Here is a 288,358-nt window from a genome sequence, read left to right on the forward strand (position 1 = left end):
GGATGGGTGACCCATGAACCTTGGACATACTCCTCCTGGGGTGGACTGTGTGGGTTTGGGCATGCCCCTTCAGCACTCAGTGCGTGCTGCTGGATGCGTGACCTGTAAACCTTGAAGATGTTATGTTATGTTATGTTATGTTACACTGCATTTCTAAAGCGCACAGATACTCAGAGTATCCCGGCGCTGCTACCCTGAGCCCCCACCCCTAGCTGAACAGGAAGAGCCTCTAAAAGAATGGACTCAGAACAGAAGTGTTTTTAGATTCTTTTTTAAAGATAACCGGATCCGAAATCCTCCTGTGGGCGAGAGGAAGCTCATTCCAGGCTATGCCAGCCTTACGGGTGAAAGAGCAGCCACCTAGCCTGTGGCGTGAAAAGCGCTGGTTCTGTTGATCTGAGGACCGTAAAGTCCTGGAGATGCCTCTCAATGGGTATTCTATGATGCTTGGGTATGCCCCTCCAGCACCCAGTGTGTGCTGCTGATTGGGTGACCTGTGAACCTTGGACATGCTCCTCCAAGCGTGGAGTGTGGGGCTTGGGCATGTCCCTCCTGCACCCATCGGGTGCTGCTGGAGGGGTGGCCTGAAAACTTTGAACATGCCTCTCCAGCACCCAGCATGTGCTGCTGTAGCGGCCTGGAAACCATGGGCATGCCTCCCCCAGCGCCCAACAAGTGCTGCTGGATGGGTGACCCGGGAACCTTGGACATGCTCCTTCAGGGGTTGGCTGTGAGGCTTGGGTATGCGCCTCCAGCACCCAGTGGGTTCCACTGGCGGGGTGGCCTGCAAGCCTTGGGTATTAAGGAAGCACTATAGTGCTTTGTTGGGTAACTGTTGGCAGCCACACCAGTCACCTTGGACGTGCTCACTCCCATCTTCTGGCAGTGTCCTTCATGGGTTTGGGAGGTAATGTGGGGCACTCTCTCACAGTCATGTACCCTGAAGAAAAATCTGTACAAAGCACGCATGAACAAGCGTTGTGATGCCAGAGCCTCCCATGGGCTGCTTGGTCAAATATGGAATGCATTGTGGCCGTTTCAGGCACCTGGTCCCTCAATCTTCGGCATGTTCTGTCCTTTTGTCAGCTTGGTACTTTGCTCAAGTGCTGAGCCTTGAGTATGGCAGGAAGAAAGCATGAAACAGGAGCAATCTCCCACAAAACAAGGGGCATATTTACAGGGCATTGCACCAGCGGAGTGTCACTTTTTAGGATGCTTCAGTAGTGCAATAACATGCTCCACATTTACCAAGTGGCGTTAAGCCAGGTTGCGTGGCTTAATTTTGTTTTGTAAATATCGTACACTTTCATGCAGGTATCTGAGTGAAAGGAGGGTTGAACTGTGTGTTCCTGTGGTTGTTTCACCACAACACCCATTTACCTTTGACCCAGCCACACATTTACAAGGATGTGTAAATCGGAGGCAGCACCAACAACTTATGCCGCTGAAAGCAGGCTCTAGATTGACTCAACTAGGAGAAAAAATGTTGTTTGTCCTCATTCTTTCCTCTTTCTATGTGTGCACCATCCTGCAGCACACTAGGAAGGAGCAAATAGCCTTTAACTATTGTCCCTTTCTGCACATAAATATTCATCCTTGCAACACAGGCACCCTTGCAACATGGCACAAGCGTGTCTATTTTGGAGCTAGGCAGATATTTTTAGTGCCAGCGCCAGGGAAAACACGGTTGCATCGCTTTCTTGTAAATACGGTGCATCTCTGCATTTTTTAATGATGCAAGTCATCTGAATTGCGTTCAGTGCCCCACTATTTCTTTGAAAATATACCCCACATCTCAGCCCCTCAAATAAAGTTCATTTACAGTATTGGAAGAGCCAAGAGGTCTGTCTTGCGCTGCTAGTAGTACGTGTAAAGTCCTCACAGCCGGGAGTATGCAAATGAATATGCTACACACACACCCCTGGACTGTACATCTTTATTCAACAGCATACAATCATGTCCTCTTCTCTGATTACATCATACCCATTAAAATCACAAATTAACAACTCCCAGCTAGTTGCATACTTCGTATACTGAGTCAGTCCGGAACCGCAAGGGTCCTAGCACACATAGTCTAAAAATACTACGGGCCCGATTCACAGAACGAGCTTAAGACAAAATCCTAAACTTACTACTTTTGGTATTCACAGAATTTAGGATTTTGTCTTAAGTTTGTCTTAAGACAGACTTAAGACAAACTTAAGACAGAATTAAGAAAGACAAGACAGACTTAAATACGGATTTTGTCTTAAGTTTGTCTTAAGCCTGTCTTAAATCTGTCTTAAGTTTGTCTTAAGTTTGTCTTCAGAAAAACTTAAGACAGAATCCTAACTTCTGTGAATACCAAAAGTAGTACGTTTAGGATTTTGTCTTAAGTTAGTTCTGTGAATAGGCCCCTCCATCTCCCACTCTGTTAATTAAAAAGTAAAAAGCAACAACTATAACACATTTCTTTGATGAACCGTCGAGGTGCTCCAACTAGTAATCCAGATCAAGCGCCAAGAAGTGGTTGAGATACGCTCGGTTCAAGCACCGATGGTACAGGTTCTGATGCCTGATCTGGGCTGTCAGGTGGGACGGCCTCATCTCTCAGTGTAGGAGCTGACGATCGCAGGGTTAAGTGCTTGAAATGTGACAAGTCCCATGAGATGGACTGTCCGGGATGATGTGCAGTCACCATATGTTCTTTGCACTTGACAACCCTTGGAGGTTTGACAGCAAATGTAACGTCTGACTGACTGACTAGGGCTAACTCACGTTCTTTGAAGACTGTCTCTTGAGCTCTCTGACACCAATTGGTGTATCAATCAATCAGGTGTTTGTTAAGCACGAATACTCACCCGTAAGAGTCTTAAGGCCCTAGGGGATGGGGGTAGGGTGGCAGGATCCAGTCCATCAAAGAGGGGGTCAGTTGAAGAGCCAGGTTTTGAGGTTTCTTGCGAAGATGGGGAGCGATGTTAACTGTCTGAGGTGGAGCGGAAGGTCGTTCCAGGCTCTAGATGCGCAGAAGGAGAAGGAGCGGCCTCCCGATCTGGTTGTTCTGGTGCAGGGGACCTCGGCGTAGGAGAGCTGGGTTGATCGTAGGGTACTTTGGGGTGCGTGGAATTTTAGTCGACTGTTCAGGTTTGCTGGTCCTGTGTCATGGAGGGCCTTGTGAGCGTGGGTGAGCATCTTGAACATGAATCTAGCTTTGATAGGGAGCCAGTGGAGTGTGCGCAGGTGCTGGGAGATGTGGCAGTGGCTTGGCAGGTTGAGGACCAGTCTTGCGGCTTTTTGGATGTTATGTAGCTTGCGGGTGAGGTTTTCGTTTATTCTGGCATAGAGTTTGTTGCCGTAATCAAGCCTGCTGGTGACCAAGGCGTGAGTGATGGTCTTTCTGTGTTCGAGGGGGATCCAGTTGAATGTCTTTCATAGGAGGTGGAGGGTGTGGAAGCAGGAGGATGAGACAGAGTTGATCTGGCGGTCTATTTTGAGCTCTGAGTCCGGGATGATTACCAGGTTGCATGCGTGGTCCTTGGGGGTGAGCGGGCTCCAAGGGCGGGGGCCACCAGGTGTTGTTCCAGGCGTCGGGGTTTGGGCCCATGATGAATACTTCTGTTTTGTTGGGGTTTAGTTGTAGGCAGCTGTTTTTTTATCTGTATATCTTAGTCTTGCACCTTTGAGAAGTGTTGATGACGTGAAAAAACAACAACTATAACACATTTCTTTGATGAACCGTCGAGGTGCTCCAACTAGTAATCCCGATCAAGCGCCATGAAGTGGTTGAGATACGCGCGGTTCAAGCACCGATGGTACAGGTTCTGATGCCTGATCTGGGTTGTCAGGTGGGACGGCCTCATCTCTCAGTGTAGGATCTGACTATCGCATTCAGGAAAGTGGCAGCTACTTGTGTGGGTTTGCTGAGGAGTCTCAGCCCGATACTTGGCTTCTTCGACTCCAAAACGCGCCAACTAATCGTCCAATCTATCATCCTTGCTCGGTTGGATTATGCCAGTGTTTTATTCTTAGGCGCCAATAAATCAGAGATAGCACGGCTGCAACGGGTTCAAAACTCAGCAGCAAGGGCAGTGGTGGGCCTTCCCCGTAGGTGCTCTGTTAGAGCTACCATCCGGAAACTACATTGGCTGCCGATCGAGTCTCGAATTCAATTCAAGACTCTCACCATTGCCTTTAAAATTCTCAGATCAGACTGTCCTGAACTCTTACGCCCGCTCCTGGTACCCTACACTCCCCAGCGCACCCTGCGCTCCTTAGGACAGCACCTTGTGTCTGTCCCTCGAACCAGGCTCAGCAGAATGGGTGGCCGCTCTTTCAAAGTTTTAGGGGCGAAAATTTGGAACTCCCTGCCACTTCATATTTGCTCTCTGACCAACCTGACTGCCTTTCGCAAGGCAATTAAAACTCATCTGTTCCCTCTGATTTAAACTTTCTGTTGTTTCACCCTCTCCCCTCAGGTGTCTTCTATGGTTCAGCGCCGGGACGCCCCGTTGCTGGGGCAGCTGTTTTGTGCTCTAACAAATTTTTAACATAACATAACATAACTTTGTTAGCAGTCGAGGAACGCTCTATAGTCCATTGTGGCAGTATGGCTCCAGTGTCTCTCCCAAATAACAAGAAGTCGGAACTTTCACATCTGGTAAAGTGAGGAGATGAACAATGAGCCTGGAGGGCTTGACACAGGACGTGCTTTAATTCAATCCTCTCCATTGATGCTCGTTGGATGGCTCTTTTGAGTGTTCCCATAATTCGTTCCACGACGCCATTTGCTTGTGAATAAAGACTGATGCTCGTTTTATGGTTGATTTTGATTCTGATTAGGAATTCACTTGGCTCTTTATTTGTTAAATGCAAACCATTGTCAGAGTTGAGAATGTCTGGGATACCCCACACAGCAATGATGGTTCCAAGCAGCTCAATTACCTTATAATGGGTGGTTGATGATAACTCCTCTACCAAAAGAAAACGTGAATACTCATCATTGACTACCATGAGATTATGTACGTTCCAGAGGGGCCCAAAAAAATCAACTGCAATCCTTTCCCAAGCTTTTGTAGAAAGAATAGACATGGTCAGTGGATGTTGCGTTACTTTGGGAGAAAGGCTTCATGCAGCACACATGAAAGTGACAAACTGGCATTTTAAAAAAAAGTTTGTTCATGTACAGGAAGTGACACCTTCCTGTACATAAATAAACAATGGCACAAGGCAGCACACATGGAAAAAGCAAAAAGGAGGAGAAATTATGCATTTCTCCTCATTTCACTAACTTAAGACCAGAGTTTTCCTGGTCTTAATTTTGGCGCTGCCACCTATGTACGCCACCCTTGTACATAGGGGCAGTGTCAAAATAATGGGTGTTGCGGTGGAGCGCCGAACGCAGCACCCACTGCCCACCACTTTCACACTAACCATAGCGTGAAAGGGGGCCTTATGTACAAGGCACTGTTAAGCCACGTTATGTCGCTTTATGCTGCCTTGAACATGAGGCAAGGCCCCCATATCCACCACAACATCAACACAACATATGCCCCACGATCTCTTATGGCTCTTTTGGTAGCAGAATGCCATGATGTCCTTTATGGCCAAGTTCAATGAACTGTTGTCTTAGGCTCTCTGGTACGACAATTCCTGAACCTCTCAATACAACACCTTATGTCACAGACAGTTCATCCTGCAAATTTTTCAATTTCTGAAATTCAACATCATTATCAAGAGGTCGAACACTCCAGGATTGATTCACAAGGATGGCTTTGAGCATCTGAATATTCTTGTCAGCATTAGTGGTCCCAATAATCTGTTTGATTGATGTGGCCGCTGGTGTACTACAGTTCACAGTGAAGTTGAAGTCGAACGATGACGATATAATGGTACTCATCAGCAGGATTCTGATCTTTACCTGCCTTGTGTACAATTTCATGATCGTACTCGGCTTGTGTACATAATCGTACTCTTGCAGTCTCAAACCCCGCCTCTCAAAGCAAGGGGCATCTTGGCTTTCGGATTTCTGAAATTAATAAGTAGCGCTTGTTCTGTTATGATAGTGAAATGCTTTCCATACAGAAGCACTTGAAAGTGTTCACAGGCCCACACTGCAGCCAGACTCTCCTTCTTCAGCTGATAATAGGCACATTCTGTGTCAGACAGGCTCCGACTGGCATAGCCGCAATGTGTCTCTGGACATTTGGTCGACCTTTATGCTGAGCAAGGATTGCATCTACTCTGAATTCAGTTTCTAATGTGAGGTCTAAATAGGCCATCTTGGTTGCATTCTCAATTGCATATTTTATTCATTTGAAACTTTGATCATATTCACCATATCATTGGAACAGGACATTTTGGTTTGTCACCTTTCCTTATAGGGCACTTACAATAGCAAAATATGAGCGAACCTTTAGCAAACACTGGGCATGCCTAAAAAGGATCACAGCATGGTGACTTCTTGCGAGGGCAGGTAGCTGACAGCACTTTCACTTTAACGGGTTCAAGAGTCATTCCCTCAGTAGAAAAATATATGTCCAACAGATTTGAATTTGATCTTGTGAAAGTCACACTTTGCTGCGTTCAGAGTGAGACCTGCATCAGCAACTAACTGGCGCACCTGTGTAAGAGACTTGTCATGCTACTTTTGAGTTCCTCCAAATACCAGTTTGTCATCTCTATAATTAAAAGCATTTGTGACAGGTTGATTTACTCGATGTATGACATCATGACATATTTCTGCTGCTGATGATACTCCAAAACCTTTGTATTTGAATAAACCAACATGAGTCAGAAAAGTAGTGATGTACCTGCAATCCTCTCCCAACTCTAGTTGACGGTATCCATTGTTCAGGTCAAGACTGGAGAAGAGTTTGGCACCGTTCAGATGCACAATCGTGTCTGCTATGTGTGGAACAGGATGTCTTTCTCTCTTAAGTGCTCTGTTTGCTTGGCACATATCAGCACAGATATGCACTGCACCCTCACAATCTTTTTTGACACCACACCCATCAGGAACACCAGTGGAGTGCTCAATAACGTCATCGTTTAACAGCATGTTTTTATTTTTCTCAGCTGCTTCTTGTAGGTGGAGAGTGAGTCTCTGATGCCGTTGGGCAGCAGGGAAATGATCCTCATTGATGTGAAGTTGCACTTTCATTGTCTTGTGCCTGACTAGGCTGTGAAATAACAACAGGAACTGACCACAACTGAAGGTTGAGTGTGGAGGTTGTATTGATAGATATGTCAGCCCCATATCTGCAATGGTGGCAAAACTGATAAGGAAAGCACTGGATGAAGCTCCTTGAAGAATATGAATTGGTGCTTGCATTGATATAACTTTGTGTCTCAAAGTCGCTGCGAATGACCCTTGACTCTGTCATGGATTAGAAGCGACCCACATGTATACTTTCATGTTTGATTGGTTGAGGCGTGGCACAGGAGATAGTCTGTTGAACTTTACAACTGGCATGATGTCAGTTGATGCACCTCTGTCTATAATGAAAGTTATGGGGCAACTGTTGACCTTAATTGTAATCTTGGGGAATTTCTGAAAGTGTTTGGCTGTTTCATTTGGTGGTTGGAGTTTATCAATGATTCTTTCTCGCAAGCAGCCAGTCCTCCATGTGCCTATCGCTCGTTGGTTGATGCCATCAGCACAAATCCATCTCCCTCACTGGTGCTTCATGATGACGTTTATGAGCTTCTGTAGGATGAACCTGACAATGATCGAATTTGTCTGACTTCTACTTGTCCTGACTAACCCTGGGCGGAGAACTACGCTCCGTTCGCGGAGTTTGCGAATTTTCAGCAACTTCGCACTTCGCGGAGAGCGCGAAGCTGTCGACTACTTCTCAATCTACAGCGTAGCGTAGTAGTTTTTCTTCCTCGCGCGCTCAATAGCATTCTTGTGTACGCGGTAATGACTTAATGTGGTTCTGCGTTTGCTTTCTCGCTTTTCTCTCCCGGTCGCGTTCGCTATGATGTTTGGAATCCGGCCGCACAATCCCATGCGACTTTGAGAACCCGATTACGTCATTCGGACGTGCGAACATGTCATGGGACTCGCGATGCTCCTTGCAGCGCCATGTTGGTAAGATCGCATTTCCGAACACGCAGAAACTGCAATCTGGCACGAATATCTCTCGAGCATGTTAAAATGTTCTCAAAAATGTTCATTTAACCCCTCAGATTGTGATTTGGCTGTATTTTTTTGGCTAGGAGTCCTCTTTTTGTTTCTACTCTTTTTTTCAAGAGAAAGGAAGTGCCCCTGAGTCTCCAACTTCCTGGTCCTGTCCACCAGGCTCCTCCCAGTGCTTTGTCCATGTGGTGTTCACTTTCATTTGGAATTGGAGCTGGAAGGATCACTCTTTGTGTTTGTCTGCTGCATCATAGCATTTAATTGGATTTATTTAGGAATTTGGGATTTGAACTTTTCTTTCACAAGTAAGTTTGAGAATTAAGAATTGGTGTACTGTAAATGTTTTTTTTTTTTTTTAACTACAGTTTTCTGTGCTTCTCAATCTTTCTTAAAAATTAATATTGAGGGAGGCCTGTACTGTTTTGGTAACTTTGCACAGTGCTAAAACGCAACCTTACAGTTCTTGTCTTCTTCGCGGGCTCAATGTGCGTGCTCGGGCGCGCGATCACAACGTTTTGTGCAGTTCGCACCGCCGAACACGCCGAATTTGCATTCTTGCGAGCAATATCTCTCGAGTTGCCTAAAACGTTCCCGAAAATGTAGATGCTGTTCATTTTGCTAAAAGAAACTCCTCAGGTTGTCATTTGCTTTTACTTTTTGGAGCATGGACCACTTACTGTTTCTGTCCTCTATGTACCTTGTTGTTTGAGGGTGGCCTGACCATGTGGGCGGCTTGTCGGCCATTTTGTCAAGCCAAGCATTGTCCTTTTGCCATAGGAATGTATTGTCTGTCTTCTCTTTCTTTTCATGTTTTTGGGGGTGGCCAGGCCATGTGGGGGTGGCCATTTTAATTCCTGGTACTAGTAGTAGCCTCTGTGTTTTTGCCATAGGCCTCCAAGCTTGTGGTCTACTGTGCCAGTAGGTAGGCCCAAGGGTACTACTAGAGTCCTCATCATGGGTGCATGAAAGTTGTTCAACTGTTATAAGGGTGTTTAAGTTGTAAGTGTAACATCATGTAGGTCATGAATGGCTTTGGATTAATTAGCAAAATGTGTTTTGGTGTTGAATTGCAGGTTTTGGGTGTGTGTTGAATAATATGGCTTTTTTCTGCGCACTAGGTAACCCTAGAATTCAGCTCGCGTAGTTTTGGTAACTTTGCACAATGCTAAAACGCAACCTTACAGTTCTTGTCTTCTTCGCGGGCTCAATGTGCGTGCTCGGGCGCGCGATCACAACGTTTTGTGCAGTTCGCACCGCCGAACACGCCGAATTTGCATTCTTGCGAGCAATATCTCTCGAGTTGCCTAAAACGTTCCCGAAAATGTAGATGCTGTTCATTTTGCTGAAAGAAACTCCTCAGGTTGTCATTTGCTTGTACTTTTTGGAGCATGGACCACTTTCTGTTTCTGTCCTCTATGTACTTTGTTGTTTGAGGGTGGCCTGACCATGTGGGCGGATTGGTGGCCATTTTGTCAAGCCAAGCATTGTCCTTTTGCCATAGGAATGTATTGTCTGTCTTCTCTTTCTTTTCATGTTTTTGGGGGTGGCACTGGTCAGCCCATGTGGGGGTGGCCATTTTGCGTGACCTTCCATCCTGGTTTAGTTTTTTTGCCGCAGGCCTACAAAGTTGTGTGATTTTTTCTGCCAGTAGGCCTAGAGTCCCAGAGATAGTCAGCGGGGATGCTTGATGTAGCGGTTTCCATTTTGTCTGTTGAATTTAACATCATTTAGGGCATGGGTGGCAATGCATTGAATTTTCAAATGTGGTGTTTGGGGTGTAGTTAACTGTTTGGGTGAAAACTCCAAATGCCTTTGTTGTTTGTGTTGTTGTGTGACTTTCAAACCTTGTAGCCATGGGGATTTTCTTTTTTGCATTAAGCTGTGATGCAGGCATCCTCCTTTTTCTGGCCATATAGGGAGGGATATAGGCCTGCTTGAGTTTATTTTTTTCTGGCCTTTACCCATGATCCTGTGATGAGAGTGCCCATGTGGAGCTGTAGTGGTAGTAGTAGTGTGCTGTTTTGTTTTTGACAAATTGGCCTGTGTCTTGCCATTGTTCCTGTTGGCTTACTACTGTTCACATCCCCATTGCTATCTGCTGCAGGTCACTGATGCTCCATCCATCCAAAATGATTCACAAATTAAGGATAAACAAGTTCCACTTCCAACACATTTGCATTTTAATTCTTTGCTATTCTTACTCTTACTGGATGTACTAATACTTCTAGTAGTAAATAAAATTAAGCTAAAAAAATCCATATTTGACTGATGTTGTTCTGCCTTCTTTGCTTGTAGGTGCACAAACGACTGAAGAGGAGGTGTCAGTCATCATTCATCGCCTGTTCTAGTGCCAGATGGACGTCCTTCTGTACTACGTCACGTGTATTGTGACTAACCTGACCAGACATTATTCTCCGCAACTTGTGCAACTGAGTGCTGCTGCTGCTGACATCTGAAGAAGATGGGCCCAAAGAAAGCAGGTACCAGGTCCTCCAAGACCAAGAACGTTGCTGAGAAGAAGGAAGAACAGAAGAAGGAAGTGACACTTAAGTCAGGTGTTGACCCAAAAACCTTTTTTGGGAAAAAAAAGTACGCCTGCAGCAGCAGTGACCGGGGTCCAAGCTGGGGCCAGCACCTCCGCATCAGTGGGCCCAAGCCACCACCCCAGGCCAAAGCAGATGAGTGGGGAAGAGGTAGCCAGCCTAATGGTGGAAACCAGTGATACTGAGCCTGACCTGAACTTATCTCTATCTCAAAGTAGTACACATTCCACACAAGAAGGAACACAGCAGAAAAGTGGTGAACAACAACCAGCGCCCGCAATAGTAGATGTTCAACAACCACCGCCCGCAATAGTAGATGCTCAACGAAAATAACAACCACAACCACCGCCTGCAATAGTAGTTGTTCCACAAACACTGCCCACAATAGTAGATTTTCAACGAAAACAACTACCACAACCACCACCTGCAATAGTTGTTGTTCAAGAACCACCACCGGCAATAGTAGTTGTTGTTCCTCCCGAAGTCGGGGCAGTTCAGGAAATTGAGCTTGATGCAGAGCAAGAAGAGGCAGCACCTCATGCAGAAGATCTATTGTTTTCCAAAACCCCAACAAGGAAAAGGAGGGTTAGTCCATCGAGTTCTTCGCCAAGCATCCCTTCTGATGATCTTGACCTTAATTGTGAGCCACAACAATCTGAGCATGAGAGGGAGAGACATCCCAAGAAGACCAAGCTAGGGAAAAGGAATGTTCCAGGAAGCCTACCACTTATGGAGTGCGATGTTCAGCAGCCGGATAATGATGGTGATGATGAGTCAGACCCAGTCATCACAAGCATTACTCCTGGCCCTGAGGACATGGAGACCAACATTTTAACCCTATCAAGAATGGCTGCGACTAGAGATGCAACAAGCATACCACCAACACAGGCCACACCAAAACTACCTCCCGCTTCCATTTTTACATTTGCACAGGGCCGGCAGCATCCTACATCCAGCACAAGTTCCACCTCAGCAGAAGTAGGTAGTGGTACTGCTGCACAGCCACATAGTGAAGTTCACCAAACAACCTCCAGTTCATCCGGCATTGGAAGTGGAACCTCTAGCAAGAGACAAAAGTTAAGCTCCCCAGTGTGGGACTTCTTTACAGTTAGCGCAAATGAGGAGAACATTGCTATTTGCTCCATTTGGCATTCCTCTGTTAGTCGTGGTAAGCTTGGTACAAACTATGGTACCGGAGGCCAAATGACCCATATGAAAAAACACCACGCAATCAAGTGGGAGGACCACCTACGTATCATAAAAACAGGAACCATTAATGTTGGTGGGGAAGCAGTAGAAGGTCCACGGGTCGGACAAGAAGAAGAGGGAGACATTCTGTCTGGTAGTGGTACACTAAGTACCCCTGTCCCACTCCCCAGCACTGCAGTGGTAGTGCAGTGTAGTTCCTATTTTCCCAATAGGCCCTGGGCATTGAAATAACATAAACAGCAGTATAGACCTAGAAGTGCGGTCTTCCAGGTCTCTACTGACTATGCTAAACCTAATTGGGTTTGTTACCAACTAGCCCAGAGGTCACTGGAAACTTTCTTGACTGAATAGGAAGTGATCAGCTTCCCTGGTACAGACAAGAAGGGATTCAGTTTTCCAACAACGGCATAAACATGACAACTTTGCTCCTTAGAATAAGATTCAATCTCTAGAGTTGTGTGAAACAATAGACAGTGTGCAGATGACTTTCACCAAGACTTTCACCAAGATGCAGAGAATAGAGAGACGGGTGTTTTCAATAAAAAGATATTATTTATTGAACAGTCTTTCTTCTCATGCAAGAGAAATGATTTGCCACAATTGCAAGACTTGTTATTATAAAAAGTGCGTACAGTAAAATGAGGATTGCGAAATAATACCGTAAAAGCATTGATATGGTTTCTTAGCCATACAATGGTTAAAATGAAAAAAATATATACATCCATATATACATTTAGCTAACGTACTCAACTGGTGCTTCTAACTACGCCTACCACGGTGTCCCTGACCCAAGCCTAATACTTGGGAGGGAGTAAGTAAGTAGCAGTTTTAGTTAAGTTGGTTTTGCCAAGGTTTGCTTCAAGAATTCTCTCTAAAGGTTTATTCAACACCATACCTCTGGAATAGAATGTTGGAGGTCTTGTATCTCCTTCCAGGACTCGATATCCCAGTCACTCGCAAGAGTAGGCTGGAAACGCCGGAGCTGGATTTTCTCGGCAGGAGAAAAGATAGTGTCTCTCTCAGCGCGTCAAGGAGGAGGAGGGGCAGCGTTCGTGGGCAGCTTGCATCTGCTGGGCTCTGTAAGGGACAGCTGTTCTGCTCCTATGTTCACCGCACCATCGCTATCATCGATGTCGTTGAGGCAGCGTTTGCTTAAGGCAACGTTGGTAATATTTATACCTGAAAGGTGCCTTGTTTGACGTAAGTTTTTGGACATAAGACATCAATAAAGATGTCACTAGGAAGTGATCGTCTCTCAGTGCTCATTAGAGTTCTATTACTAATCAAAACATAGCAAGCAGGGCTTTCCCAGGTTGCTGAGTTTTATCTTGTTGAAGAACTCAGAGTGTAATCTAGGAATCTTAGATAGTGGCTTCTGCTGTGTCATTTGCTCTAATGAGCTGCAGAGGAAGAGATTCTGAAATGTGGCTATGATCGTGTTAGGCCAGAGACGAGTTTCTGAAATATCGCTCTTGATCGTTTATGCCATTATAGGGGTATAAATGGATTATAGCCGTATAGGGGCATAAGGTCACAGTATTGATCGGGGTCCTAGATTAGAACACGACAGTAGATCCCACATCCTCCGCATCAGCAACATCTCTTTGGCACCAGAGTAAGAGTAGTAACCCGGAGACACCAAGGAGTACGGGTGCGAAGTCTGCGACACAAAGTACTGCTTAGGGCATATCTGAAAGAAATACCAAGCAGCGTACCATTGTTAGCATGGTTAGGCAGGAGGGAAAGTACGAGCGCAACAACCACCCAATAGCACGTTTGTACAATGCTAAGCTTGCTAAAATGTTAGCTCTGGACCTTCTCCCTTTTTCTTTTGTTGAAGGGATGGGTTTCCTGGAATTTGTGACAACCCTCTGCCCAAAATGGAATGTTCCCAGCCGCTACTTTTTTGCCAGAGTTGCTGTTCCAGCACTACACAACGACGTGCTGGAATTGCTTGGAAAAGCCTTGCAGCAGAGTGCTGTGCATTGTATACACCTGACAACAGACATGTGGAGCAGTTGCCAAGCCACTGATTACATGTGCATCACTGCACACTGGATCTCTTTTTCAGGTGTTAGAGACAAGACAAGGCATTGACACTACTGAGATTTTTTATGATAATCGCAGACATGCTACTGTAGCCATGTTTGCTATGGAGAAATCGCATACTGCTGCAAACATTTTGGATGAGTTCAACAGCAAGGTCTTTGAATGGCTGCGACCAAGAGGCCTCAATATTGGTTTTGTTGCCACCAACAATGGCAGTAATGTAGTTAAGGCCATGGAAGATAGTCGCTATTTCAGGGTCCCGTGTTTGGCACACTGCATTAACATTGTGGTTCAAGACTTTCTGAAAAATGAAAGCAAAGTCAGCAACTTACTGACCATTTGCAGAAGAATCTGCACGTATTTCAATCATTCTTTTGAAGCCCGGAAGCAGCTACGGGTCATTCAACGTGAGTGTAACATGCCAGTCAAAGCACTCATCCAGGAGGTACCAACACGTTGGAACCCTACTTATTACATGCTCGAACGGCTGTTTGAGCAGTACATACCAATTAATGCTTATGTCATGACAAGAAGATCAGGGGATCCTACTGTTAAAGCCATGACCGTTGAGATGTGGCAATGAGACCTCATTAAATGCCTGACTGAGATGCTACTTCCTTTTGAGGTCTTCACACGTGCAGTCCGCAGGGAGGACTGTACCATGAGCCAAGCTATCCCATTGTTGTACATGCTTGAGCAAGAGCTGAAGGAGGTGTCTGAAACATACGAAGGTGTAGAAGGAAAACGTGAAGCATGTAATTTTGCGAAGTCCTTAGCCGGCCACTTATCTGAGAATACAAGGATTCAAAATAAGATGTTGTCACATCAACATTACATTACTGCCACAATTTTGGATCCATGGTACAAATTATTTGTGAACAGTAATGCAGTAATTCCTTTTTTCAGAAGGGGATGTTTCCAAGTACAAAACTGTAATAGCCAAGGAAGCCACTGATTTAGAAAACAAACGGCTCTCAATTAGAGGCCTGCCAGCGCCAGCCAAGAACAGTGCAAGTACTACTGAGTATCCTACAGAGTCAAGTTCTTCTTCACAGCATGCGAGCAGTGCGTTTGCTTCCCAGCAATCACCAACACAAACAATAACAACAACCGCACCAACAGGATCTGATTCATCAGACACAAGCAAAATAATAGCTGCTTGGTTTCTACAGAAAGGGATGGGGAAGTCCGTTGCTGTCGCAAAGCAAAAAGAGGACGAGCAAACCCGAGCACCAATGAACATTGAGCGGATGGTCCAGGCCTATCTGGATGACACAACAGAGGTGTTCATGGAGCAAAGCCCATTGGTTTATTGGTATAGGACAAGAAGCCAATGGCCAGTGCTCAGCAGGCTGGCGATAAAGTATCTAGATTCACCTGCTGCAAGTGTCTCTTCTGAGCGTGTGTTCAGTGCTGCTGGTGCCATTGTGACTGTGATAAGGACCAGTCTCTCACCCAAAAGCGTGGAGAGGTTAACCATGATAAAAATTAATCAGCACTTGATACCACCAGACTACAAAGTCCGTGAATCAGAGCTAGAAGAGGAGAGCGAGTCGGAAGAAATAAGTAGTGGGTTACAGGACCTACTTCTTTCAGAAGAACCACCAGGGTTTGAGGACGAGCTCCTCTTCCCTGACAACTAGGCTTGGAAATTGTTACATTCTCCATTCCTTTATTTCTCCCTTCCTTATTTGTGTGTATCTGTCTTTCTGACTCAAACTTCAAAACCAACACGATCTTCCTTTCTCTTTTAATTACCTATTGGAGTTGCACATCTGAGCATTTACTGTGCACTCCACTCATCAGAGTCCTGCTCCATCTTCCTGACTCACCCTAAATACATTTCCATCTTGCCATACTTTGGATGGAGATGGACAATAGTGCAATAATGTAGCCTCTAACAGTCCATCCATAACAAGTGAAACGTACGTGACTACAGCCATCTTCTGTTTTGTTTCCAATCTGAAATGCATCACTGTCTTAAGGCTACACCTCTGTCTGCAGGCATACACAACTCTTCATTGTCAGAACTTGAGCAGGGCTCCAAAATTAAAGTAAACTCGTCATCACTTTCAGAAGGCTCTGCTGCATCTGTGATCTGACAGCCACAAAGAAGAGAAAGACAGGTATATGAAATAAATGATGCCATACATTGCATTGGCTGCTTGCTGACTCAGAGCAAATGTGCATGAAATAGAAGTATACTAGTAGCTTAATATAATAACAAAGTGCTTGTGTCTCAAGTGATGGTCAATGTTTTCATGTTGTTTAATATTATGTATCCAATTATACTCCTACTACTGCAGGTGTAGTCTGGACTTAATCGTAGTCACTCACTACAGACTTAGGTGCTGTTTTTGGTCTGTTGGAGAACAAGTACATGTGCCACACCGGATGATGATGATGATGACCACCATAACATCTTTGCACGCTGTCAGTCAGTTTGATCAGAGATGATTGATGGAATATGTTCAGGAAGTGGAATACAAGGTAAACACACAACCAATCAACAAGGAGCACAGCAGACCTAGGCTACATGTGTGTGCAGTGGTGGAATGGAATAGTGGTATGATTGACTGACATTGGCGCATTGATTTACATTAATCACTTGTTTTGGAAAATACTAGGTTGATATGTATGCCTTTTGTCTGAAACTCTAAAAAATGTAGGTAAATGGAGTTTGGCCCACAGACTCACGTCCCGGTGTTGTGGTGTGGCCCTGTAACTGTTCAGTGCTGGCTCCTATCTTGTTGTTCTTTTCGATGACTGCTGTGCAACTAGAAGAGTAGAGTTAATCAATGTATTCAAGCAGCCTCAGTCTGAAAATCTTCTCGCTCACGAGTCTTGTCTTTTTTGCACTACACCGTAATTGATTTTTATGTTTTCATTCTGTTAACTTATTTTGTAATACCCCATTTCTTCTTTCATTAACACTTACAGGCCGGCCTTTCACCCAGCGCTATTATACTTGGAGCAACAACTCACACTTACCTTACCAATCCTCCTTATCATCATCCTGCCAGAGGCGCCCAAGAATTATATATTCAATCAATCAGTCACAACAGTGTCCATGGAAGGGAGGAAAAAATGAATGACGAGATACAACTACACATATGGCCCTGGATAATACATTAACTTTAGTATCATTTTCATATTTTTCTTTGATTGCTTTTTCCTCTTCATTTATTTTACGCTGGTGTTTGGTAATTGATTGTTCACTTAAACTATCTCAATTTTGTTTGCTACCTTTCAGCCTGCTACATCAGGTATTATGGTTTCTCAGAGGGCATACAGCCTAGGCAAAAGTCATATCATATCATATATAAGAAGTACTTCCTTTGAATTGTGTAGTAGTAGTTAAGTAATTACCACTTATTATTAACCATCAAGTTAATAATAAACCTTCATCATGCATCCATTTCATTGTTCTTAATTGACTTTACATTTATTGGGGAATTGTGGATCATCAATCATCGTCTTCATTGTTTTGCTGTTGTTGTCTCCATGTGTACTGTTTTTCTTTGTCAAACCTTTCCCCAAACCCCCGTTCCCATCCATTCATCAAACCCTAACCCTCTTCCCCCGGGCTGTGTCGTTTTATATTGAGGTGTGATGTTACTACATTAAATCTACACCAACAATTGATCACACGCTTGCTGCGGCAGATGTGGTGAAACCAACACTAATGAAATCAAATGTCAACAAGGCAGGGCTAAGATCTTCATCTGCTTGCCCACCCAAGCTCACTTTATGTAATAGTGTACAAGGCAATTAATTTCCCATAGTGACCCAACGCATAAATGTAAATCATTGCTGGCATTGTTTGAATTTAATGTTAGAGCATTTAAGTTTACGATTTGTATTGTGTTTTAATGACTTCAACGCAACTACAGTTATCTTCTTCTACTTGGCACAGTCCCCGACACCATTGATTTCTTTAAGTTCGTTTAGCAGTTGCAATATTGTTTGTATTTTTTGTCCGTATTATGTACTGTAAGTTTCTACTTCTCTCACATTCTTTCTCAGGCAAATGACTGTCTCTTTGTTTTTGTTTTCCAATGCTAGTGCCAGTGTCTAGGAGTCTAGTCTACTACTATCACACAACCACAGCATATTCTCCGTTGTCTTGGGAAACCATGCAGCCCTTGTGGTGCCAAACGTAATCATCATCAATCACTGGTAAGAAGAGAAGTTTGCTGGGAGGTATAATGGAGGAGAGGCTGGTAGTACTAATAGGACAAATATAACTGAGTGAGGGGTACAGCATCTATCTGTTTGCATGTTACACATGTGGTCAAATAATAAAGTATTTCAATCAAACACTGGCCGCTGCCCTGCATCTAGAGTAAACCTTGTGACGTACAACAGTAACCCCACCACAAAACAACATCATATCATATGTGTAAGTTGAAAATAAATAACATTTATTCATGTATAAAAATATCCTCCTAGTCCTCCTATCCCACCCCTATCCCCACCCTAACCCCAACCAATTGTACAAGTCCAAAGAATGTCCCACAAAAATAACCCCAACACCCAATTCCCACCCACCAACAAAGGTATTAAAAAAGGGGCAAATCAACAGGGTCCATTACAATTGGCGGGCTTTGAGGTGTTTGTCCACAATGATCTTTATGCGCTCCTCTAATTGGTCCTCCAGCTTGGCCACCCGGAGGAGAAGTTGTTGCCAAAATGCACGGCACCTACATTTGCATTTGCATCCATGCTGTGTGGGGGTGGCAGATGTTAATTGCCGGTGGTGAGCGGCTGCCTGGCCGCGGCGCCGTACTCCTGCAGGTGGGGCCTTGCTGGGGCCAGACACATTGGAAGAGGCAGCAGCTGCTACCGCCACCTCTTCCTCATCCTCTTCAGCCTCAGACTCCAGCTTGCGGTACTCCTCCACAATGGCCTGCAATTTCCTTTGCCGGGCCCTGGCTGCCAACTCTTTCTGCAATGGTTTTGGGGAAGGAGTATGAGTATCTATAAAAAAAGAAACAGAATTTGAACTGAAACTCTTCATAATTAATTCAGCAGTACATTGTGACATAGTAGCACTACCAAGCGCAGTACATACAATTGGTGTCAACTTTTAGTATCTATGTAATCTGTCCTCCTGCTTCCCCTGCCTGTAGCATTTGTTGAAGTTTTTTCCGGCAATATATTTGCCCTAGTACTGGGTGGCCTTGAGTGCACATAAGAACAAAAGTCTTTTTTGTATCTCCTTTTATTTTTTTAAAGTAAGACTCTGCTTCCAGTGACAGTCTTCATCTATGATGAATACAAATACATTTAGGGGGCATCCACCCATTAAAAGTAAATGTCTATCATTCTTTATTATCGGCTTAGCTGGTTTCACTTTCACCAGCAACCACCCATGCGTCCACTCCTTCCTTGCCTTGGGTTTCATTGACACAAACTCCGCTCATGATTCTTGCTATCCACTATATCCATGCACCCATATTATTTTGCCCAACCAGGCCTGCATTTTCTTTGACCTTCCAGTTCTACCCATCCTTCAACAACCCATGCATCCAATTCATATCAGCCACGTGAATGAACCTTCCAAAGTATCCTTCTATGGTAGTCTTATTATTACATCTCTTGAGTCCTTCCTCCTTCCACCCTAGTTCACTTCTTTCCCTTTTTGTTCAACACATCCCTCAAGGTCATCTGATCTGACTTTTAGTCTTCTCCATAAGTTTCACAGCTGAGTTGGAGTCTGATGGAAGAGGCCTTGTTTACTCAACTCAAACTGGTAATGCTACAAAGGGTGTCTTCTTCAACCATTGTATATTGTCCAGTACAACTTCAAATGCATACTTTCTTAATGAGTCTCATAGCACAGTGAGGAAAAAAATGCCCCCTTCCACCTAGTAATGCAAATAAGTAATGAATATAACCTACCACCACCCACCGCTGAAGTTTCCTCCCCCACTGATGTTCCTGCTGGTGCCACAGCCTCTGTCACCTCCTGGCCCCATCGGCACTGGTGGTTGGTAGTGATTGTGCACCTATAAAAGCAAGTACACCTTTTTAGATGCCTGCACACCTCCCCCTATTTTACTAGTTGTACTTTTTTCACCAGGAAGGAAGATTGAAAAAACAGTTACGTACAACATGAATCGTTGTGACAGTGTAACTAGTCCAAATTGCGTCCTAATGTACAGCAGTCACATTAGACAGAGTTTAGTTTTAATTTATTAGATGGTCCCTAGGGTCATCTAATCTCTAGTCTTTGGAAAATTAGCCTGCGCCATATAACCATTTTTAGATCCTGGTCTACTGCTTTGCCCATGTTACCTCGCAGCTTGTTGCACAGTAAGAAAGACACCATTGAGGCCACATGAGTGTTGCATACAATTGACAAACCAGTATTGTTAGTCCCTTTTGCTCATCCATAATGTTGCACTTTTTGCCCTGACTGCTAAAAACTGGCATAGTTGTATTCACTGTCTAACCTGCAACATTTTTCTCATAGGCAGATAAGAAGAGAAGATTGCCTTCTACGAAACAAGGGATTTGCAGAGATTTCGAAAGATGCATGTGTAACCACTAACAGTATACATTCAACGGTGAGAGAGTCTCTCACAATTCACACATTTCTCTATCGTGCACTAGATGTACAAAATGTACAGTATTTAATCTTCTTCATTTTGCATGGTGGAGCAGGATGTTTTTCATGGAAATACTAACATGTTACAACAATACAAAGCTAGTTATTAAAAAAATAAAGTTTTTGAACTTGCACATAGACTTTGCGGTATATTTTCAGTGTCTAGGGTGTTGTAGACTGAAACGAGTGAGTGAGCGAAAGGGTCTTCTTCTGTTCTGGCCTGGGTTGTGTAATAAAATCGTTGGGTATATATATATATATCTAACTATCTACGTGTGGGGGTCGGGAGTGGGACAAATGACTATGACCGAGACACTTAGGTAGGTAGACTAGACGGTCATTGGATTATGGGTTCTTCTGACTGAGTTCTGTGACTAGGGTGTAAGGTCCAACCTCCCTATCACCAACATCAACATCCTATGTTTGTGTGCATAGTTCTGTATGTGTATGTGCAGAGAATAATAACCACAACAGTAGTAGAAGTATACTAACTGAACAAAAATTAGTAGGCAAACATCTGGTTGTTCATTTTTGTTGGTGGGAATTGACAAAGACTGGAGATTACAGAGGGCAACGCAAAAGACAGGAGTGGACCCAGTGGCTACAGCTATTCTATCACAGCTTTATTCAAAAGAATACCTTAACTAAAGAGTGGTCAACTGGACAATCTTAGCTACACACAGTCTAATAGTAGTAGCACAGAGAGTCTTGGGGCAGAGGCAGTTTGAAGGAACTTAAATTCAGGGATGGCATTGGATAGTTACCCAAAATTTGGAAAACAAATTTAAGACCAAAGAAGGTTTTGCTAACATTGAATTAGGAAGGAGGATTAATAGGTTGGAAAAAATAAGGTGCGTTAAAAAGTTAGGGTAATATAATTGTTAATAATATAAGCACTGTAGGACTTACTGGGGCCAGCAGCAGGATCCTCGGTAGAGGAGCGCTCATCTTGTGGTTGTCCCGCCAACTCGGACCCCGTCTTCTTGCCCTTGGGTGGTGCTGATCATGTAAGAAATAATAAAGAAATAGAAACATTTAGTCCTGTGAAACAAAGAACTCATTCAAAAATCCTCTCAAACATTTTAGGGAACAACAATTCCAATAAAATTGACTTCGAAGTATGAATGACTACTGGCTTGCAAGATCCACAGACCGTCTACTTATAGAACACTAATCAAATGTGCCATAAACATTCTGATTGCAGAATATACTAACGAAGCCAGTACCACCTGACCTACAGCACCTATTCAAGAATACAGACGGGCCAATTGATCAGTAAGTCGGCATTTCAATTTTATTTTTGCCCGCAAACATGCATAGATGATGAGATGGAGGACACATGCATAAATTTGTGCATACGTGGAATTGTTGGTTGCTTGCGTCAGAACTGCTACTGACACACCTGACCATGCTATTGCTGTGCTAAGCCTACCACTCAGTAAACAAACTCAAACCGGTTCTATGGAGGAGTGGGGTAAATAAGAACTAACTAAGCATTCAGTGACTGAGGAGGCGCCATGCAGACCGTTAAAAAATATGAACTAATACTATCCATCCACCACTATTTCACTAAAGGACAATGTAAGGACTAGACTCTGGCAATAGCATTAACTAACTTCAGTTCTATAAAAACTCTAACATCAATAATCAGCAGCCCAAGCTAGCGCTAAGTTACAAACCAGTAAGAGAAGTGGCGAGCAGCACCTGTGTCATACAATAACAGAAGATTTTGAGACGGAATTGATCTGCAATGTAACTAAGCGCACCAGTAACCGTGTTACTTATTCGTCCAAGAATTATACACAATACTTATACTACTATAAAATATATTACATTATTAATATTACTAGCTACTCACCAAGCCCCACGACTTGGACACCTAGCAGGTCCAACAGGTCCTGCTCCCTGTCCAGAATGTCTGCCCACCAGTGGGCCAACTGCTGGTGGGTGCGCCGGATTTCCGAGTGACGGTAGACTGCCCGGCGCACCTTTGCCCACCGGCGGTGACGCTCCTCTGGGAGGTAACCGGACCCTGACCTGCCGCCTGCTGCCAAGGTTAAGGGGAGGTGGTGCTGAATGAAAAAAACCAGGGCGGCCACCTCTGCCTCCCCGAAAAGATTCCGGGCTGCACCCCTGCAGGTCGCATTCTACCAAAGGCAGCCGGCTCTTGGGCGCAGGCGCCTTGCCCTTCGTGCCGGTTCTGCTGCTCCCCTTTGCCATGGTTCTGGGGTGGAGGTGGAAAAGAAAAGTTAGAACACAAGGAAAAAAGTTAGGGGGAAGAAGTAGGAGCTTAAATAAAGAAGTAAAATAAAACATTAGAAAAGCTAAAAAAAAAGGTGGAAAAGTAGAAATAAAATGCAAAATATAAACTTAGGGACAGAGAGAGATAGATGAGAAGTAAAAAAAGTAAGAAAAACCGTGAAAATAGGTAAAGATTGAACAGATATAAGGTGGATAGAAAACTAGGCCCAGAACCATAGCATAGAGTGTGAAAAACAAGACGGCCGCGCCCATTGTGACCACGTGGGTAGGTATGCGTGAGATTTCACGCGAACACGCACTTTGTCAGCGTGAACAAGTAGTTGTGTTCCCGAAAAAGACGAGCACCGCGCGAACACGTTATACACGACCCGGAAGAGGAAATAGGGGACGCGGGCGGGCGGGACAATTGAAAAAACAAGATGGCCGCGCCCATAGCCCACCACATGGGTAAGGTTGCAGGCTACAATCCCCCGAACACGCAGACAGCGCCCCGAACACGCACAACGCGCTCCCGAGCAAGAAAAACGGCTCGCGAACGGGACCAGCAAGCTACTATGCAAGCTCGCGAAGCTACGCAAAGCTTGCGTAGTGCGAGAACGTCTTCACGTAGCTTCGCGTAGCGCGACTATGCGTACTACGCCCACCACCTTATAGAGGACCTGGCAAGAAACCTTCTGGAACTTTCTGGTATCCATTTATAGACTGCAACATGCATGCGCCTATACGGGGTTTGTTCTTACTCTTCATGACCAACACTGACATACTTTTTGCTATTCCAGATTTCATGTTGTTACTGCAAAAAATGATGGATTGAATGCTTAATAAATCAAACATTCAGCCCGAGTGATGAGGTCCGGATTAAATCCATCATTGCTTTGCTCACTATGCCACCCAGTCTAGACCCAGCCATATGCAAATCAGTCTAGACCCTGTGCCTCATGGGAACAGTCCAGCCCAAACTGCCAAGCCAGGTCCTCCATGGACTGGAAACAATCATCCTGGGACCAGTTTCATAGTATATCACCCCTAATCAGCCAGGCTAGCTTGAATCAAGTAGCACAACCAGCAAGAGACCCACGTATGGGCATACCCTGCCAACTTAGGGCTAACAAAGCAAACACAAGGAGATGAGGGACGGAGCGCTGAAACTTTTCAGACTCTCACCTGGCCTGGCACTTTGAGCTGGACTGTTCCCATTCGGCACAGGGTGAAGACTGATCTGCTTATGGCTGGGTTCAAACTGGAATGGCATGGGGAGCAAAAACACGATAGATTTAGGCCTAGATCTCTGTACCGGGGTGAAAGTATGGCATTGTTCTGCATTCTGGTAATCTATCGTTCCTTTTGGATTTGTCACCCCAAGTGTGACGGGAATTCCCAGACGTGGGTCCACGCTCTCATGCCACCTGAGTCAAGCTATCCTGGCTGATGAGGGGTGAAACCTCACAACCGGTTTCAAGTCTAGGGAGGATCCTGCGTGGCTGTTTTGGCTGGACTGTTACCATAAGGCACAGGGTCAAGACTTATTTGCATATGACTGAGTCTAAATTGGAATGGCATGGGGTGCAACAAAATAATGGAATTAGGCCCAGATCTCTGCACTGGGGTGAATGTTTGACTTTGGTCTGCATTCTGTCCATCAATTATTTTTCCAGCATTTATGCCAGCAGCTTGTTGACCTGCTCTTTCTTCCGCCCTGTTGCAATTTGTACTTTCTCTAAGTTGAGTGTCTCTCCCAACATGCGTCTTCTGAAGGAGTCTGAATGACAGCCATCAATAACTCTGAAACGCTTTGCTTCTTCATGATAACATTTACTAAATTTGCACATCAAGTCTTTCAACAAACTCATCTATCATTTCACCAGCTTGCTGTTGTGCTTGATTGAAAATGTACCTTTCATAGCCGAAGTTCATCATTGGATTGAACTTGGCTTTCAAGACTTCCTTGATTTGACGGTGTAGTACTTCATCGGCTTGTAAAATTTTCTTCAATTCTTTCTTTTACCCCATCCTGGCAAGGATCTTTAGGTACTTAGGGGCATATCAACAACAACACGCGCTAACTCTCGCTTAACATGTTTAGCGTGTTTGTCATTATCGCTGTCTATTGCTGGATCACATCGCTATGTTTGCGGCGTATTTGCAACGCTTTGTTAACTGGCAAATGGGGGTGGGGTCGCACACTACTCACACACCGGCGGTGTCGCCCCTAAGGACTCTGGTCAATGTAGGAAAGTGTTCGCGATGCATCATCTTTCGATCTTCTGCTATCTTCGCTGTCTTCGCCATCCCTGGACACGTGTTTCGGGGTATTACCCCTCATCAGCAGGGATAGGCAGTAATCTGGGGTTGCCGATGGCTGCTAATATCTGCCAGGTATAGTACCACTCCGGCGCGTAGGTGCGGGATCCCAGGCTCGTCAGCCCGCTGCTCAAGGGAGCTTTAAAGTTACAAATGGGGGTGGGGTCGCACACTACTCACACACCGGCGGTGTCGCCCCTAAGGACTCTGGTCAATGTAGGAAAGTGTCTGGCGATGTGAAATCCGGTGATAGACAGTGAGAATGAGCATTAGCGTGCAAAATCCTATAATAAGGGAACTGCGCTATGAAAATGTGGATAATAGGGAGATGTGGACTTAACCTTGCGATCAACCTCCCAATATACAGATAGCTCGGTCGGAAATAAAGCAGACATTACATACCAGCGATATTCACGGTTAGCGTGGCTTTTATTAACGCTTCACTTGTCAGGGGCCGGCTTGCAAATACTGCGATGTCTGGTTAGCGAGTTTTTCCCTGTTGTTTCTGGGAAGCAACGCCTACTTCGCACCTCATTAGCAATGCGTGCCGAGGCATTAATGTAATGGCTGCTAACATGCTCTAATGCATGTTAGCGATGCTTTGATAATACTGAGTTAAAATAATTGCCGCTTGTCCAGCGCTACATGCCGGGAACGCGGCGTTATGACTCTTGTTGATCTGCCCCTTATCTATTTTCTTCTCATCTCCCTCTTCTAGGGCAACTATGCAATCATCGAACATCCATGGCGCAATTATTCTAGCTTTCGGCAGTGTCGAATGTTGGTGGTGGTTTCAGAAACACTGCAGCATCGTACTTTTCACTCTTTTCTGCTGTCATCCAGAGTATATGCTGTTCAGGTGACAGCAGCTGTTCTTCCGGGCTGGTGCCTCCTGCAAGCACTGGTCATATGCCCGATTGGAGGACGTACGGTGCCATCCTCTTTTTTAGCAGTAAGTGGCGGTTTCATCTCTTGGGTTTGTTCGTCATTGCTCTCAACTTTTTGCATCGTACCTGGTTGTGGCTGCCTTGATTGCTAGTCTTTGTATCTTAATGGCTCTGTGTTAGGTTGTGGCGTAGTATCTCTTTTTATGGCCTTAACAGTGGGTTTCCGGCTGGATTTTTGAATGCGCTCCTCTGCCGGGCCTTCAATTTCTTCCAATGCCATAAATGGGCAGTAGTGGGTCTTCTATTTCACACATGCCAGCTTCGAGCTGATTATCATTAAAATAGCTGCACGTGGCACACATGAGCAGTTTGCTGTAGTGTTGCAAACTTCCAAGGAGAGCAGTCTTGTTTCTTCAGGGCACAGATCCCACAATCATCGCCAGTTGTCACTTACTCCACAGCTTGGGAGCATGCAAATGAATAAGCCTAACACAAAGCTCTGAATTGTACATCTTCATTCCTCAGTATACAATCACATTATGTTCTCTGATTACATTAATAGCCATTAATTACCACACCTTAACACCTCCCAAATAGTTAAGACCTTCCTCTATTGAGTCTGCCCAGAACTGAGAGGGTCGAGGCGCACAAAGTCTCACAACACTACAGTAAACAGACCTGCCCGCCCCTATATCTGCCTACATCAGCTTCCTGTTGTAGAAGCATGGTGGAAATGAGAGGGAAGGGGAAGGGCAAAGGGAATGAACAAGAGATAGAGGGAAAGGCTAAGTGTATAAGACATGGAGAGAGAGAAGGAGGGGTAAAGGGCATGAGAGAGAGGGGAGGTCAAAGTACATGAGAAGAGGCCTAGTAAAGAGAATGAGAGAGAAAAGGGAGACGAGCAAAGGTCATGAGAGAGAGAAAGAGAGGAAAGTTAAATGGCATGAGAGCGAGAAAGAGAGAGAGAGGTAGAGAGAATTCAGTCAGGGCTTTTAGAGGTGAGCGTAAGTGATTTTTTCTTGCTGTATCCTGCTGTGCACTTGAAGTTATTGGTTACACTCTGGTAGAGCACAAAGATGGGTGGTTTAAGTGGGAAAACCTCCCCACAGAGATGGAACATTCTGCAGCACACATAGATAGAACAAGCAAAATGACTCTTGTGATTGTTATTGTGCACGGAGGGTCCACTTTCTGCACACAAATAATCTTGTTGCCAACACAGACACACTTGCACCATGGTTCAAGGGTGCCTGCATTGGTGTCTGGATGCACTGTTTGTGCTGACACTGACTGACAGGACAAGAATGCACTGTATCTAGTAAAGACGGTGCATATCTGTCATTTTGAATTGGCCTAGGGCACCACGACAAAATGACTGTTGTTGCCACCCTACGCCAATTCTAAGTAAATATGCCACCAGGTACTTAAGCTAGGAACTAAGAGCAAGTAAAAATGCTTAGCGACTGGGATGGTTTTGGGTCCCATCTCGTTCATGTGCCATGGGAAGAAAAGCGTAAGGCCATCCTTAATATATCCGGAGTGAAAGCATCAGTGAAGCAAAGCCTTTGGAGAAACCCATCATAGGAGACAACAGAGGAGCGATGGTGGAATGGCTGGTGTATGCACCAGCATCATGAAACTGAGGGCCCATTGGAAAATTATGACAACATCTCTAGTGTGAATAGTGTCAACGGTGTTCACAAGTGGCAACTGAACACTCTCAACTGCCTTCCCAATTGCAGAGCTTACAACAGTCATTACATTGATGAAGGCTTTAATGATGCACAGAACTAGCATCATCCCATAGCAGAGCATGCCATGACTTACCTCATAACCTATTGGTTGTGATAAATGAGTCACATTGAAACAACATACTCCAGTCTGTCAGAAGGCCACCCAATTCACCCTGCTCACCTGCCACGTCAGTCTGAGGTAGAGTAGAGCCATCAGCATGTATCAGCATGAGGCGTGTGTTCACTATCACAAAGTGCATAATGATATTGTGTGGGATGCCAGTCCCCACCACAATCTGTTGACATTGTTGCAATTGTTTAGGTTCACTTTCATCTCTGCAATTCCAGCCATCTTCAGTGTCCTCAGGCATCACCAGATGAAAGGGCCATGGAGCATGGCCTATACAAGTGAGATGTGTCAAACCTTATCTGATGGATTATGTAGGACACCTCATTACAACACAGATATCTACACCTCCACTGTAGGAAGCCAAAGGTGTGTACTATTGCATTCCTGGTCCTCAAGTGTGGTAGCTTATGTCCTTCCTCTTGGACATTACTGGGTTCTCAAACTGGTGTCATCAGCGGAGGCATGAGGGGAATATGACCTTACTGAGAGGGGAGGGGCACATGGCTGTGAGCAGTGCAATTGTGTAAGTGCTTATAGGTGTAACTCTGCTGCATCGGTGGAGGTACATGTACTTGTTAAAAAGTGTACTAGGCTGAGGAGCACCGCCACTGTGAAGAGCGACAGATGTTAATGTGTCTCATGGATCCATGTCTTTGCTTCCACAAGTCTCTGATGGGATTTCTGTCATCTCTTGGGTTCGGACTACAACAGCCATAATGCATTGGTTTCTTGTTGATGTAGGTTTGATTTGTTTGCTACTCACAATCAACCAAGTATATAAAGTGTCATCTGTAACCATAGCATGACCAATGCGGCATTTTTACAGGAACATGGGTGATGGGTTTGAGCCAGGATATTTGATCCTATGTGTGGAGGGTAACTGAGTGCAGTCGACTGACCCTAGGGTGATAGGGCATCTCGCCGTGACACAGAACTTTGCTTTGCTGTCATTGGTGCTGCGGATGTCCAGCGGATTTTGTATCTGCCGTCCATTCACTCTCCGCATTGCCTCCATCAATTTGTTTAGTACTTACCGTAATGTTGGCTGAGTTATACAATCCACCAATCTTACTGCCCGTTGTGTGGTGCCTGTTGCAATGAATTTAAGTGGTGTTAGCGTTCTCAGGAACAGAGACGAGAGTGGACCTAGCGTGTCCTTGTAGCCTGTATGTCCACGGATCTCCGCCTGACCCATGTTTAGAGGTAGCAGCCTCACTCAGTCCATCCCGCTCCCATTCTGAGTTCCTGGGCTCCTTACAGCCGTGGACCAGGGCTCAGTTTCCATCCCCATGCTGCAAGGTTTGCCGTAGCAGAGCTTGGACCGGCCATAGCGTGATGTCGCGGTCGCGCAGTGCTGCACTCATGGTGGTGGACAGGAGAGTGAGAGTGTGAAATGTTGGTGCTTTACCACTCTGGGTTTGTTGAGTCCAGCTCTGGCCTTCGACACCGGTGTATGATGCTAATTTACAACTCTGTTTGTATGCTCTGTTGTGCTACTCTTTGTTTTTGTGCTGCTGTTTCCCAGCTCCTCCTTCATTCCATGCACTTTACCACCTCCTTTTCACTGGAGGCATTTTAGCTGGTGTTTGTCACTGGTTTCCAAGGACCTCTCATACTTATAATTGGGTTTCATTTCACACATGGAATATTTATTGAATGCAATAAATATCTCCTGCCCATGAACAAACAATGCATTCCGAGAAGGCACACACTGTACTTATCACATCTGGCAAATGTAGCCTCTGGTTTTAAATCGTCATCTAACAGGTGAGTAACCTCATGCATTATTAACATGTGATAATTACCTGCATATTTAAGTCAGGATCAAGGCCAATTGGGAAAACTGTGAGGGTGTGGTAAGCAGCTCACAGCTCACAGCTCTGCTCCCTGTGAAAGCAAGAACAGTGAGGGCATGGTAAGAAGCTCACTCCGCATAATTTTGTTCCCTGAGAAAGCTCTTGTTTCCACAGGGATCGGATTCAGCTCTTAACCTTTAATGACAGCTTAAGAAAGCTTTAGCTGCAGGATTCTATGGCCTCCCCTGTATCCAATAGAGTTATGTAATAATGGGGTTACCCAATGGGCCACTGGACCTGGGTAAATATGTGGGACATAAAATAATGTCACAGTGTAGAGCATTTACAGTGCGTAGAAAAACAACAGATGATCTAAGTAGACAAAGTACGACAACATCAAAAAACTCATTCCAACAATGGTCATGATTTAATTATATCACAAGGATTGAAATGAATCAAATCCATAGAATATAATGTATTTCACATTTATGTCTTTATGAAAAGCAGGTGCACACAATGTAAAGTGACAAGTGCATAGCAGGGATAAGTGCAGGTGATGTGCAAAGGGAAGGAAGTGTGCATATATACATCAACAATCAGTGATGACGACCTATCCTACCAGATGTCTGGCATATGCATGAATGACAGATCATAACAAAAAGGAGAAAGATCCAGATATATATTCTCTGTCATCTAAGTTTGGCACAAAATATAAAGCAATGTCGACGTTTCGACCCCTATATGAACCAACAGACTTCGCGCCTTGAAATTGGGGTCTTCATCAGGATCAGGATGGTGGGCACCAGTTGCAGCAAGAAACCTTCAGACTGAGAACTAGTAGTGTGGGCCCTGTGGGCTCTCACAGTCAGTGCAGGTATTTGTGGTTGGTAGGCTAAGGTTGATCAGTAACCTGTGGTCAAATTTAGCACAGGTATTCGTGGTGGATAGGCCAAGGTTGATCAGTAACCTATGGTCAAGGTTAGCACAGGTATTCGTGGTGGATAGGCCAAGGTTGATAAGTAACCTATGGCTGAACGTTACATTCCTCCTAGCTGTTGGAAGAATGCCTCCATGGAGCCATCAGTCATATGTTACTGATGAAAAGAGCTTTGATAGCTGATATCTTTGGGTCTGGTTTGCACCATATAAAACCCCTAAAAAAAAGGAAGGAAGGAAGGCAGACAAAAAAAGGAAGGAAAAAGGACAGAAAAGGGAGAAGGCAGAAAGGTAAAAAGGAAAAAAGGAAGGAAGAAGGAAAGAAGGCAAAATGAAAGAATAATTAAAGCAAGAAAGAAGGAAAGAAAGAAGGCATGTTAGTAAGAGGGAAAGAAGGAAGGAAAAGGGTCAAGAAAGATAGACAAAAATGAAAGACAAAACTGATAGAAGGAAACAAAGGGAAGCAAGGGAATAAAGAAAGCAAAAAGAAACAAGCATTGTCATAGCCAATTGTTGTAGCCTTTGAGACCGACTTTGGGCCAGATGTAGGAGCCTTAATACCGGTCTGAAACGGCCGATTTCGGCCGTTTCCAACCGGTATTTGGCTTTTGAGATGTAGGGGGCATTTTATTTACAGAATCGGTATATTTACCGATTCGGTAAATATACCGAATCGGTAAAATACCGAATCGGTAAATTTACAGATTCTGTAAATCAAGATGTAGGTGGCACTGTAATCAGTGCCACAGGCCCTTACCGAATCGTTATTTACCATGGAATACTATTCCATGGTAAATAACGAATTCCAGTGTACATGCACATCTGTGCATGTACACCTGTGCCATGTGGCACACAGACATGCCCTGAGGGCATGTCTGTGTGCCAAATGGCACAAAAGCCAGAAACAGAGGTGCAACAGGGTGTCAAACTGACCCCCTGTCACCCTTGCAACATCGGTAATTTTACTGATTCTGTAATTACAGAATCGGTATTTGCCATTGATTCCTATGGGCTTCAAGGCCCATAGGAATCAATGGCAAATGCCGATTCTGTAATTACAGAATCAGTAATTACCGAATCATACAGATTCTGTATTTTTACCGATTATTTTACCTACATAGCAATTACCGAATAGTGAATACCGAATCTGTAAAATTCGGTATTTACCATTCGGTAAATTGCTATTACCTACATCTAGGCATAAGTGTTTAGCCATGCAGCACATTATCCTGGTTGGTTTCATTGCAGGTTAATTCCCGAATAATTTGTTAACACATTTTCCTGATAAATCGCCTTCCTATTCCTTGCCTTTGGGAGCCCAACAAAGATGATGCAACATAGGGAGATAGAAACCACATATGGGTACAGCAGAGGTGGAGTAGGAAATGTGGGGCTATGACAGAAAGGAAACAATACCAGCCAGGTGTACATATTGATATTAGGAGTTGGTGGCTGGAAGTTGTGTGAACACAGACTCACATACAGAAACAGATGGACATTCGAGTACCGTTATAAACAGAGTAAGGAGGAAAGGGGGTGAAGAAATAGGGGTGTTAGAGGTAGATGGAACGGCAGTAGATAGAGTTAGATAAACACTTAGCTAACTAGAGACCCAGGCCATATTATCAAGAAAGGGAGATACATTATCGCCGCTTTTATCGGCAGGAAACTGCCGCTAAAGCGGCGATAATGGTCTTGACAATATGCCCTTGTGAATTCCCATAGAAGCCCAGGTTAACACCAGAACCTGGGCTTCTATGGGAATTCACAAGAGCATATTATCAAGACCATTATCGCCGCTTTAGCGCAGTTTACTGCCGATAAAAGCAGCGATAATGTAACGCCCTTAATTGAGCATATGGCCCCCAGATAGTTAGTCACTAGACAGACAAACAGACAGACAGACAGACAGACAGACAGACAGATAGATAGATAGATAGATAGATAGATAGATAGATAGATAGATAGATATGAAGAAATAAAATCCATCTAAGGTGTACACTGATACACCAGGTCCTTTAAACCAACAGAGAAGAAATTGGCACGGAAGCTGTAATATAAAATCAATGCATTTATTAACCTCACATGAGGGAGACTGCATCATACGGTACCCTCAGGCCACTGTAGGAGCCAGTCTAAGGAGTACAGAGAACAGGGGCATTTGTTACATAGTCAGCATAAAACTAAGGGGAGATCCTGGCACATACAAGCATGCTTATTGACTAATTTGGGTATACAAAATTTGCTTGTGCCACAAAGTGGGAGGGGAGACTAAACTGAACACATCAGTAAGAATAGCCTGACAGTTCTATACTAGGAGCAGGTGCATTCTACCAGCTAGGCCTTTCTGAGCATGTGCAAGGCTCTGGCAGTGGGAAACAGCACATGGCGAGCACATGGCTAACTAAAGTGGCTTCCAAGAACAAAATGGCTTTCAGCTCATGCTAACAGCGATTCCTGCAATCTTTAACAGATAGGTGTATACACATGCAGATAGGAAGATAGATAGGAAGATAGGAAGATAGGTAGATATTTATATATATATATATATATATATATATAGACAGATAGATAGATAGATAGACAGACAGGCAGACAGACAGATAGATAAATCGCCGATGAGCTGCGAGTCAGGGCAGATAACAAGCAGCCGTGCGCCCTGATTCTATTAGACTTGTCGGCGGCCTTCGACACGGTCTGCCATACTATTCTGCTGGACCGTGTCGCGAAGTTGGGGATCACAGGCCAGGTGCTAAAGTGGCTAGAATCCTTCCTGTCAAGCCGTACCCAGAGAGTGCAGCTAGGACTCCAACTGTCTGAGACCTGCGAAGTGACCTGGGGGGTGCCTCAGGGGTCGGCCTTATCCCCCCTGCTTTTCAATATCTATTTACAACCTCTAGTGGAGGAGCTTATGAGTATGAACTGCGAGATTTTTAATTACGCAGATGATACACAGCTCTTAGTCCGGCTCGACAACACCATTGATGCCCAGGAATCAGTGAGGAACTTGCTCTCATTCACATTCAACTGGATGACTAACAATCTGTTGAAAGTGAATGCTGATAAAACAGAGGTGTTGGTGATCAGCAACAAAGAGGATCCCTGGAGTGACCTGTATTGGCCCCCTGAGCTGGGAGCCACCCCGTCTCCTGGCACCGTAGTAAAAAGCTTGGGAATAAGGATTGATGCAGACCTCTCAATGGCCCCTCAAGTCTCTGCTGTTGTCGGTTCCTGCATTGGTGTGTTGAGGCAATTGCGCAAGCTAGTTCCTATCTTATCTGCCTCCACCCTGCAATCGATCGTATCTGCGACAGTCATCTCGAGACTCGATTATGGCAACGCCTTATACCTGGGCTTACCACACAAGCTGTTGAGGAAGCTGCAGGTAATACAGAATGACGCAGCTAGGCTCATCTATTCTATGCCTAGAAACTCGCACGCATCCCCCCTTCTTCAGAAGCTGCACTGGCTTCCAGTGAAATTCCGCGTCCAGTTCAAATGTCTCTGTGTGGCCCATAAGGCACTTTTTGGGAAAGCCCCAGAGTACATTAAACAACGTCTGAAGAGGTATATTCCTGGGAGACCTTTGCGCTCAGAAACAACCTCCAACCTGATTCAACCTAGGTTCAAATTAAAGACCAAACGGGGCCGGGCCCTGTCTGTGCTTCTCCCACAGTTGTGGAATGAGCTCCCGCCCACCTTGAAAGAGGAATCGCAACTTCTACCCTTCAGAAAGAAATTAAAAACCTATCTTTTCAGAAGGGCTTTCATGACATTATAGGAGGTGGAACAACTGAGGTTCTAGGAGCATTAGTGTGTTATGTTTTTGTTCTGGTAAGCGCTTAGAGGCCGGCGGTGATAGGCGCTATAGAAATACTCCCTAACATAACATAACATAACATAAATAGATAGACAGACAGACAGACAGACAGACAGACAGACAGACAGACAGACAGACAGACAGACAGATAGATAGATAGATAGATAGATAGATAGATAGATAGATAGATAGATAGATAGATAGATAGATAGATAGATAGATAGATAGATAGATAGATAGATAGATAGATAGATAGATAGATGGATAGATAGATAGATAGGTATATAGATAGGTAGATGGATAGGTAGATAGATAGGTAGATAGATAGATAGATAGATAGATAGATAGATAGATAGATAGATAGATAGATAGATAGATAGATAGATAGATAGATAGATAGATAGATAGATAGATAGATAGATAGATAGATAGATGATAGATAGATAGATAGATAGATAGATAGATAGATAGATAGATAGATAGATAGATATACATGCAGATAGATAGATACCAGAGAGAGCTAAAGAGAGGAGCCTAAGAAAGAATGTAAATGTAAATGTACAGGAATTTATATAGCGCAAATCAGCAAGCGGTTTCTAAGCGCTTGCATAGGGAACCCGTCCTGGTATTCCCCTGTGAGAAAACCCCAGCAGGGTATCCGCAAGGTGAAAGCCAGGCATCCCGCCGCGAGGAGCAGTTGTGGAGATTAAGCAAGCTATTGCCCAGAGTCGCAGAGTGTGAACCCGTGAATCGAGTAGGCACCGGAGCGAGAATTGTCGAGTCCATGGACATTTTAGGACTCAAGACCCTGCCGAGCTGGGAATTGAACCCTGCCGAGCTGGGAATTGAACCCTGGTCCCAGGCTGACCTCTGCTTCCAGGTCTGCCTCAGCTAACCAGTGAGCCACACTTCTCCACAAGAAGAAATGTATAATGCAATATAGATAAAAAAATAAGAAATCAAATGGCGGTAGGAGGCAGGACGACAGTGGGTGAGTAGATGGGAAGTAAAAAGAGAAGACAAATTTCATCGGAGAAAGAGTTATGTGTTTATTTATTTGTGAGTAACAGTAACAAGACTGACAGACAGAGACTCGTTGTGGTGGCACGGCTCATGACAGGGGGTGGGTGCCGGGTACGAGAGAGTATTCAGCAGACCTCCGCATGCTGGCGCTATCTTTCTGCACCACAGGTTGTGGGTGACTTTAAAGAAACCTCACTAATCACGGTGCCTCCCTGGAAAGGAGCATGCCCATCTGTGAACTGAGTGGGCACTTTGGGGATATTTATTATTGGTAAATCGATGCAGAGATGTTTATTGGGGGCACCGTTTCTGCACACTGATGGCGCTCCAGAGAGGTTCTGAGGGCCACAGCCCAGGCCATGGACACAGCCAGCTCCGTCTATTGCCCACTGTAAAAGTTCACATGGGGCTGCCAACCACGCCTGCTGGCTTCAAGGAGCGCATTGACTGCGCCGGCTTTTATTACTCAGAGGGTTTGAAACAGGCATCTGCTCTCTGCTTCTCCTAATAGGCCATGTTCTCGCTTTGCCAGAGTGACTTGAAAGGTCAGCCCTGAGGTTCCTGCGGGAATCTTACTCCTCAGCAGCTTCACTTACATCGGTGAGGAGAGGCCCCCTGAAAGACCCCGTCCTCCGGTAGAGCAGAGGACTCCCTGCCCAGGTAGTGTGCTTTGCAGGTTCATCGGGCTACAAAGCCCAGATCCATCACAAGACTAATGTACAACATCTGTATTCACTACTGGAGGTACAGTGCCTTGTTATGTGGCATACAAGCATTGCCGGCATGCTGCAATGTATACTGCATTGACCCATACACCTGTCTTTCATGCTACAATACAAAGGCAATGCCCGGAATACTGTCATTTCCTACATACTGACATTCTTGCTGGAGAATTATCTTCCATTTTTCACACCGCAGGTGTCTTGATCTGTGTAGCTTATTGATAAAAGATTCCTGTTTTTATAAAGAGTTCAATGCGGCACTTCTACCATTTTTAAATGCGTTTATGAACAGTTTTACCCCCGCATCTACCATTTGTAAGTGGTATATAAATGCAGATAATCCTGACTGACTCCATCAGGACAGGCTCTCATGTCCGGATACTGCTCGTCGGGGACCCAAGTCCATGCAAGAACGGGGGCCACCATGCTTTGGAGCATCTTGCAGTAGACATTGCAAGCTGGCCCAAAAAACATAATCACCCCTCCACCATGAAAGAGCCGGCCACCACCGCCAGGTCATTGGTCTGGTAGGAGAACATCTAGAGGACCATCCAGTTGTTCCATTTAGAGATGTCCTTGAAATCAGGCGGGGCGAAGTGGCGGATAGAGGGAAGAAGCTGATGCAAGCACGGAGCAGAGCCAACTGCACCCTGTGTTACCCCTGTGGCAGTGCTGAAGAGACTCTAGGAGATTCATCAGGGGCGGCCACTAAGATTACTTTTGCATTTCGCATCAGCCCTTACAGGGTTTCTCTTTCACATCCGAATGTTAGCACCAGCCGACACCAAGGAAAAACAAGACCAGGGGTCCCAGGTAAATACAAGGAAAATGAAATGTGCACACTTCTGGGAAGTGCTCGCACACACCCGCCTTGTAAATCCTAACCATTAATTACTGTTCTGCTGTGTGCATATTTAAAGAGGCTTGTAATGCAACCTCTGGACACCACACTCAGCCAGGGAAAACCTAGTTGGAATGTTTTTTTGAAAACTTTGCTTTCGAGACTGTAACATAGAAAAAAGCAGAAGCCGACAATTGCTGGGGCGATACTTCAGGGCAGTGAGCAACTTGCAAATAGGAGGGACCAGGGAGACAAAAGGAATTTTACAAGACAACCTATTAGACAAATTAATAGCGATGGGCGGAGTGAAAGCCCATAAAGTACATACAACAAATCATCTTCACAGAGTAAGTACTGTCAAGGTTCCACTTAAATATTGGCTAAATTAGAGGGAAAGAATAATGCAAAAACGTGAAAAAGAATGAATGAATGAAGGAAATGGAAAGAAATAAAGAAAGAGTTAAACATGGACAAAAAGGTCAAATGAAAGAATAGAGGAAAGAAGGCAAAAAGAAACAAAGGAAAGAATGGACATAAAGAAGCATGGGAAGAAAAAAGGTAGAAAGAAAGAAAGAGCGAAAGATGGCAGAAAAAGAAAGAGAGAAAGAAAGAAACAGCAAAAAGTGAAGAATTATAGAAACAGAGATGCAAAAAGAAAGAAGAGAAGGAAAGAAATGGGAATAAATACAAAAAGGAAGGAAAGAAAGAAAAAACAAGGAAAGAAAGCAATAAAGAAAGAAAAGCAAAGAATGAAGAAGAAAACAAAAAAGAAAGTAGGTACAAAAGAAGGATTGAAAGAATAAAAGAACGAAAAAGAGAAAGAAGGAAAAAAAGAAGGAAAGAAGGCTTGAAGAAAATAAGGAAAGAAAAAAGAAAGACAGCAAGAAAAAGTAAAAAAGGCAAAAAGAAAGAAAAAAACTGAAAAAAGACAAAAAAAGGAGGCACCAAGAAAGAAATGGAGAAAAAAAGTAGGCAAAAAATAAAGAAAAAAGAAGAAAAAAAGGAAAGAAAAATTAAAGAAGGCACTATAGAATGTAAGAAAGACACAGCAAAATAAATAAATTAGATTTTAAAGGAAAGAAGGAAGGGATGAGGGTTCATAGTAAAGAATATTGGACACTAAAATGCAAATTACAGCCCACCTAATTGTGCTGCAGATTAAACACCATAAAGTTGTTTTTATTAAGGTTGGGTGAAATATTCTGTTCCACTGGTAGAATTGGCAGAATTTTGTCAACTCTGCATTATTTTTTTAATGAGGAGTCCACCAATCCCCACTTGGTGGGAATGTTTCTCGCAAGGGGCTCAGAACGGTAGGTTTTTGAGCACAAGTGAGACTAGTCATCCCCCAGCATGATTTCCGATACATAGGAGAACATCCCAAAAGATTTTTCTAATGCAGACGGTCACGACCATTCGCGGACAGAAAGCTGCTGCTTAAGTAAATCCGCCCTCTGGCGCCCAGCGTGGTGCTCTTCATGCTGTCAGCATGGAACGCGCTTCCAGAGCTCGATCACAGTTCAAGCAATGCAACGCGCTTCCAGAGCTAGATAACAGTACAAGCAATGCAACGCGCGTCCAGAGCTAGATCACAGTACAAGCAATGAAACGCGCGTCCAGAGCTAGATCACAGTTCAAGCAATGCAACGCGCTTCCAGAGCTAGATCACAGTTCAAGCAATGCAAAGCGCTTCCAGAGCTAGATCACAGTTCAAGCAATGCAACGCGCGTCCAGAGCTAGATCACAGTTCAAGCAATGCAACGCGCGTCCAGAGCTAGATCACAGTTCAAGCAATGCAACGCGCTTCCAGAGCTAGATCACAGTTCAAGCAATGCAACGCGCTTCCAGAGCTAGATCACAGTACAAGCAATGCAACGCGCGTCCAGAGCTAGATCACAATACAAGCAATGCAACGCGCGTCCAGAGCTAGATCACAGTTCAAGCAATGCAGCGCGCTTCCAGAGCTAGATCACAGTTCAAGCAATGCAACGCGCATCCAGAGCTAGATCACAGTTCAAGCAATGCAACGCGTTTCCAGAGCTAGATCACAGTACAAGCAATGCAACGCGCATCCAGAGCTAGATCACAGTTCAAGCAATGCAACGCGCTTCCAGGGCTAGATCACAGTTCAAGCAATGCATCGCGGATTCAGAGCTAGATCACAGTTCAAGCAATGCAATGCACGTCCAGAGCTAGATCACAGTTCAATCAATGCAACGCGCTTCCAGAGCTAGATCACAGTTCAAGCACAGTAACGCGCGTCCAGAGCTAAATCACAGTTCAAGCAATGCAACGCGTGTCCAGAGGTAGATCACAGTTTAAGCAATGCAATGCGTGTCCAGAGCTAGATCACAGTTCAAGCACAGCAACGCGCGTCCAGAGCTAGATCACAGTTCAAGCACAGCAACGCGCGTCCAGAGCTAGATCACAGTTCAAGCAATGCAACGCGTGTCCAGAGGTAGATCACAGTTTAAGCAATGCAACACACGTCCAGAGCTAGATCACAGTTCAAGCGACGCAGCATGCCTTTTTTCGTCCATTGGCGGAGCTACGTGGAATCCTCCACAGATTTGTGTAACTCCGTTGAATTCCACAGAGTCAAATTCCATGAATTTCACCCACCCCTAAAAAAAATTTCCTGGGCAAAGCTGATGAAAGAGCCAGCGGTGAAACCAAGTCTAGGAACACCTAATGGCATGCTGTGAAATAGCAGCCATACACTTTGCAACAGCACTGGAAGGAGACAGGAAATGAAAAAGCTGGAATGTGCCCTGCGCGCACTTCAAAAGTGTCCTGCAATCACATCGGGAAGCACAGACACCTAAGGGATCTGCGGTGCACCTTGTGACAGGTGCGCGGCTAACCATTGGGTTAAGTAGGCTGACCCGCTGACCCTTGCTGTAGTGGGTGGAAGCAAAATGAGAATGACAAAACAACTGACCAATGAGTGGAGAGAGGTGGCTAAAAGCCCCCGTATGTAAGTATAATATACATAATATTTTAGTAAAATCAAAAAGTCTTGAATATCGAGCACAGGTTTATTAGGTGCAGCACTAAACAAGCCGTTCTAGGCGCTGCACTTGCTCCTCACACTCCAACACAATTTAGGGGGGTCAGAACTTGTGGAATTCTGCGGAGTTACATAAAAAGATTCATGCTAGATTCAGCGGAATTCCGCGAGCGGGCGGAGTTTTACACTTTGCGCTGCTCTCGCTGATGTTTAGCAGCAGGATTCATTGTTCCGCGCTGGTAAATCAACATGAACAGCACCATGTCGTGCACCAGAGGGCGCCGCTTCTTTCTGCCACTCAAGATTTTCCACTAGACCGCCAGCTTTCCCAAGGTGAAGGGTCAAGACCTGCAGCGACTGCCCGCATTGAGAAGTCTAGCGGCCAAGAAACATGCTAGGGGGTGCAAATTCTAACTCATGCAAGAACAGACATCACCACATTTCAAGCTGAACTCTGAGTGGGCAAATGTCTGCAAACGGGCCGGAATTTTCCACCCACCTGTAATTTCCAGAAAACCAGGCCTATATTGTATGGAAGTAAGCCTATATTGTATGAAGACGGGGTGAATTGAAAGGGGTGGTTTGCTGCAGGGCTGACTGGCTCAAAGGATGTGCAGCTCTGTCTCAGACACGTGCAGAGATGTGTGCTGGGGAGGATGCTGTGTGCATGGGGGAGGGTGCACAGTGGAAGACATTAAGGGGCGACTTGAACCAGCAACTCCCTAACTGTCACTGAAAGAGGGCTGATCACAGGAGTAAGGCTGGATGGCCATTAGCACAGCAAGGGCAGTGGCACCAGGGCCCAAAGTCTTCAGGGATCTATTGATCCTGATAATTGCAGTATTTTACTACCCCAACAGCAGTCACCTGGGCCATTGTCCTAGCGTGCAGTAGGGCCCCGGCATTGCGCCCTTGCTAGGCTACCGGGCGACAGACCGTCGAATGATTGGAACAACTGGTTGAACCAGGCCTTGGGCAGGACCTTTGGGACTCAGGACCATGAAAAGTTCCATTGAACTGGGAAGAGGGGAGAGGTTTGAGTTCAATATGTGATAGATTGGCTGAGGGTGAGCAAGAGCACAATGATGTGTCAGGTCAGTGGGACTGAGGAGACCTGCTGTGGGGTCTACCATGTCTCCACAAAGTGACCCTCAGAGTCCCTTAGAGTGTCCGGGTGTCCTCCCCCCAGGAGCCCCAGGGCCCCGGAGACAAGAGGAAGGCAGCCACTCCCAGGTGGGGAGCTGGGGGCAGTACAAGGGGTCAGACCCTGAATCAATGCTGCAGCTGCCTCAGGTCACACATCGCCCCAACCACAATGCACTGAGGGAGTGCACTGAAGAAGCACCGAGGGGATGCAATGAGGGGATGCATAAGGCCCCACTGTGAATTAGAGTATGCCTATGGAAGGCTCCTACAGAGGGCGGCTCATTTCACAGGTTTTTTAAAGGAGTTCTCAGATTTGACTCTCAATTAGAACGAGGCAGTGAAATAAAGACATTTGCAAAGGGTCACACAATCTGGTGAAGTGGGCAATTTTGGAATTTAACCTAATGTTCCTGGCACAATTGTTAGCGTCTTCCCCAGCCCTGGAAGCATGCAAACCAAGTACACCACTCAGGAGCTTTAGTTAAACACTTCTTTTTGCCTCTGCACACACTCACGCACTGTGCATTATCTCATACTCAACATTACCCACACCCTAACACCTCCCGCATATAACACAGGTCCTATTTAGAGCCCGCCCTAGAACCACGAGAGCCTCAGTATGCATAAGGCCATTATGGTACATCTCCCCCTTTGTTAAAAAAAAAGTGGTGGACATCATGAAAATCACATTTACTCAATTAGTTGGTGAGGTGGTTCCACTAGTAGGACTGATTCTGTGATCTAAGATGGTTGAGGTTGAACCTGATTGGACAGCCAGGGCATAGACTCAGGTGTAGGAGGCATACTTGATGGCAGGCTGCCTCACAGTTGGCTTCAAGACTCGACAAGTGTCACGGTAAGTGGTTGAAATGTGAAATGTCCCTAGTGATAGATTTCCCGGGACAATGTTCTGTTATTATATGTCCCTTGTGTGCCAGAATCTGTAGAGGATTAGTGGCAAAAGGATTATCCATTTCCCATTTTTCTTTCTGTTTAACCAAGAACCATTCTCCTTTGTCGAAGACCGTCTCCTGGGCATGATTATGCTGAGCAGCATATGTTTTTATTTTCCTTTTGCGAGTAACGTCAGTGTCTCAAACATGGTCATTATTCAGTGATCAATACAAGGTCCACTGAGGCAATTTTGTTCTGATGGCTCTTGCAAATACCATGGATGCTGCACTCACACTAGTTGTGGAGTGAGAAGCCAGTTGACAGGCCTGGATGGCCTGGCACATGGCTTGGTTAAGTTCCGTTCCTTCCATGAACGCTTGTTGGATAACTCTCTTGAGGGTGCCCATGAGTTGTTCAACTACATCATTGGTTTGGGGCCAGAGAGGTGTGCTCCTTTGTGTTTGATGTTGAGATGGACAAGGAACCCTTTAAACTCTTCAGTGTGGGCCATTGTCAGATTTGAGGATCTCATGAATGCCCCATGTTGAAAGATATCATCAGGACGTTCGATGACCTTTTCATGGGTTGTTGATGACACGTCTTCCACCAAACGAAAACATAAATATTCATCTATGACTACCATGAGATGATGCCCATTTCCTAAAGGTCCAACACAATTAACTGCAAATCTCTCCCAGGCATGAGCAGGAAATATTTTCACTGGAGGCTGTGTCACCTTAGGTGACAAACAATTGCAAATATGGTACATTTTCAACTCCTTCTGAACTCGCCCATCTAGTTGAGGGAACCACACTTGATCATGGAGGACTCTTTTGGTGGCTATGATATTATGGTGTCCATCTCCCACCACACTCCTCCACATGGGCATCAAGGGTGATGACCTCAAATGGATCACCTCCTTCCTCAACAGACACATTCAGAGACTACTCCTAACACCCTAATCCTCTGAGTCCAAGAGAATCATCTGCAGTGTCTCTCAAGGTTCCTCCCTCAGCGTCACCTTGTTCAACATCTACATGACCCGCTGGCCAATGTTGTACAAAGCCATGGACTCAACTTCATCTCCTACAAGTGAGGTAGTGTGGCTCACTAGTTAGAGGCGGCAGACCCGAGAGCAGAGGACGGCCCGGGACCAGGGTTTGATTCCCGGCGCGGCAGGTTTCTGGACCAGGGTCAGCGGACTCGATAATTCTCTCGCCTCGGTGCCCACTCTGATCAGCGATCACACTCGGCAACTCTGGGCATTAGCTTGCCTCATCTTCACTAACGGCCCCACCAGACCGCCGGGGATGCCTGGTCTCACCCTGGAGATACCCATTAAGGGACCATCTCTCAGGGAAGCCAGGAAGGGTTTCGCAGCGGTTGAAGCGCCTTGGGACCCTCCGGTAAGTAGTGCGCTATATAAATGCCTATACATACATACATACATACATACACATGGAGAACACCCAGCTCCTCCTCTTGTTCACAGAAGACACAGTCTCCACAAGAACCAACTTCTGTGATGCCATGATAAACATTGCAGAATGGATGAGGGCCAGCTGCCTAAAGTGAGACAAAACATAGGTGGTCATCCTCAGGAGGAACACCTCATCGTGTGGGATTACACCTGGTGGCCCACCAAACTTGGACCCACCCCCACCCTGACAGACAATGCTCGCAACATCCTCCAAATACTCCATATGATCTTCAGGTGGATCCCCATCAAACCGAGGAAAACAGTCATGCAAGCCCTCATCGCCAGCCAACTTGACTATGGAAATACACTCTACCCCGGAAGCCCCACCCAACTCCTCAAACGAACGTGAAACCATACAGAACACCATAGCCAGACTCATCCTCAACCTTCCCAAATGAACCAGCATCACTTCCCACCTCAGAAGTCTCCAGTAGTTCAAGATGCAAACCTACGCCTTCAAATACTCCACAACCAAGGATCTCCATACCTCAACCACCGCCTGATCTTCCACTACCTCGCTAGGCAACTGAGCTCCATCCCCTCGCCCTCATCTACTTCCTCTGCATCCACAGACGCTGCAGTGAAGGTCATTCCTTCCCCTACCTCGGTGCCAAGTCCTTGAACGACCTCGCCTTCTACCTCCTAACCACATCTTCACTGTTGGACTTCGAAAAGGGACTCAAGACCTTGCACCTTGACTAAGTCTCGCAAAACCACAACACCTTGATACCCGCCACTCTGATTAACCAAGCTTTAAAAATACTGATTGATTAATTGATTGATTGATAGATTGATTGATTGATGGGCCAGCTTGAAGACATGCAGTCTTTGGCTTTCTGTATGATGATTCTCGAGCTTCTCATAATGACGCCTTCTTGACAGGTAAATTATCCAGCACATTTTTTAACTTTTGGAATTCAACATCATTGTCAAGACGTTGAGTACTTTTCCTTCATGATTGTGCAGTGACGTAAATAATTAATTTACTCTCTTAATTTCTATGCAGGTAAGTACTTAATCAATAATAACTCAAGTCGGAAAGAAAGAAAACAGAGTCCGTGGTGTTAGAGTTCTTAGGAGTTTTATTCCTCAAAAAGGAATGGTCTAGACCAGGATATCATGTTCTGACCACCACAGGGGTGTCAGAAGGGATAGAGTGAGCTCGCTGCAATTTATTGACAATACATAGCTTATATACTTAATTCATGTCATACGAAACAGTCATAGTAGGCGGAACAGCTGAGAGAAGACAAGATAACAGTATACACGTGTTGCTAGTACGTAATCAAAAGGCGTGGACTAGGCGTGAACTGGAGGTGTGTGCTAGAAACGTCACAGGTAGGTGTCACAAAAGGGTGGCACTAACAGAAATGTTGCAATGTCAGCAGAAATTGGAAACTTGGATGCGCGCGCAGCTGCATGACGTGTGAATGACATGGAGTCGGAGGGTGCAGGGGACTTGACATTTACACTGACGGAAAGAGACAGAAGTCTGGCATGTCAAATCAACTTGTGCTTCTATCATATCTGATATCTGGTATTTAGGAACTAAGCTATCTGGGCAGAAAGGTCTCTAGGGCAGAAGCTATTCTATACTAACTGTGAGTGCGTGTATAAGCGCCTAAGTGTCTGCAGGAGAAGCGTGGGGGCACGGGGCCTTCCATGGAAGCATGGCAACAGAAGCTATGAATTACTTGCACAGAGACAGGTCGGCCCTTTGGCCCTGCAGCTGAAGAGGGATGTTTACTGAAGCTAGCAGGCAGGAATGTATTTTTGGGGAGCGGAACAGATAACTCGAAGGTTATAGTCAATCTTGGCAGGCAGCAGGCTGAGCTGAGCGCGAGGGGCCGCGCTGGAAGTAAGTCAGAGTTCATGGGTACAGAGGCAGCCTGGGCAGAGGCCCTTGGAGTCAGAAGCCAGAAAAGAGGCTCGGTGGCAGAAATTCAGGGGCCTACTCAGCTAGAGCTGAAAAACGGAGAAGCACACCACAAAAAGACGTTGGCATGGCATACTTAGGAACGGACCATTCAACCCATTCAGGGTGGGTTTGAAAGAGGACATGTTAACGTTGGACGCAAATGTATTTGCGTCTTCATAGCTGGTACAGGAGGGAAGTTACATGCACTTTAACTCGTACATGGAGACGGTGGGGTACACGCTAGGGAACACAACTTGATCATAAAATTTATATTTCCTCATTCCCTCCTTGTTCCCTACGGACCCTTCATGATATATCGATCATCATAAATTGATCAGTTTGTTCTTGTAACATAATTTGTTCATCTCTCTTCCGTTGTCTGTTTGAGAGAAAACTGGAATGTTCAATGCACGAAGTGGCACACAGTCCACATATCGCCGGCCCACACTGTAGGCACAGGCAGCAGCTGAATACTATGACAAGGCCAAAACCTAGGAAGGATAGGATCTTCCATCCCCAAGCAGTTAACGTTGTCCAGAACCAACCGGACCAAGTCCAGGTGCCTGGATTCTGATGTATCTGATTTACAATTTTATGCAGATGGGTAATAGCTTGATAGACAGATGGCGCGTTTTGTGGGATGAAAACGCAGCAACTTGACCCGATGACCTTACAGGCTCCACCTCTATCTGCCAAGATGACGTCAATAACAAGACGATTTTGAAGGACAACAACCCGTATAGCAGATTGCTCTTCTGTTAGGTTACCTAAGGCGGAGGCAGTTTCATGTACCACTGCATCAAGTGTTCTAGTTAATCTACGTATTAATTTACTGTTTTGGACAGGTCCTAAAAAGAAAAAGAATCCTTTATTAAAATCAGTGTACTGTTCCCATGCCGTTTCTGTGTAGTCGACAAGTGGGATATCTCTTCTGGGTCTATTCTTTACTAGATTTGTATTTCTATGGTAATCAGGGGGAGCTAGGAAAACAGGTGGCAGAAGGAATGCAATGTAACAGGTACCATCCCAATCTGGAGGTAGACGTATGTATGCGGTATGTCCACAAACAAAACAGGAATGACTGATAGCTTTAAAGGATGATTTACCATGATCACTGAATTCGACCACAGTAGTGCATTTACTATGACCTAAGTGTACTGACCCTTTCTTTCGGACACATAATTCACCAGTGACTGGTAATACTAGCATATGGGGCAGACCTGGTGCAGCCCCGGATTCTACAGTAAGGATCATAAGGCTAATTGTGTAGTTACCTAATCCATATACTTCATTTTCTAGATCAGTTCCTATTCGAGTGGGGAGTCCTTCCTTATCAGGGTAACAGACGTCGAGCAGGACTAAGTTCACGTTTCCCCAAACCCAGCCCCCATCGAAGACAGCAATATCGGGATCTAAAGAATTAATTATTTTAAACCATGCCCCACAGGAGCCATTGTGAGTGAACGGATACGGAAAGAGGGGAAGGGCTCCCTTGTAATTCTGGTAGGGAGGGAGTCGGCCACATATCCAGCAGTCTGTAGCATTGTTAGTCTGATGGGAGTGGTGTAACATACTAATGAATGTGTTGTTGCGCAGCGCAAGTCTGTAAGAGAGTTCGTGTAGAGGTAACTTGCTAAAAGTGTGTTCAGCAGAGACATTGTAAACAGATTGTTCACGCCTGAAAATAGGCCAGTAGATAGGTAGCAGAATGCTAGCAACAATAACTAAGATACTCAGAATAAACATGATTAATAGTGTCACTATACAGTGACTATGAAGTGATTTACAATATGCACTTTTCTTAACTTGTCTCTCTCTCTCTCTATCTCGATCTAGGGGATACATGTCAGAAACTATTTAACCGATTCACCTAGGGGAGGACTTAAACAATTAAACTGTCTGACTTGCTAGATCGGAGTTTCGACCGGTACTCCTCTTGGGAAGTTTTTTCTCGTTCGGTAACTGTAAAGTCTTTTGGCTCAACACAGTCTTTGGTGGGGGTGGATGAGTCTCGGTCTGGTTTCAGTTCATGAAATTTTTTCACATGACTCGTATGGACCCACCCCTTTCTCCCTTCGATCTTGACGGCGGTCCTCGTGGTGAGAAGGACGGTCTTCGGTGCTTTCCAGCGGGGCTCCAGCGGACTCTTCCTGTCGAAATTTCGGACCAGTACCAGGTCCCCAGGACGGACCTCGTGCGGCTTTACATCAGTGTTGTCAGGGAAGGCTGCGGCAACCTGTGAACGACATGATTGGAGTGCAGACATCAAGGAGGCAAGGTAATCTGTCAACATGTTACAATCAACATCAGTGATCTTTTTCGGAATGGGCGTCCCCCACATATTCGGTGGTCTGCCAAAAACCACTTCGTACGGGGATAGCCCTGATCTCGAGTGGGCAACCATTCTCATGTAGAATAGTGCCACGGGCAGGGCGACTATCCAGTCGACCCCTTTTTTCCTGACATATCTTTGCAAGGCGGATCTTTAGTGTCTGGTTATGCCTTTCTACAAGGCCTGCTGCTTCAGGATGTCGGACACAATGAAATTTCCACTGGTATCCTAATAGTAAAGAAACCTGTTTCATTAACTCGGACGAGAAGGGTTGTCCGTTATCTGAGTACACGACACGAGGCAAACCGTATCGTGGGAAAAATTCACGAACCAACTGCCGGGCAGTGGTCGGAACAGTATAATCTGGGACTGGGTAGGCTTCGGTCCAACGGGACAGAGCACAAACAACTACAAGGACATACTTGAATCCTCGACAACGGTCCATCTGGATATAATCCATCTGGAGGACTTCAAAAGGGTGATCGGGGGGATGAAATCCACCTTGCTCTACAGGGACGCTTTTACCTGGATTGAACTGACAACAGATCATGCAAGTACGCACTTTCTGTTTTGCGGCTGCTCGTAGGTGTTTATTGTTCCAGATATTTTGTAAACTGTCTAACATCGCTTTCTCTCCTAGATGTGCTGGGCTATGTGCTGTGTTAATCATGACTTGAACCATAGAGTCAGGGAGAAATCATGTAGATTTTCCCTTCGTCATCCAACCTTGATCTGTCTGGATCCCTCCTAGTTCAATCCATTTCTTTATTTCATCTGGGGTAGCATGTGCCTGAATATCAATTACGTCTAGGGCGGGATCTTTGACTGCCATACACTTTGTCGGTACTATTGTCTTTGTCATGTCAGCTGTCTGAGTGTGAGTCAATGCTGTATGTTTCGCTGTCTGATCTGCCAGGTCATTACCCTGGGAAACAGAATCTGTGACTTTAGTATGTGCTTTACACTTCATGACTGATATGCCCGAGGGCAAATGTATTGCTTCTAACAGTGCTTGAATGAGGGGACCGTGTTGTATCTTGGCACCATGAGAGGTCAGGAAACCTCGTTCTTGCCATAGCATGCCGAAGTCGTGTACGACTCCGAACGCATAACGGGAATCAGTGTATATGTTAACATTTCTGTTCTTGGCTAGTATACAAGCTCGGGTCAGAGCGATGAGCTCTGCTGCTTGAGCAGACATTGTGTCAATACGGTGTGTTTCTTTAACTTCAGTTTCAGTGGTCACTGCATACGCGGCCACTAATTCTCCTGTATTTGTTCTCAGGCATGAACCGTCCACATAAAGTGTCAGGTCTGGATTTGTCAAGGGAACATCTGTTAAATCTCGTCGTGGCTTTGTTACTGCATTAATGATTTCTATACAATCATGCGGGGCTGGATCTGTCATAATTGTAGGTAACAGTGTTGCGGGGTTCAGAATGCTGCAGCGCCTGATTTCTATGTGTGGCTGGAATAACGTTAATTCATAACCTGTCAGTCGTGCTATAGTCAGGTGCTGAGTCTGGGTTCTGTTTAACAGAACCTCTACAGAGTGTGGAACTTGTACTGTTAATTGATGGCCTAAAACAATTGAATCGCTCTGTCTGATAGCTAACGCTGTTGCTGCTACTGACTTCAAGCACGCAGGGAGTGCCTGGGCTACTGAATCCAATGTACTTGAGAAGTAAGCGCAAGGCTTATGTGAACCTGCTTGATCTTGGGTGAGGACAGACAACGCTGTACCATCACGTTCTGTAACAAAAAGTGTAAACGGTTTGCTGTAACATGGTGTCGCAAAAACTGGTGCTTGGCATAAGGCTTTCTTTAATTCTTCAAAAGCTTGTGTGTGTTCCTGATTCCAAGGAAGGACAGTCGATGTTGCTGCCTCCTGTGTCGTTAACTGGATGAGTGGTTTAGCTAGAAATGCATATTGCGGAATCCATTGTCTGCAGTACGAGGTGAGGCCTATGAAGGCCCGCACTTCCTTTTGTGTCTGGGGTTGTGGCATATTCACAATTAACTGAATGCGATCGGGAGTGAGCTGTCTCCCCACTTTGGACAGCAAGTGACCCAAGTACACAACTTGCTGAACACAGAATTGTAGCTTCGAAGGAGACACCTTGTGTCCCTTGTCGGCCAGAAAATGTAAAACTGTCAGCAATGCTTGTTCACATTCGGGCTCACTTCGTGCGGTGATCAGCAGATCATCGACGTATTGCAGTAAAGCGGTGTTAACTGGCATTGTGATACAATCTAGTTGTCTTTTCAGTGCTTGACTGTAGATGCTGGGGCTTTCTGTGAATCCTTGAGGTGCGCGCGAAAATTTGAAACTGCGTCCATTTAAACTGAATCCGAAGAGATATTGGCTCTCTGGATCAATAGGCACGCTGAAGAAGGCGTTCTTGAGGTCAATTACAGTAAAGAACGTTGCTTCTGAATCAATAGCAGTCAATAGGGATGAGATATCGGGGACCACAGGGTACTGTGGAATAATGCATTTATTCAGGTCTCGAAGATCAATCACCAGCCGATATACTGGCAGTGCATTGGGGTCGGTGCGTTTAAGAATCGGAATGATGGGTGAATTACAGATATTGGAGTCGGTCTCTACGACCACTCCTTGGGCTATGAGCTCTTCAATGATTTTCAGTAAAGCCACTACAGCATCGGGTGGTAACTTGTATTGTCTGATTCGGGGTAATACAACTCCTGTCTTGAGTGTAACACGGTATGGTGTAATGTGCATACAACCTACATCAGTTGGGCCTTTTGCCCACAAGTAATCTGGTACATTTTTCAATCTGACATCGAATTCTCGCAAAACATAATGACCCTTGAAATCCCGTAGAAAGAGTCTAACTCCCTCCGGGGAACAGCAGATTATGGCTCCTAAAGCCTTCAATGTTTTAATTCCTAACAGATTTTCTGGACATGATTTTGTAAGTAACAAGTCTGTAACGCGTGATAATGGACCCACAGCCAGGGGGACTGGTTCTGATACTTCATTTACAATGGGCTGTCCTGAAAAACCAAGGGAAACATTCTGTGAGCCTGAGAGGGGTGCCCCTGGGACTTCATCATGGCTGATCGTAGTGCGACTTGCCCCTGTGTCAATTAAAAACTTTCTGTCTTTTCCCAATACGTGACTGTGGACATAAGGACCTTCTTGATCTACAGGAATTTCAATAAGAGGCAAGCCAAATTCCCTCTCTAGGCTGTTTCATGTGTATCGTTGATAATCAGGGTAAGCGGACTGGGCATACTGGTACATCTGTTGTGAAACTTGCTGTGATGCGGCAATGGGCTGTGGCTGTGATACCGCTACTGTCTGTGCTGGAGGTGAAGGAGCATGCATAGGCTGTGTATTCTGTGCATTCTGTGAAGACTGATGCTGGTTATGGTCTTGTCTGGGCGGATGCGGTCTTTCTTTAGTTTTACCTGTTGCTATGTTATGTTTCAGGACTGGGCATTCATGTACGTAGTGACCTGGCTGCTTACAGTAATTGCATGTCCCTTTAACGGGAGCTGTAGTGTGACTATTCTGGGTCCCACCCTTCCTCTGACCATCGGCTGGGACCGTCTGAGCTACTAACATTTTCATCTTCGTGTCTTTCATGCGTTTTTGTTCCTGATCCTGCTCTTCTCTAATTCTGTTCTGATGATATTGGAGCATCTGTAACATCTGGGATGGTGTATTTGCCTGCCAAGTACTTTCAACTTTGTAAACTCGGTTTTTAACTAATGGTAGGGAATTCTCAACTAATTTTGATACAAAAAGATGCGGATATGACTCGCTACTTGGTTTGAGGCCACTATTAATAATGAAACATTTCTCGAATCTTGAATAGAAGTCACTAGTATCTTCATCATGTTTCTGTTTACAGGACGAGATTGCGTCCCAATCTTCCTTTCTCGTTGTCAATAATCTTGGCAGGACCTGTACTATTAAACCTGGTAATGCTTTAGTTTTGTCCCCAAGGCCTACCCCTGGGATACGTTTGCTTTCTTCGTCTTCTATCTCTGCCCATGCAATCATGGTGTCTCCCACCTCCCATTCCTTTTCCTTTAGTTTCTCGTAGATGCCCGTGGGCAACAGTACTTTTAACATTTTCATGATATCATCATATGTGTAATCCCCCATCAGTAACATGTCTTTAAGCTCTCTGTGAAAACCTGCGGGATCTTTATCATGACACGGTACTAGTTTCTTCATTTCTAACAGTTCTAACTTGGTCAGAGGCGTGTGTACATATACACGTTTCAAAAGGTGATTCGTACCCATAACAGGGTGCACTTCTCGTAAGGGGTTCTGACTTTCAATGCCACCCCCGCATTGCATGTGATATGTTTTTCTTTCTGGAGGCGGGGCGGGAACATATTCGGAGCTTATAAAAGTGTCATATCTACGGCGTTGTTCTAGAATTATTTGAATTAATTTGGTACTTAAGCCTCTCCATCTATCCATGAGTAGTGCTTCTAGTGTTTCGTGTAAGGGACCTGGATCAGAATGATGGTTTCTGTATTTGATAAGGAGGTGCTGAATCATGTATACACCTGCTAATTTCTGCTCGTCTGGGGAAAGGTTCAGAAATGTCTGTGCTACTGTGTCATCATTATATATGTCTGTATTTTCGGCCCATGATACGGCTGATCGGGCTAGTTCTTGTTCATCCATAGAGTTGAGTACATGGTACCCTACTCGATCTCGAAGCCTTTTATCAGTTTCCTGGAACTGATGTTCAGCAGAATTCGGGTTTGTCAAGGCAGAGAAAAAAACTCTCTTGCTTTCCGGACGGATACCCTTCCTAAGGTAAGCTCCCTTACCTACATACGCTATAATGTCTGTAGTCTTTACTGGTTCTTCCTGTTCTTCTTCCTCCTCGGAGGAAGCTTTTTCTTTTTCTTTTTGGTGTACTGCTATCACTGCTTTTCTAATTTTTCCACACATACTGACTATGCAAGTCCCCTTGTCATGTTTTCCTTCAGCTATATTTTGACCCCACTTGTTCAGTGCATCTAATTCACTCTGATCTGTTCCAGGCCTGTCTCGTTCTCTTATTAGGCAATTTATGAAAAATCGTAGTATCTGTGCTTGAATGTCAACTTTCTGTTTCCCCATGGCTTCCTTAATACTGTCAGGGTCTTTCCCTGTCTGAACAAACTCATATATTCTATCTAGGCGCTCCTTCATTCCTACATAGCATAGCAAGATATCAGTAGCAGATCTTAACCGTAGTGATGCCAATATCATTAGATCGTCCTTTCCGGGTACTGGATCGTATCTGCAAACCGAAATGTTTTCTTTAAATGCGTCAACGCGGGGTGACCTGAACGTGAGAGGACTCTGCATATCCCTGAGATTTAATCTGTGTGTTAATGGCGGGGTCCGAGGACCCGCGGTCGCACCTCCTGAAGCGGAGGCTTGTGCAGTATCTCCCTGTGGAGTCGGTATCTGAACTTGAATTTGTCGTTTAGTTGCATCAGGTAAACGTTGTTTCGGTAGGTCTATTTTGGGTGCGGGAAGTGGCGGGGCTGGCGGAACGGGGGAGGTCTGTCGCGGTATTGGCGGAACATGATCTGGAGGCGGGGTGCCACCCCCGTCCCTGTCAGTAGGCAAGACACGAACAGGCAGATTGGTATAAGCCGGTGCTACATCCTCTAGATAAGAATTTAGGAATATGTCTTTAGTAGTCTTATGCATTACTTTAGTTGGAACTAATGGTGGCGGTAAGTTTTTCGGTATTTCTGATAGGGCCTCAGGTGTACCCTCGGCCGCGAGATACATACCGTTTATGAGATTGTTTCGTGCACGGTCTATTTGTTCTGTTTTTACTCGGATCCCCTCGGTAACTAGTTCGTTTTCTTGGGCTTTCTCTGATTCTTTAAGTCTATCTTCTCTACGTAGTTCTCTTTCAGCACGCTTATGTGCTTCCTTACGCCAAAATTCTATGGCATCTTTCTGAGATTGTCTAGCTTTCTTTTTCCATAATGCCTCTTCTACCTTCATGATGCACTCGGCATCCCATGTTCCGGTAACGGGCCATCTGTGTCTTTCGTCTAGATGTTTGGTATAGTCGGCCCATAAGTCTAGATACAATATGGCATCTATGCCATGTTTATGGTACATAAAGTTACCTGGAGTGTCCCTAGGGGGAATAGGAATTTCTTCCTCCAGTATCCCTTTCCTAGTTCCTATCTGCTTTAACTTGTTAAAAAACGGCATCTTGTTACTTAGTACAGAATGCTCAATCCTTACTACTTAATACTGAATACGGCTAGTTATACAAGAAACACAATAATGCACATAAAAACGGTCACATTCATACCACAACATTAATCACATGAAAAGACATTTTTAGACATAGATGACTACCCCCTATACTGGATGTACTGCTAAACAGTACAGATACACTGGTGTAACAGTGCAGAAATTCAGACTAGATATACTGCTAAACAGTACAGATACACTGCCTAAAAAAACAGTGGAGACCGGACTTGTGTACCCAAACCCGTCTAGATACGTCCCAGCAATGGTACTCACCGGGAGGCACGGAAACAGAAGGCCTCGGAAAACTCGACTGGACTCGACTCGACACTTCGGAAAACTTCGGAAAAAACTTCGGAAACCTGGGTGGGCCTCTTGACACCTCGGACCTTGCTTCTTTCGGCTAGGCTCTGGTCGGGATCCTCCGCACTCCTCACCGCCTCGTCTGGGTACTGATCGCAGTCTTCGTCACCTCCGTGGGTCAGAGGGAGATGCAGGAAATCCTGCCGGTACGCGTAGTTTCCATCTAACTGATGGCAGGGGACACAGCTTGCAATGCACCAACCGGCGCGTGAGGTGGGGGAGGGGTCCCTGTTCGGGCGCCAAAATGACGTAAATAATTAATTTACTCTCTTAATTTCTATGCAGGTAAGTACTTAATCAATAATAACTCAAGTCGGAAAGAAAGAAAACAGAGTCCGTGGTGTTACAGTTCTTAGGGGTTTTATTCCTCAAAAAGGAATGGTCTAGACCAGGATATCATGTTCTGACCACCACAGGGGTGTCAGAAGGGATAGAGTGAGCTCGCTGCAATTTATTGACAATACATAGCTTATATACTTAATTCATGTCATACGAAACAGTCATAGTAGGCGGAACAGCTGAGAGAAGACAAGATAACAGTATACACGTGTTGCTAGTACGTAATCAAAAGGCGTGGACTAGGCGTGAACTGGAGGTGTGTGCTAGAAACGTCACAGGTAGGTGTCACAAAAGGGTGGCACTAACAGAAATGTTGCAATGTCAGCAGAAATTGGAAACTTGGATGCGCGCGCAGCTGCATGACGTGTGAATGACATGGAGTCGGAGGGTGCAGGGGACTTGACATTTACACTGACGGAAAGAGACAGAAGTCTGGCATGTCAAATCAACTTGTGCTTCTATCATATCTGATATCTGGTATTTAGGAACTAAGCTATCTGGGCAGAAAGGTCTCTAGGGCAGAAGCTATTCTATACTAACTGTGAGTGCGTGTATAAGCGCCCAAGTGTCTGCAGGAGAAGCGTGGGGGCACGGGGCCTTCCATGGAAGCATGGCAACAGAAGCTATGAATTACTTGCACAGAGACAGGTCGGCCCTTTGGCCCTGCAGCTGAAGAGGGATGTTTACTGAAGCTAGCAGGCAGGAATGTATTTTCGGGGAGCGGAACAGATAACTCGAAGGTTATAGTCAATCTTGGCAGGCAGCAGGCTGAGCTGAGCGCGAGGGGCCGCGCTGGAAGTAAGTCAGAGTTCATGGGTACAGAGGCAGCCTGGGCAGAGGCCCTTGGAGTCAGAAGCCAGAAAAGAGGCTCGGTGGCAGAAATTCAGGGGCCTACTCAGCTAGAGCTGAAAAACGGAGAAGCACACCACAAAAAGACGTTGGCATGGCATACTTAGGAACGGACCATTCAACCCATTCAGGGTGGGTTTGAAAGAGGACATGTTAACGTTGGACGCAAATGTATTTGCGTCTTCATAGCTGGTACAGGAGGGAAGTTACATGCACTTTAACTCGTACATGGAGACGGTGGGGTACACGCTAGGGAACACAACTTGATCATAAAATTTATATTTCCTCAGCAGCAATACGTTCTTTAAGAATGATTGTGTATTCATCCGTACTGGTGGCAGCAATTAATTGATCCGATAGAGCCGCTGTAGTGCCTAACCTCACGATAAAGTTAATATTTGCATTGTTATCCACAAACTTTTTGCCTTCTTCCGCCTATTTTTCCTAACATTCTTTTTGTTAACTTTAGGACTCTGGGCACTTTACCACCGCCAATCAGTGCTAAAGTGCACGTACTCTCTCAACTAAATGTAGTGTGATTTGTTTACACCAGTTTAGCATATTTTATTTACTTTTAAGTCCCTTGTACAGTGGTTTACCACATATCAGGGGCTGTAATAAAATACTACTAGTGGCCCTGCAGCACAACTTTTAGCCTTTCAAAACTGTCTCATGCCTGTCACTGCAGGGCCTGTGTGTGTCGTTTACTCCCACTTTCACTTGGCATTAAAAACTACTTGCTAATCATTAAATTCCTACGGTAGTCCTATGGGCAGGGTGCTGTGCAAGTTGAAGGTAGAACACATGCCTTCATGTGTGGCATGTCCCGGTAGTGACAAACAGCTTCTTTTGTTTCCCACTGCTGTGAGGCCTACTGATCTAATAGGCTAGAATTGGAAATTTCCTTATATATACTTAAGTGGAACTTCCTGACCAGAACAGGTTGGCATTTCCATGTTTGGAATGTTTAGCAGGGTAGTGATAAATCCTGCTTACAGGTGTAGTTGGATTTTACATTACTATCTTAGTAATGCCACAAGGTGCATGCTTTCCAGACATCTCTGAAATAGGAACGTCTGGGTGAGAGAGGGGTTCCATCTGCACTCATGTGCATACTGTGTTGTTCCTGGGCTGGGAGAGGGAGGAGTTGGTAACACTGTACCTTTGTTTAGGGTGTGTCCTGGAGCCAGGGCTGGGTTGAAAAGGATTCTTGTGCACTTCTAAGGGTTCCTTTGAAGTAACCCCTTCAACAAAGACAATTTTGAGTATAAGTACAGGGGCTCTAACCCCATGATTTAGACACTACAAGGGATGTGTAGCCAGAAGCTGATGGGTCTACATACTGCACATTTTCGAAGGACTGCTGTGCTGCCGGGAGGACCCTCCATTATGATTACCCGCTTTGTTGTTCTGGCCGAATGCCTGTTGGGCTGCTGGAGGGATTGCCACTTTACCCAGTACTTTTTTGCGCTGGCTTGCCGTCCCGACGATCCCTGTGTGCTCCCCAAGTGTTCTCCAAGGATCCCAGCATATAGTGAGCGCTGTTTACTGCTCCTTATGTTTCACAGTCAGTGTGTTATTTTCTACATCGGGTTTCTTTAGCACATGATGAGTGCTGTCTATCCTCTTCTGTGGTCATAGAATTAGCAGATGGTGAACATTTTTGGAATCGCCATAAAAAGGCACGTGTGACATGTACTTTGAAAGCCTTGTGTTTTATGCCATCCCAAGGGAATACGAGACGTGCAGGCCTCTGGAGAATGCCCCATTCAGAGGCACCAACATCCAGCATACGAGATCTCCGCATCCTAGGTACTGCCGAAGACATGCCAGTGCTGTTCCTCTCACCAGAGTGGCCCAAGGAGCAGCCCCCCTGAAGATTTGTGCCACGCCAAGAGAACCTGCCTCAGCATGGCATCTCCAGACAAAAAGGGAAGCTGTGCAGAGGGGAGCTGACTTCCGGCACAGGACTGTTCCCTTGAGACACAGGTTCAGACTGATTTGCATACGGCCATGTCTGAACTGGGGTGGCGGAGTGAGCTAAAGAATGATGCTGGATTAAACCCAGATCAGTTGACTAGGGGTGAGGGATTGCAATGTATCAACCGGTATTTCAGTGTGTACTACTTGACTAGATGATTTTTATCGGCTTTGTATATAGATGCAAAGACAGGTATTGCAACTCATGTATATCTTCTTTTTATGATACTATGCATGGTAAATATGTGATTGGTTCATTCTATTTTTATACCTGCTTAGTTTCTATCTATTGTAATCAAATGATTAATGCATAAAGTATTTTTACTACTACTAATGGGGTAGCAAAGTTGCAAATGTATCTCCAGCAATAACTGACCATCCCGAGAATGGATCATAGCATGGTAACATCTTGGGAGGGTATGTGGATGATAGTGCTTGCACTTTGTCTTGGTCTGGAGTCATTGTCCCTTCAGAGAATTTGTTTTGTTCAAACTCCTACATTGCAGCGTTCAGAGTGAGACCAGCATCAAAAAGTAATTAGCATACTTGGTTAAGGGCTTTATCATGTTCTTCTTGTCTTCTCCCAAAGACCAGTATGTCATCACTGTAATTGAAAGCATGTGTAACAGGATGGATTACTCGGCAAATGATGTCGTGAAATATCTCTGCAGCTGAAGATACTCCAAAACTCTGTCTCTTATATCTAAATAAACCAACATGAATCAAGAAAGTAGTAATGTACCTGCAGTTCTCTTCCTGCTTGAGTTGATGGTATCCTTTATTCTGGTCAAGACAAAAAAACACATTGGCTCCATTCAACTGCATACTCATGTGCGAACCAGGGTGTCTCTTCCTCTCAATGGCTTTGTTTGCTGGCGCATATCAACGCAAATATGCACCTATCTATTACTGACCTTTTTTTATACTACTACTCTAGGGGAAACCCATGGTGTGGGGTCTGTGAAGCACTTGATGATTTCATGTTTTAGGAGTGTTTCCAACTCTTTCTCTACGGCTTCTTGTAGATGGAAAGCAACTTTGCAGTGTTACTGAACAACAGTGCAAATGTCTTCATTGATCTGAAGCTTTACCTTCATTTTCTTGAGCTCGCTGAGGCCATGGAATAATGACGGGAATTGACTTGTGATGTCAGACTGAGTACAGAGATTGTCGTTGAGGAATATAACCCCCAAGTCTGCGGTGGTGACAAAGCTGACCAAACAGGCACTTGATGAAGTCCTTGCAGAATATGAATGGTGGCTTGCACCGGTGTCTTCTTGTGTCGCATTTTGGCTCTTCATGACCCCTGGCTTTGGAATGGCTCAAATGCCACCCAGTATACACTTGTGGGCCTGAAGGATTGAGGTAATGAGGTACAGGTGATAGGCAGTTAAACCTCTCCACTGCCATGGTGTTAACTGATGCACTACTATCTATCTTGAATGTTGTAGGGTGATCATTCACTTTCAATGTGATTTTAAGGCAGTGTCCAAATAAATTTAGTTGCTTTACCTGGTAATATGTCCTTGACTTTCCTTACAGGCAGTTAACCCCACATGTGCATGCCGTCCTCCGTCAAACATTATTAGCATACATCCATCTTCTTCACTGGCACTCCATAATGATGTTGCGGAGCCTTTGTACAAGGAGCTTGGCAATGACTGATTTTGTCTGGCTTCTACTTGTAGTTTATTACTCTTTTTGATTTTGTGTGCCCTGGTGAGAATGCTTCTAGAACATTCTATCGTCCATCTTTTCTTTTCATTGTGACCCACCTGATTTTTCTTTCGCTTGGCACATGGTTATGAAACGATTTATTTTTTCACAACCTTTGCAGACCTGCCCGATGGCCAGATATTCACCTTCATGGGAAAACAAAATTCCACGTCAAAAATATAATTTTTTTGTCTTTGACAACATCGGCTTGCATGCATCTTGTTTATGAATAAAAAAAGAGAACCCAGTAAAATGAAAGATTAGCAATTGGCAAACCCTCCACAAAGAAAGAAAAACTCTGTTTTTCTTAGAAATCTCTCACCCACCAGGGTTGCCCCTTGGTGGCATGCTTCATCATTGGGGTTCTCCCAGATCTGCTACGGATTGAGGTGTGCTGTGACCATGTGAAATAAGCAGCAGCACTTTTTTAGTGTTGTCTATGATGAAGACGGTGGTGTGGGAGGGGAGTAGAGTGAATGTTCTATACAAGTTTAAAAATAAGGGACTAGTAGCTTGCCCTACTTTATTCCTGCCGCTAGTCGGAATGATTAAAATCAGGGAAAAAATAGGGAGAAAGAAAAGGGTGTCAATAAATCTATTCCTTTCTGGTCAACATTTTTCGAGCCATGCCCCTATTGGCTCTTCGTCAGGATCTAAGGAACCTACCCCTAGATGCATCAACGTTGTCATTTGCGATTCCTTATTTGCGAAAAATAAGAAATCGCAAATAAGGAATCGCAAATTGCAATGCATCATTAATTTCGCTATTTTATTGAGATTCGGTAAAAATCCCAATTTTTACCGAATCGCAATAAAATTGCGAGTTTCAAATAGCGAATTCGCAATTCCCATTCATTCCTATGGGCTGAAATGCCCATAGGAATGAATGGGAATTGCGAATTCGCAATTTGAAATCGGAATGCATCAAAGCCTTTCAAGGGTGGAGAGGGGGGGTCCAAAGGACCCCCCCCCTGCACCCATGAAATGCACCATTACATGTGAGTTACATACACACATGTCCTAAGGACATGTGTGTCTGTAACTTAGAAGTTTACAAAATGCATTTTTATGCGTTTTTAAACATTTTTGCAAATTACCATGAAGTTCAACTTCGTGGTAATTTGCATTTGCAATTTGTAAAATCGCAAATGTTTTGAGGATGATGCATTGCATTTAAGGAATCGCAAATTTGCGATTCCTTAAAAGCAATCGCATTTTTGGAACTCGCAAAAAATTGCGATTTTCCAAAAATGCTTGATGCATCCCAGAAACCAATTTAGGAAGTGCAAAAGGCCGATTTTTGGGAATCGCACCGTTTGCACTTCCTAAAAAGGTTGATGCATCTAGGCACTAGTTCCTATTGGTATCACTCCTCAAAAGTTTCTATTGGGAACACATTTTATTGCATGCCAAGCAGAATCACACAACCTATATACAAACTTAATCTCTTAAATTAAGATTTTTCTCAGTTTAGGAGTAGTATTGTTAGGACTCCTATCTTTACTACTCCTAAACTGCGAAAAATCCTAACATTAATACTTTCGGTATTCACAGAAGGCATTGCCTCAGTAGAAGGCATCACACTCTGCATACAATTGTGCCTTACCCAAACATTATCAATTGCCAGAAATCATATCTATGTACATGAATAGGGCTGTGTAACCCTGGCTGGAGGCCAAAGGGTGTGACTTCAAGGAGCATGAGCTACACATCCACCCAGCACTCAGCAGGGCACACATTTGTACTTCTCAGTAGAACCTCCCGCACGGTGCCAGCGACAGCTCTCTGCAGACATGAAGAACTGGTTCATCTCTCTCCTGCTTGCCTCCCTCTTCATTGCCATCGGTAAGACTCTCCCTGCATACAGATACTACAGTCTGGGACTCCTTGTGATTTTTCACCTGTGGTCCAGGGGGTGTGGAGCTTTGCGGAGCTCCTCACTTCTGAATCTATGTGGAGCTCTGTTGGGTTCATGACCTATGGACCTACCTGTGTGGAGCTCCCTGTGGGTTATCACCTATGGTCCTGAGGGTGTGGAGCTTTAAGGGAATCCTCGCCTCTGGATCTGTGTGGAGCTGTGTCAGGTGCGTCCTTCTGCACCTGTTAGTGTGGAGCTGCTTGTGCCTTGTTATCTGTGGTCCTAAGGGAGTGGAGTTGTAAGGTGCTCCTCACCCCTGGATCTGTGTGAAACTGTGTCAGGTTTGTCCCTATGCACCTGTTAGTGTGGAGCTTCTTGTGGCTTGTCTCCTGTGGTCCTGAGAATGTGGACTTGTAAGGGGCTCCCCACCCCTGGATCTGTGTGGAGCTGTGTCAGGTTTGTCCCCATGCACCTACTGGCGTGGGGCTGCTAGTGGCTTGTCTCCTGTGGTCCTAAGGGTGTGGAGCTGTGAGGGGCTCCTCACCTCTGGATCTGTGTGGAGCTGTGTCTGGTTCATCCCTATGTACCTACTTGTGCGAGGCCAATGGAGGCTCTGCATGGTCAGACAGATATGGAGCTTCCTGGATGGGTCTCTGTGGGATTGGCCACTCTTGAAGTTACCTGTGGGGCTATGCAGGCTTTGTTTTCATATAGAAACCTGTGTTTGTCTGTGCAGATGTGGTTACCCAGGGAGTAATCTGTAGACCTCTTTAGAGGCTGCACCTATACACCTTATGAATAAGTGGTCATCTGCTGTTGACCAGCTCCATCACTTTTGTCTAGTGATGGAGCTGTGGATACCCATGAGGCTTTATACAGGTGGCTACCCGTGGACACCTGTGGAGCGCGGCAGTACTGGCCTCCTGTGAACACTTATGTGAATCTTGTTAAAGGCTGCACCTGTGTGAATCTCTCTAAAAGTGGTAATCTATGAACATCTTTGTGGCACTTTGGAGTGATGGTCACCTTTCAACACCGATTATGCTTTGTGGTGCTGATTACCTGCGGACAATTGTGGGGCTCGGCAGGGCTAGCCACTTATTGATACCTTTGAATATCTCTCTACCGATGGTCATCTTTGGAATTTCCTGAGGGGCTTGCAAGGCTGTTCACCTGTTGTCACAAATGGGGCATTGTGGGCCATGTGTGGCAACCTGTGGGGTTAGCCACCTATGACTACTTGTGTAACTCTATCTCTGACTGATCACCTAGTGAGATCCCAGTGGGGCAGTCAAGGATGGTGGCCTATGCACAGCAGATGGGCTCTGTAGGCCACCTGTGGACTCCAGTGGGGATCGGTAGGACTAGCCTCCTATGGACATCAGTGTGCATCACTGGAGGTCTAGAAATCTTTGGAATAACTTGCAAGCCTCTTGTGGGCTGGTCACTTTAGAAAGCCTTTGGGGCTCTATTGGGCTGCCCACCAATGTGGATCTCTGAGGGGCTGGTTTCCTATCTCCTTCAACCCCTGCCACCAAACACCACCCCACGTATCCCAAACAAACAATTTGGCATTATATTGATGGAGCTCAGCAGTGAGCCGTTTAGGGGCGTTGGGGGAGGCTAAGCGATGTTTGTGTTTAGGTCAGTCACTGTTCTGATGTATTCAGCCAAAGACTGACCTGGGAGCACAAATGGGCCCCCGGTTGCCTCATTTGTTTACTATATGGTACTGCCCTGTATTCATCAGAACCTGGGTTGTGAAGCATTGTAAAAAAAACTAAGGGGCTTATTACTTCTGTAAGTCCGCCATCATTCTAGGGATATGGATCACCCGCCTACAAAGCGTCTGTCCCACAGGTGGAACTACATAGCGACGGCCACCAGGGCGGCTAAACGTCCCATTTTTTTCCATTGGAGGCGGGTGCTGCTGGCTTTAGAACCTGCTGCAATGTCAAAAAAAGCACTTTTTGCACTTTCCTTCACTATGTTGCAGGCACCATGCGGTGCTTGCAACATGGTGCAGGGAAATGTAGGGGGCACCATAGTTGGCTCCAAGTGCAAAACTGGAATGCCCCTGCTTAAGGGTGGCCCGCTATGGGCCCCCAAAGTCCATCCCTGCCAGCATTCCCATGGCAGGTGAACCTCCATGGAAAGACTGTCAGGGATGGACATCCTAATCCCGATGGCGGTGCTACTATTCTGGGGATGCGGAACGGTCCAACAGGCAATCAGAATGATTGCTCCTGTCGGACCGATGGGGGTCAGACTTTCCATCCATCAGCACACCGCCCATCATCAAAATCAGCCTGTCAGTGGCGGGCTCACTGAAAGTGTGAGTCTATAATTCTCTCATACAAACAAAGTACTGCATTGAATCAAATTCACACCACTTCATCTGCCTGGTAGAATCAAAAGTAATTCCACATAATAGTCATGGCATCATCCATATGGAATACTGAATATATTGTGAGCAATCAAGGTACTTAAATATAAGCATGCTGGTGCTAATATATGTGGGTGTAAGAAATTGAGGTATTGGTTGGGTGGTGGGTGAAACCTTACTGGGGCAACAACAAAAATCATTGACAGGGTGAACCACAAAGTCACTAATTTAACTGGTGCTTAACTCTCTTGTAGTTTGACACAAAAGCAGACAGGCTTGATTTAGAGGCACTGTGAAAAATATTTATGTAGCACACAAACAGTAATAAAGTGAAAACACAAAACAAGAAAATTCCCCAAATAATTTAGGTAAATAGGATACCTTGTAATAAATAAAATATGACCAAAATAGCAAAAATCCAATCAGTAGAATTGCAGGTAGGCACTTTAGAGATTTAGATTAAAATAGTGCCTAAAAGGCAAGCACAAACAGTACTCATGGTCATCTAGTTATTCTGGACTGGGGGAAAGTCTCAAGTTCAGGCTACCTGCAATAGAGCACAGGCCAGAGACAGGGACCAGGTTAGCCTCACTAATAACGGTACCTGCTTAAAGTCTGTTGAGAAGAGTGTAGTTCCACGGTGGAGGAGACTGGGAGGAGTCATCGCTGTAGAGTGAAGAGCAGGTCAGGTGGTGTGGGCACTCATTTCTGTAGCCAAAAGATCTGGTTGAGCATCATGGACAGACATGGCTCATGCTTCGTGTGGCGGTCACCATGGGATGTAGTTGCGGTAGCACGAAGTGTCAATCTCGCATTATCGGTCATCACTGGGGGCCACTGTAACGCAAAGAGTCCGGTTCACAGAGCTACACATTGGTGGTCATTGCAGGAAGACGGATCTCAGTGCGAATGTGCCCATTCTTGTTTGGGAACAGTGCAACATTTCAGGATTTCTCTCTTCCTTGCGGAGGAGTGTACTCTGATGCCACCCAAGAGCCTGCTTCACAAAGATAAACTTACACTTTTGTGAAAGTTTACTACTTTTCAGTTTTCACAAAGGTAATCGTAGACCAAACGGCTAACTTTACTACTTTTCAGTATTCACAAAGGTAAAGTTGGACCAAAAGTCTAACTTTACTAGTAGTAGCTTACCTTTATGAATATGGAAAAGTAGTATAGTTAGTCTTTTGGGGTACGTTAGATTTTTGGATTAATTTTACCTTTGTGAATGCCAAAAAGTGGAACAGTTAGACTAAGTTAGACTTGAATTGGGCCCCAAGTATCCAGGTCCTGGAGAGGCACCACTTGGGGATCAGGCACTAACTCTAGCAAAGGCCAGCAGAGATCAGACAGGTCCAATTGCAGGTCCAGACAGGTCCAGTTGTAACAGGTCAGCTGATCAGTTGTAGGGAGGCCACTGGAGCATTTTGTATCCCTGTAGCTCAGAAGAGGAGGTCAGCTAACTGACCCTTAGAGGCACTCAGGTTAGATTTGGATCACAGGAGCAGGCCCGGTCTTCCTTTTCGGAGAGCACGGCAGGCTTCAAGGAGTAGGGAAATCCTCTGGGGAACAAGGCAAGCCTCAAGGAAACAGGGAAATCCTCTGGGGAACAAGGCAGGCCTCATGGAGCAGGGAAATCTTCTGGGGAACAAGGCAGGCAGCTGGTTGTAGCAAGGCAGTAATCTGGGAAACAAATCAGGCCCAAGCAGCAGAATCATCCTCTTGGGGAAACACAGTCCTTCTTCTGTAATCCACAGGTCCAGGAGTGTACTGAAGAGGTGCTCTAAGGGTCCACTATGTATACCCGGTACCATCCTTTGAAGTGTTACAATTCTCTATACTATCCCCACATCTAGTTCTAGAAAGTCCTTCCTTTCCCCTTGCAAAGCCCCAACAAGTCTGGAATGAAAAAAGGCTGGTGTCGGGGTCCTTTGAAGGCTATCACTTTGAAGTGTAAGTGGGAAGGGAAGAGCTCCACCCACATCCATCCTGGCAGGATGGAACATCTGCCTATATCCTGCCTATATCCGGTTCCCATTGTCTCACAATCTGACAGGAATACACAAACACTAACAACAGAGCCTTTCACAGTCATGGAACCCGGGATATTGGCAGAAGGCACACATGGTTAAAAGAAAATGTTAAGTTTCTAAAAGTAGCATTTTCAGAGTCGTGACATACAATCAGTCTATTGCAGTCCAAATTTGACATGCCTGTCTGCTCCCAATCAAAGGTTAGCACGTATTAAATGCAATAAGGTAACCCAATGTTATTCAATCAAAGTGATAGGCCTTACAGAAGTGAGGAGCAGATTTGGGAGTTCTCCACTACATTGACATTTAAAACTTAAGCCCACATGTCTTACTTTTCAAAGACAATGTTCGTTGCCCCATGGCTTTAAGTATTTTGGGCTGACTTATAAGTATTAAAAAGGAAGGTTTAGGCCTAGCAAAATGTTTATTTTGCCTGTTCGAAATGGCAGATTAAAACTGTATTTCAGGCTGCAATGGCAGGCCAGAGATATGTTTAAAAGTGCTACTTATTTGGGTGACACAGTGGGTGGCACAATGAGTGCTGCAGACCCACTAGTATCATGTAATTCAAAGGCCCGGGGTATAGCTCTTACCATATACTATGTTGTTGTCATTTTATGTTAAATTAGTTTTGTACGGCGCACAGCTACCCAACAAGGGGTTCCCAGCGCCAAGCCTGAAGGAGCAGAAAAGAAGAAAAAAGAAAGAAAAGTAAAAAACGGACCATGACTTATTGGTTGAAGAATCAGGTTTTTAAAAGTTTGCATGAAGTTTTATTACGAAGCGCGATGGGAAGAGAATTCCACAGGGATGGGCCAAGGTAAGCAAACAAATAACCTCCCATTATTCTAAGTTTAATCTTGGGAACCAAGAATTTTACCTGAGTGGTCAATCGTAATAGACGAGAAGGTTGGTAGGGGTGGACTAGGTCTTACAGGTATTTAAGAGCAGAGCCGACCTTGTCCATCAATAGTTCTTTTTGCATTTGTCACCGGGTATGCTCAGACGTGAGTCCCGTGCTCTCCATGCCACTGGATTCAAGCTATCCTGGCTGAAGAGTGGTGAAACCCCGAAACCGGTCCTGGGATGCTTGTTTCCAGTCCAGGAAGGACCTGACCAAGCAGTTCGGGCTGGACTGTTTCCATTGGGTCCAAACTGGAATGGCATGGTGAGCAAAAAAATGATGGATTTAGGCCCAGATCTCTGTACTGGGGTGAATGTATGACATTGTTCTGCATTCTGTCCATCAACTGTTCTTTTTGAATTTGTCACCCCGAGTCGGACGGGTATGCTCAGACGTGAGTCCTGTGCTCTCCGTGCCACTGGATTCAAGCTATCCTAGCTGAAGAGGGGTGAAACCCCGAAATCGGTCCTAGGATGCTTGTTTCCAGTCCAGGGAGGACCTGGCCTGGCAGTTCGGGCTGGACTGTTCCCATTGGGCGCAGGGTCAAGACTGATTTGCATATGGCTGGGTCCAAACTGGAATGGCATGGTGAGCAAAAAAACGATGGATTTAGGCCCAGATCTCTGTACTGGGGTGAATGTATGACATTGTTCGGCATTCTGTCCATCAATAGTTCTTTTTGCATTTGTTACCCCGAGTTCGACGGGTATGCTTAGACGTGAGTCCCGTGCTCTCCATGCCACTGGAATCAAGCTATCCTGGCGGAAGAGGGGTGAACCTTGAAACCGGTCCAAGGATGCTTGTTTCCAGTCCAGGGAGGACCTGGCCTGGCAGTTCGGGCTGGACAGTTCCCATGGGGCACAGGGTAAAGACTGATTTGCATATGGCTAGGTACAAATTGGAATGGCATGGTGAGCAAAAAAATAATGTATTTTGCCCCAGATCTTTGTACTCGGGTGAATGTATGACATTGTTCTGCATTCTGTCCATCATCTGTTGTTTATGCATTTGTCACCCTGAGTGGGACAGGTATGCTCAGACGTGTGTCCCGTGCTCTCCATGCCACTGGAGGCAAGCTATCCTGGCTGATGATGGCTGAAAGCCGCAAACCGGTCCTAGGATGCATGTTTCCAGTTCATGGAGGACCTGGCTTGGCAGTTTGGGCTGGACTGTTACCATTGGGTGAAGAGTTCAAGACTGATTTGCATATGGCTGTGTCCAAACTGGAATGGCATGGTGAGCAAAATAACGATGGATTTAGGCCCGGATGTCTGTACTGGGGTGAATGTATGACATTTTTCTGCATTCTGACCATCAATTGTTCTTTTTGCCGACCTTGATTTTACATGTAACTCAGGGCTTTAAACTTAACACGGTTTTTTACTCTAAACCAATTTAGATCTCTCAAGACACTAGAAGAAGGAGATGATTTTGGAGTCTGGCAGAGCAGTCTGGCCACAGAGTATTGAACCACCTGATGCCTCCTCGTAACATCCTTGTTTACCCCCAAATAAAGGATCTTCCCATAGTCCATTCTAGAGGTTGCAAGTGGCTGGACTACAGACTTCTGAGTAGGGGCCGGGAGCATCCGGATGACTTTTTTCAAACATTTTAAAATGGTGAAACAAGTTCACTGCCTGCTGCTTCATAGATAATTTTTCATCAATTAAGACCCCCAAATAGCGGAGTTGATCAGTGAGTTGGGGTAAAGCACCCATTACATCATTGCCTGACTTTAATGATGAGGTCTTTGAAGTTTGCTCAGTGGTTCTCTGTAGGGCGGGCCTCCTCGAGACATAGTTATATCTTTGAATCTAGTGCTATTAATATTATTTTGTAAGAATGCTATGATGTGGTAATATTAATGTGATAATTTGGGTTTTCTTAGTTTATCAGTGATGGCAACGGAGCAGCTCTTTTGCAGTTTTTTTCCACTAACATGCAGTTTTGTGCATATTAATAAACTTACCTAGCAACAATAGAACATCAGGGTACAAGGCAACAATTGAATTCACTTATCTATGATTATGGTCTTCTAATGTTCAAAGAATCTGGGTGCCAAGAACTTGAAGCCACATACCCTTAGGCTTCCAAGGGCAAAGCCCAAAACTTTACAATAAAGCACACTGGTTCAGCACTCCCCAAGTCAAACAATAATCATCAAGTAAAAATTTAAGAAATCTGTTCAGTAGGGCTTAAAATGTATTTTATTCTTTTGCTTCATACAAAACGTAGCCAACGCGTTTTGTCCAGAGGACTTCTTCAGGGCTACAAAAAGAGATATACAAAAATACATATATTACATACTATTATTTACAAATTAAAAACCCAATTTATCGTACACTGCAGTCCCAGAATGTGTAATCTGTTATATGCAGTGAGGTACAGTGAGGACAGTGAGGGGCAGTGAGTGACAGTGAAGGGCAGTGAGAGACAGTGAGGACAGTGAGGGGCAATGAGGGACAGTGAAGGGCAGTGAGGGACAGTGAGGGGCAGTGAGGGACAGTGAGGGACAGTGAGGATAGTGAGGGGCAGTGAAGGACAGTGAGGGACAGTGAGGACAGTGAGGGGCAGTGAGGACAGTGAGGGACAGTGAGGGACAGTGAAGGGCAGTGAGGGACAGTGAGGACAGTGAGGGGCACTGAGGGGCACTGAGGACAGTGATAGGCAGTGAGGGACAGTGAAGGGCATTGAGGGACACTGAGGACAGTGAGAGGGACTGAGGGACAGTGAATGGCAGTGAGGGACAGTGAGGGGCAGTGAGGACAGTGAGGGGCAGTGAGGGACAGTGAAGGGCAGTTAGGGACAGTGAGGACAGTGAGGGGTAGTGAGGACAGTGAGGGGCAGTCAAGGACTGTGAGGGGCAGTGAGGGACAGTGAGGACAGTGAGAGGCAGTGAGGACAGTGAGGGGTAGTGAGGGACAGGGAAGGGCAGTGAAGACAGTGAGGGACAGTGAGGGGCAGTGAAAGGCAGTGAGGGACAGTGAGGACAGTGAGGGGTAGTGAGGACATTGAGGGACAGTGAAGGACTGTGAGGGGCAGTGAGGGACAGTGATGGGCAGTGAGGACAGTGAGGGGCAGTGAGGGACAGGGAAGGGCAGTGAGGGACAGTGAGGTGCAGTGAAGGGCAGTGAAGGGCTGTGAGGGTCAGTGAGGGACAGTGAGGACAGTGAGAGGCAGTGAGGACAATGAGGGGCAGTGAGGGACAATGTCATTAGCAGGTCGCTCCCCTCACCCCCATGCAACCCTCCCTGCGTGACCTCAGTCCCTGCTGCTGCTGCTCATAACTGGTTGTTCTTGCTAAATACTGCCTGCCTGTAGCTCTTTGTAAGTACTGTGCCTCTTCTGTTTTTGTCTTTTCTCTTACTCCCTTGTGCCCCTTTTTTTCCTGTGCCCCTCTGCCTCTTGTAACCCCCGTCCGCTCCCCACTCCATGTTCCCGCCGCTGCGTCCCCTGCGGCCCGCCCCCTGCATCCCCATTTGCCACCCGCTCCTGCCTCCCAGCTGCTCCTCCCTCCCTCATCCTCTAATATGGAGGCCGCACAGCAGTAGAGAGAGCGACACTTGACCCTGTCATCAGGCAGGTCACTCCCCTCACCGGCACGCAGCCCCCCTTGTGTGACCTCAATCCCTGCTTGAATGTGATGATGTGGCTTTGACATGGAGTAAAACACACACGATGATGGACATTCACCCCCAGTCACAGATCTGGGTTTAATCCATCGTTATTTTGCTCACCACGCCACCCCAGTTCAGACATGACCATATGCAAATCAGTCTTATTTATTTATGTTTTATTTATTTCAAAGGTTTTATATAGCGCTGCCGGACCCAAGAGTATCAGAGCGCTTTACAAGGAAGGTAAACATAATAAGATAGAATAAATAATATGCAGAAAATCCACAAGGGGATAAAATATGGCATTCAGAGTGCTTTACAAGGAGGGACCAAAATAGGATAAAATTAACAATATGCCAAAAATTCACAAGGGATATAGTGTTGTATTCAGACAAGCTAGGGGGGGGGCAGAGAAGAGAAAAGAGTGGACATGATCAGAGTCAGTGATATTATATACCCCAATATTTGTTTAGAAGAAGTACTTTGAGTTCGTTTTTGAAAAGAGAGTAAGAGGGGTTGCAGCCAAGGTCCTTGGGGAGAGAGTTCCAAATAGTAGGAGCATTACCAGAGAATGCCAGGATTGGGTCTTTTGACATTTTAGTCCGGGTGGGATCAAGAGAAGGGAGTTGGTGCTCCTCAGAGACCTGGAGCAACCTGCTTTTTTAAGTTTGATTGCAAGGTAAGAGGGGGTGTTTTGGTAAAGAGCTTTGTGAGTGATACAGGCAATCTTGTAAGTGGATTTTCCTTCAATTGGGAGCCAATTAAGATTTTTGAGGACGGGGATGTGTGGTCAAATCTTTTACAGTCAGAGATAAGACAAGGAGCTAGATTGAGAACAGATTTAATCAATGCAAGATGGGTTTTAGGGGTGCCGGCAAATGTGGCGTTACCATAGTCAATCCTGGAAAGGACAAGCGATTGGACAACGATTTTGAAATCATCAGCTGGAATGAAAGGTTTAATTTTCTTGAGGTGGAGAAGGGTGAAAAGAGCACTTTTGTCTGCATTTCTAATGTGGGGGATGAGATTAAGATTCTGGTTGATGCTGATGCCTAGGAATTTAACAGAATTAGAGGTGGAGAGGGATCAATTAAGAGCTTTGATATCATCGACCCAGAGTTGAATGGAAAGGGTATTGTTTTTGGGGGTGAAAAGGATAATGTCAATTTTTTTCGGGTTCAGTTTGAGATGGTTCAGATGGAACCAGGCATGTACTCTAGTCAAGGTGTCATTGAGGTGAAGGATGTCTTTGTCGGATTTGATCTTGTAGTATAATTGGGTATCGTCGGCATAGAGGTGGTAACTTTTTTTAGCTTGTTTGAGAATGAGGATGAGTGATTCCATGAAAATATTGAAAAGGGTTGGGGATAGGATGGATCCTTGAGGGACACCGAGTGAGACAGGTTGAGGTTTAGAGAGGAAATTGGCTAAGCTTGATTTGCTGTGATCTGTTTTGAATGAATGAGGAGAACCATTTGTATACAGTGCCTTCCAAGCCAAATCGATCTTTGAGAGTGTTGAGAAGGGAGGGATGGTGGACAGTATCGAATGCCGCCGAAAGGTCAAGGAAGATTAGTAGTGAGGATTCACCTTTGTCTAAGGAGCGATGAATGTCATCTGTAATATTTAACATTGCAGTTTCTGTACTACATCCTTTTCTAAATCCTGATTGGAAAACATCAAGGAGATTGAAGGCGAGGATGTGGTTCTCTAGTTGTGATTGGAAACATTTTTCCAGGGCTTTAGAGAGGAAGGGAAGATTAGAGAAAGGGCATAGGTTGTTAAGATCATTAGGGTCGGCAGAGCTGTTTTTCAAGATGGAAGAGATTTGAACAAGCTGAAGGGAGGCCGGGACACAACCAATGGAAAGGAAGGAGTTGATGATATTAGTCCATATAGGGGCGATTGTAAATTTGAGATCTTGGAACAAGTGGGCAGGAAGAGGATCTTTGGAGTGGGAGGAAGGTTTGAGTTTGGCAATAATAATAATGATCGAGGACTCTGAGACTGGACTAAAATTCGCTCCATGAAGCATTGGTTTTAGCTATGAAGGCTTTAGGAGAGGGATCTGGTTGGGCGATAGCAGGGAGGGTTAGAGATGGATCGAGAGGTGTGGGAAAAGTGGACAAAAGTGAATTAGGAGTGTTAGGGAGGGTGTGTTGGATGTTGGGAGGTTAGAGTGAGAGGGGGAGGGAAGAGAAGGATAGTTCGATCTTATTGACGATATTAGTAACTAGCAGCCCGTCCTGACGTTGTCCGGGTATGAATTGCTGTCGGTCAGTACTATATTGTTTTGTGGGATTTCGTTTTGATAGCATTTCTTATCTGTGACAGGCCTGTGAAACGCTCCGATTATCAGTGCACTGCTTATGAACTTAAGAGTACGCATTCAGTAGTGTGTAAACTCGAGTTTCCCTACTTTATTTTTCCTTGCAATATTAGAGTGGAGAAGTGTGGCTCAATGGTTAGAGCGGCAGACCCTGATGCAGATGTCTAGCCCGGGACCAGGGTTCAATTCCTGCCTCGGCGGGTCTTGAGTTCAATTTCCGCGGACCTGATAATTCTCGCCTCGGTGCCTATTCTAATCATGGGTCCCACTCTGCAACTCTGGGCAAAAGCTTGCTTAATCCCTACAACGGCCCCAACAGCGCTGGGATGCCTGGCATCGCCTTGGGAGGCCCAGGAGTGGTCACTTCACAGGGAAAAGCCAGGAAGGGTTCCACAGCGGTATGCGTACAAGCGCATGAGATACCCCTTCGGGGGTCGATTCGGTGGGCTATACAAATACTACTACATTTACATATAGCGCAAACTCGACAACATGAGTACAATTTACATTACAGAAGAACACATCCATTTCTGGTAGGCACGGGGAGACAAAGCGTTTTTCCTGGAATCACATGATGCCAAGGTTCGAACAAAAGCTCCCCAGCTCTAAAGTTCGCAATTCTAGAACTTGTGGCGGGAGGTGTGTCTAAAAGTGTATGTCGGTGCTGGCCATCAATGAGAGAGACCTGTGCATTTTTCAAATGGGTGGTGAAAAAATATGAGTATGTTGCTGGAGATGTGGCCCGCCTTGCCACCAATGTACTTACCGGGGAGGGTAAACACCCATTATTACGCAATTTTCTTTCCGCATACCATCACTCCGCACTTTCATTACGAAAGTACCATGACTCTGCAATGCCATTATAACGCATGGCATTACATTTTATATGCTTTTACCACGCATACATTTACAGCAAAATTAGTTGTAAATGCATGAATGGTAAAAGCATGTTTTTTTTAATGTTTGGATAAGGTAAGTATGGGTATAGGGGTATATGTTTTGGGGTACTGAGGTATATGTTTTGGGGTGTTTGGGTATTTTAAGGGTTCAGATATAGTTTTGGGTTATGGGGTACAGGGGTAGTTTTAGGGTTTAGGGATAGGTGTGGGTTTTGGGGTACAGGGATACAGGGGTATTTTTAGGGTTCAGGGCTAGGTTTGGGTTTTGGGGTATAGGGGTATTTTTAGGGTTATGCAGTAGGTTTGTGTTTTGGGGTACAGGGTATTTTAGGGGTTCAGACATAGTTTTGGGTTTTGGGGTACAGGGGTATTTTAAGGGTTCAGGGCTAGGTTTGGGTTTTGGGGTACAGGGGTATTTTTAGGGTTCAGGGCTAGGTTTGGGTTTTGGGGTACAGGGGTATTTTAGGGTTCAGGGGTAAGTTTGGGTTTTGGGGTACAGGTTATTTTTAGGGTTCAGGGCTAGGTTTGGGTTTTGGGGTACAGGGGTATTTTTAGGGTTTAGGGGTAGGTTTGGGCTTTGGGGTACAGGGGTATTTCAGGGGTTCAGGGCTAGGTTTGGGCTTTGGGGTACAGGGGTATTTTAGGGTTCAGGGGTAGGTTTGGGTTTTGGGGTACAGAGGTATTTATAGGGTTCAGGGCTAGGTTTGGGTTTGGGGTACAGTGGTATTTTTAGGGTTCTGGGCTAGGTTTGGGTTTTGGGGTAGAGGGGTATTTTTAGGGTTCAGGGGTAGGTTTGGGTTTTGAGGTACAGGGGTATTTATAGGGTTTAGGGCTAGGCTTTGGTTTTGGGGTACACGGGTATTTTTAGGGTTTAGGGATAGGTTTGGGTTTTGGGATACAGGGTATATTTATAGGGTTAAGATTGGTTAGTGTTTAAGGGTGTTGGGGTATTTTAAGGAGTAAGGGTGGGTTATGATTATGGGGTGCAGGGGTATTTAAAGGGAGCAGGGTGGGATTAGCACATGATATGAGACATGGCATGAAGGGCGGAACGTACCACACGCCCCCAGCATTTGTCACGCCCCCAGCACACACCCACACACAACACAGACACGCCCACAAGGGACTACTTTGCTGGCACGTTCTTTTACCTTTTAAATGTATATGGTGGACGTCTGCATAGCCTATGTCCTTCTGCTGCAACTGCCCTTTCCAACCCTGTATTGGGTGTTGTGATTGGTGCTGTGGTTCCTGAGATTACCCGCCTCAAAGGTTTGGGCTCTCTCTTTATTATATTAGTATGGAAGAAGCTGGCAACTTCTTCGCCTTTGTCAATAGAGGCTAATATTTTAGGTGGGCCAGTGGAGGTTTGTTTTTTAACAATGTTAAAGTGTTCTCTTGGTCGGTTTCTAGCCTGGTCGTGACCAGGGAAAGGAGGCTTTTTCATTTAAGATATGTTTTTTGTATTGGGCTCCAACAGTTCTGAGGAGAACCAGATTATCTGCGGTGGGATGATTCCTGCAAACACGTTCAGATTGTCTGAGGGCCCGTCTTTCATTATTGAGTTCGGAATTGAACCAAAACTTGGGAGGGTTGTTTTTTTGTTGTATGAGTTTAATTGGAGCAATTTGATCAAGGGCTTCAAGAATATAGTTATTATAATGGTTAGTTAAGTCATTGGTGCTGTCAGAGAGAGGGGGGAGAAGTAAGCGTGATTTAATTGTGGATTCCAGTTTGCCCGGTGGAATAAGGTGAAGGTTGCGTATAGGTTTCTTAGGTAGGGTGATTAATGGGTCTATTCAAGGTGAAGAGGATGAGGTAGTGATCAGACCAGTCTACTGGAAGTATATCAGCGAGGGAGGCCATATCGTTGCTAGTTATGATAGCATCAAGGGTGGAACCTTTGTTGTGGGTGGGGGAATGGCAGAGTTAGGTCATGTTGGAGATGTCCATGGCATCCTTGAATAGGATGACAGCAGGGTCATCATTTTTGTTCCAGTGGATGTTGTAGTCACCAAGGAAGATATTCTTAGAGTGTGAGAGAGATGCTTGGATAATAAAATCAGACATCTCTTCAGTAAAGGAGATACAATTTCCAGGGGGGTGGTAGATAGTGTGCAGCAGAATGGTGGGGGAGTCGTAAATAAAGAGATCTGCACAAAGGTATTCAAAGGATGAAGGGTCTTGTAAATGGACCTTTTGCCTCATGGGAACAGTCCAGCCCGAACTGCCAAGCCATGTCTTCCCTGGATGGGAATCAAGCATCCTAGGACCGTTTTCTTGCTATCAGCCGTCATCAGCCAGGATAGCTTGAATCCAGTGACTTAAGGAGCAAGGGACCCATGTCTGGGCATACCCTTCCCACATAGGGTGAACAGCAAAATACACAAGATGATGGACGGAATGTTGCACAATGGCAAAACATTCCCCACCAGTCACAGATCAGGATGTAATCTATTGTTATTTTGCTCACCACGCCACCCCAGTTCAAATGGAGTAAGATACTTCCAGTGGCAATCTGGGTAAAATTCAAGGGTTTAAGCATAACATCAGGAACAAGGAGTGGGCCGTGCTTGTTAAACACAAACTAAGAGGAGTGCCGTTCAGCATCGGAAATCATCCAGAGCAAGAACTTAGGAGTTTGTGTGTGATGGGGATTATCGAGCCTGCTCAATCATCTTTGGGGTTCTCTCCTCTGGTAGTTGTGTGCAAGAGGTATGGGTAATTGCGTGTGTGTGGATTACAGATCACTTAGTAAAGAGACAATGGTGGCTTCCTATCCCTTCCTTAAGATCAACAATTTGTTTGCACATACTGCGGAAGCAAATGTATTTTCTAAACTTTATTTGAATTCCACCTATCATCAGCTGGAACTATATCCTGATTTAAGACACCTGCCATTGTTTATTTCACCTTAGGGGCTTTCTAATATTGGTGCATTGGTTTTTGGCTTGCTTCTGCATTGTCTGTCTTTCAAAGGGTTATTTACAAAATACTGAAAGAAGTAGAGGTTGTTCCAGGATGATGTGTTGGTCTGTGAAGAGGATGTTTTGGCCCATAATGCTATTCTCTAAAGGGTTTTTGAAATCTTTAGGAAAAATTGAGTAATTTTTGAGAAGGAGAAGTGCAAATTCATAACCAACTAAGTGGAATATCTTGGACATATTCTCTAAATGGATGGTATTAGACCCAGGCCTGGATTAGTTGAACCCATCATAGAAGCGTCACTTCCTTCTAACAAGGTGCGTGTCAAAGGGTTCCTTGGATTGTGCAAGTTCAATGCTCGTTTTATACCCGATTTTACTAACAAAGTCAGGCCCATTAGTAACTTAAGAAAGGTGGCGTTTGTCCAAATCAAAACTGTGTTGGAACAAAGTAAGGTTCTTAAGTAATTTGATCCAACATTACCTTGCTGTATCATGATACTAGTCAGGAAGGCCTATGGGCTACACAGATGAAAGGAGATTGCGAACATATGGTGCTTTTTGCATCAAGAGTGTGTCAGGAGGCAGAACTGCAATGCACTGTTATTGAAAAAGAACTCCTTGCCTGATGGTGGACAATTGAAAAGTTTTGTTCCAAGCTGTAGGGAAGACGGTTTCCTTTACAAACTGATCACAAACCTTTAGAGCCTCATTTATGAGGTTTGTGCGTCACTTTTACGCCACTGGTGCGTCACTTTTTGTGACGCACCAGTGATGTAAAAAATGCGCCTTGTTGCACCATATTTACAAAGTGACGCATCTAGGTAGATGCGTCACTTTGTAAACCCCTGTGCCACATTATACCTGTGCCAGGTATAATGTATGCAAGGGGGGCGTTCCCCCGCAAAAAGCCTCATAATAGTGACGCAGTGAAATCTATGAGATTTCTCTGCGCCATTTCTTGGCCGCTAATGCGTCAAAATCTTACGCCTGCCTCACAGCAGGCGTAAGACTGACGCATTCACTAACAACATGGGGCTTGGCCCATGTGAAAGGACGCATTGCTGGAGTTACGTCACTTTTGTGACACACTCCAGCAATGCGTCACTTTTGCGCATAAAGATACGTCAGAAATACTGACGTTTCTGTAACTCCTTGCGACATGATGCGTCATACTGTAAATATGACTCATCGTTAGGATCGCAGGTAGCGCGCAGTCAAAAAAAGTGACGCATCGCTGTTTTCATACAGCGATGCGTCACTTTTCATAAATGAGGCCTTATAGTTTCTATCTTTGGTGGGGGCGGAACCAAATGTTGTAAACTCAGGATTTTGGGACTGTCCGCTAAGTTGATGCTTCATCAATTTAATGTGGTTTACATTTCAAGGGGAAGAAAAGGAAAGGCTTGTTTTCTTTCCCGGGTCCCAAGCAAAGGTGATGAAGACACTGTAGTGAAATTGCCTGACTACATTGATGAGGACTTTGAAGATTGCTGAGTGGCTTCACTAGAAGGACCTGAACTTAACCCCTTCGACGCTCATGACGAACTCAGCTCGTCATGAGGTATGCCTGTCGTACGCTCATGACGAACTGAGCTTGTCATGTAAAGCGGGTTTTTAAAAAACTCAGAGCACAGCGGGAAAACCGCTAGCACGCATGAGGTTAAGGTTTGTTCTGAAGGAGAGCGGATGGAAGCTGTAAGAGACAATAACAAGTCTTGCAATAGCAATGCCCATGAGGGACATCTTGTCTCATCTCTCACTAAAGGTCCTATTTGTTTCAGTCAGTCAAAAATACTTTTATTTAATTTCATTTAAAAATCGTAAAAGATTGTTCACAACGATTTAAAAATGGTGATTTAAGAAGTGCAATGAATAAAAACATTGTGCCGTCATTACTCAATCCTCACCAACAGTTGAAATAAGAAGTATAAACTATGTAATCAATACAATTAAAAGAAAACGTTGGGATTGTGAATACTTATGGTGGCCAAAATGGACATTGAAGTGGAAGAGGTGGTAAAAAATTATTGTGTGTCCAAATCAGCTGACAAAAGCTTGTAGGGCTCTTCACCTCCTCCACCTCTCATGACAATTGAGGTTCCATCAGGTCCATGAATCAAGGTAATAATCAATATCATGAGTCGGTATAACTCCTTGCCGGGAGTGTTTATCAGAGTGTCTCCTCTCTGACAAGAGCACCTAATGCATTATTCGTTTTTCTTGGGTCTTATGGTGTTCAACACCTTAAATGACCCTTATATCATCAACAAACGAATGGGCTTGTGGAGAGGATGAATCAGGCGGTTGGTGAGTGTATCAGGTGTGCAAAAAGTGGGAACCACGGTGTTGTGAAGTCTGTGCATAGTTATGGTTGTACAGAACAGCATGACCCTCAGCTGTTACAGTGTCTCCCTTTGAACTCTTCAGGGGCCATAAAGCCGATTCTAGTTTTTGTCCCGTGTGAATGGCTGGATGGTTGTAAAGTGAATCTGATGTGGAGCAATCGATGGACTTGGTTAAAATACATTTTAGTCATGCGTAAGAGAAGCAAAAAGGCCTGTATGAAAAAAGAAAGGTGTTAAACGTATCAAGATACAAGTTTGTGATGTGGTTGCTGTTAATGTGCCGAATGGGAAAAGTAAGTTCAGCGAGCCAATAAAAGTGGAAAGAATCTGTGGAAATGATATTATGGTGAATGGTGGACACTGGTAGAATCTAGCAAAAGTTGTAAGGTAGGTAAGTGTTGTGAGAGCAAGAGTGATGGTGTAAAGGATTGACATAATGTTTCTGTCCCCACTGGCACCCTTCATCGTCTTCAGGATGGTCAACACCTGAGCAGTGATCAAGACATATCTAGGGATTTCTTGAAAACGATGATACATAGAAGTAGAAGAAACATAGTAAGGCCCATCATCTTTCTAAGGTGAATGCATATTCTTCTCTCCATTGCATATTTTTATGCTCTAGGTTTCAGTAGTATTTGTTTGTCTGTGTGTCGTGTTCTTGTGTGTGCTTCTGTGTGGCCCTTTACTTCCCCATCATGGTGTTTTTGTGTACAAGTTTAGGTTATTGTTGGGAGAAGGGAAGATGTGTTATATCTTAGTTTTTAGCCAGTATTGTTTAACTTACATTGGAATCTAGTGCACTTAAGATTGCGTTGCTGGGACTGCGTATTAGGAATGTGATGATTCGAGTTTTGTCGGCCGGTGCTGGCCGCAGAGGAGATCCTGTGCATTCATCCTCAGCCACTGTGCGCTACTCTTTATACGATTATAAACTCACCTGCTGCCTCTTTGTAGAAAAGTGCCTCTTTTGACATGGTTAGCCCCCACTCTTTCCCTTATGGAGGATGTAATTTTGAACTGTAAGTGCACTAAGTCCCTGCTCCCAAGGCTCCCAGTGCCACAGCTAATTTGCCTAGAATTGTGCTACAATTGTCACAACTTCCTCTGTGAGCCCCCAGTACATTGCACGTCTGGTGCCCAGGGCATAAGGACAGATGAAGGTGCCCTAGGGACCCCGTGACTGGATCAGGTGGTGCTGCTGTCTTGGGCTGTATGTCTGGGTGCAGAGAAAACCTGAGTGGGCATGGCACACAGCCCTGTGTGCCATGCCATCCTCACACTGCATAAGATATAGGAAAGCCACCCCTACTGCAGGCCTTTATCCCTAAGGCAAGGTGCACTATATATCCTATGTAATGGCGTATTCGCATGAGCAGATGTTTTCCTACAATGTCCAGTCCATTCTGAATGTTTTAAGTAAACAGGGAAACTATAAGGAGTGCATGGGCTGATACTTGCCAACGCGAGCCTCCTAGCTCCGTGATGGCTGCACTGATTTCTAAGATGTTTCGTACCAAACATCTTGTCTTAATAAATCCTAAATGATGCCAGTATCAGATATAATAATATGTTCACACTGGAGACCCTTTTAGAGGGTCCCCTGAAACCTTACCTGGCACTTGTGTGGTCCCGGTCTAGTTTTAACCTGCTTGCCATCACCAGACATGTTGCTGAACCCCTGGGGGGAGAGACAGCACTCTCAGGGTCTAGAAACAATGCCTGCGTTGTGCAGAGGTGGTCACACCTTACCCCCTTCAGGATCTACCCTGGCAGAAGCAGGCAACCTTAAAGGACATACTGCCTTTGAACTCTGCCTCCCAGCCCTCTTCTGTTAGAAGCAGGTGGCGATACCTCAGTCCTTCTCCTCTTTTGGCGGGAGGACTGGCATGAAAATTAGGTAAAGTAGGAGTTGGGCCTACTGTCACCCTGTACAACCCCTCAAGTGAGGCAGGCAAAGTAGAACCCACTTTTCACTATCTACCATCTTGAGGATGGGCATAGTAGTATTATTAGGAGTTACGATATGCCCCACATGTGGGGTGCGCGTAAAGATCGTGCAGTCAGCCAACATGTAGACAGCCGATTGGATACTACTTGGCCTCCTCTAAAAACGCCCTAAATTCTGTACTTAGGTGGTTCCTCTAGAACCTAACTTCAGATTTCACGGACGGAAGAAGATAACGGAAGAAAAACACTAACGGACCAAGAACTGAACCACTGCAGTAAAAACAAACAAGAACCCTGGGTTTCAAGCAGTGAGACACAACACAGGAGAAACTGTCACAAGCGCCCACCACTGCTAAGAATGTAAGCACTGCAACCTGCTGTCTCTCCTGGAACCTGCGCGGCCTCCAAGAAACTCCAGAGCCTAAATCCTTCTGCAAATAGCCAGGAACCTGCCTTTGGGCTACTGGCTCTAGTCCCCGGCATCCGCTCCTAAAGAAACCGCCATGATTAATGACTGGCACATTCTGTGTCAACGCGACTCACCACTGAAAGAACCAATGCAGCTTCCCAGGCCTGTTGATTCCAGAGTCCGGTGGAACCGACCCATGCACGCCTCCATCAACTTAAGGGATCCTCTCAGCACAATGACCAATGCTAGAAACAGCCCCGTTCCTGAGAGCCTGTACCCTCCAGCCAGTGGCGTGTATAGCGTAAAGCAGTATCATTGGCAAAACTGCCTCCTCAATTATGGTCTGTCCTGCATCGCACGAACAGCCTGGCTTCTGCAGGTGACCTCCGGAACCAGCACCCAGGACCTCCGGTACTCCGGCTCCAGGTGCAACCCAACTACCTCTTGTACCCGAGTCCTAGTCCCCAAAGACCTTTATCCCACTTCTGAAGCTGACCTCTGACCTTCCAAGGAACCACACTCATCTGAAACTCCTTGGCAGAGTCCTCTTTCCAGCGACCATGAGAGTAAGTGGGTTGGGCGTCCTCCACTACTAGAATATCTACCATCCTCCAGCAACCGCCACGGCTGGGTTGGCAGTCTGAACACATTTGCTTGCAGTGACCTGCTGCCGGCGGCCGTGACGGTAACTAGGTTAGCGGTTCACTAAACCTCAATACAGCTGTACACTTCCATTGATTTCACCGACAACCTTGATGGTACATATTTGGCGGTATTGACCACTGAGTGCCTAGATACAGAAAGCGGTACAAAAGGGGGTGGTGATGGACGGAGCATCTGAATCAATCAAACACTCACACCCAGTCAACAGATCTGGGTTTAATACATCACCGTTCTGTAGCCCATTCTGTCACCCCAGTTCAGACATGGCCATATGCAAATCGATCTGACCCTGTGCCTCATGGGAACAGTCCAGCCCGAACTGCCAAGCCATGTCTTCCCTGGACCGGAAACAAGCTTCCGAGGACCGGTTTCTGGCATTCCAGCCGTCTTCAGCCCGGCTTGCTTGAGTCCAGTGGCAAAGTGAGCAAGGGACTCACGTCTGAGCATACCCTGCCACACTTATGATGGCCAAAAGCGGTACAAAAGGGGGTGGTGATGGACGGAGCATCTGAATCAATTAAACACTCACACCCAGTCAAAAGATCTGGGTTTAATACATAACCGTTCTGTAGCCCACTCTGTCACCCAGTTCAGACATGGCTATATGCAAATCAGTCTGACCCTGTGCTTCGTGGGAACAGTCCAGCCCAAACATCCAAGCCATGTCTTCCCTGGACCAGAAACAAGCTTCTGAGGACTGGTTTCTGGCATTCCAGCCGTCTTCAGCCCGGCTTGCTTTAGTCCAGTGGCAAAGTGAGCAAGGGACTCACGTCTGAGCATACCCTGCCACACTTATGGTGGCCAAAAGCGGTACAAAAGGGGGTGGTGATGGACGGAGAATCTGAATCAATCAAACACTCACACCCAGTCAAAAGATCTGGGTTTAATCCATCACCGTTCTTTAGCCCACTCTGCCACCCCAGTTCAGACATGGCTATATGCAAATCAGTCTGACCCTGTGCCTCATGGGAACAGTCCAGCCCGAAATACCAAACCATGTCTTCCCTGGACCGGAAACAAGCTTCCGAGGACCGGTTTCTGGCATTCCAGCCGTCTTCAGCCCGGCTTGCTTGAATCCAGTGGCAAAGTGTGCAAGGGACTCACATCTGAGCATACCCTGCCACACTTATGGTGGCTAAAAGCGGTACAAAAGGGGGTGGCGATGAACGGAGCATCTGAATCAATCAAACACTCACACCCATTCAAAAGATCTGGATTTAATCCATCATCGTTCTTTAGTCCACTCTGCCACCCCAGTTCAGACATGGCTATATGCAAATCAGTCTGACCCTGTGCCTCATGGGAACAGTCCAGCCCGAACTGTCAAGGCATGTCTTCCCTGGACCGGAAACATGCTTCCGAGGACCGGTTTCTGGCATTCCAGCCATCTTCAACCCGGCTTGCTTGAATCCAGTGGCAAAGTGAGCAAGGGACTCACGTCTGAGCACACCCTGCCACACTTATGGCGTCCATCACCACCCCCTTTTGTATAGATACAAAAAGTACAGCATACTTTGGACTGCCCTTCAAAAATACACAAATTATTTATTCAAGTATTAAAACTGTATGAAGTATATTTCCAATTTGAAGTTTTATTTCTCAAAATGTATATAACGAATCTTGGTCTTGTGTTTATTTTGAGTGTGTGTCTCATTGACTGCCTCTGTGATTACAACTAATGCATAACCCTGTCCTCTGATAAGCCTCACTGCTCATCCACACCACCATAAAATATACGCTAGTGTGATCCTCTTGCTGCCTTTATCTTCCAATGGGTTATTTCTCCCACTTTCTGCATATTGTGTTTCACTTTAGTACACTGTACAGAGAGGCAGGTTCCTACATACTTGTCGCCTCAAGATTAATTACTACAGACTCCACTGTGGATCTCTGTAGGGGGGCCTGCTATGGGCACCTGTGTGGATCTCTGTAGGGGGGCCTGCTATGGGCACCTGTGTGGATCTCTGTAGGGCTGGCCTCCTATGGACACCTGTGAGGATCTCTGGAGGACTGGCCTCCTATGGACACCTGTGTGGATCTCAGTGGGGCTGGCCTCCTATGGACACCTGTGAGGATCTCTGTAGGACTGGCCTCCTATAGACACCTGTGAGGATCTCTGTAGGACTGGCCTTCTATAGACACCTGTGAGGATCTCTGTAGGGCAGGCCTCCTCTGGACACCTGTGAGGATCTCTGTTGGGGCGCTTCCTATGGACACCTGTGAGGATCTCTGTAGGGCCAGCCTCCTATGGACACCTGTGAGGATCTCTGTAGCTCCTCCTATGGACAATGGTGAGGATCTCTGTAGGGTGGGCCTCCAATAGACACCTGTGCGGATCTCTGTAGGGCTGGCCTCCGATGGACACCTGTGAGGATCTCTGTAGGGCTGGGCTCCTATGGACACCTGTGAGGATCTCTGTAGGGCTTGGCTCCTATGGACACCTGTGAGGATCTTTGTAGGAGGTCTTTGTGTGCATGGTTGAGGAGCTTGAAGGTTATCCTCTTGCTGATGGGGAGCCAGTGCAGGTCTTTCAGGTCGAGTGTGATGTGGCTGTTGGGATGTTGAGGATCAGGCATGTGGAGGCATTCTGGATGCGTTGGAGTCGTTTCAGGAGTTTGGCCGGGGCTCCTGCGTAAATTGCATTGCCGTAGTCCAGTCTGCTGCTGACAAGTTCATGAAAAACGGGACAACAGAAATAGGACGCTATACCTCATTGTGAAAGTTTTAGTGAATAAAAAGATCACAGTCGCTGATAAAAAGAAGAGTACATAGGAAACAGTAATTAACGGAACGGAATGCTGTGTTGTACCTGGGTACGTCACTCAGAGGTTAACCATAAAAGTAACCAGATTGAAAGAGAGTGCTCTTAGTGTGCCGTGGCAGACTGTGTCGAACACGGCTGACAGGTCCAGGAGGATGAGGGCTGCGGTTTCTCCATTGTCGTGTAGGTTCATAATGTCGTCGGTGGCGCCAATGAGGGCAGTTTCGGTGGCATGGTTGATGCAGAACCCGGACTGGGACGCATCCAGGATGTTGTTCTCGTCGAGGAAGTTGGTCAGTTGTTTGTTGATGGCCTTTTTGATGACCTTCGCTGGGAACTGGAGCAGGGAAATGGGCCGGAAGTTCTTAAGGTCCTTGGGGTCTGCCTTGGGTTTCTTTAGTAAGGCGTTGATCTCTGCGTGTTTCCATCTCCCCGGGAAGGTTGCTGTCTCAAAGGAGGTGTTGATGGTTTTCCGGATGGTGGGGTGCGATGATGCTGCTGGCTTTGTTGAAGATGTGATGTGGGCAGGGGTCCTCCGGGGATCCGGAGTGAACGGTGTTCATGATCTTGGTGAAGTTGTCGTCGTCGATGTTGGTCCAGGCGAGCAGGCGGTTGGTGGTCGTGGGAGCGGGGGTGTCAGTGGTTGCCGCGGTGGTGACGACATTGAAGCTGTCGTGATGTCTGCGATCTTGGGATGGAAGAAGTTGGCCAGTGAGTCGCACAGGTCTTGTGATGGTGAGAAGTCGTTGGTGTTGGAGCTGGGGTTGGAGAGTTCCTTCACAATGCTGAAGAGCTCTTTGCTGTTGTGTGGGTTGTCTATGCAGGCCCTGCAAGGGGTCCTTTTGGTGGATCTGATGAGCTGGTGGTTTTGGTGGGTGGCGTTCCTGTGGGCTGAGTAGTTTTCCGTTGTTCTTTTGCGGGTCCAGTTTTTTTTCTAGTTTTCGGCAGGTTCGTTTGGAGGCCTGGAGGTCTTTGGTGAACCAGCTGTCTCTCTTGCTGGTGTGGGTGTTGGGGGGCTTCTTGAGTGGGTTGAGAGTGTTGGCGCAGTCAATGATCCATTGTCCGAGGCTGCGGGCTGCGTTGACGGGGTCGGTCGGTCCGCAGGTTGGCTCTGGGCGAGGGTGGCGGTTATCTGGTCGTCAGTGATCTTGCCCCAGCTGAGGCAGGGCATCTGCTGAGTGTGGTGGTATATGTTGGGTTTCGGGAAGGTGAAGTGGATGCATCGGTGGTCGGTCTAGTGGAGTTTGGTGGAGCGGTCGAAGAAGACGTGAGTGTTCGATGAGAAGATGGGGTCAAGCGTGTGGCCGGAGGAGTGAGTGGGTGTTGGGATGAGTTGTCTGAGTCCAAGGTTGCCGAGGCTGTCGATCAGGGTGGAGGAGTTGGCGTCGTTATTGTTCTCTAGGTGGAAGTTTAGGTCCCTGAGGAAGATGTAGTCCGTGGAGGCGAGGGCATGTGTGCTGATGAAGTTGGCAATGGAGTCGCTGAACTGCGGTCGTGGTCCGTGGGGGTCTGTAAATGAGGGTCCCTCTGAGGGTGGTGTTGGGGTTGGTGTGGATCTGGAAGTGCAGGTGTTCGACAGTGTTGAAGGTGTCGTCTGCGTGTGTCGAGATTTTGAGAGTGTTCCTTTGGACGATGGCAATTCCTCCTCCTATTCCGTTGGTGCGGTCCTTGCGGGTAATCGTGTTGCCTTCCAGGATGGCTATGGCGATATCAGGTGCCGAGGAGGGGGTCAGCCAGGTCTCCATCAGGAAGGCGACGTCTGGGGTGTTCGTGTTTAGTGGGTCCCAGAGTTCGACGGCGTGTTTGCGGGTGGAGCTGGTGTTGAGCAGGATACATCTGAGGAAGTTGGGTCCTTCAGTGGGTGGGTTGGCGGGCCGGATGCTGGTGAAGCTGCAGTTCCGGCAGGTGAAGGGTCCTTGGGTGCGCTTCGGGGCAGCCCGGTAGCAGCTGTGTGATCTTCCGGTGTTGAGTGCACGGAGGTTGCTGGAGTCATAGCGGAGGCTGGTATTGTGGTAAGTGCGAGGGCCAGGGGTCCTGGTGCTGGGCGCAGTCCAGGAGCAGACGGGTGCAGATGGGCTTGCCGTAGGGGCGCCAGTGGCGCGCCAGCTGCGCGGCCTCCATATGAGGGGATGAGGGAGGGAGGAGCAGCTGGGAGGCAGGAGCAGGGTGGCAAACAGGGATGCAGGGGCCGGGCCGCAGGGGACGCAGTGGTGGGAACATGGAGGGGGGAGCGGGCAGGGGTTACAAGAGGCAAGGGGCACAGGAAAAAAAGGGGCACAAGAGAGAACGGACACAAGGGAGTAAGAGAAAAGAAAAAAAACTGAAGAGCTACAGTACTTACAAAGAGCTACAGGCAGGCAGTATTTAGCGGGCACAACCAGTTACGAGTAGCAGCAGCAGGGACTGAGCGCACACAGGGTGGCTGCGTGGCGGTGAGGGGAGCGAACTGCCTGGTGACAGGGTCAAGTGTTGCTCTCTCTACTGCTGTGCGGCCTCCATATGAGGGGATGAGGGAGGGAGGAGCAGTTGGGATTCAGGAGCGGGGTGGCAAATGGGGATGCAGGTGGCGGGCCGCAGGGGACGCAGCAGCGGGAACATGGAGTGGGGAGCGGGCAGGGGGTACAAGAGGCAGGGGGGCACAGGAAAAAAAGGGGCACAAGAGAGAATGGGCACAAGGAAGTAAGAGAAAAGACAAAAACAGAAGAGGCACAGTACTTACAAAGCGCTACAGGCAGGCAGTATTTAGTGGGCACAACCAGTTACGAGCAGCAGCATCAGGGGCTGAGGTCACGCAGGGAGGGTTGCATGGGGGTGAGTGGAGCGACCTGCCTAGTGACATTGTCCCTCACTGCCCCTCACTGTCCTCACTGCCCCTCACTGTCCTCACTGCCCCTCACTGTCCTCACTGTCCCTCACTGCCCCTCACAGTCCTTCACTGTCCCTCACTGTCCTCACTACCCCTCACTGCCCTCACTGTCCCTCACTGCCCTTCACTGCCCCTCACTGTCCCTCACTGTTCCTCACTGCCCTTCCCTGTCCCTCACTGCCCCTCACTGTCATCACTGCCTCTCACTGTCCTCACTGTCCCTCACTGCCCCTCACAGTCCTTCACTGTCCCTCACTGCCCTTCACTGTCCCTCACTGCCCCTCACTGTCCTCACTGTACCTCACTGCCATTCACTGTCCCCCACTGCCACTCACTGTCCTCACTGCCCCTCACTGTCCTCACTGTCCCTCACTGCCCCTCACTGTCCTCACTGTCCCTCACTGTCCCTCACTGCCCTTCACTGTCCCTCACTGCCCCTCACTGTCCCTCACTGCCATTCACTGCCCCTCACTGACCCTCACTGTCCCTCACTGCCCTTCACTGTCACTCACTGCCCCTCACTGTCCTGACTGTACCTCACTGCCATTCACTGTCCCTCACTAGCCCTCACTGTCCTCACTGCCCCTCACTGTCCTCACTATCCCTCACTGCCCTTCACTGTCCCTCACTGCCTCTCACTGTCCTCACTGTCCCTCACTGCCCTTCACTGTCCCTCACTGTCCTCACTGTCCCTCCTTGCCCTTGACTGTCCCTCACTGCCCCTGACTGTTCTCACTGCCCCTCACTGTCCTCACTGTCCCTCACTGCCCCTCACTGTCCTCACCGTCACTCACTGTCCATCACTGCCCTTCACTGTGCCTTACTGCCCCTCACTGCCCTTCACCTTCACTGTCCCTCACTGTCCCTCACTGCACTTCACTGTCTCTCACTGTCCCTCACTGTCCTCACTGTCCCTCACTGCTCTTGACTGTCCCTCACTGCCCATCACTGCCCCTCACTATCCTCACTGTCCCTCACTGCCTCGCACTGTCCTGACTGTCCCTCACTGCCCTTCACTGTCCCTCAATGTCCCTCACTGCCCTTCACTGTCCCTCACTCTCCCTCACTGCCCCTCACTGTCCTCACTGTCCCTCACTGCCTCTCACTGTCCTGACTGTCCCTCACTGCCCTTCACTGTCCCTCAATGTCCCTCACTGCCCTTCACTGTCCCTCACTCTGCCTCACTGCCCCTCACTGTCCTCACTGTCCCTCACTGCCCTTCACTGTCCCTCACTGCCCCTCACTGTCCTCACTGTCCCTCACTGCCTTCACTGTCTCTCACTGCCCCTCACTGTCCTCACTGTACCTCACTGCCATTCACTGTCCCTCACTGCACCTCACTGTCCTCACTGCCCATCACTGTCCTCACTGTCCTCACTGTCCCTTACTGCCCCTCACTGTCCTCACTGCCCCTCACTGCCCTTCACTGTCCCTCAGTGCCCCTCACTGTCCTCACTGTCCCTCAGTGCCCTTCACTGTCCCTCACTGCCCTTCACTGTCACTCACTGCCCTCACTGTCCTCACTGTACCTCACTGCCATTCACTGTCCCTCACTGCCCCTCACTGTCCTCACTGCCCCTCACAGTCCTCACTGTCCCTCACTGCCCTTCACTGTCCCTCACTGCCCATCACTGTCCTCACTGTCCCTCACTGCCCTTCACTGTCCCTCACTGCCCCTCACTGTCCTCACTGCCACTCACTGTCCTCACTGTCCCTCACTGCCCTTCACTGTCCCTCACGCCCCCTCATTGTCCTCACTGTCCCTCACTGCCCTTCACTGTCCCTCACTATCCCTCACTGTCCATCACTGCCCTTCACTGTCTTCACTGTCCCTCACTGCCCTTCATTGTCCTTAATGCCCTTGACTGTTCCTCACTGCCCCTCAATGTCCTCACTGTCCCTCACTGCCCCTCACAGCCCTTCACTGTCCCTCATTGGACCAGCAGCACATGCAATCACTCCTAGCACCAGCAGCGCGTGCACCAGCAGCGAGTACAGGCACCAAGCCAGACTAGCGCCGCCCCAGGGGACGGAAGCCTCGGGGGCTGGACCAGGGGCTCAGTGAGGGCTGCGAGTGCCTCGTCTCACACAAACAGGGAGAATTGTGGACACAGACTTTTCACCAGTGCAAATCTTTGCAAGGTCTATGTTCACCATCTTTGTGGACACAAACTTTGCACTGGTGAAATCATGCCAGGAGCATGTTCACCATCCCAGTGGACACAGACTTTGCACTGGTGCAAATTATGCCAGGTCTATGTTCACCATCTTTGTGGACACGGACTTTGCACTGGTACAAACCATGCCAGGTGCGTGTACACCATCCTAGTGGACACAGACTTTGCACAAGTGCAAAGCATGCCAGGTGCGTGTTCACCATCCTGGTGGACACAGACTTTGCACTGGGGCAAATCATGCCAGGTGCGCGTTCCACATCCTAGTGGTCACGGACTTTGCACCGGTGCAAATCATGCCAGGTGTGTTTTCAACATCCTAGTGGACATAGACTTTGCACCAGTGCAAATCATGCCAGGTCTATGTTCACCATCTTTGTGGACACAGACTTTGCACTAGTGCAAATCATGCCAGGTGCATGTTCACCATCCTAGTGGACACGGATTTTGCACTGGTGCAAATCATGCCAAGTGTATGTTCACGATCCTAGTGGACATGGACTTTGTACATGTGCAAATCATGCCAGGTGCGTGTTCACCATCCTAGTGGACACGGACTTGAACCATTGCAAATAATGCCAGGTGCGTGTTCACCATCCTAGTGGACACGGACTTTGCAGCGGTGCAAATCATGCCAGGTGCGTGTTCACCATCCTAGTGGACACAGACTTTGCACCAGTGCAAATCATGCCAGGTGCGTGTTCACCATCCTAGTGGACACGGACTTTGCACCTGTGTAAATCATGCCAGGTCTATGTTCACCATCTTTGAGAAAACAGACTTTGCACCTGTGCAAATCATGCCAGGTGCTTGTTCACCATCCTAGTGGACACGGACTTTGCACCGGTTCAAATCATGGCAGGTATATGTTCAGCATCTTTGTGGACACAGACTTTCTACTGATGCAAATCAGCCAGGTGCGTGTTGACCATCCTAGTGGACACGGACTTTGTACCAGTGCAAATCATGCCAGGTGCATGTTCACCATCCTAGTGGACACGGACTTTGCACCATTGAAAATCATGCCAGGTGCGTGTTCACCATCTTAGTGGACACGACTTTGCACCAGTGCAAATCATGCCAGGTCTATCTTCACCATCTTTGTGGATACGGAGTTTGCACCAGTACAAATCATGCCAGGTGCGTGTTTACCATCCTAGTGGACACGGACTGTGCACCAGTGCAAATCATGCCAGGTGCGTGTTCACCATCCTAGTGGACATGGACTTTGCACCGGTGCAAATTATGCCAGGTGTGTGTTCACCATCTTGCCTGATCGTGTGAGGCAGGAGTGACCTCTGCACCTCAAAGTCACAGGAGAGTTGTACAGAGGAAACAGCCCCTCAGACACACGTCTCGTTCATTCACTCATTTTCGCTCACTTAGAAACGTTTGAAGAAAAAACATCCCAGTGCATGAAAACAACTCTTTCCCAGTTAAGGCGGTTTACTTATTTCGCAATGTTGCTGTTTTCATAATATAAGATATCGCCTCACACGAGCCTCGTTCACATCGTAGCCTCCGCTTGTTGTTATTAGGGAGTGACAAGTCTGGCTGTCCCATGGTTGTGTAAATACAGCTGGACCGTTCCCTGCCATTAGTGCACACAGCAAACATCTTGAAGTGTGTGAGGAGTGTGATGAGTGTGAGGTGTGTGAGGAGTGTGTGGTGTGTGAGGAGTGTGAGGAGTGTGGGGTGTGAGAGGAGTGTGGGGAGTGTGAGGTGTGTGAGGAGTCTGAGGTGTGTGAGGTGTGGGAGGAGTGTGTGGTGTGTGAGGTGTGTGAGGATTGTGAGGAGCATGAGGAGTATGAGTAGTGTGAGGTGTGTAAGGAGCATGAGGAGTGTGAGGAGCGTGAGGAGCATGAGGAGTGTGAGTAGTGAGAGGGGTGTGAGGAGCATGAGGAGTGTGAGTAGTGTGAGGAATCAGAGGAGCACGAGGAGTGTGTGGTGTGTGAGGAGTGTGAGGAGTGTGTGGTGGGTGAGGAGTGTGAGGTGTGTGAGGAATGTGACGAGTGTGAGGAGTGTGTGTTGTGTGAGGAGTGTGAGGTGCATGAGAGGTGTGAGGAGTATGAGAGGTGTGCGAGGTGTGTGAGGGGTGTGAGGAGTGTGAGGAGTGTGAGGTGTGTGAGGTGTGTGAGGTGTGTGAGGAGTGTGAGGAGTGTGAGGTGTGTGAGGAGTGTGAGGTGTGTGAGTAGTGTGAGGAGTGTGAGGAGTGTTTGGTGTGTGAGGAGTGTGAGGTGTGTGAGTAGTGTGAGGAGTGTGAGGTGTGTGAGGAATGTGAGAAGTGTGTGGTGTGTGAGGAGTGTGAGGTGTGTGAGGTGTGTGAGAAGTGTGAGAAGTGTGAGGTGTGTGAGTAGTGTGAGTAGTGTGAGGAGTGTGATTAGTGTGAGGTGTGTGAGGTGTGTGAGGAGCATGAGGAGTATGAGGAGTGTGAAGTGCATGAGTAGTGTGAGGAGTGTGAGGTGCACAAGGTGTGTGAGAAGTGTGGGGTGTGTGATATGTGTTAGGAGTCTTAGGAGTGTGAGGAGTGTGAGGTGTGTGAGGTGTGTGAGAAGTGTGGGTTGTGTGAGAAGTGTGGGTTGTGTGAGGTGTGTGAGGAGTGTGAGGTGTGTGTGGAGTGTGCAAAGTCTGAGGTGTTTGAGGTGTTTGAGGAGTGTGGGGTTTTAGAGGTGTGTGAGGTATGTGAGGAGTGTGGGGTGTGTGAGGTGTGTGAGGAGTGTGAGGTGTGTGAGGTGTGTTAGGTGTGTAAAGAGTTTGAGGAGTGTGAGGAGTGTAAGGTGTGTGAGGAGTGCGAGGAGTGTGCGGTGTGTGAGGCGTGCGAGGAGTGTGCGGTGTGTGAGGCGTATGAGGAGTGTGTGGTATGTGAGGTGTGTGAGGAGTGTGAGCAGTGTGAGGTGTATGAGGTGTGTTAAGAGTGTGAGGAGTGTGAGGAGTGTAAGGTGTGTGAGGAATGTGAGGAGTGTGTGGTATGTGAGGAGCGTGAGGTGTGTGAGTAGTTTGAGAAGTGTGAGGAGTGTGAGGAGTGTGAGGAGTTTGTGGTGTGTGAGGAGTGTGAGGTGTTTGAGGAATGTGAGGAGTGTGAGGAGTGTGTGATGTGTGAGGTGTGCGAGGAGTGTGAGTTGTGTGAGGAGTGTTAGGTGTGTGAGGTGTGTGAGGAGTGTGAGGAGTGTGAGGAGTGTGAGGAGTGTGAGGAGTGTGAGGAGTGTGAGGTGTGTGAGGAGTGTGAGGAGCGTGAGAAGCACGAGGAGTGTGGGAGCTTTGAGAAATTTGAGAATTGTGAGGAGTGTGAGGTCTGTGAGGAGTGTGAGGTCTGTGAGGAGTATGAGGTGTGTGAGGAGTGTGAGGTGGGTTAGGTGTATGAATTGTGTGGGGAGTGTGAGGAGTGTGAGGTGTGTATGAGGAGTGTGAGGAGTGTATGAGGAGTGTGAGGAGTGTGAGGTGTGTGAGGAATGTGAGGAGTTCGAGGAGTGTGTGATGTGTGAGGAGTGCGAGGAGTGTGCGGTGTGTGAGGAGAATGAGGAGTGTGAGGTATGTGAGGTGTGTGAGGTGTGTGAGGAGTGTGAGCAGTGTGAGGTGTGTGAGGTGTGTAAAGAGTTTGAGAAGTGTGAGGAGTGTAAGGTGTGTGAGGAATGTGAGGAGTGTGCAGTATGTGAGGAGTGTGAGGTGTGTGAGTAGTTTCAGAAGTGTGAGGAGTGTGAGGAGTGTGTGGTGTGTGAGGAGTGTGAGGACTGTGAGGTGTGTGAGGAGTGTGAGGTGTGTGGGGTGTGTGAGGTGTGTGAGGAGTGTTAGGAGTGTTAGAAGTGTGAGGAGCACAAGGAGTGTGGGAGGTTTGATAAGTGTGAGAATTGTGAGGAGTGTGAGGAGTGTGAGGTGTGTGAGGAGTGTGAGGTGTGTTCGGAGTGTGAGGTTTGTGAGATGTGTGAGGAGTGTGTGGTGTGTGAGGTGTGTGAGGAGTGTGAGGAGTGTGAGGAGCATAAGGAGTTTGAGTAAAGTGATGAGTGTGAGGTTTGTGAGGAGTGTGAGGTGTGTGAGGAGCATGAGGAGCGTGAGGAGTGTGAGCAGCATGAGGAGTGTGAGGAGCATGAGGAGTGTGAGTCGTGTGAGGAGTGTGAGGAGTGTGTGGTGTGTGAGGAGTGTGAGGAGCATGAGGAGTGTGAGGTGTGTGAGGTGTGTGAGGAGTGTGAGGGGTGTGAGGAGTGTGAGGAGCGTGAGGAGCACAAGGAGTGTGGGAGGTTTGAGAAGTGTGAGAATTGTGAGGAGTGTGAGGAGTGTGAGGCCTGTCAGGAATGTGAGGTGTGTGAGTACTGTGAGGTGTGTGAGGAGTGTGAGGATTGGGAGTAGTGTGAGGTTTGTGAGGAGTGTGAGGAGTGCAAGGTGTTTGAGGTGTGTGAGGAGTGTGAGGAGCATAAGGAGTTTGAGCAGTGTGAGGAGCATGATGAATGTGAGGAGTGTGAGGAGTGTGAGGTTTGTGAGGAGTATGAGGAGTGTAAGGTGTTTGAGGTGTGTGAGGTATGTGAGGAGTATGTGGAGTGTGTGAGGAGTGTGAGGAGCATGAGGAGTGTGAGAAGTGTGAGGAGAGCCGGGTGTGTGAGAGGTGTGAGGAGTGTTGGGTGTGTGAGGTGTGTGAGGAGTGAGAGGAGTGTGGAGTGTGTGAGGTGTGTGAGGAGTGTGAGGAGTGTGGGGTGTTCGATGAGTGTGAGGAGTGTAAGGAGTGTGAGGAGTGTGGGGTGTGTGAGCAGTGTGAGGTGTGTGAGGAGCATGAGGAGTGTGAGGAGCATGAGGAGAGTGGGGTGTGTGTGGAGTGTGAGGAATGTGGGGTACGTGAGGAGTGTGAGGAGTGTGAGGTGTGTGAGGAGTGTGAGGAGCATGAGGAGTGTGAGGAGCATGAGGAGAGTGGGGTGTGTGAGGAGTGTGAGGAGTGTGGGGTATGCGAGGAGTGTGAGGAGTGTGTAGTGTGTAAGGTGTGTGAGGTCTGTGAGGTGTGTGAGGTGTGTGAGTCGTGTGAGGTGTGTGAGGTGTGTGAGGAGTGTGAGGTCTGTGAGGTCTGTGAGGAGTGTGAGGCCATTCAGAGGCTGGTGAATAACGTCCTTGTTGGATTAGAATCCTTAGTGCAGCTTATCTGAATGACATTACCCATTTCCAAAAGGTCCTGAAGGCTTTGCAGAGTGCGGCCTCACTTTCGAGGCAAGTAAGGGCCAGATAGGGCAGGGCTAGGTTGGATACTTGAGTCAGTTCAGTTCAGTTTAGTTCAGTATTTCTGTATTCGATGAAAAAAGATACATCATAAAAGTACAATATATATACAGAGTAAAAATAGAAATTACAGCTGACAGTCATCTGGAATTACCAATACAAACTGATAAAAAAGGCTAAAAGTGATACATGCTTTTTAAAATCCATATTGTTTTCGCAAACTCCTCTAGTGTTTCTTAGCCTCACAGCAAGCCTCAAAAAATTCATAATACAGTAGAGGGTCCATGGGTCATTAGCTCTTTGCAGATAGAGTAAAGCCATTTTAGCGTGCCTACATTTTTCTTCCTTTAAAATTTGTATCAAATATTTACACCGTGGATATTTAAAAAAGGGGCACAGAAGTACAAAATGAAGGGTGTCTTGCGGAGACCTATTGTCGCAGCCGTAAGCACCCTTCTGCGCAATTGTTGGTGTGAATCTTGCAGGATCCGCTAACAGGTGTGGTAGTAGGTTAAACCTAAGGCAGGTCATCTGAAATCTACTGTGTGTATTATGAATGAGGTACAGGTATGGCTCCTTGCCCTCAAATTTTTATAAGACTGAGGGCAGCTACAGATTGTTTGGTCATGTCCCCTGCTGATCTGCGATTCACATAATGATCGGTTAACAGTTTTTTAATTTTTAGTTTATCCGAGGGTACAATGATCTTAGGATTGATAAACAAATCCTCCCGGTCAATGCTTTCCAGGGTGGTCTTGACATAGTTTAACCATGGGATATGTAACCCTTTGTCCCTCTGCTGGCAGTCTCCCAAGGTTTGTCTACCTAGGCCTGCCTCAGGATTAGACCAGGTATTCAGCCATGCCAATGTGGGCCTTGACCTGATCTGGTCCTCAAATGGACACCCCAGTTCACTATGGACAATTGGAGTTGAGGTACACTGGGGGACTTTTAGGATCCTTCGCATATATTTATTTTCCTCAACTTGTAGTTGCTCCACGTGTACATAGCCCCATACTTCCGACCCATATGTTACTCTTGCACACCCTATTGATCTATACAGGTTAAGAACCTGTCCAGGATACCAAAGACCCAGCCTGCGTCCGTAGCTTGCTATGACACCATTTGTGGAGATTAATTTTGAGCAGCGGTCCTCCACTAAGGATCTGAAATTGAGTGCCCCATCCAACAATAACCCTAAATAGGAAAAGGACTTCACCTTCTCTAATATATGGTTCCCTATCCTATATGAAAATCTTTTGCACAGTTTAGTGCCTGCCAACATTACGAAAGATTTGCTCAGATTTACCGACAGATCCAGAGTCCCCATAAACTTTACAAAACTTTTTATTAAGCATTGCAGGCCCCTCGGAGTGCGTGCGAGCAGGACCGCGTCATCCGCGTGCAAGAGCACCGGAATATGACGCGATCCCATTTTTGGTGTAGTCAGAGTTTAGAGCCAGCAACGCCTGCTCTAGGTTATTAATGTAGAGTGAAAACAAGAAGGGTGCTAGGATGCACCCCTGTCGCTCTCAACTTGTACCGGGAAAAGAATCCGTGTTCCCCCCCTCCGTATTATAACGAACCCTAGCTGTTGCATCCTGCTGCAATTCACTCAAGATGTTAATCAGGCCTGAGTCAATTCCCATATCCCTCATCAGGCACCATAGCTTATGCCTATTAACATGATCGAAGGCTGCAGCCAAATCCATGAAGCCCAGATACATGGCCTCCTTGCTGGGGTTGGTGTATTTGTGACAAGCAAGTACAAATTAAGGCATTGATCGCTTGTGGACCTTCCTGTTCTAAAACCATATTGAATATCCGTAATTAGATGGTGTTCCTCAGTCCATTCCATTAGACTTTGCAAAAGTACCCGGCCCAAAATTTTGGCTGAGACATCTGTGAGAAGTTGGCCCGATATGCAGCGTTCGCTATTCTAGCGACCACTATGCATCGGTCCAAACGACCCTTATGGTGATTGGTTGTAAGTCAACCTTAGACCAGCTATCCTAGTAGCGTGGATCCGAGCAGTCTTCGGGCTAAACTCTAGAGGGCGTGTTAAGCCAGCTGTTATACCATCACATACCCCTTGAACCCCAAATGAAAGGACACCACACAAGTGTTATGAAAATAAACAGTATATTTATTAGAATCACAACAGCCCATAATCTCCTACGCCGACGACACCCAGCTGATCCTCTCCCTGACCAACGACCCCGCCGCCGCCAGAGCCAACCTGCATGAAGGGATGAAAGAGGTAGCCGAGTGGATGACGACCAGCCGCCTGAAACTGAACTCGGACAAGACGGAGGTCCTCATCCTGGGCTCCTCTCCCTCCGCCTGGGACGACTCCTGGTGGCCTCCCGCCCTGGGCACCGCACCCAAACCGACAGACCATGCACGCAACCTGGGCTTCATCCTGGACTCCTCCCTCTCCATGACCAGGCAAGTCAACAACGTCTCCTCGGCATGCTTCAACATCCTACGCATGCTACGGAAGATCTTCTGGTGGATCCCCACCGAGACCAGGAAGACCGTCACCCAGGCCCTCGTCACCAGCCGACTGGACTACGGCAACGCCCTCTACGCCGGGACCACCGCCAAGCTCCAGAAGAGACTCCAGCGGATCCAGAACGCCTCAGCCAGACTCATCCTCGACATCCCACGAACCAGCCACATCTCCGGACATCTGCGAGACCTTCACTGGCTCCCCGTCAACAAAAGAATCACCTTCCGCCTCCTCACCCACGCACACAAAGCCCTACACGACCAAGGCCCGAGCTACCTCAACAGCCGAGTCAACTTCTACGCTCCCAAACGCCACCTCCGATCAGCCAACCACGCCCTCGCCGCCGTCCCCCGCATCCGAAGAGCGACTACAGGAGGAAGGTCCTTCTCCCACCTGGCCGCCAAGACCTGGAACTCCCTCCCGACCGACCTGCGCCTGACCCAAGACCACCTCTCCTTCAGGAAGAAGCTGAAGACCTGGCTGTTCGAGCAGTAGCGGCTCCCCCCCCCCCAGCGCCTTGAGACCCCACGGGTATGTAGCGCGCTTTATAAGTGTCACTGATTGATTGATTGATTGACTCTTTATGAGGACAGGGTACTAAGCACAGAACAAAACTCTTAGGAAAATACTTCAAGTGCACAATTAAAACAAATGCCCGAGGGCACGGAAAGTTCTAATGGTCTCGGGCGGACCCGATAAGGCAAGTCGGAAGCGAGGGACTCGGGACCCTAGAGTAAGAAGGCTATGCAGGCACTGAAATGCCGAAGTTACCTAGCCACGAGGGCTGCGGCTGCACAAGTCTTACAGGCGTCGGGGTCTTCGCTGACGAGCCAGGAGCCGGAAGAAAAGGAGTTGCTGGCCGGCGACCAGTGATGAATAGTTCGTAGAGATCCAAGCCTGGATCAGAGATCGTTGATACCTGAAAGCAGAGGGGACCAAGTTCGTACTGCTAGCCAGTAGTCAGAGGGTACCAGGAAGGCACCGGATGGCCGTCACCTCGACTAGGTGAGTGGGCGACGCTAGGCTCTGCAGACTCACGGACCAGGAGGCGTTGTCGGCGACCAGGATGGAGGTGCGAGCTGTCCCACGAAGATTGATGCTGTCTGCGTCGCTGGGCCCAGGATTGGGGCAACAAGCCTTGGCAGATTTCAGGGCCACGTGGTGGGCCTAAAATGGCGTCTGGAGTGGACCAGGAGGGTCCGGGGTGCTTCTCTCAAAGATGGAAGCAAAGGCCAGTCTGGAGCAACCAGACCAGCAGCGTTGGTTGTCGGATGTCGTCAAAGAAGGACACAAGCCAGCGGCTAGTGACCAGACAACGTGCTGAGCAGTGAGCAGAAGGGCCCCACGCAGATCGTGGAGATGCTGGGAGGCTGCACTTCGGTGCTGGAGCTGCTCAGGGTCGGGGCTTCTCGGACCCCAGAGCACTCACCAGAGAATTGCTTCGATGGTCGTGCTGATTAAGAAAGTGTGCAGGTTTTGATGATGGCCGGTCCCTTGAGGTCTCGTCGCACCCACAGATCTCAGCTGAGCTGACGACGTGGGTAGAGGTCAGAGGTGCCAGGGAAGCCGGTTCTCGTCGAGCTGGGCCGTCGGATTCCCGAGGAAGGACTTGCAGCAAACCGCAGAGTTCTTAGATGGTGCCCGCTGATGCAGGGTGACTACTCCTTAGCCACAAGGGAGAAATCTTGAGAAGAGTCTCGAAGTCCTTTCGTAGAAAGTATTCTTGATTCAAAGATGATCTAATTTGGAAGGGTCCCCGCTCCGGCCTTTATCCTAAAGAAAGGGGTGGGCACATGACTAGGTCCTGCCCTAGGGGTGGGACCAGGAAGGGGGGTAGTTACACCCCTCTCCCCCTGCCGGACTTTCCCCAGGCCAGGGGCTGCACGCCCCTGGAACTGGTTCTAGCCGGCAGATGGTTAGTGAGCACCTGGGTGCCACTCCGCAGTCACCTTCTTGTAAAGCCCTACCTACCCAGAATACACAAACCCTGTCTGGGACGGTGAGAACACCGCCCTTGACAGGAAACCCTTTGTCCAAGCTCTCCTCGCTGGAAGGACTCCCAGCAGCAGGAGGTCAGACTCGTGTCTGTGGTGGCAGCATCCATTTTGTGGAGCTGAGGCTTCAGTTAACTTTAACCGGGGTTCACAATTACGTACATGTCGTGTCCCTCTAGAAGGGTGGAATGCTAGCCTCGTCGCCAGAGTTGGTGAGGGGGCAGCATCCCGATTCGTATGACACCTTACTCGACATGTCTTGATAACGCTATACCGAAGTTACCGATATGATACGCGTTATCATGGAACAGCCGTTGGGTCTTGGTTCCGCAAGCTGCAACCGGGCTTGGCTCGTGCCAGAGCCCAATTCACACGGGTCCATGCACTCTGCCTTCAGGATTGTCAAGGCCTGCTATAGGAGTGACTGATAGGAGCCCGGGTGTCCATTGTGAGGTTAGATATAGGGATACTATACCTAAAGCAACGAGCGTGTACGCTACGTTGCCCCAGCTGTCAGGCAGCCAGTTGTGTCAGATTTAGACGGCCATCCAGGGGTGGCATAATACATGCTTCAGCCCCTGGTAGGCCCTGGGTACACCGATGCCCTGAGTTACAGGGTCTGACAGGGTGGCCCAGTTCCAATTGGGTAATGCACCTAAGGTACACGCATCAATTTAGTGAGAGAACAGCTAGGCTGTGGGTCTGATTGGCAGGGGCACAGCCCGAGAAAGTCGTAAACCAGTGAAACAAAAGCAAAAAGTCCGGGTGATCATAGGATTGCAGACCCTACTCTCCTACAACATCAATCAGAGAGATTGGTCTGTAACATTGCGGGTTGTCCCTATTGCCCTTCTTGAAGATCGGGATAATAACCGCAGTAGACCAAGAGCGGGGCAAACCAAGTTGAACAGCAGTGTTTAACACTCTGGTAAGGATGGGGGCCCAGAGATCTACTTTACTCAGGTATAAATCGGGTGGAGAGCCATCAGGGCCTGGAGCCTTGTTGTGTGTTAGGCCTTGAATCCCTGCCGTTATTTCTGCAAGGGTAAACTCAATACCAGGACCCTGTTGGGCATCCCCCCTATTCCATTTCAGTTTCCTGATTGTGGGTATATAATCCTTCCAAGTGTGTGACCCACTGATCTGGTAAAATACTAGACCCAATCTCAGGGGTATTGCAATCCTGGAAGCATGGATTATCAATAGTCCTCCAGAATAGGGCCATGTCCCTTCTTTCGCCCGCCTCTCTCAAGCCTGACCAAGCTTCCATTTGTAATGTGGTCTTTCATTGCTTCAGTGCATTTTTGTACATTCGTCTGCACTGGGCTGTTCTACAGGAATCCCTGGGCTTCGATTTTAAACTACGTTTTAAGTCTCTAAGGGCTTGTGAGCACTTGCTATCAAACCACCTCGGCTGCATGTTATTCCTCTTGGGAGCTTTTGTTATTAATAGGTCGTCTACCAGCTTGGTCACTGAACTAAATGCCCCAAGCAAGTTGCTCCCCTCTATCATAGGATCTAAAAATTCCTCAATCTGAGCCTTCCCTTGTATGAGTAGTTCTTTATTCCCCGTCAATTTTTGCCCATCTGAGTCGCCTTCCTCTATCAGTGACCCTCAGCACATCGTCCACCTGGGGGCTGGACTTAGAACAGCCCCACTGTTGAAGTGTTAGAGTCAGGGGGTTGTGATCGCTAAATATGCTCCATTCAATCCCCACTGTACTAATTCATCTTTTTATGTGCCTAGACACCAAGAAGTAATCTATGTGAGAGGAACAGCCTCTCCCTTTGAATGTTGGACTGAGGGACCCATCCTCTGCTGGGCGGACCAAATCTACTGTGTGTTCCAAATCATACGTCTTTAGTATACCACTGAGAACTAGACCTTCTGTGGAGTGTTTGAAATGTGGACCCTTCTCCATGGAGCACCGGGACCTGTCTCCATTCAGGGAACAGGGTTGGGCAGAGGTGACAATTCAAATCACCCAAGATTACCAAAGATTTCTCCACAGCCCCTTTTCTGAAATCCAGCTCCGGTTGGAGTCTGTAATCTAGTTCCTGTAATGTAAGTTTTTTTCCTTTTACTGTCCCTGCATTTTATAGGTTAAACAGTGTTAGTCTAAGACCCTGTTTTACAAACCGTAGCGCCTGCATATTATGTGCTGTCCATAGTGGGTTCGTCCATACTCCTTTCAAGTTCAAGTCTGCGTAAACCACCAAACCTCCTACAGCTCTTCCTGCACTAGCTCTTTGCGCTGGCACTTAAAAGCATTTGTAACCAGCCATGTGAAAGGGGTTATTATCCAAAGCCCACGTGTCTTGCAAACTAATTATATGAAACCCCCCGATGTACTCTCTCCATTCTTTGTTGTGGAATTTTCCAGCCAGGCCAGCGACGTTCTAAGATAGAATCTTCTACTCCCCCTCAGTACCCCTACCTGAATTTTCATTTCTCTGGCAATCAGGTATCAGCCCTTCCTCAGACCTTGGGGGTGAAATATAACTCCCAAGATTCTGTGTCAGGTGCTGCGCCGAGGCCGTCCTCCAGTTCACCTCCTGTGTACGATTGAATTGGGGTATATGATGCTCGTCGGCCTACTGGGTGACCTCCTTATCGGGGCTTGCCATTGGGGAATATGTTTACTGGCTGATAATTGTCGTGTTGATCCATTATTAATATTTATCAGCCTCGTGGCTCCCCTTCCCCCCTAAATGTGCTTATTGCGTTACCCTCCATATCAGTGAGCTCCATGACTTGACCCTGATGTGTTTGTGGTCAATCATTGTCTTCTAAGAGCTCAGTAAGGGACTGAATCTATTCTCCTAGATAGCGGCGTCTTGTTTGTGACGAACCTGCCCATCCCATTACCAGGTTGGCCTATACCTACTCTGCCCAAATGGTGTCTGGAGTCATAGGGGGCATGTAGTATGGGGTAGAAATATCTCAGTGGCAGCGTTTTAATTGTACTTTATAGATGTAGTGAGCCACTTGACAATATATATTCCACCAATCTCTTGTCCTGAAAGTTCACAATTATACCATTACCTTCCAGGTCTTTATTTATACAACCTATCCAGTTCACCCTCCTGACGTGCATAATGTCTCTGCTTTCATTCCCTCCCAGCGGTCTATTCTTATTCAACCACGCTATTGTCTTATTTTTAAGCTCAAGGTAGGATTCTTTCTGCTCAGGGTTTAATTCAGCCCCCCCCCCCCTGAGTACCACAACATAGGGACAAGCCTCAGGTGGCAAATTTATACTGGGTAAGGGGGTTGCTACTCTTAAGTTAATTTCACTTCTTGTTTGGTGTAATGATTTTCCCTTTTGCACAGGTACTATTAGCATGATTGGCCTCCCTTCGGTTACACTTGGCCCTTTGCCCTGGCAAGATGCAACATTTGTGGGTATAGAGGAAACAGTAGGTGTTATATCATGTACTACCGTGTGCTGATTACTGGCCGTGCGGTTGATTAATGTGGCGGGCTGAATGACTGGGCTGGTAACGGTAGTAGAAATGCTACCATTAACATTATTATTCACATGTTTAACCTGATTCTTTCCCCTCTTAATTAACTCATTTATGATTGTATCCAATCTACTGATTATAGGTTTGATCTGGCTCACTATGAGTAGCTCTAGAGAGTTTTGTAGGTTTGTGACTACCTCAGTCACCCAGGATGGAGGACCGGTATAATGGCTCTCGGAAACCTCAATATCCTCTGCCTCAATAGGTTTCTTTTGTGGGATTAGTGTTCGAGATTTAGATTTTTTTGGGCCTAGGGTCTTCTGACGAGGTCTTCTTCTCATTGTAGTAGATGCTTTCTTACATGTCATGACTATACCTTCAGGTGTATTAGTGGCTGGCTGTGCGCAGGGAATATCCTGGGTAACCAGTTCTATACAGATATGTGGAGAGTTAGCTGTCAACTCATTAGTGATAACCTGTGACGGAATAGTGCAGTCAAGTAAAGGAGTTATCGACAGCCTTCTCTCTGTGCGCTCTATTTTATAGTTCACTTTCTGCAGCATTAAGTCTATCGCAGTGGGCTGTATGTTAAAAGGAGACCCTATGTTACAATTTTGTACAATTACCTTGGGGGTTAAAGGAATGTTTGTTTTCACATTCGTGGAACGGGTGTTAACTTTGGGAGCCATACTGCACCAGCTATATTGTCCTATATAACAGTTGCGCCAAGTCCCGGATAGCGTTACCTTAACTCAAACAATTAAACCCCCTAGAAAACTTGTATTTCTGGCTTAGTGTTTGTTAGACCCGGCCTCATGGCGTGGTCCGACCCCTCCCGCATGGCGGGTCCCGGATTACCGCTACCCCTGTTCCCCGGGCAAGAGCCGCACCTGCCGCCCTCTGGGCCACCCCCAGCTCTTCCCCGACAGAACTCAGACTCGTATTCGCAACCTTCTCGGCTGGCCCGGGCCCTTTTCCCGAACCCCTGTCTCCGGCCCAGCCGCCATCTTGGACCCTCCACGACCAGGCTTCGTGGCCTCGGGTCGACCTCAGCCTCAGGCCCAGCCAAGCCCCGACATCGAGGCACCACCATCCACCCAGGGGATAAAGAGACCACTTGGCGAGTCAATGGGAGAAAGAGTTTCGATGGTCCCCCATCTGCATGGTTTCAGTCGCCCCCTGCCTCCCTGGGCGCTGGCTCCACCCCTCTGCTGGGTGTCTGGACTCCCTCATCCCGGACTCCCCGACCTCCAAGAGCGAGGGTCCGGACATCAAAGGGCACCAGACCTATAACTGGGACAGCTCCAGAGCAGGAAGTCAGTTGTATCCTGGAGTCGAGAGACCCGAGACAAACTCATCTTTGAAGGCCTGCTGGCGCTGCCTCGGCTCATCTTCGTCAACCATCTTTGAAGGCCTGCTGGCGCTGCCGCGGCTCATCGTCGTGAACTATCTTTGGAGGCCTGCTGGCGCTGCCGCGGCTCATCTTTGTGAACCATCTTTGAAGGCCTGCTGGCGCTGCCGCTGCTCATCTTCGTGAACTATCTTTGAAGGCCTGCTGGCGCTGCCGCGGCTCATCGTCGTGAACTATCTTTGGAGGCCTGCTGGCGCTGCCGCGGCTCATCTTCGTGAACCATCTTTGAAGGCCTGCTGGTGTTGCCGCGGCTCATCTTCGTGAACTATCTTTGAAGGCCTGCTGGCGCTGCGGCGGCTCATCGTCGTGAACTATCTTTGGAGGCCTGCTGGCGCTGCCGCGGCTCATCTTCGTGAACCATCATTGAAGGCCTGCTGGCGCTGCCGCGGCCCCTACCAGAGAACCCTCCAGCTCGAGGATTGAGAGCTGGGCACCAGATATCCTTGTACCAAGACCGGTACTGAGACTGTCCCGCTACCCCCTTCCCCCAGAGACTAGAATTGAAGGAATCCTAATAACCTGTTCCTCCTGTATCGTGAAGATAACCTGCCTAAGAATACCGATAAAAGTGTTGAGAATCTATCTTTGTGTGGTGTCTATCTGTGGGGGGGGGGGGTAGTTGCTCATCCGTACGATCTAAGGAGAGAGCCTCGCCAGGAGGCCTCTCCCCCTTGCTCGGCCGACCCTCAGGTCCCCCGTCTAACAGTGTTTTTATAGGTCAAACGTCCTTCTCAGTAAGCCTTCTGCTCCTTCTGCTTGCAACTTGTACTGCTCCAGTCAATGTGCCAGTGAAGGTCGAATCCCGGGGAGTCAGGGAAGGTGGCCCGTCCCGTCCTCCTCCGTCCATGGACGGCGCCAGACGGCCCGCCCTTTGCCCGGGCTTAGCCCGGCGCTGGCCCGCGCGCGTCCAGCGGGACAGAAATGACGTGGCAGCTATAATGAGCAACACGGTCAGAAAGGGAGGGCTGTGGGCGTCGCTGTCTCTCTGGCCCCCCGATGGATGCTGGTGCTTGTTGTCCACTCCGGCAGCCCCCACGTGCTTCAACACACAGCGCTGCGTCTCCCGCAAAGCGGTAGACACAAGGTCTTTTCACTGTGGTGCGGTCAGGAAGGGAGGGCTGTGGGCGTTGCTGTCTCTCTAGCCCCGATGGATGCTGGTGCTTGTTGTCCACTCCGGCAGCCCCCACGCGCTTCAACACACATCGCTGCGTCTCCCGCATAGCGGGAGACGCAAGGTCTTTTCACTGTGGTGCGGTCAGGAAGGGAGGGCTGTGGGCGTCGCTGTCTCTCTGGCCCCGATGGATGCTGGTGCTTGTTGTCCACTCCGGCAGCCCCCACACGCTTCAACACACATCGCTGCGTCTCCCGCATAGCGGGAGACGCGAGTTCTTTTCACTGTGGTGTGGTCAGGAAGGGAGGGCTGTGGGCGTCGCTGTCTCTCTGGCCCCGATGGATGCTGGTGCTTGTTGTCCACTCCGGCAGCCCCCACGCGCTGCAACACACATCGCTGCATCTCCCGCATAGCGGGAGACGCAAGGTCTTTTCACTGTGGTGCGGTCAGGAAGGGAGGGCTGTGAGCGTCGCTGTCTCTCTGGCCCCGATGGATGCTGGTGCCTTTTGTCCACTCCAGCAGCCCCCACGCGCTTCAACACACATCGCTGCGTCTCCCGCATAGCGGGAGACGCAAGGTCTTTTCACTGTGGTGCGGTCAGGAAGGGAGGGCTGTGGGCGTCGCTGTCTCTCTGGCCCGATGGATGCTGGTGCTTGTTGTCCACTCCAGCAGCCCCCACGCGCTTCAACACACAGCGCTGCGTCTCCCGCATAGCGGGAGACGCGAGGTATTTTCACTGTGGTGCGGTCAGGATGGGAGGGCTGTGGGCGTCGCTGTCTCTCTGGCCCCGATGGATGCTGGTGCTTGTTGTCCACTCCGGCAGCCCCCACACGCTTCAACACACATCGCTGCGTCTCCCGCATAGCGGGAGACGCGAGTTCTTTTCACTGTGGTGCGGTCAGGATGGGAGGGCTGTGGGCGTCGCTGTCTCTCTGGCCCGATGGATGCTGGTGCTTGTTGTCCACTCCGGCAGCCCCCACGCGCTTCAACACACATCGCTGCGTCTCCCGCATAGCGGGAGACGCAAGGTCTTTTCACTGTGGTGCGGTCAGGAAGGGAGGGCTGTGGGCGTCGCTGTCTCTCTGGCCCCGATGGATGCTGGTGCTTGTTGTCCACTCCAGCAGCCCCCACGCGCTTCAACACACAGCGCTGCGTCTCCCGCATAGCGGGAGACGCAAGGTATTTTCACTGTGGTGCGGTCAGGATGGGAGGGCTGTGGGCGTCGCTGTCTCTCTGGCCCGATGAATGCTGGTGCTTGTTGTCCACTCCGGCAGCCCCTACGCGCTTCAACACACAGCGCTGTGTCTCCCGCATAGCGGGAGACGCGAGGTATTTTCACTGTGGTGCGGTCAGGATGGGAGGGCTGTGGGCGTCGCTGTCTCTCTGGCCCAGATGAATGCTGGTACTTGTTGTCCACTCCGGCAGCCCCCACGCGCTTTAACACTCAGCGTTGCGTCTATTTGATACTTGAGTCACCTTGTAGGTGGAGGCCAAGTCCAGATACTACAGCCCAAACTCCAGCCCATTCTAGATTGAGCAGCTCCAACCACTGAGACCCAAGTCAGGGCATTACTTGGCTGGACCGGGTACTATTAATAATTTTATGATGCGCGACAGCTACCCAAAAAGGGTTTCCCAGCGCAGCGTGCAAATCCAGGAAATAGATAGAAAACAAGAGAGGCCAATTATTTATCAAAAAGCCACGTCTTTAAGGACTTGCGGAATTTAATGTAGTCAGTAACGTAGTCAGTTTCATTGTGTAGTGCTGTGGGCAAGGCATTCTAAAGTGTGGGACCAAGATCAGAGAAAGACCTTCCGCCCGTCCGAGCTAGTTTGATTTTAGGGACAATGATCCTCCCTTGAGTGGCGGAGCGTAGGTTTCAGGAGGGAACGTAGGGACTAACCAGAGATTGAAGATATTGTGGAGCATGACCAGTTTTGATTTTGTGCATATAGCTCAGGGCTTTAAACTTTACTCGGTTTTCCACCCTGAGCCAGTGTAAGTTACGTCGATCGGCGGCAATGGAGGTGGCCCTCGGGACTCCGCACAGGAGTCTGACCGCTGAACTTTCCACCATCTGTAGTCTATGGACTTCGGTTTTGTTTGAGCCCAAATACAGCACATTTCCGTAGTTGAGCCTTGATGTTATGAAGGCATTGACCACGGTTTTTCGAGTGGAGTCTGGTAACATCTAACAGATTCTTTTTAACCATTTGAGGATAGCGAAGCATATCCCTGCTACTTTAACTGATTGGGAATGCATGTTGAGTGAATCATCAATCGTAATGCCCAAATTGCGGACTTGGTGGGAAGGAGAGGGAGGAGTGCCCATTTCACGAGGCCAGTGTTGGGGGTCCCAGAGATCTTTATTTTTTCCCAATACAAGTACCTCCGTTTTTTCTCCGTTTAATTTGAGAAAATGTTGTTGAATCCATGATGATGTTTTGTTTAGACCAGTTTTAAGCGAGGAAGGAGGATTCTTGTTTTGAGCGGAAAAATGATTTGGAAATCGTCGGCGTAGGAGAATAGGGATAGCCCAGATTCCTCTGCCACATCAGCTAGAGGTCTTACATATAAATTAAAAAGTAGAGGACTGAGGATAGAGCCTTGCGGCACTCCGTGAACAAAGGAATGGACTTCTGAATAGGCTGTACGTGAGAAAACGTGAAAGAATAGTTAGTAAGGAATGCAATAAGCCAATCCAGAGCTGAGCCACAGATACCTAATGACCTAAGAGTTTTGATTAGCACAGAGTGAGACTCCATATGTAGCGCTCAGATCTAACCGGATAAGAGCTACGGTGTCACCCTTGTCTAGGAGGTGACGTATGATTTCCAGTACCCCTAATAAGGTAGTTTCGCTACCTTGCGAAACCTGCTCTGAAGCCTGACTGAGTAGGATGAAGACGTCCTTGGGCGGCCGCAAACTCAGATAGATGTATATGGATATGCTTTTCAAGAATTTTAGAGAAAGCAGGCAATAGTGATATGGGCCGATAGTTACCGGGTATATCGGGGTCAGCATTTGCCTTTTTGAGAAGGAGGTTTATCATAGCATATTTCCATTCCTATGGGATAAAGGCTTCCTGCAGAGAGGCATTTAGGAAATCAGTCAACACGGATATTGAAGGTGAATCTAGCTGCTTTAATACAGAAATGGGCAGCGGATCTTTAGGTGATCCTGATTTCGTGTTATTTAGAAGTTTGACCGAAGTATCTGTATTCAACGAAGGCCAGGTTTCGAGGAGGTGGTCAGGAATATCAGGTGGCTCTCCTTTATTGGGAAGTGAGTCGTCTGTTTCACAAGATGAACGAAGTAAGGAGGTGAGAGGAAGATTTTCCGTTTGCGCCAGCGCAATATCTTGATATATCTTATCTACTTTGTGGACAAAGAAGGGGGCCAGAACTGCGCATTTCTGTTTATTGGGTGCAGGAGGCAACGCTTGGGTTTTGGAACCAGCGAGTTCCTTGACTGTGTTGCAAAGAGTCTTGGAACAATTTAGAACATCAGAAATGGAGATATAGTCTGCTCGGTCGGTTTTGCAAAGGTTGTGATAGTTTTTTAAGTCGTTTTTATAGTCAGTTTTCAATCTATCGTATAGTTTTTTCTCCACTTACGTTCCTGTGACTTTACAGTTATCTTTTTCTGATTTCAGTGACTCAGTACACCAAGGTGCAGGCCGGTGGCTGTTAGTTCTTTTGTTGGAGAGAAAAAGCCATTTCTGCAGTGAGGATGACGGGGATTTGCCTGTTGTTTGGAAGAAGGTCTCTGGGTGTTCAGAAATGTATTCAGGGCAATGATGTCTATTTTTTTCCAATTCCTGATTTGTGATTCTAAAGTAGAGGAAATGGCTACAGAGTATACAGAAAGTGTAAGGTTAAAGCCAATTGAATAATGATCCGACCAACATATGGAAGAGCCTGAAGGCAACTGATCTCTGCGAGGTTAGAAAAGATGGGATCCAGGAAAGGGGCAGCCTCGTGAGTGGGCCCAGATTTTAATAGATGGACATTCATGGAGGCCAAGTCAGAAATGAAATTAGAGCTAACTTTGCACGTCGTGTTTTCTAAGTGAAGGTTTAAATCTCCCAAAAGTGAGGAGTTGGCTGTTTCGATAGCTAGAGGAGCCTCTAGTTCAGGAAATGTCGAGGTCCAGGTAGACGAGGGGGCGGCAGGCTGATAGGCAAGTATACTGAAAGGGTAAACTTTGGGGGGAGGGATTGCTTGAACAGGGCGGCCTCACGGTTGGGGAAAGGGAGATGCTCACATTCACACTGGTAGTCTTTCCTAAAGATACTAGCTATTCCCCCTCCTGTTTTCACGCTGCGATCTTTCCTGCCTGTTGCATCATCGGTGGGCAGCGCTGCGGCGATGCCAGGACATGAGCTCGCGTGGAGCCAGGTTTCGGTGAGAAAGATTGCGTCAGCTTTATCCTTAATTAGCAAGTCAAATACATCAAATCTGTGTTTGGGAGGGAACAGCAGTTTAGTCTGATGAAAGAGAAGAGTTTGTTTTGATAAGATAATTGATTAGTACTGGAAGGTTGTTTACCCATCTTGGCTTCCAGTCTAAGTGTGACACAGAAACCGCAGTGGTTTTATCTGCCAGCTGTGCTCTTGGGCACTCCGGGGACACAGGGACTCGAAGAGCCTGGGATTGCTCCGGGGCATCCGTGTGGAGGTTGGTGCAGGGATACAGACCCATGGTGGGCCCCCTCACAGAACTGACCTCTGCGGCCTCCCCCAAAGCTCAGCCCTGTCTGTCATCAACCTTATTTAATATCGATTTAGAGTCTGGCCGAACTGATATGGGCTCGCGGTTTCTCGTTGGCATCATATGTCGATATCACGCAGATCGTCATCTCCATTTCCTCGAGTGTGAGGAGATTCCACAGCTGTTTGAAACACCTCATGGGTTGGATGCATCGGAACTATCTTAACTTAAACACAGACAAAAGGGAAGTCCTGGAGTTTGGGAATGGACCACCACTCCGGAACCGATCTTGATGATGATGGAAGCAGGTCCCTGTCCAAATTCAGCGGCTAAAGCGAGGAGCCGTGTGATTCCTGTTTGATGTCCAATTCAACTTTGAAGGACACATCAACCTTTTGACATCATTTTTTCGACTAAATTCCTTGCGCAATATTTTGCGTTTTAGTCCACTTGACCTACTAAAAAAAACAGTTGTACTCGCTTTAATGCTCTCTCAAATTGATTACTGTAAAGCCCTCTTTCTGGGCTTAGATAATCACCAGCTACTAAAACTTCAATCACTTCAAAGTGCATCAGCGCGAGCGCTGCTCAGTATTCGAAATACCCCCGTATCTCTCGCAGCATTGGGGATCTTCATGGGCACAGGTCATGCAGCGCTTTGAGCTCAAGGCGCTTGGTCTGGTGCATAAAGCTCTGTTATGGTGGAGGGTCATCGATCTTACAGAATCTTTTCAGTCGTATTGCCCTCGGCGGAATCTTACATCTGCCAATAAGGGTCCAATCCAGGTCCCCAAAATCCATGAAGCTAGATAGGGAGGTAGAAGCCTGTCCTATCGAGCGTCGAAACTCTGGCATCCGCTGCCGGCATCATCAGGCTTCAATCTACCAGACCCCAGATTAGGAAGATGCTTAGGACATGGCTATCCCCTTCACTGGAAGGATGCAGTGTCTCCCTATTTTCCCTCATGTCCTTGCTACACTCTGCATTTGTGCACTCTACTAGTTGTTTTACTTACTTAGTTACTTATCTCTAAGACAATGTCCAACAGGTTAAAGTGGATAGTGAGCTGTCAAAAGGCTTTTGACACCTTGAAAGAAGTAATGTGCTCAGCATCCATCTTAAAATCTCCAGATTCCTCGATGCAGTCGGCCAAGAGCTTTGGGCTTGGTATGAAGGGACATGACAGACCTTAATTGGCCTGTACAACGTGTGAATGGCCACAGTTAGTTTCGTCATGTGGGGATACATGGAACTAAGCATGGGCGGAAAATCCGTTTCGCTCGCGGATTTTGCGGATTTTCGGTAAATTCGCAATCCGCGAGATTTGCGAATCTCCCGCAAAATCCGCAAATCCGCGAGCAGCGGATTTTGCTCGCACTGTTCGCACTGTTCGCGTGAGTTCGCGCCCTGCGAATAAGTGCAAAATTGCAGAAATACGATCTTAGCAAAACTGAAACTACTTACCAGGTTCAAAAGTTCAGGCTCATCATTAGTAGCCATTTCCTCTAGTGCTTCCTGAGGGGGCCCTCCAGAGTTCAGTTGCCAGTTGAAACTATTATGTGACCCTGCTCTGAACCTCAGAATAGTTACACATATGCCACAAAGGTCCTGAATTACAGCTAAGGGAGACAAGCAGGAGCCAGGCTGGAAGTTCAAATCCATTAATCAGCCCCTAATTCATTATTGTCAGTTGGGGCAGGGCAGGTGTTGTAACTAATTTTGCAACAATGAAAGCACTTAGCAAGTGCAAAAGATCACTAATCAGGAAGCACTAAGGAAGCAGGTGCCAGCTAAAAAAATATTCTGTGACACATTAATCAGCCCCAAATTAATTCAGGTCACTTGAGGCAGGGAAGGTGTGCTTGCGTTGCCACAATAATGTACACTGACTGGACAACCAGAGGGTGCTGTGATGAAACAGAGGGTGGCATGGGTGGGCCAGAGGGTGGCATGAGTAGTCAGAGAGTGGCAGTGGTGACAGAGAGTGGCAGTGATGAAGAAGAGTGTCCCAAACAGGCTGGACACGTAGAAACAACAAGTTCGCGAAACTTGCGACCCGACAGGTAAGTTCGCAATTTGCGACATTGTACAAAACCCTCGCGAACTGGCAGAAACCCGCGCAAACACAAAAAAAAATCTGCAAATTCGCGAGAATTTGCGGATTTTGCGGATTGCGAGTTCGCAAATCCGCAAAATTCGCGAACGCGAGATTCGCAAAATTCGCCCATGCTTAGTGCAGACTGATACCTCTAAACACGGGATAGGAGCGGTCCTAACCCAGGCCAATGATGATAGCCATGACCAACCTGTTGCTTTTATCAGCAGGTGACTTCTCCCCAGGGAGCAGCGTTGGAGTGCCATTGAGAGGGAGGCCTTTCCTGTGGTTTATTTCATGAGGAAGCTGAGACCAAACCTGTTTAGTTCTCACTTCCTTGTCCAAACTGACCAGAGGCCTCTCAGATGGCTCATGCAGATGAAAGGAGAAAACACCAAACTGCTAAGGTGGTCCATCTCCCTACAGAGAATGGACTTTACAGTGGAACACATTCCTGGGACTGCCCGTGCCCATGCAGATGGCCTTTCCAGGTTCCCAATGCCACATCTTTACCCCAAACACAGTATTACGTTTAGCATGACTTCAGCTACCCCTTTATGTTCCTAGTAAATGATACTCCTGTTACCTAGGGCAAGCGTAATAAGGAGGGCCCTCTGGGCTGCAGCACTGGTTGTGCAACCCCCAGGGATCCGTCCTAAGGCTCCGCACTCTGCCATTGCAGGAGGTGTGTCTTGGTGCAGGAAAACCAGAAGAATCAACATGACACACCGCCCTGTGTGCCATGCCTCCCCGTGTACTGCATACGGTGTAGGAAAGTCACCCCTACGGCAGGACTTTAGCCCTAGGGCAGAGTGCAGTTTTTCCTATGTGAGGGCATTTCAGCATGCACAGATAAGCCCCTTCAAGTCCAGTCTATTCCCAGATGCTGTAAGTGCACAGGGAAGCCATGAAGAGTACATGGGTTGGATACTTGTCAACAAGACTTTCCTAGCTCCATGATGGCTGCACTGCACCCTGAGATGTTTGGCGCCAAATATCTTGTCTTAATAAATCTGTGCTGATGCCAGTGGAGGATGTATTAAAAAATGACACAGATGACCCTTTTAGAGGGTCCTGTGAATACCTACCAAGCATCAACGTGGTTCCTGGCTTGTTACCATCAACCTGCTACTACCAGACATGTTTCTGACCTCATGGGGTGAGAGTCAGTGCTCTCAAAGGACATAGACAAAGCTTGCTCTGGGCAGATGTGCTTAACACCTCCTCACGGACAGGTTGGCCTTCCTGGGCAGGAAGCTTCAGAGGTGAAGCTGCCAGATAGTGTGGAAAGCTGCCAGAAAGTGGAGAAGTGTGGCTCAATGATTAGAGCGGCAGACCCTGATGCAGAGGTCTAGCCCGGGACCCGGGTTCAATTCCCCGCCTCAGCGGGTCTTGGGCTCAAAACTTCCATGGACCTGATAATTCTCACCTCGGTGCCTATTCCAATCATGGAGTCCCACTCTGCAACTCTGGGCAATAGCTTGCTTAATCTCCACAACGCTAAGGATGCCTGGCCTCTACCTTGGGGGGGCCCAGGAGTGGATGCCTCACAGGGAAAGCCGGGATGGGTTCCACAGCAGTATTCGTACAAGCGCCTTGAGACCCTTGCGGGTGAGTAGTGTGCTATACAAGTATCAATTTACATATTTACATTTACAAGGCCAAGCCCCTTTTCCCGCTCCACTTTTGGTGAGAGGCAAGGCAAGAGAATTATTTAGATTGGTAGGAGGTTCCCCACTTAGCCTGCACAACTCCTAGAGAAGGTCAGGCAATGTGAACCCCTCTACTGAAATTCTAGTTTCCTGGGGTGGTGGAAAAACAACATATCATGGCTAGGGTAGTGCTTCTTCCCTCAGGACGTGGTCAATAGAGAGTGTAGACACCCTAAAAGTAAGTAGCCCATTGGCTACTACCTTTCTCCACTTGTAACCTGAACATGAGAGTCGACGGACAAGAGAAGACCAGGACAAAAAAGACCCACTGCTCGAGAACTGAGGTCCTGCTGCAGAAGAAAAAGGCACCAAAACCCGACCTGCTGCCCCCTGGACTTGACAATCGCTGCTGCTGTGTTGTCCTGCAACTTGAAAGGACTCCAAGAACTCCCGGAGCACCTCCAGCCTTCAAAGAATTGCCAAGAAGCTCCCTTGGAGTGAGGGTATTACACCTCTGCAAACCACAGGCAATCCTGCGAAGTCCAGTTTGTCGATGTGCTGATGTTTGACGTGCTCGATGCGGAACTGAAGGGAGAAAACGTACAACAGCTCTGGAGGGTCTGATCTGTCTCCCCACCAAGTTTGGAGACACCAGGACCTACTGCAGTCATGGACCCACAACAACAAATACTGAAATGAAGAGTCCACACCGGACTCCCAAAGTACCAGAAGCAAGCATGCATTGAGGGACGTTGAGAACCCCGAAACCCACTTCCTGAGTGGTACAGCTGTCCCAAGATTGCACCGCATGATGCCCGACTGACTTGTTCACTCTGCACCCGGCCCCAACGGCCCCAGCACTGCTCCTGTGGTCCCCAGCCTCTTTCCTCTCAGGAAACCCAGTAAAGTAAGTCCCTCGGTGCAGTGCTCTTTTAATTGCCCACTTCAGCTTCCAAGACCCCAGCACCCCTGTTCCCAGCCTGTCTGGGACTCTCCTGAACTTCTCCTGCTGGAACTTTGGAACTTTTCTGAAATCGATCTCAATGGAGAAGGCGAATTTTGTAAAAGCATTGCCTGATTTTATATGTATTTTACAATTTTTGCCAGATTACTTCCTATGGTGTGTAACTCTGCATAAAAGTGATATAATTTAGGATCTTTGCAAACTCGTCACTCCAAAAGTACTTACTTTACAACTTTGTCCCTGGTCTTAAACATTCTATAAAAATCACCTGGTCTTGGATTTATCCTTGAGAGCATATTTCATTTATTGCCTCTGTGTGTGACAACAAATGTGAATACACCAGCATGGCTAGGCTCTAGATAGAGCCATAGAGAGAATGGGGATAGGGAAGGGTAGATTTAGAGTGCAGTGGGGGCAGGCTTGCCTTAGCCTGTTGGGCTTCTTGTTCCTGATCTTGGAGGAAACCTGAGAAGGAGTGTGAGAAGGCAAAAGTCTAAATCACCTGTGCATGCTCTGTGTGAGTGTACAGTCTGGAGAACACACCTGCATGTGTTAGAGTGATCCATGATTGCTCTGTGTAAGAGTAGGAACTGGAGAACACCTGCATGTGTGAGAGAGAAATGAAATGAAATGAATGAAAACGTATATAGCGCTACTTAGCCCAGAGGCATCAAGGCGCCTATCAAGAAAAAATCACAAAGAAGGCAGATCCCAAAAACTAAGGGTAGGCTTTGGCAAACAGCCATGTCTTCAGATCCCTTCTAAAGGCTTGCAATGATGGCAGGGACTTGATTTCACAGGGCAGAGTGTTCCACAATTTCGGAGCAAGGCTAGAAAAAGCCCTCTCTCCCCACTTTGCTCTTTGAACGCGGGGGACTGATAACAAGAACTTTTTGGAGGAACGAAGTGACCCATGCATGCCCTGTGTGAGGGTGGAAACTGGAACACACCTGCATGTGTCCGAGTGACCCATGCATGCCCTGTGTGAGGGTGGAAACTGGAACACACCGGCATGCGTCAGAGTGATCTATGCATGCCCTGTGTGAGAGTGGAAACTGGAACACACCTGCATGTGTCAGAGTGATCTATGCATGCCCTGTGTGAGGGTGGCAACTGGAACACACCGGCATGCGTCAGAGTGATCTATGCATGCCCTGTGTGAGGGTGGAAACTGGAGCACAACTGCATGTGTCAGAGTGATCTATGCATGCCCTGTGTGAGGGTGGAAACTGGAACACACCTGCATGTGTCCGAGTGACCCATGCATGCCCTGTGTGAGGGTGGAAACTGGAACACACCTGCATGTGTCAGAGTGATTTATGCATGCCCTGTGTGAGGGTGGAAACTGGAACACACCTGCATGTGTCAGAGTGATCTATGCATGCCCTGTGTGAGGGTGGAAACTGGAACACACCTGCATGTGTCAGAGACATCTATGCATGCCCTGTGTGAGGGTGAAAACTGGAACACACCTGCATGTGTCAGAGTGATTTATGCATGCCCTGTGTGAGGGTGGAAACTGGAACACACCTGCATGTGTCAGAGTGATCTATGCATGCCCTGTGTGAGGGTGGCAACTGGAACACACCTGCATGTGTCAGAGTGATTTATGCATGCCCTGTGTGAGAGTAGAAACTGGAACACACCGGCATGCGTCAGAGTGATCGATGCATGCCCTGTGTGAGAGTGGAAACTGGAACACACCGGCATGTGTCAGAGTGATCTATGCATGCCCAGTGTGAGGGTGGAAACTGAAACACACCTGCATGTGTCAGAGTGATCTATGCATGCCCTGTGTGAGGGTGGAAACTGGAACACACCTGCATGTGTCAGAGTGATCTATGCATGCCCTGTGTGAGAGTGGAAACTGGAACACACCGGCATGTGTCAGAGTGATCTATGCATGCCCTGTGTGAGAGTGGAAACTGGAACACACCGGTATGTGTCAGAGTGATCTATGCATGCCCTGTGTGAGGGTGGAAACTGGAACACACCTGCATGTGTCAGAGTCATCTATGCATGCCCTGTGTGAGGGTGGAAACTGGAACACACCTGCATGTGTCAGAGTCATCTATGCATGCCCTGAATGAGGGTGGAAACTGGAACACACCTGCATGTGTCAGAGTTATCTATGCATGCCCTGTGTGAGGGTGGAAACTGGAACACACCTGCATGTGTCAGAGTCATCTATGCATGCCCTGTGTGAGGGTGGAAACTGGAACACACCTGCATGTGTCAGAGTCATCTATGCATGCCCTGTGTGAGGGTGGAAACTGGAACACACCTGCATGTGTCAGAGTCCTCTATGCATGCCCTGTGTGAGGGTGGTAACTGGAACACACCTGCATGTGTCAGAGTGATCTATGCATGCCCTGTGTGAGGGTGGAAACTGGAACACACCTGCATGTGTCATATTGATCTATGCATGCCCTGTGTGAGAGTGGAGTCTGGAGCACACCTGCATGTGTCAGAATGATCTATGCATGCTCTGTGCGAGGGTGGAAACTGGAACACACCTGCATGCGTCAGAGTGATCTATGCATGCCCTGTGTGAGAGTGGAGTCTGGAGCACACCGGCATGCGTCAGAGTGATCTATGCATGCCCAGTGTGAGGGTGGAAACTGAAACACACCTGCATGCGTCAGAGTGATCTATGCATGCCCTATTTGAGAGTGGAAACTGGAACACACCTGCATGTGTCAGAGTGATGTATGCATGCCCTGTGTGAGGGTGGCAACTGGAACACACCGGCATGCGTCAGAGTGATCTATGCATGCCCTGTGTGAGAGTGGAAACTGGAACACACCGGCATGTGTCAGAGTGATCTATGCATGCCCAGTGTGAGGGTGGAAACTGAAACACACCTGCATGTGTCAGAGTGATCTATGCATGCCCTGTGTGAGGGTGGAAACTGGAACACACCTGCATGTGTCAGAGTGATCTATGCATGCCCTGTGTCAGAGTGGAAACTGGAACACACCGGCATGTGTCAGAGTGATCTATGCATGCCCTGTGTGAGAGTGGAAACTGGAACACACCGGCATGTGTCAGAGTGATCTATGCATGCTCTGTGTGAGAGTGGAGTCTGGAGCACACCTGCATGTGTCGGAGTGATCTATGCATGCCCTGTGTGAGGGTGGAAACTGGAACACACCTGCATGTGTCAGAGTGATCTATGCATGCCCTGTATGAGGGTGGAAACTGGAACACACCTGCATGTGTCAGAGTTATCTATGCATGCCCTGTGTGAGGGTGGAAACTGGAACACACCTGCATGTGTCAGAGTGATCTATGCATGCCCTGTGTGAGGGTGGAAACTGGAACACACCTGCATGTGTCAGAGTCATCTATGCATGCCCTGTGTGAGGGTGGAAACTGGAACACACCTGCATGTGTCATATTCCTCTATGCATGCCCTGTGTGAGGGTGGTAACTGGAACACACCTGCATGTGTCAGAGTGATCTATGCATGCCCTGTGTGAGGGTGGAAACTGGAACACACCTGCATGTGTCATATTGATCTATGCATGCCCTGTGTGAGAGTGGAGTCTGGAGCACACCTGCATGTGTCAGAATGATCTATGCATGCTCTGTGCGAGGGTGGAAACTGGAACACACCTGCATGCGTCAGAGTGATCTATGCATGCCCTGTGTGAGAGTGGAGTCTGGAGCACACCGGCATGCGTCAGAGTGATCTATGCATGCCCAGTGTGAGGGTGGAAACTGAAACACACCTGCATGCGTCAGAGTGATCTATGCATGCCCTATTTGAGAGTGGAAACTGGAACACACCTGCATGTGTCAGAGTGATGTATGCATGCCCTGTGTGAGGGTGGCAACTGGAACACACCGGCATGCGTCAGAGTGATCTATGCATGCCCTGTGTGAGAGTGGAAACTGGAACACACCGGCATGTGTCAGAGTGATCTATGCATGCCCAGTGTGAGGGTGGAAACTGAAACACACCTGCATGTGTCAGAGTGATCTATGCATGCCCTGTGTGAGGGTGGAAACTGGAACACACCTGCATGTGTCAGAGTGATCTATGCATGCCCTGTGTCAGAGTGGAAACTGGAACACACCGGCATGTGTCAGAGTGATCTATGCATGCCCTGTGTGAGAGTGGAAACTGGAACACACCGGCATGTGTCAGAGTGATCTATGCATGCTCTGTGTGAGAGTGGAGTCTGGAGCACACCTGCATGTGTCGGAGTGATCTATGCATGCCCTGTGTGAGGGTGGAAACTGGAACACACCTGCATGTGTCAGAGTGATCTATGCATGCCCTGTGTGAGGGTGGAAACTAGAACACACCTGCATGTGTCAGAGTCATCTATGCATGCCCTGTATGAGGGTGGAAACTGGAACACACCTGCATGTGTCAGAGTTATCTATGCATGCCCTGTGTGAGGGTGGAAACTGGAACACACCTGCATGTGTCAGAGTGATCTATGCATGCCCTGTGTGAGGGTGGAAACTGGAACACACCTGCATGTGTCAGAGTCATCTATGCATGCCCTGTGTGAGGGTGGAAACTGGAACACACCTGCATGTGTCATATTCCTCTATGCATGCCCTGTGTGAGGGTGGTAACTGGAACACACCTGCATGTGTCAGAGTGATCTATGCATGCCCTGTGTGAGGGTGGAAACTGGAACACACCTGCATGTGTCATATTGATCTATGCATGCCCTGTGTGAGAGTGGAGTCTGGAGCACACCTGCATGTGTCAGAATGATCTATGCATGCTCTGTGCGAGGGTGGAAACTGGAACACACCTGCATGTGTCAGAGCTATCTATGCATGCTCTGTGCGAGGGTGGAAACTGGAACACACCTGCATGTGTCAGAGTGATCTATGCATGCCCTGTGTGAGGGTGGAAACTGGAACACACCTGCATGTGTCAGAGTGATCTATGCATGCCATGTGTGGGGGTGGAAACTGGAACACACCTGCATGTGTCAGAGTGATCTATGCATGCTCTGTGCGAGGCTGGAAACTGGAACACACCTGCATGTGTCAGAGTGATCCATGCATGCCCTGTGCGAGGGTGGAAACTGGAACACACCTGCATGTGTCAGAGTGATTTATGCATGCTCTGTGTGAGAGTGGAGTCTGGAGCACACCTGCATGTGTCGGAGTGATCTATGCATGCCCTGTGTGAGGGTGGAAACTGGAACACACCTGCATGTGTCAGAGTGATCTATGCATGCCCTGTGTGAGGGTGGCAACTGGAACACACCGGCATGCGTCAGAGTGATCTATGCATGCCCTGTGTGAGGGTGGAAACTGGAACACACCGGCATGTGTCAGAGTGATCTATGCATGCCCAGTGTGAGGGTGGAAACTGAAACACACCTGCATGTGTCAGAGTGATCTATGCATGCCCTGTGTGAGGGTGGAAACTGGAACACACCTGCATGTGTCAGAGTGATCTATGCATGCCCTGTGTGAGAGTGGAAACTGGAACACACCGGCATGTGTCAGAGTGATCTATGCATGCCCTGTGTGAGAGTGGAAACTGGAACACACCGGCATGTGTCAGAGTGATCTATGCATGCTCTGTGTGAGAGTGGAGTCTGGAGCACACCTGCATGTGTCGGAGTGATCTATGCATGCCCTGTGTGAGGGTGGAAACTGGAACACACCTGCATGTGTCAGAGTGATCTATGCATGCCCTGTGTGAGGGTGGAACTGGAACACACCTGCATGTGTCAGAGTCATCTATGAATGCCCTGTATGAGGGTGGAAACTGGAACACACCTGCATGTGTCAGAGTTATCTATGCATGCCCTGTGTGAGGGTGGAAACTGGAACACACCTGCATGTGTCAGAGTGATCTATGCATGCCCTGTGTGAGGGTGGAAACTGGAACACACCTGCATGTGTCAGAGTCATCTATGCATGCCCTGTGTGGGGGTGGAAACTGGAACACACCTGCATGTGTCATATTCCTCTATGCATGCCCTGTGTGAGGGTGGTAACTGGAACACACCTGCATGTGTCAGAGTGATCTATGCATGCCCTGTGTGAGAGTGGAGTCTGGAGCACACCTGCATGTGTCAGAATGATCTATGCATGCTCTGTGCGAGGGTGGAAACTGGAACACACCTGCATGTGTCAGAGCTATCTATGCATGCTCTGTGCGAGGGTGGAAACTGGAACACACCTGCATGTGTCAGAGTGATCTATGCATGCCCTGTGTGAGGGTGTAAACTGGAACACACATGCATGTGTCAGAGTGATCTATGCATGCCATGTGTGGGGGTGGAAACTGGAACACACCTGCATGTGTCAGAGTGATCTATGCATGCTCTGTGCGAGGGTGGAAACTGGAACACACCTGCATGTGTCAGAGTGATTTATGCATGCTATGTGGGAGGGTGGAAACTGGAACACACCTGCATGTGTCAGAATGATCTATGCATGCTCTGTGCGAGGGTGGAAACTGGAACACACCTGCATGTGTCAGAGTCATCTATGCATGCCCTGTGTGAGGGTGGAAACTGGAACACACCTGCCTGTGTCATATTGATCTATGCATGCCCTGTGTGAGAGTGGAGTCTGGAGCACACCTGCATGTGTCAGAGTGATCTATGCATGCCCTGTGTGAGGGTGGAAACTGGAACACACCTGCATGTGCAAGAGTGATCTATGCATGCTCTGTGCGAGGGTGGAAACTGGAACACACCTGCATGTGTCAGAGTGATCTATGCATGCCCTGTGTGAGGGTGGAAACTGGAGCACACCTGCATGTGCAAGAGTGATCTATGCATGCCCTGTGTGAGGGTGGAAACTGGAACACACCTGCATGTGTCAGAGTGATCTATGCATGCCCTGTGTGTGGGTGGAAACTGGAACACACCTGCATGTGCAAGAGTGATCTATGCATGCCCTGTGTGAGGGTGGAGTCTGGAGAACACCTGCATGTGTCAGAGTGATCTATGCATGCCCTGTGGGAGGGTGTAAACTCGAACACGCCTGCATGTGTGAGAGTGATCTATGCATGCCCTGTGTGAGAGTGGAGTCTGGAGCACACCAGCATGTGTCAGATTGATCTATGCATGCCCTGTGTGAGGGTGGAGTCTGGAGAACACCTGCATGTGTCATATTGATTTATGCATGCCCTGTGTGAGGGTGGAAACTGGAACACACCTGCATGTGTCAGAAAGATCTATGCATGCTCTGTGTGAGGGTGGAAACTGGAACACACCTGCATGTGTTAGAATGATCTATGCAGGCTCTGTGCGAGGGTGGAAACTGGAACACACCTGCATGTGTCATAGTGATCTATGCATGTCCTGTGTGAGGGTGGAAACTGGAACACACCTGCATGTGTCAGAGTGATCTATGCATGCCCTGTGTGAGGGTGGAAACTGGAACACACCTGCATGTGTCAGAGTGATCTATGCATGCCCTGTGTGAGGGTGGAAACTGGAACACACCTGCATGTGCAAGAGTGATCTATGCATGCCCTGTGTGAGAGTGGAGTCTGGAGCACACCGGCATGTGTCAGATTGATCTATGCATGGCCTGTGTGAGGGTGGAGTCTGGAGAACACCTGCATGTGTCAGATTGATCAATGCATGCCCTGTGTGAGGGTGGAAACTGGAACACACCTGCATGTGTCAGAATGATCTATGCATGCTCTGTGTGAGTGTGGAAACTGGAACACACCTGCATGTGTCAGAATGATCTATGCATGCTCTGTGTGAGGGTGGAAACTGGAACACACCTGCATGTGTCAGAGTGAACTATGCATGCCCTGTTTGAGGGTTGAAACTGGAACACACCTGCATGTGTCAGAGTGATCTCTGCATGCCCTGTGTGAGGGTGGAAACTGGAACACACCTGCATGTGTCAGAATGATCTATGCATGCTCTGTGCGAGGGTGGAAACTGGAACACACCTGCATGTGTCAGAGCTATCTATGCATGCTCTGTGCGAGGGTGGAAACTGGAACACACCTGCATGTGTCAGAGTGATCTATGCATGCCCTGTGTGAGGGTCGAAACTGGAACACACCTGCATGTGTCAGAGTGATCTATGCATGCCATGTGTGGGGGTGGAAACTGGAACACACCTGCATGTGTCAGAGTGATCTATGCATGCTCTGCGCGAGGGTGGAAACTGGAACACACCTGCATGTGTCAGGGTGATCCATGCATGCCCTGTGCGAGGGTGGAAACTGGAACACACCTGCATGTGTCGGAGTGATCTATGCATGCTATGTGTGAGGGTGGAAACTGGAACACACCTGCATGTGTCAGAATGATCTATGCATGCTCTGTGCGAGGGTGGAAACTGGAACACACCTGCATGTGTCAGAGTCATCTATGCATGTCCTGTGTGTGGGTGGAATCTGGAACACGCCTGCATGTGTCAGAGTGATCTATGCATGCCCTGTATGAGGGTGGAAACTGGAACACACCTGCATGTGTTAGAGTGATCTATGCATGCTATGTGTGAGGGTGGAAACTGGAACACACCTGCATGTGTCAGAGTGATCTATGCATGCCCTGTGTGAGGGTGGAGTATGGAGCGCACCGGCATGTGTCAGAGTGATCTATGCATGCTCTGTGTGAGAGTGGAGTCTGGAGCACATCGGCATGTGTCAGAGTGATCTATGCATGCCCTGTGTGAGAGTGGAAACTGGAACACACCTGCATGTGTCAGAGTCATCTATGCGTGCCCTGTGTGAGGGTGGCAACTGGAACACACCTGCATGTGTCAGATTGATCTATGCATGCTCTGTGTGAGAGTGGCAACTGGAGCACACCTGTATGTGTCAGAGTCATCTATGCATGCCCTGTGTGAGGGTGGAAACTGGAACATACCTGCATGTGTCAGAGTGATCTATGCGTGCCCAGTGTGAGGATGGAAACTGGAGCACACCGGCATGTGTCAGAGTGATCTATGCATGCCCTGTTTGAGGGTGGAAACTTTAACACACCTGCATGTGTCAGAGTGATCTATGCATGCTCTGTGCGAGGGTGGAAACTGGAACACACATGCATGTGTCAGAGTGATCTATGCATGCCCTGTGTGAGGGTGGAAACTGGACCACACCTGCATGTGTCAGAGTGATCTATGCATGCCCTGTGTGAGGGTGGAAACTGGAACACACCGGCATGTGTCAGAGTGATCTATGCATGCCCTGTGTGAGAGTGGAGCCTGGAGCACACCGGCATGTGTCAGATTGATCTATGCATGCCCTGTGTGAGGGTGGAAACTGGAACACACCTGCATGTGTCAGAGTGATATATGCATGCCCTGTGTGAGGGTGGAAACTTTAGCACACCTGCATGTGTCAGAGTGATCTATGCATGCTCTGTGCGAGGGTGGAAACTGGAACACACATGCATGTGTCAGAGTGATCTATGAATGCCCTGCGTGAGGGTGGAAACTGGAACACACCTGCATGTGTCAGAGTGATCTATACATGCCCTGTGTGAGGGTGGAAACGGGAAAACACCGGCATGTGTCAGAATGATCTATGCATGCTCTGTGCGAGGGTGGAACTGGAACACACCTGCATGTGTTAAAGTGAACTATGCACGCCCTGTGTGAGGGTGGAAACTGGAACACACCTGCATGTGTCAGAGTGATCTATGCATGCCATGTGTGATGGTGGAAACTGGAACACACCTGCATGTGTCAGAGTGATCTATGCATGCTCTGTGCAAGGGTGGAAACTGGAACACACCTGCATGTGTCAGAGTGATCTATGCATGCCCTGTGCGAGGGTGGAAACTGGAACACACCTGCATGTGTCAGAGTGATCTATGCATGCCCTGTGTGACACACCTGCATGTGTCAGAGTGATCTATGCATGCCCTGAGCAAGGGTGGAAACTGGAACACACCTGCATGTGTCAGAGTAATATATGCATGCCCTGTGTGAGGGTGGAAACTGGAACACACCTGCATGTGTCAGAGTGATCTATGCATGCCATGTGTGAGGGTGGAAACTGGAACACACCTGCATGTGTCAGAGTGATCTATGCATACTATGTGTGAGGGTGGAAACTGGAACACACCTGCATGTGTCAGGGTGAAAACTGGAACACACCTGCATGTGTCAGAATGATCTATGCATGCTCTGTGCGAGGGTGGAAACTGGAACACACCTGCATGTGTCAGAGTGATCTATGCATGCCCTGTGCGAGGGTGGAAACTGGAACACACCTGCATGTGTCAGAGTGATCTATGCATGCCCTGTGTGAGGGTGGAAACTGGAACACACCTGCATGTGACAGAGTGATCTATGCATGCCCTGTGTGAGGGTGGAGTCTGGAGCACACCGGCATGTGTCAGAGTGATCTATGCATGCTCTGTGTGAGAGTGGAGTCTGGAGCACACCGGCATGTGTCAGAGTGATCTATGCGTGCCCCGTGTGAGGGTGGAAACTGGAACACACCTGCATGTGTCAGAGTGATCTATGCATGTCCTGTGTGAGGGTAAAAACTGGAACACACCTGCATGTGTCAGAGTAATCTATGCATGCCCTGTGTGAGGGTGGAAACTGGAGCACACCGGCATGTGTCAGAGTGATCTATGCATGCCCTGTGTGAGGGTGGAAACTGGAACACATCTGCATGTGTCAGAGTGATCTATGCATGCCCTGTGTGAGGGTGGAAACTGGAACACACCTGCATGTGCAAGAGTGATCCATGCATGCCCTGTGTGAGGGTGGCAACTGGAACACACCTGCATGTGTCAGAGTGATCTATGCATGCCCTGTGTGAGGGTAGCAACTGGAACACACCTGCATGTGCAAGAGTGATCTATGCATGCCCTGTGTGAGAGTGGAGTCTGGAGCACACCAACATGTGTCAGATTGATCTATGCATGCCCTGTGTGAGGGTGGAAACTGGAACACACCTGCATGTGTCAGAGTCATCTATGCATCCCCTGTGTGAGGGTGGAGACTGGAACACACCTGCATGTGTCAGTGTTAGACGGACCGGGAGGGTCGGCCGAGGACAAGAGGAGAGGTCTCCTGGGAGAGCCGTCTCCAGCGATCGTACAGACGAGTAACTTCCCCCCCACAGATGTACACCACACAAAGATAAGATTCAACGTTCTTTATAAGCAGTCTTTAAGTACGGTGGAATGGTACAAGGAGGTCTGGACTCAGGGGTCCCCTCGATTCTAGTCTCTTGGTTAGGGAAAGGGGTAGCGGGACCTAGAAATTAGAAATTGTTACCAATCTGGTAGGTGCGATGATTCGATGGATAGCTCACAATCCTCGAGCTCGGCGTTCTGGATGATCGGGCCGCGGCGGAGCCAGCAGGTCCCGAGATGATCGATGATAGCGACGGTCCGCGGCGGAGCCAGCAGGTCCCGGTGAAGGTGGTAGTTACAAACGGTCCGCGGCCACGCCAGCAGGTCCCGACGAGGATGAAGGCTTCAGAAGGTTGCGGCAGCGCCAGCAGGCAAGGCAATAGTTCACAAGGCAGGGCTACGGCAGCGCCAGTAGTCCGTCAAGGATGAGTTCTTCACTGCGTCTCTCGACTCCAGGATACAACTGCCTTCCTGCTCTGGAGCTGCCCCAGTTATAGGCCTGGCGCCCTTTGATGTCCGGACCCTCGCACTTGGAGGTCGGGAGGTCCAGGATGAGGGAGTCCAGACACCCAGCAGGGGGGTGGAGCCAGCGCCTGGGGGAGCTGGGGGCGATCGGCACCTGGCGGGGGAGAGCCATCGACACTTCTTTCTCCCATTGACCTGCCAAGTGGTCTGTTCACCTCCTGGGTGGATGGTGGTGCCGGGATGTCGGGGCCTGGCCAGGCCCAGGGTTAGGATCGATCTGAGGCCACGCGGCCTCGTGGTGCAGTGTCCAAGATGGCGGCCAGGCCGGCCGAGGGGGCCGGTAGTGATTCGGCCCCATGATGCAGAGATGTCCGGGGGCAGGAGTCCCGTATGAGACGGGGTGCGGGGTACTGCTGTGGGTAGCACCTGGAGGGCCGGGCTCGGGCCCTGTCATGCGGGGAGGGAGCAAGCCCTTCACGTGGCCTGTCCAACATGCGTCCCCCCCAGCTGAAGGCGGGGAGAGTCACCCATCCTCTTGGGGACTCTCCTCGTCGAGGCGAAAAAAGCGTGACAGGCCATCCGCGTTGGCGTGGTCTTGCCTAGATCGATGTTCCACAGTGAAGTCCATCCCCTGCAGGGAGATGGACCAACGCAATAGTTTTGGGTTTTCCCCCCGCATCTGCATTAGCCACTGCAGGGGCCGATGATCTGTCTGCACCCGGAAGTGGGTACCGAAGAGATAAGGCCGGAGCTTTTTGAGGGCCCACACCACGGCGAAGGCCTCCCTCTCGATGGTGCTCCAGCGTTGCTCTCGGGCCAGGAGACGTCTGCTGATGAAAGCCACTGGTTGGTCAAGTCCTTCGGGGTTCAACTGGGACAGGACTGCCCCAATGCCATGGTCGGAGGAATCCGTTTGGACGATGAATTCCCGACTGTAGTCGGGAGCCTGGAGCACAGGGGCGGAGCACATGGCGGCCTTCAGCTTCTCGAAGGCTGCTTGACAGTCGGGGGTCCAGTTGACCTTCTTTGGGTGGTTTTTGGATGTGAGTTCCGTGAGGGGCCCCACAATGCTGCCATAGTCCCTCACGAACCGCCGGTAGTAGCCTATGAGCCCCAAGAAGGCGCGGACCTCGGTCTGGGTGATGGGGGGCTGCCAAGACTGGATGGCAGCGATCTTGAGTTGAAGAGGGGCCACCAGACCGCTTCCCACCTGGTGTCCGAGATAGGTCACGGAACCCTGGCCAATTTGGCATTTGCTGGCCTTGATCGTGAGGCCGGCTCGTTGGAGGGCCTGTAGGACCTCTCGGAGGTGGTGGAGGTGGTCGGACCAGTGGCGGCTGTACACAGCGATATCGTCCAGGTAGGCGGCGCTGAATTCCTCGAGTCCCGCCAGGACCTGGTTCACTAGCCGCTGAAAAGTTGCTGGGGCATTCTTCATGCCGAATGGCATGACCTTGAAGTGGTAGTGGCCATCCGGGGTGGATCGTTCTTGGGCCCGGGGGGTGAGACCGATCTGCCAGTAGCCCGCTGTCAGGTCGAAGATGCTGAGGTAGCGGGCAGCCCCCATGCGGTCGATTAGTTCATCTGCTCGGGGGATGGGATGTGCGTCGGTTCTGGTGACAGCGTTCAAGCCCCGGTAGTCGACGCAGAATCGGAGCTCAGGAGTGGTGCCGGGGGCGGCAGCTTTGGGGACCAGTACCACTGGGCTGGCCCAGGGGCTATCGGAGGGCTCGATGACCCCGAGGGTGAGCATTTTGGACACCTCCTCTTGGATGCAGGCCCGTACCCGATCTGGTACGCGGTAGGCCCGATGTCGGATAGGGGGACTGTCTCCAGTGTCCACATCGTGCAAGCACCAGGGGGTGACCCCTGGGGTGAGGGAAAACAGGGCTGCGAACTGCAGTAGGAGGTCTCGGCAGCCTTGGTGCTGTTCCGGGGTGAGGGCCTCTGAGAGTCGGACCCCGTCCACGGAACCATCCTTCTCCCAAGTTCGTAGGAGGTCAGGGAGTGGTTCGGAGTCCTCTTCGGCTCCGCTGTCTGTAGCCATCAGGAGGCTGAGCTCTGAACGCACAAAGTGGGGTTTTAATCTATTGGCGTGGAGGACCCAGAGGGGGTTCCGTTAGGATTCCACATCGATGAGATAGGTGACAGGGCTCTTGCGCTCGACCACTTTGAAGGGCCCTGTCCACTTGTCCTGCAAGGCGCATGGTTCGGTGGGGGACATCACCCACACTTGTTGGCCGGGTTCGAATTCGATGGAGGAGGCATTTTGATCGTACCACCTTTTCATGTCTTCTTGACTGGCCTCAAGGTTCGCTTTTGCCATTTCCCTGAATCACCTGGTCTGATTGCGTAGGGTCAGGAGGTACTTGAAGACATCTGGAGGGTTTTTTAGGGGGGGCATCTCCCAACCTTCTTTGACTAGGCTGAGGGGCCCTCGCACAGGGTGTCCGTATAAGAGTTCGAACGGGCTGAAGCCGAGGGACTTCTGGGGGACCTCTCGATATGCAAAGAGGAGGCACGGCAGTAGAACGTCACACTGGCGACGGAGGGGCTCTTCCAACCCCCCAATCATCCCTTTGAGCGTGCGGTTGAACCGTTCGACTAGTCCGTTTCCTTGAGGGTGATAGGGGGTCGTGAATCGGTAGGTGGCCGCGCACTGTTGCCAGAGGGACTTCATGTATTTTGAAATAAAGTTTGTGCCTCGGTCGCTGACGACTTCTCGGGGAAAGCCCACCCGGGAGAAGATCCCCATCAAGGCCCGGCCGACTACCGGGGCTGTCACAGTTCGCAGGGGGACAGCCTCGGGGTAGCGGGTTGCGTGGTCCACCAGTACCAGGATGAACCGATGTCCTTGTGCTGTACGGGGGTCCAGGGGCCCCACAATGTCTATTCCCACCCTCTCGAACGGGGTGGTGACAACTGGGAAAGGTTGCAGAGGTGCTTTAAGTTTGCGGCCACTTTTCCCGCTGGCCTGGCACGTGGGGCAAGACCGGCAGTGATTGAGTACGTCGTTCCTCATCTTGGGCCAGAAGAAGTGGGTCACCAGGCGACTGTAGGTTTTGTCCTGACCCAGGTGACCAGCCAGGGGGACATCGTGGGCCAGGTTTAGCAAAAAGTCTCTAAAGCGGAGGGGCACCACTAGCACTCGACTGGCCCCTAACTCCGCAATTCTCTGTTCACTGTACAACAGGTCGTTGTCCCAATAGATCCAATGGGCTCCGGAGGTATCCCCTGCGCTCTGGGCGAGGGCTTGCTGGCGGAGTCCCTCGAGGGAGGGACAGGTCTTCTGCTCTTGACGGAACTGTTCCTGGGTGGGCCCTCCTTCCTGACGCCACTGAGCCAGGTCGGGAAGGTCCTAGGGCTGAGCGAGCCCGTCGGGGGTTTGTTCTGGAGGGTCGGCACGGTCGATGTCTTCTACTGGAGCGACCGGGGGAGGAGGTGCCGGCCATTCAGGTTCTTCGGGTCGGGGGATGGTACGGGCAGCCATGGACCGGGTGGTTACGCACGCCCAGTCGGGGAGGCCCAACATCCCCAGGTGCTCTCTTCTCTCTACTGCGGCCCACGGGGAACTCTCAAGATCATTCCCCAGGAGACAGTCCAAGGGGGCATCATCTCGGACCGTTACCTTCAACATGCCGGAGACTCCTCCCCACTCGAAGGGGACGCAGGCCATCCGACACAGACTCTCCGAATTGTCGGCTGAACGGACGGGGCAGAGAATGTTCGGCAGGATCTGTTCTGGGGTCACCAGGTGACAGCGGACGGCTGTCACACTGGCCCCTGTGTCACGTAGGGCTTCGGCCCCTGTGTCACGTAGGGCTTCGGCCCTACACCCATTACTGTTCACCCACTGACTGTACTTCCTGGTGTTGGCGGGTAGGGGGGCCCGCGGGACCATGTCTCTTCCCCCTAGGCACGCTAGAACCATGGCGGCTGGTTCCCACTCCTGGTGTACTTGCTCGCACTCCTCTTGTTCTTCGGAGATTTGTTCTTCCCCCAGGGCGGCGTCAGCCATCTGGCGGGGTCTCGAAGTCTGGTTCTGTGGGCAACTCGGGTCATTTGCGTAGTGTCCGACCCGCTGGCATCGGTGACACGTGACATTGGCTCTGTACCCCGGGCGCGCCGGGGTGTTGCCCCGGTTGGCCGGGGGCGGTGTGCTGGCAGCGGGAGAGGCCGGGGCGGTGTCTCTTCCTCGTCCCTGGCCTCCTCCTCCTCCTCGGGGACGGTGCTGACCTTGGTTGTTCCGGTTCTGTTCATGTGGCCCATTCCGGCCTACTCGGGTAATCTCCCACCAGTCAGCCTCGGCGGCGAGCTGCCGTGGATCAGTCAATTTACTGTCGAGGAGGTGCTGCCTGAGCTCGACGAAGCAGTTGTTAGAGAGGTGCTCCCACACCATGAGATTAAAGAGCTGCTCGTAGGTCGTTACATTGCTTCCCTTGATCCAACCCTCGAAGGCTCGGCTGAAATAGTTCACATACTCCACCCAAGTTGTACCCGGGATTCGGGTGCAGTCTCGGAACCTCTGGCGGTACATTTCGGGTGTGAGCCCATAGCGGGTGAGGAGGGTAGCCTTCATGTGGTCATAGGAGGTCATCAGGTGGTCTGGGAGCTGTAACAGGGCATCGCGGCCCTCATTGACGAACCTCCCCCATAGACCGGCTCCCCAGTCACTTCGATCGATCCGGTGGGAGGTCATGGCGATCTCGTAGGCCTTGAACCACTGTTGTATGTCGTCATCTCGGAAATACTCTCGAACGACATCCTTGGGGATGTGTACTTTCTTTTCCGTCGCTCCCGGGGTGCGTGGTTGCTCGGGCACCCCTAATTCTTTGTTTTGCTTACGTAAGTCTATTTCTGCTAGCTTGCGCTTGTGTTCATACGCTAGTCTCTTTTCTTCGAGTTCTCTTTGTCTCTGTTTTTCTTCCCGTTCTTCTCGGAGCCGCAGATGTTCCAGGTTCAGTTTTTCTTCGGCTAATTTGAGTTCACCGTCCATTTTTAGCCGGGCCATTTCTAATTCATGTAGTCTGCTTCTTTCTCGCTCTTGGATCTCTTCCTGCGAGAGACCCGTTCTTCGCTCTTCGGGAGCCGTGGTGTTCCTCTCGGATGCTGCAACATTTTGGTCCGGGGGTCTGACGGCCCCGGTTTCTGCCCAAGACTCAATGGCGTGCTTGAAATCGTCTTTAGTGCTCAGACCGGTGGTAGCGATACCAAGTTCAATGCAGAATTGTTTCAACTCACGAAGGCTGTATTCCTCCAATTTTTCCATCTGGAATTTCTCGGTGGATCCGCTCTCTTTGGTTGACATTGTGGTTTTGTCGTGGGGTGAGCTACTCTCTGTACGATTACGCGTTGATTCGGATCGCGCCGCTGGCCACCAATGTTAGACGGACCGGGAGGGTCGGCCGAGGACAAGAGGAGAGGTCTCCGGGGAGAGCCGTCTCCAGCGATCGTACAGACGAGTAACTTCCCCCCCACAGATGTACACCACACAAAGATAAGATTCAACGTTCTTTATAAGCAGTCTTTAAGTACGGTGGAATGGTACAAGGAGGTCTGGACTCAGGGGTCCCCTCGATTCTAGTCTCTTGGTTAGGGAAAGGGGTAGCGGGACAGTCTTGTTACCAATCTGGTAGGTGCGATGATTCGATGGATAGCTCACAATCCTCGAGCTCGGCGTTCTGGATGATCGGGCCGTGGCGGAGCCAGCATGTCCCGAGATGATCGATGATAGCGACGGTCCGCGGCGGAGCCAGCAGGTCCCGGTGAAGGTGGTAGTTACAAACGGTCCGCGGCCACGCCAGGATGAAGGCTTCAGAAGGTTGCGGCAGCGCCAGCAGGCAAGGCAATAGTTCACAAGGCAGGGCTACGGCAGCGCCAGTAGTCCGTCAAGGATGAGTTCTTCACTGCGTCTCTCGACTCCAGGATACAACTGCCTTCCTGCTCTGGAGCTGCCCCAGTTATAGGCCTGGCGCCCTTTGATGTCCGGACACTCGCACTTGGAGGTCGGGAGGTCCAGGATGAGGGAGTCCAGACACCCAGCAGGGGGGTGGAGCCAGCGCCTGGGGGAGCTGGGGGCGATCGGCCACCTGGCGGGGGAGAGCCATCGACACTACTTTCTCCCATTGACCTGCCAAGTGGTCCGTTCACCTCCTGGGTGGATGGTGGTGCCGGGATGTCGGGGCCTGGCCAGGCCCAGGGTTAGGGTCGATCTGAGGCCACGCGGCCTCGTGGTGCAGTGTCCAAGATGGCAGCCGGTAGTGATTCGGCCCCATGATGCAGAGATGTCCGGGGGCAGGAGTCCCGTATGAGACGGGGTGCGGGGTACTGCTGTGGGTAGCACCTGGAGGGCCGGGCTCGGGCCCTGTCATGTGGGGAGGGAGCAAGCCCTTCACGTGGCCTGTCCAACAGTCAGAATGATCTATGCATGCTCTGTGTGAGGGTGGAAACTGGAACACACCTGCATGTGCAAGAGTGATCCATGCATGCCCTGTGTAAGGGTGGAAACTGGAACACACCTGCATGTGTCAGAGTGATCTATGTATGCCCTGTGTGAGGGTGGAGTCTGGAGCACACCTGCATGTGTCAGAGTCATCTATGCATGCGCTGTGTGAGAGTGGAAACTGGAACACACCTGCATGTGTCAGGGTGATTTATGCATGCCCTGTGTGAGAGTGGAGTCTGGAGAACACCTGCATGTGTCAGAGTGATCTATGCATGCCCTGTGGGAGGGTGGAAACTCGAACACGCCTGCATGCGTTAGAGTGATCTATGCATGCCCTGTGTGAGAGTGGAGTCTGGAGCACACCGGCATGTGTCAGATTGATCTATGCATGCCCTGTGTGAGGGTGTGTTGGACAGGCCACATGAAGGGCCGCTCTCCCCCAGCTCAACCAGGCCCGAGAGCCGCCACGACAGTACCACGCATCATCATTGTACATCTGCTGCCCTCTCAGGACCCCTGCCTGCGAAGCAAGCTAACCTCGTGGGCCCGGTCCACTGCCGGCCCACGCGGCCAACCTGAACCGCCATCTTGGACACTTCACCACGAGGTCGCCTGGCCCCCGATCGACCCCGACCCTGGGCCTGGCCCGGCCTCAGACATCTCGGCACCACCATCCACCCAGGAGGTGAGCGGGCTACTTGGCAAGTCAATGGGAGAAAGAGGTGTCGATGGCTCCCCCCGCCAAGTGCCGCTCGCCCATCGCCTCCCCGGGCGCTGGCCCCACCCCCCTGCTGGGTGTCTGGAATCCCGCATCCCGGACCCCCCGACCTCCAAGTGCGAGGGTCCGGACATCAAAGCACGCCAGCCCTATAACTGGGGCAGCTCCAGAGCAGGAAGGCAGTTGTATCTTGGAGTCGAGAGACGTAAAGAGGAACTCATCCTGAACGGACTACTGGCGCTGCCGTAGCTCTGTCCTGTGCACCATCATCCTGCCTGGTGGCGCTGCCACAGCCGTCGTAACCTTCTTCCTTCATCGTCGTCCGGATCTGCTGGCGTGGCCGCGGACCGTTGTAACCGTCATCTTCATCGGGACCTGCAGGCTCCGCCGCGGACCGTCATCTTTCATCCGACCATCTCGGGACCTGCTTGGCTCCTCCACGGCCCGATCATCAAGAACGCCGAGCTCAAGGATTGAGAGCTATTTTTGGACTCACCGGTAACTAAAGACTGTCCCGCTACCCTTTTCCTCAACCAAAGACTAAGCTAGAGGGGACCCCTGAGTCCAGACCTCCTTGTACCATATCATCGTAACCTAAGAATTGCCTATAAAGTCTCGTTAACCTTCAGTCTTGTGTGGTGTCCGTCTGTGGGGGGGAAGTTATTCATCTGTACAGTCGTTGGAGACGGCTCTCCCTGGAGACCTCTCCCCGTAACCTCGGCCGACCCTCCCGGTCCGTCTAACATTGGTGGCCAGCGGCGCGATTCGAATCACCGCATAACGTACAGAAAATAGCTCACCCCACAACGAACCATAATGACAACTAAAGAAAGCGGATCAACCGAGAAGTTCCAAATGGAAAAACTAGAGGAGTACAGCCACCGTGAACTAAAGCAGTTCTGCATCGAACTAGGTATCGCTACCACCGGACTAAGCACCAAGGACGATTTTAAACATGCCCTAGAATCTTGGGCAGAGACCGGGGATACCGAAGCCCCTGAGCAAAGCACCGCAGAAAAAACCACCACAGCCCCTGAAGGGCAAAGAACCGGTCTCCCGCAAGACGAGATCCAAGAAAGAGAAAAAATCCGACTACACGAGCTAGAAATGGCCCGACTCAAGATGGAAATAGAACTCAAGTTGGCCGAACAAAAAATCAACTTAGAGCACCTACGTCTCCGAGAAGAAAGAGAAGAGAAACAGAGACAAAGGGAGCTCGAGGAAAAGAAACTGGCGTACGAGCACGAACGGAACATAGCCGAGATCAACCTGCGCAAACAGAATAAGGAGTTAGGGGTGCCCGAGAAACCACACACCCCGGGGACCGCGGAGAAAAAAGTACACATCCCCAAGGATGTGGTCCGAGAATATTTCCGAGAGGACGACATCCAACAATGGTTTAAGGCCTATGAAATCGCTATGACTGCGCACCGGATCGATAGAAACGACTGGGGTGCCGGCCTATGGGGCAGATTCCTCAATGAAGGCCGCGATACCCTGTTACAGCTCCCAGACCACCAGATGACCTCCTACGACCATATGAAAGCGGCCCTCCTCACCCGCTATGGTCTCACGCCCGAGATGTACCGCCAGAGGTTCCGAGACTGCACACGCATCCCGGGTACAACTTGGGTGGACTATGTAACGTACTTTAGCAGAGCTTTCGAAGGCTGGATCAAAGGAAACAACGTCATGACATACGAGCAGCTGTTCAATCTGATGGTATGGGAGCATCTGTCCAACAATTGCTTCATCGAACTACGCCAACACCTCCTCGACAGCAAGTTGACCGATCCCCGGCAGCTCGCAGCCGAAGCTGACCGGTGGGAGATAACCAGAGTGGGCCGGAATGGGTCATACGAGCAAAACAGGAGCAACAATGGACACCACCAACCGAGAGGAGGAGGAGGGGGCCAAGGACGAGGAAGAGACCACACTCCGGCCGCCCCCGCTGCCAGCACCACCCCCCCGGCCAACCGGGGCAGCACCCCGGCGCGACCGGGGTACAGAGCCAATGTCACATGTCACCGATGCCAGCGAGTCGGCCACTATGCAAATGACCCAAGCTGCCCGCAGTATCAAAGTCCAAAACCCCGCCAAGTGGCCGCCGCGGCACTAGGGGAAGAACAGATCCCCGAGGAACAAGAAACAGACCAGCAAGAGTATCAAGAGTGGGAGCCAGCCGCCATGACTCTCGCGTGCTTAGGGGGAAGAGACATGGTCCCGCGGGTCCCCCTACCCGCTAACACCCAGAAGTACAGCCAATGGGTAAGCATCAATGGACGACGGGCCGAAGCCCTTCGAGACACCGGGGCCAGTGTGACAGCCGTCCGCTGTCACCTGGTGACCCCCGAACAATATCTACCGAACATCCTCTGCCCTGTACGATCAGCCGACAACTCGGAAAGTCTGTGTCGGATGGCCTGCGTCCCCTTTGAGTGGGGAGGGGTCTCCGGCATGCTGAAGGTGACGGTCCGAGACGACTCCCCCGTGGACTGCCTACTCGGAAATGACCTGGAGAGCTCCCCGTGGGCAGCCGTGGAGCGAAAAGAACACTTGGGGATGTTAGGCGTCCCGGACTGGGCGTGCGTCACCACCCGGTCCATGGCCGCCCGGGCCAACCCTCACCCAGAAGAACCAGAATGGCCGGCGCCGCCGCCTCCGGTCGCCCCAGCCGAGACCACCGACCATGACACCCCCCTCGAACCTGCTCAACCTTCCGACATCGCTAACCTTGACCAGTGGGCCCAAGAGGGGGGACCCACGCAAGAACAATTTCGCCGGGAGCAGAAGGCCTGTCCCTCCCTAGAGGGACTCCGCCAACAAGCGCTCGCCCAAAGCGCAGGGGATACTTCCGGAACTCATTGGGTCTACTGGGACAATGATCTGCTGTACAGCGAGCAAAGAATCGCCGAGCTGGGGGCCAACAGAGTACTAGCGGTACCCCTCCGTTTCAGAGACTTCCTGTTAAACTTGGCCCACGATGTCCCCCTGGCAGGGCACCTCGGACAAGATAAAACTTACAGCCGCCTAGTGACCCACTTCTTCTGGCCCAAAATGAGAAACGATGTGCACCAGCATTGCCGATCTTGCCCCACGTGCCAAGCCAGTGGGAAGAGCGGCCGCAAACTAAAGGCCCCCTTGCAACCCTTTCCAGTAGTCACGACCCCATTTGAGAGGGTCGGAATAGACATTGTGGGACCCCTAGACCCGCGTACAAAACAAGGCCATCGCTTTATTCTGGTGCTGGTGGACCACGCCACCCGCTACCCTGAGGCTATACCTCTCCGGACCGTGACAGCCCCAGTGGTCGGCCGGGCCCTGATGGGGATCTTCTCCCGTGTGGGGTTCCCCCGAGAAGTCGTCAGCGACAGAGGCACGAACTTTATTTCTAAATACATGAAATCACTCTGGCAACAGTGTGGGGTCACCTACCGATTCACGACCCCCTATCACCCCCAAGGGAACGGACTGGTTGAGCGGTTCAACCGCACACTAAAAGGGATGATCGGGGGATTGGAAGAGCCCCTCCGTCGCCAGTGGGATGTACTGCTGCCGTGCCTCCTCTTCGCCTACCGGGAGGTCCCACAAAAATCACTAGGCTTCAGCCCATTTGAACTGCTATACGGGCACCCAGTGCGGGGGCCGCTCAGCCTGATCAAAGAAGGCTGGGAGATGCCTCCGGCCAAGAACCCTCCAGACGTCTTCCGGTACCTCCTCACCCTCCGCAACCAGTCCCAGCGGTTCAGAGACCTAGCAAAAACCAACCTAGAGGCCAGTCAAGAGGATATGAAAAAATGGTATGACCAGAACGCCTCATCCATTGAATTCGAGCCGGGGCAACAAGTATGGGTAATGTCCCCCACAGAACCATGCGCTCTCCAAGACAAATGGACGGGGCCCTTCAAGGTGATCGAGCGCAAGGGACCTGCCACCTATCTGATCGATATGGAGTCCTCCCGGAACCCACTCCGGGTCCTCCACACCAACAGGCTGAAACCTCACTTTGCACGAACCGAACTCAGCCTACTGATGGCCACAGACAACGGGGCTGAAGACGACTCCGAGCCTCTCCCTGACCTCCTGCGGACCCAGGAGCAAGACGGCTCCGTAGATGGGGTCCGCCTCTCGGAGACCCTCACCAGAGAACAACGCCAAGAGTGCCAAGCCCTCCTGTCACAGTTCGCCAGCCTGTTCTCCCTCACCCCAGGTGTCACGTCCTGGTGTGTGCACGATGTGGACACCGGAGATAGCCCTCCTATCCGCCACCGGGCCTACCGCGTACCTGATCGGGTACGGACCTGCATCCAGGCGGAAGTGGCCAAGATGCTCACGCTCGGGGTCATCGAGCCCTCAGACAGTCCATGGGCCAGCCCGGTCGTGCTGGTCCCCAAAGCAGCCGCCCCCGGAACCACCCCAGAACTCCGGTTCTGTGTCGACTATCGGGGCCTGAATGAGGTCACCCGGACGGACGCACATCCCATCCCCCGGGCAGATGAACTGGTCGACCGAATGGGAGCTGCCCGCTACCTCAGCATCTTCGACCTGACAGCAGGGTATTGGCAGATCGGCCTCACACCCCGAGCACAGGAACGTTCTGCCTTCTCCACCCCCGATGGCCACTATCATTTTACGGTCATGCCTTTCGGCATGAGAAATGCACCAGCGACTTTCCAACGGCTCGTCAATAAGGTCCTGGCGGGGCTCGAAGGGTTCAGCGCCGCCTACCTAGACGACATCGCTGTGTACAGCCACCACTGGACCGAACACCTCCACCACCTCCGAGCAGTGCTGCAAGCCCTTCAACGAGCTGGCCTCACGATCAAGGCCAGCAAATGTCAAATTGGACAAGGGTCTGTGACCTACCTCGGGCACCAGGTGGGAAGCGGCCTAGTGGCCCCTCTACAGCTAAAAATTGCTGCCATCCAGGACTGGCAGCCCCCTATCACCCAAACCGAGGTACGAGCATTCCTGGGCCTCACAGGCTATTACCGAAGGTTTGTAAAAGACTATGGAACCATAGTGGGGCCTCTCACGGAACTCACGTCAAAGAATCAACCAAAGAAAGTGAACTGGACCCCAGAGTGTCAAACGGCATTCGAACAATTGAAGGCCGCCATGTGTTCCGCTCCTGTGCTCCAGGCCCCCGACTACAGCCGGGAGTTCCTCGTCCAGACGGACGCCTCCGACCAGGGCATTGGGGCGGTCCTGTCCCAAGTGAACACCGAAGGCCTTGATCAACCCGTGGCCTTCATCAGCCGGAGGCTCCTACCCCGGGAGCAACGCTGGAGCACCATAGAGAGAGAAGCCTTCGCAGTGGTATGGGCCCTCAAAAAGCTCCGGCCCTACCTTTTTGGCACCCACTTCCGGGTGCAGACCGACCACCGACCCCTGCAGTGGCTGATGCATATGCGGGGGGAAAACCCAAAATTGCTGCGCTGGTCCATCTCCTTGCAAGGTATGGACTTCACAGTCGAACACCGGCCAGGACCGGACCACGCCAACGCAGACGGCCTGTCCCGGTTTTTCCGCCTCGACGACGAGAGTCCCCAAGAAGATGGGTAACTCTCCCCGCCTTCAGCTGGGGGGGACGCATGTTGGACAGGCCACATGAAGGGCCGCTCTCCCCCAGCTCAACCAGGCCCGAGAGCCGCCACGACAGTACCACGCATCATCATTGTACATCTGCTGCCCTCTCAGGACCCCTGCCTGCGAAGCAAGCTAACCTCGTGGGCCCGGTCCACTGCCGGCCCACGCGGCCAACCTGAACCGCCATCTTGGACACTTCACCACGAGGTCGCCTGGCCCCCGATCGACCCCGACCCTGGGCCTGGCCCGGCCTCAGACATCTCGGCACCACCATCCACCCAGGAGGTGAGCGGGCTACTTGGCAAGTCAATGGGAGAAAGAGGTGTCGATGGCTCCCCCCGCCAAGTGCCGCTCGCCCATCGCCTCCCCGGGCGCTGGCCCCACCCCCCTGCTGGGTGTCTGGAATCCCGCATCCCGGACCCCCCGACCTCCAAGTGCGAGGGTCCGGACATCAAAGCACGCCAGCCCTATAACTGGGGCAGCTCCAGAGCAGGAAGGCAGTTGTATCTTGGAGTCGAGAGACGTAAAGAGGAACTCATCCTGAACGGACTACTGGCGCTGCCGTAGCTCTGTCCTGTGCACCATCATCCTGCCTGGTGGCGCTGCCACAGCCGTCGTAACCTTCTTCCTTCATCGTCGTCCGGATCTGCTGGCGTGGCCGCGGACCGTTGTAACCGTCATCTTCATCGGGACCTGCAGGCTCCGCCGCGGACCGTCATCTTTCATCCGACCATCTCGGGACCTGCTTGGCTCCTCCACGGCCCGATCATCAAGAACGCCGAGCTCAAGGATTGAGAGCTATTTTTGGACTCACCGGTAACTAAAGACTGTCCCGCTACCCTTTTCCTCAACCAAAGACTAAGCTAGAGGGGACCCCTGAGTCCAGACCTCCTTGTACCATATCATCGTAACCTAAGAATTGCCTATAAAGTCTCGTTAACCTTCAGTCTTGTGTGGTGTCCGTCTGTGGGGGGGAAGTTATTCATCTGTACAGTCGTTGGAGACGGCTCTCCCTGGAGACCTCTCCCCGTAACCTCGGCCGACCCTCCCGGTCCGTCTAACAGGGTGGAGTCTGGAGAACACCTGCATGTGTCAGATTGATCTATGCAGCATGCCCTGTGTGAGGGTGGCAACTGGAGCACACCTGCATGTGTCAGAGTGATCTATGCATGCCCTGTGTGAGGGTGGCAACTGGAACACACCTGCATGTGTCAGAGTGATCTATGCGTGCCCTGTGTGAGGGTGGAAACTGGAACACACCTGCATGTGTCAGAGTGATCTATGCATGCCCTGTGTGAGGGTGGAAAATTGAACACACCTGCATGTGTCAGAATGATCTATGAATGCCCTGTTTGAGAGTGGAAACTGGAATACACCGGCATGTGTCAGAGTCATCTATGCATGCTCTGTGTGAAAGTGGAAACTGGAACACACCGGCATGTGCAAGAGTTATCCATGCATGCCCTGTGTGAGGGTGGAAACTGGAACACACCTGCATGTGTCAGAGTGATCTATGCATGCTCTGTGTGAAAGTGGAAACTGGAACACACCGGCATGTGCAAGAGTTATCCATGCATGCCCTGTGTGAGGGTGGAAACTGGAACACACCTGCATGTGCAAGAGTGATCTATGCATGCCCTGTGTGAGGGTGAAGTCTGGAGCACACCGGCATGTGTCAGAGTGGTCCATGCATTCCCTGTCTGAGGGTGGCAACTGGAACACACCTGCATGTGTCAGAATGATTGATGAATGTCCTGTGTGAGGGTGGAAACTGGAACACACCTGCATGTGCAAGAGTGATCTATGCATGCCCTTGTGAGAGTGGGATGCTGAACAAACAAGCGCCTTACATACATGCCACAAAGATCCAAGGGTGCTCAGTGTCGGCCCTGTGTGTAAGGTGAGACCTAATTACATGACTTCTCTCTTTGTGTTTTGCAGCTTGTAACTTGTCTTGCTTCACGTGCACCGACCAGCCTATATATGAAAACTGTAAGACGCCTACTGTGTGCGAAGACGCATCAATATTCTGCCAGACCATGATTACCAACATCAGCACGAGTGGTAAGCATTGCACGGGATCATGGGTAAAAGAAACAGAGGGGCAGGAGTGTAATGAAACCTGAGGGGGCTGCAGAGCAGGAGAGTAATGAAACCTGAGGGGGCTGCAGAGAAGGAGTGTAATGAAACCTGAGGAGCTGCAGAGCAGGAGTGTAATGAAACGTCATGAGCTGCAGAGCAGGAGTGTAATGAAACGTCATGAGCTGCAGAGCAGGAGTGTAATGAAACCTCAGGAGCTGCAGAGCCGGAGTGTAATGAACCTGAGGGGGCTGCAGAGCAGGAGTGTAATGAAACCTGAGGGAGAGCAGGAGTGTAATGAAACCTGAGGGAGAGCAGGAGAGTAATGAAACCTGAGGGAGAGCAGGAGTGTAATAAAACCTGAGGGGGCTGCAGAGCAGGAGTGTAATGAAACCTCAAGAGCTGCAGAGCAGGAGTGTAATGTAGTGACCGTGTTGGATCCGTCTGAAGCGGTCGCTCTCCACGCTCCCTGACCAGCCTTGGTGCCTATTACTCTGTCTTGTATCGTAGCGCTTGCTGCCTGGTATCATAGCGCTTGATGTCTTATCATTGCCTGTAATTTTATGTCATATCATAGCGCTCACTGCCTAGTGTCGTAGGGCTTGCCGCTAATTGCTGTGCCTTGCTCTCTGACCTTATTCCCACTGTTGCACTGCTCGCATCACCTGTTGAATTGTTTATGCCTCTTTTTGCCGCTTCTACTGCCCAGATCGTAACATAGCTCCGGTGGTGCCCCTGGATCGCTCGTTGTTTGTACTGCCATTTTGTTTGTTGACTCCTGGCCCGTCCCTCCTCCCCGCTCCCACCTCCCAGATGCTCCTCCCTCACTCCGCCCCCTCCACTATCCACATATGACAGATGCATTTGCGTGCAGCGTTCACGCGCAGCGGTCGCGCCCCAATCGCGCCGAAGGTGCGCCAAAGGTAAGCCCGTCTACGCCCGTCCGCGCCTGGACCGCGCCCAGCGCCAGACCCCCTGGTCCCTGCAAAACCCTTTCCACCCGCATAACGTATGACGCCGCCACCCTCTTTGCCCTTAACCCCGGACGCATACCACAATGCTGCCAAGCTGCTCCAGGACACACCCATGGACCCTTCACCTGCCACTCCTGCAAGTTCAACTGCATCAGGACCAACACCAAATCCACTAAATCCAAACACAGCTCCGACTCTAACCACCTGAAGTGCATCCTGCTGAACACCCGCTCAGTCCACAGACACGCTACTGGACTCTGGGACCTACTCGACACTGCATCGCCAGACGTCGCCTTCCTAACAGAAACCTGGATGAACACCTCATCAGTGCCCGACATCGCCATAGCTATCCCGGACGATTACAAGATCATCCGAAAAGACTGCACCATCCAAACAGGAGGAGGCATCGCCATCGTCCATAAGAACACCATCCGCATCACGACCAGCTCCGACGATAACCTCACTACCGCCGAACACCTTCACTTCCAGATCCACACCGACCCTAGGACCACACCTAGAGGCACCCTCATCTACAGACTACCAGGAACCCGCACACAGTTCAACGAAGACATCACTGACTTCGTCAGCCCACATGCCCTCACCTCCGAGAACTACATTCTTCTGGGAGACCTCAACTTCCTCCTGGAAAAGAAAAACGACAGCAACACAACCACCCTTCTGGACAACCTGGCCAATCTCGGACTCAAACAACTTGTCGACACCCCCACCCCCCTTGCCGGACACACGCTCGACCCTATCTTCACCTCCAGCAAACACATCTCCTTCGATCACACCACAGCTCTCCATTGGACGGACCACAGCTGCGTTCACTTCAGCTAAAAAAAGACCGCGACCCACAACCCCCCACAACCTATTCCTTGAAGAAACTGGAACAAAATCACCTCGGACCAACTCTTCACATCGCTTAACCAAAACCCCCCTGCCATATCATCGGATCCAAACCAAGCTGCCACCAAACTCACACAATGGATCACCCACAGCGCTGACGAATTAGCACCCTTGAAAAACAACCAGAACAAACAAGGTAGCAAAAAGGCCCCTTGGTTCAACGTGGACCTCAAGAAATCCAAGAAGTTATGTCGAGAAAACCTGGAGAAAAAACCCAACCACTGACAACCTGACCACCTTCAATGACGCCACTCGCAAACACCACCAATTGATCCGATCCACCAAGAAATTAGCATTAAAGGACCGACTCGACAACATAGGCCACAACAGCAAGGAACTATTCAACATCGTCAAAGAATTTACCAACCCCACCGCCGGCACCAACGACATCACTCCCTCCCAAGTCCTCTGCGACTCTTTATGCTCTTTCTTCCACAACAAAATCACCGACATACATAACAGCTTTGAAAACCAATCCGAAGAACAGTCCACCCCACCCACATCCGAACCCAAACAGCACCCTCACAACCTTTGCGCCTGGAACCCAATCACCACTGAAGACACAATCCGCCTGATGAACTCCGTCCACTCAGGATCGCCAACCGACCCGTGCCCCCACCACATTTTCAACAAAGCAGACTCCATCATCGCACCCCATCTCCGCGATGTCATCAACTGCTCCTTCAACTCCGCTATCTTCCCAGAAAGCTGGAAACATGCCGAACTCTGCGCCCTTCTGAAGAAACCCACAGCAGACCCCTCTGAACTTAAGAACTACCGCCCCATCTCACTCCTCCCATTCCCTGTCAAAGTCACTGAGAAAGCCGTCAATAGTCAGCTCGCCGCCTTCCTTGAATCCAACAACTCCGTCGACCCCTCACAGTCCGGCTTCCAAGCCAAACACAGCACCGAAACCGCCCTCATCGCAGCTACAGACGACATGCGAACGCTACTGGACAACGGAGAAACAGTTGCCCTCATCCTACTTGACCTCTCCGCCGCCTTCGACACAGTCTGCCATAGCACCCTCATACAACGCCTCAGCAACGTCAGAATACAAGGAAAGCTCTGGAATGGATCATCTCGTTCCTCGACGGGAGAACCCAGAGAGTCCGCCTCCCCCCCATTCAAATCAGACGCCACCGAAATCATCTGCGGCGTACCACAAGGATCATCACTCAGTCCCACCCTCTTCAACGTTTACATGAGTCCCCTCGCATCCATCGCACGACAACACAACCTCAACATCTTCTCCTATGCAGATGACACCCAGCTGATCCTCTCCCTCACCAAAGACCCAAACACCGCCAAAACCAATCTACACGAAGGAATGAAAGAAGTAGCCGAATGGATGAAGAACAGCCGTTTAAAACTAAACTGGGACAAAACGGAAGTCCTCATTTTAGGATCATCCCCCTCTGCCTGGGATGACTCATGGTGGTACAGCACCTATACCTACAGATCACGCAAGTAACCTAGGCTTCATCCTAGACTCCTCCCTCTCGATGACCAGACAAGTTAACGCCGTCTCATCTTCATGCTTCAACATCCTTTGCATGCTCAAAAAAATCTTCCGTTGGATCCCCACCGAAACAAGAAATACAGTCACCCATGCTCTGGTCACTAGTCGACTGGATTATGGAAATACCCTCTACGCTGGAACCACAGCCAAACTACAGAAAAAACTCCAACACATCCAAAACGCCTCAGCCAGACTCATATTGGACATCCCCCGTCAAGCTCACATTTCCGGTCACCTGAAAGACCTCCATTGGCTCCCCATCAACAAGAGAATAACTTTCCGTCTCCTCATCCACGCACACAAAGCCCTCTACGACCTAGGACCCGAATGCCTCAACACACGACTGTCCTTCTACACACCCACCCGCCAACTACGATCATCCAATCAAGCCCTCGCTGCAATTCCGCGCATCCATAGATCCACTATGGGGGGAAGATCCTTCTCCTACTTAGCGGCCAAAACCTGGAATTCTCTCCCCACTCACCTCCGACTTACACAGAACCACCTCTCCTTCAGAAAGCAGCTAAAAACCTGGATATTCGATAAGTAATGTAATGCACACACCCACCCTCAAGCGCCTTGAGACCCTCTGGGTGAGTAGTGCGCTATACAGATTCCCGAACTTGAACTTGAACTTAATGAAACCTGATGGGCTGCAGAGCAGGAGTGTAAGGAAACCTGAGGGGCTGCAGAGCAGGAGTGTAATAAAACCTGAGGAGGCTGCCGAGCAGGAGTGTAATGACCCTGAGCGGACTGCAGAGCAGGAGTGTAACGAAACCTGAGGAGGCTGCAGAGCAGGAGTGTAATGAAACCTGAGGGAGCTGCAGAGCAGGAGTGTAATGAAAACTGAGGGGCTGCAGAACAGGAGTGTAATGAAACCTGAGGGGGCTGCAGAGCAGGAGTGTAATGACCCTGAGCGGACTGCAGAGCAGGAGTGTAACGAAACCTGAGGAGGCTGCAGAGCAGGAGTGTAATGAAACCTGAGTGAGCCGCAGAGCCGGAGTGTAATGAAACCTGAGGGGGCTGCAGAGCAGGAGTGTAATGAAACCTGAGTGAGCCGCAGAGCCGGAGTGTAATGAAACCTGAGTGAGCCGCAGAGCCGGAGTGTAATGAAACCTGAGGGGGCTGCAGAGCAGGAGTGTAATGAAACCTGAGTGAGCCGCAGAGCCGGAGTGTAATGAAACCTGATGGGCTGCAGAGCAGGAGTGTAATGAAACCTGAGGGGGCTGCAGAGCAGGAGTGTAATGAAACCTGAGGGGGCTGCAGGGCAGGAGTGTAATGAAACTTGAGGAGCTGCAGAGCAGGAGTGTAATGAACCTGAGGGGGCTGCAGAGCAGGAGTGTAATGAAACCTGAGGGAGAGCAGGAGTGTAATGAAACCTGAGGGAGAGCAGGAGAGTAATGAAACCTCAGGAGCTGCAGAGCAGGAGTGTAATGAAACCTGTAGGGCTGCAGAGCCGGAGTGTAATGAAACCTGATGGGCTGCAGAGCAGGAGTGTAATGAAACCTGATGGGCTGCAGAGCAGGAGTGTAATAAAACCTGAGGGGGCTGCAGAGCAGGAGTGTAATTACCCTGAGCGGACTGCAGAGCAGGAGTGTAATGAAACCTGAGGGGGCTGCAGAGCAGGAGTGTAATGACCCTGAGCGGACTGCAGAGCAGGAGTGTAATGAAACCTGAGGGAGCTGCAGAGCAGGAGTGGAATGATCCGCTCGACCTTACGAACTATCGGCCCATATCTTTGCTACCTTTTCTATCGAAAATGCTGGAGGCGCACGTCACCAACTGCCTCTCTAACTTCGTGGAGGAAACAGAATATCTCCAACCCAACCAAGCAGGCTTCCGACCTGGTCACTCCACTGAGGCAGTAATATTGGCAGTCCAGAACACCTTGAGGTCCAACGCTGATAACAACCTTCATCAAGCCTTAGTACTTCTCGACTTGTCCGCGGCATTCGACACGGTTGACTATTCCATTCTGGTCAACCGTGTCGAACAGGCGGGTCTCAGAGACTCTGCCCTAGCCTGGTTAAAATCGTTCATCTCCGAACGTACCCAATCGGTTCGCTTAGGCTCCTTTTCTGCCGCCAAGGTCAAGTCTTTCTGTGGGGTGCCCCAGGGCTCCTCACTATCCCCCTTGTTGTTCAATCTGTACATGCGGCCCCTCCTCTTTGCCCTGAGTAAGCACAAAGTCACTGTATACAACTATGCAGATGACTTACAGCTTATCTTTGTCCTCAATTCCCCTAACGCGGTGGAGGACTTCCAAGCCACCATGACCCTAATCCAGAGTTGGATGTCCTCAAATCACCTCAAGTTAAACCCAGGGAAAACTGAGTTGATTCTGCCCGGCAAGAGCGAAATCAGTTGGAGCCCTAACTTCTGGCCGTCGGACATGGGCCTTCCCCCTAAGAAATCTTCCACTGTAAAAAGCCTGGGGATAACCATCAACGGGGACCTCTCGCTAAAATCCCAAATTGGTACCGTGGTCTCCTCTGGATTTTTCCAACTAAGGAAAATCAGGAAAATCGCCCATTTCCTCACTCCCTCCGCCTTAATCCAGGTAGTCATGGCCCTAGTCCTCTCCCACATCGACTTCTCTAATAGCCTATACCTAGGCCTACCCGCAGGACAACTCAAAAGACTACAGTACCTGCAGAATCAGGCCGCTAGGCTGATCTGCAAAGTTCCCAAATGGGAACCTATCAAACCAGGCCTGGAGAGTCTGCACTGGCTACCCGTGGCTCAAAGAGCCGAATTCAAAGCCGGGTGCATTATCTTTAAGGCTCTGCAAGGCAAGGGACCCCTATTTATCAGACAGCTGATCGGTAGATATGTCCCCTCACGGAACCTAAGATCTGCCCACAAAGACCTTTTAGAAGTTCCTCGTTTTAAGAAAAAACGACAAGGCGGCAGCAGCTTCCACTTCCTGGCAGCCACCCTATGGAACTCTCTACCACTAGCCCTCAGACAGAGTAAAGACCTCCTTGCCTTCAGAAAGGCTTTTAAAACTCACCTCTTCATAAAAGCTTACCCGAAATAACTCTCCCGGCAGACTCACCTCTTGTTATGTTTTTTATCTTACCAGCGCCAAGAAGCCCTTGGGCGTACGCGCGCTTTATAAATCTCTAATAACATAACAATGAAACCTGAGGGGCTGCAGAGCAGGAGTGTAATGAAACCTGATGGGCTGCAGAGCAGGAGTGTAATGAAACCTGATGGGCTGCAGAGAAGGAGTGTAATAAAACCTGAGGGGGCTGCAGAGCAGGAGTGTAATGACCCTGAGCGGACTGCAGAGCAGGATTGTAATGAAACCTGAGGGAGCCGCAGAACAGGAGTGTAATGAAACCTGATGGAGCTGCAGAGCAGGAGTGTAATGAAACCTCAGCAGCTGCAGAGCAGGAATGTAATGAAACGTCATGAGCTGCAGAGCAGGAGTGTAATGAATCCTGAGGGGGTGCAGAGCAGGAGTGTAATGAAACCTGAGGGGGCTGCAGAGCAGGAGTGTAATGAAACCTGAGGGGGCTGCAGAGCAGGAGTGTAATGAAACCTGAGGGAGCTGCAGAGCAGGAGTGTAATGAAACCTGAGGAGCTGCAGAGCAGGAGTGTAATGAAACCTGAGGGGGCTGCAGAGCAGGAGAGTAATGAAACCTCATGAGCTGCATAGCAGGAGACTAATGAAACCTGAGTGAGCCGCAGAGCCGGAGTGTAATGAAACCTCATAAGCTGCAGAGCAGGAGTGTAATGAAACCTCAGGAGCTGCAGAGCAGGAGTGTAATGAAACCAGAGGGAGCCGCAGAGCAGGAGTGTAATGAAACCAGAGGGAGACGCAGAGCAGGAGTGTAATAAAACCTCAGCAGCTGCAGAGCAGGAATGTAATGAAACGTCATGAGCTGCAGAGCAGGAGTGTAATGAATCCTGAGGGGGCTGCAGAGCAGGAGTGTAATGAAACCTCAGGACCTGCAGAGCAGGAGTGTAAAGAACCTGAGGAGGCTGCAGAGCAGGAGTGTAATGAAACCTGCGGGGGTTGCAGAGCAGGAGTGTAATGAAACCTGAGGGGGCTGCAGAGCAGGAGTGTAATGAAACCTGAGTGAGCCACAGAGCCGGAGTGTAATGAAACCTGAGTGAGCCGCAGAGCCGGAGTGTAATGAAACCTGAGGGGGCTGCAGAGCAGGAGTGTAATGAAACCTGAGTGAGCCGCAGAGCCGGAGTGTAATGAAACCTGAGTGAGCCGCAGAGCCAGAGTGTAATGAAACCTGAGGGGGCTGCAGAGTAGGAGTGTAATGAAACCTGAGTGAGCCGCAGAGCCGGAGTGTAATGAAACCTGAGGGGGCTGCAGAGCAGGAGTGTAATGAAACCTGAGTGAGCCGCAGAGCCGGAGTGTAATGAAACCTGAGTGAGCCGCAGAGCCAGAGTGTAATGAAACCTGAGGGGGCTGCAGAGTAGGAGTGTAATGAAACCTGAGTGAGCCGCAGAGCCGGAGTGTAATGAAACCTGAGGGGGCTGCAGAGCAGGAGTGTAATGAAACCTGAGTGAGCCGCAGAGCTGGAGTGTAATTAAACCTCATGAGCTGCAGAGCAGGTGTGTAAGGAAACCTCAGGAGCTGCAGAGCCGGAGTGTAATGAACCTGAGGGGGCTGCAGAGCAGGAGTGTAATGAAACCTGAGGTGGCTGCAGAGCAGGAGTGTAATGAAACCTGAGGGAGCTGCAGAGCAGGAGAGTAATGAAACCCTGAGGGGGCTGCAGAGCAGGAGTGTAATGAAACCTGAGTGAGCCGCAGAGCCGGAGTGTAATGAAACCTGAGTGAGCCGCAGAGCCGGAGTGTAATGAAACCTCATGAGCTGGAGAGCAGGAGAGTAATGAAACCTGAGTGAGCCGCAGATCCGGAGTGTAATGAAACCTGAGGGGGCTGCAGAGCAGGAGTGTAATGAAACCTGAGTGAGCCGCAGAGCCGGAGTGTAATGAAACCTGAGGGGGCTGCAGAGCAGGAGTGTAATGAAACCTGAGGGGGCTGCAGAGCAGGAGTGTAATGAAACCTGACTGAGCTGCAGAGCAGGAGTGTAATGAAACCTGAGTGAGCCGCAGAGCCGGAGTGTAATGAAACCTGAGGAGGCTGCATAGCAGGAGTGTAATGAAACGTCATAAGCTGCAGAGCAGGAGTGTAATGAACATGAGGAGCTGCAGAGCAGGAGTGTAATGAAACCTGAGGGAGCTGCTGAGCAGTAGTGTAATGAAACCTGAGGGAGCCGCAGAGCAGGAGTGTAATGAAACCTGAGGAGCTGCAGAGCAGGAGTGTAATGAAACCTTTGGGGGCTGCAGAGCAGGAGTGTAATGAAACCTCAGGAGCTGCAGAGCAGGAGTGTAATGAAACCTGAGGAGCTGCAGGGCAGGAGTGTAATGAAATCTGAGGAGGATAAAGAGCAGAAGTGTACTGAAACCTGAGGGGGCTGCAGAGCAGGAGTGTAATGAAACCTGAGGGGGCTGCAGAGCAGGAGTGTAATGAAACCTGAGTGAGCCGCAGAGCAGGAGTGTAATGAAACCTGAGTGAGCCACAGAGCCGGAGTGTAATGAAACCTGAGTGAGCCGTAGAGCCGGAGTGTAATGAAACCTGAGGGGGCTGCAGAGCAGGAGTGTAATGAAACCTGAGTGAGCCGCAGAGCAGGAGTGTAATGAAACCTGAGTGAGCCGCAGAGCCGGAGTGTAATGAAACCTGAGTGAGCTGCAGAGCCAGAGTGTAATGAAACCTGAGGGGGCTGCCGAGCAGGAGTGTAATGAAACTTGAGTGAGCCGCAGAGCCGGAGTGTAGTGAAACCTGAGTGAGCCACAGAGCCGGAGTGTAATGAAACCTGAGGGGGCTGCAGAGCAGGAGTGTAATGAAACCTGAGTGAGCCGCAGAAATGGAGTGTAATGAAACCTCATGAGCTGCAGAGCAGGAGACTAATGAAACCAGAGTGAGCCGCAGACCCGGAGTGTAATGAAACCTCATGAGCTGCAGAGCAGGAGTGTAATGAAACCCGAGGGGGCTGCAGAGCAGGAGAGTAATGAAACCAGAGTGAGCCGCAGACCCGGAGTGTAATGAAACCTGATGGGCTGCAGAGCAGGAGTGTAATGAAACCCGAGGGGGCTGCAGAGCAGGAGAGTAATGACACCTGAGGTGGCTGCAGAGCAGGAGTGTAATGAAACCTGAGTGAGCCGCAGAGCCGGAGTGTAATGAAACCTGAGTGAGCCGCAGAGCCGGAGTGTAATGAAACCTCATGAGCTGGAGAGCAGGAGAGTAATGAAACCTGAGTGAGCCGCAGATCCGGAGTGTAATGAAACCTGAGGGGGCTGCAGAGCAGGAGTGTAATGAAACCTGAGTGAGCCGCAGAGCCGGAGTGTAATGAAACCTGAGGGGGCTGCAGAGCAGGAGTGTAATGAAACCTGAGGGGGCTGCAGAGCAGGAGTGTAATGAAACCTGACTGAGCTGCAGAGCAGGAGTGTAATGAAACCTGAGGAGGCTGCATAGCAGGAGTGTAATGAAACGTCATGAGCTGCAGAGCAGGAGTGTAATGAAACCTGAGGGAGCCGCAGAGCAGGAGTGTAATGAAACCTTTGGGGGCTGCAGAGCAGGAGTGTAATGAAACCTCAGGAGCTGCAGAGCAGGAGTGTAATGAAACCTGAGGAGCTGCAGGGCAGGAGTGTAATGAAATCTGAGGAGGATAAAGAGCAGAAGTGTACTGAAATCTGAGGGAGCTGCAGAGCAGGAGTGTAATGAAACCTGAGGAGGCTGCAGAGCAGGAGTGTAATGAAACCTTAGGGAGCTGCAGAGCAGGAATGTAATGAAACCTGAGGTGGCTGCAGAGCAGGAGTGTAATGAAACCTTAGGGAGCTGCAGAGCAGGAATGTAATGAAACCTGAGGTGGCTGCAGAGCAGGAGTGTAATGAAACCTGAGTGAGCCTCAGAGCCGGAGTGTAATGAAACCTGAGTGAGCTGCAGAGCCAGAGTGTAATGAAACCTGAGGGGGCTGCCGAGCAGGAGTGTAATGAAACCTGAGTGAGCCGCAGAGCCGGAGTGTAGTGAAACCTGAGTGAGCCACAGAGCCGGAGTGTAATGAAACCTGAGGGGGCTGCAGAGCAGGAGTGTAATGAAACCTGAGTGAGCCGCAGAGCCGGAGTGTAATGAAACCTGAGGGGGCTGCAGAGCAGGAGTGTAATGAAACCTGAGTGAGCCGCAGAAATGGAGTGTAATGAAACCTCATGAGCTGCAGAGCAGGAGACTAATGAAACCTGAGTGAGCCGCAGACCCGGAGTGTAATGAAACCTTATGAGCTGCAGAGCAGGAGAGTAATGAAACCTGACTGAGCCGCAGATCCAAAGTGTAATGAACCCTGAGGGAGCTGCAGAGCAGGAGTGTAATGAAACCTGAGGGGCTGCAGAGCAGGAGTGTAATGAAAACTGAGTGAGCCGCAGAGCCGGAGTGTAATGAAACCTGAGGGGGCTGCAGAGCAGGAGTGTAATGAAACTTGAGGGGGCTGCAGAGCATGAGTGTAATGAAACCTGACTGAGCTGCAGAGCAGGAGTGTAATGAAACCTGAGTGAGCCGCAGAGCCGGAGTGTAATGAAACCTGATGGGGCTGCATAGCAGGAGTGTAATGAAACGTCATGAGCTGCAGAGCAGGAGTGTAATGAAACCTGAGGGAGCCGCAGAGCAGGAGTGTAATGCAACCTGAGGAGCTGCAGAGCAGGAGTGTAATGAAACCATTAGGGGCTGCAGAGCAGGAGTGTAATGAAACCTCAGGAGCTGCAGAGCAGGATTGTAATGAAACCTGAGGGAGCCGCAGAGCAGGAGTGTAATGCAACCTCAGGAGCTGCAGAGCAGGAGTGTAATGAAACCTGAGGAGGATAAAGAGCAGAAGTGTAATGAAACCTGAGGGAGCCGCAGAGCAGGAGTGTAATGAAGCGTGAGGAGGCTGCAGAGCAGGAGTGTAATGAACCCTGAGGGGCTGCAGAGCAGGAGTGTAATGAAACCTGAGGAGCTGCAGAGCAGGAGTGTAATGAAACCTGAGGGGGCTGCAGAGCAGGAGTGTAATGAACCTGAGGGGGCTGCAGAGCATGAGTGTAATGAAACCTGACTGAGCTGCAGAGCAGGAGTGTAATGAAACCTGAGGAGGCTGCAGAGCAGGAGTGTAATGAAACCTGAGGGGCCTGCAGAGCAGGAGTGTAATGAAACCTGAGTGAGCCGCAGAGCCGGAGTGTAATGAAACCTGAGGAGGCTGCAGAGCAGGAGTGTAATGAAACCTGAGTGAGGCGCAGAGCCGGAGTGTAATGAACCTGAGGGGGCTGCAGAGCAGGAGTGTAATGAAACCTCATAATCTGCAGAGCAGGTGTGTAATGAAACCTGAGGAGGCTAAAGAGCAGGAATGTAATGAAACCTGAAGGGGCTGCAGAGCAGGAGTGTAATGAAACCTGACTGAGCTGCAGAGCAGGAGTGTAATGAAACCTGAGGAGGCTGCAGAGCAGGAGTGTAATGAAACCTGCGGGGGTTGCAGAGCAGGAGTGTAATGAAACCTGAGGGGGCTGCAGAGCAGGAGTGTAATGAAACCTGAGTGAGCCACAGAGCCGGAGTGTAATGAAACCTGAGTGAGCCGCAGAGCCGGAGTGTAATGAAACCTGAGGGGGCTGCAGAGCAGGAGTGTAATGAAACCTGAGTGAGCCGCAGAGCCGGAGTGTAATGAAACCTGAGTGAGCCGCAGAGCCAGAGTGTAATGAAACCTGAGGGGGCTGCAGAGTAGGAGTGTAATGAAACCTGAGTGAGCCGCAGAGCCGGAGTGTAATGAAACCTGAGGGGGCTGCAGAGCAGGAGTGTAATGAAACCTGAGTGAGCCGCAGAGCCGGAGTGTAATGAAACCTGAGGGGGCTGCAGAGCAGGAGTGTAATGAAACCTGAGTGAGCCGCAGAGCCGGAGTGTAATGAAACCTGAGTGAGCCGCAGAGCCAGAGTGTAATGAAACCTGAGGGGGCTGCAGAGTAGGAGTGTAATGAAACCTGAGTGAGCCGCAGAGCCGGAGTGTAATGAAACCTGAGGGGGCTGCAGAGCAGGAGTGTAATGAAACCTGAGTGAGCCGCAGAGCTGGAGTGTAATTAAACCTCATGAGCTGCAGAGCAGGAGTGTAAGGAAACCTCAGGAGCTGCAGAGCCGGAGTGTAATGAACCTGAGGGGGCTGCAGAGCAGGAGTGTAATGAAACCTGAGGTGGCTGCAGAGCAGGAGTGTAATGAAACCTGAGGGAGCTGCAGAGCAGGAGAGTAATGAAACCCTGAGGGGGCTGCAGAGCAGGAGTGTAATGAAACCTGAGTGAGCCGCAGAGCCGGAGTGTAATGAAACCTGAGTGAGCCGCAGAGCCGGAGTGTAATGAAACCTCATGAGCTGGAGAGCAGGAGAGTAATGAAACCTGAGTGAGCCGTAGATCCGGAGTGTAATGAAACCTGAGGGGGCTGCAGAGCAGGAGTGTAATGAAACCTGAGTGAGCCGCAGAGCCGGAGTGTAATGAAACCTGAGGGGGCTGCAGAGCAGGAGTGTAATGAAACCTGAGGGGGCTGCAGAGCAGGAGTGTAATGAAACCTGACTGAGCTGCAGAGCAGGAGTGTAATGAAACCTGAGTGAGCCGCAGAGCCGGAGTGTAATGAAACCTGAGGAGGCTGCATAGCAGGAGTGTAATGAAACGTCATGAGCTGCAGAGCAGGAGTGTAATGAACATGAGGAGCTGCAGAGCAGGAGTGTAATGAAACCTGAGGGAGCTGCTGAGCAGTAGTGTAATGAAACCTGAGGGAGCCGCAGAGCAGGAGTGTAATGAAACCTGAGGAGCTGCAGAGCAGGAGTGTAATGAAACCTTTGGGGGCTGCAGAGCAGGAGTGTAATGAAACCTCAGGAGCTGCAGAGCAGGAGTGTAATGAAACCTGAGGAGCTGCAGGGCAGGAGTGTAATGAAATCTGAGGAGGATAAAGAGCAGAAGTGTACTGAAATCTGAGGGAGCTGCAGAGCAGGAGTGTAATGAAACCTGAGGAGGCTGCAGAGCAGGAGTGTAATGAAACCTTAGGGAGCTGCAGAGCAGGAATGTAATGAAACCTGAGGTGGCTGCAGAGCAGGAGTGTAATGAAACCTTAGGGAGCTGCAGAGCAGGAATGTAATGAAACCTGAGGTGGCTGCAGAGCAGGAGTGTAATGAAACCTGAGTGAGCCGCAGAGCCGGAGTGTAATGAAACCTGAGTGAGCTGCAGAGCCAGAGTGTAATGAAACCTGAGGGGGCTGCCGAGCAGGAGTGTAATGAAACCTGAGTGAGCCGCAGAGCCGGAGTGTAGTGAAACCTGAGTGAGCCACAGAGCCGGAGTGTAATGAAACCTGAGGGGGCTGCAGAGCAGGAGTGTAATGAAACCTGAGTGAGCCGCAGAGCCGGAGTGTAATGAAACCTGAGGGGGCTGCAGAGCAGGAGTGTAATGAAACCTGAGTGAGCCGCAGAAATGGAGTGTGAGGAAACCTCATGAGCTGCAGAGCAGGAGACTAATGAAACCTGAGTGAGCCGCAGACCCGGAGTGTAATGAAACTTCATGAGCTGCAGAGCAGGAGAGTAATGAAACCTGAGTGAGCCGCAGATCCAAAGTGTAATGAACCCTGAGGGAGCTGCAGAGCAGGAGTGTAATGAAACCTGAGGGGCTGCAGAGCAGGAGTGTAATGAAAACTGAGTGAGCCGCAGAGCCGGAGTGTAATGAAACCTGAGGGGGCTGCAGAGCAGGAGTGTAATGAAACTTGAGGGGGCTGCAGAGCATGAGTGTAATGAAACCTGACTGAGCTGCAGAGCAGGAGTGTAATGAAACCTGAGTGAGCCGCAGAGCCGTAGTGTAATGAATCCTGATGGGGCTGCATAGCAGGAGTGTAATGAAACGTCATGAGCTGCAGAGCAGGAGTGTAATGAAACCTGAGGGAGCCGCAGAGCAGGAGTGTAATGCAACCTGAGGAGCTGCAGAGCAGGAGTGTAATGAAACCATTAGGGGCTGCAGAGCAGGAGTGTAATGAAACCTCAGGAGCTGCAGAGCAGGAGTGTAATGAAACCTGAGGGAGCCGCAGAGCAGGAGTGTAATGCAACCTCAGGAGCTGCAGAGCAGGAGTGTAATGAAACCTGAGGAGGATAAAGAGCAGAAGTGTAATGAAACCTGAGGGAGCCGCAGAGCAGGAGTGTAATGAAGCGTGAGGAGGCTGCAGAGCAGGAGTGTAATGAACCCTGAGGGGCTGCAGAGCAGGAGTGTAATGAAACCTGAGGAGCTGCAGAGCAGGAGTGTAATGAAACCTGAGGGGGCTGCAGAGCAGGAGTGTAATGAACCTGAGGGGGCTGCAGAGCATGAGTGTAATGAAACCTGACTGAGCTGCAGAGCAGGAGTGCAATGAAACCTGAGGAGGCTGCAGAGCAGGAGTGTAATGAAACCTGAGGGGCCTGCAGAGCAGGAGTGTAATGAAACCTGAGTGAGCCGCAGAGCCGGAGTGTAATGAAACCTGAGGAGGCTGCAGAGCAGGAGTGTAATGAAACCTGAGTGAGGCGCAGAGCCGGAGTGTAATGAACCTGAGGGGGCTGCAGAGCAGGAGTGTAATGAAACCTCATAATCTGCAGAGCAGGTGTGTAATGAAACCTGAGGAGGCTAAAGAGCAGGAATGTAATGAAACCTGAAGGGGCTGCAGAGCAGGAGTGTAATGAAACCTGACTGAGCTGCAGAGCAGGAGTGTAATGAAACCTGAGGAGGCTGCAGAGCAGGAGTGTAATGAAACCTGAGGGGCTGCAGAGCAGGAGTGTAATGAAACCTGAGGGGGCTGCAGAGAAGGAGTGTAATGAAACCCTAAGGAGCTGCAGAGCAGGAGTGTAATGAAACCTCATGAGCTGCAGAGCAGGAGTGTAATGAAACCTGACTGAGCTGCAGAGCAGGAGTGTAATGAAACCTGAGGAGGCTGCAGAGCAGGAGTGTAATGAAACCTGAGGAGGCTGCAGAGCAGGTGTGTAATGAAACTTGAGGAGGCTAAAGAGCAGGAATGTAATGAAACCTGAAGGGGCTGCAGAGCAGGAGTGTAATGAAACCTGAGGGAGCCGCAGAGCAGGAGTGTAATGAAACCTCATAATCTGCAGAGCAGGATTGTAATGAAACTTGAGGGGGCGGCTGAGCAGGAGTGTAATGAAACCTCATAATCTACAGAGCAGGAGTGTAATGAAACCTGAGGGGGCTGCAGAGCAGGAGTGTAATGAACCCTGAGGGAGCTGCAGAGCAGGAGTGTAATGAAACTTGAGGGGGCTGCGGAGCTGGAGTGTAATGAAACCTAAGTGAGCCGCAGAGCCGAAGTGTAATGAAACCTGAGTGAGCTGCAGAGCCGGAGTGTAACAAAACCTGAGGTGGCTGCAGAGCAGGAGTGTAATGAAACCTGAGTGAGCCGCAGAGCCGGAGTGTAATGAAACCTGAGGGGGCTGCAGAGCAGGAGTGTAATGAAACCTGAGGTGGCTGCAGAGCAGGAGTGTAATGAAACTTGAGGGGGCTGCAGAGCAGGAGTGTAATGAAACCTGAGGGGGCTGCAGAGCAGGAGTGTAATGAAACCTGAGGTGGCTGCAGAGCAGGAGTGTAATGATGAAACCTGAGTGAGCCGCAGAGCAGGAGTGTAATGAAACCTGAGTGAGCCGCAGAGCCGAAGTGTAATGAAACCTGAGTGAGCTGCAGAGCCGGAGTGTAACAAAACCTGAGGTGGCTGCAGAGCCGGAGTGTAATGAAACCCGAGGGGGCTGCAGAGCAGGAGTGTAATGAAACCTGAGTGAGACGCAGAGCCGGAGTGTAATAAATCCTGAGGGGGCTGCAGAGCAGGAGTGTAATGAAACCTCATGAGCTGCAGAGCAGGAGAGTAATGAAACCTGAGTGAGCCGCAGAGCCGGAGTGTAATGAAACCTGAGTGGGCTGCAGAGCAGGAGTGTAATGAAACCTGAGTGAGCCGCAGAGCCGGAGTGTAATGAAACCTCATGAGCTGCAGAGCAGGAGTTTAATTAAACCTCAGGAGCTGCAGAGCAGGAGTGTAATGAAACCCCATGGGGCTTCAGAGCAGGAGTGTAATGAAACCCAAGGGGGCTGCAGAGCAGGAGTGTAATGAAACGTCATGAGCTGCAGAGCAGGAGTGTAATGAAACCTGAGGGAGCCGCAGAGCAGGAGTGTAATGAAACCTGAGGGAGCCGCAGAGCAGGAGTGTAATGAAACCTCATAATCTGCAGAGCAGGTGTGTAATGAAACCTGAGGGGGCTGCAGAGCTGGAGTGTAATGAAACCTCATAATCTGCAGAGCAGGTGTGTAATGAAACCTGAGGGGGCTGCAGAGCTGGAGTGTAATGAAACCTGAGGAGGCTGCAGAGCAGGAGTGTAATGAACCTGAGGGGCTGCAGAGCAGGAGTGTAATGAAACCTCATGATCTGCAGAGCAGGAGTGTAATGAAACCTGAGGAGCTGCAAAGCAGGAGTGTAATGAAACCTGAGGAGGCTGCATAGCAGGAGTGTAATGAAACCTGAGGGGGCTGCAGAGCAGGAGTGTAATGAAACCTCATGATCTGCAGAGCAGGAGTGTAATGAAACCTGAGGAGCTGCAAAGCAGGAGTGTAATGAAACCTGAGGAGGCTGCATAGCAGGAGTGTAATGAAACCTGAGGGGGCTGCAGAGCAGGAGTGTAATGAAACCTGAGGGAGCCGCAGAGCAGGAGTGTAATGAAACCTGAGGTGGCTGCAGAGCAGGAGAGTAATGAACCCTGTGGGAGCTGCAGAGCAGGAGTGTAATGAAACCTGAGGAGCTGCAGAGCAGGAGTGTAATGAATCCTCAGGAGCTGCAGAGCAGGAGTGTAATGAAACCTGAGTGAGCAGCAGAGCCGGAGTGTAATGAAACCTGAGTGAGCCGCAGAGCCCGAGTGTAATGAAACCTGAGGAGGCTGCAGATCAGGAGTGTAATGAAACCTCATAATCTGCAGAGCAGGTGTGTAATGAAACCTGAGGGGTCTGCAGAGCAGGAGTGTAATGAAACCTGAGGGGGCTGCAGAGCAGGAGTGTAATGAAACCTGAGTGAGCCGCAGAGCCGGAGTGTAATGAAACCTCATGAGCTGCAGAGCAGGAGAGTAATGAAACCTGAGTGAGCCGCAGATCCGGAGTGTAATGAAACCTGAGGGGGCTGCAGAGCAGGAGTGTAATGAAACCTGAGGAGGCTGCAGAGCAGGAGTGTAATGAAACCTGAGTGAGCCGCAGAGCCGGAGTGTAATGAAACCTCATGAGCTGCAGAGCAGGAGAGTAATGAAACCTGAGTGAGCCGAAGAGCCCGAGTGTAATGAAACCTCATGAGCTGCAGAGCAGGAGAGTAATGAAACCTGAGTGAGCCGAAGAGCCCGAGTGTAATGAAACCTGAGGGGGCTGCAGAGCAGGAGTGTAATGAAACCTGAGTGAGCCGCAGAGCCGGAGTGTAATGAAACCTGAGTGGGCTGCAGAGCAGGAGTGTAATGAAACCTAAGGGAGCTGCAGAGCAGGAGTGTAATGAAATCTGAGGGAGCCGCAGAGCAGGAGTGTAATGAAACCTGAGGAGCTGCAGAGCAGGAGTGTAATGAAACCTTTGGGGGCTGCAGAGCAGGAGTGTAATGAAACCTCAGGAGCTGCAGAGCAGGAGTGTAATGAAACGTCATGAGCTGCAGAGCAGGAGTGTAATGAAACCTGAGGAGCTGCAGAGCAGGAGTGTAATGAAACCTGAGGGTGCTGCAGAGCAGGAGTGTAATGAAACCTGAGGTGGCTGCAGAGCAGGAGTTTAATGAAACCAGAGGGAGCCGCAGAGCAGGAGTGTAATGAAACCAGAGGGAGCCGCAGAGCAAGAGTGTAATGAAACCTGGAGGAGCTGCAGAGCAAGAGTGTAATGAAACCAGAAGGAGCCGCAGAGCAGGAGTGTAATGAAACCAGAGGGAGCCGCAGAGCAAGAGTGTAATGAAACCTCAGGAGCTGCAGAGCCGGAGTGTAATGAAATCCGAGGAGCTGCATAGCAGGATTGTAATGAAACCAGAGGGAGCCGCAGAGCAGGAGTGTAATGAAACCTGAGGGTCTGCAGAGCAGGAGTGTAATGAAACTTGAGGGAGCCGCAGAGCAGGAATGTAATGAAACGTCATGAGCTGCAGAGCAGGAGTGTAATGAAACCTGAGGGAGCTGCAGAGCAGGAGTGTAATGAAACCCGAGGGGGCTGCAGAGCAGGAGAGTAATGAACCCTGAGGGGGCTGCAGAGCAGGAGTGTAATGAAACCTGCGGGGGTTGCAGAGCAGGAGTGTAATGAAACCTGAGGGGGCTGCAGAGCAGGAGTGTAATGAAACCTCAGGAGCTGCAGAGCAGGAGTGTAATGAAACCTGAGGAGCTGCAGAGCAGGAGTGTAATGAAACCTGAGGAGGATAAAGAGCAGGAGTGTAAGGAACCTGAGGGGGCTGCAGAGCAGGAGTGTAATGAAAGCTGAGGAGGCTGCAGAGCAGGAGTGTAATGAACCTCAGGGGGCTGCAGAGCAGGAGTGTAATGAAACTTGAGGGGGCGGCAGAGCAGGAGTGTAATGAAACCTCATAATCTGCAGAGCAGGTTGTGTAATGAAACCTGAGGTGGCTGCAGAGCAGGAGTGTAATGAAACCTGATGAGGCTGCAGAGCAGGAGTGTAATGAAACCTGAGTGAGCCGCGGAGCCGGAGTGTAATGAAACCTGAGGGAACCGCAGAGCAGGAGTGTAATGAAACCTGAGGGGGCTGCAGAGCACGAGAGTAATGAACCCTGAGGGAGCTGCAGAGCAGGAGTGTAATGAAACCTGAGTGAGCCGCAGAGCCGGAGTGTAATGAAACTTGAGGGGGCTGCAGAGCAGGAGTGTAATGAAACCTAAGTGAGCCGCAGAGCCGGAGTGTAATGAAACCTGAGTGAGCTGCAGAGCAGGAGTGTAATGAAACCTGAGGGGGCTGCCGAGCAGGAGTGTAATGAAACCTGAGGGAGCTGCAGAGCCGGAGAGTAATGAAACCTGAGGGGGCTGCCGAGCAGGAGTGTAATGAAACCTGAGTGAGACGCAGAGCCGGAGTGTAATGAAACCTGAGGGGGCTGCAGAGCCGGAGAGTAATGAAACCTGAGGTGGCTGCAGAGCAGGAGTGTAATGAAACCTGAATGGGCTGCAGAGCCGGAGAGTAATGAAACCTGAGGTGGCTGCAGAGCAGGAGTGTAATGAAACCTGAGGGGGCGGCTGAGCAGGAGTGTAATGAAACCTGAGGGGGATGCAGAGCCGGAGTGTAATGAAACCTGAGTGAGCCGCAGAGCAGGAGTGTAATGAAACCTGAGGGGGATGCAGAGCCGGAGTGTAATGAAACCTGAGGTGGCTGCAGAGCAGGAGTGTAATGAAACCTGAGTGAGCCGCAGAGCCGGAGTGTAATGAAACCTGAGTGTGCCGCAGAGCCGGAGTGTAATGAAACCTGAGGGGGCTGCAGAGCAGGAGTGTAATGAAACCTGAGTGAGACGCAGAGCCGGAGTGTAATAAAACCTGAGGGGGCTGCAGAGCAGGAGTGTAATGAAACCTGAGTGAGCCGCAGAGCCGGAGTGTAATGAAACCTGAGTGTGCCGCAGAGCCGGAGTGTAATGAAACCTGAGGTGGCTGCAGAGCAGGAGTGTAATGAAACCTGAGGTGGCTGCAGATCAGGAGTGTAATGAAACCTGAGGGGGATGCAGAGCCGGAGTGTAGTGAAACCTGAGTGAGCCGCAGAGCAGGAGTGTAATGAACCTGAGGGGGCTGCAGAGCAGGAGTGTAATGACACCAGAGGGAGCCGCAGAGCAGGAGTGTAATGAAACCAGACTGAGCCGCAGATCCGGAGTGTAATGAAACCTGAGGGGGCTGCAGAGCAGGAGTGTAATGAAACCTGAGTGAGCCGCAGAGCCGGAGTGTAATGAAACCTGAGGGGGCTGCAGAGCAGGAGTGTAATGAAACCTGAGGGGGCTGCAGAGCAGGAGTGTAATGAAACCTGACTGAGCTGCAGAGCAGGAGTGTAATGAAACCTGAGTGAGCCGCAGAGCCGGAGTGTAATGAAACCTGAGGAGGCTGCATAGCAGGAGTGTAATGAAACGTCATGAGCTGCAGAGCAGGAGTGTAATGAAACCTGAGGGAGCCGCAGAGCAGGAGTGTAATGAAACCTGAGGAGCTGCAGAGCAGGAGTGTAATGAAACCTTTGGGGGCTGCAGAGCAGGAGTGTAATGAAACCTCAGGAGCTGCAGAGCAGGAGTGTAATGAAACCTGAGGAGCTGCAGGGCAGGAGTGTAATGAAATCTGAGGAGGATAAAGAGCAGAAGTGTACTGAAATCTGAGGGAGCTGCAGAGCAGGAGTGTAATGAAACCTGAGGAGGCTGCAGAGCAGGAGTGTAATGAAACCTTAGGGAGCTGCAGAGCAGGAATGTAATGAAACCTGAGGTGGCTGCAGAGCAGGAGTGTAATGAAACCTTAGGGAGCTGCAGAGCAGGAATGTAATGAAACCTGAGGTGGCTGCAGAGCAGGAGTGTAATGAAACCTGAGTGAGCCGCAGAGCCGGAGTGTAATGAAACCTGAGTGAGCTGCAGAGCCAGAGTGTAATGAAACCTGAGGGGGCTGCCGAGCAGGAGTGTAATGAAACCTGAGTGAGCCGCAGAGCCGGAGTGTAGTGAAACCTGAGTGAGCCACAGAGCCGGAGTGTAATGAAACCTGAGGGGGCTGCAGAGCAGGAGTGTAATGAAACCTGAGTGAGCCGCAGAGCCGGAGTGTAATGAAACCTGAGGGGGCTGCAGAGCAGGAGTGTAATGAAACCTGAGTGAGCCGCAGAAATGGAGTGTAATGAAACCTCATGAGCTGCAGAGCAGGAGACTAATGAAACCTGAGTGAGCCTCAGACCCGGAGTGTAATGAAACCTCATGAGCTGCAGAGCAGGAGAGTAATGAAACCTGAGTGAGCCGCAGATCCAAAGTGTAATGAACCCTGAGGGAGCTGCAGAGCAGGAGTGTAATGAAACCTGAGGGGCTGCAGAGCAGGAGTGTAATGAAAACTGAGTGAGCCGCAGAGACGGAGTGTAATGAAACCTGAGGGGGCTGCAGAGCAGGAGTGTAATGAAACTTGAGGGGGCTGCAGAGCATGAGTGTAATGAAACCTGACTGAGCTGCAGAGCAGGAGTGTAATGAAACCTGAGTGAGCCGCAGAGCCGGAGTGTAATGAAACCTGATGGGGCTGCATAGCAGGAGTGTAATGAAACGTCATGAGCTGCAGAGCAGGAGTGTAATGAAACCTGAGGGAGCCGCAGAGCAGGAGTGTAATGCAACCTGAGGAGCTGCAGAGCAGGAGTGTAATGAAACCATTAGGGGCTGCAGAGCAGGAGTGTAATGAAACCTCAGGAGCTGCAGAGCAGGAGTGTAATGAAACCTGAGGGAGCCGCAGAGCAGGAGTGTAATGCAACCTCAGGAGCTGCAGAGCAGGAGTGTAATGAAACCTGAGGAGGATAAAGAGCAGAAGTGTAATGAAACCTGAGGGAGCCGCAGAGCAGGAGTGTAATGAAGCGTGAGGAGGCTGCAGAGCAGGAGTGTAATGAACCCTGAGGGGCTGCAGAGCAGGAGTGTAATGAAACCTGAGGAGCTGCAGAGCAGGAGTGTAATGAAACCTGAGGGGGCTGCAGAGCAGGAGTGTAATGAACCTGAGGGGGCTGCAGAGCATGAGTGTAATGAAACCTGACTGAGCTGCAGAGCAGGAGTGTAATGAAACCTGAGGAGGCTGCAGAGCAGGAGTGTAATGAAACCTGAGGGGCCTGCAGAGCAGGAGTGTAATGAAACCTGAGTGAGCCGCAGAGCCGGAGTGTAATGAAACCTGAGGAGGCTGCAGAGCAGGAGTGTAATGAAACCTGAGTGAGGCGCAGAGCCGGAGTGTAATGAACCTGAGGGGGCTGCAGAGCAGGAGTGTAATGAAACCTCATAATCTGCAGAGCAGGTGTGTAATGAAACCTGAGGAGGCTAAAGAGCAGGAATGTAATGAAACCTGAAGGGGCTGCAGAGCAGGAGTGTAATGAAACCTGACTGAGCTGCAGAGCAGGAGTGTAATGAAACCTGAGGAGGCTGCAGAGCAGGAGTGTAATGAAACCTGAGGGGCTGCAGAGCAGGAGTGTAATGAAACCTGAGGGGGCTGCAGAGAAGGAGTGTAATGAAACCTGAGGAGCTGCAGAGCAGGAGTGTAATGAAACCTCATGAGCTGCAGAGCAGGAGTGTAATGAAACCTGACTGAGCTGCAGAGCAGGAGTGTAATGAAACCTGAGGAGGCTGCAGAGCAGGAGTGTAATGAAACCTGAGGAGGCTGCAGAGCAGGTGTGTAATGAAACTTGAGGAGGCTAAAGAGCAGGAATGTAATGAAACCTGAAGGGGCTGCAGAGCAGGAGTGTAATGAAACCTGAGGGAGCCGCAGAGCAGGAGTGTAATGAAACCTCATAATCTGCAGAGCAGGATTGTAATGAAACTTGAGGGGGCGGCTGAGCAGGAGTGTAATGAAACCTCATAATCTACAGAGCAGGAGTGTAATGAAACCTGAGGGGGCTGCAGAGCAGGAGTGTAATGAACCCTGAGGGAGCTGCAGAGCAGGAGTGTAATGAAACTTGAGGGGGCTGCGGAGCTGGAGTGTAATGAAACCTAAGTGAGCCGCAGAGCCGAAGTGTAATGAAACCTGAGTGAGTTGCAGAGCCGGAGTGTAACAAAACCTGAGGTGGCTGCAGAGCAGGAGTGTAATGAAACCTGAGTGAGCCGCAGAGCCGGAGTGTAATGAAACCTGAGGGGGCTGCAGAGCAGGAGTGTAATGAAACCTGAGGTGGCTGCAGAGCAGGAGTGTAATGAAACTTGAGGGGGCTGCAGAGCAGGAGTGTAATGAAACCTGAGGGGGCTGCAGAGCAGGAGTGTAATGAAACCTGAGGTGGCTGCAGAGCAGGAGTGTAATGAAACCTGAGTGAGCCGCAGAGCAGGAGTGTAATGAAACCTGAGTGAGCCGCAGAGCCGAAGTGTAATGAAACCTGAGTGAGCTGCAGAGCCGGAGTGTAACAAAACCTGAGGTGGCTGCAGAGCCGGAGTGTAGTGAAACCTGAGTGAGCCACAGAGCCGGAGTGTAATGAAACCTGAGGGGGCTGCAGAGCAGGAGTGTAATGAAACCTGAGTGAGCCGCAGAGCCGGAGTGTAATGAAACCTGAGGGGGCTGCAGAGCAGGAGTGTAATGAAACCTGAGTGAGCCGCAGAAATGGAGTGTAATGAAACCTCATGAGCTGCAGAAACAGGAGACTAATGAAACCTGAGTGAGCCGCAGACCCGAGCAGGAGTGTAATGAAACCTTTGGGGGCTGCAGAGCAGGAGTGTAATGAAACCTCAGGAGCTGCAGAGCAGGAGTGTAATGAAACCTGAGGAGCTGCAGGGCAGGAGTGTAATGAAATCTGAGGAGGATAAAGAGCAGAAGTGTACTGAAATCTGAGGGAGCTGCAGAGCAGGAGTGTAATGAAACCTGAGGAGGCTGCAGAGCAGGAGTGTAATGAAACCTTAGGGAGCTGCAGAGCAGGAATGTAATGAAACCTGAGGTGGCTGCAGAGCAGGAGTGTAATGAAACCTTAGGGAGCTGCAGAGCAGGAATGTAATGAAACCTGAGGTGGCTGCAGAGCAGGAGTGTAATGAAACCTGAGTGAGCCGCAGAGCCGGAGTGTAATGAAACCTGAGTGAGCTGCAGAGCCAGAGTGTAATGAAACCTGAGGGGGCTGCCGAGCAGGAGTGTAATGAAACCTGAGTGAGCCGCAGAGCCGGAGTGTAGTGAAACCTGAGTGAGCCACAGAGCCGGAGTGTAATGAAACCTGAGGGGGCTGCAGAGCAGGAGTGTAATGAAACCTGAGTGAGCCGCAGAGCCGGAGTGTAATGAAACCTGAGGGGGCTGCAGAGCAGGAATGTAATGAAACCTGAGTGAGCCGCAGAAATGGAGTGTAATGAAACCTCATGAGCTGCAGAGCAGGAGACTAATGAAACCTGAGTGAGCCGCAGACCCGGAGTGTAATGAAACCTCATGAGCTGCAGAGCAGGAGAGTAATGAAACCTGAGTGAGCCGCAGATCCAAAGTGTAATGAACCCTGAGGGAGCTGCAGAGCAGGAGTGTAATAAAACCTGAGGGGCTGCAGAGCAGGAGTGTAATGAAAACTGAGTGAGCCGCAGAGCCGGAGTGTAATGAGGGGGCTGCAGAGCATGAGTGTAATGAAACCTGACTGAGCTGCAGAGCAGGAGTGTAATGAAACCTGAGTGAGCCGCAGAGCCGGAGTGTAATGAAACCTGATGGGGCTGCATAGCAGGAGTGTAATGAAACGTCATGAGCTGCAGAGCAGGAGTGTAATGAAACCTGAGGGAGCCGCAGAGCAGGAGTGTAATGCAACCTGAGGAGCTGCAGAGCAGGAGTGTAATGAAACCATTAGGGGCTGCAGAGCAGGAGTGTAATGAAACCTCAGGAGCTGCAGAGCAGGAGTGTAATGAAACCTGAGGGAGCCGCAGAGCAGGAGTGTAATGCAACCTCAGGAGCTGCAGAGCAGGAGTGTAATGAAACCTGAGGAGGATAAAGAGCAGAAGTGTAATGAAACCTGAGGGAGCCGCAGAGCAGGAGTGTAATGAAGCGTGAGGAGGCTGCAGAGCAGGAGTGTAATGAACCCTGAGGGGCTGCAGAGCAGGAGTGTAATGAAACCTGAGGAGCTGCAGAGCAGGAGTGTAATGAAACCTAAGGGGGCTGCAGAGCAGGAGTGTAATGAACCTGAGGGGGCTGCAGAGCATGAGTGTAATGAAACCTGACTGAGCTGCAGAGCAGGAGTGTAATGAAACCTGAGGAGGCTGCAGAGCAGGAGTGTAATGAAACCTGAGGGGCCTGCAGAGCAGGAGTGTAATGAAACCTGAGTGAGCCGCAGAGCCGGAGTGTAATGAAACCTGAGGAGGCTGCAGAGCAGGAGTGTAATGAAACCTGAGTGAGACGCAGAGCCGGAGTGTAATGAAACCTGAGGGGGCTGCAGAGCCGGAGAGTAATGAAACCTGAGGTGGCTGCAGAGCAGGAGTGTAATGAAACCTGAATGGGCTGCAGAGCCGGAGAGTAATGAAACCTGAGGTGGCTGCAGAGCAGGAGTGTAATGAAACCTGAGGGGGCGGCTGAGCAGGAGTGTAATGAAACCTGAGGGGGATACAGAGCCGGAGTGTAATGAAACCTGAGTGAGCCGCAGAGCAGGAGTGTAATGAAACCTGAGGGGGATGCAGAGCCGGAGTGTAATGAAACCTGAGGTGGCTGCATAGCAGGAGTGTAATGAAACCTGAGTGAGCCGCAGAGCCGGAGTGTAATGAAACCTGAGTGTGCCGCAGAGCCGGAGTGTAATGAAACCTGAGGGGGCTGCAGAGCAGGAGTGTAATGAAACCTGAGTGAGACGCAGAGCCGGAGTGTAATAAAACCTGAGGGGGCTGCAGAGCAGGAGTGTAATGAAACCAGAGGGAGCCGCAGAGCCGGAGTGTAATGAAACCTGAGTCTGCCGCAGAGCCGGAGTGTAATGAAACCTGAGGTGGCTGCAGAGCAGGAGTGTAATGAAACCTGAGGGGGATGCAGAGCCGGAGTGTAGTGAAACCTGAGTGAGCCGCAGAGCAGGAGTGTAATGAAACCTGAGGGGGATGCAGAGCCGGAGTGTAATGAAACCTGAGGTGGCTGCAGAGCAGGAGTGTAATGAAACCTGAGTGAGCCGCAGAGCCGGAGTGTAATGAAACCTGAGTGTGCCGCAGAGCCGGAGTGTAATGAAACCTGAGGGGGCTGCAGAGCAGGAGTGTAATGAAACCTGAGTGAGACGCAGAGCCGGAGTGTAATAAAACCTGAGGGGGCTGCAGAGCAGGAGTGTAATGAAACCTGAGTGAGCTGCAGAGCCGGAGTGTAATGAAACCTCATGAGCTGCAGAGCAGGAGAGTAATGAAACCTGAGTGAGCCGCAGAGCCGGAGTGTAATGAAATCTGAGGGGGCTGCAGAGCAGGAGTGTAATGAAACCTAAGTGAGCCGCAGAGCCGGAGTGTAATGAAACCTGAGTGAGCTGCAGAGCAGGAGTGTAATGAAACCTCAGGAGCTGCAGAGCCGGAGTGTAATGAAATCCGAGGAGCTGCAGAGCAGGAGTGTAATGAAACCTGAGGGGGCTGCAGAGCAGGAGTGTAATGAAACCTGAGTGAGCCGCAGAGCCGGAGTGTAATGAAACCTGAGGGGGCTGCAGAGCAGGAGTGTAATGAAACCTGAGTGAGCCGCAGAAATGGAGTGTAATGAAACCTCATGAGCTGCAGAGCAGGAGACTAATGAAACCTGAGTGAACCGCAGACCCGGAGTGTAATGAAACCTCATGAGCTGCAGAGCAGGAGAGTAATGAAACCTGAGTGAGCCGCAGATCCAAAGTGTAATGAACCCTGAGGGAGCTGCAGAGCAGGAGTGTAATGAAACCTGAGGGGCTGCAGAGCAGGAGTGTAATGAAAACTGAGTGAGCCGCAGAGCCGGAGTGTAATGAGGGGGCTGCAGAGCATGAGTGTAATGAAACCTGACTGAGCTGCAGAGCAGGAGTGTAATGAAACCTGAGTGAGCCGCAGAGCCGGAGTGTAATGAAACCTGATGGGGCTGCATAGCAGGAGTGTAATGAAACGTCATGAGCTGCAGAGCAGGAGTGTAATGAAACCTGAGGGAGCCGCAGAGCAGGAGTGTAATGCAACCTGAGGAGCAGCAGAGCAGGAGTGTAATGAAACCATTAGGGGCTGCAGAGCAGGAGTGTAATGAAACCTCAGGAGCTGCAGAGCAGGAGTGTAATGAAACCTGAGGGAGCCGCAGAGCAGGAGTGTAATGCAACCTCAGGAGCTGCAGAGCAGGAGTGTAATGAAACCTGAGGAGGATAAAGAGCAGAAGTGTAATGAAACCTGAGGGAGCCGCAGAGCAGGAGTGTAATGAAGCGTGAGGAGGCTGCAGAGCAGGAGTGTAATGAACCCTGAGGGGCTGCAGAGCAGGAGTGTAATGAAACCTGAGGAGCTGCAGAGCAGGAGTGTAATGAAACCTGAGGGGGCTGCAGAGCAGGAGTGTAATGAACCTGAGGGGGCTGCAGAGCATGAGTGTAATGAAACCTGACTGAGCTGCAGAGCAGGAGTGTAATGAAACCTGAGGAGGCTGCAGAGCAGGAGTGTAATGAAACCTGAGGGGCCTGCAGAGCAGGAGTGTAATGAAACCTGAGTGAGCCGCAGAGCCGGAGTGTAATGAAACCTGAGGAGGCTGCAGAGCAGGAGTGTAATGAAACCTGAGTGAGACGCAGAGCCGGAGTGTAATGAAACCTGAGGGGGCTGCAGAGCCGGAGAGTAATGAAACCTGAGGTGGCTGCAGAGCAGGAGTGTAATGAAACCTGAATGGGCTGCAGAGCCGGAGAGTAATGAAACCTGAGGTGGCTGCAGAGCAGGAGTGTAATGAAACCTGAGGGGGCGGCTGAGCAGGAGTGTAATGAAACCTGAGGGGGATGCAGAGCCGGAGTGTAATGAAACCTGAGTGAGCCGCAGAGCAGGAGTGTAATGAAACCTGAGGGGGATGCAGAGCCGGAGTGTAATGAAACCTGAGGTGGCTGCAGAGCAGGAGTGTAATGAAACCTGAGTGAGCCGCAGAGCCGGAGTGTAATGAAACCTGAGTGTGCCGCAGAGCCGGAGTGTAATGAAACCTGAGGGGGCTGCAGAGCAGGAGTGTAATGAAACCTGAGTGAGACGCAGAGCCGGAGTGTAATAAAACCTGAGGGGGCTGCAGAGCAGGAGTGTAATGAAACCAGAGGGAGCCGCAGAGCCGGAGTGTAATGAAACCTGAGTGTGCCGCAGAGCCGGAGTGTAATGAAACCTGAGGTGGCTGCAGAGCAGGAGTGTAATGAAACCTGAGGGGGATGCAGAGCCGGAGTGTAGTGAAACCTGAGTGAGCCGCAGAGCAGGAGTGTAATGAAACCTGAGGGGGATGCAGAGCCGGAGTGTAATGAAACCTGAGGTGGCTGCAGAGCAGGAGTGTAATGAAACCTGAGTGAGCCGCAGAGCCGGAGTGTAATGAAACCTGAGTGTGCCGCAGAGCCGGAGTGTAATGAAACCTGAGGGGGCTGCAGAGCAGGAGTGTAATGAAACCTGAGTGAGACGCAGAGCCGGAGTGTAATAAAACCTGAGGGGGCTGCAGAGCAGGAGTGTAATGAAACCTGAGTGAGCTGCAGAGCCGGAGTGTAATGAAACCTCATGAGCTGCAGAGCAGGAGAGTAATGAAACCTGAGTGAGCCGCAGAGCCGGAGTGTAATGAAACCTGAGGGGGCTGCAGAGCAGGAGTGTAATGAAACCTAAGTGAGCCGCAGAGCCGGAGTGTAATGAAACCTGAGTGAGCTGCAGAGCAGGAGTGTAATGAAACCTCAGGAGCTGCAGAGCCGGAGTGTAATGAAATCCGAGGAGCTGCAGAGCAGGAGTGTAATGAAATCTGAGGGAGCTACAGAGCAGGAGTGTAATGAAACCTGAGGGAGCCGCAGAGCAGGAATGTAATGAAACGTCATGAGCTGCAGAGCAGGAGTGTAATGAAACCTGAGGGAGCCGCAGAGCAGGAATGTAATGAAACGTCATGAGCTGCAGAGCAGGAGTGTAATGAAACCTGACGGGCTACAGAGCAGGAGAGTAATGAATCCTCATGAGCTGCAGAGCAGGAGTGTAATGAAACCCGAGGGGGCTGCAGAGCAGGAGTGTAATGAAACCTGAGGGAGCCGCAGAGCCGGAGTGTAATGAAACCTGAGTGTGCCGCAGAGCCGGAGTGTAATGAAACCTGAGGGGGCTGCAGAGCAGGAGTGTAATGAAACCTTAGGGGGGTGCAGAGCAGGAGTGTAATGAAACCTCATAATCTGCAGAGCAGGAGTGTAATGAAACGTGAGGGGCTGCAGAGCAGGAGTGTAATGAAACGTGAGGGGCTGCAGAGCAGGAGTGTAATGAAACCTGAGGGGGCTGCAGAGCAGGAGTGTAATGAAACCTCATAATCTGCAGAGCAGGTGTGTAATGAAACCTGAGGGGCTGCAGAGCAGGAGTGTAATGAAACGTGAGGGGCTGCAGAGCAGGAGTGTAATGAAACCTGAGGGGGCTGCAGAGCAGGAGTGTAATGAAACCTCATAATCTGCAGAGCAGGTGTGTAATGAAACCTGAGGGGCTGCAGAGCAGGAGTGTAATGAAACGTGAGGGGCTGCAGAGCAGGAGTGTAATGAAACCTCATAATCTGCAGAGCAGGAGTGTAATGAAACCTGAGGGGCTGCAGAGCAGGAGTGTAATGAAACCTCAGCAGCTGCAGAGCAGGAGTGTAATGAAACGTGAGGGGCTGCAGAGTAGGAGTGTAATGAAACGTGAGGGGCTGCAGAGCAGGAGTGTAATGAAATGTGAGGGGCTGCAGAGTAGGAGTGTAATGAAACCTGAGGGGGCGGCTGAGCAGGATTTTAATGAAACCTGAGGGGCTGCAGAGCAGGAGTGTAATGAAACCTGAGGGGCTGCAGAGCAGGAGTGTAATGAAACCTAGTGAAGCTGACTGGGTAGGAAGAGTTCCTGGGAAGCAGGGATACTTTGAAACCTGACTTTGGGCTGAGTAGCAAAGATGTAGTAAATCCTGAGGGGAGCTTGGCAGGATGGGTTTAACAAAACTTGAGTGTGTTGGGGAACCGCAGCTATGTTGTTTTATGTTAAAAGTACTTTTGCAGCGCACTTACACCCAACGGTTTCATGGCCCTTTGAGCACAGGGTAGACAAACATTCAGCGGTGTCGGTAATTAAGAAAGGGAGTGATTATCCATGGGCTTGGCGGAACAGTAGAGTTTTCAGGAGGGATCCAAAGCAGGGGTAAGAAGTAGTAAGTCTCAGCTCCAAGGGAAGTGCATTCCAGCGGGAAGGGGCAAGAAAAGAAAATGTAAGGCCACCATGTCTTTTATGGTTGAAGGTAGGAATTGTGAGTAGGGCCAAGCAAGAAGAGCTAAGGTTGCGCGAAGGAAGATAGCGGTGAAGAAGGGAAGAAATGAAAGCAGTGCCAAGGCCAGCCAGGGCTTTAAAGATGATGCAGCCTAGTTTAAATTCACTGCGTTTAGCCACTGGAATCCAATGGAGGGCTTTAAGCAAGGGGCGAACATGAAGGTGTCTGGGCTGATGGAAGAAAAGTCTCGCGGCCTGTATCTGTACCAGCTGTAGGCGATTTAGCTGGTACGCAGGAATGCCAACATAAAGTGAATTGGCATAATCAATCCTAGAGACTACAAGGGCCAGTAAAGCCAGGGTCAGGGCCTCTGTGGTTAGAAATCGAGAGATCTTACGGATTTTCCGAAGATGGAAAAAACAAGAGGAAACAACTGCGCTAATTTGAGGCTTCATGGAAAGGTCCTTGCTAATAATGACTCCTAAGCTTTTTGCTGAGTTGACGGGGAGGGGAACCAAAGCCGGAAGGCCAAAAGTTAGAGTTCCAGAGATTGGAGGCACCCCCGACCAAGACCAGCTCGGTCTTGACGGGTTGAGCTTTAAATGATTGTCCTCCATCCAGTTACTAATAAGACACAAAGTGGACTGAAAATTATAAATTGATTGATCGGAGGATTCAATGTCAAAGACTAGCTGGATGTCATCAGCATAGTTAAATGCGATGACATTACAACCCCGTAAGGACTGGATGAGGGGGGTCAGGTATAGGTTAAAAAGAAGGGGAGAGAGGGAGGAACCCTGGGGGACGCCACATGTCAACTTAACTTTATCTGCTTAGAAGTTGGAAAGGCGAACAGCCTGGTGACAGTTGCTCAAGAAGGAGCGAATCCACCCAAGGGCCGGCCCCCGGATGCCAGCGTCTCAGACACGGCCGACCAAAATATCATGGTCGACCGTGTCGAAGGCGGCTGACAAATCCAGGAGCTAGGATGCAGAGATGTAATCCTGAAAGGGTTCTGGGAAGCAGGGGTGTACAACTGCTGAGTGGGGATGGGAAGCAGGGGCGTAACAAAACCTGAAGCAAGACTGGCAAGCAGGGGTGAACCGAAAGCTGCCAGGGGCTAGTAAGGCTGTGTGTGATGAAACATGGTAGAGTTGGGAAGCAGAGCCTAGGAAGCACAGGTGGAACACCACCTGAGCGGAAAGGGAAGCAGGAGTGTAACGAATCCTGAAGCAGGGCTAGTAATCAGGGGTGTATTTAAATCTAAGACAGGCTTTTTAATCAGGGGTGTAACCAGAGCTAATGGAGGCTAGTAAGGTTGGGTGTAATGAGAAGTATTGGAGGTGAAATGAAACCTTAGAAGTGGCAGAAAAGCAGGGGTATAACTGAAGCTGAGTGTGTGTTGGAAGCAGGGGTGTAATAACAACTAAGGGTTCGGGGAAGCAGGGGTGTAAAAGTAGCTGAGAGGTGTGGAAAGTAGCAGCAGGGGTGCAGAGGTGTAAAAACATAAGGGGCTGCAGATGAAAGGTGGCTGAGGGTACTCCCTATAGGACCAAAATGTCCCTCAATACTTTAGGGGATCTACGTACTCTATGCAACAAATGTAGAAGCTACAGCTCAAGTCATTGCTCTACAAACACCTCACTCCCCGATACACCGACAGCTGAGTCCTCTCTACGGACCAGTGGTCTGTGAAGTGAGAAGGAAGCTTTAAGCCATGCAGGGAAGGGTAGTGGCATAGCCAGTGTGCCTTGGGCCCTAGTGGAAGGAAGGAAAGGTCTCCCCTGGATTCTGTGTCAACTTGAGTTCAGGTGGGCTCTGGGCCCTGGTGCAGCAGCACCTGCTGCAGCTACAGAGGCTTCCCCCTGCACTCAGGAAGACATAGCTGGAGAGAGGACAAACTGACCATTCCGACGTGTCCTAGGTAGCCTGCAGGCAAGGGGAGCTCTCAGAACAGTTTCCATGTCCCAGCCAGGCCACCATCACCTCCTTCTAGCTGCGTTTACTGCAGTTTGGGGCTGGTTTAAACATGTTTGCCAGGGCTGAGATTCGTTTTCAGTCCAACCCCACATTCACCATGCCTGAAAACGTACCCAGCTCTATGCAAGGGGCCAACGTATTAGAGGCAGCTACGGTGGGCACCGGGAGAGTGCAGCTATGCGTAACCTGGTATCATGGGTGATTCTGTGTGCCCTCCGGACACCTCTGCCAATATAGACTCATAAACTCTGGCTTGGGGTGCCTTTCCTGGGTGTGAACTCAGTGCTTAGTTTAGGAAACAATACAGCACTTATTTATAAGCGGCTTGCACCACCGAAGCGTCACTATTTTTGATGCTCCAATGAGGCGTTCCATTGGCATTCAAGTGAGTTTCCCCACTCAGCAACCATGGAGTTTGACGCTGCCTCAGATTTACTCAGTCACGTAAACTTGGGGCAGCGCCAAACCGTACCCATCCCCAGAGCAGACGTAATAGGAAGGAATATTTTGTATTTCTCCCTGTTTTGTCTTCTTTCCATCTGTTCCGCACTGTGCAGCACACATAGAAAGAGGGAAATGCATCTCAGGATTGTTTTTGTACAGGTATGAGCCCCTTACTGCACAAAAACCATCTACTTGCAATGGAGGCCCCCCTGCACCATGGTTCGAGGGTGCCTGCCTTCATTTGGCGCTAAGCAGCAGTTTTTGCACAGGCGTAAAGGACCGAGATGCACCGGTTTCATAATTATGGAGCATTCCTATCCTTTCACATTGGCGTAAAGCAGCGCGGCAAAACTTAGTCATAAGTCAAGTCATAAAATTTATATAGCGCACTACATACCCAGAGGGTCTCAAGGCGCTTAGGGAGGGGAGGAGGATTACTTGTCAAATATCCACGTTTTAAGTTGCTTTCTGAATGCTAGGTGGTTCTGGGTAAGGCGAAGGTAAGTGGGCAGTGAGTTCCATGTTTTAGCCGCCAGGTATGAGAAGGATCGACCTCCCATGGTGGTCTTGTTGATGCGAGGTACAGTGGCGAGGGCTTGGCTGGAGGATCGTAGTTGGCGGGGGGGGGGTGTAGAAGGACAGACGTGAGTTGAGGCATTCTGGTCCGATTTCGTAGAGTGCCTTGTGTGCGTGGGTCAGAAGTCGGAAAGTGATCCTCTTATTGACGGGTAGCCAGTGGAGGTTTTTCAGGTGACCAGATATGTGTTCGTTACGCGGGATGTCCAATATGATCCTGGCTGAGGCGTTTTGGATTCGTTGGAGTTTTTTCTGGAGTTTAGCGGTAGTACCTGCGTAGAGGGTGTTTCCGTAGTCCAGTCGGCTCGTGACCAGAGCATGGGTGACTGTTTTTCTGGTTTCGGTGGGGATCCAGCGGAATGTTTTTTTGAGCATGCGAAGAATGTTGAAGCCGGATGAGGAGACGGCGCTGACTTGTCTGTTCATTGAAAGTGAAGAATCCAGGATAATGCCTAGGTTCCGTGCGTGGTCTGTCGGGATGGGTGCTTTTCCAAGGGCTTCCGGCCACCAAGAGTCGTCCCATGCAGAGGGGGATGTACCTAAGATGAGGACTTCTGTTTTATCTGAGTTCAGTTTCAGACGGCTGTGTTTCATCCATTCGGCAACTTCTTTCATTCCTTCGTGTAGGTTAGTTTTGGCGGTGCTGGGGTCATTGGTGAGAGAAAGGATCAGTTGAGTGTCATCCGCGTAAGAGATGATGTTGAGGTTGTGTTGGCGGGCGATGGCCGCGAGGGGGCTCATGTATACGTTGAAGAGGGTGGGACTGAGTGAGGATCCTTGTGGTATGCCACAGATGACTTCAGTGGCCTCGGACTTGAATGGTGGGAGGCGGACTCTCTGGGTTCTTCCGGTGAGGAACGAGGTGATCCATTCAAGTGCTTTTCCTTGTATTCCGATGTTTCTGAGGCGTTGTAAAAGGGTGCTGTGGCAGACTGTGTCGAAGGCTGCAGAGAGGTCGAGGAGGATGAGGGCGACTGTGTCTCCATTGTCCAGTAGAGTTCGAATGTCGTCTGTTGCTGCGATGAGGGCGGTCTCAGTGCTGTGTTTTGCTCGGAAGCCAGACTGTGAGGAGTCGAGGGATTTGTTGGCTTCGAGGAAGGCGGCGAGCTGGTTGTTGACAGCTTTCTCGATGACTTTGGCCGGGAAAGGAAGGAGCGAGATGGGGCGGTAATTTTTGAGTTCGGTGGGGTCCGCTGTGGGTTTTTTCAGAAGGGCGGTGAGTTCAGCGTGTTTCCAGCTTTCCGGGAAGGTGGCGGAGTTGAAGGAGCAGTTGATGACGTCTCGGAGGTGCGGTGCTATGATGGAGTTTGCTTTGTTGAAGATGTGGTGAGGACATGGGTCTGTGGGGGATCCTGAGTGGATGGAGTTCATCAGGCGGATGTGTCCTCAGTGGAGATTGGGTTCCAGTCGTTAAGGGTGTTCAAGGGGGGAGGATGTTCAGCTATGGTTGGGTGGGTTGGTCTCCGGGTTGGTTGTCGAAGCTGTTGTGGATGTCTGCAATTTTGTTGTGGAAGAATAAAGCCAGGGAGTCGCAGAGGGCTTGAGAGGGGGTGATGTCGTTGGAGTTGGCCGAGGGATTGGTAAATTCCTTGACGATGTTGAAAAGTTCCTTGCTGTTGTGGGCGTTATTGTCTAGTCGATCCTTGAATGCTGTTTTTTTGGCCTTTCGGATTAGTTGGTGGTGTATGCGGGTGGCGTTTTTGAAGGCGTCCTTGGTGCTGGTGGTTGGGTCTTTTTTCCAGGCCTTCTCAAGGGAGCGGCAGAGTTTCTTGGACTTCTTAAGATCATCGTTGAACCATGAGGCCTTCTTGTTGCCAGGTTTGCTTTGACGTTTTTTCAGTGGTGCTAGGATGTCGGCGCTGTTGGATAACCATAGGGTGAAGTTGGCGGCGGCTTGGTCTGGGTTAGAAGAGTGGGCTGGGGTGTTTAGAAGGAGCGATGAGGAGATCTGGTCGATGGTGATTTTGTTCCAGTTTCTTTGCAGAGTTGGTTGGGGGTGGTTGATGAGTTTAGGCTTGTTGTAGGTAAAGTGGACGCAGCTGTGGTCAGTCCAAAGGAGAGCCGTGGTGTGGCTGAAGGAGACGTGGTTGCTGGAGGTGAAGATAGGGTCGAGAGTATGACCTGCTATGTGGGTGGGGGAATTGACCAGTTGTTTAAGTCCGAGGTTGGCGAGGTTGTCCAAGAGGGTGGTGGTGTTGCGGTCATTGTTCTTTTCAAGGTGAAAGTTGAGGTCTCCCAGAAGGATGTAATCTTTGGAGGGGAGCGCGTGTGGAGTGATGAAGTCCGTGATGTCTTCACTGAATTTTGCGCGGGGTCCTGGTGGTCTGTAGAGGAGGGTGCCTCTGAGTGTGGTCTTGGGGTCGATGTGGATCTGGAAGTGAAGGTGTTCAGAGTTGGCGAGATTGGCGTCAGAGCTGGTTGAGATGTGGATTGATTTTTTATGGACGATAGCGATTCCTCCTCCTGTGTGGCCGGTACGGTCCTTGCGAATGATCTTATAGTCTTCAGGGATGGCAATGGTGATGTCTGGGGCGGAGGAAGCATTCATCCATGTTTCCGTTAGGAAGGCGACGTCCGGAGAGGTGGTGTCTAGTAGATTCCATAGGTCAATGGCGTGCCTGTGGACCGATCGGGTGTTGAGCAAGATGCATTGTAGGTGGTTGGGGTCGGGAATCTGTGGTGTGGTCGCGGCGGAGATGTTGTCGGTGCCGATGAATTTGCAGGAGTAGCAAGAGAAAGGTCCATGGGTGTGTCCAGGAGCGGCTTGGACGCAGTTGGGGGCGCGACCGGGGTTAAGGGCTAGGAGGGTGGCGGCATCGTAGGTAATGCGGGAGGGCTGGGCAGCGCGAGGGGCAGGGGGTCTGGCGCTGGGCGCGGTCCAGGCGCGGCGCTGCGCGTTAGATCATTGGTCATAAATGGATGGTGGAGGGGGCGGAGCGTGGGAGGGGCAGCAGCTGGGAGGCGGTGGCGGGAGGAGGGGCGGCAACAACAACAACACAAAATGGAGGGTCAAAGGCGAGCAGAGCCAGGGGCATTAAATGCACAGCGTGTTAAAGGGAAGAGCCTTACACGCACTATCAGCTGTATTGTATTTAAATACAGAGTAACTGCCTCAGCGACGTCGCGTTAATAATTAAATAAAAGCGACAGTGCGGCGCAAATTAAATAAGTGATTTAGACAGAGCAGCACAATTAAATAAATAAATAAATAAATCCGACAGTGCAACGCTATGAAGCGATCGTGCAGCGCTATGAAATGAATGAATAGCTAAGTCAATGCAGCGCTAGTAGCTCAAGAGCAGGAGGTCAAACGATACCAGGCTGGAGCGTGGGGGAGCAACCGGGCTGAAGGAGGGTCCAGGCGGTCACCCGGTTACAGTTCTTCCCTGTGACAACATCCCCAGAATTAAGGGCCTAAGTGCCAGCACCCAAGATATTTCTCAGGAGGCCACAGCAGCTTGCTCCACCAGGGTCCTTGTCAGCGCTGCCTGATACCAGTACCAACGGCACATACTTACTGCAACAATCCAACAATTGTGACGATTCGAACTGGACTAGGTGACACAAAGCTGTAAGAAAGGCAGGAGCACCTTGGAATTTTTATTTTTTATCGTATATTGCATTTTTAAACTGCTTGCTCATGTGCTTTTTCAAGCATAGATGAACGCCGCCATCATATGGTGAAATGTCATAAATCTGTGCCAGTGCAATGAAATAAGTGCAGATGTTTAGCACTGGCAAACACCGGCAGAAATTAGGCACTGGGTGGCTTCTAAATGCAGTCATCAATTGACACCAATTTTACAAGCTCTCCACTGCTGGCAACAGGAGGGTGCATGTTTGTTATATAGTATAGCAGCAAAAAGACATGGAACCTATAAGTAGAACCACAGACACCTATACTTCTTTTCTTTGCAGCGAGACGCATCACCAAGACATGTGAGCGCACGTGTACGGACAATACCACGAACACCAAGACCGTTACTTGCTGCGGAAGTAATTTCTGCAATGGAGCCACTACCATGAAGATCAGCTACCCTCTGCTCACCCTGGCAGCAGGGGTCAGTGTCTTCCTACTGAGAGCTGCTGTGTAAGGTAAGCAAAGGCACTGTCTGCTCACCTGTCACTGTCAGACTATATGTACATGCTGATTTTGGGGTGTCTCCTGTGGTATCACAGGAAGGGGCACACAACCAGAGGACGCCCCAGGCAGCAGGTGGACAGTGCCCCCTGGCTGAGAGATATGCTGTAAGGTAAGAAGTGGGGTCAAACCTGCACACCAGTCTCCACAAGACTCTGTGTACATGCTATTCAGGGGTGCTACCAGTGGGCATCAGAGACAAATGGTTCCCGCACTTTCTCAGAAGGGGCCAGTGCCTTCCTGCTGAACGCTGTTCTGTAAGATATATGGGGGTAACCTGTGCCCCAGTTACTGCCAGGCAGTGAGCAGGGATCAGTGTCCTACCACTCAGAGCTGTGTTTACTGTATACACATGTACAGCGCATCGTTTTTTAAAATGTATTCATTTGCAAAGTTTTATATAGCGCTGGCTAGACCCGGAGGTATCAGAGCGCTATACATGAGGATCATTGAATTACAGGTTACATAATTACATCAATTACAGGAGCCAAGTATAGACATAGAAAAATAAAAATGAGATTACACAATAATATGAGTTATTAACATGTAGCATAACAAGAAACACATCTTATGGGGAATAAAAGGGAGAGGGGGAATGGTAAACAGGGTTAAGGAGTGCAGATAGAGTCAGGCAGACAGGCAAAGGGGAAAAGTACTTCAGGGGGAAAAAAGCGGTCAAAGTGGGAGACAGACAAAACCGACCTGAGTATCATTGAAAGAATACGAAGGGAGGGAGTCACGGAGGGAGGAGGCGGGAGAGGAAAAAGAAACACAATGAAAAGACAAGGAAGACAATGTCCGATGTCCGGCTGGGTAGGTGAAGACCAAGGGGGGGAACCAGAGCCAAACTCCTCTATAGCTGTATAGGACAGCTCCACCGGGCATCAGCCTCGGTTGCTCAGGCTCCACGGTAAATACAGACAGTTATGGTTTCCTCCCAGAGTGCATTGTTATAGTTCCATCAAAAGCACCGGTCCAGGTGTTACTGGGGAGCGCCACATGCCTCGTCCTCCAGCTCGCTCCCAAGTCAAGAGTGGTGGGAGAAGAGGTGGAAGGGACGGTTCCAAAGTCTGCAGATCTTCCCCATTTCCAGCAGCAGTAGTGAATGTTGGGCATTTGTGCAGGGTGCCAGTGGCAGTGGGATCCTCTTGTGAGTGTGTCTCCCTTGCTGCTGTCGTCACTCTCGGGCAGGAAAACAAATACTGGATCCCTCGCCAACAAGGGGAAAAAAGAGTGCTTTTGTGGAAGGCCCACTTGTGGCGGTCATCTAAGGAACAGTCAGGCTGGTATGAATGTCCCTCACTGCTGTAGGGGAAATTGACAGTTGGGTCGCTAGTTCAGTTGCCTGGGATTCTGCTGTCCCAACACAGCAAATGTTGGTGGTAATGCTATTGCCAGTAAAGTACAGCATTAACATGTGCTTGGCACCATTTTCTTCATAGATCCTACAGGTGCTGCTACACTCGTGGACTAAAGTGAGTGAGTGAGCAGTTATAATGGGTCAAGGGGCGAAACAGAATGAAGAAGCGCTTGCAAACTTAGAGTTCCGCATTACTCGGGAAACAAATATTGGAGCGAGATGTGTGTAGACGAGGTTCGAGGGATATTGCAGCCGCCATTTTAAAGTCAGGCAGATACAAGCAGTTTCTCAAGAGCGAACGCCATGAAGGGTGAATAAAGCGCAACAGTTTGAACATAAAGGGCAGCTTGAGCAGAGGATCACAAATGGCTTTCTTCACAAGAATCAGCTGTTCGGTGAAGGAAACAGATGAACCTCTAGGATGGAGGTGCTGTGATCGGGAGCGTCTGCCATTTTGGAGCCAATCCAATGTTCCACTATGGTAAATGTTGGCTCCAAATTAACTCGAAATTATGCTCGTTGTTACATCGCATGCCATTACAACGTAGGTCATTACAATGACTTGCTGTAGGGGGTAGAAGGTGTTGGATATGTTGGATTTTCAATCTAACACCTTCTCTACTGTTACACACACTGGAGTTTGAATAGTAACTTATATTATTCCAAACTCAGCGCCCCTCGCCCTACAGCATAAATAAATAAATAAATCTTTCTTTATTCAGTTGAAAGAACCATAAAAGATAACATCAAATCATCAAAACAGATAAAAACAAATGTTAAAATTCATATAGTATTAAGACAATAAATGGTTAAATTTTTTTATTGTTTTTATAAAATAATGTTCCTCGTCAAAACAATAGTTTCGAGTCCATCCTTGGCTTTCCTGCATCTTACTACTGACTTGAGAAAGGAGCAAACGCTAAAAGAAACCTCAGGGCTACCAAGTTGCTGCAGGTACACCTCATAACATATCAACCATTTAAAATCCGTTTAAGGAACTATATAAAGTAATACCAATAAAATGGACAAAAGAATACAAAATTTATTCAGGATTGTGTAGTGGCCCCATCTTTTGGGCAAGCAGAAATACAGAACCCCACTGATATATCCCCGGAAGCACAGCAACCTCCATGCTGGTAACATTAGATTTACCCAGCCTTCCCAGTGGTATTCTGGGGAAATTCAGTAAAAATTAAAGTGGTGCAGAGCAAGGGGGGACAGACCCCTGCACAGTTGCCTTCCAGTACATAAAAGACTTCTGATGACTTCATATGCCTGATTACTTGAATGTGATGACTCCTAAAGCTGACAGACATCTTGGGCATTCGCCTCGACTGCCAGGACACCAGCAGATCTCTGGGCTACCAGGAAAACCACCAGATGTCTGGACTACCAAGAAACCACCAGATCTCAGGATTAAAGGACACCCCCAGGTCTATGGACCCCTAAGACACCGCCAGATCAAGAGATGATAGCATCTAGACTCAAGAACACACAGAGCAAGCAAAAAAACAGATGTGACATCATCGAGAGATGAGAGCATATAGACTCAAGATCATCAGAGCAAGCAAACAACCAGATGTAAGATCATCGAGAGATGAGATTATCTACCCTCAAGAGCACCAGAGCAAGCTAACACCAGATGTGACATCATCGAGAGATGAGAGCATATAGACTCAAGATCACCAGAGCAAGCTCACAACTAGATCTGACATCATTGATAGAGGAGAGCATCTAGACTCAAGAGCAACAGAGCAAGCTAACATCAGATGTGACATCATCGAGAGATGAGATCACCTAGATTCAAGAAAACACAGAGCAAGCTAACAACCGGATGTGACATCATCAAGAGATGAGAGCGTCTAGACTCAAGAGCACTAGTGCAAGCTAACAACCAGATGTGACATCATCAAGAGATATTGTCATCTAGACTAAAGAAAACACAGAGCAAGCAAAAAACCAGATGTGACGTCATCAAGAGAGAAGAGCATCCAGAATCAAGCCCCCCAGAGCAGGCAAAAAACCAGATGTGACATCATCGAGAGATGAGAGCATATAGACTCAAGATCACCAGAGCAAGCTAACAACTAGATGTGACATCATCGAAAGATGAGCGCATATAGACTCAAGATCACCAGAGCAAGCTAACAATCAGATGTGACATCATTGATAGAGTAGAGCATCTAGATCAAGAGCAACAGAGCAAGCTAACAATCAGATGTGACATCATCAAGAGATTAGATCACCTAGATTCAAGAAAACACAGAGCAAGCTAACAACCGGATGTGACATCATCAAGAGATGAGAGTGTCTAGACTCAAGAGCACTAGTGCAAGCTAACAACCAGATGTGACATCATCAAGAGTTATTGTCATCTAGACTCAAGAACACACAGAGCAGGGGGAGGAGCCAAGCTCGCGACCGTGATGGCCGCAATGTAGCTTGGCTCAGCTAGCCTTCATGCCAAACACATATATCCTGACACGCATCCTGCCCTGAGACGACATACTCGGGAAGACACGGAAAGATGAAGGAAAGCTTGTACCCACCACCTGTCCGGGGGGCTCCTGCGAGCAGCGGATCCGAAGTTACACCCCTGCTTGATCTGGGGCCTCCGCGGCATAGAGACCAGGGACTTGCCTGTGGAGGTCAGCCGGCGAGATTGTGTCGACGGCGGCACCTGGTGGAGAGGAGAGGTCGGCTGGGAGAGGCCGTGGTGCGGTTATGCCGATGGCAACGGATCGGGCCCGGTCCAGCGGCCGGAGGGCCCCGTGGTGAGGTGCGGCACGCCGTGGTTGGGGGAAGACCATGTAGGAGGCTCCCCCCTTTGTTGCCTTGTCTGGCCATCTTGAAGCCCTGCGCCCGGAGTCGGCGTGCGGCGCCCGTGGGGCCGTGGCGCTGGCGGTCCCCCTTTGGGTGGCTCTCCTTTCTGCACCCAAATTGTCACTCCTGGGGCTCGAGGGGGCTCCCGCGGTGGCCTTGCTTGAGAGCCCGCTCCAGAATTTGAGGTGCACGGGGATGGACGCGGCTGGATCTGCAAGATGGCGGCCGGCGCCCTGAGTCACGGACTGAACCAGGGCGGCGAATTTGTGTCGCTGAAGTGTAAGGGGGTCTGGTCGTGTGAGCGGGAGCCCATGCTTGGTGATGTTCTTGATGCCTTAAAGACTTTACGCGTGACCCTGGCCCTCGACGCCCTTGTGCTGGAGAGAAGGACGGCCGCCATTGCTGTTGGGCCGTCCCTCATGGACGCGGCTCGACTCCAAGTGTGTGCTGTTTCGTCCCCCTCTGTTGCCGTGAGGAGTGCTGTCACTGTGCATCAGCAAGATTATACACCAGCGGCCCCGGATCCCTGGGTCGCCTTGATCGTGGCGGGCAGGGGCGTGGGCACCGCATCGGAGCCCGTTCCTGCTTGACTGATCGGGGAACAACGTAGATTGCCGATTCGACCTTGACCGGCGAGACCTCAGTGTAATCCTGCGGGGACGACTCTACTTTCCTGGGCGGTGAGACTGTACCCACACTGTTTGTTGTTCCCGTTGTCGTTGCTGAAACGTCTAGACTGCCGCAAAAAGTTCTTGCTTGGCCGCTGGTTGCTGGAGTCCTCTGGTTTGCTCCCATGGTCTGTCCTGCTTCGGCCATACGGCCTCTCCGCTTTGATTTGTTTGCTGCCCACTACTCTACCACGTGTGGTAGCAATGGCTAGGAAAGGACAGGGGTGAGCCGGTTCTGGACCCGGAGGACTAATGTTTGGTGGATGGAGATGAGGAGTGCCCTCAACCATGATACTATGGACGATTCCTTCGAAGGTTTATGATACCGGAGACTATGTTGATTTCGTTTTGATGTTGCATTAATGTGTGTGATGGCGGGGGGTAGGGGCCGAATGGTTCGATTGATGGCTCTCCTCTCCCCTGGTTCTTTTTCCTTGTCTCTTTTGTTTCCTTTCCCTCTCTCTAACTTCTCCTGTATCTCGGGTCTCTTATTTAGGGCGACAGGCACGCTGCTGGGGGGGTAGGCCGTAGCCTTCTGCAGGGGTGCAGGGTGGGGTGGGTGGGTCGGGGTCTTTTTCTGACCGTTTTTTAGTTTCTACGGCTCTTTTGTGTCCCTTTCTTAGGACGCCGTGGCTGTGCGTGTTTCCCACGGTGTGATTGCTTGTGGGGGGGGGGGGGTGAGGTATTCTTACTTTATACGATATTGATTGTACAGATATCCTGACTTGAACGCCCCACCCCCAATAACGAGGTCCCCAGTCACTTTGCTCGCCCTTATCGCTGTGGGGGCGCGTACAGCAGCACGGCTAACAGCCAGATGTGAAATCACCGAGAGATGAGAGCATCTAGACTCAAGAGCACCAGAGCAAGCTACCAACCGGATGTGACATCATCGAGAGATGTGAGCATCTATACTCAAGAGCAACAAAGCAAGCTAACAATTAGGTGTGACATCAAGGACAGATGAGATCATCTAGACTCAAGAACATACAGAGCAAGCTAACAACCTGATGTGACATAATCGAGAGATGAGAGCATCTAGACTCAAGAGCACCAGGGCACGCTAATAACCAGATGTGACATCATCAAGAGATGAGAACATCTAGACTCAAGTGCACCAGAGCAAGCGAAAAACCAGATGTGACATCATCGAGAGATGAGAGCATATAGACTCAAAATCACCAGAGCAAGCTCACAACCAGATGTGACATCATCGAGAGATGAGAGCAAATAGACTCAAGATCACCAGAGCAAGCTAACAACCAGATGTGACATCATCGAGAGATGAGATCACCTAGATTCAAGAAAACTCAGAGCAAGCTAACAACCGGATGTGACATCATCAAGAGATGAGAGCATGTAGACTCAAGAGAACCAGCGCAAGCTAACAACCAGATGTGACATCATTAAGAGATATTGTCATATAGACTCAAGAAAACACCGAGCAAGCTAACAAACAAATGTGACATCATCAAGAAATGATAGCATCTAGACTCAAGATCACCAGAGCAAGCAAACAATCAGATGTAAGATCATCGAGAGATGAGATTATCTACCCTCATAAGCACCAGAGCAAGCTAACACCAGATGTGACATCATCAAGAGATATTGTCATCTAGACTCAAGAACACACAGAGCAAGCTAACAAACAAATGTGACATCATCGAGAAATTATAGCAACTCGACTCAAGAATCCACGGAGGAAGCGAACAACCAGATGTGACATCATCAAGAGATGAGAACATCTAGGCTCAAGAGCACCAGAGCAAGCTAACAACCGGATGTGACATCATCGAGAGAGGAGAGCATCTAGACTCAAGAGCACCAGAGCAAGCTAACATCCGGATGTCACATCATCGAGCGATGAGAGCATCTAGACTCAAGAGCAACAGAGAAAGCGAACAACCAGATGTGACATCATCGAGCGATGAGAGTGTATAGACTCAAGAGCAACAGATCAAGCTAACAACCAGACATACCATCATCAAGAGATGAGAGCATCTAGACTCAAGAGCACCAGAGCAAGCTAACAACCACATGTGACATCACCAAGAGATTAGAGCCTCTAGACTCAAGGGCACCAGAGCAAGCTAACAACCAGATGTGACATCATCGAGAGATGAGAGCATCTATACTCTAGAGCAACAGAGCAAGCTAACAATCAGATGTGACATCATCGACAGATGAGATCATCTAGACTCAAGAACACACAGAGCAAGCTAACAATCAGATGTGACATTATCGAGAGATGAGAGCATCTAGACTCAAGAGCACCAGGGCACGCTAACAACCAGATGTGACATCATCAAGAGATGATGTCATCTAGAATCAAGAACACATAGAACACGCTAACAACAAGATATAACATCATTGAGAGATGAGAGCATCTAGACTCAAGCGCACCAGAGCAAGCAAAAAGCCAGATGTGACATCATCAAGAGATGAGAGCATATAGACTCAAGATCACCAGAGCAAGCTAACAACCAGATGTGACATCATTGATAAAGGAGCGTATTTTTTAAATTATTTTTTCACAAAAACAATATCTTGACAAAGTCAAAGAAAGAATGAGAATTCAAGACCCCCCTCCCTCCCCCCACCCTACACATCCATTAAGAACCAGTGGCACAAGTACCTAAAGACAACAAAGGGAAGCCAAAATAAAGAATATAGTAACAGAGAAGATGTACATAATTGATAGAAGGTATTGTGGGATTCTTGTGACCCTACTATGTCTCTTGGTCCCACTGCCCTTGTTGCTCAATCCACTTGGTGAATGCCCCCCATACCTCAAGCCCAATCCTCCTTTTTCTTCCTCCTTTCTTGGAATATACAGATTTTTCTAGATGATATATAGCAACTAATCTGGCCAACCATTGTGCGTAGGAGGGAGACCCAGAATCTAGCCATCCGGAGGAGACTCAGATCCTCCAAACTGCCATTGCTATAAAAATCAACCCTTCCTCCTTTATTCTTGGAGAGTCAGATTGTGTTCCCAGAAGAATGGTTGTAGGGTTTAAGAGGATAGGTTGGTTTGTTATTTCACAAAGTAAGTTCTGTATTCTGAGTTGGGTGGAGTCAATAGTTGGGCATGGTGAAAATATGTGTATCGAATCCGCCCCTACCTCATAACAACGAGGGCATAATGTGCCTCTCCCGGATCCCCATTTGATGGTTTTGCTAGGAGTCATATAAAGAAAAAATATAGTTTTAAAATGTTGTACCTGTAATTTGGCAGAAATTAGGATTTGTTGTGATAACCGCAAGGAGTTGTAAAAAACACTTTTGAGGGGAATCAAGTTTAGTATGCCACTTAGTAACAATAGATTCTAAGTCGTCTGGGGTTTCCTTATTTAATATTTGATAGATAACTGCAATGCGAGGAGTAGTGTTCTTACGGAGAGTGTTTATAAGTTCAACCTCAGAAAATCCACTGACTCCTCCCACTTTCCTAGAGAGGTAGTCATGAATGGCCATGTATTTAAATAGATCTTGACTCTTTAGTTTGAATTTGGTCTGTAACGTCGAGAAGGGTTTGATCCCCCTAACTGTTATGAGGTCCCCTAATTTTAATATCCCTGCTCTATACCATTCAGACATGTAGGATGACCTAAATATAGCCTGTAAGTTGTTGTTGTTGGTTATAGGGGAGTAGAAGTTAAATCTTCAATTCCCAGGATTCTCCGGACATGGCGAAAAACTTTATGGAAGTTCATTAGCGTCTTAAATTTTACTCGATTGTAGTATCCATAAGTTGTTTCACGGATTAAGCAGCCCCAGTGTTGATCCCCTAGTAAGGACCGATAGGGTGAGGGTAAAGACGGGTGTTGGACTTGGCCCTTCTGGCAGGTTCACCCCTGAACTTTTAGCCTAGTGACTTCCGGTCTTTGCGCACTTTGACACTGTGGCGCAGTGTAAAGTGCGTGCTCTCCCTGAGTGCGTGTGTGAGATTGGCCTGCTCTCCCATAGGAATGCAGGGGGAATGTCTGTGTCCCTGGTAGTTCCTGATGCGTGAGGTGTGCATGGTCAAGTTTGGTATGTGCAAACTCATGTGACTAAATGCTTCGCAACGATGTATGTGGCATGGTTGTGTCTTGTGCGGAAGTGCTACTTCTAGACATGGCTGTGTATGTGCTGTGAAGGTGCTGGCGTGCGATTGGCTGGAGCTGGCTGGGATGCCAGGCTCCAGGAAGTCTGTGTGGGTCTGCCCCGGTGGTGAATGGAGAGATTAGCATGCTGATGTGAGGGAGGGGCTGCACCTGTGTCCTGAATGAGGCTGGGTTTCCCCCACACAATGCTGGCTCCGCCCCCTGTGGTGCGACTGATGACCCTAGCCTACCTGATGAATGAAAAGGGTGGTTGAGCCATCCACAGTGCTCACAGACCAGCTGCGACTGGTTCTGTCCCCACCCTGCACCTACAGACAAAAGAGAAAGGTGTATAAAAGAGGGGCTGTGACCCCATGAAAATGTTCTTGTTCTCAACTTGAATCTGACCTGGGGCATGCTGCGCTTTGGGCCCAGGGGAAGGCTTGCCTCCCCTGGGCTCTGCCCAGCCCCTGGACTCCTAAAGGACTTTTGCTGGACCTTTGTTTGCCATAGCGCTTGGGAGCGCTGTATTTACCCTCCAAGCGCCTGAAAGTCCTTTCTTTCCCCTCCTAGCGCAAGGAGCCCTTTACTTGCCTTATAGCGCATGGGAGCGCTTTATTCTGCCTCTAGCGCTTGAAAGCGTTGTGTTGTTCCCTAGCGCTCGGAGCGCTTTATTTTGCTTTGCAGGTGCCACCCTGCTTATGGCTGCCCTAGCGAGTGCCCACCTCGCCTCTATGTTTAGTTTTCACTTCGAGGGTGCCACCCCTCAGTTATGCCCAAGTGTTCACCGCCGCGGCCCGAGCGCCGCAAAACAGGAAGCCAGGCACTACGGTGCCTGACGCGGGGCGGGACTTCCGGTTTTGGAGGGAAGTCCCGCCCGCCGCCGCGCCACGATTGGCTGCCGCTGAAGCTGGGAAAGGGAAAGAAGAAAATCCGGCCCAGTCGTGGCCTCCCGCGGCCCGGGGCTCCCAGGAGTGAGGGAGGGCCCCGGGGCCACCAGCAATGCCCGCCACCAGAGAGGAGCCGCCACAGACCCGGTGAGTGGAGGGCCCTGTGCTACAATGGGAAGAGGGGGAGGCGTCGGGGCACATTGCCGGTGCCCCCCCCCCGCTGGTGCATTGTGGTTTCGAGCCCCGAGGCTCGTGGGGCCAAGTTCGAGTTAGGGAGGGGGATCCCACCACGCCGCAGTTGCTGCCGGAGCCTGTTGAGGCTTCCCGATCCCAGGTGGCATTTGTTTGTTGAGCCCCGAGAGGCTCAGAGCGCACCATTGCCCTCAGGAGTCCCCAGGAGGGGGACCAGCTAACGCCTCCAGAGTTGTTCGTGAGCCCCGAGGCTCTGACAAGGCCACAATCTGTTTCGAGCCTGAGAAAGGCTCAAGGGGGCATTTTTGATTTACTGAGAGCCCACGAGTGGCTCAGGCGCCACAAGCATCTTTGAGAGCCCAGAGAGGCTCAGGGGCCATTTGTTTATGCAGAGCCTGCGAGGCTCCCACGTTGGCCCATCCCTGCTTGCACCAGTTGCCCAGCACTTTGTGGGCAACTGCCACGTTTAGGCCCCTGACTTTGGACACAGGGCGTCCTAGCCCTAGAGAGGCCAGTTGGCCTAGGGACTGCCACAGGTGGTGGCTAATGTGATGTTTGCGCTATTGTGTTGTCCTGCACCGCTGAATGTGTTGTTGATGCATCATGTGCCTTGTTCCTTACACCGCTGAACGTGTGTTGATGCGTCATGTGTTCCTTACACCGCTGAATGTGTTGTTGATACATCATGTGTTTTGTCCCCAGGTCTATACCCCTAAATGTAAGGTGATATTTAGTTGGTTGTTCTTGCTAGTACAGGTGGTGCTAGTGAGATCCTGGTTCCCTGCGTGACCTGTTCCTAAGGTGGTTAGGATTGCGTAGGGAGTACTTACCTGATTACCAGTAGTTACTTGTTTTGTGCTACAGTGATTTTCTGTCAGTTCTAAGTGATATGCCAAGGGCTTGATACTGAGCTCGCCCCCTGACCAGAGTCCCAGGACCAGTGGACCCTATTGTGCCTGCCCTGACAAATTGCTGGGACTTGTCTGATCTCTCTTGGGCCCCTGGGGCCTCGCTGAAACGTGCCTCGCTCATTCCCCTCGGCAGCTCGTGCACGGCAGCCCGTCCAAGCCTCGAGCAGCACCGCTCTCCCCTGAGCCGCGCCGCTTCGCTGGGTCGCCTGCATCCTGCCTTCCCCTCCTCTTCTGAGCCGCACACATTGGTCGCCCCCAGAGAAACGCTTGTACCTTGCCGGTGGCCCGCTCAAGCCTCGAGCCGCACCACTCTCCCCTGAGTCGTGCCGCTTCGCTGGGCCGCCCGCTCAAGTTTACTAAGGAGGTCACTCGCATTATCCCTGCAACCAGGTCGGGAGGTACTGTCCGTTAGGCTCTATGTTTAAGTTCTAGGCCTACAAGTATTGTACAAAAAAGAAAGTTCCACAGCGGATCAAGCCACCAGCACCTCTATTTTCCAATGTCCCTCTGAATATTCAGTTTTAGTTGTGCTGAAAACCTCCAGGACCTGCTGCGGTTTGGTCCCACTGGAATTCCAGATGAAGACTTTAAAGAAAGAGTGGAGGCAGCACCAAACGTAAAGTAAAACAGGACCACGTTGTATCAAAAAGATATATATTTTCCTTTATTTTTTTCAATTTTTCAGACAGCCTTCTGAAAAATTGAAAAAAATAAAGGAAAATATATATCTTTTTGATACAACGTGGTCCTGTTTTACTTTACGTTTGGTGCTGCCTCCATTCTTTCTTTAAAGCCTACAAGTATTGTAGTCTAAGTTCTAAAAGTGCTGATTCCTGACAGTGGTCCAATTGGCCCTGTCTTGTACATATCCCCTGTAAATTCTGCCCGTGCCTCTGGCACATTGTAAAGTGTGTGTTTTTATCTAATGTGTTTTGGTGTAATACAAAGGCTATTTTCATATATAACCTTGTGTGGAGTTTCCTTTGTGGTGGGCCTTGGGTGTTGTTGCTGGGGTGCGTGCGCAAATACTTAACTCATATCGCCTCCAAGTTTAGCCTTGCTGCTCGCGCCACGTTAACTAGAGGGTGAGTAGGGGTTATCTTGGTGTGTAACTCCCTTGCCCTGACTTAGGAGTGGTGGTCTCTGACTGACTTTGGCGAAAGCCCTGGCCAGCCAGGGATCCCATTTCTAACAACGGTCCAGCTCCATAGGTGGATTCTCTTAGTAAAACTGAACTATATTGTAGGACTGCCGCCCAGTAGTATATGGTGATGTTGGGAAAAGCCCATCCCCCTCTGTCTTTCGGCAACGTAAGATGTTTTAGTGTACGTCTGGGCGGAGCATATGCCCAAATAAATTGGGTGAAGATTTGTTGAAATTTAAGAAGATCTTTTTTGCTGAACTCAAGGGGTATACAGCGAAAGAAATAACTTAGGAAAATTAGCCATTTTGATGACATTACACCTACCGACGAGCGATAGGTGTAAATTATCTGTTTGTTTTAATGCTTTTTTGTCTGGACACTACGAGGAGCCAAAATAGCTGTGACTATTTCCTCCAGCCTAGGTGAGAGCAGTATGCCCAGGTATTTGGCCTTTGGCACTACTCTTACGTCAGTCCAGATGATTCGATTATTTACTAGGATCTGAGTTTTATTCTTATTAAGGGCATAGCCAGACAGTCTCCGAAACTTGTGGGCCTCACCTTCTAGTGCCAGTATGGAATTGGCAGGATCTGGAGTGGCGATGGAAAAATCGTCAGCATAAGCCAAGATTTTACAGCTGTTTTGGAAATATGTTACTGGAGAGATGTTATGAGTTTTCTCTATTTGCTTGATGAGGGGATATAAATAGAGAGCGTACAGTAACGGAGAACAGGGGCAGCCCTGTCTGGTGCCTCGTAAGATTTTAAAGGGCTCAGTCAGCTGTCCATTTATGGTGACACTAGCAGTTGGATTGTAATAGAGTGCATGTATCGCCTGCACAAGCCTGCCCCCGAACCCCTTACTGTCCATTGCCCTCCAAAGGAATCACCATGAGACCCGATCAAAGGCCTTTTCGGCGTCAAGTAATATAAGTGACATCGGGTCTCCGGCTACTTGGGCAGCATCAAACAGAGTAATAACTCTCATGACGTGTTCGGTGGTCCCCTTCTTGGGTATGAAGCCGTGCAACAGAGCAAGCTAACAATCAGATGTGATATCATCGAGAGATGAGATCATCTAGATTCAAGAAAACGCAGAGCAAGCTAACAACCGGATGTGACATCATCAAGAGATGAGAGCATCTAGACTCAAGAGCACCAGTGCAAGCTAACAACCAGATGTGACATCATAAAGAGATATTGTTATCTAGACTCAAAAACACACAGAGCAAGCTAACAAACAAATGTGACATCATCGAGAAATGATAGCATCTAGACTCAAGAATCCACAGAGCAAGCGAACAACCAGATGTGACATCATCAAGAGATGAGAAAATCTAAGCTCAAGAGCACCAGAGCAAGCAAACACCCAGATGTGACATCATCGATAGATGAGAGCATCTAGACTCAAGAGCAACAGAGCAAGCTAACAACCTGATGTGACATCATCGAGAGATGAGAGAATCTAGACTCAAGAGCACCAGTGCAAGCTAACAACCAGATGTGACATCATCAAGAGATATTGTCATCTAGACTCAAGAACACACAGAGCAAGCTAACAACTGGATTTGACATCATCGAGAGATGAGAGCATCTAGACTCAAGAGCACCAGAGCTAGCGAACAACCAGATGTGACATCATCAAGCGATGAGAGCGTCTAGACTCAAGAGCAACAGATCAAGCTAACAACCAGACATAACATCATCGAGAGATGAGAGCATCTAGACTCAAGAGCACCAGAGCAAGCTAACAACTAAATTTGACATCACCAAGAGATGAGAGCGTCTAGACTCAAGTGCAACAGAGCAAGCTAACAATCAGATATGACATCATCGACAGATGAGATCATCTAGACTCAAGAGCACCAGGGCACGGTAACAACCAGATGTGACATCATCAAGAGATGATGTCATCTAGAATCAATAACACACAGGGCACGCTAACAACAAGATATAACATCATTGAGAGATGAGAGCATCTAGACTCAAGCGCACCAGAGCAAGCAAAAAAAAGATGTGACATCATCGAGAGATGAGAGCATATAGACTCAAGATCACCAGAACAAGCTAACAACCAGATGTGACATCATCGAGAGATGAGAGCATATAGACTCGAAGATCACCAGAGCAAGCTAACAACCGGATGTGACCTCATTGATAAAGGAGAGCATCTACAACCAAGTTCTCACGTGCTCGCCGCATGGATGCACATAGATGGTTTACCGTAGACCTAAAAAAACAAAAATTAGAACTGCGCCAATTGGAGAGAAAATGGAGACATGGGTACTCTGATGAAGACAGATCATTATATATAGCTGCCCGCAGAAAGTACAAAAACTCTATCTTATCTGCTAAGGCAGTCTTCTTCTCCGAAAAAATCTCAAACGCCCAAAATAAAGCCCGAGAAATCTTCAGGGTCGTAAACGACTTATGTAATGATGTTAGAACTTCCCCCTCTCAAGTTCCCACTCAAATGATGTGTGTTAGACGGGAAACCTGAGGGTCGGCCGAGCAAGGGGGAGAGACCTCCTGGCAAGGGTCCTCTCCTCAGATCGTACGGATGGGCAACCACCCCCCCACAGATGGACGCCACACAAAGATAGGTTCTCAACACTTTTATCAGTATTCTTAGGCAGGTTATCGTAACGATACTGAAATAACAGGATACTGGGATCCCTGCAATTCTAGTCTCTGTGGGAAAGGGGTAGCGGGACAGTCTCGGTACCGGTCTGGTACAGGGGTATCGGGCGGACAGCTCTCAATCCTCGAGCTGGAGGGTTCTCTGGTAGGGGCCGCGGCAGCGCCAGCAGGCTTTCAAGGATGGTGCACGAAGATAAGCTGCGGCAGCGCCAGCAGGCCTACAAGGATAGCTCACGAAGATGAGCCACGGCAGCGCCAGCAGGCCTTCAAGGATGGTTCACGACGATGATCCGCGGCAGCGCCAGCAGGCCTCCAAGGATGGTTCACGAAGATGAGCCGCGGCAGCGCCAGCAGGCCTTCAAGGATAGTTCACTAAGAGGAGCCGCGGCAGCGCCAGCAGGCCTCCAAGGATGAGTTTGTCTCGGTGTCTCTCGACTCCAGGATACAACTGGCTTCCTGCTCTGGAGCTTCCCCAGTTATAGGTCTGGTGCCCTTTGATGTCCGGACCCTCGCACTTGGAGGTCGGGGGGTCCGGGATGAGGGAGTCCAGACACCCAGCAGGGGGGGTGGAGCCAGCGCCCAGGGAGGCCGGGGGCGATCGAAACCAGGCGGATGGGAACCATCGACACTCCTTCTCCCATTGACTCGCCAAGTGGTCTCTTTATCCCCTGGGTGGATGGTGGTGCCTCGATGTCGGGGCTTGGCTGGGCCGGAGGCTGAGGTCGACCCAAGGCCACGAGGCCTGGTCGTGGAGAGTCCAAGATGGCGGGTGGGCCGGAGATGGTGGTCCGGGAAAAGGATCCGGGCCAGCCGAGAAGGTTGCAGATATGAGTTTGAGTTCCGTCGGGGAAGAGCTGGGGGCGGCCCGGAGGGGCGAAGGTGCGGCTCTTGTCCGGGGAACAGGGATAACGGTAGTCCGGGACCCGCCATGCAGGAGGGGTCGGACCACGCCACGAGGCCGGGTCCAACATTGTGCAATCAACTCAATGACTTTTTTAAGGATAAGATTGCCAATATAAAAAACAGTATTCAGCCCAGCCCGACAACCGCGGAAAGAATGGATATCTGTAGAAACCCCAACGAACTCGAAGCTATCCCTCCTATAGAACAACCGAGATTAGCAGAATTAATGAACCGAGTTTCGTCCGGGTCTCCTAATGACCCTTGCCCTCCGCACATACTAAAGGAAGTTTATTCGACATTACCCCAAGGAATACTTTCCCTTCTGAACGAGTCCCTATCACAGGGAATAGTCCCTAATTCGTTCAAAAATGCCACGTGGGTCCCATTAATAAAAAAACCCGGCGCCGACCCTTCCAACCTATCAAACTACCGACCCATATCACTTCTCCCTTTCGGTGCAAAGATCTTTGAAGCCCATGTGGCTAGCTGGTTTCTCGGGCTTCATAGAGACTTTCTAGAGCCCAATCAAGCCGGCTTTCGCCAGGCACACTCTACCGAGTCGGTGATCCTAGCGGTCCTGGACACAATGAGGTCTAATGCCGATAAGGGCATACATCAGGCCTTGGTGCTCCTAGACTTGTCAGCAGGGTTCGACACGGTGGATCATACTATCTTATTACACCGTGTCGTACAGGCCGGCCTGCGAGGCACGGCTTTCGGTTGGGTCAAGTCCTTTCTGAATGACCGATTTCAGGCTAACAAGCTTGAGAACTTTACGGCACCCAAACTCCCCACCACCTGCGGCGTCCCGCAGAGTTCATCATTGTCCCCCCTCTTGTTCAATCTGTACCTCAAACCGTTGCTGCACTCTTTAAAAAACAGGAAGGTTACGATTTACAACTATGCGGACGACCTGCAGCTCATATTTCCACTAAACTCCACAGACTCGGTCGAAGAATTTCAGGCCACTATGTTGCACATTCAAGGGTGGATGGAGATGAACCATCTAAAACTCAACCCCGGAAAGACTGAGCTGGTACTCCCGGGTAAAAGTGCAACCAGCTGGGGCCCTCATTTTTGGCCGCCCTCAATGGAATCTCCCCCGCCTCCCTCTCCATCGGTAAAAAGTCTCGGGATCACCCTTAACACCGATCTCTCATTAAAAAGTCAGGTGGGAACTGTGATCTCCTCATTCTTCTTCCAGCTACGGAAGATTAAGAAAATTGCTTATCTGCTCACGCATTCCGCCCTCATCCAGGTGGTAATTGCCTTGGTCCTCTCCCGCTTAGATTTCTCCAAATCCATTTATCTGAGCATCCCCTTGGCTCTTTCCAATCGCTTGCAGATTGTGCAAAATCAAGAGGCCAGACTAATATTTAAATGCAATGGCAGGAGCTCGGCGAAACCACTGCTGGCCACCCTTCATTGGCTACCTATAGCCCAACGGGTAACCTTCAAGATAGGCTGCCTGGCCTTTAAGGCTCTTCATGGAAAAAGCCCCAAGTTCATAAACCTTCTCATAAACAAACATGAACCGACTCGTAATCTCCGCTCTGCACACTTGTCCCTCCTCACCTTGCCCCTCTTTAAAAAGAAACGCCTTGGCGGATGCCGATTTGCTTATTTGGCCCCAAAGATCTGGAATTCGCTTCCCCTATCACTTTGGAGTTGCACTAATCTAATGGAATTCAGGGGTGCACTGAAGACCTGGTTATTCAGACAAGCACACGGTTAGGATACAGCTCACCATCTCTCCTCTTCTCTAGCGCCATGAAACCTCTGGGTGCCCGTGCGCTATACAAATCACGAATAACATAACATAACATAACATAACATCTAGACTCAAGAGCACCAGAGCAAGCGAACAACCAAATGTGACATCATCAAGAGATGAGAGCATCTAGACTCAAGAGCACCAGAGCAAGCGAACAACCAGATGTGACATCATCGAGCGATGGGAGCGTCTACACTCAAGAGCAACAGAGCAAGCTAACAACCAAATATGGCATCAACAAGAGATGAGACCGTTGAGACTCAAGAACACCAGAGCAAGCTAACAACAAAGTATGCCATCAACCGGAGATGAGAGCGTCTAGAAAGAAGAGTACCCAGAGCAAGCGAACAACCAGATGTGACATCATCGAGAGATGAGTGCATCTAGACTCAAGAACAACCATACATAACATCATCGAGCGATGAGAGCATCTAGACTCAAGAGAAACAGAGCAAGCTAACAACCAGACATAACATAATCGAGAAATTAGAGCATCTAGACTCAAGAACAACAGACCAAGCTAACGCCCAGACATAACATCATTGAGAGACAAGAGTATCTAGACTCAAGAGCAACAGAGCAAGCAAACAACCAGATGTGACATCATCGAGAGATGAGTGCATCTAGACTCAAGAACAACCATACATAACATCATCGAGAGATGAGTGCATCTAGACTCAAGAACAACAGAGAAAGCTAACAACCAGGAGCAACAGAGCAGGCTAACAATAAGCTGTGATATCATCGAGAGATGAGAGATTCCAGAGCAAGTGAGCATCCAGACAGGACAGGCACTAGAGCAAAGGAGTATTCGGGCAGGACAGCATCCAGGCGTGATGATATGTAAACAGGTGCCAATCAATCAAGATATCACACATCAGACCAAGGTATCAAACCTACAAGACAGTATCCTGACCAAGGTATCACACATGTAGACCAAGTTATGACACATACAAGATATATCACCCAGAACAAGGTTTCACTCATACAACCAAGGTATCACACATATAAGATTGCATCCAGACCAAAGTATCACAAATACACAATAGCACCAAGACCAAGGTTTGGGAGAAGAGATCACCTCATATACTACCTCAAAGTCCCCCCTCTTCACACCTCAACCTCCGGCAGAGCCCTCACCTCATTGCAGCCACAGACTCTCTTGTAGACGTTTTCCCAACTAACCTTTTCTTATTAAAACATCTGCAGAGACCCCAATGCAAGGGTCCCAGGTCAGAGCCAGAGCTGGGGCCTATCCTGGCACCTATCCTGACAGGTATTACTTTTCACTCAACCACCATCATTATTGCGAAGTATAAGCATTGGTAAATTCTTAAATTGCAAATGGTCGGATTCAGAGCTCACCTTTCACTTTCAATCAAGGCCCCTGATCATCTCCTCCTGGGAGTTTGAGGTGTGGCTAGAAGCAGACGTGGCGCAGCTCCGCTGGAATAACCTGGATTGGGTCTGAACTAAGGAGGTCTGTGACATAAGGATAGTTACCGCCAACTCGTTGGAAGGTGGACAAGAATCTAGTAACAGATCAAGACCTAGGTGATGTAAGGGGACTACTTAGGCAGACTGATAATGGGTTTACATGCTATTCACATCCACACAAGAAGCTGGTCAGGTTGGATTACTTTTTCGCACCAGAGAGTATATTGGAAAAGGCAACGATTGCAATCTATCCCAGGATCACATCTGATCATTCTCCCATTGTTATGGAAATACAGGGGAGTACTAAGATCATTAAAAGTTCCAACTTTTCGTATGATCGAAAGCTGGGTCTTCATAAGGAATTTAAAGAATATATGAAAAGTTGGATTACGTCCTTTTTTAGTTATAACAAGGGGACTGCTAATGTAGGCACAGTTTGGGATACATTTAAAGTGGGATTCAGGGGTGAGTGTATTAGCTTTTCGATCTGGCAGCAAAAAAACATTTAAAAAAGAGTTTGACAAACTGTATGATCAGTTAGCTCAGGCTGAGACTTTATTAACGAGGGATGTAGTCAGTGGTAAGAAAGATCTATGGGAGGCTGAGAATAAGGTAGCAAAGGCTAGAGCTAACATTCTTGGATTTTGGAGCAAAGAGATTGCAAGGACATTTTTAACAGCTAAAATGCAAAGCTATGAGTTTGGGGAAAAAATTGGGAGAAGACTTGCGGTCAGACTGCGGATGAAGGAATCAGCCAGGAATATTCATGCAATATGGGGCAGCCAGGGGGTCTCTCATTCGGAGCCTCAACAGATTCTTAATATATTTCAGAAGTTCTATTCTGATTTATATACTCAGGAATGTGGGTCTGCTGAGGCCAACAAATGGAGTGAAAGGCTGGAAGTGGGTCTGAAAGTTCTAGACCCAATGATTGCTGATCAATTGGACCTACCGATAACGATGTCTGAGCTAGAATTGGCAGTAAAGAGCCTGGCAATAGGTAAGGCGGCAGGGCCTGACAGAATTCCTGCTGAAGTTTACAAACAGTTTTTTAATAAAATCAAAGAAGAATTGCTGGGTGTATTGCAGATGGCACAGCAGGGAAGCCCTCCTAGCACTTGGTTGGAAGCGACCATTGCGGTATTCTGTAAGAAAGGCAAAGCCCCGGATTTGCTGGGTCATTATCGGCCTATATCCTTATTAAACGCCGATAATAAAATTTACTCAAAGATTTTGGCTAATCGCTTGTCTGAAGTCATAACACCTTTAGTTTCTCGGCAACAGCACGGCTTTATACCAAAAAGGGGTATGGTAGAACATATAAACAAAGTCATCACGCTATTTGACATCGCGGCTGTGAATAATAGGGAACTTGCGCTTTTTCTGCTGGATGCAGAAAAAGCGTTTGATCGGGTGCATTGGGGCTATTTATGGAGGCTCATGGCTAAAATGGGATTTGGTCAGAAATTTATGATTTCAATTAAATCTCTTTACTCTATTCCAAAGGCCAGGATATCAGCTATGGGCTTACTTTCAGATTCTTTAAACATTACTAGAGGGACCCGCCAAGGATGTCCATGCTCTCCGTTATTGTTTGCTTTGTATATTAATCCCTTCATAGAACAATTAAATCAAAATATTCTTATCCCCTCGTTTTTTGTTTCTGAATATGTCTTTTCTGTATTCGCATATGCGGATGATATCGCTGTGGTAACAGATAACCCAGGAACTACCATTGTAGAAATTGAGAGGCTTGCAAGGGAGTTTGGAAGCGTAACGGGGTACAAATTTAACGAATCAAAGACTCAGATTCTTTGTTCAGAGGCTTTAAAATGGGAAGAGGAAAGAGTGGTTAAAGAAGTTATTTATCTGGGGATTTTGATTAAAGCCGATATGATGAAATTGGTTGACTCCAATTGGAATGATGTGTTTGCAAAAATCATGGGTTCTTTGGAGATGTGGGAACGATTATACTATCATTGGGCGCACTAATATTATAAAAATGAATGTCTTGCCAAAAGTCTTATATTTGTTTAGGTCAATACTTTTGGAATTCCACAAACGTAGGATACAGGCTTTGCAATCCTTATGTGGGGAATGTATCTGGAGTCCTGGAAAGCCAAGGCGGGCTATGAAGTATATGATGTTACCTACTGAGAGGAGGGGGGGGGGGGCTAGGGCTTCCGGACTTTTTTCAGTATTATGTAGTTTGCTTTCTTTTGAAAATGAGGATATTAATAACAGGGGGAGCAACTGAGCATATGTGCAATTATCCATCAATTTTTTAAATCTTGTTTGGGCCCTGCGCGAAGCAGAGCCTGTGTATTGAAATTGATGGCAGTTATTATAAGCGCCCTCGATTTAAGGTGTTATTGGGTGCTTATAAAGTTTGGAGATGGCTTGGAAGAACAATGGCTATTGAGAAGTTTTCGTATTATACACCTTTCAGAGCACTGATGATACTGCCCATGATATTTTCGGACGGAATGTCACAAAGCTGGCAGAAGAAACGGGTGAGATGGCTGGGCGATATTTGCTCGGAAGACGGCTCATGTAAATCCTTTGAGGAGCTAAGAGAACAGTTTTTTCTCCCCAGATCTTATTTTTTAAAATTTTTGCAAATACGGGATTTTCTTTTAAAGCAGAAGCTAAGCTTACAAAGGAATCAAGTTATAGAAGGGATTGATAAGCAGGTGAAAATAGGGTCCTTGTATCAAATATTATTAGGGGGGAAAATAGATGATCTTGAGAAAGTGAGGGCAAAGTGGTCTGGTAACTTAGGAGATTTGGAAATAGTGGTTGAGGATCTTCTTCTATTATCAAAAGAGGCACTAATGTCTGCTAATTTAAAAGCCCAATTTTTTAAAACCTTGTTTGATTTATATTACACTCCTGCACGTATGGCTAAATGGGGTGAGGGATTTGATGGCAAATGCTTTCGGTGCAAAGCTGATCATGCTGATAGTACCCATATTTTTTTCTCTTGCCCTAGGTTATATGATTTTATAGGAGGAATTGAAAAATGAATTTCTTTAGTTCTTAACATTCCAGTAACAATAACCCCGCTATGTTGCTTTTGGGTAAAATTCCTATAAATAGTCCTTCTGAGAGACTATATCCTTATCGCCATTTAATTTTTTTTCAATGACAGTGGCACGATTACGTATTGCTACTGAGTGGCTTCAGGAAAAGCCGCCGCTATATCAACAATGGCGATCTCGAATGTATAATTTATATAAATTGGATTGGGGGCTTTTCTCAATTAGTGGATCAAGGAGGAAAAAGAGAATGGGCTTAAAAATCTGGGGTGCTTTCTCTGATTATTATGAGGATTAAGAATGTATATAAACATGAAATGTATTTTGTTAATAATGGATTTATATGGACTTTCAACTATTATTTATTTGCCAGATGTACAGCTCTGATAACCCCTTCTTTTGATGAATTATGCATTATTGTAAATTCTGCAGATATAAGGTTTTGTACTTTTTTTTTGCTGTACTCATGTATACCTGTGAACTTAATAAAAAAATAAAAGAAGGTGGACAAGACCCAAGGTAGCCTGTACCATAAGTGCTGGATGTCAGCAGTTCATCTGACAAGAGAGACATGTCCACTATAGCTTTTCATAAAATGCAAAAATAAAAGAAATCAGAGAAACCTAAGGATGCTGGTCAAAACATGTATATGGTGCTCGTTTCAACTTCTGAGAAGAATGAAATTGTTGCAGTATGAAACATACATTGAATGTTCTTGTCTTATGTCTATCCAGCAGGAGTAGAGGTGGTTGCAGCCTGCTCATCACTCCCAGTCAGCTGCGCACGCCATACTGAACATACTGAAGCCACATGAAAGAGGGAGCTATTGACAGCAGCTGCAATCAGAAGACAGATGGAGGCCTAAACTCCTTCGGCAGATCCGTACATTGAATCAATAAAAGCAAACTCTGACACCCACCAAATCGGTAAATGATGAATAAAGATGAATAAAGGTGACTATGTGGTTGAGTGATTACTTCTGTCTCCACTTTGGTCTTCCTAAGCTCCAAAGACTGCAATCTCCACTGATGACGGTTAATGATCCAGAAACATGTGTCTAGAGATCAGCACTATCTGCGCCAACTGTGGCGAAACACTCGAACACTCTTAAAGCAAGCAAGGAACTGAAAATGCATTTACCACAATGCCAGGGGCGAACTTAGCTGGGAGGTGAAGCGGTGTGCTCCCACCCCTGTTCCTGCTTCCTGACCTCCAGTGTTCATGGAACCTGAGGTCCTCCTTCCCCGTGAGATGATCATAAAATCTGCAGTGAGTGTGGCTCTCCACCGCACCCACTCTAGATGATCTTGAGACCCCTGTCGCTTTGGGAATGTTATTCATTTGGTTTCACCCAGTGACATTCCTTGTGTCTGAGACCCCGTTGTTTCTTAGTCCAGAGACCCGTTCTCCTCTCTGTCACAAGCTTCTCTAGCCTCACACTGCTTGTGTCTCTCCTAGTTCCCACGTCAAGTTGATTTTAAGTACCTTGTCGAACACCCTTGATGGGGTGAAGAGTCATGATGTACCCCAGTAGGGACAGAGGTGCATGCATCTCCTAGTACACCATCCCATTACATTTGTTTTACTCTTGTTCTGTCCATCCATGGGAATTTTTCACCAATGGACTTGCTAATGTGTAGACCATCTTTAGGTTCTTCACGTCCACCCAAAGTGTAACCCCCCCTCCACATTTGTGGGGGCTACTGTCCCCTCATAGTATGATATGAAATGATTTACTATTACATCTTACAGTTGTTCTGGGTACATGTCCTCCTGAAAGTAAGAAGGTCTATCCCCAATAAAATCCAGCAGTGCCCTCTAACTAGGGTGTTGTTTTATGTTGTACAGTATATTGTCTTATGTAAATTTGTATAGAACACGACTCACCCAGGAGGGTATCCTGGAAAAGAAGAAGGAGCTTGATGGACTGAGCCACTGCCCGGTCTAGGCGAAGAACCAGACCTTCAGGTTCTTGTGGAATTCAAGAACTGATGCGTCGGCTCAGTTGTGCAAGGGCAGGTCATTCCAGACTTCAGGAACGAGGTAGAAGATACAAACGCAGGATCTGGTTTTACATGTGTGGGTGCTGTGTACGAATAGGAGTTCAGCTGAGCAGACGTGTCTCAGAGGTTTGTGGGAGTTTATGTAGTTCTTGAGCTTCCTGGGGCCTGTATTGTGTAAGGCTTTTTATGCGAGTGTGTGGAGTTGGAAGAGTGTGCATTTGTGGATTGGGGGCCAATTGAGCTCTTTGAGGGATGGGGTGAGAGTTTGAGGGTGAGGCTGGCCACCGAGTTCTGTATGATCCACAGTCTTTTTGTCAGTTGAGCATTGATTCTGGCATAGCGTGCATTTATGTAGTCCACATTGCTGGTGATCAGGGCTTGGGGGATGGTTCTGCATGTGTAGGTGGAGAGCCATTTGAAGATCTTCTTGAGCATCTTGGGCCTGTGGAAGCAGGAGATAGGGACTGCGTTCTTTTGGCTGCTCGTGATGAGTTGGTTGTTGATTAATTCTCTGAGGTTCTTTGCATGTGTTGCTGGGAGGGGTGTGGGTCAGAACTTGGCAGGCCCTTCCAGCTGGGGTCCCATAGTGAGGTGTCATTGCCCACGATTACTACTTTTGCTTTTCTTTTTTGAGCTTGAAACAGTTGGTATTCATCCATCAGGCTACTTCAGTCATGCAGGCTTACAAATTGGGAAGGGTTTTGGCATATTAACAGAGAGGGAGAGTGTGAGATGGGTGTAGTAAGTGAAGGATATGATGTTGATTTTGTGGTCGTGGATGACACTGGTGAGTGGGGTCATGGAGGGTTTGACCGGAGTTGGGCTGAGGGAGAATCATTTTGGAACTCCACAGATGAGGTTTATGGCATCTGAGGCGAAGGGGCCATGCTGACTGGCTGGGTGCAGCTTGTCAGGAATGGGTAAGTTCAGCAAAGTGCAAGTCCTTTGATGCCACAACATCATGAAGTAATTTAATAAAAATGGGGGTAGATGATGTAAAATGTTGTAGAAAGGCCCAGTAGGATATTGACTGTGGTGCTTCCTCTGTCCAGGACCATCTAGATGTTGTCTGTGGCACCAGTGTCTCTGTACAGTGATTTTTATTTTTATTTTTTTTATTTTTAAAGGTTTTATATAGCGCGAACAAGACTCTTTTGAGTATCAGAGCGCTTTACAAGTCCAAGGACCGGCCCATCTGAAGAAACGGTTCATCCTCTATGCTCCCACACGAGCTCTTAGATCGTCCTCCCTGTTCAAGATGACTCTTCCTCGCTTTAAGCGAACTAGACTAGGGGGCCAGTCCATAGCTGTGGTTGCTGCCCGGGCCTGGAATGCCCTACCACTCCATCTGCGCTCCATTCAGTGTGTAGCCTGTTTAAGAAAAATTTGAAAACTCATCTTTTCACTAGGGTGACATAAGCTGGTCTCTGTCGTGTCTCCTGTTGCCTTTCCCCATCGCGCCAGGATACTCTCAAGTAATAGAGCGCGTTATAAAATGGTTTATACTTATACTTATACTTATAATTAGAAGGCAAGATATAGTATACAGAGATCTATGTGAGTACGTTATACATAGTTCTTAATTGAAAGAAAACAATACTAAGCTAGCGAAAAAACAGAAGGACGAATATGGAGAACAGGAACACATTAAATAGTCATGGAGTTCATGTGAATTTAGCCATGAGGATCGCTTTCACTTCTTTTTTGAAGGAGGCAGTGGAAGAGTTCATTCTTGTTTCAATGGGCAAACCGTTCCATATACTCGGAGCCATACCAAGAAAAGGACCTGTTATAAGTTTTTTTCTTGGCAAATCGTTGAGGTTGTAGAAGAAGAGTCTTGGCACTCCTGGAGGCTCTGCTGCCCGCAGAGAGCACCAGTTTCTGAGCTAGGTAGTGTGGGGCGTTGTGGCAGAGGGCCTTGTGCATCATACAAGCGATTTTTAGATTAATCCTGGCTTCAAACGGTAGCCAGTTGAGGGCTCTCAGGCCCGGAGATATGTGAGCGTTTCTCTTAGAACCTGTGATGAGTCTCGCAGCTGGGTTGATCGTGGCTCTTAGAGGGGCGGTCGATGACCTTAAGAGGCCACATACGTTTACTGCCCCATATTCCATGCGGGCGATAACTAGGGCTTGAAATGCTTGTTTGAAATCGTAGACGGGCAGAAAGGGTTTCAGTTTTCGCAGGGTCTTTAGGTGGAAGTTGTCTCCTTTTGTTGAGGAGCTGATGTGTTTCTGCATCTTTAGGTTACTGTCAAGCGTTACCCCTACCGATTTCGCTGAGTCGACAATGAGCGGTTGTTCATTGAGAGCTGTTAAGTGCTTCAGCCAATTCAGGATAGTGTGAGTTTTGTTAGGGGGAGCAATTAAGAGAAATTCCATTTTGAGAGAGTTTCAGATGGTTTTCGGCCAGCCATGTTTGGGTTTTTTGTAGTATGGAGTTGAGCGATTTGATGTCAACAAGTGAGTGGATCTTAATGTAGATTTGGGTGTCGTCTGCATACATGTGGAAGTGAATCTTGGCGAGGCTGAGAAGATTGGTAAGAGGTTCCATAAAAAGGTTGAAAAGGGTGGGAGAAAGGGAGGAGCCTTGCGGAACTCCTAAAGTGACTGTCATGGGGTTGGACAGGGATTGGTTGACCTTGAATCTTTGGGATCTATTATAGAGGAAAGAGGCGAACCATTTAAATACAGTTCCAGACATTCCCATTTTGTGCTTCAGGAGATCAAGCAGGTTGTCGTAATTGACGGTGTCAAAAGCTGATGACAGGTCGAGTAGGATATGTAATTAAGCTCCATTTTGGTCTAGGATGTTTAGAGCATCGTCTAATATATGTGTCATGGTTGATTCAGTGCCGTGCCCTGCTTTGAAACCTGATTGAAATTGGTTAAGCAGGTTGAATTGATCAATGTGACTGTTCAACGGTATATTAACGCATTTTTCCAGGACTTTGGCTAACACAGGGATGTTAGAGAACGGATGATAGTTATTGGGGTCCGAGAGGTCGGCTGGTGTTTTCTTTAGGATAGGTGAGACCTGCCCAGTTTTCAGGATGTCTGGAATGGATCCTTGAAGGAGGGATGTGTTGATGATCTTTGTCCAGAGGGGTAGTAAGAGAGGAATGAAGTCTATTAGGGAGTACGCCGGAAGCGGGTCAGTGAAGTGATTGGAGGGTTTCAGAGCGGTTAACGTCTTTAATATGGTGTCTTCATTGTAGGTGTTGAAGTGGGACCAAGTTGCATTGTTTTTTAGTTTAAGTAATGGGAGGTCATTAGCTTGGACACCAGCCAGGGGCAGTGATGAGTTATTTTTCAAGTCTGAGATGGATAGTAGGTCCTTGAGTAGATCTGATTTAATGGCTTCTATCTTAGAGGCAAAGAAGGAAGCACATTCCTTACAGTTGGGTGGAGAGAGTGGGCTAGTGTTGATGACATTAGGTAGGCCCATGGTTTGGGCTTTGATAAGATCGAATAGCTTTTTTGAGCGGTTCTTGGCTAGGTCTAGTTGAGAGCTGAAGAAACCGGCATTAGACTTTCTGATCTTTCGAAAATAAGCGTTTCTGGAGATTCTTAGAATTATGAGGTGGTCAGCTGAGGGGGCAGCTCTCCAACGTAATTCAATTAATCTAAGACAGCGTCTGTCATCATTTAACCTCCCATCATACCACGGTTTTGAGTCTTTAGTAGAGGTTCTTTTCAGTTGCAATGGGGCAATTTTGTCTAGCTGATAATTCATGGAGTGAAAGTAGTGATTTGTCAGCCCCTGTACATCAGCCAGGTCTTCCGGTGGACAGATAGGGTTTGAGTTAGCTGAAGCTATAAGGTCAGAGCCGACATTTTTCAGGTTTCTCTTCCAGATCTTAGTTCTCAGGGGTTGTGTAGGGATTAGTTTAATAGTTTCCAAGACTTGGAATGTAATGCCATGATGGTCAGACCAGTCGCATGGTAGTATCGAGTCGAGCTATGTGGAGTCCGCTTTGGAGAATATTAGGTCGAGAGTTGCACCCTTGTCGTGTGTAGGGCTGTTACATATTTGGTTGAGATTAAGGTCTGTGAGGAAGGCTTTGAGGCTGTTTACCCCTAGGTTGTTCTGGTCGTCCCAGTGAAAGTTGAAGTCCCCCAAGAAAATGTATTTATTTATTTTGCTGGTTGTCATTTGATGCTAGAATGATCATGGAGTGTTCTAGGAAAGTGAGGTTATCTCTCAGAGGATGGTAGAAAGTGTGTAAAGAGCATATTTGTGTGCTTTTGTTGGCGATGTTTAAGCATAGGTATTCACAAGATGATGATATAGCGGGGGCATTGGAGTTGAGCCTGAATCCAGATTGAGTGATATTGAGGAGCTGGAAATAAAGACTAACGAAGAAACAAAGAAAGTATGGAAGTCAGAGTAAGAGAAAGGATACAGTAAGAATGGGAAAAGAAAATGTTCTGGACAAGAGAAAGTCCGAGAATCAAATAGAAAAAAAGCAATGAGAAAAGTGGGAAGGCCATACAGGATGACAGAACTAAATATAAGATTAAAAAAATGAGTAGACAAAACTCACAGACAAATTAAACAATTAAGGAATAAAAGAAAGTATAAAGAGAATGAAGTATGGTTTAGAAGGCAAAACTGAGAAAGATAGGAAAAGGAAGAAAGACAACATGAGAGAAAGGACAGGAAAGCAGCTAGGAAAACGGCACAGAAGAGAGACAGCAGGGAATAAAGAGAGGAAGTTGAGAAAAACCAAAGACATGAAGTATCGATGCCAGAAAGTAATGAAGTAAGGAGTTTATCATCTTTTCCATAACTTTTGCCAGGTAAGGTAGCAGGAAGATAATCTCACAGTTGGCTAGAATCTTTGCGTCTGCTGAGTGTTTCTTGAGTAGAGGATGTACACTGGCATGTTTCCAGGCATCTGGGTATGTGGCTGTGGTAATAGAGTCATTCAGAATCGGCGTAGGAGCTGCACTGATGGGGTACTTATAAGTTTAGGGGTCTGAGGGTTCTCCAGAGTGAATGGACTGCATTGTCTTGCTATTTCTTGAGTGGTAGACCAGGTGTTCAGGGTGGATGTCTGGGTGTTGGTTGAGATGGGCAGGAGGGCGCTGAGGGTGGAAGAGTCCATGGGGGCTCAAAGTTTCCATTGATACTGGTGATCTTGTTGCTGAAGAATATGGACAGCTGGATGCAGAGCTCCTGAGAGGGGGTTATGCTGGTGGAACTTGCTGTAGGAGAGGGGATGTCTTTTACTACAGCCAAGATATTTTTTGAGTTGTTCATGCTGCTTTAGATGAGTTCGGTGACGGTGGAGCATTTCTTGGCTTTGATTTGCTAATAGTAGTGTCTTCGGACGGAATTGTAGTTGCTTCTTCTCCATCTGTGTTCAGTTTGCTAGCAGTGGCATTTGGTAAGCCTGAGCTCTTCCATGTACAAGTTTGCTTCTGGTCAGGTTTTCATCGCTTTTTGAGAGGAGTCGGGGGTCCGCACTGGCAGGAATTTAGGCTTTCAAACTGAAATGGATTTGGGAAGGTTATTGTGTCAAAATGTGTAGCGTAGGAGTTCGGAAGACCAGAATGCTTTTCAGATGTTGCTCCACTCCTATTGTGAAGATTTGGTGATGGTGTTTTAGTGGTGGTGTGGGATGAGTATGCTGATGTTGGCGAGGGAGTGGTCCAACCAGGTGATTGGTGTAGGCTTGTATACTGTGGCTGAAGACTGTGACTGGCTGAAGGGGGAGAAGATGGGGTCCAGTAGGCATCTGGCAGCACTTTATGTTCTGTTATGGTATACAGAGTTGTAGAGTGCAATACTTTCACCCGGTAGAGTATCCTTGTGCTGAGCAGATGTGAGTCTTGGCAAACCTAGGGTCCTGTGGGACAACCCAAAACTCCAGGTCTTGAGCTTCTTGTGGAATTTAAGAAGCAAGGAGGAGGCTCTGATGTGTATGTGCCGTCCTTTCCATGCTTCAGGAGCGATGCAGTAGAAGGCTTGACCGCCAGAGCTGGTTTTCCATCTCTAAGACAACAGGGCTTTTTGCAGAGGCCCCCTACTTTTTGTCTCAATTTGGACTACTAGATGATGGTTTCCCACTCTGACAGTGCACAGGAGCCTGCTAACCAGGACCCAGTGCTATTTCCCCTCAAACGGATATAAGGTGAATTTGTATCCCCAATTGGAAAGGACCTTACCCCCTTCTAAGTCCCTAGTACATTATACTAATAGTACCCAGGGCATGGGTGGTGAAGGGGCCACAGGACATGCAGTGCTTTTTGTGCCACCCTGAGTGACCCAAGTAAACTACTGTCAGCAGGACTGAAAATGCAGACTGTGGGAGCAGTACACATTGCTCAAAGATAACTTTGGCCTCACTATGTGTGGCAAAGTCAATGCACTGTTTTTGATATATGGCTGTCACCCCTAGGGAAGGTTTTCCAAAGCCCAGGAGGCAAGGTGCCTTATATTAAAGGTGTGGACATGTAAATGCAAATGTATATGTCCCTATAGTACCTTTTACCATTAAAGGACACAATAAGTGATAGACGGTTGATAGAGTAACATGAACTGGCACCCAGGCATACCAGTGGTTGAGAGCTCCATTATGGTACCTCCTAAATATGTCATGTTTGGTATCATACAATGTGCCTTCCCACCCCTGACATGAATCTCATGCCAGGAGCAATAAGGCATGCACCCAGGTGACTACCTTATAAGTTGCCCACCCAGTCGCCCCACCTTTCCTGTGCTGTGGCTGACAGTCTGCTCTTGGTGACGCCAATACCGAATCCTGACCTGCTACCAGGCAGTGTCATTACTCCCAGGAGTCAGGAACAAAGGCCTGATCAGGAAGGAGTCACAACTCCTCCCCCTCAGGAAGACAAGTTCAGGGCACATCAAGGCAGTGAACTTCAATGGCTGCACCACCTTTGATATGCATCGAGGCTGTCTCCCACAGGAGCAAACATCCCCCCTGCCCAGGCACATTTGAACCCAGGCAGATGGGAAAATGATGTAGTCAGGAGCGTTACACCCCCAGAAAGCTAGCCACAAATCCAGAGTGGGCTGCCTGGCCTGTACACCTTGAGGAAGACTGCTGCCATTTTTACAAGTCACAGAAACAGTGGGGTTTGAGTAGAAAAAGTGACTTACGCTCTCCGATGTGATCACATCAGGGGCGGATTAGCTGCAGGAACTAGCAGCCCTTTGGCAACTTGCTCCCACACCCCTAAGTCTCGTAAATCTAGGAGTTAAGGGACACCCCTGACACGAGAACCTCTGTTTTGATCCAACTTGCATCAAAGAGGATAAAAAAGGATCTGCGTCTGTGACAACAGGACTTTGCCCAAAGCAAAAGAGGCATAATCTGCACCTGTGGCAACTTTCTTGGAAGTTCATGAATGAGACTCGTCCTAGGTAAAGGTCAGTTCCCACAGACAGGGGGACCCCTCTGAGAGCCAGAAACTACCAAGGACTCTACTTGGACTAGCCCCCTGCAAACTGCAGGTAAATCAATACTCCTAATCCAATGAACCGCTGGCCTCTGAGGGATAGCCCAAACGTTGCAGGCCACTACCATGTTCCGCTGAAATTCCAGTCGTCGAAGAAGCTTTCTGCTGAGCTTACCGCTACTAAGGCTTGTTGGCCGCCAGTCCAGCAACTATCCTTTAGTTGACCTGCACCTAGAGGACACCCTATAAAACCTTCATCCAATGTCAGCAGCAACGTGGTTGTCGAAATTGTACACCCAGTTGGCCATTGGCCTTGTTTTTGTGATAAAAGCAGATCCGCAGCGGCTCCCGTTCAGCCGCCGGGACAGCCAGGGGCTCCCGCGGCCAGTTAAAAGAGAACTGACTGTTGTGGGCCGGTCAGCAACGATGCATCAGAGGAGTGAAGACATTGTCCGGGTACATATCGCATTTGACGGTCTTTAATATACGCTGGTAGCGTCCCATACAAGGTTTATTGTGCAATGCATACGCACTTGAGCCTGGCCCTCTAGCCCTCTGCCTTCCTGGAAGCCTGTGCAATGGTTGCAACAACAGAGAGGCATGCGCCCAGGCTGGGTGGATTATATATTAATCTTGCAACATCACTCATGACTACTTGGAGCGTATCCAGCAGCTTGTCTGAGAGGCTTATGTATAACGCATTGCCATGGTCCAGCCGCAAAACTGTTCACATTGAGTAGAACGACAGAAGAGGCACCAGGCTTGAAGCTGCCTAAGTAGGCCCAGGCACCTCCCACTACTGTCGTCACCTGCCTGGGCATCGCCAGATTCTTGTCCAATTTAATACCAAGGCTCTTCACAACAGACACAGATTTCAGGGTAGCTCCTGAGGCCACAAACTATCCATCCAGGGGTTCTGTCTTGCCATCATCCGGTGCGCGGTGAACCGACGGATATTGAACTGCGCTTGCTGTGAGTTATCAACCGGCAGGGTCAGCTGGGTGTGATCTGCATAATTAAACAGTTGGCAGTCCAGCTGTGCTAATGCCGCCACCAGAGGCTGAAGATAATATTCAATAAAAGCGGGGACAGAGCAGATCCCCGGGAACACCGCACAGGAGTACACATAGCCACCCAGCTGCACCTTCTGTGACCGGTCCTTCAGGAACCAGGAGATCTACCAAAGGACGGGCCTGCGCACCTGTGATTGGTTGATCAACACTCGATGGTCAACCACGTCGAATGCGGCTGTATGATCCAATAGGATCAGCACAGAGGGCCGGAGGGCTTGGTCCTATCAGCCGCCAGCCTGAGCTAATCCAGTACTGAAAGCATCACCAGTTCTGTACTGTGATGAGCCCTAAACCCTGCCTGGGGGGCGTGGAGCAGTTGGTGCCCCTCCATAAATTCTGCAAGGATTCTGTTTACATTTTGTTCCACAATCTTAGCTGGAAAAGGTAATCTGGATACTGGGAGGTCATTCTTTAGGGTTTTGGGGTCAGCCCCAGCCTTCTTCAATGATGGGCTCACCATAGCTTTCATAAAACTGAGTGGACTTTCCTCAGGGAAGAGTTCAGAAGGAATAGTACCCCCCCCTTACCAGCCCCACCCCTCCCCACAGGAAAGGATATTCTGAGCACCTTGGGAGGACAAGGGTCTTCAGCGAGCCAGAATTGATGCTTGCTAGTGACCGTGGTAGGGCCTTGAGGTTCAATGGTGGAAACGCTGAAAGCTTCTCACCCTGGAAGCCAGGCCCCATCCACTATCAGAGGACAGGGACGAAGCCAGGTGTGTCTCACTTCAGTTCGAATGTCATTAATTCTCTGTAGAAGGAAGTCCTGCATCTTATCCCAGTCCTCTTGATCTTGGGCCACCTTCTCTTCTTTGGTTTGGCTTCACTCCCTCAGCACTTTAAATGTCTCCCTTTGAGTATCACTCGATTCTGTGATCCTTAACTCATGAAGCTCCGCCTTAGTCGCTATAATCGTTCCTTTATATATGGCCAGCATTGCTTTATACTCCCTCAAGGCCCCGCCTCATACCTCTTCCGCCATTCATATTACTGCAGCGTTTGTTTCCCTTCTCTTAGTGCTGGGGTATACCAGGGGACCCACGTGCCTTTATTCCTTACTCTTTCCCAGTCCTTGCCTACACACTGCAGCGCACACCCATCACCTGAGACATGATCCCTGTGGAGAGCCCAGTCCCTGCCTACACCCTATAGTGCACACCCATCACCACAAGACATGTCCTCTGTAGAGAGCCCAGTGCCTGCCTACACCCTACAGCGCACACCCATCACCCTGAGACTTGGCCCGTGTGAAGAGCCCAGTCCCTGCCTACACCCTACAGCGCACACCCATCACCCTGAGGCATGGTCTCTCTGGAGAGCCCAGTCCCGGCTTACACCCTACAGCGTGCACCCATCAACCTGAGACATGGTCTCTGTGGAGAGCCCAGTCCCTGCCTACACCCCACAGCGCACACCCATCACCCTGAGGCGTGATCCCTGTGGAGAGCCCAGTCCCAGCCTACACCCTACCGCGCACACCAATCACCCAAGACATGGTCTCTGTGGAGACCCCAGTCCCTGCCAACACTGTTGAAAGTCATGGGTCGCACTCCGACTCCACCCACCAGCGGGTGAACCCCAGGAGCATCACGGTAGATGCAGTCTTTGTAGCATGTGCGCTATTTCGACGATTCGTGTGTTTTAGCAAGGTTGCAGCACCAACTCTGGACACCGGTGTTTCGGAATTGTTGTTCCTCATCAGCAGAGTGTAGGATATTCAGGGGTTTGCTGTGCAGGCTGCCAAGTGTTCTCAGGTTGATACCTCTCAAGGCGCGTGGGTGCGTGATCCGAGCTCGCCAGCTCATAGCTCGAGGGAGCCAATTTAACTAAAGTCATGGGTCGCACTCCAACTCCACCCACCAGCGGGTGAACCCCTGGAGCATCACGGTAGATGCAGTCTTTGTAGCATGTGCGCTATTTCGACGATTCGTGTGTTTTAGCAAGGTTGCAGCACCAACTCTGGACACCGGTGTTTCGGAATTGTTGTTCCTCGTCAGCAGAGTGTAGGTCGGTCAGGGGTTTGCTGTGCAGGCTGCCAAGTGTTCTCAGGTTGATACCTCTCAAGGCGCGTGGGTGCGGGATCCGAGCTCGTCAGCTCATAGCTCGAGGGAGCCAATTTAACTGAAAGTCATGGGTCGCACTCCGACTCCACCCACCAGCGGGTGAACCCCAGGAGCATCACGGTAGATGCAGTCTTTGTAGCGTGTGTGCTATTTCGAAGATTCGTGTGTTTTAGCAAGGTTGCAGCACCAACTCTGGACACCGGTGTTTCGGAATTGTTGTTCCTCATCAGCAGAGTGTAGGATATTCAGGGGTTTGCTGTGCAGGCTGCCAAGTGTTCTCAGGTTGATACCTCTCAAGGCGCGTGGGTGCGTGATCCGAGCTCGCCAGCTCATAGCTCGAGGGAGCCAATTTAACTAAAGTCATGGGTCGCACTCCAACTCCACCCACCAGCGGGTGAACCCCTGGAGCATCACGGTAGATGCAGTCTTTGTAGCGTGTGCGCTATTTTGAAGATTCGTGTGGGCGGTGGCTGGACGGCTCAACGTCGACAGCCCGAGGGGGCTAGTCGAGCGGACATGGATCGGGTGGTGGCGCACACCCACTCAGGGAGGCCCATCATGCCCAGGTGGGTCTTGCGTTCCACCTGTCTCCATGGGGGACTTTCTAGGTCGTTGCCCAGTAGGTAGTCTACAGGTTGGGAGGCTCGGACAGTGACTTGTAATTCTCCTATCACTCCCCCCCATTCGAACGGTACTAGGGCCATCTTACATATATTCTCGGTGTTGTCAGCGGACAGTACTGGGCACAGGACATTCAGGATGATCTGGTCCTCCCTGACTAGGTGACTGATGATACCTGTGATGCTCGCCCACGTGTCGCGAAGGGCCTCCACCCGGCTGCCGTTCACCATCAACAGTTGTCGGTATTTCTTGGTATTATCTGGTAGGGGGGCCCTGGGGATCATCTCGCTGTCTCCTAGGGAGACTAGTGCCATGGCTGCGGGTTCCCACTCTTCGGTGTCCTCCATTTCCTCCCCTAGGGCTACGTTGGCTACCTGTCTGGCTGGGGGAGCTGTTGTGGAGGGTCGCGGGGCCATGGGACACAGGGGATCACTGGCGTAAAGCCCGGTTTGTTGGCATCGGTAACAGGAAATAGTGACCCGGTGTCCACGGTTGCCCGGGGTAGCAGGAATGGCTGGTGAGGGGGCTGGTACGGTCTGGGTTTGGCCTCTGGGGGGACTTCGCTGGGGTCCTGACTGGGAATCCCTCTGCCTACCTTGATTCCCCCCTCCCCTCTGGCGGGAAGATCCCTGATTGTTCCGGGGGTAGTCTCCTACGGGGCCCCGGGGGACCCGGGTGTTCACCCAGCGATCAGCCTCCACGGCCAGCTTCCTTGGGTCTGCAAGCTTGCTGTCCATTAAATGTTGGCGTAGTTCCACAAAACAGTTTGCGGACAAATGTTCCCATGCAATAAGGTTGGTAAGTTCCTCGAAGGTGGTGACCTTGCTGCCCTTGATCCACCCTTCCAAGGCTTGACTGTAAAAGTTTACATATTCCACCCATGTGGTGCCCGGGATCTTCTTGCAGTCCCGGAACCGCTATACATCTCAGGGGTGAGTCCGTATCTCGTGAGGAGGGCCTTCTTCATGTGGCTGTAGGAGGTGTGCTCCGAGGATGGCAGATCGAGCAGGGTGTCTCTCCCTTCGCTCAGGTATCGGCCCCACAACCCAGCTCCCCAATCCTTCTGCGGAACTCAATGTAAGGCCGGCCATGGCGACTTCGTAGGCCTTAAACCATTGCTGGATATTGTCGTTCTTATGGTATTCTCCCACCACATCCTTGGGGATGTGTAATTTTGGCTCTACCGGTGGAACCGCTTCTCGGTTCCCCAAGGTTCGTGTTTCTTCACTCCGATTTCCTTCAGGGCGCGCTCATGCTCCTGCTGGAGTCTCTTGTCTTCATGTTCTCGTTGAAGTTTCTTTTCCTCCAACTCTCCTTGTACTCGTAGTTGCTCGACCGCTAGTATTTTTTCGGCTAGCTTCAATTCGCACTCAATTTTGCCAGTTCAAGTTCGTGATTGCGGTTTCTCTCTCTGTCCGCTAGTTCTCCGGGGGAGAGGCCCCCATCTGGGGTGCTGCTCCGTACCGGAGTGCTACTGCCCCCTCTTGGGTTGAGTTCGGGTCCGGTCGGCTGTTCTGCTCCTTCCCCTGACGGGGGAGGGTTCTCCTCAGACTCTACCCAAGCTTGTAGGGCTTTCTGCATATCTTCCTTCGTATTTAGGCCTGTGGTAGTGATTCCTTGTTCCTTGCAAAATTCTTTCAGTTCTCTGTGCGTATACTCTTCTAGCCGTTCCGGAAGCAACGTGGTACTTGCATCAGCTTCAGTGGAACCCTTGGTTTTTCTTTCTGACATCTTTGTTCGGTAGTGCGTCAGCTTCTTAATGTACGATATCTAGAATATGGACTCGGATCCCGTCGCTTGCCACCAATGTTAGAAGGGGCGATCCCAGGGGAGGACAGACTTGGCACCTGACCACCCTGTGACCCTCCTCTCCTAAGGAACACAGCCGAGCACTGGCGAGAGACCCTCAGGGGGAGGATCCCGAATCTAGAATCGTACACGCTGCGCTAGCACCACTTCACAAAGGGACACCACACCGTAGAATTAAGAGAACTTATTCTTTATATCTTCACGTAAAGATGGATCTTTGTGATCCGCAGTGTCTTATACACAAGTGAGCAAGGGCTCAAAGAGTCTCGGTAGGGGTAGGGTAGCGGGACAGTCACAAGGTTCAAAGTATGCGGCGCACAGTTCTCAATCCTCGAACTGGGGGATACGGGGCGATCTTGGTTCCAGCCGGACCAGTATAGTCTCTGAGCCGCGATCGAATCAGCAGGGCTCGAGTTCTAAAGGTTGCAGGGGAGCCGCAACAGCGTCAGCAGGGCTCGGTGATTCCTTCGGTTGCGAGGGAGCCGTAACAGCGTCAGCAGGGCTCAGATCGTTCTTCGGATTGCAGGAGAGCCGGGATGAGGTCAGCAGGGCTCAGTAGTCTCTTCGGTTGCAAAGGAGCCACGACAGCGTCAGCAGGGCTCAGATCGTTCTTCGGATTGCAGAGAGCCGCGACGAGGTCAGCAGGGCTCGGTGGTCTCTTCGGTTACAAAGGAGCCGCGACAGCGTCTGCAGGGCTCATGTAGTCCAGGATACAACTGACTTGATCGTCCCAGAGCCACCCTTGATATTGGACTCCCTTCCTTTGATATCCGGAGTCCTCGCAGGCGGAGGTCTTAGCACCTAGAGGCTGGTTGTTGGGGGTTCCGCCTCGGCGGCTCCTTTCATCCTTTCAAGTTGGGTCTGGAGGGATCCCAGACACTCAGCAGGCCTGGAGCCAGCCCTCAGGGAGGCCGGATGGGTGATCGAAACTCATCTCTCGAAAGAAAGGTGGAAGGTGTGATCTGGCTATTCCTCCCTCTCTTGCTCACAGGGAGCGCTCTACCCCCTGGCTGGGTATGGCGCCGACAGCCGAGGTCGGGCTGGGGCCGGGGCGGCCATCTTAGGTGCAGGGACATGGGCCTCGGCCTTGGTTACCAGGAAAATGGGGGCGAGGACGGGGAGCCCAGTGTCGGGATGTGGGTCATGGCGGGAAGGGTCCAGTGGATCAGGTTCACATGAAGCTGCATGGATCAGGGAGGACCACGCCACGAGGTCGGGTCCAACACGCGTCCCCCCCAGCTGAAAGTCGGGGAGAATGACCCATCCTCTTGGGGATGCTCCTCGCTGAGGCAGAAGAACCTGGAGAGGCCGTTAGCATTGGCGTGGTCGGTACCAGGGTGGTGCTCTACTGTGAAGTCCATCCCCTGGAGGGAGATTGACCTTCGCAGCAGTTTGGGGTTCTCCCCTCTCATCTGCATGAGCCACCGTAAGGGTCGATGATCTGTCTGCACTCAGAAGTGGGTTCCGAATAGGTAGGGTCGGAGTTTCTTGAGGGCCCGGAGCTTCTCGTTCGATGGTGCTCCATCTCTGTTCTCGGGGCAGTAACCTTCTGCTGATGAAAGCCACGGGTTGATCTATACCTTCCTCATTGAGCTGGGACAGTACGGCCCGATGCCATGCTCGGAGGCGTCGGTCTGGACCACAAACTCCTTGGAGTGGTCCGGGGCTTGGAGTACGGGGAGTACACATGGCGGCCTTTAAGATGTTGAAAGCCACTTGGCAGGGGGGGTCCAGTGCACGCTGCCTTTTGGACGTCAACTCTGTGGCCGTAATTCTTTATTAACCTCCGGTAGTAGCCGGTGAGGCCCAGGAAGGCTCGGACCTCGGTTTGGGTGGTGGGTGGTTTCCAGGCCAGGATGGCATCGATCTTTGGCTGGAGGGGGGCGACCTGCCCGCTTCCGACCTGGTGGCCTAGGTAGGTCACTGACCCTTGCCCAATCTGGCACTTGCTGGCTTTCACCGTCAGGCCTGCCTGGCGCAGGGCTGGCAACACCCTCCGGAGGTGCCGGAGGTGATCATTCCACTGGGAACTGAACACCGCAATATCGTCCAGATATGCAGCGCTGAACTCTTCCAACCCGGCTAGTACTCGGTTCACCAGTCTCTGAAAGGTGGCCGGGGCGTTTTTCATCCCAAACGGCATCACTCGGAAGCGATGGTGCCCATCCGGGGTGGAGAAGGCGGACCGCTCCTTGGCTCCCTCTATGAGCGCAATTTGCCAGAAGCCGCAGGTCAGGTCGAAGGTGCTCAGGTAACGAGCAGACCCCAGGCAGTCGATGAGCTCGTCTGCGTGGGGAATGGGGTGGGCGTCTGCTCAGGTGACTGCGTTGAGCCCCCGGTAGTCCACGTGGAACCGAAGTTTGGGGACAGCTCCAGGGGCAGCGGCTTTCGGAACCAACACCACTGAGCTGGCCCAGGGACTGTCGGAGGACTCGATCACTCCTAGGGTGAGCATTGTCGAGACTTCGGCCTGGATACAGGTCCGGACTCGGTTAGGCACTCGGTAGGCTCGGTGTCGCACCGGCGGGCTGTCTCCGGTGTCCACATCGTGGACACACCAGTCGGTGATTCTGGGGACTAAGGAGAACAAGTCCGAGAACTGCCCCAAGAGCTGGCGGCAGTCCTCACGCTGCTGCAGAGTGAGGGAGGGTGAGAGTCTCACTCCGTCTACGGAGCCATCTTTCTCTTTGGCACACAGGAGATCAGGAAGAGGCTCCGTTTCCTCTTCCGCTCCATCGTCGTTGGCCAAGAGCAAGCTCAACTCCGTCCGCACGAAGTGAGGCTTGAGGCGGTTCACGTGGAGGACCCGAAGGAGGTTCCGAGGGGACTGGACGTCCACCAAGTAGGTCACTTGGCTTTTCCTCTCCACGACCTTAAAGGGCCCAGTCCATTCGTCTTGGAGGGCATAGGGTTTCACCGGGGGACATCACCCAGACCTGCTGGCCCGGAGTGGCATTCTGGTCGTACCAGCGCTTCATTTCCTCCTGACTTGCTTCGAGGTTAGCTTCAGCCAGCGCTCGGAATTTCCGTGTCTGATTTCGGAGGTTGAGGACGTAGCGGAACACATCGGGTGGAGGTTCCTGAGGGGCCGTTTCCCATCCCTCCTTGACCAGGCTGAGGGGCCCCCGGACGGTGTGCCCATACAGCAGCTCAAATGGGCTGAACCCCAGGGACTTCTGGGGGACATCCCGGTATGCGAACAAGTGGCAGGGAAGGAGGATGTCCCATTTGCGCCGGAGGGGCTCTTCTAGGCCCATGATCACCCCCTTCAGTGTCCGGTTAAACTGCTCCACTAGGCCATTTCCTTGGGGATGATACAGGGTGGTGAATTTGTAGGACACTCCACATTGTTGCCACAGGGGCATCATGTATTTCGAGATGAAGTTTGTGCAGCGGTCACTCACGACCTCGCGGTGAAAACCTACTCGGGAGAAAATCCCCATCAGCGTCCGGCCCACCACGGGGGCCGTGACAGTGCGGAGTGGAATAGCCTCGGGGTACCGGGTGGCGTGATCCACCAGGACTAAGATGAATCGGTGACCTTGGGAGGTTCTAGGGTCCAGGAGCCCTATTATGTTGATCCCGACCTGCTCAAAGGGGGTACTGATGACTGGGAAGGGTTGGAGGGGAGCCTTGCGGGTACCTCCACTTTTCCCACTAGCCTGGCACGTAAGACAGGACAGTGAGCATCTATATTCGCTCGCATCTTGGGCCAATATAAATGCGTATCTAGGTGGTCATAGGTCTTGTCCTGGCCCAAGTGTCCCGCCAGGGGTACATCATGGGCCAGGCCCAGGAGGAAGTCTCGGAAGCGTAGAGGTACCACCAGCACTCGGGCCGACCCTAGCTCAGCAGACTTCTGTTCACTGTACAGGAGGCCATTCTCCCAATACACGGAATGAGTTCCAGTCTGGTCGCCCGCAGCTTGGGTCGCGGCCTGTCGCCAGGGTCCGTCCAGGGAGGGGCAAGTGGCTTGCTCCCGGCAAAACTCCTCTCGGGAGGGGCCCCAATCGTGAAGCCACTGCACCAACTCGGGCAGATCATCCAACTCAGGGATCTGTGCGGGCTCGTGATCCCTGCGGTTTGCCCAGTGCCTGCCTACACCCTACAGCGTACACCCTTCCCCCGAGACATGGTCTCTATGGAGAGCCCAGTCCCTGCCTACACCCTACAGCGCACACCCATCACCCTGAGACATGGTCTCTGTGGAGACCCCAGTACCTGCATACACCCTTCAACGCACACCCATCACCCTGAAACATGGTCTCTGTGGAGAACCCAGTCCCTGCCTACACCCTACAGCGCACACCCATCACCCGAGACATGATCCCTGTGGAGAGACTAGTCCCTTCCTACACCCTACAGCACATACCCATCACCCTGAGACATGCTCTGTGGAGAGCCCAGTCCCTGTCTACACCCTACAGTGAACACCCATCACCCTGAGACATGGTCTCTGTGGAGAGCCCTGTCCCTGCCTACACCCTACAGCGTACACCCATCACCCTGAGACATGGTCTCTGTGGAGGGCCCTGTCCCTGCCTACACCCTACAGCGCACACCCATCACCCCGAGACAAGGTCTCTATGGAGAGCGCAGTCCCAGCCTACACCATACAGCGCACACCCATCACCCTGAGGCGTGTTCCCTGTGGAGAGTCCAGTCCCTGCCTACACCCTACAGCGCACACCCATAAGCCCGAGACAGATTTGTGGAGAGCCCGGTCCCTGCTTACACCCTACAGCGCACAGCCATTACCCCGAGACATGATCTCTGGAGAGCCCAGTCCCTGCCTACACCCTACAACGCACACCCATCACCCTGAAGCATGATCCCTGTGGAGAGCCTAGTCCCAGCCTACACCCTACAGCGCACACCCATCACCCTGAGACATGGTCTCTGTGGAGAGCCCAGTCCCTGCCTACACCCCACAGCGCACACCCAACACTCTGAGACATGGTCTCTGTGGAGAGCCCAGTCCCTGCCTACACCCTACAGCGCACACCCATCACCCGAGTCATGGTCTCTGTGGAGAGCCCAGTCCATGCCTACACCCTACAGCGCACACCCATCACCCTGAAACATGGTCTCTGTGGGGAGCCCAGTCGCTGCCGACACCCTACAGCGCGCACCCATCACCCTGAGACATGATCTGTGGAGAGCCCAGTCCCTGCCTACACCCTACAGGGCACACCCATCACCCTGATACATGGTCTCTGTGGAGAGCCAAGTCGCTGCCTACCCCCTACAGCGCACACCCATCACCCTGAGGCGTGATCCCTGTGGAGAGCCCAGTCCCTCTCTACCCCCTACAGCGCACACCCATCACCCTGAGACATGATCCCTCTGGAGAGCCCAGTCCCTGCGTACACTCTACAGCATACACCCATCACCCTGAGACATGGTCTCTGTGGAGAGCCCACAGCCTGCCTACACCCTACAGCGCACACCCATCACCCTGAGACATGGTCTCTGTGGAGAGCCCAGAGCCTGCCTACACCCTACAGCGCACACCCATCACCTGAGAGATGGTCTCTGTGGAGAGTCCAGTCCCTGCGTACACCCTACAGCGCACACCCATCACCCTGAGACATGATCCCTGTGGAGAGCCCAGTCCCTGCCTACACCCTACCACGCACACCCATCACCCTGAGACATGGTCTCTGTGGAGAGCCCAGTGCCTGCCTACACCCTACTGCGCACACCCATCACCCGAGACATGGTCCGTGTGGAGAGCCCAGTCCCTGCCTATATGCTACAGCGCACACCCATCACCCTGAGACAAGGTATCTGTGGAGAGCCCAGTGCCTGCCTACACCCTACAGCCCACACCCATCACCCTGAGACATGGTCTCTGTGGAGAGCCCAGTGCCTGCCTACACCCTACTGTGCACACCCATCACCCGAGACATGGTCCGTGTGGAGAGCCCAGTCCCTTCCTACACCCTACAGCGCACACCCATCACCTGAGACATGGTCTCTATGGAGAGCCAAGTGCCTGCCTACACCCTACAGCCCACACCCATCACCCTGAGACATGGTCTCTGTGGAGAGCCCAGTCCCTGCCTACACCCTACAGCGCACACCCATCACCCTGAGACATGGTCTTTGTGGAGAGCGCAGTCCCTGCCTACACCCTACAGCGCACACCCATCACCCTGAGACATGGTCTCTGTGGAGAGCCCAGAGCCTGCCTACACCCTACAGCGCACACCCATCACCTGAAACATGGTCTCTGTGGAGAGTCCAGTCCCTGCATACACCCTACAGCACACACCCATCACCCTGAGACATGATCCCTGTGGAGAGCCCAGTCCCTGCCTACACCCTACAGCGCACACCCATCACCCTGAGACATGGTCTCTGTGGAGAGCCCAGTTCCTGCCTACACCCTACTGCGCACATCCATCACCCGAGACATGGTCCGTGTGGAGAGTCCAGTCCATGTCTACACCCTACATCACACACCCATCACCCTGAGACATGATCCCTGTGGAGAGCCCAGTCCCTGCCTACACCCTACAGCGCACACCCATCACCCTGAGACATGGTCTCTGTGGAGAGCCCAGTGCCTGCCTACACCCTACTGCGCGCACCCATCACCCGAGACATGGTCCGTGTGGAGAGCCCAGTCCCTGCCTACACCCCACAGCGCACGCCCATCACCCTGAGACATGGCCTCTGTGGAGAGCCCAGTCCCTGCCTACACCCTACAGCGCACATCCATCACGCTGAGGTGTGATCCCTGTGGAGAGCCCAGTCCCTACCTGCACCCTACTGCGCACACCCATCACCCTGAGACATGGTCCGTGTGGAGAGCCCAGTCCCTGCCTATATGCTACAGCGCACACACATCACCCTGAGACATGGTCCGTGTGGAGAGTCTAGTCCCTTCCTACACCCTACAGCGCACACCCATCACCCTGAGACATGGTCTCTATGGAGAGCCCAGTGCCTGCCTACACCCTACAGCCCACACCCATCACCCTGAGACATGGTCTCTGTGGAGAGCCCAGTGCCTGCCTACACCCTACAGCCCACACCCATCACCCTGAGACATGGTCTCTATGGAGAGCCCAGTGCCTGCCTTCACCCTACAACGCACACCCATCACCTGAGACATGGTCTCTATGGAGAGCCCAGTGCCTGCCTACACCCTACAGCCCACACCCATCACCCTGAGACATGGTCTCTGTGGAGAACCCAGTGCCTGCCTACACCCTGCAGCGCACACCCATCACCCTGAGGCATGGTCTCTGTGGAGAGCCCAGCGCCTGCCTACACCCTACTGCGCGCACCCATCACCCAAGACATGGTCCGTGTGGAGAGCCCAGTCCCTGCCTACACCCCACAGCGCACACCCATCACCCTGAGACATGGCCTCTGTGGAGAGCCCAGTCCCTGCCTACACCCTACTGCGCACACCCATCACGCTGAGGTGTGATCCCTGTGGAGAGCCCAGTCCCTACCTGCACCCTACTGCGCACACCCATCACCCTGAGACATGGTCCGTGTGGAGAGCCCAGTCCCTGCCTATATGCTACAGCGCACACACATCACCCTGAGACATGGTCTGTGTGGAGAGTCTAGTCCCTTCCTACACCCTACAGCGCACACCCATCACCCTGAGACATGGTCTCTATGGAGAGCCCAGTGCCTGCCTACACCCTACAGCCCACACCCATCACCCTGAGACATGGTCTCTGTGGAGAGCCCAGTGCCTGCCTACACCCTACAGCCCACACCCATCACCCTGAGACATGGTCTCTGTAGAGAGCCCAGTGCCTGCCTACACCCTACAGCCCACACCCATCACCCTGAGACATGGTCTCTGTGGAGAGCCCAGTGCCTGCCTACACCCTACAGCCCACACCCTTCACCCTGAGACATGGTCTCTGTGGAGAGCCCAGTGCCTGCCTACACCCTACTGCCCACACCCATCACCCTGAGACATGGTCTCTGTGGAGAGCCCAGTGCCTGCCCACACCCTACAGCCCACACCCATCACCCTGAGACATGGTCTCTGTGGAGAGCCCAGTGCCTGCCTACACCCTACAGCCCACACCCATCACCCTGAGACATGGTCTCTGTGGAGAGCCCAGTGCCTGCCCACACCCTACAGCCCACACCCATCACCCTGAGACATGGTCTCTGTGGAGAGCCCAGTGCCTGCCTACACCCTACAGCCCACACCCATCACCCTGAGACATGGTCTCTGTGGAGAGCCCAGTGCCTGCCTACACCCTACTGCCCACACCCATCACCCTGAGACATGGTCTCTGTGGAGAGCCCAGTGCCTGCCTACACCCTACTGTGCACACCCATCACCCTGAGACATGGTCTCTGTGGAGAGCCCAGTGCCTGCCCACACCCTACAGCCCACACCCATCACCCTGAGACATGGTCTCTGTGGAGAGCCCAGTGCCTGCCTACACCCTACAGCCCACACCCATCACCCTGAGACATGGTCTCTGTGGAGAGCCCAGTGCCTGCCCACACCCTACAGCCCACACCCATCACCCTGAGACATGGTCTCTGTGGAGAGCCCAGTGCCTGCCTACACCCTACAGCCCACACCCATCACCCTGAGACATGGTCTCTGTGGAGAGCCCAGTGCCTGCCTACACCCTACTGCCCACACCCATCACCCTGAGACATGGTCTCTGTGGAGAGCCCAGTGCCTGCCTACACCCTACTGTGCACACCCATCACCCTGAGACATGGTCTCTGTGGAGAGCCCAGTGCCTGCCCACACCCTACTGCGCACACCCATCACCCTGAGACATGGTCTCTGTGGAGAGCCCAGTGCCTGCCCACACCCTACAGCCCACACCCATCACCCTGAGACATGGTCTCTGTGGAGAGCCCAGTGCCTGCCTACACCCTACAGCCCACACCCATCACCCTGAGACATGGTCTCTGTGTAGAGCCCAGTCCCTGCCTACACCCTACAGCGCACACCCATCACCCGAGGCATGGTCTCTGTTGAGAGTGCAGTCCCTGCCTACACCATACAGCGCACACCCATCTCCCTGAGGCGTGGTCTCTGTGGAGACCCGGGTCCCTGCTTACACCCTACAGCCCACACCCATCACCCGAGGCATGGTCTCTGTTGAGAGTGCAGTCCCTGCCTACACCATACAGCGCACACCCATCTCCCTGAGGCATGGTCTCTGTGGAGACCCGGGTCCCTGCTTACATGCCTGTCTATTGCCCTGTGGAGTAGACTGTCTGGAAAGGCCCAGAGATGCCTGTCTCTTCGCACTCCACTATACACGTATCACAAGTTGTTTGAATATGGACACCGGTGGTGTTGTTTTTTTCTCATACAATTGTTAATTGGGCTCCTACGACACATACAGGTACTAGGCAAATGGCGTAAAAACAGGTTATTTAACTGCTCCTGGGGGAGAAAAAATATTTTGAAACTAAATTTCAACTGAAAATTTGGTATGATTGGGATGTCGGTTGGCGCCCAGAAGTGCCAAGGTGTTAATGGTGTGTGGACACACTTATATGTAGAACTGTATGCAGACCCTGTCCTTCTGCTGTGAAGTGCACTCCATAATGACGGTACAGACCCACAGACCTGGCATGTCGACACAGATGTTATTGTGATATATGGAGCTGGCCATGGTCACGGAGAAACGCCACACTTGTTTTGTTGACGTTTCTGGGCAAAACTCCTTTGACCACTGCCACTTCCGTCTATGACATAAGTCGGATACATGAAGGCGGCGCGAGGGAAGTCAGACCTCGAATGTCCCACTGTCATATTACGGTCTCCATAGGCTATAATTGGTAATACGGTGGACAGGACATCTGTCATGCTTGTGATGGAGTATCTCCCTCCTCAAAACCAGCCTCAAGTCACATGGGCTCCATCTACAACCAAGAAAGTGAATCGATAGAAAGTGTGGACTTGGAATATACTAAATATTACTCGAATGCGAGCTGTGCAAGGGTCACTACTAGAGATGATGTTGTAATTAGTGTAAGGGAGCACAACCACCTCCCGAAGGTCACAGAAATAGAAGTAAGAGAGGTATTGCAGGTATAGGACCAGCAAGTACAAGCTCCCAGAAGCCCACAAACAACCCTACAAGATATACTCACCAAAGTCCCTAAACACATCACAGGTCTCCTGCCACCAGTACCCACCTTCAACCTCTTTACTGCACAAACAAAAAAAACAACCAGTGACACTCCTCCTGCCCCTAGACGTTACCAACATGTATTAATTCTGAACACTTAAAAATCACACGTAATGAGGAACCCTTCCTGTTCAATGACAACCTCACAATTATTAAGTAATCCTAATACTTTCTACAGCAAATAACTTACTGAAACTAAGCTATTGTCAAACCTGAACAGTGAATGGGACATTAAAATGTGCCCCAAACCATTCACTCGGATACAGACCATACATGGTAAATATCAAATCTCAAATATCCCCCTTCTGTATGCCCTACTACCACAAAAACAAACTAGCTCTTACTTAAAACTCTTACACCACTTTAAACATGTAAGAAATACCAACTAGCCACACAAAATACTCATAAAGTATGAAAAACCCATTATTCAAACGATTTTAAAAGTTTGCGAACTCACTGCCATTCATCGCTGGTACTACCATTTCAATCAAAGCACACAGAGAAACCCCCGACAATCTGTACTAAGAGTGGAATACTCAACACGGAGTCAGTTTCCAACTCACTTCCATACATCGCTGGTACTACCATTTCAATCAAAGCATACGGAGAAACCCCCGACAATCTGTACTAAGAGTGGAATACCCTGCACTGAGTCAGTTTTCCTCTACATTAAAAATAAATGCTAGCACCAGCCAATGTTCCTGTAAAAAAGTATCTAACCACTACAAGCGATTAATAGAAAAACCTTTCTACAAACAAAATGAGCACACACTAACCCAAGGGTGGAATATTTTGAAGACACTTTGGTTGGCAGACCACAGCGCTGCAGACACAGGCGCCAACCCAAATCCCAATTACCATGGTGAAATGTCGATGACAGCACCTTGGCCCAAAAAGCCCAAAAAACATGCAGTGGAAGGATGCCACAATGCCTTGCAATCCACACTACGCGCAACCCAACCTACACTCTATACATCTATAGAAGCCCTACGGACCAAGCTAACGGTAACCTAATTTTAAGAATAAATAAGTATATCTTTATAGGCACTTGAAGTCATTGCAATAATGGTGCAGTACATGAAGTATTTCTGTCTCTGATTACAAACATGCATTTTGCATGCAAAGCTGGCACTAGGTTCAATCACCAATTATCGGGGTCCTATCCAGTGGATCACAGTACTAGAAATGTCAGTCTCAGGGGAGCACACTGTGTCGAAGTGTGTGTGGAGTCCCCATCTTTTTTAGGCACTGGTATCTCATTTCTGCTCATGTGTAACTGTTGGACAGGCCCCAGAAGGGGGCTCGCTCCCTCCCCGCATGACAGAGCCAGGACACCGACTCTCCAGAAGCCACCCTCAGAAGCCACCCGTAACCCGTCCCACACGGGACGCCTGCCCCCGAACATCTCCATTTCACCGGCCTGGGCGTCCACCAGCACCATTGCCTGGGCCCAGCCGCCATCTTGGACACTGCACCATGAGGCCGCGTGGCCTCAGCTCGACCCTAACCCTGGGCCTGGCCAGACCCCGACATCCCGGCACCACCATCCACCCAGGAGGTGAACGGACCACTTGGCAGGTCAATGGGAGAGAGGAGTGTCGATGGCTCTCCCCCGCCAGGTGCCGATCGCCCTCAACCTCCCCGGGCGCTGGCTCCACCCCCCTGCTGGGTGTCTGGACTCCCTCATCCCGGATCTCCCAACCTCCAAGTGCGAGGGTCCGGACATCAAAGGGCGCCAGACCTATAACTGGGGCAGCTCCAGAGCAGGAAGGCAGTTGTATCCTGGAGTCGAGAGACACCGTGAAGAACTCATCCTTGACGGACTGTTGGCGCTGCCGCAGCCCTGCCTTGTGAACTGTCGTCCTGCCCGCTGGCGCTGCCGTGGCCCTCTGCAACCTTCATCCTCGTCGGGACCTGCTGGCGCTGCCGCGGCTCGTTGTAACTACCATCTTCGTCGGGACCTGCTGGCGCTGCCGCGGACCGTTGCCACCTTCGATCTCCTCGGGACCTGCTGGCGCTGCCGCGGCCCGTCCTCCTACAACGCCGAGCTCGAGGATTGTGAGCTACCCATCATCTCATCGCAACTGCCAGATTGGTAACAAGACTGTCCCACTACCCCCTTTTCCCTTCCAAGAGACTAGAATCGAGGGGACCCCTGAGTCCTGACCTCCTTGTACCATTCTACCGTACTTCAAGATTGCTTATAAAGAAAGTTAAACCTTATCTTTGTGTGGTGTCCATCTGTGGGGGGGAAGTTACTTGTCTGTACGATCGTTGGAGACGGCTCTCCCCGGAGACCTCTCCTCTTGTCCTCGGCCGACCCTCCAGGTCCCGTCTAACATTGGTGGCCAGCGGCGCGATCCGAATCAACGCGTACCGTACAGAGAGTAACTCACCCCACGACTAAACCACAATGACAACCAAAGAGAGCGGATCCACAGAGAAATTCCAGATGGATAAATTGGAAGAGTACAGCCATCGAGAGTTAAAACAGTTTTGCATAGAACTAGGCATTGCTACCACCGGTCTGAGCACGAAAGACGACTTCAAGCACGCCATAGAATCCTGGGCGGAAACCGAGGCCGTCAGACCCCGGCACCAAAACGTCGAAGCATCAGAGACCAACACCACTTCCCCCGAAGAACGGAGAGCGGGGCTCTCACAGGAAGAGATCCAAGAAACAGAAAAAACCAGACTCCACGAATTAGAGTTGGCACGGCTCAAGTTGGACGGAGAGCTAAAACTAGCGGAACAAAAACTGAACTTAGAACACTTACGGCTCCGAGAAGAGCGGGAAGAAAAGCAAAGACAAAGAGAACTCGAAGAAAAGAGACTGGCATACGAACACGAGCGCAAGCTAGCTGAAATCGAACTACGGAAACAAAACAAAGAACTAGGGGTGCCCGAGCAACCGCGCACCCCGGGCGCTACGGAAAAAAAAGTCCACATCCCCAAGGACGTCGTCCGAGAATATTATCGGAACGACGACATACAACAGTGGTTCAAGGCCTATGAGATCGCCATGACCTCCCACCGGATCGATCGAAGTGACTGGGGAGCCGGTCTGTGGGGGAGGTTCGTCAATGAAGGCCGCGATGCCCTGCTACAGCTCCTGGACCATCAGATGACGTCCTATGATCACATGAAGGCCGCCCTCCTCACTCGATATGGACTCACGCCCGAGATGTACCGCCAGAGGTTCCGCGACTGCACCCGGATCCCGGGTACAACTTGGGTGGAATATGTGAACTATTTTAGCAGAGCCTTCGAAGGGTGGATCAAGGGTAGCCGAGTCACCACCTACGAGCAACTCTTCAATCTCTCCAACAACTGCTTCGTCGAGCTCAGGCAGCACCTCCTCGACAGTAAACTGACTGACCCTCGGCAGCTCGCCGCTGAGGCTGACCGTTGGGAGAGCACCCGCGTGGCCCGGAGTGGGCCAAACGAGCAGAACCGAAGCAACCAAGGTCATCATCGTCCCCGAGGAGGAGGAGGAGGCCAGGGCCGGGGCAAAGATGCCGCCCCAGCAGCTCCCGTCAACAACACCCCGCCCTCGGCTGGGCGAGGGAACCCCCCGATGCGCCCAAGGTTCCAAGCCAATGTCACGTGCCATCGGTGCCAGCGGGTCGGACACTATGCCAATGACCCGAACTGCCCCAAGAACCAGACTCCTGGGCCTCGCCAGGTCGCGGCCGCCGCCCTAGGAGAAGAACAAACTTCCGAAGAGTATGAAGAATACGACCAGGAGCAGCCCGAGTGGGAACCTGCCGCCATGGTCCTGGCTTGCCTAGGGGGAAGAGACATGGTCCCGCGGGTCCCCCTACCCGCAAACACCAGAAAATACAGCCAGTGGGTGAACATAAATGGACGCAAGGCCGAAGCCCTGCGTGACACAGGGGCCAGTGTGACGGCCGTCCGCTGTCACCTGGTGACCCCGGAACAAATCCTGCCGAACGTCCTTTGCCCTGTCCGATCAGCTGACAATTCTGAGAGCCTATGTCGGATGGCCTGTGTCCCCTTTGAATGGGGAGGAGTGTCCGGCATGCTGAAAGTGACTGTCCGCGATGATGCCCCCGTGGACTGCCTCCTGGGAAACGATCTCGAGAGTTCCCCGTGGGCGGCCGTTGAGAGAAGAGAGCACCTGGGGATGCTGGGCCTCCCAGACTGGGCGTGCGTAACAACCCGGTCCATGGCCGCCCGTGCCATCCCCAGACCCGAAGAGCCCGAATGGCCAGCACCTCCTCCCCCGATCACTCCAGAGGAAGACGCCGGCCGCCCTGACCCCCCAGAACAAACCCCGTAAGAGCCCGCTCAGCCTCAGGACCTTCCAGACCAGGCTCAGTGGCGTCAAGAGCAAGAACAACTTCGGCAGGAGCAAAAGACCTGTTCCTCCCTCGAGGGACTCCGACAGCAAGCCCTCGCCCAGAGCGCGGGAGACACCGCAGGGGCGCACTGGATCTACTGGGACAACGACCTATTGTACAGCGAGCAAAGAATTGCAGAATTGGGGGCCAGTCGGGTACTGGTGGTACCCCTCCGTTTCAGAGACTTCCTTTTAAACTTGGCCCACGATGTCCCCCTGGCTGGGCACCTGGGGCAAGATAAAACCTACAACCGCCTGGTGACACACTTTTACTGGCCCAAGATGCGAAATGACGTTTCCAACCACTGCCGGGCCTGCCCCACCTGCCAGGCCAGCGGCAAGAGCGGCCGAAAACTCAAGGCCCCCCTGCAGCCATTCCCCGTTGTCACCACCCCGTTCGAACGAGTGGGAATAGACATTGTGGGGCCCCTGGACCCCCGAACAGCACAAGGGCACCGATTCATCCTGGTCCTGGTGGACCACGCCACCCGTTATCCTGAGGCCATCGCCCTTCGAACAGTGACAGCACCAGTAGTAGGCCGAGCCTTGATGGGGATCTTCTCGCGAGTGGGCTTCCCCCGGGAGGTCGTCAGTGACCGGGGCACGAACTTTATTTCAAAGTATATGAAATCCCTCTGGCAGCAGTGCGGGGTCACCTACCGTTTCACAACCCCCTATCACCCGCAAGGAAACGGACTGGTCGAGCGGTTCAACCGCACCCTCAAGGGAATGATTATGGGGCTGGAGGAGCCCCTACGCCGCCAGTGGGACGTGCTACTACCGTGCCTCCTCTTCGCCTACCGAGAAGTCCCCCAGAAGTCCCTCGGTTTCAGCCCTTTCGAGCTCCTGTACCGACACCCTGTCTGAGGGCCCCTCAGCCTAGTGAAAGAAGAATGGGAGATGGCCCCCCTGAAAACCCCTCCGGATGTCTACAAGTACCTCCTGACCCTCCGCAACCAGACCAGCCGATTCAGGGAGATCGCTAAAGCCAACCTAGAGGCCAGTCAGGAGGACATGAAGAAATGGTACGATCAACATGCCTCCTCCATTGAGTTCGAACCTGGTCAGCAGGTGTGGGTGATGTCCCCCACCGAACCTTGTGCCTTGCAAGATAAATGGACAGGACCCTTCAAGGTGGTCGAACGCAAGGGCCTTGTCACCTATCTCATCGACATGGAGTCCACCCGAAACCCCCTCCGGGTCCTCCACGCCAACAGACTCAAACCACACGTTGTGCGCTCGGAGCTCAGCCTCCTGATGGCTACAGACAGTGGGGCGGAAGGAGACTCCGAGCCCCTCCCTGACCTGCTGAGGACCCGTGAGAGAGATGGTTCCGTGGATGGGGTCCGACTCTCCGATACCCTGACCCCGGAGCAGCGCCAAGGCTGTCGTACCCTCCTGTTGCAATTTGCGGATCTGTTTTCCCTCACCCCCGGGGTCACCCCCTGGTGCCTTCACGACGTGGACACTGGGGACAGTCCTCCTATCCGACACCGGGCGTACCGAGTACCAGACCGGGTGCGCGCCTGCATCCAAGAAGAAGTCACCAAAGTGCTCACCCTCGGAGTCATCGAGCCCTCAGACAGCCCCTGGGCCAGCCCAGTCGTACTGGTCCCCAAAGCGGCTGCCCCGGGCACCACCCCCGAGCTCCGGTTCTGCGTCGACTATCGGGGTCTGAACGCTGTCACCCGGACCGACGCTCATCCCATCCCCCGAGCAGATGAACTGGTCGACCGCATGGGGGCTGCCCGCTACCTAAGCATCTTCGACCTGACAGCGGGCTACTGGCAGATCGGCCTCACCCCCAGGGCCCAAGAACGATCCGCTTTCTCCACCCCGGATGGGCACTACCAGTTCACAGTGATGCCCTTCGGTATGAAAAACGCTCCAGCCACTTTTCAAAGACTTGTGAACCAGGTATTGGCATGCCTCGAAGACTTCAGTGCCGCCTACCTGGACGATATCGCAGTATACAGCCACCACTGGTCAGACCACCTCTGCCACCTCCGAGAGGTCCTACAGGCCCTTCAGCGAGCTGGCCTCACCATCAAGGCCAGCAAATGCCAAATCGGCCAAGGGTCCGTGACCTACCTTGGACACCAAGTGGGGAGCGGTCTGGTGGCCCCTCTCCAGCTCAAGATCGCTGTCATCCAGTCCTGGCAGCCCCCCGTCACCCAAACCGAGGTACGAGCCTTCTTGGGGCTCACCGGGTACTACCGGAGGTTTGTGAAGGACTATGGCAGCATTGTGGGGCCCCTCACGGAACTCACATCCAAAAAACATCCCAAAACGGTCAACTGGACCCCAGACTGTCAAGCGGCCTTCGAGAAACTGAAGGCCGCCATGTGCACTGCCCCGGTGCTCCAGGCCCCCGACTACAGCCGTGAGTTTATAGTCCAGACCGATGCCTCCGACCATGGCATTGGGGCCGTCCTCTCGCAACTCAACTCCGAAGGGGTCGATCAGCCAGTGGCCTTCATCAGCCGACGCCTACTGGCCCAAGAACAGCGCTGGAGTACCATCGAGCAGGAGGCCTTCGCAGTGGTGTGGGCCCTCAAGAAACTCCGGCCCTACCTCTTCGGTACCCACTTCCGGGTACAAACAGACCATCGCCCCCTGCAATGGTTAATGCAGATGCGGGGGGAGAATCCCAAACTGCTGCGATGGTCCATCTCCCTGCAAGGGATGGACTTCACTGTGGAGCATCGCCCTGGTCAAGATCACGCCAATGCGGATGGCCTGTCACGCTTTTTCCGCCTCGACGGAGAGAGTCCCCAAGAGGATGGGTGACTCTCCCCGCCTTCAGCTGGGGGGGAAGCATGTTGGACAGGCCCCAGAAGGGGGCTCGCTCCCTCCCTGCATGACAGAGCCAGGACACCGACGCCCAGAAGCCACCCTCAGAATCCACCCGTAACCCGTCCCACACGGGACGCCTGCCCCCGAACATCTCCATATCACCGGCCTGGGCGTCCACCAGCACCATTGCCCGGGCCCAGCCGCCATCTTGGACACTGCACCACGAGGCCGCGTGGCCTCAGCTCGACCCTAACCCTGGGCCTGGCCAGGCCCCGACATCCCGGCACCACCATCCACCCAGGAGGTGAACGGACCACTTGGCAGGTCAATGGGAGAGAGGAGTGTCGATGGCTCTCCCCTGCCAGGTGCCGATCGCCCCCAACCTCCCCGGGTGCTGGCTCCACCCCCCTGCTGGGTGTCTGGACTCCCTCATCCCGAATCTCCCGACCTCCAAGTGTGAGGGTCCGGACATCAAAGGGCGCCAGACCTATAACTGGGGCAGCTCCAGAGCAGGAAGGCAGTTGTATCCTGGAGTCGAGAGACACCGTGAAGAACTCATCCTTGACGGACTGTTGGCGCTGCCGCAGCCCTGCCTTGTGAACTGTCGTCCTGCCCGCTGGCGCTGCCACGGCCCTCTGCAACCTTCATCCTCATCGGGACCTGCTGGCGCTGCCGCGGCTCGTTGTAACTACCATCTTCGTCGGGACCTGCTGGCGCTGCCGCGGACCGTTGCCACCTTCGATCTCCTCGGGACCTGCTGGCGCTGCCGCGGCCCGTCCTCCTACAACGCCGAGCTCGAGGATTGTGAGCTACCCATCATCTCATCGCAACTGCCAGATTGGTAACAAGACTGTCCCGCTACCCCCTTTTCCCTAGAACGTTAAACCTTATCTTTGTGTGGTGTCCATCTGTGGGGGGGAAGTTACTTGTCTGTACGATCGTTGGGAGACGGCTCTCCCCGGAGACCTCTCCTCTTGTCCTCGGCCGACCCTCCAGGTCCCGTCTAACAGTAACCATCACCAGTTGTATTCGATGTAGGATAAAATAAACAATTAGTCAATGCCATCTTAGTAAGCAATTAACTTTGTGGCCTCTTACTAAGCCTCAGGGGTTCCCTGTGTATTTAAAGGTATCATATCATATCAGCATGATGAAGGTGCAGCTAGTGTCACCCTAGTATGTTCCCAGTGCCCTGACTCTGTCACAATCAGGATTTAGTAAGATCCACGCGTGGTTAGTTGGCTCTTGTGTGTCCCATCCCATCTCGTTCAGCTGTCTCCTCCCCACCATCACTGGCGACCCTCTGGTCTGAGCTCATGTCTCCTTCTGCGTGATCCAGGCTCTCCAGGATCTCAGCCCATAATCCCATTGTAGGGTGCTGTTATACCCTACTTAGTTGTTATTACATGTATTTCAGCCCTGCTGATCCTAGCTGCTCAGCCAGAATGTGAGTTGGTCATGGAATGTTGGTGTGGATGCGTGGAATGTTGGTGTGCCTGTGATGCGTGGAATGTTGGTGTGCCTGTGATGTTTGGAATGTTGGTGTGTCTGTGAAGCGTGGAATGTTGGTGTGCCTGTGATGCGTGGAATGTTGGTGTGCCTGTGATGCTTGGAATGTTGGTGTGCCTGTGATGCGTGGAATGTTGGTGTGCCTGTGATGCGTGGAATGTTGGTGTGCCTGTGATGCGTGGAATGTTGGTGTGCCTGTGATGCTTTGAATGTTGGTGAGTCTGTGATGCATGGATTGTTGGTGTGCCTGTGATGCATGGAATGTTGGTGTGCCTGTGATGTGTGAAATGTTGGTGTGCCTGTGATGCGTGGAATGTTGGTGTGCCTGTGATGCATGGAATGTTGGTGTGCCTGTGATGTGTGAAATGTTGGTGTGCCTGTGATGCGTGGAATTCCTGGGTGTTGAAGTGGATACGTTTTGGGAGTTAGAGATGGGCTGAGCAGCTAGGCAGGTGCTCCAGGTGGGGCTGGAACCACACTAGGCTGGTTTGAGTCAAGGCTGAAGTTACTTGGACTGAAACTGAATAAAGAAGACTTGAATATACATCTTGTTTCCTGGTGTCTGCCTTCATAGGGCACAACAACATTTTGGCGGCGAGCGTACTTGGACCATAGAGAGTCTTGGTACAGCACAGAAACAAAGGAACTACAAAGAAACTTCAAGAGAAACCAAGAGATCCTACAAGCAAAGACATTTACAAAGAAAGTATTTCCAGGCAAGCCAGCGCCAGCCTCACCAGTGTCCTTACCAATGGACAGCCCCACCGGACAATCTAATCTCAACTGACTCTTCTGCCTGGAAATACTCAAAGGGATTTACAAGCTACAGTGACTTGGAGGAGTAAATCAACTACAACTGTATTTGGTGTTCCAGCCACACGTTTGCTACATAAAGGATTACAGTGAGTTGGAGGAGTAGTTGCACTACAGCCACATCTGGAGTTCCAGCCATGCTGTTACCTACAAAAGGGTTTGGTGAGTTGGATGAATAGCTTCTCTACAACCAGTTGTTGGTGTTCCAGCCACATGGCTCTACAGTGTCTACTGTGTCTTTAAGATAAAGGCACAATTAGGGATTACTCGTCAAAAAGAGGTCAGAACTAACAGTGTGCAATGACTGCACAGATGGAGAATCTTTGGTGCTTAATTGTCATTCGCAGCGATTAATAGGGCCTCCAAGACTACAGTGCCTTTCATTGAAAAGGTATTGTGTCACAACAATCTCCGAGCAGTAGTAGTACAGAAGGACAATGTTTGATGCCTGACAGGAATTTTAACCTAGGCAAGTTTCAAGAATTTCTACCAAAGTCAGTACATCATTTTAATCCTATGTGCTATGGTGCTGCAGCCTGTTTAAAGAAAAGTGTTTAAAGAAATGTGGGACCTGTCCCTGGTTTTCCTGCCTTCTGATGTCTGCTATAGAGGCAAGGTGCCAGCTCAGTGTCTTCGGGCACTCCGGGGCGTCTACACATTAGCTCCTCTCTACATTGGAATAGATATCCCCACACAGGGTCTTGCAATTGTTTTCGCTAGCACTGGGGCAACTGTGTACATTTGTGAGAATGTCTTGTTACTTACCGGTAATCTTCATTACCCCGATTAGGGTCCTCCCCGTCCCAGTCCTTACTACGTGAGGCAGTCCTGCCTCCAACCAGCCAATCACAACGCCTGTATTTCCATACTACATAAGCCCCGCCCACATACCGCAATGCATGTTATCAACAAGACTCTGACACAAACACAGCGGGAGGGAGGGAGGGAGGGAAGAGGACTGGGACAGGGAGTACCCTATTCGGGGTAATGAAGATTACCGGTAAGTAATAAGACATTACCCACTCATGGGTTCTCCCCGTCCCATTCCTTACGACTAGCTCGCACAAAATAATGCATTCACAATTACGTGATTTGTTTTTTCTTATTTTGTATGCATGTGTTTAATCCAACTAAAACATGATAAATTTATCAACCTTGTGGTTCATCCAAAGTTCAACTAGAATGTTTACAAACTGTATCCACAGTCTTAAAAATCAGACTGAAAACATAAACAAGCAAAATAAATTCTCATCAAGCAGTGCTTTGTATTTCCTTTCTTCAAAGTAGTTTTATTCTTCTTTTTTCATCATCAATCTATGTGATAGTTTGAATTTTTCAAACATCTCTCCATCATTCAACATATGAAGACATATCCCAATGCATTTCGGTATGCACCTTCGTCAGGGGAATGCACTACAAGTAACATAAAAAATCTATCACATATGTATCAAAAGGAATGTAATATTAACAGTTGCATACAATACATTATTTAGTAAATTAGTCTTAAACAGAAACCAGAAGATCTCATAAAGTGTTAAGTACATCACATGTGTGTTAAAAGTCATGCTCAAAAAAGTTCACCTGCCACCTTACAAACCAAACCGAAAACCTGGTGAACAGCCCAACTCCAACAACACCTCCTGCTCACTACATGCAAAATAAAACTGTTCACAATGTGAAAAACCGTGTGCATCACCAAATAATCTAGAATTCAAGAGGTGCCATTATTATGCACTCTTACCTTCACTCACAACAATAAAGCCAGCAGAAATCAAAGTCCGTGCTACCCTTTTCTAAAAAACAATGACGAAAATCTTAATGTACTGGCTCCATTAATTCATGACTGGTTTATACATTACAGACAGAACCAGTACTTACTCGGTCTTCTAGACCCCACGTTTAATCCTTGTAACGCTGTTCGAATTAGATCGTGTCCTTACTCTGTAACACAGTAAAAGGAGGTCTCCTTAGTATTTAAGTAATATTTAAATGTAGCGTTCTTCTTAATCTATGTGGGTTTCGCCTCACCTCTATCTTTTAAATCAGGTGCACCGCGTAGCTTTCGGGTTCTCTCGTTCTATGGCTCTCACCGCTAGATCGAACCGTACTCAAGACGCCAGTATATGGCGTCTGACGTCATAATGCTCGGGACATAGAAAACGGACTGCCAGCTTACTCGTCCTCTTCCAAAATGGCGATTGTTTATATCTTACTCTGTAAAGTACGAGTAGAAAATTCCTTAATCCCCTTCCTAACATCTAAAAACTAAAACTGCACTCATATTAAGTTCGACACTTGAATGTAGCAATTGTATATGTGTAATTTGTACAGTGTAATGTATTATGTGAGATTTTTTGAGCATAAATGTAAATAACACATGAATGTAATGTAAACAAAAACATAAAAAATGCAAAGAGCCAGCATATATATTACAGCACAATTTTACAGGAAACAAATCATTTCAATCTTGTCATTGAGTCCATAGGGAGTCAGCATCCTAAGGGACTTTATCCAGTACGTTTCTCTTTGTGCCAACAATTTAATTGTGTCAACGTGTGGTTGTTCCACCAGTCTCTCTAACACAGTAAATTTTAATTGAGGTATCGTGTGACCCCTCTCATGCCAATGTACAGCCAAACATGATTTCAATTTTTTTGTTCGTATCATGCTCTTATGTTCGGTCATCCGAACCTTCACCTTCCTTGTGGTGCGTCCAACATAAACAAGTCCACATGGACATTATATTGCATATATTAGAACACTCGAATTGCAGTCTGATGGATGTCTCAAGGTTATCTTTTTGCCTGTTATGCTCCCCATAACACAGGTTTCTGTGATTTTTTCATTTGTACCAACTTGACTAGGGGCTAGTCAAGAAATGGGTCAGCACCATATATAATCTGATGAAATTTAGGTTAAACTGATGAATTAGGAGTGCTTATCACACAACACTGTTTGAAAACTTGTAAGTTACCCCACACTCCTGCCACAGGGACTTCATATACTTAGAAATGATGTTGGGGTCCCCAGTCAGACACTACCTCGTGAGGGAATCCCACTCGGGACAAAATTCCCATCAGTGCTCGTCCCACCAAGGGGGCCGTCACTGTCCTCAGAGGTAGGGCTTCCGGGTACCGAGAGGCATGGTCCTCCAAGACCAGAATTAAGTTGTTGCCCATGGCTGTCTTGGGGTCCAGTGGCCCCACAATGTCAATCCCCACCCACTTAAAGGGGGTACTGACCACAGGGAAGGGCTGGAGAGGAGCCTTATGCCTCCTCCCACTCTTTTCACTTGCCTGGGAAGTCTGACATGTCCTGCAATGAGTGTCTGAACTCTTGCGCATTTCAGGCCAATGAAAGTGGGTGACAAGCCTCTCAAAGGTCTTGTCCTGCCCCAAAATGTTCTGCCAACGGCACATCATGAGCAAGCCCCAGTAGGAAGGCTCTGAAGCTCTGGGGTACCACCAACATACGGGCTGACCCAGGCTCAGCAACCTTAGGCTCACTATACAGGAGACCATTCTGCCAGTAGATCCAATGTGATCCAGACTGATCACCTGCTGCCTGTCTTACAGCCTGTTGCCGCAAGCCCTCAAGAGAAAGGCATTCTCTCTGCTCCCAGCAGAATTCTTCCAGGAGGGGACTCCTTCCTGCTGCCAATGGGTCAGCTCAGGCACGTCCCCCAGTTCAGCTACCTGTTCCCCGGTTGAGTTGAGTTGAGTTGAGCTGAGTTGAGTTGAGTTGGGATTTGTAAAGCGCGTAGCTACCCTAGGGCGTCCCAGCGCTGGCATGACCTAAGTTCCAGAGGGAAGAGTAGAAGAATTGACAGGTTTATGGAAAGAGCCAAGTTTTTCATTGCCTCCACAGTTTTGGGGCGTTGTAGGAGAACAAGCACCTCCCGGATCGGGACTTTTTTATTCTGGGAACGCTGGCGAGGGTTTGATCTGATCTGAGTTGTTTATTAGAATGGTGGGGTTTAACGAAGGGTCTCAGAATCGGGGGGCCTCTGCCTTGCATTATTTTGTGCGAGATGCATAAGGTCTTAAAGGTAATCCTTTCTTTGACTGGGAGCCAGTGTAGGCTCTTTAGTGCTGGTTTAGCCGAGCATCTCGATTTGGTTCCAGTTAAGAGTCTGGCAGCAGCGTTCTGGGCGCATTGCATCTATAAATAACTGATGCCGTGCCCCCAGGTACAGGACGTTTCCATAGTCCAGTCTGGAGTTCACCAACCCCTGCATCAGCAGTTTCCTTGATTGGAAGGGGATCAGGTGGAGGATTTTTCGCGCCATACGAATGAGGCCAAATCAGGTGCATGAGGTTTTTCTGGCCTGAGTTTTGAAGTTGAGGTCTTGATCCAGCCAAATGCCAAGACTTTTGACTTCGGGTTTGGGGTTAGGAGGCGTTCCCATGCATGGCGGCCAAGAAAGGGATGGAGGGAGTTTGTGAGGGTTTCCCAGGAGAAGTATCTCAGATTTTTCTCCGTTCAGTTTTAATCGAGATTCACACATCCAGTGGAAAACGCTCTCGAGAAAATTTGCCAGATTGTCTAGGCTATTGGTCAGCTGGTTAATATAGACCAACAGCTGGGTGTCATCGGCATACATGACTGTTTTTATGCCAAATGGGGCGATAATGTCCTCTAAAGGGGACATGTAAACGTTAAAAAGTGTGGAGCTCAGGGAGGAGCCCTGGGGGACCCCACACTGAAGTGGCAGGGCTTTGGACACGGTGGAGCCATCCGACACTTGGAAGGTTCTTTCTTCCAGAAAGGATTTGATCCAGGACAGGGCGGAGTCGGCGACTCCTATCAGACTTAGCCGGTGGATGAGGATGGCATGATCCACCTTGTCGAAGGCGGCACTCAGGTCGAGGAGGATCACTGCCACTGATCCTCCAGCGTCCATGATGGTTCTTGCCTCTTCGACCATGGCTAGCAGAGCAGTGTCAGTTCCCTGTCCCGGTCTAAACCCTGTCTGAGATTGGCGCAGGAGTTTATTGGCTTTAGGGAAATTAGAGAGTTGGTGGTTGACGATTCGTTTGGCCACTTTGCTGATAGCAGGAAGAAGAGAGATGGGACTGAAGTTGGTTGGGTCCATGGGATCAAGCTGGGGTTTCTTTAGGAGAACCCTGACAGTGACTTTCTTCCAGTCGGCAGGAACAGAGCCCAGTCTAAAGGAGGCGTTAATGAGGTGGGTAAGAGGAGGGGCAACCGTGGAGGCGACCAATTTTAATTTGCTCATAGGAGCTGGATCTGAAGGAGCATCACTTTTTACGGTTTGTAAGGTGGACAGAAATATCTCTGTGGTGATCTGGGGAAAGGTTCGGAGGCGTGGCGCCCCAGGGCAGGGGGGGGATGGCTGTGATTTGAAAGGAATTGGGGCCAGGAAGTGAAATAAGGATTTTGTCAATTTTTGATGAAAAGAACTCAGCAAACTGGTTGCATCTGTTGCCCGATGGGTCGGTGTGGGTAAGGGGTCTGGAATTTTGGTGAGTAAGCGTACTATGCAATAGGTTTCTTTCGCAGAATTGGCTGCCGCCCGGTAGGCTTCAGGGCATCCCCCTCAGGGTCTACCTCCTCCTAGGCCATGGGAACTTTGAGGGCCGGTTTCCCACACCCCTGCCTCTTCACTCTAAGGCAGGTTCCTGGGCCTCCCTCTCAGGATCCAGGTCCTCTTGAGCACCCCTATGGGCTGCCATTGACCAGGTAGTCACACACGTCCAGTCAGGCAGACCCGCCATCTCCAAGTGAGTACTCTTTTCCACCTTTCCCCAATATGAGCTCTCTAAATCGTTCCCCAACAAACAGTCAACAGGCATGGCGGGCCTCACAGCTACCTGAAGAGTTCCAGAGACCCCCTCCCACTCAAAGGGAACCTGAGGCATTCGACAATGGCTCTCTGTGTTGTCGGCGGCAACAACTCGGCAAAATGCATGAGGGACAATCTGCTCTTGACAAACCAAGTGACACTTGACAGCTGTCACACTGGCTCCTGTATCTCTAACGGCCTCCCCCTTATGGCCATTGACGGTCACCCACTGCCCATATTTCTTAGTGTTCCTGGGCAGTTGGGTCCATGGGACCACCTCACAGTCTTCTAAAGAGACAAGGGACATTTCTGCAGGACCCCACCCACCTTGGACCCCAATCTCCTCCCCCGAGGCTACACTTGCCCCATCTGCCGGGGTGGAGGACCAGTGGGTGCTGCTTTTCCAAATAGGTGGCACCTGGAGTCACTCGCCCAGTGACCCAGGTCCCCACATTTGTAACATTGCAGGGGTCCCTGGGGAACAGGAGTACCTGTAGGGACTCCTTGCTTTCTCTCAGTGGGAGGATGGAAACCTTTCCCTTGGTTCCCTTGTGGACTACTTTGGGGCCCTTTGCGGAACTCCTTTTAATAACCCTTGTCCCCCCACTCTTCTGCTGGGGACCCTGCCCACCTTTGGCTGACTCTCCCATGTGACCCTTCTGGTCCCGAGTGCTCACCCAGTGGTCCTCCTCCTCAGCAAGCTTCCTAGGGTTAGTCAGCCTGCTATCAATCAGGTGCTGGCGCAGCTCATGAAGACAATTACTAGACAAGTGCTCCCAGGCAATCAAATCAAGAAGCCCCTGAAAATCATTCACTTTGCTGCCCTTTACCCAACCATCCAATGCTCTGTAAAAGAAAGTGAGATATTCCACCCAGGTACTGTTCTCTATCTTCTTACAAGACCTGAACCTCTGGCTATAGAATTCAGGGGTCAAACCATACCTAGACATTAATGCATCCTTCATGTGGTTGTATGAAATGTGGACTTCATAAGGCAGGTCTAACAATGTATCCCACCCCTAAACTAAGAAACCATCCCCACAACCCCACTCTCCAATTTTTCTCTGGGACTCGGTGGGAAGACATGGCTACCTCATAGGCTCTAAACCACTGCCCAATATCATCATTTTTGTAAAACTCCTGCACCACATCCTTGGGAATATACACCTTACTTTCGGAATGTACTGACGGTATGCTGCTTCCAGAGAGAGTAACTGCTCAACTTTTGGTTTTAAACTCCAACTCCCTCAAAACTGCTTCTGTGGGTGGCAGAACCAGCGCTGCAGGCCCAATAGCAGCATTTGGATTTACAAGCCCTGGCACTCCTGGTGCACTGTACTAGGGTCTGACAGGTAAACCAAATAGTTAATCGTGGAATCACTAATTAATACATTCATCTACCATAGAGAGCACTCGCACTGGACAGCAGTGGCACAGGGCCCAAAGCATCTAACACCAGCAAAAACACATGAGGCAATAGCAAAAATGGAAGGGAGACCCAGGCCAATGGTGCCAGGTCTAACAGTAACAAGCAAGAACTATAAACAAGACAAATCAATAATGGTACAGGGCTCTAGGATGCAGCAATAAAGAAAGAACAGCGCAAGAGAAAGAATCAGTAAGGCAAGAAACGATGGTTAAGATGCATACATTTGAACAGCAATATCCTCCAACCCCTGAAAAAGAGATTATAAAACATTTTGAAGCATAAGCAAAAGCGTAACATTACAAGAAATACAGTTTGTAGTATTTTGTAACATACACTGTGACGTAATGTACTGTAATGAAAAGGGTAAAAGACCCCGCAACACAAATACCCCAAAACATAACATAGAGTAGCGCTAAAGGTAGAATACCCTGCAACTTCAATCCCAAGAGTAAGGGAAACGAAAAGTAAATGGGTCGTCACCCATAAAACATCCATGAAGGGATGTACTATTGTTCTGCATGCAACTGTAACAGGGATAAAAACTCACATCCAACCTAGCTTAAGGGTTAACCTCGGTACATATGTATGGGAACTAACTCACTTACAACCCCCTTGGAAGGGTTACATACCCAGAGAAGGAGTAAAAGACAATGAAACATAGGGGGAAACTAGCCCGCAACCATCCCTCCTGTATGGCAGCAAACTTAATGAGTTTCAAGGTCTCTTTGATTCGATTGCATGGGAGCACTTGTTTGATAATTGTCTTCGTGAGCTGCGCCAGCACCTGATTGATAGCAAGCTGACTAACCCTAGGAAGCTTGCTGAGGAGGCGGACCGCAGAGTGAGCACCCGGGTCCACAAGGGTCATATGGGAGACTCAGTCAAAGGTGGGTAGGGTCCCTAGGAGAAGAGTGGGGGGGGACAAGGGTAAACAGAAGGAGTTCCACAGAGGGCCCAAAAGTAATTCACAAGGGAACCAAGGGAAAGGTTCACAGCCTCCCCTGAGAGAAAGCAAGGGGTCCCGACAGGTAATCCTGTTCCACAGGGACCCCTGAGATGTTACAAATGTAGGGACCTGGGTCACAAGGCGAGTGATCCCAGGTGCCACCTATTTGGAAAAGCAGCACCCACAGGTGCTCCGCCCTGGCAGATGGCAAGTGTAGCCATTGGGGAGGAGATTGATGTCCAAGGTGGGTGGGGTCCTGCATAACTGTCCCTTGTCTCTTTAGGAGACAGTGAGGTGGTCCAGGAGAACCAACTGCCCAGGAACACTAAGAAATATGGGCAGTGGGGGACCATCAATGGCCATAAGGTGGAGGCTCTTGGAGACACATGAGCCAGTGTGACAGCTGTCAGGGGTCACCTGGTGACTCAAGACCAGGTTGTCCCTCATGCATGTTGCCGAGTTGTTAACGCCGACAACACAGAAAGCCATTGTCCCATGGCTCCGGTTCCCTTTGAGTGGAGGGGGGTCTCTGATACTCTTCAGGTAACTGTAAGGCCTGAAATGCCTGTTGACTGTTTGTTGGGGAACGATTTAAAGAGCACACCTTCGGAGAAGGTGGAGAAGAATACTCACCTGAGGATGGTGGGTCTGCCTGACTGGGCGTGCGTGACCACCCGATCAATGGCAGCCAGTAGGGGTTCTCAAGAGGAGCTTCTCTATGGGCACCCGGTCAGAGGATCTCTGAGTATGGTCAAGGGAGGCTGAAAGCAATCCTCCGGTAAACCTCCCCAGGATGTATATAGCTACATGCTGACCTTCAGGAACCAGACTCGGCGTTTCAGGCAACTCGCTTAGATGAATCTGGAAGCCAGCCAGGAGGAGATGAACCAGTGGTACGACAAGAATGCCACTCTGGTAGAGCTTCCACCTGGTCAGAAAGTGTGGGTCATGACCCCCGTGGAGCCCTGTGCGCTCCAGGATAAGTGGACCGGACCATTTGAGGTTGTGGAGCGCAAGAGTCCAGTTACCTACTTGGTGGACTTGCGGTCTCCCAGGAACCCCTTTAGGGTCCTGCATGTCAACCACCTTAAGACCCACTTATAGAGGTCCGAAGTGGGCATGCTCTTGGCGACAGATGCTGGAATTGAAGAGGAGACTGAGCCTCTTCCTGACCTCCTGTCGGCCACAGAGCAAGATGGGTCAGTGGATGGTGCTAACCTCTCTTCCACCCTGACCCATGGGCAACAGAATGACTGCCAGCAGTTGCTGGGACAGTTTTCTGATCTGTTCTCCCTGGTTCCTAGTTTCACAGATTGGTGCGTCCATGATTTGGATATAGGAGACACGCTACCTGTGAAGCACAAAGTCTTACAGGGTAAATGACAGGGTAAGGGCTTTCATCAAAGAGGAGGTCTTCAAGATGCTTGCGCTCGGGGTGATTGAGTCCTCCAGAAGTCCTTGGGCATTCTTGTGGTCTTGGTCTCGAAGGCTGCGGCGCCCGGTGCCACACCCGAACTCCGGTTCTGTGTGGACTACAGAGGGCTCAATTCAGTCACGAAGACTGACGCGCACCCAATCCCCAGAGCTGATGGGCTCATAGATCGGCAAGGGGCTGCACGGTACCTCAGCACGTTTGACCTAATGTCTGGGTACTGGCAGATCGTTTTGACTGATGGGTCAAAGGAGAGGTCAGCATTCTCCACACCAAATGGGTATTTCCAGTTCTGTGTTATGCCCTTTGGGATGAAGAATGCCCCTGTCACCTTTCAGGGGTTGGTCAACCAGGTGTTAGTTGTACTGGATGAGTTCAGTGCCGCCTACCTGGATGACATCGCAGTGTTCAATGTCATTTGGGAGGAACATCTGAGCCACCTCTGGGAAGTATTGGCACTGCGGAAGGCAGGTGTGTAAGTGCCGGATTAGGCAGGGTTCTGTGGTGTATACTTGGGACACCAAGCTGGGAGCGGCCAAGTGGCACCCCTACAACCCAAGACTGAAACCATCCTGGCTTGGGAACCCCCCAAAACCCAGACAGAGGTGAGGGGCCTTTTAGGACACACAGGGTACTACAGGAGGTTTGTCAAGGGGTATGGCAACCTTGACAAACTGGATTTGTTAGACTCTGTTATTTCAACAACGCCATAGCCGTACAGGGCTACAGACTCGCACAGAACCCTGATTTAGCCTTTTTAACCAGAACTCTTGAGTTCTAATAGTATTGTGGATTATTTTTGTCGCTATTGGTCTTGTGGTACCTCTATATAAAATATACCTATTTTTTATATAAAACCTTTTGTGGTGTCCATTTGTAGTGTTGTCACTTGATTACTGTATGTGTTCACAAATGCTTTACACACTGCCTCTGAGATAACCCCCCTTACTCTGACTAGAGGAGAAGGTCCCTATTCGTCACAAGTACCTTCCTGTGCCAACTAGAGCCCCCCAATTCTAACAGTTACATATTATTTTCCTTTTCCTTTTTGTTGTAATGTACATGTCTTATACATCCTCCCTGTGTTTTCCCCCTGCTGTCCTGCTTGGCCCTTGATGATGTAATTGGAATGTTGGGTGGTTGTTGAGTAAGCATATGTCAGATGTATAAGACATGTACATTACAACACTTTTCTTTGAAGATAAAGGGATAGTGTTATACCCTACTTAGTTGTTATTACACGTATTCCAGCCCTGCTGCTCGTAGCTGCTCAGCCAGAGTGTAAGTTGGTCATGGAATGTTGGTGTGCCTGTGATGCGTGGAATGTTGGTGTGTCTGTGATGCGTGGAATGTTGGTGTGTCTGTGATGCGTGGAATGTTGGTGTGTCTGTGATGCAAGGAATGATGGTGTGCCTGTGATGTGTGGAATGTTGGTGTGTCTGTGATGCAAGGAATGATGGTGTGCCTGTGATGTGTGGAATGCCCGGGTGTCTAAGTGGGTGAGTGTGGTCAGTTAGAGATGGGCTGAGCAGCAGGGCAGGTGCCCCTGGTGGGGCAGGTACCACACTAGGCTGGTTGGAGTCAAGACTTAAATATACATCCTGGCTCCTGATGTCTACCTTTACAGGACACAACAGGTGCCTCCTCTCCAGGACCACAGTCCCTAATCCTGCACTGGAAGGCCTCCTGATCCCCTGGGCATTCTCCCACCTGAGAATGCTCTCCTCTGCCCTGGCCCACAATGTGACATCTCTAGCCCAGGCCTCTAATGTTGTTCCCCCCTAGACTTTGAGGTCAGTGCATGTCTGCACCTAGCTGATGTGAGTGCCAGGTCCAATAATCTAGTGCCAACCTAGACATACTCCTATGGAGCAGGATAGGGAGCGCCCCAGAAACAGTCAGAGGGAATACAGCACCTTGTTCAAGTATCACTGTAGTTTTGGGCATCCCCCTCCATCATGTGGGTAAAGTCAGCAACAAACAAGTGGCCCCTGGGGCATCCTCAAGGTATATATATATATATATATCTATATATATATATTCACTTGAAAAACCATAGGTTTCAGGCCTTATATAGTTAGGAATTAGCATTTAAAAAACCATTGAAATTGCTCCTATATGATAGAAAGTGTCAGCTGTGAGGGCAAGATGGCAGCCGTGCTCTCGGCCGAGTGATCTGACGTTATGCTCTTCTGAGCCGCAGTAGACCCCTGAATGACCGCTCTGTCTGCTTTTTGAAACATTGCCTTAATTTGCCTATAAACTTCTTCGTCTACGCTGATCCTGTTCATGGCACTAACTCTCCGTTTAAATATTATTAGACCTGTGATATTTCGGAAGCTTTTGTGGTTCTGGCAGGCTTCATACCGTAGGAAAAATGCTCCTGAATTCAAATATAAAGGGCACTGAATACGGAAGGGAATTCATTTATCCCACTCCCCCGAAAGGTATGTGTAAAACAAATCAAGTTCGACACCCAATTAGGTACAAGAACTAAAGGTGTAATCCAACACATATTCCTTGTCTCTATTTATCATATAGACTGCCGAGACCGGAAGGACCAGCTTATTTTATAGTTAAAAAAAAAAACCCTGAAAATTGATGAACCACCCAACAGAGTTTTTTCTTCACGAAAAAATATCTACACATAAAAGGTATGGGAAGAACACTCTAACGTTTGTCCAAATGGGCAATCTTTTGAGAAGGGAGTACACATAATAACAGTGGACCAATGGTCCAAGGGAGAGGTAAACACATATAGGAATCTTGTATTAATGTAATGAAAAATGCAAACTTTTTCTAAAAAAAGTAATGTTTTAGACTGTATGGCCGAAACTGTGTAAAAGATTTGGAGGTCATTGATATACAAAAATAGGATAGGCTCATATGCATGAACTTCTATATGCCCAAAACTGTGGGATGTATGGTAATTTTGTGTTTCTTTGAAACCTAGAATCAGTCCTGAGGAAGGTGTACCACAAAACAAGCCGAAACGCTGCGTCGACTACTTTAAGATTCTTTGTTTTAATTAAAATTGTTTTATTTTTTTTATAAACTGTTATGATAATGAATTTTTTCATGTGTTTTTAATTGCTGTATGAACTTTTGTATACTTAATAAGAGAATAAATTTGTACATTTTTTACCATATTACGTTTTGTCATGATCCTCAATAGCTAAAAATGTCAGTAGTGCTAAAACCTCATATGTATGCTTTATGTTCTGTGCACTGATTTAATTTAAAGAAGTTTATGTTGTTGCCAGTACTACGCACGGACTTTTTGTAACTTTGCCTCTCCCGCTGCAAGACAGCCTGTCTGTGACACACTCCACTATTTACACTACACATGCAGGATAACCTTAGAGTATCCACCTAAGTAGGACATTTTTGTCTTTTCCTACTCATTCCCCCTGGTCCTTAACAAACCTGTGAGGGGTCCTCCTTTTACATTTTTCCAATCAGGCTTCATACCGTTCCAGCCGCCGCTTACCTGGTTCGGCGTTCAGCCCGGTATCCTCCCCTTTGCAGCTAAGCGGCTGTTCTCCTGGCTTCTGTTCTTCTGGCTATCGACTGTGGTTTTTGCATTTGTCACCCCGAGAGGGATGGGTATGCTCAGACGTGAGTCCCATGCTCTCTACACCACTGGATTCAAGCAAGCCGGTCTGAAGACGGCTGGAATGCCAGAAACCGGTCCTCGGAAGCTTTTTTGCAGTCCAGGGAAGGCATGGCTTGGCAGTTCGGGCTGGACTGTTCCCATGAGGCACAAGGTCAGACTGATTTGCATATGGCTATGTCACAACTGGGGTGGTGTGGAGTGCAAAAAAAACATGGATTTAGGCCCAGATCTCTGTACTGGGGTGAATGCATGACATTGTTCTGTATTCTGTCCATTAACTGTGGTTTTTGCATTTGCCACCCCGAGAGGGATGGGTATGCTCAGACGTAAGTCCCATGCTTTCCACACCACTGGATTCAAGCAAGCCGGGTTGAAGACGGCTGGAATGCCAGAAACCGGTCCTCGGAAGCTTGTTTGCGGTCCAGGGAAGGCATGGCTTGGCAGTTCGGGCTGGACTGTTGCCATGAAGCACAGGGTCAGACTGATTTGCATATGGCCATGTCTGAACTGGGTTGGTGTGGAGTGCAAAAAAACGATGGATTTATGCCCAGATCTTTGTACTGGGGTGAATGCATTACATTGTTCTGCATTCTGTCCATCAACTGTGGTTTTTGCATTTGTCACCCCGAGAGGGATTGGTATGCTCAGACGTAAGTCCCATGCTCTCCACACCACTGGATTCAAGCAAGCCGGGCTGAAGACGGCTGGAATGCCAGAAACCGGTCCTCGGAAGCTTGTTTGCGGTCCAGGGAAGGCATGGCTTGGCAGTTCAGGCTGGACTGTTCCCATGAAGCACAGGGTCAGACTGATTTGCATATGGCCATGTCTGAACTGGGTTGGTGTGGAGTGCAAAAAAACGATGGATTTAGGCCCAGATATCTGTACTGGGGTGAATGCATTACATTGTTCTGCATTCTGTCCATCAACTGTGGTTTTTGCATTTTTCACCCGAGAGGGATTGGTATGCTCAGACGTGAGTCCCATTCTCTCCACACCACTGGATTCAAGCAAGCAGGGCTGAAGACGGCTGGAATGCCAGAAACCGGTCCTCGGAAGCTTGTTTGCGGTCCAGGGAAGGCATGGCTTGGCAGTTCGGGCTGGACTGTTCCCATGAGGCACAAAGTCAGACTGTTTTGCATATGGCCATGTCTGAACTGGGGAGGTGTGAAGTGCAAAAAAACGATGGATTTAGGACCAGATCTCTGTACTGGGGTGAATGTATGACATTGTTCTGCATTCTGTCCATCAACTGTGGTTTTTGCATTTGTCACCCCGAGAGGGATGGGTATGCTCAGACATGAGTCCCATGCTCTCCACACCACTGGATTCAAGCAAGCCGGGCTGAAGACGGCTGGAATGCCAGAAACCAGTCCTCGGAAGCTTGTTTGCGGTCCAGGGAAGGTATGGCTTGGCAGTTCGGGCTGGACTGTTCCCATGAGGCACAGGGTCAGACTGATTTGCATATGGCCATGTCTGAACTGGGGTGGTGTGGAGTGCAAAAAATCGATGGATTTAGGCCCAGATCTCTGTACTGAGGTGAATGCATGACATTGTTCTGCATTCTGTCCATCAACTGTGGTTTTTGCATTTGCCACCCCGAGAGGGATGGGTATGCTCAGACATGATTCCCATGCTCTCCACACCACTGGATTCAAGCAAGCCGGGCTGAAGACAGCTGGAATGTCAGAAACCGGTCCTCGGAAGCTTGTTTTCGGTCCAGGGAAGGCATGGCTTGGCAGTTCGGGCTGGACTGTTCCCATGAAGCACAGGGTCAGACTGATTTGCATATGGCCATGTCTGAACTGGGTTGGTGTGGAGTGCAAAAAAAACGATGGATTTAGGCCCAGATCTCTGTACTGGGGTGAATGCATGACATTGTTCTGCATTCTGTCCATCAACTGTGGTTTTTGCATTTGTCACCCCGAGAGGGATGGGTATGCTCAGACGTGAGTCCCATGCTCTCCACACCACTGGATTCAAGCAAGCCGGGCTGAAGACGGCTGGAATGCCAGAAACCGGTCCTCGGAAGCTTGTTTGCAGTCCAGGGAAGGCATGGCTTGGCAGTTCCGGCTGGACTGTTCCCATGAGGCACTGGGTCAGACTGATTTGCATATGGCCATGTCTGAACTGGGGTGGTGTGGAGTGCAAAAAAACAATGGATTTAGGCCCAGATCTCTGTACTGGGGTGAATGCATGACATTGTTCTGCATTCTGTCCATCAACTGTGGTTTTTGCTTCTGGCTATCGCTCCACGCCATCTGCTATCAGGAAAAGGATGCTGCCAAAGGTTCTTTCTAAAGCAGCAGCTGCCGCTCTCAAATCCCGCAGCGCAGCCCGCGGTCAGCAGGAGGTGGATTCGAAGGGATCTACGGCCGCGTCTCAGAAGACTCGCCCTGCAAGTACTGACAAGCCTGCACCTGTGACTCCGGCTGTAATTGCCGCTAAGGGACAGACATTGCCAGCGATGTTTGACCGGCTTGGAGTGAATGGGAAAGCTTCTACCACAGATGACGGTCCTTTTGTTATAGTGCAAGGGAAAAACCTAAAGCCGTCTGTAGATTCCGTTGGAAAGGGGGGGATGAGTACTTCTATAACAGTATCTACTATTGCACTTTCTGACTCTGCAAGCTCCCCCCCTCTAGAACTCCCCGCACCAATTAATCATAGCGGCATAACAAAAGAATTACTTCTGACTCCAGGCCCAGTGTTAGAAACGGGACCCTGGCCGGCCAAGACTCGCGTCGAGGTCAGTCAGGGATCACCATTTCTAAAGTCAGGGCAGGGGAGTCACACACCAAGGCAACCCCCACTCGCCCTCTAGGTAGCGTGGCGCGAGCAGTCTAGGCTAAACTTGGAGGCGGTATGAGTTAAGTATTTGCGCACGCACCCCAGCAACAACACCCAAGGCCCACCACAAAGAAAGACTCTACACAAGGATATATATCAAAAATAGCCTTTGTATTTATAATAAACAAAACACATTAGATAACACACGCAAACTGTACAATGTGCCAGAGGCACGGGCAGAATTTACAAGGGGAATTATGTTCAGGACAGGGCCACATGGACCACTGTCAGGGGTAGGCACTTGTTAGAAAATAATACTGGTAGATATACACTTATGTCGTAAACATAGAATGAGTAGCACCAAAATTATAAATGCAGCACACATCCAGTAATCACTGGAACATTAAGGACCTCCTACGTAACCCTAACTCACTGTAGGTAGATCACGCGGGTAACTAGGACCTAAGGAAGGAATACCAACACCTAAGCAACAATCTACCATTGTTCTTTTCAGAAAGAAAGGCAAGGACGAATTGAACCCAGCATCTTATCGGCCAATAGCCTTAATTAATACAGATAGTAAAATCTATTCAAGGATACTTGCTTTTCGTTTATCCAAAACAATTGTTCCCTTGGTATCTATCCGTCAGCATGGGTTAATTCCCGGCAGGGATACGACGGACCATATTAGGCGTGTAGTAGCCCTGTTAGACTGGGCAAAAACCACAAACTCTGCCCTCGGGCTGATCCTGTTGGATGCCGAGAAGGAGTTTGACAGGGTCTCCTGGGGGTATCTATGGGCTGTTTTACGTTGGTAGGGCTACACAAAATTCGTATTTCCGGTAGTGAATCACATTATTTCCCCATTAGCAGGGGCACCAGACAAGGATGCCCCTGTTCTCCCCTTCTTTTTGCTTTATTCATTGATCCCTTCTTATGTTTAATAGAAAAATCTCCGAGTATCAACCCCGTTATTGTTGATGGATTTGAATATAAGGCATTGGCATATGCCGATGATATTATAGTTTTAACTGATAATGTCGCTCAATCCTTTCCTGCATTGGAGATTCTGGCCGTTCAATTTGGTTTAATTTTGGGCTATAAATTAAATATTGCAAAGACGCAAATTTTACAATCTACGGCTATGCCCATTTCTCAAGTTCCTACAATTACGGAGGCAACATATCTCGGTATCCAAATTTCGCCTGATTTAGATCAAATTTTAGATCTGAATTATTCCCCTAATATTGATTCTCTTCATAATAAATTAGAGCGGCTGGATCACTTACATCTTTCGTTATTTGGCCGATCTAATATTCTTAAAATGCTTTCCTCCATACATCTTTATATCTTTTCAGATCTATTCCATTATTAATTCCTCCTATAATTTTAAAAAAAGCAGATAGCATATGCCAACGATTTCTATGGTCATATCGTAAACCAAGGAGGGCAGCTAAGTGGACTTGTCTTCCGCAAGATCGTGGGGGGTGGACAGTCCCAAATGTAATGTATTATTATTGGGCAGCTATGGTCCAACATTTTGCTGTTCCTCTATTAGGTGATGCTGCTGAGCTTCCGGTCCATCTGTCACCCTCAATATATTCAATTTCATTGGGAGATTTCACAAAAGGTGTACTAACTCGTATCCTTGAACCGAGTTATTTAAAAAAAAACAAATTTAAGGTATTGTGGGTATTATTCTCGATTTGGCAAAAAGTTCATCGACATTTTCATATTTCTAAGCTTATCTATTATACCCCATTAAATGCTTCTGGATTACTTCCAATGAATTGTCAGGTATATAGACACTGCAGCTACTTCCGATAATTCTACATGCCCCCCCACGGTCAGCTAACACTACATCTAGAACCATCCGGTTCTGGAGCGCAACAATTCTAGAAATCTGTACTTCCTCAGTGATATTTCCAAGTGCTATTGCAGTGTCATTAGCCACAGCCTCAACAACACGAGTCAGTCGTCGGATCTTTCGACTGTTCAAAGCTGCCCCAACGAAGGAAAACAGGCCCAAATTAAAGTCCACATATTGCTGCAAAGTAGTGTCCGTTTGATCTATATCATCCAAAACAACAGCGCGTTTGGCACGGTTTAAAACAAAGTCATGATATAATATGTAGTCATTGTGATACATTGGTGGGGCAATGAATACAGGAGGTAATACAAAAGACACGTAGCAAGTGCCTGACCATCCCAAAGGAAGCTGATGATAACCCTTCGTTCCACAGATGAAGTAAGTATTGCGGGATGTTACAAACGATATACCATTAGGACTGTCAAATGTGAGTGTGGTGTTGCATTCACTTTTCCCAACAGAAATTACACCTTTATTACGTATACATAGATCCGCTTTAGTAGCAATAACATTAATGACATGTGCATTCGATACATTGATATTTCGCTGATTGCTGTAAATTCGTGAAGCAGACACATTATCAGGGCGGTATTCCTCCCATTCAAAGCGAGTACCCTCAGCTTGTGGATACCCATCCCGGTCATGGTGACACAATTTATTCAAACGGAAAAGCACTCCCCCTTTGGTTGGCCATCTCAGAGTAAAGAGGAGAGTGTACAAGGCATTGCAAGATCCATTATGCGAAAACGGGAGAGGAATGAGTGGAGTACCCCTTTTCTTCTGGTGCCCAGGCAACATCCCACACACCCAGCAATTTGAGGTATTTGTCATATTATGCGTATGGTGTAGGATCTGAATAAAGCTATTGTTCAGATAAGTCTGTCGGTGCCGTTCTTCATGATAGGGCAGGGTGAAGTGAAAATGTTCAGATGGAGCCGGGGTAGTCGGCAGCAAATGTTCACGTGCAGGTACCACAAGTTCAACTACCCAGGCTATTACAGCAATCACCACAATAGTTAAAACAAAGAGAATGGCACCCAAGAGTCGCTTATCTCGTGATGCTGATGATGCCATTGTTCAGGAAAGTTCTTGCAGAGTCTCAAATAGTTCAAATTGGTCACAAAGTCTCAAATACACATGCGTGTATACCTAAAAAAGAAAAATATGGTGCTGAACTCCGAGGTAGCCGTTGTTTTCTTCTCCGGGCCAAGACGGGTGTCGCTACACTGGCAGAACTGATCCCCCCCCCTTGGAATTCCCGGTTTCCGTTTCACAAACCTGGAGCGGTAACCAACCAGTCATAAGAACACAAAAAAAAACCTCTTCTTTATCGTGGCCGTAGATTGTAACGCTCTCTTCCAGAAACAGTGTGGTCCGGGAAGGCTCCCTCAACTTCGGCCGACGTCACAGCTGGGCTCTTTTCCTTTTCCAAAATCTCTTTATAATCGGTCAACACAACAGGATTAGCCAGATCTGGAGAGACACGACGGCAGTGGGTTGAGTGTATCCACCGCTTCCTGTTGGTCACTCGTACAGCTGTCCGAGTAGCGAGGAGGACTTGCTCGGGGCCACGCCACCTCGGTTCCAAGCTATTCGTCCTCTCAAACGACCGAATCATCACAAAATCCCCAGGACGAAGATCATGGCCCTCTCCAGTAGATTTGTCAGGGAGCGCTTCTCGAACCTGTTGATGAATAGAAAGCAAATCATTTGTTAATCGTGCCAAATAGTCATTCATCAGTACACAAGGCACATCATGTATCAATCGCGGCTTAGGCACCCCCCAGATATTCATCGGCCTTCCGAACACCACTTCATATGGTGTGAGGCCCGTTCGAAAATGGGGTATTGATCTGAGGGAGAGCAATGCTAGCGGTAAGGCATCCGGCCATTTTAATGACGTGGACGCCACGATCTTGGCCAGTTTTAATTTCAACGTGGCATTGTACCGCTCCACAAGACCTGCAGATTGAGGGTGGAACACAGCATGAAACTTCTGCTGAATCCCTAACCCCTTCAACACATACTCCACAATCTTCCCAACAAAATGAGGCCCATTGTCGCTCCACAGATATTTGCAAATTACAAATCGAGGGAAGTACTCTTTGAGCAACACCTTAGCTGTTGTCAAAGCAGTATTGTCTTTAGTGGGGAAAGCCTCACCCCATTTGCTAAAAGCACATACCACCACTAAGACATACTTCAGGTTATTGCAGCGCTCAAGCTGGATATAATCCATTTGGAGTACCTCGAATGGTGCAGAAGGTGGAACGAACCCTCCTTTCGGAGTATGGGTCCCCTTTCCAGGGTTGTGCTGCAAGCATATCAGACAGGTCTGCACTACTCTCTTAGCAGTATTAGCAATCTCGGGATGCTCCCAAACTCGTGTTAACAGTCGAGTGATTGCAAGAGCCCCTACGTGTGCCAACCCATGTGCCATTTGGACCATCACATGCAAGTAAGCTGCAGGCAATTTCCATTTCTCCATGTCTTTGCTTCTCCAACACCCTTCATCGTCTAGCACCCCATCTACTGCCCATGCCGCAAGTTCAGCTTCAGTCGCTGATTTCTGAATATCTAATATCTCAGCTCTAGCATCATTCCATCGTTCAGCTTGAGACTTTGTCACGTACATGGGGGAGTCAGTTCGAAACATAGCCGTTTGTCTTGCTATGCTATCCGCAAAGGCATTTCCCTGACCCACTTTATCAGTGATCTTCTTGTGGGCGCTACATTTTATGATCGCTACCTTCTTTGGACAAAGCAACGCGTTTAGGAGATCACGCACCAGTTCTCCGTGCATAATGTGTTCTCCATGAGAAGTCAGAAACCCACGTTCTCTCCAGAGTAGCCCAAAGTCATGCGCTACTCCGAAGGCATACCGGCTGTCTGTGTATATGTTCACACATAAACCAGCGCTCAATTCGCAGGCTCTTGTTAAGGCTATCAGCTCTGCTGCCTGAGCCGATTTCTGTGGTATTCTAGCTGTTTCCACCACTGTCTTAAGTGTCGTGATTGCATAAGCTGCGGAAGTCGTGCCATCTGGCAGCCTCAAACACGATCCATCGACCCACAGTTCCCCATCCACATCTGGAAGTGGCATATCCTGTAAGTCGATACGACCCTTTGTCTGTTCCTCGGTCAGGAAAACACAGTCGTGATGTTTTTCTTCCTGACCCTCCTCGACCGGATAGGGCAATAAAGTGGCAGGGTTCAGAGTAGCACATCTTTTCAGTGTAATATGTGGCGCCAACAGTGTAAGCTCATATCCTGTTAAACGTGCACTCGTGAGATATTGGGTTTTTGTTTGGTTTAGCAGGGCATCTACTGCGTGAGGAACTAACACCAACAGTTTATGTGATAACACTATTCCCTCACTCTGCCGTATGGCTACTGCTGTTGCTGCTACCGCTCGGAAACACCCAGGCAATCCTCGTGCTACAGGATCAAGAACGGCAGAGAAATACGCACATGGTCTCTGCTTGTCCCCGTGTACTTGCACTAACACTGACAACGCGCACCCATCATTCTCGTGCACGTACAATGTAAAAAGTTTCGTCTAGTCTGGTGTGCCTAACACGGGTGCAGAACAAAGGGCCTGTCTCAACTGTTCAAAAGCATTCTGACATTCATCTGTCCATTCAAGGGGCATTGGTGTAGTTTTGGACAGTAACGCTAGCAAGGGCTTTATAATGTGTGAAAAACCCATGATCCATTGTCTACAAAAGGACGTCAACCCTATGAAGGCACGTACATCTCTCTGCGTGCGGGGGACTGGTGTGTCTAAAATTGCTTGAATTCGATCTGATGTCAATGCACGCCCCTCCTTAGACAAAAGATGACCGAGGTAGGTCACCTTGGGTCTACAGTATTGAAGCTTTTTCTTGGAAACTTTATGATTATTCTGTGCCAGAAAAGAAAGCAGCGCAATCGTACTTTCTTCACATTGTGCATAAGAATCAGCGGCAAGCAGGAGGTCATCCACATATTGGATAAGGACAACCCCCGACTGCAACTCAAAAGAGTCAAGCTGTCTTTTCAAAGCCTGGCTGTAGATACTCGGGCTCTCAGTGTACCCTTGAGGAACACGACAAAATCTATACGATTTATTATTTAACGTAAAGCCAAACAGGTATCTGCTATCGGGATGGACAGGGATAGAAAAGAAAGCATTCTTCAAATCAATTACACTAAAGGTCGTAGCCGTTGGTGGTACCATCGTAAGCAAGGTCGTAATGTTGGACACCACCGGGTATTGGGGAACGACAATTTTGTTGATTTCTCTCAAGTCAATAATAAAGCGATAGACTTTGTCATCAGTATCTCTTTTAAGAATCGGTAGAATAGGGCTATTACAGACATTATAAGAAACCTCTTCCACCACCCCAGCCGCAACCAGATCTTGGACAATATGTGTCAGGGCAATTTCTCCTTCCTTCGAAATCTTATACTGTGGCACACGTGGCAGAGAAGCCCCTTCCTTAACAGTAATATGAATAGGTGGAATACGCATCTCTCCCACATCTGTGTCTGAGGTCGCCCATAACGTGTGCGGGAGAGAGGCCAAAGCTGAAATGTCTTGTATGGTGTAAAACCTATTTGGGTCAGGATAATTGTCATTGAGAATGACCCGCACTACCTCTGGAGCGCACCGTATCGTTGCTCGAAAATATTTAAGCAAATCAATGCCCAGGATATTATCTGGTGTATAGGGCGATAACAAAAATTGACCAAAACTGAAAAATTTGTCGAGACAAAGCGCTAGGAGTTTTGACAATGGGCTAGGGGAGGGTGTGCCATCAAACCCTACACAAGTAATCATTTCGCCAGACAGGGGAGCCCTCGGAACCAACCTTTTAGACAAAGCACTACGAGTAGCTCCGGTGTCAACTAGGAATTGATCAGTAGAACCCAAAATACCCGCTGTTACATATGGACCCTCCTGATCTACAGGCACTTCAATTGGTTCCGCACCCCATCCTACGCAGTCCTATGCATGTACATAATCTTGGCGTTCCACATTCTCACCCTCCGAAATCTGATATTGATTCCGTCTATCAAACGTGTTTCGTTCATCCTGGCCACGGCCCCTGTCCTCAACCCTTCCACAATCACTTCCGCCACCTATTGCTCCCGTATAACCTCCTCTCGACCTACCACCTCCTCGACCACGCTGACTACGCTGCTCACGAAGTACCGGACAATCATTAGCCCAATGCCCAAACTCCTTACAGTAGGCACACTGATCCTCCGCTATATCCGTACGACCATTCGACGTAGTACCTCCGCCTCGTCTTCCTCTATCACTCCCTCTATTCTGAGTCCCACGAACCTGTGCCAACATCACCTTCCTCTTCAATTCTTTCGCTTTCTTATCAACACTTTCTTTAGCCTCTATCTCCTGCCGCTCATAATACTGAGCCATCGTTAGCAAAGACGCAGGGGTCGCCATGGCCCAGGAACTTTCACTCATTTTCAATCGTTTTGCAATCTCCGGTAGGAGATTAGTCACATACTTATCTACAAACAAATGCCGACCCGTATCGTCTGTTAAAGATTGACCACTGTAATCGTGGAATGTCTCCTCGAAGCGTGTAAAGAAATCTGAAACCGTTTCATCGGGCTTTTGTTTGCACGAAGCTAACATAGTCCAATCGATCTTTTTAGAAGGAACGAGCGTTTTTAATTTAATCAAAATAGCCGCTGGAAGGTCTAAAATCAACTGGCAAGGCTTGCATGCTGGTTTCCTTTCTAAATCAGCTTCATTAATCTCTTTCCATGTACCTCCTAGCACTGTTTCATCATTATTCTTACGAATCTGTCTCCACATATCAGGTGGAAGTATTAACCCAAAGAACAAATCTATATCAACAAGAGTCATCACACAAGACGAAATAGCCCCTTCCACCCCCTCATAGAATGCTGCCGGATTCTTACGAAGATCAGGTAAAGAATTTTTCAATGCCATAACATCCACTCTATTCCAAGGCGTATACACCCAATTATATACAAAATACCCCTTCGCATCTTTTGACCTTCTATCATCATCTGTACCTTCCCCTTTCGGTGGAACATACAGAGGTGCAGCTTCACGCATAGGCATAACATGCATTGCAGAATTCTTATCTGAACCCCGGAGAGAACACTCCTTAATCTGCTCGCTATTTTCCGACTCGGGCTCCTTTTGCTTCTTTTTCCGCTCCTCCCGCAACCTGGTTGTTTCATCTCGCAGCTGGATCAGTTGCTTGAAAAGGTCATCAACATCTGCAAGATCAAATACACCTTTATCCAAATTCTCACGACATACTGACACAGTTTTAGGTTCAAACGTATCTGAAAGCTGACGATACGCAACAACAACTTCATCCGCCAAATTAGACAGAAAATACAGTAATTCATGATCCGTCCACCTATTCCTCTCCGCAACCACCTCAGCCTGTGAAACACAATTCTTATTCACTTTACGAGCCCAACTACGTAAATGCGCGGACCTCTCTGTGGTAAACCTGAGAGCAGTTATACCCTTCTTTTCCGACTTATCCTGCCCATCATCACCCGAATCTTCAGCTGGAGCTGTCGGCGAGACATACGGAGGCGGTGACCGATCTAGCAATGAAAAATCATCAATTTCATTATTAAGGACAGGATAAAGCGGTCGACGAATAGGGAATTGACCCGTCGTTTGCAATTTACGTTCCCGTTCCTCCCTCTCTCTTTTCTCCTGAGCCTCTTTTTCCTCAAGCTGTAAAGCCTTATCCCGAGCAGCCTTGCGCTGCTCTTTGTCCGCCAAGGCAACTTCACGTTTCATTCGCTCACGCACCGCTTTCTCCCACATTCGCACACAATCAAACATGTTTTGTCTAGACCTGCGTTGAAACAGACATTGCTCCACAAACTGCACTTTTTGCAAATCGAACGACCCATGTAGTGGCCATTGCAATTCAGGATCCGACTTGGTATACTTATGCCAGAGTTTACTGTACATTATAGGGGGAAGGCCATGTTTAATGTACATTTCGCGATTTGGTGTTCCCTCTGGGGGAGCCGGCTGTGATTCCGCTAACCTAATTGTGGTACCATTTCCAAGACAGCACATCCCTCGAAGCGTGCTGAAAACAGGCATGTTCAAAGAGTATCACGAAAGCGTGACACCGTATAAAATGGCACTTACAGTACTTCACACAAATGTGCCGCTCAGAGGAAAAAAAACAAAGTTAGAGAAACATCTCTACATGCCTGCCTATGTGAAGTGCACTACACATATAGATTCAAAGTTCACAAATTCACAAATTCACAAGTTCACAAATGTTAGCTAACTCAAATCAAAGTCATAGGTCACAAAATTTCGGCAAGCGTCCGAGGACTACCTTACCGATCACAAATCATAGAACTCCAGTAAGCGTCCGCAGACTACCTTACCGATCACAAATCTTAGAACTCCAGTAAGCGTCCGCAGACTACCTTACCGATCACAAATCTTAGAACTCCAGTAAGCGTCCGCAGACTACCTTACCGATCACAAATCTTACCGAAAGTTTCAAAGGTCCAGATTCCAACTGCCTAGGTCTTTTAATCGAATCAGCCAAACGGCACTTTATCCAGCACCACCAACGATCGAAAACTCAGTCGGAGACCGGCGCCACCTGGAAGGTCAGATCGGAAGGAAAGGAAAAAACACCGTGGGTGCCAAGACTCGGGTCGCTCAGTGGCAGCGCGCGTCCATGGTGAGTGTCCAAACCTTCGTCACGACCTCTCCTTCGGGCATCTGAGTCGCCGATGAGTCCCTTCGTGGTCACCAATTTGTAGTATCGGGTTCCCAAGGCCTACATGTTCCGAAGATAACCCACATACATTGGAAGAACTGTTGGCACGGAAACTGTAAAAGTCAAAGAACAAGTTTATTAAGACCCCATGGGGTGGTGGTACACTCATACAGCACCCTTCGGTAATGCAAGAGGTATCACACCGAACATCGGTGTGACCCCTTCTTTTATACAATTCTACGGGTAATAAAACGAACACGCGGCACAAAGTTACAGAACATTATGTACATATAAGGGCACGTTTTGGAACACTGCCAGCTCATTGGAGGGTTTCAAACCCACTGGTCAGTTTGCGGCACATTCCCAAGGAGTGACTGGTCAGTGTGAACTACGCATGTGTGAGCTTGACCAATACTAAAAATAGCCTGTTGCTGGGCAGACTCGAGTGGTCAGTGGAACGGACAAAGGACTAAAGGGCACGCTGGCCACGAGGCCGCTCATGATCTAAAATGGCTGCCGCTACATATAAAATGGCGTTTCTATGTATAGCCAATTTAAGCGAGAAACGTGTAGCAAAGCTAAGCGCTAACCCAGCCATCGTCAAAATACGACACAGTGACATCACTGATGACATCACTGATGACATCTCAAATGACATCACTGATGACATAACTGATGACATCTCAAATGACATCACTGATGACATCATGACACACCAATACCAGTTACTACATATGCACTCACTGATTCCTACGTCTACGCACACATTCACTCATTCACCCATACAATCACTCGTACAAACAGTCACTCATTTTTACAACACTGTCATATGCACTCATACACCTATGCAGACACTCACACACTGCCACTCATCCATGGAGTTACTCACACACCTAGTCAGTCCTGTAAAGAATCAATCACACTTCGATTTCCTCATCTATACAGTTAAACACAGAACACCTTACTTTTCCAAACATATACTAACACATACTTACTCTCTTATACAATTACTGATACAAGTACACATTGATCTGCACATAGTCACTCGCCTCCCAGCCAGTTACACACACACTCAGTCTTCCATACAAATACTTGGGCAACCAATCAATAAGCTATATAGCCACTCATATAGCTACTGATCAACACATGCAGCAGCTTGCACAACAACAGACATATTGATGCACACTTTCAGACAGTTTAGTCATTAAGCCATGCATTCAGTAAGACACATTCATTCACTCGCTCAGTCAGTCACGCACCTACTAAATCCTTCATCCAGACACTTATACATCCACTCATTCTTCAATATGTAAAACATATTTAAACTTTACAGAAACACACAGTCCCTGGATGATGTCATCAGTGATGTCATCAGTGATGTCACTGACCATGTCATGAATGATGTAATATGTGACATCATCAGCAGTGGATTTCGGGTGCGCGATATATAGTTATTGCAACTAACTATATATGGAATTTCATTGGGTTTTATGTCAATAAAATGTTCAGCTAACTATATAGGAGGAATTTCAATGGTTTTTTATATGTTAATTCCTAACTATATAAGGTCTAAAACCTATGGTTTTTTTAGTGAATTTCATTGTTTTTTTAAAGGCTAATTCCTAACTATATATAGTGTATAACCTATGGTTTTTTCAGTGAATATATATATATATATATATATATATATATATATATATATATATATATATATATATATATATATATATATATGTATTCACTTAAAAAAATAGGTTTCAGGCCTTATATAGTTAGGAATTAGCATTTTAACAACCTTGCAAATTCACTTAAACAACCATAGGTTTTAGGCCTTATATAGTTAGGAATTAGCATTTAAAAAAAACATTGAAATTGCTCCTATATAGTTAGTTGTACTAACTATATTTCGCGCACCCGGAATCCACTGCTGATGATGTCACATATTACATCATTCATGACATGGTCAGTGACATCACTGATGACATTACTGATGACATCTCAAATGACATCACTGATGACATCACTGATGACATCTCATTTGACATCACTGATGACATCACTGATGACATCATCCAGTGACTGTGTGTTTCTGTAAAGTTTAAATATGTTTTACATATTTAAGAATGAATGGATGTATAAGTGTCTGGATGAAGGATTTGGTAGGTGCGTGACTGACTGTATGAGTGAGTGATTAAATGTGTACTACTAAATGCATGGGTTAGTGACTAAACTATCTGAATGTGTGCATCAGTATGTCTGTTGTTGTGTAAGCTGCTGCATGTGTTGATCAGTAGCTATATGAGTGGCTATATGGGTTATTGATTGGTTGCCCAAGTGTTTGAATGGGAGACTGAGTGTGTTTGTGGGTGGCTGGGAGGTGTGTGACTCTGTGCATAGATGTGTGAGCAGTTGATTCACTAGGTGTATGAGTTCAAGAGTGCATGTTGAAATAGCTATATGGGCGGTTGACTGTGTACATGGGTGTGTTGGTGAGTGAAAGGATATCTCAGTGCTACATGTCCAAGTAAGTACATATGTAAAACACAGTGCATGTGAGAGTTGGCATATATACATGACTATACATGAGAGCCAGTGAATGTGCGAGTGGCTGTATGGATCATTGTGTACTTGTATCACATGATTGTATAATTGAATAAGTATGTGTTAGTATATGTTTGAATAAGTAAGGATTTGTGTGTATAACTGTATAGTTGAGGAAATGGAAGTGTGATTGATTCTTTGCATGACTGACTAGGTGTGTGAGTAACTCCATGGATGAGTGGCAGTGTGTGAGTGTCTGTATAGGTGTATGAGTGCATATGATAGTGTTGTAATGATGAGTGACTGTATGTATGAGTGATTCTATGGGTGAATGAGTGAATGTGTGTGTAGACCTAGGAATCAGTGAGAGCGTATGTAGTAACTGGTATTGGTGTCAATGGTTTCAAGAATGGTAGTCTGTATTTAACACTGGGTGTATCAAAGGTTATATTAGAGTGTGAGGAGGTGCATTGTATTATCACATGAATGATATCATCAGTGATGTGATCAGTGATGTCAAATGAGATGTCATCAGTGATGTCATCAGTGATGTCATTTGAGATGTCATCAGTGATGTCATCAGGGATGTCACTGACCATGTCATGAATGATGTAATATGTGGCATCATCAGCAGTGGATTGTGGGTGCGCGAAATATAGTTAGTACAACTAACTATATAGGAGCAATTTCAATGGTTTTTTAAATGCTAATTCCTAACTATATAAGGCCTGAAACCTATGGTTTTTTAAGTGATTTTGCAAGGTTTTTAAAATGCTAATTCCTAACTATATAAGGCCTGAAACCTATGGTTTTTTAAGTGAATTTGCAAGGTTTTTTAAATGCTAATTTGTAACTATATAAGGCCTGAAACCTATGGTTTTTTAAGTGTATTTGCAAGGTTTTTTAAATTCTAATTCCTAACTATATAAGGCTTGAAACCTATGTTTTTTTTTAGTGAATTCGCAAGGTTTTTTAAATGCTAATTCCTAACTATATCAGGCGTGAAACCTATATTTTTTTTCAATAAATTTCAAAGGTTTTGTAAATGCTAATTCTATTAGCGGACAACGTTTATATATATTTTATTATCCTTCTGGGACCACCTGAGCAGCCATCTTGTTTCTCAGGAGAAGTGAGGCACAAGAGAGCACAAAACAAGAGTGAAAAACGCAAAAAGGGGGCTGGGTTGAGACCCCCTGACCCCCTAGCCCTTCTTACGGGTTCCCAGAAGGACCACCAAGTGCAAAAATTAATATTATTTTTTAAATCGAGGGGTACGCGCACGGTACGCGTACGGTGCGCATACTGTGTGCGTAAGGTGAGCGCATATAGATATATAATTTGCTCAAATTCAATTTTCTCAACAACTGCTGTAGGGATTTTCACCAAATATAGAAAAGGCACTACTGCATACCTGTCCCTACCATTTTGCCAAGTTTGGTGTAATTCCGTTTAGCCATTCGGGCTGTAGCCGTGTCTGAAGGTCCCATAGAAAATGCCGTTTGAAAAATTTCAAATTCAATTTTCTCAAGAACTATTGGAGGGATTTTCATCAAATGTAGCAAAGGCACTACTGCATATCTGTCCCTACCATTTTGCCAAGTTTGGTGTAATTCCATTCAGCTGTTCGGGCTGTAGCCGTTTCTAAAGGTCCCTATGGAAATTAACATGGGGAAAACACGTTTTTGGGACCCCCTTTTCGGCCCCCGCTTGACGAATCCCCCCGAAACTTTCAGGGAACGATCAGAGTGGAGCTGGCCAAAATTCTGGAAAATTACACACAGATTCCTCAATCGGCGCCAAAGTTATTCCCGATAGAATGTTGAGTACATATAGATATATAATTTGCTCAAATTCAATTTCTCAACAACTACTGGAGGGATTTTCACCAAATATAGCAAAGGCACATCTGCATACCAGGCCCTACCATTTTGCCAAGTTTGGTGTAATTCCATTTAGCCGTTCGGGCTGTAGCCGTGTCTAAAGGTCCCTATGGAAATTAACATGGGGAAAACACGTTTTGGGACCCCCCTTACATAGTTAGGAATTTGCATTTAAAAAACCTTGCAAATTCACTTAAAAAAACATAGTTTTCAGGCCTTATATAGTTAGGAATTAGCATTTAAAAAACCATTGAAATTGCTCCTATATAGTTAGATGTACTAACTATATTTCGCGCACCCGCAATCCACTGCTGATGATGTCACATATTACATCATTCATGACATGGTCGATGACATCACTGATGACATCTCAAATGACATCACTGATGACATCACTGATGACATCTCATTTGACATCACTGATCACATTACTGATGATATCATTCCTGTGATAATACGATAAACCTCCTCACACTCTAATATAACCTTTGATACACCCAGTGTTAAATACAGACTACCGTTCTTGAAACCATTGACACACCAATACCAGTTACTACATACGCACTCACTGATTCCTAGGTCTACACACACATTCACTCATTCACCCATAGATTCACTGATACATACAGTCACCCATCAATACAAATCATATGCACTCATACACCTATAAAGACACTCACACACTGCCACTCATCCATGGAGTTACTCACACACCTAGTCAGTCGTGCAAAGAATCAATCACACTGCCATTTCCTCAACTATACAGTTATACACACAACACCTTACTTATTCAAACATATACTAACACATACTTATTCTATTATACAATCACTGATACAAGTACACAATGATCCATACAGCTACTCGCACATTCACTGGCTCTCATGTATAGTCATTTATATTTGCCAACTCTCACATGCACTTTGTTTTACATATGTACTTACTTGGACATGTAGCGCTGAGATATCCTTTCACTCACCAACACACCCATGCACACAGTCAACCGCCCATATAACTGTTTCAACATGCACTCTTGAACTCATACACCTAGTGAATCAACTGCTCACACATCTATGCACAGAGCCACGCACCTCCCAGCCACCCACACACACACTCAGTCTCCCATTCAAATACTTGGGCAACCAATCAATAACCCATATAGCCACTCATATAGCTACTGATCAACACATGCAGAAGCTTACACCACAACAGACATACTGATGCACACATTCAGACAGTTTACTCACCAACCCATGCATTTAGTAAGACACATTTAATCACTCTCTCATACAGTCAGTCATGCACCTACTAAATCCTTCATCCAGACACTTATACATCCACTCATTCTTCAATATATAAGACATATTTAAACTTTACAGAAACATACAGTCACTGGATGATGTCATCAGTGATGTCATCAGTGATGTCAAATGAGATGTCATCAGTGGTGTCATCAGTGATGTCATTTGAGATGTCATCAGTAATGTCATCAGTGATGTCACTGACCATGTCATGAATGATGTAATATGTGACATCATCAGCAGTGGATTGCGGGCGCGCAAAATATAGTTAGTACAACTAACTATACAGAAGCAATTTCTTTTTTTTTCTTTTTTCTTTCATTATTTGAATGTTTTCCCTTTTATCCCGTCGTGGTGGGAGACAAGTTGAATCATCAAAACATAGATCATACATAATACACACATAATAGAAAAAGTTATAGAAACCTAACAGAAAAAGAAAAAAAGAAGAAATAACCATAATTAATTTGCAACCCATTTTTCAAATGGTGCCCAATTCTTAGAGGCAGTTAAACGTCTTTTCTTTCCTCTGAAAGCCTGAACTGAAGTCTCAAGTTTATTCCAGGCCAACATCCTGGCCTTCCAATGACAAAAAGTAGGGGGTTCAGGATTTATCCAGAGTGATGTAACACAAAGTCTGACCATAGCCATGGCAATAAAAGAAATGCTTGCAAATGTCTTGTTTTTTCCAGGGCCGTTGAATACTCGTAGCCAGTAATTATCAATTAAGCTGAAATTTTGACTGAAATTCGAGTAATCTGTGTTAGGAAGGTTTCAATTTGGTTGATGAAGAGAGATAACTCCGGACATTTGTAAAACATATGGACAGAATCTGCGGAGGGAAATTTACATCTTGCACAAAACGACCCTTTGCCCCAGCTAACAACCCCCATCTAACTAGTTTTGCGGGCGTATAATAAAGATTGAACATAGCCGTATAACTTTGTGAGCAAAGAGTACCTGAGACCAAGATAGACCTAGCTAATACCAATGGAAATTTTAAATCAATAGAAGGTACTCCAAATTTAGTCGCCCACTTATTGTTCTGATCATCTAAATCGTCAGGAAGTTGGGATAGAAAAGACTGATATAAACTGCCAATTTTTACTTTCTTTCTTTCATATCACAAAGCTACCTAAGATAGCCGCTGAAATACATCCGGATAATGGTACTTGGACTCTGTCAGGATGGTTTTGGTCAATACTCACCTCCTGGGGATGGAAACTGTTAACGATTCTATGTATCATTGTGGGGATTCTGTTCTTTGTATGCCTATGTATCCAATGTGGCCCAGCTTTATGTTCTATGTGCTTATCAGTTTGTGTACCATCTAGACGAGCTCTTGCTCATGACAAAATGATGCTTCATAAAGAAGTAACACAAATAATGTTAATAGATATAGAATATGAACACCCTGACTATGTCCACTATGAGGTAGCTTCAGCTAAACGCTAAAAGGGTCGTCTGTCGTATTTTGACGATGGCTGGGTTAGCGCTTAGCTTTGCTACACGTTTCTCGCTTAAATTGGCTATACATAGAAACGCCATTTTATATGTAGCGGCGGCCATTTTAGATCATGAGCGGCCTCGTGGCCAGCGTGCCCTTTAGTCCTTTGTCCGTTCCACTGACCACTCGAGTCTGCCCAGCAACAGGCTATTTTTAGTATTGGTCAAGCTCACACATGCGTAGTTCACACTGACCAGTCACTCCTTAGGAATGTGCCGCAAACTGACCAGTGGGTTTGAAACCCTCCAATGAGCTGGCAGTGTTCCAAAACGTGCCCTTATATGTACATAATGTTCTGTAACTTTGTGCCGCGTGTTCGTTTTATTACCCGTAGAATTGTATAAAAGAAGGGGTCACACCGATGTTCGGTGTGATACCTCTTGCATTACCGAAGGGTGCTGTATGAGTGTACCACCACCCCATGGGGTCTTAATAAACTTGTTCTTTGACTTTTACAGTTTCCGTGCCAACAGTTCTTCCAATGTATGTGGGTTATCTTCGGAACATGTAGGCCTTGGGAACCCGATACTACAACTGACCATGTCATGAATGATGTAATATGTGACATCATCAGCAGTGGATTGCGGGTGCGCGATATATAGTTATTGCAACTAACTATATATGGAATTTCATTGGGTTTTATGTCAATAAAATGTTCAGCTAACTATATAGGAGGAATTTCAATGGTTTTTTATATGTTAATTCCTAACTATATAAGGTCTAAAACCTATGGTTTTTTTAGTGAATTTCATTGGTTTTTTAAAGGCTAATTCCTAACTATATATAGTGTATAACCTATGGTTTTTTCAGTGAATTTCATTGGTTTTTTAAATGCTAATATATAGATATGTAAGGGCAGAAACCTATGGTTTTTTCAGTGAATTTGCAAGGTTTTGAAAATGCTAATTCTATTAGCGGATAACGTTTAAATATGTTACTATCCTTGTGGGACCACCTGAGCAGCCCTAGGGATCCGATTTTTGATGCATGAACGATGGTTGGATGCATGATGGATGAATGATTGTTGGGTGGATGCATGGATGGATGCATGCATGATAGATGGGTGAATGGATGCATGAATGATGGATGGATGCAGGATGGATGGATGGGTGGGTGGATGGATGGATGTGGGCTGTGGCATTTGATTTCCCAGTAACATTTACCATTAAAATGCAAAGGTGGAGGTTTACTGCCTATAGCAGGCTTCCCTCTCTGTATTCATATCATTTTGAAAGCATTTTCACTCCTTGCAGAGAGCCCTTGGTACTGTGTAACTGCAATTTTAAATGCCACAGGGAAGACAAGCAGGTCGTATAGCCAACCTCCGCGCAGGCAGCCAACTCCACGCTGTCCACGGCTGAAGATCTGCGGCCAGGCCCTTTGCCCAACCCACCCTGAGGCAACCAACCCCATTCAGGGCACATCCTTTGACCATCGGCCGGGGAAGGAGCTGAGCCCTCTGCCTGTCGCAGTCGCTCCAAAGGCGCTACCACCGGCCTGTCCAGGATCAAAATTATCGGTCAGTGCTTGGGGGGTCGCCGCAGACGGCGTGAAATTTCTGGAAGGCGGATTTCTGTTTTATCGAGAAAAAGCCCCTAGCGCTCGCAGAACTCTGGGTAAAATGAAAATTTGTGTCTGCAGCTCGTGCTCACAGATGCCGGAGTTTCCTCTGTTCGCGTGTCTCAATTTGCCTCACTTGGGAGCCTGACCGTTCACTTTTATTTTTTTAATCAAGCAAAGCCTTTTGCTCGTTTAAGTGGAGAATATTATTTGGATTGTCTGCTAGACAAACGCGGATCCTGAGTGTGATGCTGACAGGCTGGGTCTGCTTTATGCTCCTTTCATTATACAATACTCTGTTTACCTCCTGTTACTGGATAACACATTTTCTCTATTAGCACGGACCATCGATTCTTGTTTCCACTAGTGAACAATGCCGTTTTATTTACTGCGCAACTTGACTCGAAGGTATCGAAGCGCTTTACCTGAGTTCCAGTTCCATCACACAAGGACACATTGGTTTTCTGTAGCACGGGGAGTTTAGGTGATTCGCCCAGATTCACAGGGTGCTGAGTCGACGCCGAGACTCAAACCCGGATCCCCCGTTCCAAAGTCGGCAGCTCGGGTCTCTACTCATATCCCGTTCCTATGCCTTCCCTGTGCCTCCTTATCCTGCACCCAGCACTAGCTTGTTTCTCTCCTGGACTATCCATCACTTCATTTCACCCCCTTTCACCAGGCACCTCTTTTTCGTGCCCTACTGGCCAACGATTCCATTGTAACCCGCACTAGTCAACGGTGCCAACAGGCACCGGCCTCATTCACTCTCTAGCTGCAGACATCCATGCCTGTTTTTCCAAAAGGGTACTCCGTTTCCCCAGTCTACTAGCCACCAAGGGACCCCGGCTCAGCCTGCCAACACATTTCTTCCCTCAATGTGCTGGGCAACATTTGTTTCGCTCGTCTTTAAGACTACAGCGTTTGTTTCCCCTAGCCTGTTTAATGCCCCCTCCCCCCCACACTTTGGAAAGTAATGCCCCATCGCTTTCTGTTAAGTGTGCTCACATGTTAGCGTGCTTTTGCACACGTAGAACACGTGTGTCCTTCCGTGCAAACTCTCTGTCAGACTCGAGGTGCACATGGCGGATATAGGGGAACACGAGGGGGTCCAAGGGCCTCCGTAGGAGCCCCCCCTGCCCGGCCAGAGAGGAGGTGCAGTTCAGCAGGAGGGGCTCGGACTGGAGGGGTGCAGGTGGGGGTGTCGGGGGAGGACGAGGCAGCTTTCTGTCCGGAACGAATCGTGCATATGCCAGGGCTCAGTGCAAATCACCCTGACGGAGCCTTTCATTGCCGGGGCACCCCAGCTGCAGCCCCCCCACAGAACACTGCCAGACCCCGCTAAGGGGGTACCAGGCCTCGGAAGAGAGAGAACACACTCAGCACCCCATAACAAACTTCCCCGCCCCCACAAAAACATGCAGTAGACCATTAAACCCCTCAATGTAACACACAACAAAAACATGGCACAAGTTCCTTTCAACGCAAAAGACCCACAGAAAGCAATCCCCACTAGACCCCCGCCCGAGACCCTCGACACTTGTCTCGGCAGCAAACCCGCAGCAACCCCAGGCTCAAGACCCTCACAGCAGACCAGCAGAAACCAATTCTTCGCCTGGACCCTCGCTTAAAAGGAAGGCACGAGCCCCCGCAGGACAGCTGCACACGAGGCTAGTTGTTTTTTTTGTCTATAACAATTTTTTTTCATTTCAAACACGTGTCCTATATAGTTACTAAACACTGATTCGTAAACCTGCCTTTACCTCAAAACATCTATTTTCACCATTCCTCTTTTCTTACACATTACTTTCTCTTGGTTGCTGCCCTATGGTCTTTGACAAGTTTGGAAATCTGCGTAGGGAGTGTACAAAACGATGGGAGTGCGAATTTAGTTAGAAGGCAGCGATCACAAGCAGGCGGGGGAGAGGGAGAGGCGGCAGCGATCACAGCACACACTGGGCAGGGGGAGGGGCGGCAGCGATCAGAGCACACACCTGTGCAGGCAGGGCTGCAGGAGAAGCCAATCACCACTCACGACGACGTCTCCTGTCGGTGTTGCGGACATGTCGATTTTAATCTCAGGTTCAACATTAGGGTTGCCGGACGGACACAGCAAAGGCTTCCCCCAGGCAGGGGGAAGCGGAAACCACGTCCTCCCGGCCCCGCCCACAACCAGGCGGCGGCGGTGATCTCGGGGGCAAAACGAGGGGTGGGCACCCTCGAAATTACATTAAAAACAATAAAATGAAAGAGAGAAGCCCCCCAAGCCCCGCCCCCCAAGCCTCCCCCCCCCCCAAAAAAAATCGCAAAAAATCGCGGGGTGCGTGCACGCGTTCGCGCTTATAGATATATAATTGATTTCTCTTTGATTTCTCTTCTAATTTTCTCAGGAACCACTGGAGGGATTTACACAATTTTACCAAAAGCGTGATCTGCATACCAGACACTACCATTTTGACAAGTTTGGTGTAATTCCCTTCAGCGGTTCAAGCTGTAGCTGAGTCTAAAGGTCCTATGGAAATTAACATGGGGAAAACACGTTTTGGGACCCCCCTTTTTTCTCAGCCCCCACTTGACGAATCCCCCCCAAACTTTCAGGGAAGGAGCGGAGCGGAGCGAGCCATCTTCTTTGAGAAATTTGCGAAGATTCATCAACCAGGGCCAAAGTTATTCCCAATAGAATGTTGGGGATTTCCTATGGTAAACCGTCCTAACTATATATACCTACTGGCTACCGCCAGTAGGTAATATATATCCTTTAGCCTGTGTGGTGTCACATACACTATGTTAAATTGTATTGATTTCAACCTTGTGTTGTGGGAGACCTTTTGAGGACATCTTACCCCATTTAATGTCAGTGATCTCTCGTCATAATCTTAACCAATATTACAATTTTAATATAAATAAAAAATATAGGGTCTGATTCAGAGTATGGTAGTGGGGGTTACTCCGTCACAAACATGACGGATTGGCCAATTGCTGTATTATAATCCCATTATAGTCTATGGACATCGTAAGACGGCGGACAGGATATCTGTCATGTTTGTGACTGAGTAACCTGTCCATAACATTTTATTATACATCATTCAAAATATTAAATAAAAATCCAATTGTAAATAAGTCTAATACAATAAAAACAAGCATATGCATACTATTTATTTTAAAAAAACATTTAAGTCACCAAAAAGCCTCTAACAACAAACTCAAACGGTTGCAAAAAATAATTATAACACTAAATATGGATCAGGCTTCTCAAACAAGTACCCCGTGAGCTACTGTTTGCTCTCCAGCCACATCTAAGTTCACTCTCCAGTGTCTAGTCCCCCCACCTAAATTTGAAGCTTTTGCTTTGTTGAATTACCATAAGGATCCCAAAATTGGAACGCCTGCATTCAAGATAGATTTAAATGTGTGTATTTCCAGACCTCATAATCGGACAGTTTGGAGAATAATAGTTGAATTTCCAAAATATATTTAAAGCTGATGTTTGGGTCATAAATCAAGCAGAGTTGTAGAGCCTTAATACAAATTTTTCCTGGGTGTCAGGAGCATGAAAACCATGGCTGTCATGTACAGGGATCATATCTGAGCCCTACTATAATACATTTTTATGTTACACCACTTGCCAAAATTATAAAATTCCAATATGCTTGTCTCTGGCATCCTTTGCAGACGACAAGCAAATTGTCGTGTCATTAGCCAAAAATGCTATTAACACCGGTGACTCCTTCATGGAATGCATGACGGAAGTCAATAAATGGATGGAGAATAATAGCTGTAAACCAAACTCATCCAAAACGGAGGTTATCCTATTTGAAAATAATCCCTCATTTTGGACACGTACCTGGTGGCCTTAATCAATCAACCAATCAGTACATTTATTGAGTGCACTACTCGCCCGCGAGGGTTTCAAGGTGCTGAGGGTGGGGGGGGGGGGGGGGGTTGCTGCTACTGCTCGAACAGCCAGGTCTTGAGGTGTCTCCTGAAGTTGAGAAGGTCTTGGGTCAGTCGGAGGTGGGTGGGGAGGAAGTTCCAGGTCTTGGTGGCGAGGTAGGAGAAAGATCTGCCACCTGTTGTTGTTCTTCTGGTGCGTGGTATGGTGGCGAGGGCGAGGGTGACTGAGCGGAGTTGGCGAGTCGGGAGTAGACGAGAGGCCTTGTTGAGGTATTCGGGTCCGGCGTTGTGGACCGCTTTGTGTGCGTGGGTGAGGAGCTTGAAGGTGATCCTCTTGTTGACGGGGAGCCAGTGCAGGCCTCTCAGGTGGGTGGTGATGTGGCTGTGGCGGGGTATGTCCAGGATGAGACATGCGGAGGCATTCTGTATGCATTGTAGTCTTTTCTGTAGCTCGGCCATTGTCCCAGCATAGAGTGCGTTGCCATAGTCGAGCCAGCTTGTGACGAGGGCTTGGGTGACAGTCCTTCTTGAATTATGTTCACTTCCTACTCCGGTATCAAAGATTACACATTTAGGGATAAGGATTGATAATGAACTGAAGGTGAAGGAACACATCACTAAGGTCACTTCAGCCTCTTTTTGCTCTCTGAGATTTAATAAATTGAGAAATACCTGCCTCTAGAACTTATAAAACCATGGTCATATCATTACTGCTGAGAAGACTCGACAATTGTATTCGTCTCTATCTTAATATCTTGGTTGCTCTATAAAAAAAGCTTCAAATTTAGCAGAATACATCCGCACACTTTCTTCTAAAAGTGCCTAGATTTCAATAAGATAAGTGAGCCATTAGCACACTCCACTGGCTTCCGGTAAGACAGCGTATCATCTTCAATTCTCTGTGCACAGCTTTAAGGACCCTTTCTGGGTATGGACCTGCCTCCTTTAAAAATATCTTAAGTGGTACACTCCTAGCAGAGCTCTATGCGCAAGTATGGCCAAGAATCTTGTAGTTGTTCACTTCAGAAAAATCACATGAGATGGGAAACGTTTTTTTCTGATCCACAGCTCTGCTCTGGAATGCCTTTACTTTGGAACTCAAACCTCTCCTTCTTTACAAGGAATATGCCACATAATTCTGCACTCTTTTTCTCTGCATGCATTTACAATGCGGTTGTTACAATTACCGCGTTGTAACAACGGATGCATTAACCCACAAATCGTAATGCCTTGATGGAAGGGGGGGGGGGGTTGGATGTTGGAATAGTATAATTTTCTATTCCAACTCCAGTTTGCTCAACAGTAGGGAAGGTGCCGGATTTTAAATGCAACTACTTCTGCCCCCTCTGCAAGTCGTTGTTCAGACTTGCAGAGTAATGGTATGTGTTGTTACAACGCGTTTGTTGTAACAATTGCGTTTTAATTCCCTGTGGGGAAACAAATTTGTGGTAAACAATGTTTACCCCTTACAAGTTTTCAGGAGATCGGGCAAAACATGTCTTTTCGTTAAAAACTAGGAACTGGTTACTTTCACCCCTTCACTTGTTCTGCAGCGGCAAGACACCTCCAGGCAAAGGTTTGTGATTAATAGATACATGTGTGCATTAATTTTTAGCTGCGTAGAGACTTTCCAAATTGAAAAGCCATTTTTTTCCATTACTGCTGGCAACTCAGGGCCTGATTTAGATCTTGGCAGACGGGTTACTCCTAAAAAGTAAAAGGAGGCCCACTTATCTGTCAAGTTTGGGACAGGGGAGTAATATTACAAGGCAAGGATGTCCCACGAGTTAGCCACCAAGTTGGTAAAAGAGTGTACTAATGGTGCCAGGCTCTTTGTTGTTTAGCAATATTGGTATTGCTAAACAACAAAGAGCCTGGCACCATTAGTACACTCTTTTACCAACTTGGTGGCTAACTCGTGGGACATCCTTGCCTTGTAAGACGGGTTACTCCGCCACAACGGTGACGCGTATCCCGTACGCCGAAATATAAATCAGGCCCTATGCCCTTGTGCTGTGGTGGTCGCTACTAGTAACTTTGCAAGGGAAGGCCCCACATGTAATATTATCTGATGTGCTCAATATGGGCCCGATTCACAGAACTATCTTAAGACAAATCGTAAACGTACTACTTTTAGTATTCACAGAAGGCATTTAGTAGCAGTAAAGTTAGGATGTTGTCTTAAGTCTGTTTTAAGTTTGTCTAATGTATGTCTTAAGTTTGTCTTAAGACAAACTTAAGACAAACTTATGTCAAACTTAAGACAAAATCCTAACTTTACTTCTACTAAATGCCTTCTGTGAATACCAAAAGTAGTAAGTTTAGGATTTTGTCTTAAGTTAGTTCTGTGAATCGGGCCCAATGACAACACTAAAAATATTAGCAGCTCAGGAGGATTTTCATTTCAGACACCTAGCTCTTAATATAGAAAAAGTTCGGGCCCCTGATGTATATAATACCAAATCACAATCACATAACACTCACATAAAAGTTAAGATATATAATTGCCCAGGAAAAAAACAAATACATTAAATATGACTTACTCTTCTGTAGCTGCCGAGTATCCTCTGTATCCACATATCCAAAATGTATGTGTAAGTATTTCGACTACATATGTGTTGAATGCACACATATGCATAATACACATGGTAAAATGCCACCTACCAATTTCCGGAGTCTGACGCATATGTGGCCAGTCTTGGCAATGGGTATATTAAAAGGACTTACCTGAAGATCGCCCCAGACGAGGTCCTATTCCTCGGGGTGAAGATGCTGCTGTGAAGGGAGGACCTGGAGAAAGAGATCTACAATAAACTCGATGGAAAGAGCAGGAAAGGGCTGAGCCCTCATGGTCGTCTATCGAATCCCCCCCAACGCAGCCCAACCGCCCCACCTCTCTTATCTGCAAGGGCCGTAGCTGATCACCACACCAATCTAAACCATTTTCGGGAAGGTGTTGGACACTAAAGAACAAAGTTTACTATTCCCACTTGAATTTAAACTATTTTAAGGAAGATGTTGGACACTAAAGAGATCACATTTACTATTGCAACTATAATATAAACCAAATTTGGGGAACGTTTTGGCCACCAATAAAGTGACATACACTATTGCCACTCCAATCCATTTTGGGGAAGGTGTTAGACAGTAAAGGGATAACATTTACTAGTACCACGCTAATCTGAACCATTTTAGCGAAGGTGACGGACACCAAAACTTTAATATGTAAAATCAATTATCCATAGTCACACATAGGGCCTAATTTTGATGTCAGTGAGGTCGTCACTAACAGGCCATCTTTGCCTGTCCCACTAACATCAAGGCCATCTGTTTGACCGCCTCATTATGATGCGAATGGTTGGACTGCAACAGTCTGGGAGACAGACCTCCGCTTCCTGAGGGCTAAAGAAGCCCCTCGGGGTCGCTGTCGGACCCTAATACCAACAGTTAAGGTGGTGCCTGCACAGGCATCGCCCTAGGGATTAGGAATACCATTTCCTACAGCATTTTCATGGCGGTCCCACTGCCATCAAAAGGCAGTCAGAAAGACACGTTGGGGGTCTCAAGCAGGGTCCGTTCCCTGTGGGCCACTGCTAAGTGGCCCAGGGGTAGCATGTGTTGCACCCCCAAACATCCATGCACTGTGCCAGGCACAACAAGTTGCCTGGCACACAGTGAAAGATGTTTGAAAAGTGCCTGTTTGTACTGTGTCTTGTGCTGTGACCCTTTTCCTGGGCTACAGTGCAAGACACAGTACAAAAAGGCACATTCCGATACACATACAGGTGGTCCTATCCTAATCGGGCAGGTGGAACCATTGACTCATTGTCGGACCGACATCTGCCCTTAGCAATGTCCGACGCCATCAGAATGTGGGCCATTCTTTTATGTATAAATTAGATTACAAAGTACTCTGAAGACACAATAAACCAAAATAAAAGCCTATATATTAAAAATGAAACATTAAAGCATTTTTCACTTTCAATGTGTGCTGTAGAATGCAGCACAAATTGAAGGAGGAAAAAACTAGGAGAAATGAAAACATTTTTCCTCCTTGCGCCTCTCTACACCTCTTCTGGAGAGGCGTAGCATACTGACACATTTCCAAATTTACGATCACTCGCAAATCTGGAAATGTGACTCCTTCCATGGGTGTTGCGTGGGAACACCCACAGCAACACCCATGGAACGCCCCTTTCATGCAAAGTGCAGGGTGGCTCTCCCTGTCCTTCTAAATATGGAGCAGTAACATGTGCCACCAGTACGACACAAAAGGTGGGTGAAGGCCTGGTGGCGCAAGGGGCTCGTAAATCTGCCCCTTAGTGTTTTATGTATAGATTTAGTAGGCATGCCTATTTGTCAGGGACTGTCTGGGACTATGTGGGGAATACAGTCAGGGACTTGGGCAAGGACTGGAAACTGGGTAGAAAACTTACACAGGAAGAGGAGCACAGCGCTGCCCAGGATCATACAGGGAGTCAGAGGGGAAAAAGGGATCCAAAGTGGAAGCCTGTACAAGTGAACAAGATGGGTAAGACTCAGAAAGGAAGGGCACTCATGAGGCAATTTAGCATTCAGACTAACTACACCCAGGACAAATGTGCAAGACATATATGAGACAACATTAACAATAAAGGGGGGTGTGGGGTAAAGCACGCAGGAGCTCCACATGGTAAGACTGAAGCTCATTAAGTTTCTTACCCACAATTGCTGTTACAGATACTGACTGCAAATACCCACATGTAGGATATGCATGCAAAGGCAGGGTCTGTGGAGCTTATACCTATGGCGATGTTATAAATGCAACTCGAAGACAATACTCACAGTGAACAAGAAACACCACCTAGGTAGTCAGCTGAGCCCATGGATCCTGGCGATCAAACAAGAACGCACAAGGCGGTAACAGCAAAGGTGTAGAACTAAACACAAGCACAATAGACAAGGAGCTAGCAAGAAGGAGTGCTTAACAGGAAAGGAAGGAAATGACAGGGCACACTTGGCAGAAAGCAGGTAACAAACATACAAGGTAACAGAAGTAAGACAGCAGAATAGAAAGACAGCAGACTACGAACTGGAACCAAGGACATGGGAAGAAAGGCAGGGATTGGAAACGGATATACACAAGGGGAGGCTACAAGGGTATACCAGAATAGTGCAGGATAAGGAATCAAGAAAACAAAGTAGCATAGAGGGCAGTGCTGGGGCAGGTACAAGAATTAAGCTAAGGCTCGAGTCAAGGTAGCACTGCAGACAGTGCCGGTTCAGGAACAGGGAATGACTAAAGCTTCAGGAGACAAGGTAGCACCGCAGGCAGTACTGGTTCAAGGAAACGGGAAAGAGCTACAGCTCAGGAGTCAAGGAGTCAAGAGAGCACTGCAAGCAGAGCAAATCAGGAACAAGAAATAGCTGAAGCCCGGGAACAGGAACAAAGAATAACTATAGCTCAGGAACTGAGGAAACAAGGTAGCACTGCAGGCAGTGCTAATTCAGGTACAAGGAATAGCTATAGACGAGGAAACAAGGAACAAGGATTTCAAAGGATCGGGAAACACTGGAAACAAGGATCGGTCTCACCGGTAAACAGCTACAATGACCAACCTTGGCCTGAAGGGAACTGGGGCTTATAAGAACTCACAGTAATCACATGCAGCAGGTGTGAGCAGGCTAGCAGCAGCCAGCCACAGGTGAGCTGAATTCATCCAACAAAGCAGACAAGACAGACAAAGCAGTGAGCAGGGAATTCTGGGTAATGGAGTTTCAGGCATGATTAAGCTGGATTCAAGTATAAGCAGGCTGGCTTTCACAAAACCCGGAATGGATTGTGAATGGATGTCAGTTCCCAATAAGTGTCCAAATGGCTGAAAGTCAGGATATGCATACAGGGGAGGGTCTTGAAGTTTATTAGAAGACTGGAAAGTCCCACTATGTGGCCCCCTGGTGGTGGGCACGAGAGCACAGGGAGCGAATTGTGCCACTATTAAGGCACTCGAGCGGAAATGTTGTATACTGGGAATCATGATCTAACATGATTTGGCAGATGTCGGAGAAGAAAGGTGCCCCTCCTGGCGAAGGGAATGGGCGGTGGAAGGGTGCTCTGGAGTATCGCCAGGGGTTAAGTGCTCCTTTGGGGGCTGGTGCCAGCTGCGTGAGCCGGGCATCACAGGCTGCCCCCGGCAGGCAGGTCCCTTTTCTGTGTTTCGGTGGTTGGTGCGGCTCCATTGTGAATACCTGCGGTCCTGTAGTTAAAAAGGACCGCGGTGTAATTAAAATACATTCATTACTAAAGGCAGACAGGACACTGTCTAGAGAGCTAATGAGATACCAATTATGTACTGCAAACCATGTCTCTGCTTGCAGAGCTTGTCTTAAAACTATGTAAATGGGGGTCGCATTGAGTGACTAATGGAATAAATGTAACTTATAATACGCCAGGACGAAATTTACATTTATGTGTCGAACCTACAGGGTATTTATCCTGCACCCCGTACCCTCCAGTGCATTCCTGTTTCCCACGCAGTCCCTCTAGGCGCCCCGGCTCATGCATAAAGATGGCACTCAGCAGGGCAGACAGTCTTGTTGTTGCTCCAGGGTTTTCTATCTGCGTCCGTGAGCAGAAAAATATCTCTCTGCACCCACAGTACCCCCTGAACGCTGTTCACAATATATTCTGCTTTTTGAAAAAATGCAAAGAAAGAAAGAAAATGCAGTCAATAACCAAATCTGGCATTGAGTATGTCTGACCAAAACCACAACTGTGTATACAATTTGTATTTTAAATGGAAAAAAAAGAAAATGAAGCTCCTGACCACAGTTGTAACCAAGGTGATGAAGGGACCCGGTCTTTTAGCGATTCCTGACATCAGGCTCTCTTATCATGCACAGAAGGGTCAGGCAGTCTGATTTTTCTGTTCACACCCATAAGGTGTGTGGCTTTGGGCCAGAACAAGACCTTCTCCAAAGGGATGCCAGGGGGGGCCTGGCTGGCTCATCTCAGCCCACCCTGCTCTGATATCAGCCCCCTTGCCAGCAGCACACCTGAAGAATGCCAGGGAGGCCTGGAGGGCGATGGGTGGGTCATCTCAGCTCACCCAGCTATAATGTGAGCCTCGTACCACAGGGTGACCAACTGGCATAGGTGCAAATTCAGGACGGTGACCGTAAAAATTCAGAGCAAAGGGACAAAATTCAGGACAAAACTTTGGGACAAAAGGTAAGTTTTATAGACACGTCAGAGGTGGTCGCACAATAGCATATAAGTAAGTAAATAGACAACCATCTAAATACAAGTCAAAATAAGTTTATATTAGATCTAAGGGTTCTGTGATGGGCTTTCAAGTGTACAAGAAGAATGGCGCTCGTGCTGGTAGCGGAAGAGTGAGATGAAAAGCAACAAAGGGCAACGGTGCTACAAGGTCAGAGGAGACCCCAAAACCTCTGCAAGTAGTGGCAAGGGCCCACTCAGTGAGAACAACATAGTCCTGTGCACAGGTTATGTGAAGTGAAACATAAGTATCTTCAATTGTGAGAAGAAATACGTATTCTAGAGAAATAAGATAGACACAGATAGATGGTTTTTTATCCCAATTTAAGTATATTGAGTCTTCCTTTTTGGAAGAATGACATCAAAGAAAAAAACAACCAGCCGACATACACGACAAGAGGACACTACCCGTCTCTCCGTCGCCCGTTTGCACAGATTTCCGGAAGGACGGCTGTACCCGCCCGTCTTCATTTATTTATATATGGCTTAAGGACATACTCGGAACAGTACCATATCGTTACCCGCCCACGCTGGGTTGGAATTATCACCGCCCATTTGCTCTTTTTTGTAGACATCTGACAGCCCTGAAGAGTCACGGGTCCAGTGCCCAATTGACGAAACACGTGTCGGCCGGTTGATTTTTCTTAAAGTAACACATAACGTGTGCACAGGACTTTGTTGTTCTAAGTTTATATTAGGTTGAGACAGTCGTGCACTTCATGGTTTTTCTGTATGGCCGCAGACTGCTACCTTAGACGATTCAAAATTCGTATCTCGCTCCAGCAGGGATCACGGTTCGATCCCCAGGGCCGGCGGCAGATTAGCCCAGCACAATGTGACTCTGGGCAATAGCTTGCTTAATCTTCCCGACGGCCCCCAGCGCCTAGAGACCCTTACGGGTGATTGTGCGCTTTACAAATGTGGATTATTATTATTATTATTACATTAGTCACCAGACAATGGTGAACTACACCTGCATCTAAGTGAGTCTGCTTTTATTGTCAATTGAAAACTACTGGATATAGAAGGAACTTTGAAGTGCCAGCCCCCAGTAACAAAACCGCTCCCCCCTCCCCCTTTCCAGCCTCCCAGGGAAACACCCAATGCCCGGTCCGGCCAGTCTGGCCTTGTTACCACCCTCCAATGGTGCCCCTCGTCATCACTTAGACCATCTCTCATGTGTATTTAATTTCTCTTATAGTGTTACTCATCCCAAGTATGAAGGACAGGGTGTCGGAGTGCATTACATCACACACATTATATAGAGACAATGACTCATATTACCATGAAAGTCAATGTATAGGAAATGTTACTTAAGATAATGGGTGCTACATGATGTAATCATTCTTTTATCTATTATTCAGTCTTTCACCATTCATTCTGAACTTCCATCTATGTGCCCATCTATATCCAAACATATTTAACCATTTGCAAACTATCCATCATATATCCTTCCATCCATCGTTTCACTCATCCATCCCGCCATCCACCCTTTCACTCATCCATCTATTATTCATCTAGTCACCCTTTCACCATATCCATCCGTACAGTCAGCCATCTACTCTTCCACCCATCCATCTATTCACTGATCCATCCAGCCATTTTCCCTTTCACCCATCCAGCCATCCATTAACTTACTCATCCATCCACCCAGTCACTTATCCTTCCACACATTCACCCTTTTAGTCATTCATCCTCCCTTTCTCTCTCCATCACCCTTTCACTTATCCATCCAACCATCCACCCACCCTTCCATCCACCCATCCATCTACTCATCCATTCACTAATTCCATCCATCGATGCTATTACTCATCCATACTTTCACTCATCCATTCATCCGTTCTCTCATCCATCCACCCTTTCACTTCTTCACTCATCTATCCATCCTTTTGTCCATCTACCTCCTTTCACTCATCCATCCATCCATTCACCCTTTCACTTATCAATTCAATCCATCCATCCTTTCACTCATCCATCTACCATTCCTTCGCCCATCATCTAAGCTTTCACTCATCCATCCATCCTTTCACACACCCATCCACCCTTTTACCCATCCATCTACCCTTCCACCCATACATCCATCTATTTACCTTTTCTCTCATCCATACTGCGACTTATTCACTCATCCATCCATCCTTTCTTTTATTATCTATCCATTCATCCTTTCAGTAATCCATCCAGCCATTCACACATTCCTTCACTTATTTACTCACCAATCTTTTCACATTATGAGCTGAGCCTTTGTCTGCAGAGTTGCAGACAGAAGACGCCCATCAAGAACTTCAGCCTGCTGTAGTTCCTAAAGCGAGGGGTGGGGCGGGTTCACTATGCCCCTGCACATAGGCAGTCTGAAAATGTAGAAGTCATGAGTCATGCATGGTGCACAGTGCCAGGATGTGAGGTGACTGTGACATGGTGTTTCCAGGGCTTTAAGTGGTTTAAAATAACTAGGGGGGTCTCTTCAAAGGGGGTGTTAGATTTAATTAAGGGTGTGGTTTAAAACACCCAGGCTAAAAATCAGCGCTTAGCATGGTGTTCCACCCGACTGGTATTATGTTGTTTATATCATTGCATCCAGATCTTTTATACAGCAAGTATTATTACACCAACAACAAGCCAGGACTATTGGCTTTGTCAATGGTTGTTAGTTGCTTAAAATAAAAAAGTAGCAACCATGGCTTTGGTGAATATAATATTGAAAATACTTCAGTTAAAAAATGATGAGACAGTGATAGAACGTAACCCGTTCTTGTTAACTTGTTTCACAGGCTTCTTTATATAAACTGTTCTCTAACATTGCTAAAGTTGCAGCATTAGAGTTTTACCTTTCATGTAACAGAATGCCCTGCTGTGGACTGAGGCAGGAGGAGGCCGCCACATGCGTTACCAGTAAGCATGGGCGAATTTTGCGAATCTGGCGTTCGCGAATTTTGCGAATTTGCGAACTCGCAATCCGCAAAATCCGCGAATTCTCGCGAATTTGCGGATTTTTTTTTGTGTTCGCAAGGATTTCTGCCAGTTCGCAAGGATTTCTGCCAGTTCGCAAGGGTTTTGTACCAGTTCGCAATTGCGAACTTACATGTCGGCTCGCAACGGTCACGATTATGTTGTTTCTATGTCTGGTTCATCATCACAGGTTCCCAGCACCCTCTGTTTCACCCCTGCCACCCTCTGTTTCACCCATGCCACCCTCTGGTACATCAATGCCACCCTCTGGTTCATCATCACTGTAGATTATGGGGGGAAAAAGCAAGCACACCTGCCTGCTTCAACTGACATGAATTAATTTGGGGTTGATTTATTAATGTGTCACTGTTTTAAAATTCAAGTCTGGCACCTGCTTCCTTATCTGTAATTTGCTTTCTGTTGCAGTGCAATTTATTTTTCCAGGACCTTTGTGGCCTACTTGTAGCTATTCTATGAGCCTGCTGTGAGGGTCAGAGCAGGGTCATACAATTGTTGCAACTAGCAACTGAACTCTGGAGGGGCCCTTGTCAGGAAGCACTACAGGGAATGGTTACTAATGATGAGTTTGAACTTTTGAACCTGCTGAATGCTTTTTTTGTGTTTGCAAGGAATTCTGCCAGTTCGCAAGGATTTCTGCCAGTTCGCGATGGTTTTGTACCAGTTCGCAATTGCGAACTTACATGTCGGCTCGCAACGGTCACGATTATGTTGTTTCTACGTCTGGTTCATCATCACAGGTTCCCAGCACCCTCTGTTTCACCCCTGCCACCCTCTGTTTCCCCAATGCCACCCTCTGGAACATCAATGCCACCCTCTGGTTCATCATCACTGTAGATTATGGGGGGAAAAAGCAAGCACACCTGCCTGCTTCAACTGACATGAATTAATTTGGGGTTGATTTATTAATGTGTCACTGTTTTAAAATTCCAGTCTGGCACCTGCTTCCTTATCTGTAATTTGCTTTCTGTTGCAGTGCAATTTTTTTTTCCAGGAACTTTGTGGCCTACTTGTAGCTATTCTATGAGCCTGCTGTGAGGGTCAGAGCAGGGTCATACAATTGTTGCAACTAGCAACTGAACTCTGAAGGGGCCCTTGTCAGGAAGCACTACAGGGAATGGTTACTAAGGATGAGTTTGAACTTTTGAACGTGCTGAATGTTTTTTTTGTGTTCGCAAGGATTTCTGCCAGTTTGCAAGGATTTCTGCCAATTGCGAACTTACACCGCACGCCGCAAAATTGTATCACCAAGAAAAAAAATCCGCTGCGTGCGAATTTGCGGATTTTCGGTAAATTCGGGAGCGTTCGCCGATTGCGAATTTACCGAAAATCCGCAAAATCCGCGAGCGTAACGGATTTTCCGCCCATGCATAGTTACCAGCTCAGAATGCCCAATTGACATTCTTTATGTGGCAATTAGCCAGTATACAGAATGACAATGGGCGGGAGGGGCTGCTCTTGTGCTCAAAGAAGTGCAAGGCGCCAGCATAAAGGGGCTAAGGATTTTTGCAGGGGAGCAGTGCTGCTCCCTGTGATGGCCAAAATTACAGACAAAAGGCGTCCGCAAAAGGGATCCTCATGTACAACGGATGTGAGGTCCTAATTATGACTGTCTGTGAAATTTACGGATGGTTGAACACCCTACCGTGCCAGCAGCACACTTGATGAATGCTGGGGGACCTGGCCGGGGGGGCTGGCTGTGTCATCTCAGCCCACCCTGCTCTGATTTCAGCCCCGTGCCAGCAGAACACATGAAGAATGCCAGTGTGGCACAGGTTGGTCTTCAGTGGGTTGAGCAGTCCACATGTGCAGAGACACAACAGGAGCTGTGCTGACAGCTGTATTCCAAGTCAGAGGCAATGCTACAAGGACAGTGAAGATGTGTTCAGGAAGGCTCGAACAGTGCCCTAAGGCATGTCTGTGCCGTGAATCATATATGGTACCCCCTGCCACACGTTGTAAGGTGATTGCACCTCCTGGCGAAGTTTGTGACAGTATTTCTCAGTGACTTGCATTGACTTTAGACCATATATGACATGTTTCAAATGTACAAAGCATAGTGTGAGAATTTGAGTTAATGATTAAAAGCATTGTTAACCCTTTTCAATCAATGAACCAAAAAAGTGCTAAATTAACCTAACTTAACCATCTGGAATCTTGGTACAAAAGAGGCCAGGTTTTACTTCTCATTATAAACGTGAGCTGTGGCTCTTGTCTCTCCCTGGTTTAGAACAGTGAGCTGTGGCTCTTGTCTCCCCTGGTTTAGAACAGTGAGCTGTGGCTCTTGTCTCCCCTGGTTAAGAACAGTGAGCTATGGCTCTTGTCTACCCCTAGTTTAGAACAGTGAACTGTGGCTCTTGTTTCCCCTGGTTTAGAACAGTGAGCTGTGGCTCTTCTCTCCCCCTGATTTATAACAGTGAGCTGTGGCTCTTGTCTCCCCTGGTTTAGAACAGTGAGCTGTGGCTCTTGTCTCCCCTGGTTTAGAACAGTGAGCTGTGGCTCTTGTCTCCCCTGGTTTAGAACAGTGAGCTGTGGCTCTCTGCTCCCCCTGGTTTAGAACAGTGAGCAGCGGCTCTTGTCTCCCCTGGTTTAGAACAGTGAGCTGTGGCTCTTGTCTCCCCTAGTTTAGAACAGTGAGCTCTGGCTCTTGTCTTCCCTGGTTTAGAACAGTGAGATGTGGCTCTTGTCCCCCCTGGTTTAGAACAGTGAGCTGTGGCTCTCTGCTTCCCCTGGTTTAGAACAGTGAGCTGTGGCTCTTGGCTCCCCTGGTTTAGAACAGTGAGCTCTGGCTCTTGTCTCCCCTGGTTTAGAACAGTGAGCTGTGGCTCTCTGCTTCCCCTGGTTTAGAACAGTGAGCTGTGGCTCTTGGCTCCCCTGGTTTAGAACAGTGAGCTCTGGCTCTTGTCCCCCCTGGTTTAGAACAGTGAGCTGTGGCTCTCTGCTTCCCCTGGTTTAGAACAGTGAGCTGTGGCTCTTGTCTCCACTGGTTTAGAACAGTGAGCTGTGGCTCTTATCTCCCCTGGTTTAGAACAGTGAGCTGTGGTTCTTGTCTCCCCCTGGTTTAGAACAGTGAGCTGTGGCTCTTGTTTCCCCTGGTTTAGAACATTGAGCAGCGGCTCTTGTCTCCCCTGGTTTAGAACAGTGAGCTGTGGCTCTTGTCTCCCCTAGTTTAGAACAGTGAGCTCTGGCTCTTGTCTTCCCTGGTTTAGAACAGTGAGATGTGGCTCTTGTCCCCCCTGGTTTAGAACAGTGAGCTGTGGCTCTCTGCTTCCCCTGGTTTAGAACAGTGAGCTGTGGCTCTTGGCTCCCCTGGTTTAGAACAGTGAGCTCTGGCTCTTGTCTCCCCTGGTTTAGAACAGTGAGCTCTGGCTCTTGTCTCCCCTGGTAAGAACAGTGAGCTCTGGCTCTTGTCTCCCCTGGTTTATAACAGTGAGCTGTGGCTCTTGTCTCCCCTGGTTTGGAACAGTGAGCTGTGGCTCTTGTTTACCCTGGTTTAGATCAGTAAGCTGTAGCTCTTGTTTCCCCTGGTTTAGAACAGTGAGCTGCGGCTCTTGTCTCCCTCTGGTTTAGAACAGTGAGCTGTGGCTCTTGTCTCCCTCTGGTTTAGAACAGTGAGCTGTGGCTCTTGTCTCCCCCTGGTTTAGAACAGTGAGCTGCGGCTCTTGTCTCTCCTGGTTTAGAACAGTGAGCTGTGGCTCTTGTTTCCCCTGGTTTAGAACAGTGAGCTGCGGCTCTTGTCTCCCTCTGGTTTAGAACAGTGAGCTGTGGCTCTTGTCTCCCTCTGGTTTAGAACAGTGAGCTGTGGCTCTTGTCTCCCCCTGGTTTAGAACAGTGAGCTGCGGCTCTTGTCTCCCCTGGTTTAGAACAGTGAGCTGTGGCTCTCTGCTCCCCTGGTTTAGAACAGTGAGCTGTGGCTCTTGTCTCCCCTGGTTTAGAACAGTGAGCTGTGGCTCTTGTCTCCCCTGGTTTAGAACAGTGAGCTCTGGCTCTTGTCTCCCCCTGGGTTAGAACAGTGAGCTGTGGCTCTTGTCTCCACTGGTTTAGAACAGTGAGCTGTGGCTCTTGTTTCCCCTGGTTTAGAACATTGAGCAGCAGCTCTTGTCTCCCCTGGTTTAGAACAGTGAGCTGTGGCTCTTGTCTCCCCTAGTTTAGAACAGTGAGCTCTGGCTCTTGTCTTCCCTGGTTTAGAACAGTGAGATGTGGCTCTTGTCCCCCCTGGTTTAGAACAGTGAGCTGTGGCTCTCTGCTTCCCCTGGTTTAGAACAGTGAGCTGTGGCTCTTGGCTCCCCTGGTTTAGAACAGTGAGCTCTGGCTCTTGTCTCCCCTGGTTTAGAACAGTGAGCTGTGGCTCTTGTCTCCCCTGGTTTAGAACAGTGAGCTCTGGCTCTTGTCTCCCCTGGTAAGAACAGTGAGCTCGGGCTCTTGTCTCCCCTGGTTTATAACAGTGAGCTGTGGCTCTTGTCTCCCCTGGTTTGGAACAGTGAGCTGTGGCTCTTGTTTACCCTGGTTTAGATCAGTAAGCTGTAGCTCTTGTTTCCCCTGGTTTAGAACAGTGAGCTGTGGCTCTCTGCTCCCCTGGTTTAGAACAGTGATCTCTGGCTCTTGTCTCCCCCTGGTTTAGAACAGTGAGCTGTGGCTCTTGTCTCCCCTGGTTTAGAACAGTGAGCTGCGGCTCTTGTCTCCCCTGGTTTAGAACAGTGAGCTGTGGCTCTTGTCTCCCCCTGGTTTAGAACAGTGAGCTGCGGCTCTTGTCTCTCCTGGTTTAGAACAGTGAGCTGTGGCTCTCTGCTCCCCTGGTTTAGAACAGTGAGCTGTGGCTCTTGTGTCCCCTGGTTTAGAACAGTGAGCTGTGACTCTTGTCTCCCCCTGGTTTAGAACAGTGAGCTGTGGCTCTTGTC

At 49.0% G+C, this 288,358-nt stretch overlaps 1 protein-coding gene across 2 annotated transcripts; it reads left to right on the forward strand.

Moving 5' to 3' along the window:
• The first annotated feature begins 60,972 nt into the window (after nt 1–60,972).
• LOC147725241 (uncharacterized) lies at nt 60,973–201,229 on the forward strand. 2 transcript variants are annotated; one of them, XM_086967147.1, is made up of 4 exons: nt 60,973–61,121; nt 140,733–140,855; nt 178,183–178,359; nt 201,007–201,229. In XM_086967147.1, exons 1-3 carry the CDS (start codon nt 61,070–61,072, stop codon nt 178,356–178,358), a joined length of 351 nt encoding a protein of 116 aa, XP_086823273.1. In that variant the 5' UTR covers nt 60,973–61,069; the 3' UTR covers nt 178,359; nt 201,007–201,229. The 2 variants fall into 2 exon arrangements, with proteins under 2 accessions (XP_086823273.1, XP_086823274.1); XM_086967148.1 differs by having other exon boundaries at nt 201,010–201,229.
• The last annotated feature ends 87,129 nt before the right edge of the window (nt 201,230–288,358 follow it).

Source organism: Lissotriton vulgaris, chromosome 4_1 (assembly GCF_964263255.1).
Source record: "Lissotriton vulgaris chromosome 4_1, aLisVul1.2, whole genome shotgun sequence".
NCBI lineage: Eukaryota > Metazoa > Chordata > Amphibia > Caudata > Salamandridae > Lissotriton > Lissotriton vulgaris.

What these genes read in the sequence shown, in the direction of transcription:
- LOC147725241 (XM_086967147.1), top strand. Translation starts at nt 61,070, where the DNA reads ATGAAGAACTGGTTCATCTCTCTCCTGCTTGCCTCCCTCTTCATTGCC. An exon ending in CTCCCTCTTCATTGCCATCG is followed by an intron (nt 61,122 to 140,732) that starts GTAAGACTCTCC and finishes TGTGTTTTGCAG; the next exon opens with CTTGTAACTTGTCTTGCTTC. An exon ending in TACCAACATCAGCACGAGTG is followed by an intron (nt 140,856 to 178,182) that starts GTAAGCATTGCA and finishes TTTTCTTTGCAG; the next exon opens with CGAGACGCATCACCAAGACA.